The sequence below is a fragment of the Canis lupus genome, chromosome 19 (assembly GCF_003254725.2).
Source record: "Canis lupus dingo isolate Sandy chromosome 19, ASM325472v2, whole genome shotgun sequence".
Lineage (NCBI taxonomy): Eukaryota > Metazoa > Chordata > Mammalia > Carnivora > Canidae > Canis > Canis lupus.
This window is the reverse complement of record NC_064261.1, coordinates 5424898-5713255: the sequence shown is the minus strand read 5'-3', so window position 1 is coordinate 5713255 and position 288358 is coordinate 5424898. Positions and strand designations below refer to the sequence as shown.

Genomic DNA, 288358 nt, shown 5'->3' with positions numbered 1-288358 from the left:
AAAAAATAAATAAAATTTTGGTAGAACACAGTATTATATTACTTTAAATAAAAGTACGTTTAATAAAAATTTAATGAAGTGGATATTAACTCAGAATTAGCCTTTGTTTAAGTATAATTTAGAATTGTGCACCCTGACCCTGCCTTTACCCTCTGTCATAAGACTGAATACGTTTTTGGCTATCCTCTGTATAAAATACAGGGAAAACTCTACAAACCAGTAGTATTTTTAAAAAGTGCAAATTGAAATGATATGATTTTTACTTTGCTGAACAAATTTCCAAGTACAAAAATTGTATCAAATGTAATCTATGTTAAGTGAATTGTAACTTGACTGAAATTTCCTGCAGGAAATTTGTAATATAAATAAAAATCTTTAAATAGTTCATGAGAAAAAAAACAGCCATATATACAAGATTTTCTTAAAAGATTATTTATTGCATTTTGGATTTAACAGAAGAAAATGCAAAAGCCTGAACGTCCAATACTATTGGGTTGGGTTGTCAAGAAATTTTGAAAAGTTAATAAAATACTTAATGAATATTTTAAATGATAATGTAAAGATAACTGATATGTGAAACTTGAGCATGCAGTGAATATACAGTTGAAAATAAAATATCTGAAGGGAAAATATTTCAGAAAGTTCTGTCAGGTTTTTAAGAAAAAATACAGAAACAAAAGTGACAATAGGACAGATGACTAGGGATTCAAAAAGTATATAATTACTGGGAGATCCATGAAAAGAAACAAAAGTAGACATAAGAAAAGAATTAGATGAATAGTAGAAATGCATGACATTTCCTATTTTTCTTTTTTGGTGAGCGTGGTGACAGTGACCCTGCAGGCAGGCATCTCTAACGATAACATGGAATCACTGATGAGACTCGATACTAAAATATCCTTAACATTTAAGTAAATTGCATACTTTGCTGCCAAGATGTGCTCAGGCACAACTTTCTTTTGTCCTGAATGCTTTGAGATTTAATAAATATGCTTTCTGCGGAAAGAAGAGGATGACTGGTTAACCATCGTTGGGATCAATTTAGAATAATTGTTATTTTTCCTACGATTCCAAATAAACAATAATGATGTTTACTTTCAATAGAGAATATTTTGAACATTACGGCTTTTCTTCAAAGTGACAATTTCAAACAAATAACCAGAAAGTCTGATATAGAAGAAATTCCCACAAGAGGAAAATGAAAGTGATAGATTAGATCAACACATTATTATTATTTTTTAAAATATTGGGAACAAGTAAGTCTCCTATCAATGAAGAATGTGATGATTTTAACCTTAAAATAAATGTTAATTGTATTAAATATGCATATATTAACAACAAAAATAACGTTGTAGCTCCATACTAATTAATATGAATTCTGTTTAATATAACATGTGGTAAACCAAAGGGAGAATATATTTATGTAGTTACCAAATGATACATAATCGTAAGTATTCAAACCTAAATAGCAATAAAACACATTGATTGATTAATATCCCAGGATTAATTTGTTAAACATTTCTGTGTCCTTCAGACTTGATTACTAATATACTAATATAAACATCTAATATTAATATAAACTAATATAAACATCTGATGCAGATTTTTACTTGGAAGAACATATGCTCATGCAATTTCGTAAAACTCTGAAATTTTCATATTATACAAAAATAAAATAAAGCTAATAATATGTTGCATCTTAGGAAGGCTGTATATTAAATAATAAAAATAAATAAAAATAAAAAAATAAAGGAAGGCTGTATATTACATTGCAATCATAGGATCATAATAATTTCTGTAGGAAAATATATTCTAAATCCTACTCAAGATAACAAGGACAGTGCTCTCCCAATTTTAAGCTGTGGTGTGCGTTTGCTTGCATAAAAACTCATTTTCTTGTGTTGTCGAGCTTAAGATATTGGCGTTGACTCTAAAAAGTGTTAGAAGTCTTTCCAACTTTATGAGATCTTTTGGATTTTATATGGCTTTCAGTAATATCCAGGATTTTACTTCAGTTTCGAAGATACGTAGTGCTGTACCACATTTGCAGAAATTATATTAGAATTTCAAGCAAAGAGTTGGATAGTACTAAACACAAACATCTCCCAGTGTCTAACACAAGTAGAAATAAACAAGTTATAAATGTTGGGGGATTTCTATGCTTATGTTGAACTCATTTCATGCCTTTGATTATTTTTTTTCTCTCTCTTGGGGCATTGCCTGATCCACTTTAACTAGGTAGGAGAGGGAGAGGAGAGATTAACACCGTGAACATCCTAGAAAAAGTTTGGAGAGTTTTCTCCTTGGAGAAAAGGAGGATCGGTTTGAATTTGCTGTAAGACCATGAAAAAATTGATGTTTCCAGAGTTAAGTTTTTGGCTTGTGATACCTGTCTGTTAGATATTTATGTAATGCATGTAATTTTTATTTATTGCTATCTAGTGTATTTAAAATTATCTTACGCAGGTGTGCCTGGGTGGCTCAGTCAGTTAAGTGTGTGCCTATGGCTCAGGCCATGAGAGCTCTGGGTGCTGGGACTCAGTCCCACGTTGGGCTTGGTGTTCAGCAGGGAGTCTGCTTCTCCTTCTGCTCCTTTCCCCTGCTCCTGCTCTCTCTCTCTCTCTCTCTCTCTCTCATCTCTCTCCCCCTCGCCCTCCAATAAATGAAAAAAAAAACATATAAAAATAAAATAAAATTATTTTCTGCACATTTTTTGACAGATCGTATCTCCATGCTGTGTGTGTGTTCCCAAGTCACTAAATTACTGCTTTGTTTTCAACAACAAGGATCTTGAGTAAAAGAAAACTTTTTATTTATTCTCATAACACAATCCCCACTCCCACTCATCCCTAACTTATAATAACATGCTACTGTCAAATATCCAGGATTTTACTTCAGTTTCGAAGATACGTAGTGCTGTACCACATTTGCAGAAATTATATTAGAATTTCAAGCAAAGAGTTGGATAGTACTAAACACAAACATCTCCCAGTGTCTAACACAAGTAGAAATAAACAAGTTATAAATGTTGGGGGATTTCTATGCTTATGTTGAACTCATTTCATGCCTTTGATTATTTTTTTTCTCTCTCTTGGGGCATTGCCTGATCCACTTTAACTAGGTAGGAGGAATAAGACGTAACAAATTGACACGGGAGAGTTGCATGGATTTGATAACTCAGCTTTTCATCTATTTCCAAAATAATCATATTTGCAGCTGTGAAGACAGGATACTAAAAGAACAAAGCATTAGGGCTCTTGGGTGGCTCAGTTGGTTGAGCTTCTGACTCTTGATTTCCACTCAGGTCATGATCTCAGAGTAATGAGATCAATACCCCCCACCTGCCCAGTCCATTTCTGCCCTGGGTGTGGAGCCTGCTTAAGATTGTCTCTCTCCCTCTCCCTCTTCTCCTCTCTCCTGGTCACTGGCACGTTTTCTTTCTCTATAAATCAATCAATCGAACAATCAATCAATCAATCGAACAATCAATCAATCAATCAATCAATTTTAAAAATTAAAAAAAATAATAAAAATACTTTAAAAGTAAAGTAAAAAGGACAAAGCATTAAAAATTCAGTGATAATGTTTCATCTGCTGCATCAATACTACAAAGGGAACCATTTTGGGGTACAGATACTGACAAAGACCAAAAAAACAAGTAATACAATTAAAATGCCAAAAACACAAAGCCAGTAGTCTCTCTTGGAATTCCTTGCTATAATAAATTAGGTTTTGTAAACTTCTGAAAAGAAGGGTAAAAATAGGTGGAAAAGGTCCATTTAGGGGGCACCTGGGTGGCTCAGTGGTTGAGCGTCTGCCTTCAGCTCAGGGCTTGATCCCATGGTTCTGGGATCGAGTCCCACATCGGGATCCCTGCATGGAGCCTGATTCTCCCTCTGCCTGTGTCTTTGCCTCTCTCTCTGTGTCTCTCATGAATAAATAAAATCTTTTTTAAAAAGGGTGTTTAGGAAAGTTTCATAAAGATTTGAGCTTCTAAAGATAGTAAAGTGATGAGAGATTGAAATCTAGGCTTATAGTTTCCTATGAAACATCCTATTTCAATCCTCAGCAAGTCTTTTTTGACTACACATTATAATGTATTTTATCACGTTAGACTTTTGAGTTTGAAAATAGCCTATCATCTGTAGGGGTGAATTGTTGAAGAATATTGGGAATGATTCCCTGAGGGAGCAATTATAATTGTTTAAGGATGGTAAGTAAGAAGAGAAAAAGTATCCATGTCACAGGTCACATTAAATTCCGCATTGCCCATATGGGGGTTGGAAGAGAAGTGTGGGGGAAATTGTTGATACAATTTCTGCTGGATTGGCAGAGTTATTGGTTTCAGACATTGGTTTTTGAATAGAAATGTTGAATTTGGGGTGAGATACCCAAAGCGCAGCTCACTTTCTTGGAAAGCCATCACTCTTTCCTCAGTTCAACTACAGAGCGTTGCAAGTTCACTCAGCGTGGAGAGGCAGCTCTCCCTTCTTAACCTACAGTCATCTCTAAGACATGAATACAAAATTCCTCTTAATTCTGAAGACGTTTGTCTTCCCATCAGGTAAGCAAAGCTTCTCTGAATTCCGGTCAGCAAACAGAGAAGTAGACTAGCTCCAAGAACTGTTCTGATCATAATTTCCAACCAAACTAATCAGCACGGCAGTGCTAAGTGGCATGTCATTGTGAAATGGGCCATTGTGAGTGCTGCTTCATGTAGATAGTTGTGCAGCTGGACTTGAAATGAAAAAAGAAAAAAAAAAGCAGAAAACAATTCTCACAAATTATTCTACTGTCTTTTTCATATATGTACTTATACTGTATAATTATTGTGCCTCTTAGCATCTCTTCTTTTCTCTCCATTTTTAAATTTTTATTTTGTTTAAGATTTTATTTATTTATTCATGAGAGATACAGAGAGAGGCATAAACATAGGCAGAGGGAGGAGAAGCAGGCTCCATGCAGAAGCCCGATGCAGGACTCCATCCCAGAACTCCAGGATCACGCCCTGAGCCAAAGGCAGATGCTCACCCACTGAGCCCCCCGGAGTCCCCTCTCTCTTTTTTGTAAATTTAAATTCAATTTGCCGCCATATAGTGCATCATCAGTTGCAGATGTAGTGCTCAAGAATTCATCAGTTGGGTGTAACACCCTGTGCTCATCACATCACATGTCCTCCTTAATGCCCGTCACCCAGTTACCCCACTGTGGCTTCTCACACTGACTACCCACATTTTATCACCGGATATATTAGACAGTGAGTCTTTCACCCAGCTAAAATGCAGTTGTAATCACCATTTTGTAGAGAAAAGTGAACTTAGCTAAACACAAATTCTTTCATCTTGTGAGGCTGGGCTGCAGTCACAGATAGAAACAACTAATGATGACTCACTACATATAGTTTAAACTTTGAGAAAATGCAAACAGAGACGTGGAGAACTCTCCACTCTTGGTGGTTAAGGATCTGAAACTGCAAGGTCTTCTATTTTTTTTTTTTAAAGATTTTATTTATTTATTCATGATAGTCACACAGAGAGAGATAGAGAGGCAGAGACACAGGCAGAGGGAGAAGCAGGCTCCCTGCACCGGGAGCCCGATGTGGGATTCATCCCGGGTCTCCAGGATCAGCCCCGGGCCAAAGGCAGGCGCCAAACCGCTGCGCCACCCAGGGATCCCTGCAAGGTCTTCTAAACGTGGGTGAAAGAAGTCTCAGCAAAATTAGAAGGATCGAATGTTTTCCATTTCCTCACAGATGAAAGAAAAACATTTAATACTCTGAGTTATATGAAAATAGTGTCCTTATATGCATTTTTCTATTCAGTGAATGTTGCATGACACCCAAACTTTGGAATACGTTATTCAATCCTGTGTAACTAAACCTTTAATCATGGATTGTCTTAATTAATGAAATTTTGTCATAGTAGATTTTAATTTGGGATCTCTGATTTGGCAAAGGCCTATGTCTTCGTGATTCTTTGATTGGTCAAATGGAATTGGAATGTCTATCTGATCTAACCTGGAGTAAACAAGCAAAAACACTCTATCAAATTTCTTATCTCAGTGAAGAATCTGGAATTCATGTTGAACAAACCATGTGACCTTTCATAGTGGTGATGAGGGGCTTTTAGGTTAAGAAAGAGATTTGGATTCTCTCTCTGCTTTTTTATAATATTTTGGGCAAACGAATTAGCCTTTCTGAGTCTTAAATTTCTCATCTATAAAATTCAGTTGGTTTTATGACTCATTTCTTTTTTAAAAAATATTTATTTATTCAAGAAAGGCAGAGACATAGGCAGAGGAAGAAGCAGGCTCCATGTGGGGAACCCAATGGGGGACTTAATCCATGCACCCAAGATCACGCTGAGCTGAAGGCAGACACTCAACCGCTGAGTCACCCAGGTGTCCCTTATGACTCATTTCAAAGAGACTTTTTATTAAATTGAGTTTATCTATTTTCTTTGGCTTTTATATAATTGATTTTTGCTTTATTCTTTATGATTCCTTGTGCTTGCTTTAAATCTCATTTGCTCTACTTTTTATTAATTTACATGTGTTTTGTTCTTTTAATGGTAGAATTTTAGATGGTAGTTTCATACTCTTGTTTAAAGTAATCATTTAATGCTCTGTATTCCATTCTCAGTATTACTCTAGCTGGATTACACATATATTTGATACACTTTATTTTCATTTTCAATTAGTTCAAAAATTTTTTTTAATATGCCTTCAAACTTGCTCTTTAACCCATAGGGGATTTAAAAGTGTATTGAAAAAAAAATAAAAGTGTATTGATGAATTCCAAATATTCAAGCATTTTCCAAATAACCCTGCTATTAATTTTAAAATTAATTGTTATGATCCAAAAATTACTTTTCTTACTTGTATTATTTTTGTTTTTATGGTTTGTTATAAATCGAGACTATGTTCTACCTTGGCCAATGTTCCATATTCACTGAACAAAAATGTGTATTTGGGGCACCTGGGTGTCTCAATCAGTTAAGCATCTAACTTAGACTCAGGTCATGATCCGGGGGTCATGAGAATCCAGCTCGGTGTTGAGCAGCCTGCTGGGTGGGGAGTCTGCTTCTCTCTCTACCTCTCTCTCTCCCCCTCCTCCTCCCCTTGCTGTTTTTCTCTCTCTCTGTTTCAGATAAATAAATAAAATATTTTGTTTTAAATGAAAATAATGTGTATTCTGCTGACATTATATAAAAGTTCCATAAATGTCAATTATGTCATTCATGGTGTTTAATTCTTTTAAATCCTTACTGGTTGGCTGCCATTTCTATCAATTACAGATAGGAGAGGAATGTTGTCATCTCCAGCTACAATTGTGGCATTTTCTATTTCTCTTTTCAGTTCTATCAGTTTTTGCTTCATATAATTTATAGCTGTCATTATAAAAGTATTATAAATCTCAGAAAATTGACACCTTTATCATTATATAATGTCCCCCTTTATCCCTGGTAGCGTTTCTCATTCTGAATCTATTCTATCAGATATTAGTATAACTAATTAGCTTTGTTTCTATTGGTGTACACATAGGATAATGTTTTCTGTCTCTGTCCTTTTAACATCTCTATGCCCAGATACTTAAAGTGGGTTTATTGTAGTAGCAGATAATTGGTTATTTCTTTTCTATTCAACCTATCAATATTTGTTCTTATTTAGTACCTTTTAATAATCTATCCTTAATATGATAATTAATATAATCAGATTAAAGTATATTATATTTGCTTTTTATTTCTTCCATTTGATTTCAAACTTTCTTTTTCCCACCATTTATGCCTTCTCCAGGTTCATTAAATCTTTTATATGGTTATATTTTATCTACATTATCGACTTATTATATCTGTTTTAATTTTTTGGTGGTTGCCCAGGTTTGAATATATTTTCTTATTTAATCAGAGTCTACCTTCAAATAATAGCTTACTACTTTATGTGTAGTGTAAGTACTCCATAGCCATATACTCTCAATTATTCCCATGCTATCTTTTATATTACTATTGTCATACATTTTATTTTTATACATCCTATAAACACACAATAAATTACTATTATTCTTTCCTTAGAACATTATTGCTTTGCTTTGATTTCCTTTATAATTTCATTATCCATCTTATTCCATAATTCAATTTTAGATGGAAATTACAATGAACCCTTTGTATTATCAGAGTAAAAAACAAGTATCATTATGAGAAGAATATAAATTTTCAGTATTAGGAAACTTGAACTTCCTCTGTAAGTGAGAACTAGTAAGCCATGGATACAACTGAGCCAACGATTCTTTAATATTTAGTTATTGCTATTTTATTGTCGGTTTTTCTAAGCCAATTATTTTTTGTCACTTTGCCTGGCAAGTAGACAATGAAATAAAGATGTATTGGGGTGTTTTTAGGAATAGTATCTATAAGGAGTGACAGAAAAATGGAACTAGCCAGAAGAAGAAATTAAACCATGGTATAGTTGCAACAGAGACCTCAGCTAAAGCTGCTATGACCCCTCAGAAATGTCCCGAATTGACAAAAAGTACTAGGGCTTTGTAGCTCTGTATTAACTGCATTGGATATTAGACTCTTTCCATTGAGGTAGTGTCAGAGATATCTTCTTTAGACTGAAATTCCCAAGGAGGGACATTTTTATGAGACATCAGCAGCCAACACTCCTAACAACTAGAGTGATAACAAATTAAACAACTCTGAAAGGAGACTTAAACATAAGCCATAACATCTACAGTTGTCCCGCCTTCTACCCTTTAGATTGACTTTCTTACTCATGTGCTTCCTTTGGAAACAGATCTTCCAGGTGTCTTTTCCTGGGGGAAAAATAGTGTTATTGAGACTAACACACTGGCTTTCAGTGATCTCAGAGCCACAAATGATATACTCATAGTCTTCTTCCTCTACTACCTTTTCTGGAGTTCCCTTAATTTCAATTATCATTTTCATTGGTTAAGAGATACTAATTGGTTGGCAATAACCTCAACAAAATAAACATAGAATTAACATATGAATGACTTCTTTGGTAGATATAAAAATAATTGAAAGCAGAGACTCACACAGATATTTGTATGCCAGTGTTAATTATAGTTTTCTTCATAATAGACAAAAGGTGGAAACAACCCAAGTGTCCTTTAACTGATTAATGGATAAACAAAATGTAGTATATGTATGCAATTGAGCATTATCAAGCCATTAAAAGGGATACTACAAAATGGATGAACCTTGGAAATAATATGCTAAGTAAAATAAACAAGACAGAAATAAAAGACAAACATATGGTTCCAATTATATGAACTATTTGGGCAAAGTCATAATGGCAGAAAGTAGATTAGATAGGAAAAGGATATATGAAGGGAGGCAGGAGTGGAAGTTACTGCTTCATAGAATTTTTGGAGAGCAATAAAGAAATGTCTTTGAAATATAGTGGTGAGAATTGCATGACGTTGTGAACGGCACTGAATTTAAATGGTTAAAATGAAAAAATTTATGTTATATGTTTATCACAATAAAACATCAATAATGTAATATATCCAAACCATCAAATTTTGGAGATTAAATGGGTAAATTGCATGATACGTGAATTATATCATGATACAGTTATTTTTTAAAAATTTGGCAGAGGAGTTCCAACATATGACCAATGGATCACCTGGGCGTTAAACTTATTTTTTCTTTAAGCCATGACTAGACAGTAATCTTCTGATGATCAAATTATCCTCAGCCAGGATAGCGACTCCTTACTCCCCTGCTGGCCTTTAGCATTAGGGAACTGATGTGATGTGATAGCCATAGCTTTAAGTTTAATGAGACTCAGACTATGGACCCTGGTAGAAATGTACCTCAAGGGAACCTAGACTTGCAGATCTGAAGAGACTAGAGGTGTGAGGATGACAAGCACACATTCCTCGAGTGAACCATTAGGAGTGATGTTAATCAGAGCCACTCTATTTCTTGCTTCTGAGGCCCATTTATTCTCCCAAGAGAGAATACACATCATTCAATGACCTTGACTTAGTATGTATACTGCTCCTGAAGAATGATCTGTCCTCCGAACAGGGTATTTTCTCTAGCCTACTTCCTCACATGTACCTCTGTTTTTCTTTTTTTATTATTTTATTGATTGAATGATTGATTGATTGCCCCTTTTTTTCTACTGCTGGATATCTTTTGCTCTTGAGGTCCTTGTTATAATGCGATGTTATGCTGACTGCCTTGTTGGTGGATCAAACACTTTGTAAGCCCTGGAATTCACACAAACTGAGGCTCCGTGTGAAGGAAAGGCAAGCCCATGCAAAGAATAGGGTAACTTTAGTCACAATGAATTATTGTTCCTTCCTGGATATAACTGGATCTTTGTAGTCGACTTGGCATGAAGTGTTTTTTTAAGATATGGTGTTGTATGAGGCAGGGCTCTAGTGGCAAGATGAACAATTAGCAATAGTAGTAACTAGGTCAGTTCGGGGGAGCAAAATCCCAGGGTATATATGCACCCAAGGTGCTAGCTCTGAAAGAGCTGCTGAACTAGGCCTAACATTCACTGGCTCAAACATTCTTTCTGGTTGATTGTTCAGTGCATCCCTCATGGTGGATAGCTCTGGTAGATATTCGTGATAGTTAATTTTATGTGTCAGTTTGGCTAGGTGACAGTGCCCAGATCTGTGGCCAGATATTATTCTGGATGTCTCGTAAGGGTGTTTTGGGATGAGATTAACATTTAAACCAGTAAGCTTAGAGTAAAGCAGATTTCCTCTATAATGTGGGTGGACACCATCAAATCATTTGAAGGTCTGATTAAAACAAAAGGCTGATCTACCTTAAACAAGAGGGAATTCAGCTAGTAGAGGACTTTGCTTTTGAAGTGCAACACTGGTTTCCCCCTGTTCTCTGGCTTGCTGGCCTACACTGCAGATTTTGGATTTGTCAGCCTTCATAATTCTGTGAGCCAATTCCTTAAAATAAATTGCTTTCTTTATATATCATGGTTCTGCAAGGAAATAGAAGCAATAAGATGTTCTATTTCCCTGCAGACCCCTGATTAATACAGTATTATAATGTGACATAAAGATCTTCACTCTTTGTGCCTTATTCCCTCAGTTATCAACCTACCTTATTACCCTAGCTTCCCTGTCCTTGATTTTCTACTTCCAGACCTCCAATTAACAAGTCAAGTCATTCTCCACCACCAAGTTCATATAGATTCTCCTTAAAGGATAGTCTATTCCTTTCTTTTCTTTTGTTTTCTTTTCTTTTGTTTTCTTTTGTTTTGTTTTCTTTTTTTTTTCTGTAAGATTTCATCTATTTATTTGAGAGAGTGAGAGAGAGCATGAGCAGAGGAGGATGGGGGAGTGCGGAGGGGCAGAAGGAAAGGGAGAAGCAGAGTCCTGACAGGGAGCCCAATGTGGGGCTCAATCCCAGGACCCCAGGATCATGACCTGAGTGGAAGGCAGATGCTTAACTGATTGAGTCACCCAGGTGTCCCTCCAAGGATACTTTTCTTACAGCACAATGTGAATGGCCAAGTACAACACCTGAAGCTCTGATCATCCAGAAAAGTTTTCCTTATCATCATCATTCAGGGTCACCTTTCCAGAACCAAAGAGGTCTCCTGGGCATGGTGCTAACTTTATGGTGGGACGTGTGCGATATCATAATTTGTCTTTATGTTTGAGGTGATAAACCAGAACATCTCAGACCACCAGAAGCCTAAAAACTTCATTGATGTGGTGTTGAAACATTGCATGTTGTATTTCTCATACTCTGGAGTTCATGGGGCTTACTAAGGTCAGTTTGTACTGACACTTTGTAGTATAAAACTAGTCTGTTTTCATTTAATACCCATAATCTTACATACTGTGATATTTTCCTTGGCCTTTTCCCTTAACATTAACTGCCCGTGATGGACCCCCATGTAGTCATGGGGGAAGCTGAGGACTGGTGCCCATGCAGCAGTGGCAGCTAAACTTGAAGTCTGGGCCACTTGTGCAATTTATTATAACCTTAAACCTGACCCTGACCCATTCCAAATATACTCCTTCTGTCTTGGAATGGATAGCTGTTGGATCTATGATACTACATGATTTGGTGGGTCTCAATGAACCCACCTTGTAAAGGCTGGTATGCCTGCATGGTCACTTCATGTTTTATGGTAAGTATTTTTCTCAGGGCTGAGTAGCATATGAGCTTCTATTTTGTGAATAGTGTATAATTTTCCGTTGTATATGATTGCTCTTCTATCACAAATATATCTAGTTCTTCAGTATCTACTAGTTTGGATGGCTCAGGCAATAAAACCACTTGCATTGCAGCCTGAATCTGTTGCAGAGCCATTCCTTATCTGGGCCTCACTAAAGATGGAAGTTTTCCATATTAATCAATAAAAGGGGAAAACTATTTTGCCTCCAGAACCAAAAAGGTCAAGGAATTATGCTTACTTCTTTATGGTAGGAGATTTTAAAAGTCATAATTTGTTTTCATGTTTAAGGAGACATGTACCAGGACACCATAGATAACTGGATCTCTAAAAAATTCAATGAAGTTCCTAATCTTTGAAAACATTGTAGGATTTATTTATTCCTCTCTAGTATATGTGTCCTACCAAGGCCTCCCTTATATTGGCTATGCCTTGTTTATCATTAGTTGAATTAATATAATATTATCAATATTGTTTAAGAATTTTATAGGGAGTACAAGAAGTTGGACTCACCACAGAGGGCAGCTGAGCTGAGATGTGGTTGCAACAAGAGTCTCAGGTTATCCCATAGAGAAATCAAAATTGGGATAATTCTTCAAACATATCATGACCTGAAGTAAGGGGGCTGGGGCTTTGTACAAATTGATCAGTCATTAGAAGTTGGCTGTTTTCAGAACATGGGTATAATATTGGAAGATGGTAATTTCTGGAAATGGGTTCAGTTTTGACCCTTCAGCAATCAAAACTCCTGGAAGCTGGAAGAATCTGAGGGCTATATCACAGCATCTATTTAAACACTGAGCATATTATTTCAGACAGCAAGCATATATACCAATTAAAAAAAAAATTCAGGAGGTCCTGGGTGGCTCAGTTGATTAAGCATCTGACTCTTGATTTTGGCTCAGGTCATGATCTCAGGGTCATGAGATCAAGCCCATACTGGGCTCTATGCTCTGCAGCACCAGGGAGTCTGCTTGAGATTCTCTGTCTTCCTCTTTCTCTCCCTCTACCCTACTCCTTCCCCTGCCAAAATAAATAAATAAATCTATAAAGAGGTGCATTTGTATAGTAGAAAGGATATATATTGCTCTAAATTCATACTTTTCAAGGTTGGTAGTATTTTGCATATTCCATTTTAATTGCAGACATTCTAATAATATAGCACAAGTAATTGTTTATAAGTAGTAATTACTCATTATTTTATATAAGGAGTCACCTGGCTCAGAGGAAATTATATTATTATAGTCACATGCATGGATGTCATTGTCTTACAATACTTCTAGCACCACTGTTCAACTTGAAAACACAGTTAAAATCCCCTTGATAGGAAGCAAGATTTGTAATTCAATTCATTGTATATTGCAAGTTATTGTGATTTATTTGCAATTTATCATTTAATTTATAAATTATTAAACTAAGAACTTCGTTTGCTAAAACTTTAAGAAGTTCCTTTAGTCATTGAGAATATATGTCTCAATAAGATATTTATGGTGACTGCTTTGTTTTGTGACAAACTGTTTGAAACAATAATTTTTCAGGCTAACCTAATTTGAACAGTGTACTCAACTGAAATGTATGCAATGAACAAGCTGTACTGAATTTAATTTGACTAGAGACAATGGAATCCTGCTAATAAATCATTTAAAGCATCAGGTTCAGAGAAGAGAGTATGAGATATTATTTAGTGAACATCAACTATCCAAATTGTAACTGTAAAATCACACATGCAAAAACTGAAGACAATACAAAGTGTAATTTCATTTTTAAAATCTAATTTAAAAAATGAATGAGTTTTTAAGTATATCCTTACGCTAAAATATAATAATTATGAAAATATTTTCCTAGAAACCCTGTATTTCCATTCTTAAGCTATAGATGACAATCTTAAACTATATTATGCATATGTAAAATTATATAATATTAATTAAAGCCATAGAAGAGGTTTAGCAGCAAGTTGGTTCCATGAAAGTCCACTGAGCCATTTCTCTCTAAATTTAGAGGATTCATCTTAGGGTGGACAGGAACTGCTAGGAACAACACAAATATATGCTTTTTCTCAATGTCTGTGAATTGTCAAGATTCTGAATGTTGATGTTCTTTAAGCCGGTGATTTCCAATATAATCTTGAAAATCAATCAATGTTAAGGTATTTATCAAGTCACAGAGAATTAAGGGAATAGATACATAAGAATTACATAATTTAAATTTATTTTTCAATTTAAAAATTTCTGAGGTCATATGTTACATGTTTTGGTATTAAAATGTTATTTTATTTATGAACAAAAGTTGATAGAGGCTAAATTAAAACACACACACACACACACACACACACACACAAGCATATTTCATTTCCTAAATGTGTTTGCTGTTGTTGATGGCAACTATTTGCCTCTCACCCCAACTATCCCATGAAGCCTCATTTTGGAGGATACTTAGGGAGGGCTTATGTGACAGCGGGCAGAAAATAGTTAAATAGGAACAACTTCTGAATTAGTGAGGTGAGTAGAAGAGAGAAAATTAAATGAGATTGCACGGAAGCATTATTTCTGCACTATAAAAAAAACCTTTTCTTTTTGTCACCAAGAATTCAAGCAAAGTAATTCTTTCTGGGAGAAGTAAAGCTTTAAAAGATATCTCTTATAGTTACAGATTTCTAAAGAATAGATACATGGTAAGATACCATTACCAATCTAAAACCATAGTTATGTTAGAAAACAAAACCTTCAAAAATCAGTTTGTAAAGATTCAATGACTAAAATCAGTAGATAGAATATTTTAAGTTCTATCTCATCTAATTATATGATCCTTGATTTAAGAGCCGATATCAACACACTGATGGCAAAGCAGCAAGTCCAAAAGGAGCAAGTAAAAATGAACCAGAGATGGGTGGCCATTAGAGCTTGAAAGAAATACTTTTTCAGGATCATAATTCTTCCCTTATATTGACTCGAATTCAGTTTACACCATTTCCTAACTTTGGAATATCATGAAACTCAATATCACAACCCACTTGAGTTTCCTACATATAAATGTGATGAATAAAAAAAATAGTATAATTAGGGTCATTAGGAGTTCCGTTCAACCATTCAGAATAAAGTCTTTGAAGCTTCATAATGTCATGATTCAAGAAGAGGAAAAAAAATGAAAAAAAAAACAAAAACAAAAAAGAAAAACAAACAACAAATCTCGTCTTGGTATTTCTACAGATAGAGACCTGACGGGTCACACAAAATCCAGGGAATAAAAAGCCAAGTGAGCACAATTCCCCCAACAAGCTGGAGAAATTGACCTACTATCACCATCACCCCACGATAAAGTTCTAGGAAAGGCCATTCCTGCCCAACATAATCCAAGCTCTCCCCACTTCCTTGCACTTCTTAGTTCATTTTTTGTTTCTGACTTTTTTGCCCCCATAGAATATGAACTAGATGGTTACTGTTCCCTTGTGTCCCTGGTACTTCTCTGGAGGTCAAAACTCTAGCCTGCTTCTTGCTACTGCAACCAGCCTTTTGCAGTCACAAATGCTAAATATTCTGTACAAAGTCCTATTGAAATCCCCTCTGGGAGGCCTCATTTGCTGCTGTGCTTCTCCCTGGGCTTGGCATTGAAGAATATTGTTGATGCACATTTCTAGGCATAAAAACACCAACTTGTTCCATGGGAAACTGTACTATTTCAGAAACAAGGTAGATCTCTTTCTGCCATGAATATAACGATTGACCAAAATGTACTTTCTTTAAAGATTCTTTTCCAATTTCTTCCAGAGCTTGGCCAAAATTGATGTTAAATGGATCCTTAATTTTCCATAGTGTGAACCATTGAAGGGAAGCTTATGATTGGAACTTTCTAGAAGTAAATTGACCTTGCAAGGCTTTTAGAAGCAAAATATAAGCTCATATTAAACTTTTAAAATGCCAGCCACAGCATATGTTTTCTTTTTTTTGCTCCTTCATAATCAGCCTTAGCTGGTATCTTGAACTTCCAGAATTCATGAAGATTACCTGAAATCAAAGGTCATATAACATATCCATGCCTTATTTCCTGAGCCAAAAGGTCTTTAAATACCTATGGCTCCCTAAATAACTGTTTATAGGTCATTACATTACTGGCTAGACATATTATCAAAAGCATTGTGCATTGTTTAAGGTTCTCCAAAAAAGTAAAGCTATTTTTGTACATCCTATTAGTTCTGATTTCTATTTGGCTCAATCTCTTTCTGTCTTTGTCTCTCTCTGTAGATAGAAAATTAATAATAATAACAATAACAATAATAATAGTAATAATATAATTATTGGCTCACACTTTACAGAGACTGACAACCCCAAGATCTGCAGAGTTAACTAGCCAACTGGGAAGCCAATACTGTAGTTCCGGTCCGAAGTCTGGCAGGCTCAAGATTCAGGAAGAGCTAAAATTTCAGCTTCAGTGGAAACTCAGAAAAAAAGCTACTGTCACAGTTTAAAGGCAGTCATGCAAGAAGACTTCCTTCTTATTTGGGTAGAGCAACCTTTTTGTTCTATTCAGAGCTTCAAATAATCGTATGAGGCCCACCCACAGCAGCAGAACAATCTGCTTAACTTAGTCCACCAATTTAAATGTTAATCTCCTCTAAAAACAACCTCACAGAAATGCCCAGAATGTTTGGCCAAATATCTAGGTACTTGGTGACCCAGTGAAGGTGGTACATAAAATGACCACATAGTGATTTATAAATGTCTGGATGTACATTTATATTTGCATGCTGTTACTAGTATAATAACATTTATCTACAACCTAAGGAAAAAGTCTCAAAATAATTTTCCATTCTATTAAATAATTGTATTGTCTTTTCTATTTGAAGCTCTGCAGTGTTTTTAAAATATGCAACAAATTTAAAAAGAAAAGTTCCATGTCAGAGTGTTTCTTTTTACATGGGGCAAAACACCTGTGTTTCAGGTCAAGAAAAATTGATCCATAGCTGAAAGCAAAAATAAGTGAAGTTATGCTAAAACTTTTTCTGCCCTTTAAAAAAAGTGGTATTGTTTTTGCTAAATTAAATATGGCATTTAAAAGTGGATAGCAAGGAAAACCATTGGTAAATTCACTTGATGCTGTTATTTGATTTGTGGTCTTTTATGAATTCCTAAATCATTTTCAGAAACAAGTCTTCTGCCCAAGATTACTGCACAGGTTTTCAAAAGGCAAACCATTTAATGAAGAGTCTGTAATTCTTTTAATTCAAACACACTGCAAATGCCATGGATTTAAATATAAATCAAAAGTACATATTGTTAACACATTAAGATTCAGAGATGATTGCTATCATTTTTATTTCTTAATACTTAATATTGGATTTTTTGATGTCATATAAAACTCGGTATATTTTAAATGTGTAATTATAAACTCAGCACAGGAAGGCAAAATTCTTTCAGAGTTCTCTGAGTATGCAGGACAGTCTTCCTTTGCCACTTTTATTTCACTTTGTATCCTTCTCCATCCTGCAGGGTCCCAAACCTGCAAAGCCATTTTTAGAAGTCTTTTTTTTGGGGGGAGTGGGGGTGGATTTAGGGCAGAGACAGAGGTGCTTTTGAACTCCTGTTACAAGATAATGCACAGAGTTGGAGTGAAAGCTGCATTCTTCAGAGTAGCCCCACCACATACCCCTCAGGCTTGGAGGCTACACAAGATTTGGAGACAACTCTGGTGGCATAGAAATAGGAACATCCTCACAAAGTGCACTGGAAGCAGTTTCAGACTTCCTTTTTTTTTTTTTTCTTTTAAATACATATTTTATTTATAAGAATTTTAGATTTACAGAGAATAGGGACACCTGGGTGGCTCAGTGGTTGAGCGGCTGCCTTTGGCTCAGGTTGTGATCCCGGCATCTGGGATTGAGTCCCGCATTGAGCTCCTGCTAAGAGCCTACTTCTCCCTCTGCCTATGTCTCTGCCTCTCTGTCTCTCTGTCTCTCTCTCTCTGTCTCTCTCTCTCTCTGTGTCTCATGAATAAATAAATCTTAAAAAAAAAAAAGATTTTAGATTTACAGAGAATAAAACAAAACATAGTATAGGTTGCTTATTTAAGTAGCAAAGGTGGTGCAGAAGATTCCTGAATAGTGCACAGTTTCCCCCACTGTTAATATATTATATTGATATAAAAAATTGTTACAGCTAATTAACCAATATTGATCTATTATTATTAATTAAAGTTCATATTTTATTCAGATTTCCTTATTTTGCACTAATATCCTTTTTCTATTCTAAGATCTCATGCAGGATCCCACATTACTTTCAGTTGCCATCTCCCCTTATGCTCTTCTAGATTTTAACAATTTCTCAGACTTTCTTTGCTTTTGAGGAATGGTGGTTAAGTACTTTGTAGAATGTCTCTCTACTGAAATTTGTTTGTTTTTCTCATGATTTGACACCAGGTGGCTTTTTGTCAGTTGGAGCAAGGTAAGAAAATAGAGCATTTGCAAACATATTAAAATCTAAAGCCTAATCCATGTTAAATAAATGGTCAGCGATTTTTCAGTTGAAATTTCAAACCATAAATGCACTAAAGTTGAAGTGTTAAAAGTATGAAGACTTAGAGTCTATTTTAGCAGGTACTTAATGGAACATGTTTTGAGGACATTTAATGGTTTATATGCTCTTAGATTGGCTCATAATTATGTGTATGTGTGTATAATATTTACTTTATATTAGGTCATCTCTTTTTTGAGATAATATACTTGAAATAAAAATATGTTGTATCCAAAACTACCATCCTACTATTGGTAAAAACAAAGGGGAAAAAGAAACTATTTTAGGGAAGGTAAATATTAACACATTTAGAGGGAAGTTAGGTAATAATCATTCAAAGTAAAATGTCATACTATTTAATCCGAAAATTTCACTTTCAATAAAAATATATGTCAAATATGCAATAGTAGATGTTCACTGATTTTTATTAAATCATTTTCATAATTGCAAAAATTTGGGAAACAATCTCCATGTCAATGCACAGCCAATTGGTTAAATATGCTGTTATATTTATGAATTCAAGTACTATGTATGTCTAAATGAAATGGTATAACATAGAAATGCAAGGGATTATAAAAATAATAGTATGGAGATGGCCGAGTGGCTCAGTGATTGAACATCTGCCTTTGGCTCAGGGCATGGTCCTAGAGTCCTGGGTTCAAGTACCACATCAGGCTTCCTGCATGGAGCCTGCTTCTCCCTCTGCCTGTGTCTCTCTCTATATTTCTCATGAATAAATGGGTTAAGTCTTTAAAAAAAAAGTACCATGAAAATTATACATTAACAAATTGGACAACCTAGCAGAAACTAATACATTCCTAGAAACATACAACCTGCAAGACGGAAACAAGGAGATATAGAAATGTTAATAGAAAATGATGAGTAAAGAGATTGGATCAGTAATCAAAAGCCTCCTAGGATAAGAAAGCCCAGAATGCAAAAGACTACCAATCATTAAAACAGAGTGAATGCCAATCCTTCTCAAGCTCTTCTGAAAAAATGAGGAAAGAAAACCCTCCCAAACTAATTTTACGAGGCCAGTATTACGCTAATATCAAAACTAGATGAGGACACTATAAGAAAAGAAAATTACAGGCCAATATCCATGATAAGCATAGTTACAAAAATTGTCAACAAGATAATAGCAGACTGAATCCAACAGTACATTTAAAGGATCATGCACCATGATCAAGCAGGATTTATTCCATGGATTTAAGGTTGTTTCAACATCCACAAATCAATCGATGTAACATACCACATTAACAAACCGAAGGATAAGGATCATATGATTATATCAATAGAAAGAGCATTTGACAAAACACATTTTTTATCATAAAAATTCTTAACTAACTGAATAAAGAGGGAATGTAACTGAGCATAATAAATGCCATATACAACATGCCCTTAGCTACCATTATATTCAGTGGTGAAAAGTTGAAAGCTTTTTCTCTAAGATCAGGAGCAAGACAAAGATATCCACTCTTGCCACTATTTGTTCGACTTAGTACTGGAAGTCCTAGCCAGAGAGATTAGGCAAAAAAAAAAAAAAAATAATAATAATAATAATAATAATAAATAAAAATAAATAATTAAATTAAAAAATAAAAAAAAGACTTTCAACTTGGAAAAGAAGAAGTAAATTTTTTCTCTTTGCCGATGACATGATACTGTCTATAGAAATTTCTAAAGGCTCCATCAAAACAATGTTAGAATTAATGAATGGATTCATTAAAGGAGCAAGACACAAATCAATATACAAAAATCAGTTATATTTTTATAAATTAACAAAGAACTCTCAGAAGTAGATATTTAAAAAACAGCCTCAAATAAAATCCCATCAAAAAATAAAATATTTAGGAAAAAGTTTAACCAAAGAACTGAAAGGTCTCTATACTGAAATCTATGACATTGATTAAATAAATTGGAGAAGACGCAAAGGAATGTATGGTATTGCTGGAAAAAAAAAAAAAAAGATCTAGATCAATGAAACAGAATCAAGAGTCCAGAAATAATCTCATACATATATGGTCAATTAATTTATGACAAAGGAATTAAGAATATACAAGAGGGAAAGGATAGTCTCTTTAATCAAGTGTTGAGAGAACTGAACAGCCACATGGAAAAGAATGAAACTGGACTCCTATCTTACACTATACACAAAATCAGCTTAAAATAAAGACTTAAATTTAAGACCTGGAACTGTAAAACACCTGGAAGAAAACATAGGCAGAAAGCTCTTTGACATCAGTCTTAGCAGTGATTTTGAATTTGACACTAACATCAAAGGCAATGAAAGCAAAAATAAACAAGTGAGACTACATCAAACTAAAGACTCCTGAACAGCAACAGGAAACATGAACAAAATGAAAAAGCAACCTAATGAATGAAGAATATATTAGCAAATCATATTATCTGATAAGGGGTTAATATCCAAAATATATAAAGAACTTACACAACTCAATAGCAAACAAAACCAAAACCAGAAACACACAGTCTGATTAAAGATTGGACACAGGAACTGAATAGACATTTTTCCAAAGAAGACTTACAAATATCCAGCAGGTAGCTACATAAAAGGTGTTCAACATAACTAATTATCAAGGAAATGCACATCAAAACCATAATGAGATATCATTTCATACCTGTTATCTTCTTATTCTACGAATCATATATTTGGATAATTTGGGAAGGTGAGCTGCATGCACTACAATTACAATAGAATTCTTAATTCTGTGTGTAAGTTTGGGCATACTTCGAAAAGAGAAAGACTATAGATTAGTTCAGCTTCTTAAAGGTGTTTGGGCCCCAAAAGATTAAAGGTTCAAACTATGTTCCTCATGTTTAGAATATACCATCCTCAGAGTATATTAAAACAACACTTTTTAGGGACGCCTTGGTGGCTCAGTCAATGAAGTAGTCCTCCCTTGATTTCCGAGCAGGTCATGATCCCAGGGTTGTGAGATGGAGCCTCCTTAGGATCCTCTCTCCTTCTCCCCCTGCCCCTCCCCTACTTGTGTGTGCACATGCACTCTCTCTCTCTCTCCTCTCTCTCTCTCTCTCTCTCAAAAAAAAAAAACTAATTCTCTTACTCTAAAACGATATTTTCTTTCAAATTACTTAGCGTGATTCTTGTTTCTCCAAAACCAGAAATTTCTCTATCTAGCCAGAGTTAATCCTAACACAAAAATATCATCTTGAAATTTGCTTCCATATGTTGTACAATTTGAAAAGCCAAGTTCTAAATGTAAATAATTTTATTTACAAATATTCACAATACGTTAGTTTATTAGACACAATGCGGTATATTAAATTACACCTTGGTCTTTGCCTCCATTATTCCCTGACATTATCACCATTCCTCCTTCCAGGTCAGTAGGATTTGTAAAGTAGGAATATTTACTTCAACCCCTTCAATTGCCTTAATTGTTCAAAGCCAAAGTAAGTCTCTTCTCCTCAGTGATGCACATCAATCTAATTTTATCTTTCTCTAAATTCAGATACATGGTGTTGGGTCTTTTGGGGTGAGAAATAAAACCGTATTTCATTTCTACTCGGTAGGATTTGTAAAGAGAGATCAGAATGAATACAAAAGCAAGAAAAACATCGATAGAATACAAGAAGAAAAGTTTCCAGAAATGTATAAAAACAGGGATTTCCAGATTGGAAAACCTGTACTAAGCATGGAATAGCAGGCAAAAATAAAAGCCCCAAAATTACACTTATGTTTATGAAATTTAAATAAGCAATATTGAACACTTTTTTTTGTTAAAAAAATTAAAAAACGAGGTATTTTTTAAAAATCAAAATAGCCAACATGAAAAGAAAAATACCTTCTGATGAAAAAAATGTAGATTGCCTATAATTTTTTTAAAGATTTATTTATTCATTCATGAGAGAACAGAGGGAGAGAGGCAGAGACACAGGCAGAGAGAGAAGCAGGCTCCATGCAGGGAGCCGGACGTGGGACTCGATCCTGGGGCTTCAGGATCACACCCTGGGCCAAAGGCAGGCCACTCAGGCATTCCAGATTATCTATAAATTAATGGAAATTGAATATGCTCCAGATATCTTAACAATAGTAATAATATTTGTTATTTTTAATTCAATAATATAATTATTTAACAGTAAAGGGAATAAAACATATTAAAGCAAAGCTTTCAAAATTCAAGAGAAAAATTATTTTGAAACTAGAATTATATTCCCAGGTAAATTATATCCATTGCAAGGGTAAAATAAAGACATTTTCAACTATAGAAAGACTCACAAATTTATCTCCCAAGAACTTTTACTGAACAGCAACAGCAGAACAGCAGCAAAGAAGGAAAAGAACATATTTCTTAACTGATACTTAACAGATGATACATTTAACATATTATTTTAGATTTTGTATGGGCGAACTGTCTCTATAGCTTTCTTTTTTTTACTAAAATTCTGGTAACTGTGATTTTTATTTAAAATTAATATAGAATAACATAATTTATTTATATGTCCTAGAAAAACAAAATGTGGAAAACGGGGCACTGAATAACGTTACTGCACAGATGCATGAATGAAACAAAACGGTAATGTCCCATTTTATACACAAAATTATATTTTTTTCACAAGCTATTATAGTTTTAGAAAACTTGTCCTATAAGTAAACAGGTCTACCCTATAAGTAAACAGATCTACCTCATTTTAAATACTTCCATCACAATATATATATAAGCATATGTGTCTACATAAACATACATAAAGGTGTGTGTGTGTGTGTATACACTTTATATATATATATATATATATATATATGTATATATATACTTTTTTGTGAGAGCAGTTAAGGTCTACTCTCTTAATTTCAATTATATAACACGGTGTTATCCGCTATCATCACTCTGCTTTACATTAGATTCTCAGTCTTATTCATCTTATGACTGAAAGTTTGTACCCTCTACCAACCTCTCCTGTCTCCCCAGCCCTCAGATCCTGGCAAACATCTTTCTACTCTCTGCTGTTTCGTTTCTGTGAACTTGACATTTTTCTTTTTTCTTTCCTTCTTTTTCTTTTCTTTTCTTTTCTTTTCTTTTCTTTTCTTTTCTTTTCTTTTCTTTCCTTTTATTATTATTATTTTTTTGATTCTACATAAAAGTGATACCTCACAGTATTAGTCTTTTTCTCTCTGGGTCATTTCACTTAGCAAAATGCCCTCAAGGTCCATTTAGGTTGTGCAAATGGCAAGATTTCCATGTTCCTCATGTTTGAATACTATTTATATAGTATAGTATATATAATAGTGTATATATTTTTATATATATGTACAATAGTATATATATAGTATTATATAACATATATAGTATATATTCATTCACTTATCCTTTGACAGGTTGTTTCCATATCTTGGCTATTGTGATTAATGCTTCAATGAACTTAGAAGTACAGATATATATTCAATATTCTATTTTCTTTCTTAAAAAGTTTTTATTTAAATTCTAGTTAGTTAATATACAGCATAATATTAGTTTTGGAGGTGCCTGGGTGGCTCAGCAACTGCCTTTGGCTCATGTTATGGTCCCAAGGTCCTAGAATCAAGTACCACATTAAAGTCACTGCTCAGTGGGGAGCTTGCTTCTCCCTCTGCCTCTCTCCCTATTTCTTGCTTTCTCTCAAATAAATAAATAAAATTTATAAAAAAAATACTAGTTCAGGTATAATATAGTGCTTCAACACTGCCATACAATACCTGGTGCTCATAACAGCAAGTGCACTCCCTAATCTCCATTACCTGTTTAACTCATCCCTGCACCCACCTGCCCTCGAGTAACTCAGTTTGTTCTCAGTAGTTAAGTCTGTTTTTTTGAGTTCTCTCTCTCTCTCTTTTTCTTTTTCCTTTGCTCATCTTTTGTTTGTTTCTTAAATTCCACATATGAGTGAATTCATATGGTATTTGCCTTTTTCTGACTTACTTCAGAAGTTAGCACAATACTCTCTAGCTCCATCCATGTTGTTGCAAATGGCAATATTTCATTCTTTTTTATGGCTGAATAATATTCCATTGTATCTTTTCATTTCTTTGGGTATATATCCAGAAGTTGGATGCTGCTGGATCATATGGTAGTTATTTTATTTTTTTTGAGGAACCTCCATACTGTTTTCCTTTTTTTAAGATTTTACTTATTTATTCATGAGAGAAACAGAGAGAGAGAGGCAGAGATACAGGCAGAGGGAGAAGCAGGCTCCATACAGGGAGCCTGATGTGGGACTCGATCCCGGGACTCCAGGATCATGCCCTGGGCCAAAGTTGGGCACTAAACTGCTAAGCCACCCAGGGATCCCCATCCATACTGTTTTCCATAGAAGTTGCACCAATGTGCATTCCCACTAACAGTACATGAAAATTCCCTTTTCTCTACATCCTTGCCAACACTTGTTCTCTTGTGTGTGTGTATGTGTATGTGTGTGTTTTAAGATTTTATTTATTTATTTGACAGAGAGATAGAGAACAATCAAGGAGAACAGCAGGCAGAGGGAGAGGAAGAAGTAAACTCCCTGCTGAGCAGAGACCCCCCAGCATAGGGCTCAATCCCAGGACCCCAGGATCATGACCTGAGCTGAAAGCAGACACTTACCCAACTGAGCCACCCAGGCACTCCTCTTTTTTTTCTTTTTGTTTTTTATGACCAAAACCAAAAATGAAAACAAAAAAGTGACAATCTCTTTAAGAAACAAATTCTAGTTTCTGTGTCCTTCAGAATTATCCTACTACCATACTTTTAAGCCATTAGGAGGTACGTAGGCAGGCACCTGGGTGGCTCAAGTGGTTAAGCCTTTGCCTTCAGCTCAGGTCATGAACCTGGGATCCTGGGTTCCAGCCCCACATTGCACTCCCTGCTCAGTGGGGAGTCTGCTCCTCCCTCTTCCTCTACCACCCCCCCTGCTTGTGTGCTCTCTCTCTCTCAAATACATAAATGAAAAAAGAGCTGTTGAGGTCCTTGTGTCCTGAAAACAGATAATTGATCCTGTATATTTCAAAACTTGATGGTCAAAGAAAAACTTGAAAAGTCATAATTTCAAAAAAGAAAAAAAGAAAAAAAAAAGAAAAGTCATAATTTCAAATATAACAAATACATACATTATTTTTAGTTTCATATGATGTAGAATATTATCTTTTATATAGACTGAGTCACCTTAGAAAAACCATCCAATTGTTCTTATTTTATTCATGCATTCCTTTTTGAAAAAATATTCAATGCCAGGAGTGTGCTGGGGATACAGTAAATATTAAGATAGATTCAATATTTTCCATTTTCAGTCCAGGAAACAAATAGAAGCAAAGACCTTTGCCAGGAACAACCCTGGGGATATAACCTATTCTATGCCAAGAATTGTTATGAGGATACAGCTACGAGAAAGAAAGATAACAGTACTTGCTCTTAAGTTGTTCACTATCCTGTAGTGGAAAGCAAAGACTATTCTCAAGTTAGGTTGTCTAAGCAACTCTAGTTCCAAGTTCTGAAAAACTATATAGAAGGATTTCAAAGGTTGTATAAATAGAAGATGGTTTTATTGAAGAAACGTGCCTTTTCAAAACAAAGTCTTGAATTGTCCAAAAATCATTGTTGGTTTGGGTGGAGGCGTATGAGTGTGTGAATGGGCACATGATATGCTGCTTTAGGTGGTCAGTTAAATCTCTGAGGCGATTTGTGCAGGAAGGCACTCTCCCTACATGTTCACATTACCTGGGACTGCTCCCACACCTTTACAATTGGTTGTTTGGGTAATGTCAGGAGAGAAAACTACTTTAGTAACCTGGGTGTTCCCCTGTTCTCTGATAGGATGTTTCTTATAAAATGGTCCCTTGAACAGAGGAAGCACAGGAAGGACACATACGGCCATCAGAGCTGAAAAACTTTTTTCTATGTATAACTAGGTTTCCTGTTTGACATTGGGAATAAGAATGGGCAATGTTGCAATAGGTAGTGGAGGTGGTACAGGTTATAGGTGAGGTCATGAATAGTTAGTGGGATTTCATTTGTGACCACACTTGGAAATATATGCTATCATTTAGTTTTGTATACATTTTAATATCTTCATAAACATAAGTTTATGTGTGCATGTCATTATCTTCACAGATATAAGCTTATATATATATATACATATATATATCAATACTTTCATAAATGTAAGCCTCATGTGTACATCTCCTGAAATACATTTCATGCCTTCCTTTGAGGCGAACATACCCTTCAAACCCACTCTATGACAATTAATTGTTTAAGGAAAGCATATTAGAGAAATAATTGTTGTATAGATAGGTCAAGAGATGAGGTTGGTGTTTGATATCAGGGCAATTTGGAAAGCAATATGAACAAAATTGAGATTTGATTTAATAAATAATCTAGAACATAAATCACTGAGCTTATTCAAGGATAATATTTCAATTCGCAACCTACACCAACACTGAGCTCATATGAATACAATCATTAAAAGGTCCCTTATAGTTGACCAGAATGAATTTCAACCTCCCAAAGCTACCCACTACATACAAGTAGTTTTATACTAAGGAGAAGAGAGATTTTTATAGAGTGAAATAACCATAAAATGAATGAAGGTATTTCAAGGATATTAGATATTTGCAAAGTAGTTATTTATAAAAATGTTCCATTAGGAATAAAGATCAAATGTTTTCTACAGAAAATAATGATGGGATTTAATATTGGAGGTGTCAGCTATGAAGACCACAGGGTTATTGTGAGAAATAACATTTAACCTTTCTCTTGTGGCTGATGGAGGCCAATGCAGTATTTTATTATCAACATTGGCGGGTGATTTATTACCACTGTTTCTACTCCAGTAAAGCCACATTAGGCTGTGCTCGATGTATCATTTGTTATCTTCAACCCCCCTGCACACTCGGCATGCATAATCTCTTTGTTCTAGCAAATTTTAAACATAGAAGAGTAAATATTTAAGTAATTATTCCAGATTCATCAGAAACTGTGGAGGTAAAATCAACTGGCTAAATAGATTATGCCAGACAATGTCTGACGTAATCATGAAGTTCTGGCTTCAGGAAGAGTGATGGTTATACATCTGAAACATCAGCTATGCATAATGGTGCATTAGTGTAGATACAGCAGTGACAGAGAATAAATCACAGGCACACTTTCAGATAGGAATAAAATTTTGTGGAATAAATTCAGGTCAGATAGCTTTCACCAGTTTCTGTTTTCAGAACTTACTACCTAAGAAAAATCAAATTGTCTGAAATAGCTTCGCGGATGCACTGAAAATGGTTTCCCTGCCTTTCAACTAGTTTGACTATTTGACATTATTGTGGAAGCAAATTTAAGGATATCAAAATAGTTCCATTTTCTAAAATTCTTAATGAGTATTAGAATCTTTGGAAATTTAATTTTTGCTTCAGTAAAATAAGCTTAATAATCAACAAGTTTACATCTAGAATGAACTTGTTTCCACATGTTTTTCTTTCAGCCAGTGATCATAAATATTAACTAAACTTATGAAGTGTTAGAGAAAGATTCTTTTCTGTGCAATGATTTATTCTCTGAGAAGCGTTCCTATTTACCTTAATTCCTAGCATCTCTCTTTATTCACTCTGCCCACAGGAAATAGAGTAATTTATAAGATTAGTAAACTTGGAAATAATCAATCAGGCATCTTTGCTAAATCTCTGCCCTTCTTTATCTTGATAGTAAGCAAACCAAGAGAAATAATCCATTCTCTGCTGTTCCTTCATGGGTAGGCCTACTCTATGCTATTGTGATTGGGTTGGTAACTATTAACTATAATTGTGATACAGGATTAAGATATAGTTTAAAAATCTCATTATTGGTTTTTTTTTTTTTAGTATGAGAATTTGTATTATTCAAAAGTTTATTCCTAAGTTTTAATTTAAATTCCATTTAGTTAACATACAGCACAATATTAGTTTCAGGTGTAGAATTTAGTGATTCAATACTTCCATACAACATTCTGTGCTCATCACAAGTGTCCTCTATCCCTATCACCTATTTTACCCGTTCCCCCAACTTACCTCCTCTCTGGTAGCCATAAGTTTTTTCTCTATAGTTAAGGGTCTATTTCTTGGTTTTTATCTCTTTTTATCCCCCCTGTTTTTTGTCTTGTTTCTTAAATTCCACATATGAGTAAAATCATATGGTATTTATTCTTTCTCTGACTGATTTATTTCACGTAGCATAATACTCTGTATTTCCATTCATGTTGATGAAAATGGCAAGATTTCACTCTTTCGTTGGCTGAGTAATATATCACCTCTTCATTATCCATTCGTCAGTTAATGGACATTGGGACTCTTTCCACAATTGGGCTATTGTTAATAATGCTGCTATAAACATTAGGGTGCATGGATCCCTTCGAATCAGTATTTTTATATCCTTTGGGTAAATATCTAGCAGTACCATCGCTAGATTATATGGTAGTTCTATTTTTAACTTTTTGAGTAATTTCCATACTGTTTTCCAGAGTGGCTGCACCAGTTTGCATTCCCACTAACAAAGTAAAAGTGTTCTGCTTTCTCCACATCCTCACCAACACCTGCTGCTTCTTGTGTTGTTAATTTTAACTATTCTGACAGGTATGAAGTAATGGCTCATTGTAGCCCTTTGTATTTCCCTGATAATGAGTGATGTTGAGTGTTTTCTCATGTGTCTCTTGGACATCTGCATGTCTTCTTAGGAAAAATGTTTATTCATCTCTTCTGCCCATTTTTTAATTTGGATTGTTTTTTTTTTTTTTTTAGGTGTTGAGTTGTATAAGTTCTTTATATATTTTGAATACTAACCCTTTATCATTTGCAAATTATCTTCTCCCAGTCTGTAATTTGACTTTGTTTATTTGATTGGTTCCTTCACTGTGCAGAAGCTTTTTATTTTGATAAAGTCTCAATAAAATTATTATTGGCTTTATACATAATTTATTTTGATCTTGTTTCCCTTACATCAGAAGACATATCTAGTAAGAAGGTGCTACAGCCAATGTCAAAGAGTTTGTTATTGTCTGCACTCACTTCTGGGATTTTCTTATTTCACATTTAGATCTTTCATCCATTTTAATTTATTTTTGTCTATAGTGTAAGAAAGTGGTCAAGTTTTATTTTTTTGCACATTGCTGGTCAGTTTTCCCAATACCATTTGTTAAAGAGACAGTCTTTTCCAATGGATATTCTTTGCTGCTTTGACCATATAGTTGTGAATCCATTCCTGGGTTTTCTATTCTGTTCCACTGATCCATGTGTCTGTTTTTGTGCCAATACCATACTGTCTTGATCATGAGAGCTTTGTAATAGAACTTGAAGTTTGGAACTGTAGTGCCTCCAGCTTTGCTTTTCTTTTTCAATATTGTTATTCAGAGTCTTTTGTGATTCCATACAAATTTTAAGATTGTTTTTCTAGCTCTGTGAAAATACTGGTGGTATTTTGGTAGGGATTACATTAAAGGTAGATTGCTTTGGTTAATACAGACATTTTAACAATATATGTTCTACACCATGTGGATGGAATGTCTTTCCATTTCTTTGCACTCTCTTCAATTTCTTTCATCGGTGTTTTATACGTTTCAGAGTACAGATCATTTACCTCCTTGGTTATATTTATTCCTAGGTATCTTATGGTTTTTGGTGCAATTGTAAATGGGATTGATTCCTTGATATCTCCTGCCTCTTCATTATTGTGAGCTGTAGCCACACCAATCAACGACACAGAAATAAAATGTATCCAGATTGGCAAGGAAGAAGTCAAACTTGTACTATTTGCAGATGACATGATTCTCTAAATAGAAAACCCAAAGACTTCACCAATAAATTGCTAGAACTGATACACAAATTCATTAAAGTTGCAGAATACAAAATTATTATTGGTTTTATACATAATTTATTTTTCAAACCTACTGTTTAGAAATTGTAATGAAATATTTTTGTTTTCTATCTACCATTTTTTTTTCAGAACTCAGTTGGAGAATTTACAGGGGTGCTACTTATCGAAAGTGCTTAGTAACTCCAGTATGTATTACAAAACAAAAAAAAGAAAGAAATAAAAGAAACAGATTCCTCTTTTCCTCTCTATTTTCAGCAGTTCCTTTTCCTGGGATTCCATATGCTTGCCTATCTTTAGCCGAACAATCACAAAGTTTAAATTCATTTCATTCATTAAAAGAAAATAATATGCATATATTTCCTATAATGAATTATCATGAATAAACATTTGTTAGTCCCCACCATATGTGTGCCAAACATTCTAAGTACTTTTGAGTAAATAACTAAACATGTGATTGGGACCAGAAGTTAACACAAGATAAAGAAATAAATGAATCAATAAGGAAGAAACCATGGAGATAATATCCACTCAATCAATAAATATGCATGATATACATAGCCAGTTTTGACTGGAACTAAATCCTGCCTGTGTCACATATTTCACCTTTGAAAAGCAATCTTCTCGAACCTAATTTTAATCAATAGTAAAATTGTGGAGAAAAAAAAACACTTTTAAGTCATAAGAAAGTTAGATTTTTCTTAATAATGCATGTAAAATACTGACACATATTGAGGAATGTAATATATTAAAAAAATAAGTGTTTTTTTCTAGGTGTCTCCAAATTTTCTTAAGGTCTGTTTGTGAAGACTGATATATAAACAGATAATGGATATAGAGAGATGGTTATATAAAAGGAGTTAAGAAATAGGGAGAAGGTACATGCTGTTAAACAAAATATGCTAAGAAGTATAGAGTGGTTATATGTAGATGCCAAGTGATTAGTCATTAGATCTGGGTTAGCTAAGAAAGTTTGCTGAATTATAATATTTTGCCTTAATTTTATTTTCTATGTGTGTATGTGTATATAGTATGTGTGTGTTAGAATGTGCATATAAAAAGAAGATATAGACTAGGGTGCCTGCTTGGCTCAGATAGTTAAACATCTGACTCAATTTCTGCTAAGGTTCTGATCTTGTGGTCATGGAATTGAGCCCTGTGTGGGGCTCTGTGCTCAGCGTGGAGTCTGCTTCAGATTTTCTTTCCTTCTCCCTCCTGCTTGCTCACTCTCTCTCTCAAAAAAATAAATTAATAAAATCTTTTTTTACAAAGTGAATAGAACATATGTTTCTAAAACATGGGACCATGGAATAATGTCGGTAAAAAATTGGAGGCTAAATAAGGCTATTGATATGGAAGTTACAGAACTCTAGGATTAACCGAAATTATAGGTGGGAATAGGCTACAATTTGAAGACAGATACCTATTATCCTCCCATGAAATTTAAAGTTCATATAATCTAAACTTGGATGATGCTTTATTTATATTATAGGCAAAACTAATATGATAAGGTTGAGTGACTAAGGAAGATAATGTAAGAGTAGAAATACAAATAATTGCATATGTCTTAATTTATAGAATGCAACTAATATGACCCAGTTGAGTGTGTGTGCTAAGTAGCAATAATAAATCTGAGGATATCTCCAGTTTCAACTGTGTAAATTTACACAGCTACATACAGAGATAGTAGTTGCATTGTTCAATTTCTCACACAATAATACACATTGGTAATCTTATTTAAATATTTGTAACTCAAAATATACACACATACAACACACACACATGCACATAAGAATATATATGCAAATTCATTGTAAAAACAATTGTCATCAATATATGTCATTTCAAAATATGGTCAGAAATGGAAGTATTGATTGCTGTACATAGGGCAAACTTGAATAGCCTCGTCTTAAAATTAAACATGCTTATTTAAATGTAAGCTAGGCAAGAACACAGGAAAATTACATAAGGCCCAGAGATAACATAATTGCAAGGAAGCTTATCAACTGGGACCACCATTGGTAGACTTAGGTTCTACTTCCAGGGAATAATTCCACTACTGTATACATAGATAAAACATGGCCCTGGGAAACCTTTGACATGCCAACTTTCAGGAATCCAGGGAGTCAAATCCAGATGTTGATCAGCCACAATTAGAGATGTATTATTTTGCTTCGGATGGAGAAATTTAGGGAAGAAATAAACTAGCTTAAATTAGGAGGTCACAAAGTCAAAGGTGTGTACATGAAGAAAGATCTGATCCAAAGCAATTTCTCACTGTGTTGTTTGTGCCCCTATGTACTATGTTTTATAAGCCCTGGGACTATGGACTACGAATGGGGCTGTATCTGGTCAAAGCTTCCTCGGAAGAGCCTAGGATTTGCAAAACATTTTTAGTACTGTTTTTTTTTTTTCCCATTCCTCTATATGGTAATTTATATCCTATGGTAGCTAACTGAATTCTCTCAAGTGTACTATGTTAACCATTTTTACATGTAAATATTTCTTTATCCTTTTATTTAAAAGTTTCTCAAATGAGCATCTGGGTGGCTCAGTTGGTTAAGCATCTCCCTTCTGCTCGGGTCATGATCCCAGGGTCCACATCGGGCTCCCTGCTCAGCAAGGAGTCTGCTTCTCCTTCTCCCTCTGCCTTTTCCCTCTGCTCATTCTCTGTTTCTCTCATGCTCTCTCACTTTCAAATAAATGAATACAATCTTTAAAAAAAATAAAAGTTTCCCAAATTATGATATTTTTGTATTCATTTCTCTGCTGATTATCTCATTCCAAGAGAATGATAATAAAAATAAAAATAAAGAAAAAATAAAAAAAAAATAATACAGTTATCTGCTCCTGGCCATGGTGAATTAACAAGGCGGGGACTGAGTCTACCACCTGAAACAACCAGAAAATGAACAAAATAATGAAGCAATGTGTTCACAAAGACATTTGCAATCAGGCAACAAAGGATATTGATCCCTGAGAGATGGGAAGCAAATGAGGTGATCCCTACAGTTATCTCCATTCATTCCCTTGAGAGAGTTTTAAGTCTGCTGCACAGGGAAGACAAACCAAGGAAAAGCCTGACCAGCTTCATGGGTTGAGATGGAGCAGAGAATCTGTAGAGAACAAGGAGGCCAGCATTTGTGAGACAAAGAATGAGAGGAGAGATCTCCACAGGGAGAGAGAACTACGAGAACCTGAAGAGGTTGTTCTGTAATATTCAGCTGCATATGACTAGGGGAAAAAGCCCTCAGCCAAAGAAACAACCACACAAAAAGATTAGAGGCGACAGTGCCTGGCACACACAACACCCTGGTAATGGTTTCTATTCCACTATCAAATTGGGAAACTTCAGAATTCATGAAACAATGTGCAGAGAACACAGACCATCTTGCCCTAGTTGTGGGGGAAATAACTGGTCCATGACTGGGCACTACTCTGGATGTGCCCAAGAAATCCTAAAAGACACAAAATGATCAAACTTTTTCCAGTCTCTTAAATGTTTCTCAGAAAGAAAGCTCAAAAATATTTATACAGGTACAAACATATCCAGCACACAAAAAAGTAAATCCTCTATGCCCGCCATTCCGTTAGATCAGAAAGTTAGCAAAAAAGGTAGAAAAAAAGGTAGGAAAATCATACCCCAAATAAGATGAAAAATTAATTCATAGATGCCAAGAACAGACACACAGGTAAACATCATAGAGAACATCAGTCTGGGTGGAATTTTAGGACTGTTCCTCTCACCAAGGGAGCATCACGGGCTGAATTTCTCCTGCCCATCTTCCCTGTGGACTCCTACAGAGTAGTTGGAGAAAAAGCCTGCAAGAGAATTTGAACTTCTTAGCATATCTGCAGCCGTTCATGGCTTTACACCGTCACCCTAGGTCATGTTCAGATTTTAGGTGTTCACTAAAAATGTCTAGTTTATTCTCTTTACCAGCTTAAATAGTAGTCTGTAGCTTGTAGGCAAGCAATTGCTAGGATCTTGTTGCTCTCCGTAGGCCTGGTCTTTCTAGATTTTAGACGTGGTGCTGCTCAGGTGAAAGCCTTTAAGTCCTCAGGGGACGCCAAGTGCTTCTTGGTTCTGATCATTGAGAGCAACTTCTCCCGTGGATTTTAATTAGCATACTGAGTTTTAAAATGATCTATTTCCTACCCTGTATTTTGACTCTAAGACACCAAAGGCATGATTATTTCTGCAATGCCAGCTTCAAACTTTAGAAGTTCTGTATTAGTCATTCAGGAATCTAAAAATTAATTAAGCCATTTAACTCCTCCCCCAAATTAATAATAGTACATTGTATGGATTATTAGGATAAGTAATTGGTTGATTACCTTTGAACAGTGGGACTGATATTAGTTGAAATTTACCTATTTTTATTTGCCAGTATGTCTTACTGATATCAACTGATATCTTACTGATATCAAGGGATTCCCCTTTCTCTCCGTCTTTAGGAACTAATTACAATTTGAGATAATACCTACTTTTCTATATTTACTCCCACATAAAGGAGTCTTTCCAATATAAATTTGAAGTGGAATTAGTGTTAATATAACACCAAACAAGTTTGTTTATTTTTCGATGCAAAACTATTTGATCCAGCTTCCTCAAGGGACTTTCTGATTGAGGAAAAGAGAGGGAGGAGAGGTGGGAGTTAAATATAAAGGCAGAAGGTTACTTCTGACTCATAGTTTATTTGCACATAATGTTGTTTTATAAGAAGTATTCTATTTTAATTATTAGTTAATTAGTAGTTTTGACTTTAGCACTTACTAAATGCCTTTAACAATGAACAATCCACTTGACAGAGTCTGAATGCTTACTATGTAAGATGGCTACAATAATTCCTGCTTCAAGAGTCACTGTGAAGCTTGAGACACTGAGTGGAAATACCTTCTAGTTTACAATGTTCTTTGTAAATATAAAGCATGATTATTAGGTATTTTCATTATTTTTCCCTGTTGGGGACTCTGCTCAAGATACTAATTTGAATACCTCAATAAATTTATTTTAATCCTTCATGTACTAAGATCCATCTATATCCCAACCTACATCTTGATTAAGCACAGAAACAATGCCATTCTCATATAATATTCCGAATTGCTCCATGCGGAATAGCTGTGTTTTGATTGGGAATAAGTCTGATGCATATGGCGCATACTGTCTCAGAGTTCAAAGTGAATGTGATTGGGTAAACATCAAGCTTTTTAATTAACAGATGAATTGACAAAGAGGAAAAACATTATATAATTGACAGAATCTATACCAAGAAACAAAGAGACTTATTCCTAATTCTAGCTCTATCATTATGACACGGCGTTGTGTAGTTAGGCATGTGATTTAAAGTTATTTTCTTTATCTTTCCTGTAAATATTAGGGTATCTAAGAGGTTTTGAAGGAACATAATATGAAATTATATATATATATAATATATAAATGACATGTGAAATGAGACGAGGTTTGTCCTTTGTTATATTTTGTTTTGTTTTGACACAAGAATATCTTTAAGAGCAAAATTTATATCTCTTGTAAAATCTCTTTAATGACACATGGTTGACATATGAAAAGCTGTACATATTTAATATATAACTTGACGAGTTTGTGGTGATGAAACCATCACCACAATCTGTATCATAAACATATCAATTACCTCCAAAAGTTTTCTTCTCCCCTCTACTTCTTTTTTAAACATAAGATCAACCCTCTTAGCGACAGTTTATATAATACAGTATTGTTAACCATAGGTACTATGCTAGACAATAAATCTCTACTACTTATTTTGTATAACTGAAACTTTGTAGCCTTTCTCTAGTATATAATTGTTTCCCTCCCCACCCTGCTCCTGCCCCCAGATCTTGGTAATCACCATTCTACTTTTTGTTTCCATAAGTATGACCATTTTAGGTTTCTCATATAAGTGGTATTATGTAGCATTTGTACTTCTGTGTCTGGCTTATTTCACTCACCATAATGTTCTCTAAGCTCATCTATGTTGTCTCAAATGGTGGGATTTCCTCCTCACTCCCTCGCACTAAGGCTGAATATTATTCAATTGTATGTATATACCAAAATTTCTTTATCCATTCATTGACCAATGGAGATTTAGGTTGCATCCACGTATTGGCTATTGTGAATAATGCGGCAATAAACATGGGAGTGCAGATCCTAATTTCATTTCCTTTGGATTTATATGGAGAAGTGAAATCATTGGGCCTGTGATAATTTTGTTTTTAATTTTTTGAGGAATGTCCATAATGTTTCCCATAGTGATTGCACCAATTTACATTCCCATTCAACAGTGTACAAGGATTGCTTTCTCTCTACATCCTTGCCAAACTTTTTTTTTTCGGCTAATATCATCCTAACAGGTACAGATTTTGAGTACAATTAGTTTATTCGTAGGTCATCTCAGGAGACAACAATGGGAGAGGGGGCAGTAAAAAGGGAAGGAAGCAACCAGTCAAAGGTATATTTTCAAATAATTTATCACTGAGAAAATCTGAGATTGATTCTTTTTCAGAAATTTGGAAGTCAGTGTAGTATACATGTCTCATCATAATACCACTTAGAAGGCCAAAGATTTGAGGCGTTTTTCTGCTGTTCACCCTTCACTGAGGATACCTCCCCAGAGAATATTAAATCCCTGATAATTCTGTCCTGCTGTGCACATGGAAAAGGAGGTCTGAGGGACATAGAGATGCAGGTACTGGTATTTGGAGGTCTGGGATATTTGAACAAAAGTGGGGAGAGTGAGGGGATGAAGATGGGACATTGCATGCTCAAATCTACTGCATTGCACCACGGTGCATGCAGCACATAAGCACTTCAACCTGCAAATGTCTCCTAAAGATAGTTAGCAGTCACAGTATTTGAAGAAACGATCTATGAGGGAGAGAGAGACCGTCAAACTACAGCCCTACTGAAACAGTTAATCCTGAGAAAAATAATTAATACTCATCATTTTTCTCCTCCACCGAACATTTTTGATGCTCTTCGTTCCTGATTGGATTATTTGCTGATTTGTTTTGACATGTTGAAGTAGCCCAATACTGTATTCCCAAAGAGATCTGAGCCCCTGGCTATCATGCTGTTTCTAGGCATGATTGGTGCAATTGTCCAGTCACAGTTATGATCATGGAGATAATAAACGGTTTCAGAATAAATCTCTCAATTCACAGATGTAATTTCTGCACCCAATGAGAGGCAATAATTGCCATCTCATGATAATCAGAATTAACAGTCACAACATTATAGTGGTTCCTTTCTTTGTTTTCCAGTCTACTGGAATGAACAACACAAGTGATTGGGTATTAGCCTTACTTTTTAGTGGAATCTTTATTCTGTCGACTATTAGGATTATTCTTCCACAGAAACTTGAACCTCCAGTCCAGCAGAGACTGAAAATGTGAAAATAAGAAGCAGAAACTCCCTAAGGGAGTGCTTCTCCCATTCTCTGGGTCTGAGACACATGTATTCTATCTACATAGAGCAACACGACACAATATGATGGCCATGGACTCAGTCTTAAAATCCTCCAGGGTTTCATCCCCAAGCTAAAACCTGAACTATGCCTTAGTTTGGTGGTTTCTGGGTGATGTGTTGCTCCATGATAGACCTAGGAATATCAAGGTCATGTGGCCACTCATCATAAAGTGGATCCAGTTTAGACCGATAAGTTAGCCAGGTTATGTTATTCTCAGAGCAATGGTAAAGACATAAGACAGAAAGTGGAAACACATGAGGCCTTTTTAGGCCTAGACTTGACACCACCACACTATCACTTTGCCTCATGCCACTGCCAAGATGAAAAGTCAGAGATGAAATTTCTTAAGGCAATGATAGCCATATGAATTCAAGTAGGGGTGGTGACTTTGGGTGTAATCCTTCATTTTACTACAGTAGTTAACTCTTTCTTAAAATTAAACTCTTATATATATTTCTGTAGTCCAAGAAGAAAAAAGAATGTATAGATACCCTCACACGCATTATTTTGTGTATCTTTTCTCAATATTTTACCTGAAATAGATATAAATTTAAGCCTCTAACATCATCAAAAATATTTTATAAACGAGGGGCACCTTGGTGGCTCAGTGGTTGTCTGCCTTCGGCTCAGGGCGTGATCCTAGAGTCCCGGGATTGAGTCCCACATTGGGCTCCCTGCATGGAGCCTGCTTCTCCCTCTGCCTGTGTCTCTGCCTCTCTCTCTCTCTGTGTCTCTCATGAATAAATAAATAAAATCTTAAAAAATACTTTATAAATGATTGTAATTAATGAATATGTATGACTCATTTATAAATAGGGAAGGACATGGTGGGATGTAAAATACAGAAATATGCAACTGGGTTCAAGACACACAATATATTTATAAAAGAAAAATTTAAAACTATAAGCAATACAGAACTAATGAAGTTGGATTAAAAATATCCAAATGTTGCCAAGTGGTGAAATAAAAAGAAAATTCAACTGGAGTGCCATTAACTAAGAACTTTGTTTTAGAAAAATGCATTTTTTGAAAGACACAAATTGATTCAGAGAAAAGAAAAGAGTCAAATTTTAGGTAGTTAGAAATAGTTGATGTTCAAACAAAAACAAGTAGATTTGTTCACCTAAATTGAATGTCTTATATTCAAGTTAAAATTAAAATAACGTTAGTTAAGTATAGGTCTACCAGTCCAAGATGAATAAAAGTAGATCTATTTAAACATATTAATATGTGCTCATAACAATGCCCTTTCTTTTTTTATTTTACAAGTTATTTGAAAGTATCTTCATCTTGGAGTTTCTCCATATTTTTCTGTTTACCAGTGGTAGGTGTTACGCAAGATGTAGGTGAATAATAAAGATTTACTGGAAATCAACAGCAGGCTGCATCTTCACAAGTAGTGGCAAATGAACAAAGACCCTAACTACAACATATAGAGTCAGCAGTAAAACAAATGGGGAATACACAGATAAGTAGAAATAGGAATAAAACATTAGTTATTAAACTCATTAAAACTTTAATAAATTGAAGGAATCTCTCCTTATAAGATTTTATTATAATAAGAGACTTATAAGTCAAAACAAAAGAATCATTTTAAATATTATGAATTTATTGTTGCTCATAGGAAAAGAGCTAAAGTCTTTTAATAATGACAAGATATTCAAAAAGAAAATGAAGAGGCATTTAAAAATTACATTCAAACTTATTTATGCCATAATGTCATTATCAAGATAATATTACATGTTCACAACTGATTTGGAAAACTTAGGCATAATTTCAAAAATTAATCCAAGTAACATTTTCTCTTATGTTCCTGGGAAATTGTTGAGAATGTATTTACTTTATAAATATAGAATAAATATGACTTTTACTGACAGAAATGGGACCTAAATATTTCAATTAATATCTAGTTTTTTTAAAAAAAATAATACACTTGATAACTCCACTCTGACAATGTTCCAAAATGGAAGAAGTTTCTGATACAAAGGATAATTATGTTCTGATAGTTCCTCCAAAATGGAACAGATTATGTGATCCTCAATTGAAAAAATACATAGTTTTATCGAAAATATACAGAATAGAGACCCTACCTAGTGATTGTAAAAAATTATGAAACATCAAATACATTATGATACTCTATCTTTAATGTGAAATCCAGAAAATGTTACTTATTTTTTGGGAATCCCATTACAACATAAATAGGAGGACAGTTTTAGTTATTGAGTGTCATGTTATACTATTGGATGACATACCATTGTCAAATAGACACTGTTATTTTCAGCAGAGATCATCCATCATTGTCACGCTCAGCTCTGATCAATACATTTATTTTTTATCACTTAGGTGTTAATTTACATTATTTCTCAATTTTCCCTAAGTAATCATTTAAAACAATAGTCAAAACCTAAGAGGATGATTAATTTTAAAACTATTTAAACAGCAAACATAATTTAGAACAAATGAGTTGCAGCAGCAATTCTTGCCTCTAGAGACTAGGCTCCAAAATGACCCCATATGCCATCCAACAAATTGCATAAAGATATGAGCTCAGAATAAGTTGCTCTTAACCTTGGATGTGTGAACAATTTTGCATATCCATAATTGTCAATATGACACCCTTCAGGATACACTGGTTTCTCTGGGCAGAGAGCCAATCAGCCTTATGTTCAGTTATATGTGAGCCAGCTGGACATCTGACAGGTGCATTGTGGTGGCTAAGTGCCCTCATCTACACTCTTTAACTCTCCAGTGACTTTGCTGTTTTGAGATGCTTCCTAAGGGAACAGGTCATCAAAGAGATGAGTAAGGCATAACACGTGTACTTTCTGGTGATGAGGGCACCACTAGAGCCCAAGGATAATATAAAAAGAAAAGTATGACAATTCTACAAGCCCCTGTATATGCTCACTTTTGGGAGAAGGCCATTCTCTGATTATCCCTTTAAATAGATGTACCTAAGAGGTAGCCTAAAATATACCACTTTTAGAGAATAGTACTGATATGGCCTTCATGCTGAATGAAGGTTACCAAGTAGGAGGCAGGACCCATTCCTAAAAGTTTCCTTAAGTATTTAGGTCTTCTGAAACCAAGAAAACTCATATGCTACCCATATTGCTTCAAGCACTGCCACTGATCCCAGAGAGTGTTTACTGGAAGAAAGGTGCCCAAATGATTAGATAAGCCCCTTTCAAAAGTAACTCTTATTGTCAAAAGTTATGCCTATTGAAACTGTAAAGGCAGTAGATTTACTTAATGTTATTCCAGGAAAAGTGATGCGTGTATTTTGTCCAAATGAGGATTCATTTTCTACTCCAGATATCATGAAAATAGTGTAGGGAAATACACATTCATATATTGCTGGTAGAAATACAGAGTTGTACAACATCTATAAAAAGGAACTTGGTAGCATCTATAAAAAATGCCTACTGATTTGTCCCTTTAAGCAGAAATCTCTCCTTTAGGAATCTTTTCCAAAGATATCCTATGAAAACTGAAATGGCAGGTGCACAAAGCTCTTTATTGTTGTCCTACTTGTTGAAACTAAACAAAACAAAAAAACACTAGAAATAATAAAAATGTTCATCGACAGGGGACTAAGTGAAGAAACTATGGAATATGCATGGAATGGAGTAATACATATCTTAAAAAGAATGAGGAAAATCTTTATACATATGACTATAGATTAATCCCTAAAGATATTTTAAAGATACAACACAATATGATAATTTTTAAAAAATATTTTATTCATTTATTCATGACAGATACAGACAGAGAGAGGCAGAGACACAGGCAGAGGGAGAAGCAGGCTCCCTTTGGGGAGCCTGATGTGGGACTTGATCCCAGGACCCTGAGATTATGACCTGAGCCACCCAGGAGCCCCCAAAATGTGATTATTCTATTATGTTTTATTTATGAAGGAGGGAAGATATACATATAAAAGGAGGTAAATCTATTCATCTATACATTTATATAATAGATGCCTACATTTTACAAGTGGAAGTAGACGCAAAAAGTCTAATGAAAATTACTATTAAAGAGTAGAAGTAAGGGAAAAGAAATTGAAGCTACAGTCTCCAAATGTTTCTTGTTTTACTTTACACTTTAGAGCCGTCTAACTGTTTTAAATAATTATAAAAAATTTAGGGGCGCCTGGGTAATTGAGTGATTGAGCACCTGCCTTCAGTTCAGGGCATGATCCCTGGGTCCAATGATAGAGTCCTGCACCGGGCTCCCTGCATGGAGCCTGCTTCTCCCTCTGCCTGTGTCTCTGCCTCTCTCTGTCTCTCTCATGAATAAATAAAAAAATAAAACAAAATAAATCTAAGTTGATAGAAAAACCTTGCAAGTGGAAAACAAAACTAAATTATTATCAATTTGATGGCTTAACCACACAATAATTGTTTTGTATGACCTTAAAACAATAATGTGTCATATCCCTACTGGGATATGTCAAGATTAAAAGGAACTGAAAAGAAATATCAAATAGTATTGATAACCATATCATATTAATAGTATTGGCATTGGCATTATTATTTTTAAGATTTACATGTAGATAGATATGTACACGTATATAGGACAGAGATCCATAGTGATAAATCAAGTAGTACTATATTATCTTTAGGAAATAAGATTTTAAGTAAGAACAAAAAGATAAAAAATCAAAGGAAAAAACTTTGGTTAGAAGCTCAGTACTGTTAAATTTTAATTGTAACTAGAATATTAACTCTTGGTATGTTTGTTTTCTCTTCTACAATATAATATATATTTATTTTCTGCCCATTAAGCTGAAAAGGCCTAGAAGCAATAGCCAAACCAGATGTAAAGAACCTAGACTGTTTAGTAGATCTAAACTTCTTGGAGGAAGATTAAATTCCACTTTCTGATAAGAACTGTACAATGTAAATCTGGAAATATTTTCCAATGTAAAAGCAACATAAAAGTCTTACCAAAGAGTATTAGAGTCCTGTTGGAAAGTCATGGAATTCAAAGAAAGGAGCTTCCACCAGTTGAAAACAGGATGGTTTAAACATTAAGAACTACAGCGATTGCTATGAATACATTGCATGTTAAAAAATCCATGGGCTTATTTTAAAAATCTCATTGATTACCTCTGTAAGTTGCTAGGGCAATAATTCATGATTCTGGAACCTAGTAAGTAACAGGAAAAAAATGAACTATTTACCCTTTCTTTGGTGTACAAATGTAATTAAGAGTAACCAAATAGTTGATGGGTAAATTTTTTAAATGGAAGAATTACAGTTAATATATCCAGAAAAAATGATAACATTGAAACAACATAAATTTACATCACTTAATGGAGAAATGGGTGTTGCCAATGATCTTGAATGTCTGCTAACTCATTAAGTGAAAAGTTTATAGAGAGTTATAACAGAGAGATCACAAAATGAGAGATAACCAGATATCCTGAGACTCATAAGATATTCTTGATAAAAAAATAAAAATTGAGCTTGATTAAGCCATTTGATCTAATCACTTTATATGAAATATAGAAATAGAGAAATATGTTAAATGATATAGAGACACAATTAGCTAAACCTCAAATGTAGAAAATTGTATAAAACAAAAATAAAAAAATAAAAATAAAAAAATCAAACAAAAAAGACAAGTCAAAAAAGGCATTTTATAGATTAGATATATAAAATAAATGAAATATGCATTTTTTATTTTTTGAGCTTGATATAAAAAAACATTGAAAAATACAGTTATGAGACAAATGGATACTTAACGAACATGAAGGGATATTAGATGATATCAAAAAAGTGTTTTCTTTTTTAGATATAATAATGGGATTCAGGTTGTGTAATTTTTTTAAAAAGTGAGTAGTTCTCAAAAATGCATGCTTATTTAAGGGCAAAATTTTATGCTGTGTTTCCTTTAAAATAATCTGCCTTAGTGAGTGAGGGAAAGGGGGATGCAATATAGCATCCACCCATTTCCACATCCTGATGAATGTGGACGGAATCAGAAAGACTGAGGCACTTCAGGAACTTAAGAGCAAAGTACTCGAGTTGGAAAACCTGAAGATACTGAGTATTAAAGGTAATCGCTGTTTATTTTTAGACTATCATATTTTTCTGATAGTCAAATAATTTATGATCATGGGAAGGGCTCCTAGAAGTCAATTGATTGAATTTTTATATAAAGAGAGGGATTTTGATTAAGGACATAAACAATGATTAAGGACTTTCTCAGACTTAGTAATAAGATCAAGAAGTAAGGAAAAATAAAACTCACATAGCATGGGATGAGATGATATGAAAAATTCACAGATTAAAATTTAAAAATTGGATCATATGAGAGAATGTTGCCTTAATTCTAGTAGTTATAGATCTTTATCTCCTCTCTAGTGAAGCCAACATGGACAGTGAAATCATCTTGCATTCCGCTCCATGTATTTTTTTAGAGTTTAATACTCTTTACATTTTATCACAGATGCCATATAACACACTCGTTATTTTCACTACCAAATTTTAATTATGTCCTTGTGAACAAGTTGTATTGTCATCGTCATAACAGTTTCTGAAAGAACAAAACGTAGTGCTGTCTAAGGCTGCTTCTGTGTAAGTGTGCTTTCTGCTTTGTGGTGGGAGAAGCTGCAATATGGGGCACTGCATATCTTAGCCATTCTTACATATGATACCAGTGACAGGATATTTCACACTACAGTGCTAGCCAGCATATTTTCTATACTTTAATCGTGCAGTACTTGGAGTTTTTCAAAAGTATATACTTTAAAACCTTCTTCAGAAAAATGTTCAAGGATTGGGTTTTTTTGAACAAAATCTAACACTCTTAGAGGTTAATGTTGAAGTAGACCTCAATCTGGGAAATCCAATTAATTCCTAGGTATTATCACAATTTATAAACAGAGTAGTGACCAAAAGATCAAAGTCTTCACTTTGTTTCCTCTAACCTCTGGCACTCGCGAACACCAAGACATTACAAGAGGTAATTTGAACTTAGAAAGAGGTACCCCGTGCTAAGTTTCAGACTCTGGAAAAGGCTCAATTATCATGCAGAGAAAAAGGGAAGATTTTATTATTATTTTTTAAAATTTGTGCTAAACTTTGCCTTTAAAAAAAATAGGCACACAAGATAGAGGTATAAATAGGTATAATGTAGGTACATCAAGAAATGAGTTTGGATTCAATTGGACTAGTCATTGGACACATTGTTTGCTACTGATAGTGATTTTCTTCCTGGCAACTCATAGGCACAATTTTAAGAATATCCAAAATATGGAAAACCAGAAAATAACTTGAAGAAATCAATTTGAGAATTTTAAAAGATCTTTAGACATTGCTGTAAATAACAGATGCTTAAAATAATAATAAATTGCCCAGGCAAAACTTTCTTCAAAATCTGTCAAAACTCTGCAATATTCAAATATCTGTTGTAACAAATTTAAAAACAGTTTATAGAGATAAATTTTTGATCACTGTGTAAATTTGGTAAATTAAAAAAATAAGCCATTAAGAAACATATAACTTATCATACTGATTTTTAATGATCTTTTTCTTAGAGTAGTTTTAGGCTCACAACAAAATTGAGAGGAAGGTAGAGAGAATAGGGTAATATTGCTGCTTTAATTAATTTGCTGAATTTTATTTTCATTCAACTTGACTTAGAGACCAGGTGTATTCTCTGACAAAGGGAAATTCCATTAACAGGGTCTGCTATGATTCCCTCACTGCTCTGCTTCTGAGATTTTACACAATATACGTACTTTAAACGGTTAGTGCCTTAATAAGCAAGTGATTAATATGACAAAGAAAAAGTATTTAATTGACCCACTTTTTTAGGACTTAAAATCAATGTAATTACTACACCAAAGGTGACAAGAAAGCTTCAACTCTAATCCCAAGTGTGAGAAGATGAAGCAACTATAGAAGCCTAAAGAAATACTGGCAGAAACATGTTAAATCTTTTTTTTTTTTTCTTTTTCCTTTGAGTAATCACCCTGGGTTGCTTAGGTATCATTTTAATTGTAAAATTCATCTTTGACATGTTATTAATCAGAGTTCCAAGGAAAATAGAAAAAGTGTGACAGCTGCTCAACATTTGAAGATATCAATTTTATTTGTCCCACAGGATTTTATAAGCTAAACATTCCAAGTCCCCTGAAGTATTTCATATGTTACATCTTCACTTGACTCCATCTATTTGTCATTCTCTATCTTTCTAAAAATAGGACCCTCAGAGCTGGACATATCATCTCAAATGTGACTGACCAGCATGTTTGGAACACCATGACTCTATTCAGCTGTTTCTTTTAATGCTTCCTCTTGCTCATTTGTTTTTCGATATTCCCTCTCCAATCCTTTAATGGCCATAGTAGCTTACCCTGAATTAGTGACCAACTGGACTGTACAATTTTTTTCACAGGAGTTCTCAAAATTGCAGTACTCTGCATTTATGCAAAATATTTTAATGGAAATATCAATTTGCATTTATTTCCTTAAAAAAGTTATTTATTAAATATCAACTTAATTCTTGCTGTATTATCAGTACTATGTGAGGCATTAGATTGGCAGAAAAAAAACAGATGAACACTCTTGTCTTATTAATTACTTCTTAGCAAATGAAGCATAGAAAAAATTTTGATTAAAAAATTAGGGGCACCTGGGTGGCTCAGTCAGCTAAACCTCTGACTTGATTTCTGCTCAGGTCATGATCTCAGGGTCAGGATCTTGAGATCGAGCCTGATGTCCAGCTCTGTGCAGGGCATGGTGCCTGCTTAAGATTCTTTCTTTCCCTCTGTCCCTCCTCTCTCTCACTCTCTAAAAATATATATTTTTTTAAATTTAAAAAATCATAAATCACAAATGTTGATAAGCAAACAATGCTCTGAGAGAAATATCAACAGTAGATACTCAATTTATCTGTGATGCTTAGGGAAGACTTAGGAGGAGGCAATTATTTTGCTTAGAATATAAACAAGATCTTTGAGACTGGCAAAATAAAGATGTCCACAAATTCATTGACACTTTTCATATCAGGAAGTCAAGTTTATGTTTCTTTGTCTTGAAACTGGAGACTCTGACTGCCTTGACCAATAAAATGTGTTGGAATTGAATCTGCCAGTTTTGAGACACTAGTTTTAAAAGACTATGCCTCACTTCTGATCTCTTTGAATGCTCTTGGAACCCTGAGTAGCCAATGTCCAAATAAATAGCTTGCTGGTGGAGAAGCCCAGAAATTAAAAAAAAAAAAAAAAAAAAAGAGGAAATATGGGCTAGCTGAGACCAGTCCTTTCTTCAGAAAGGTACCAGGTTTATTTGCTTGTTTGTTTGTTTGTTTTAGGATTTTATATATGTACTCATGAGAGACACACAACACAGAGAGAGAGAGAGAGAGAGACAGAGACAGAGACACAGGCAGAGAAAGAAGCAGGCTCCCTGCACGGACCCAATGTGGGACTCAATCCCAGGACCCTGGAATCACGCCTTGAGCCAAAGGCATCCCAGAAAGGTACTAGGTTTGTAAATTAAATGTCTTGAAGCCTCTACACTAAATCAGTCACTGACTATATAACATTGAGTAACCCCATTCCATGCAAAGTGGAACAGGACTGTCCAGCTGATTAGTACCTAAATTCCTGATCTACACAATTGTGAAATTTGATAAATGATATTGTTTTAAGCCACTGAGTGTTTTGGGTATTTTGTTATCTAGTAATAGGTACCTAGAATAAAAGTAGAGGATGGAGTTTTCATCGAAGAGGAAATAGTATGTATCCAAATCCCAAACTGAAAATATTCTTGGTGATTTGAGAAGCTGGTTGACCACCAGTAGCACCACCCTTAGCTTACCTAAGGGAACAGGCTGTTATATAAGGCAGAAGAGACAAATAAGAGTTAGATCATTTAGGGCCTAAGGGTCAGGGAAAATTTATTGGAATTTATTACAAGTGCTATGGGAAACAATTGAATATTTATACATGTGGAAAAAATGGAGAAAAACAAGAGTGATCATATGAGGATATTTAGGAGGCTGTTGTAATAGTCTAGTAAAAAATTGGGATAGTATGGATATAATAATGGTGGAAGAAATTAAGGGAAATATTTACATTTGAGATAAATTCTGAAATTAAATCAACATGACTTGCCTTCACACAGATTGGATTTGGGGGATGGTATGGAGGAAAGAAATCAGAGATTATATTGAGTAGAGTCATTTATTAATACTAATTAATAGATGTCTTTTATTAAGAGGTAAAATAAGGATTGAATACACATTTCAGAAAGGGAGAACTCCAAAGAGTTCCATTTTAGACTTTAACATATTCAATAGTGAAGTCCTATAGAAAGATGGATATTAGAATAGTGGTACTATCCAATGAGCAATCTAGGCAAAGAATTTATGCTAGGAACTAATTAGCGATTACATGGAAAATAAATTTCAATGAAACATTGACATCTAGGGAATGAGTATATGGAAAGAGGAGGGACAAGAAACAAGCTCTGAGGAATACCAATATTACAAATATAGAGAAAGATGAAAAAAAGAGAAAGATGATTTTGCAAAGAAAACTAAAAATGAAGAAACAGTGAAGGGGGCAAAATTAAGAGTGATAACACAAAAGACAAGATTATTGTCTTGAAAGTAGGTAAACGATCTGAAGAGACAGAAATATGTCTATTGAATTTATCAACATTAAAGACAGTGACCTGATATCAATAAATAAAGTGTAGAGGGAGTAGTAAAAGCCAGATATTGCTTACATGAATATTAAATGGGTGTTGAGACAATCCAAAATAGGAGACACCAAGTGTAAATAGCTATTTCTTGGCTCTAAACGGGTAAAGACAAATGTAGCAATATCTGGGTAAGAGGTTGAGGACTCATAGGTATTTTTATTTTATTATTATTACTTTTTACTCATAGGTATTTTTATTTTATTTTTTATTTTTTTATAGGTATTTTTAAATGGAGGATTGTCTAAAGCATATTGTGATGCTAATGGTGATAATATATTACAAAAGAAAAGATTAGTGAAAAATAAAGGTGAGGTCATTGGATAGTGGCATTCTTGAGATGATAGAAGACAGCCTTCCTCCAATGTAACAAAGTAGGACAAAAGAAGTAGATGAATGAAAACATAAGAAATTTTTTAAAAGGAGAAATGTTTATATTTGTAATATTTATTTGTTTGTTTTTTATTTAAGAGGGAGACAGAAACAATGAGGGGGGTGGAGTATGGGGAGAAAATCTCTATCAGACTCCCTGTTGAGTTTGGATCCTGACATGGCTCCATCCCGCGACCCTGAGATCATGACCTGAGGGGAAATCAAGAATTGGAGGCTTAACTCACTGAGCCACCCAGGTGAAGGCGCCCCATGCAAGCATAGGAAATTTTGATTGCTTGATTGATCGACTGATTGCAGATAGAAAGAAGGGAACATTTTTGGTGATTTATATCTTTTCAAATGATAAAAGAAAATCATCTGCTAAGACTGGGGATAGAGGAAAGATATAAAAATTTTTGTGTGAGACAAAGGTATAAATGATCATCACTGGGATTAGGGTAAAAGAAATTATAGAGAAACATATTAGGATTGCTAATAACTATTTTGTGTCATTTGTTTTGTTTTGCGTTGTTTGCGATTTTGAAAAAATTGTATGTAATATGCCTCCATTTCTATATCATCTGTTTTCCAAGCAGCATCTCTTTGTCTTCATTAAAAATATTGATGCATATGTAAGATAGGTCAAGGTCAGAAAGATGTGGCAATATTCTGCGATTTAACAGCTCTGTTGAAGTATAATTAAAACAGTAAACTGCACATATTAAAGTGTGCATTTTGGTAAGTCTCACCATATGTATAAACATGGAATCATCTTCACAATTAAGATAGTAAATAAATAAATTATCCCAGAAAGCTTTCTTGTGACCTTGATAATCTTTCTCCCACTCTTTTAACACCTACCAAAAAGAAGTGGTATATTTTCTGCCTCCATAGTTTTGTTAGCATTTTCTATCTAGAATTTCGTATTAATGAAGCATAAAGTATGATTTTTTCTTTCTTTCACTCAGTATAATTTTGAGATTCATCCATATTGCCATGTGTATCAATAGTTCATTTTTTTTATTGCAGAGTAGTATTTCATTGTATGGAAATACCTCAATCTGTTTGCCCACTCGCTGTTGAAGGACATTTGGATTGCTTTCTGTTTGGGGCCATTACAAATGAAATTATTATGATCATTTGTGTAGGTTTTTGCATAAATATAATATTTATTTATGTAGGATACATACCTGGGAGTGTGATTGCAGAACAATGAGGTAAGATTACATTTAATTTTATAAGAATAAGTAATATTGTATTCCATAGTTACTATTCTTCTTAGCACTACATGATAGTTTCTTCAAATTTTTGCCAGCATTTGGTATTGTCATGTTTTTGTATTTATGTATGAATATATAATATGTTATAAATATATATACATGTATGTGTAATTCTAATAGATGTGTAGTGATATCTAATCATGGTTTTAATTCCCTTTGCTCTAAAAGCTAATGATGTAAACATATTTCATATACTTATTTACAGTATCTTTTTTGTGGATTTTCTTATTTTTACCTATATTTGATGTATTTTCTGTCCCTGGTAAATTATGCACTCTACTTAATGTATTATTCATATTTTTATTTAATGCCTCTCTATCATTTTGCACCATGTTTTTCAACTGATGTGTATTGTTATATTTGAAGTGAGCTTCTTAAGGACAGCACACAATTGTTTAATAGCTTTTTGTGTTCTTTTGTTTATTCTTTCACCACTATTCACTTTCTTTTAAGTGTTGTATTCATATTCAATGTAATTATTTATCTTAGGGCTTAGGTCTTCCATTTTCTTTTTGGTTTTCTGTTTATCCTCTCTCTCTCTCTCTCTTTTTTCATTTCTATGTGTTTTATATTTTCTTGCCTTTCTTCAGTTTATTTGAACATGTTTTTTAGAATTCCATTTTTATTTTTCCATAATGTTTTTACTATATTTCTTTCCATAGCTTTTTTTTTTTTTTTTTAGTATTTGTTCTACGAACTATATAACTATATAATACATACATGGCCATATGCATTCAAGTCTAATGATGTTATTTAAGTGATTTTGGGAGAGAAGCATTGTGTGTACCTATATAACATAAGGGATCTTTAGGTGACAAAACAGTTCTACATCTTGATTTTAATGATAGTTATACAAATTCATATATGAATAGCTAAACATACATAAACACGTATGAGCGAATGTAAAACAGATGAAGTCTAAATAAGACCTGTGGATTTTGCTATTGTCAATTTGCTGGTTTGCTTTTGTAATTATAGTTATGCAAAGTATCACCATTTGGGTAACTGAGTGAAGGTTACCCAAGACTAGTATCTGCTATTCTTTTCAACTTCCTGAATCTATAACTACTCTTATAAACAAAGGTGAAGAAAATAGAGGTCATCTTTAATTTTATGGGAAGTCAGGAGAAAATGGAATCCTAATATAAAGCTTTCAGTACTGTAATATACTTATTATAATCACAAATGGCTTCATCCAAATAATGATTGTACTGGACTTTTAGGAAAGGTAATTTACCTTGCAATTCTTAAATTATGTAATAAAATTACATAAATGTCTTACATATAATTAGCATTGCACCCTCTCATTTTGCTCACTACAGTAACAAGTTGTTCTTGTTCATGGACATGATTGATATCTTTGTATTACTGAGTTAGATATTATCTTCATGGATAGATAATATCTTCATGGATAGTTAAATATGCAGTCTAACTCAATATAGACTGTATGACAATAAGACAAAATTTTAGAAATTAAGTTATTTTCAATCAACAATTACATTTGTATAGAAAGGAGGAGGGGAAAAGAAAATACCATGGTGCTAAAAATAGCCATGTTGGTTAAGGATAAGTATGTTCCATATCTTATTAAAATATTTCACAGAGAAATGTTTGACAGGTATACTTAACTTATATGGTAAATGTCTTCAGTAAATCCACTTCTAAGGAAGGAGAGTAAAACAATATATGAATGATGTTTGCTTGTGTTTCATTTCTATGAGATCCATTAGTACAATTTCAATTAAAAAAATCATTATCATTTGAAGTTGAACAAGAGAAAAAGATTTTTTAACTCTTAAAAACACATTATGATATTAAATAATATCACTAGAGGATTATTGAATAATTTTCCCTTATTTTTTCTCTTTTCCCCTTCTTTCTGAATTAAATGAGCATATAATCACACACACATATCAGGTTGCAAAAATGGGGCTATCATTTCTCTCATGTATCAGTACTACAGACTTTATACCCCAAAGCATGTGTAAGACAGTTTTGCATATACTGAATTACAAATAAATAAATAAGTAAATTAAACTGAATAAATAAATAATATTAAAAGTAAGTTGATCACATTTTACTATATAAGATTTTTATTAAAATTTAAAAAAATAAAAAAATTAAAAAATCAATATTTGGATAACAAATTAGGACTTTTGGAATTTATTTTTCAGGGAGTTGATGCCAGGATATGATTCCTTTTCTTACCACCTCATTCCCCTTTCTCACCACCTCCTTCTAATTCCCTTTTCTTACCTCCTTATAATTCCAGAGCCTAGTAAGTGGTGCTTCCTTGCCATCACTCAGAGAGCTTTTTAGAAAGCATGTAAGACAATTGTTTTTCTCATGCCTGAAAAAGCTGAAGACCCTACAGTGAAAACCTGTCAGTGAAAAGATTGGGTAAGAAATTTTGTCAGTGCAAAGGTTGGGTAAAAAACACTGTCTGATAGAACTGAAGCCAGTAGACTTTAACAACTGGAATATTGGTGAAATGGACAATCAGGGCTGAAGTGAGACCAAAGGAATGGAGTAGAAAAGTATTTAATAAATCTAAAAAGCACAGGGAGAGAAATCAACTTTATTTATTTATTTATTTCTAAATTTCCAAGAAAAGGCTCTAGACTTAAAAGTAGGATGGCCAACTTGTCCCAGCTTGTGTGGGACTCTTCTTTTTGAGCACTAAGAGTCCCAAGTTCTGGGAGGTGCTTCAGTCTCTGGCTCACCACAATGGTTGGTCATCCAGACATGTTACTTCTCACATGGCTGGCAGACATTAATTTCTTTCTTATGAAGTAGAAGCTGAGTTTTGACCAACATAATTCTTTCCAGGCCAAGGTGTGAAAAGTTCGTATCTCAACTCTCCCTTCCACTTAAGGCCTTCTTCCTCCTTGTCTTTATTTACCTCATTAAGCAGAGAAATCAACTTTAAACATTGCCAGACCCAAAGAGCAGAAATCCATCAGCAAATAGGAAAATCCTTGTTACTTCTCTTGTTTTTTCCATTCCCACAAGAAACCTCAAAAGGCACTGACAGTCCAGTTAGGTCTAGGTGAGTCACATCAGAGGAACAAAGCAAAAGCCCACCACCACATTCTTCTTCCCTACCTACAGATTCTCTTCAGCTTGGGCTTTACTTCATAGATTTGGCTTAACTTGTAGATTGAAGTACTGCTTAATATGTTGGACTGGTTTCTGATTGAGACTTTTTCAAGATTTTTAAGTGACCATAAGATTATCTATTAAGTCTTTACCCAGGGCCAGACAAAGATCTACTACAGAATAAGTAGTAGATGCAAGAATGTAATATGTATTTATTATGCTCACTGATCATGCTTGCTCAACATACATTCATACATAAAACATAACACATTTGTAAACAAGCATGCATGTACATTTTTACTTAAGTAGTTTTTTACTATAAATTCAGTGTCATTATCTCTTTTGCTCAAAAACATTTTATTTTATCCAAAATTAGAAAGTTGATAACTTTCAATAATTCATTTGTATTGATGGACAACCAGTTCATGCTTATTTGTGTGTGTTTGTGTTTAAACAGTGAATTACAGAATTACTTTTACAATCTCTAAATGACCATATTTCAATATCAAAGATTTTGATTAATTGATTTGGTGTAGGACCCAGAATATGATTCTAAAAAAAACACCCCTGGTAGTCCTTATGCATATGGGCCTCAACCATATTTTAAGGAAATACAGGGCTGACTAAATATACCAGAGTATTTACAGAATTATTGTCCAATGTACAACAATACTTTTACTATATTTTAAATAGCCACATACACTTGGCACTGCTTCTAAACCTTTTCCTGTGTTCATTTTCTACTGTTAATCTCTCTTCTGGGAATCCATGCTGTTTTAATATGAGCTATCAAGAGAAATGAAAAAGAAAAAGGGCTTTGAAATGAAATAGAGTTGGGTCAGATTTTGTGTTTTATTACTTATGTGTTCATGGGAAAGACACTTAACTTCTTGTCCCTTAAATTTCCTTATTTTTAAATTATTTTTTTTTTTTTTTTTTTTTAATTTTTATTTATTTATGATAGTCACACAGAGAGAGAGAGAGGCAGAGACATAGGCAGAGGGAGAAACGGGCTCCATGCACCGGGAGCCCGACGTGGGATTCGATCCCGGGTCTCCAGGATCGCGCCCTGGGCCAAAGGCAGGCGCTAAACCGCTGCGCCACCCAGGAATCCCCTTATTTTTAAATTATAAAGTATAAAACAAATGCTATGTTTTCAGGCATATAAAACACATAGTGTTCAATGGAATTTAATTTTTCTTCTCCATTCTTTTCTTTACCCTCCTTAATAAATGCATTACCCAATATATACATTTGTAATAGTCTTCCTCTTCCATGAAAAGGTACAGTAATATATTTTAAATCATAAATTGTAAATATATTTTACAATTTTTTCCATAACTTTGTTATAGGATTCTCTCCACTAGTGCAATTTCTATGATAACAATGGGTAAATACATTGGTATTCTACTGCTCTAAGCCCCTGGATTTCATTTTAACATATTTTTTGGTAGTCACATGGATTAAATCTGTAAGAGTTTTTCCAAACCCTGAAAAATACACCAGTAATGACAACGCTAGAAAGTTGCACTGTGACCATTTCACATTAATGTCTGCATTACAAATAGCTATATTTTTATACATTATTTCTTGAATGTGTATAGGAAAATGACAGGGAGCCCTGGGTAAAAAGAAATTCAATATCATTTCACACTCATTAACCATATAAAACCAGATGTTCATTATCACTTTTGTAGAGAAATGTCAAAAAATCTGAATGATTGGAAAAACAGGGTGTTTGATTAATGACTTTTTAGTTGATTGATACAGTTTTAAGATATTTCAGTCTCCATTGCTGAAATAAATGAGTACATTTTTCTATCTTAGCACATATAACAATATAAATATCATTGCATTTTTGTAAGCAAATTCTTTTTTCACATAATCCTATCTCTGAATTTAATTCATATGGGGTTATGTTGGCTATGAAATAAAGAGGGAAATACATATAATCCTATTTTCAGAAAGCAAACAATATTTTTCTTTAGGAAGTTCGTTTCTAATTTTTTAATTCTTTAAAATACAATGCTTAATTTAGGTTCATATTAATTGGATTGTTTTAGCTGGAATTTCCTTAAACTTTGCTCTTCTTTTACCATTTAAAAAGTAGCATTTTTGTGCCCTGAGGGATCACATGTATTAAAAAAGAAAGAGGAAAACAAACAAAAACTAAATATATCGTTCATCAGCTTTTCTTTTGAGGTATGTCACATGTGGACATATTCCCACTAGAAAAATATAGGGCAATATATGTGACTATGAATAATAAACATCTTCCTGTGAGATAAATTAGCATTAAGTTGAATTTCTAAAATTGCAATCTCTATAACATATAGCACTGTCATTTATAGTTTCATGTGTTGAGCAGCAGCACATTTCCAACCTTTATGTTGCAAAGCCCGAATCTGTTTCTATATTTAGATTCACAGCTGTTTGGTTTTTTCACAGATGCTTCCACTACTAAGATAAGCTTTAAAGAACAGATGAATGTGTCAAAATGTTTGTCTCTTATAGAGAAAATAAAAATAATTTATATTTAAAATGATTACTTGTTTTAGGATCAACATGTATTGAGCTCTTTGCACTAGGATTGGAAAGACATAAGTATACAAATTAAGACATTTCACAGGTCATGCCAGAAAATGAGAGAACCTTATATTTGTAAGCCAACATTGGTTCTTCTCCATCTCTCTTCAAAGAACGAAATACTCAGATTACACCTACAGACATAGAAAAAAAATTACTTAATTTTCCCAGGTGCCAATTTATCTCTAATTTATACAAAATCACTGGTTCCTTCTGTGTAAGTGTCAGGCAAGTAAGGTTAAATGAAAAGTAAGTCAGGAGCTTGTCATATGAATTCTATTCTTCCACATTAGATATTATTTTGATTTCTGAAATTTGAATGAAGTACTTAAAAGCACAAACTTGGGAATGAGATATACCTGGCCTCCTCAACCTAGCACTTCTGGCTGTTTAATTGGTGTTTAGGTATTTAACTTCTTGCCCTTCTACCTCATCTCCTCTTTACAATGAGGATAATGCGATAATAATGTTACCTACCTTAAGTGGTCTGAGGATTAAATTACATTGAATATAAAATGCTAGTAGAGTGTTCGGCATATAACACTGAATTGCTTTTATTGAAATTATTACTATTTTCTCCTTTTTATCATGAAATAACTCTTGCACCTATTAAATACTAAATATTAAAAATGTGTACAAAAATGTGAGCCATTTTCCCAATCTAGATCCATAATTCCATTCTCAAAACATAAACAGCATAAAAAAACATCATATGTATTAACACATAGCATTTGCCTATGATTATGTTTCATTTTTATAAAGTGGGAATGGACCATTCACATTTTCAGAATACTGCCTTTTAATTTAATTAATAATATATCCTAAAGGGGCACCTGGGTGTCTCAGTTAAGTGCTGGACTCAATTTCGGTTCAGGTCATGATCTCAGGGTCTTGAGGTACAGCCCTGTGGTGGGCTCCACACTCCAGTGGGGAGACTGCTATTCTCTCTGTCTCTCTTTCTCTTCCTACTTGTGCTCTCTCTCTTAAAATAAATACATAAATCTTTTAATATATCTATATATCCTAAAGACCTTGTATTACAACGGTAGAGTCATTTATTATTTTTTATTTTAATTTTTAGAGTCATTTAAAGTCCACATTAGTTATCAAGAATTTAATTAGCCCTCTACTAAATGTTTGTGTTATTTGTATTTTGTGTGTTATTACAAATAATATTCTAAAGAACCTTAATTAATGAGCATCTTTAGACAGTTTACAGTAAAGATGTGAAAAAAATTCCTACTGGGTGAAATGTTGCATGAAATAATATGTGCCTGTTCAATTTAATTAAAATGCCAGAGGGGATCCCTGGGTGGCTCAGCAGTTTAGCACCTGCCTTCGGCCCAGGGCGTTATCCTGGAGTCCCGGGATCGAGTCCCACATTGGGCTCCCTGCATGGAGCCTGCTTCTCCTGCTGCCTGTGTCTCTGCTTCTCTCTCTGTGTCTCTCATGAATAAATAAATAAAATCTTAAAAATAAAATAAAATAAAATAAAATACTAAAATGACAGGTTATCAAAATGGTACTGCCTATTTCCTCATATTCTACTATTATCAAAATTTCAATTATGATATATAATTGTTACTACATAGGTCTAAAGCTGAATTATAGCTTTAATTATATTTTGCTATCTAGACTTTTATATCAACACATTAGTAGAACTTTGAACTGAGGCAAATAATTTACAGTGGTTGTGTTTCTTTTACCCTTGCCTGGAAAATAGAATAACAGTAACAGCAACAATATAATCCAATGGGATCATATACTGATGAACTATTACAATGAATACAAAGGGCTTTATATATATATGTTAATGCTCATTTAAAAAATGAATTGAGACTTTTTTCTATTATTGTAGAATGCTTATTAAAATCTAATTTCTTGTAGTAAAATTAAGTAGTATACTTCCAATCAAGGAGAGCAACATAACTTTTGTTTAATCATTGCCAGCTTCCATATCTTGACTATACAAAATTAATATGCCTAACTGGAATTTAAATAAAAACTTGAAAAAATTAATAAGCTCTTTGGTCATACTCATTGTGTAGGATACCTGGGACTATTTCAATATGCAGTGAAGCCAGTTGAGCAGGATCATGCTCAATTAAAATTCTGATGGAGATTTTGACTAATTTCTTTTTGTGCTGTAAAGATTCATGTTTTTATTCAGAGCAATAAACCCTAAGGGTTCACTTAATCCTAGAAGTGTTTATTTTGAAATATAAAATAATCACTAACAAGATTTTATAGTTCTGTGGTAGATAGAATTACTGTCCCCAACTCTTTTTTTTTTCCTCTTTCTTAGCACTCCATGCTCTGCCACTTGACTTTGCATTATTTCCCATGTCTTGGGGGGTCAGGGTATTTATCCATCAATCTACCTAGCCATAATGACTTACTTTAAACAGATGATTAAAATGTTTTTTGACACAAGTGGGACCGATGATGGAAATAAAAATAGTGGGAAAATGTTTTTAAGTATCTAGAATTATTAATTCAAGTAAATAAAATTACTTTTTTAAGAAGTTTCATATGTCACTTTTATATCATCTGTTTTGGTTATTATCACATGACTTAAATATTCATACTAGAGGAAGCAAGTCTGAAATAAGGGTAGAGAAAGGTCCAATTCCTGCCCTAAACTATCAACCTCACTAAATTAGAAATTTGGATAAAGTAATTCAGTTCAAATATATAATCTTTCAACAGTATTGACTGTAGGAATAAAATAAATCATTTGATCAAACTGAAGAAAAGTTAAAATTATTTTATAACTCTCCTGGTTTATACATTAATGACTTTTTTTTCCTTTGACCAAAACTTCAAACACATTTATCTTGTATCCTAAACCCGTGCCCAATATATACTGGATTATTAAATACATTTATGAGTAAATGATAAGTCAATACATAAACCAATTAAAATGTGCTTTTAAAATAATTACTACACGATATGAGAAATCATGAATTACATATCAATTAGTATGATAGTGCCTGTAGAAGCACTCAGATGTATCAAAACAATTCAAAATTACAATATTTTGACCATTCCACCATAAAAATATCTAGCCTGAAACAAATTATATGTTTTTAAAGTGAAATTTATATTATTTTCATGTGAAAAATAATTAAAAACAGAAAGTGTGCGTTTAGAGAAAATATTCTTTAACATTCACTGATAGAATAAATTGTATTGCTATCATTCCAAAATGTAGCTTCTCTAATCAATTTACTATTTTTGCTTCTGTGAAGCATTTAAGTATGTGGAGATCACACATTTCTTTCTCAGACTGGCTGTCTGCTGAGTCTGATAATATCCAAAAATTGCATACCTTTCTGACACTTGAAAACTTATCTTTTTGAATGTTTTGGCATCTGTACTATCCTTTGGTGTACTGGAAGTTGAAAATTCAAATAATATGCTTTTAAAAAGAAATAATCCTGGCAGAGATTAAAACGAGTGATTTTGTATTTTAGTACTCCTCTGTCTTCTGTAAGATATGTCAACCATAAAGGATTGCAAAAATACAGCACTGGTGAGATCTCAACTTTCTCATCTTTTTATAGGATATTAGGGACTGTGTTCATGTCATCAAATCCCTTGATTGTTTGATTAAGCAGCTTCTTGGAGGTAAATGATCTTATACCTCAGATTTCTGTCAAGCCTTAGGCTTAGCTCTTAGAAAGAAACATGTGGATTACTTAAACAGTGATTTAAAGCGTAGAGATTTGGTAGCACTGATTCACAGAATGCTTGAGTGTTGTGAGATATGTCAACTTAAACAATGGAATTAAGTCTACACATTGCCATCTTGGAAGTAGTCATAGATTTTTTGGTTTATGGCTTCATAGCATCCCAGTGGGCATGCAAGAAGTTAAACTTCCTTACAAGAAAGTCACTTAAATCTCAAGGAAGTAGTGTGATAGGAACAAAAGAATTTTCCTTACTCTGGACTTACTTTACTATTTCTTAAGACCTATTTTGGTAATTGAGCCAATTTTTAAAATATTTTTTTTAATTTAAATTGAACATTTGAAGCATAATAGAAATTTTAAAAATAATGTTTCACTTACATACAAATAGGGGTTTATTCATTCAAGGTGAGCAAATGTTACCATCTATTAAAAAATGTTAATTAAAAAAGTTAATCTAAAACACATCTACTCCCATTTCATCAATAAAATGTGGGCAAATGAATTTAGGTATATGTAATAAAATTAACATCTTGGTAACCAATGTAAGGGTTTAGACTTTTTATCAGATAAGCAGATGGGCTTATTCATATAATCTGTAAAATCAAATTACATGTATTAAGTTCATTAAACAAGTAATTAAATAGTCTAATTTAGATGAAGACAACTCACAGAGTTTTAGACTCAGAAGAAATCTGTAAAATTCTCTGCTCTAACCGTGAATTCAGTAAAGTCCCCATACATCCCTGCAGAATAGATATAGTGACAAAGAACTCTCTATCAAAGAAAGCATCTCATTTCTTTTTTATTCAGTACTATACTTTAAAAAAAACACACAATATTTGTTATATAGAGCTAAATCAGGTTCCTGAAACTTCTACTTGCTAAGTGTAATTCTAATCTCTTCAGAGTCAGAGTAAATCTGCTTCAAGTTCAACAATATAACTCTTCACATTTATGAAAAAAATAGCATTTATCTTATGAATTACATCTATTTTAAATCAAATATACCAAGTTCTTAGAATTCATAAGCAATAAACCAACAACATTAGAATAAATAAACAGCCCAAACTGGTCCTTTATTTATGATAAATCCAAGAGTTTGACACTCTTATCTATCACTAAACATACAGCAGTAGGAGTAAGGGAAATGAAGACAAATGCCACTAAAGGACATCAAACAACACAGTATTTTAACACAAATGTGTAAAACTTCCACATGAAAAGGATTTACATAGAGTTTCTCCTGTTAAATGAAGGCTGAAGGCACAAGGGACATTCATGAATTTCTCCTTCACTTCTCTTGTAGCAACCCAGGCTCATCCAAGGAGAGACTTTACTCTCAAAGGAATATAGTTTTAAACAATTAAATATGAAGTTTGATGCATGAACCTTTTTAATGTTGGTTTGATGAATGTAGTGTTCCTTGATCTAGCAAAAGAAAAATAATTGTTTCCTTTTGGGATGGATTCTCAAAGTAGAGAGCAACTGTTGACCTAAGTGCAATGTCAGATATCCGCATACTCCAATTCCATAATCATTAACAAGAGAAAATATTACAAGTAAAACATCATTGTAATTCTCGCTAAATGTAACCAGTGAGGTGGTGAATCTGGGTAATATTAAGAAGACATTCTTATTTGTCTTATGAGTGGTTATCTAGTTCAAGAAAGAAAAGGACACATTTGATTTTTAATGTGATAGGACTAATTCCTACCATGGTTGATTGTACAGTGATGTTGCCTAATGTTAAACCTGAAAATTATTAGACATCGATATTATGTGAAATTCTGTAGCTGAGCCATAGCCGAACCCTCTTAATAGATTGCATTTTGTCCATGCTTTCCCTTAACTCCATTGAGATGAACCCAGTTCCATTTTTAAAGCAATCATAATGCCTGAAATTGATTTGATAAATTAGGTGGTTTCAACCTACGATTTTTGTAGCAGAGTCATGAGGTAAAAATAGATATGTCTGCAGTTTAAAATGACTCCACAGCGAGGCACCCGAGTGGCTGAGTTGGTTGAGTGTCAGACTCTTGATCTCAAGTCAGATCTTGATTTCAGGGTCATTAGTTCAAGCCCTGCATTGGATTCCACACGGACTGTGAAGCCTACTTTAAGATAAAATGAATCCACATCATGTAATAATAATATCCTCTTTTTGGAAATAATTTTCATCATTACAAAATTTGATCCAAACATATTTACGGCATCACATGAAAAATACATGGTCATATGCAATGTTTCATTTAATTGATTAATTTATTCAGCATACATTAATTAAGCAATTATTTGACATTATCTCTACAACAATAAATATTAAAATATATTTATTCATTTAGTTATAGTGGAGAATATAGATTGCTGAACACATAGCTGTTAAATAAACAAAAAGCAAAAAAGTCTGACACTTCTAGCTCTTAATTTTACATGGCTCACTTTTAGTCTTTGTTGCAGTCATCTGATGGTCCATGGTTTCTCCCACTTTCTTTGGAGATTTTTGTTTCAGGTTTAACCTCTATCTGCAAGAAAATTCTATGCTAATCACTAGTGGGTTATACCAAGCCTGATCTTTCCATCATAAATCTTTTCCCTCTTGCCCTCTAAATGCCCAGTTGACCTATTTATTCCACTGGCCACCTCAGATCAATATCTTGGGTAATTCTACATGGAATGTATCCTGTGACTAAAAATGCCCCTAATTGTGTGATAAATAATATGGTCACTTGATCAATAACAAACTAGATTTCCTTCATAATCTTGATTTCAGCTATTTACCTCTCTGACTAACCACATTTAGTTTCTATCTCATTCCCTATAGTGACTAACTCCAACAAAATTTGATTCACATTTGGACTGACTTTCTATTGATTCTCTGTCCTTTATCTTTCACCAACCACATAGTATCATTTCATTCCTTAACAAGCTTACATCTTAGTTAGTAACTGCAACTATGTACATAGATATAGCTCGACTTCCTTGCTTGCTTGTTTTTGCTTCATTATACTTTAATACATCACACTTGTGTAAGTAAAATAAAACCTTACATTCAGCACTCATCTATTTCTTGTCTGCACCCATGCAGTTGATCATGGTTGAACATTTTTGACAGATCTCACTTTAAATTCATGATAATCAATCTTATGATCTTCATTTTTGTCCACCATTCATGCTATATATTTGCAGTCCACTCACTACTGAACTCTTAGAGATGCCTAATTAATAATTTCTTCTTTCTCTACTACCAATTAGCCCATCCTCACACTCAGTTGATTGTGTCTGATATTTCCCCAAGAAGATTGAAGAAGAAACATTCACAATAAGCTCTCACCTCCACATTATGCACCTAACGTTAGCTATTCTGTGTCTACTTCCTTTTTTCTCTACTTGACAAATTTTCTTTACTACTACAAAACCCCTTCTATTTGCTCTCTAAATTCTATCCTCATTTATCTACTTAAGAACAAAATATAACAGTTGAGTATTCATTTAAAAACTGATAGAATACCCACGTTTTGCTCTATATATCTGGAATGTGCCAGTCACTCAGGACCTCTTAAGACATGACTTTAATCAGTCATTCAGTGACATAACTTAGTGTTCAATTTTGCAGATCACACCTTATTTAAGAGTAGGATAATCAGGTTGTTAGAATAAATCCATGGTAACCACAGCATGTATATGTTTAGAACTAGGAATTTAGGGCACCGTTCAAATAATCTGTAAATTATATGAAACTTTACATTTAAATTAATATTTTAATAAAATGACATCTTCATAATGTCATTTTTCCAAACAAGAAATTATATATTAGCTCCAGATACATATTACTACCAATAATTTTTTGATAGATTATATTTAGTTTTATAAAATTACTTTATCTTACAATCCTACTGTAAATGGATCACTTCAGACAGTATGTTCTAATTGAATATGAAAGATATAAAACGGAAGATGCATACCTGTAATTCACAGGAAAATTTTGCTACACTACATGACTTATTTTATATATTAAAATCTCTTTGAAAATGTCAACTATAAAATAACATAATACTGTCCATGAAAGTCAAATATCCAAGAGATGAAAGCTCTAGAGTAAATACTGATAGAATGTGGCTGTATAATGATTATAGATCCAACAAAAGCACAAGAAAACAGACTGGCCTACTGGCAGATGCTTATGTTGGGTTACATTGAAATGAGTAGAGATTTTAGAACTCCACTCTGGGTTGAAGTGACTGAATTAAGGAATGGAGCAGTCTCAAAACACAGCTGTTCTCTCTCAAAATTTGTACTAAATTTTGAATAAGCATGGGGAAAAAGCTAAAAAGCTTTGCTGAAAACGTTATGGAGAGTTGAAATGAATTGCCCATGGCCTTGCAAGGCTAAGGGAAGGAAGGCTTAATAGATTTCAATTGAAATTCTTAGAGGGCCACATCCTAAAGATGAACCAGATGTAATTTTGCTAAATGGTAATTTAACTCAGGTCCATGTTCATTTCTGGCAAGACTGAGGTGATCAGCCTCAAATTTCTATTATAAGAAATAAGGAATGGTTTTTGAGGAAAAATAACATCATGTTCTGTGGCTAATTTATGCAAAATATCCAATGGATAATAAAGAGCATTAGATGTATTGCAAGGCAACAAAATGTTGTCAATATATAATAGTATTCAAGATAAAACCATGTCATAGATGTAGATACTGAGGTGATTTAGGAATTAGAGCTACTCAAACAAGGACTTCAAAACTTATATATCTAAAATAATAGAGGAAAGAATGGATGAAATAAACAAAAAAAAGATTTTTTAAAAAGATTTTATTCATTCATTCATTCATTCGAGACAGAGAGAGAGAGAGACAGAGACAGAGACACAGGTAGAGGGATAAGCAGGCTCTATGCAGTGAGCCTGACATGGGACTTGATCCCAGGTCTCCAGGACCAGGTCCTGGGCTGAAGGTGGCGCTAAACCTCTGAGCCACCTGGGCTGTCCACAAAAAATGAATATTGCGAAAGATCTGAATGCACAAAAAAATCAAATAAACATCATAGAAGTGAAAATAACCATATTTGAAATTACCTTAATAAATGGACTATTGGCATGTTAGATGCACAGGAACAACAGATCAGTAAAAATATCTAAATTAAAGCACAGAAATAGAACAAAAAGAAAACGATTAAAGTGTAGGGGACACATGAAACATTCTCTAAAAGAAAAAGGTAAGCACAACTACAAGGAAGGAAGTAGTAAAAATAGGAACATATACAAATGAAAAGAAAACAAATGTACAAGTAGAAATACCTACAAATTAAAAACTGATTAATACAGCATAATGAAATTCTAGAAAAGCTAGATAGAGAGAAAGTGAGTGAGAGGAGAGAAAAAGCATAATTACTATTATTAGAAATAAAAATGGGGGCATCAATACAGATTCTACAGGCATCAAAAGAAAATAAAAACTTAAAAATAACACATTTGATAAAATAAAAAAAGGGACAGATACCTTAAAAATCCTACAACTAAACAAAATTGGCAGAAGAAAACAGAAAAATCTGAACACTATATGCTATTGAATATCTTATTACAAATTGCTGGCATAAAGAAAAGGAGGCCCAGATATTTCAGCAGTTAATTTTTTTCAATTGGGATGCCTACGTGGCTCAGCAGTTGAGCTCTGCTTTCAGCTCAGGGCCTGATCATGGAGTTTAGGGATCAAGTCCCACAATGGACTCCCTGCATGGAACCTGCTTCTCCCTCTGCCTATGTCTCTGCCTCTCTCTCTCTCTGTCTCTCATGAATAAATAAATAAAATCTTAAAAAAATTCCAATCATTTACAGAGACAAAAATATAATACTAGTCTTCCGCTGATTAGAAAAAAGTCTCTTAGCAAATTTTATGATGCCTAGTAACCTTAATACTAAATTTTAAAAGGATATAAAAGAACTCATAAGATAAAAGATGCCTTAACAAATTCAAAAGAATAGAAACGATATTGTCTATTCTTCGACCACAATAGAATTAAACTAGAAATCAATAACTGAGAAATAGCTGGAAAATTTCCCAAGTACTTGGAAATCAAGCAATATACTTCTGAAAAACACAAGTCAAAAAATAAATTTCAAGAAAATCTTAAAAATACTTTAGTCTAAATACAAATAAAATACAACTAAAATTTTGTGGAATGCAGCAACAGCAATGCTTACAGGGAAATTTATCAAACTGAATACATATATTAGAAAAGAAGAAAGATCTAATATTAATAATCTAAGCCCTCAACTTAGGAAACTAGAAAAGTAGAGGAAGCTAAAATTAAATCAGGCAGAAGAAAAGGAATAATAAGAATTAAAGCAGAAACAATTGCAATTGAATGCAAGAAATCAATTACAGAAAATCAACGAAACCAAAATCTGATTCATTGAAAAGTTCAATAAAATCATAATTGTGTAGCCAAGTTAACAAGATAAGAAAAAGTAAAATTAAAGAGTGACATCACTACAGATCCCATGGATGTCAGAAAGATAAGGTGCATGCACACACACACACACACACACACACACACACACCAAACAACCAAACAAACCATATCAAGTTATAAGCAAGTAAAATCAAGATGTACATATAAAAGAGAACACATCATAATCAAACCAGGGCTGTTTCAGAAATGCAACGTTAGTTTATCAGCCAATATGCTTTACTATATTACTTGAGAAAAGCAGAAAATGTATATGCTTTCCTTCATAATTGCAAGTCAAACTTTGGAGAAAATTAAACAACTATTCATGATTTTTAAAAATTTATTTAGTAAACCAACATAGAAGATAATTTCTTTAATCTGTTACTTTACGGCAAAATTGGCAAACATCACATGCAATGAATAGTAAACATTTTCTTTGAGTTTGGGAATGAAACAAAAAAGCCCCATTTGTCAATAGTGTAGTTGAGATCCTCATCATTGTATTCAGGTAAAAAAAATATAAGTAAAAGAAATAAATATTGGACATGGATTCAGCATACAAAATCAATAGAATTTCTATACACCAGGAACAAATGATGGGAAAATCAGAGTTTAAATATTTAAAATATCATTACATATGAGGGTGACTCGGTTGCTCAGTTGGTTAAGTGTTTGATCCTTGGTTTCAACTCAGGTTGTGATCTCAGGGTCCGTGGCATCAAGTCCCATGTCAAGCTCAGCGCTGAATCTGCTTGTTCCTCTCCCTGACTCTCTGCTTTTCCGCCTTCTACTCCCCCCCCCAACTCTCTCTCTCTTTTTCACTGTCAAATAAATAAATCTTTAAAAAGATATATCATTACATATGAACATGATAAATTCTTAGCACTAAATCTAAATTACATAAGATCTTGACACTGATAAGTATATAATATTAAAAGGGCACAATAAAGAAGACCTAAATACATAGATTGGAAGTTTCAATATTTTATAGATATTGACTTTCTAAAATGTAATCAATAGAATCAGCTCAATAGCAATCAAAATTTATTCAAACCCTACAAATGGAAATTTGCAAATGAATTGTAAAGATTTTAAAATTCTTGTAAAAGTGAAAAGAGCCAGAAAAGACAAGTAAAACTTAAAGAGTATTACTGACAGAATTGTAATACCAAATAGTAACAACTATTTAACCTGTGTTAAAAAGATAGTGTGGTAGTGGCACGAATTAAAACAAAATATGTATAGAAACAGATCCACCCCTGACTCACAACAAAAGTGACACTTATTGAATATGTATATTGACCTCTCTAAATCTATACACACGTACGCACGTGTACATACATGCATGCAGCTCAGAAGTATTACAGATTGCAAAGTGGAAGTTATCTTAAAAACCTTGTAGATGTAAGAATATCTTTAGATATAAGAATATCTTCCTGACAGTGGAATAAGCAAAATTTTTTTAAACAGAACACAAAGATGCTTACCATAAATACAAAGTTTGGTAAATTCGATTAATTAGAAACTTTTGTTTATCAAAACACTGAGACAAAACAGATACCTCCTAAAGTAATAAATATTATTCCTTTCTCTATAGGTATGTGAATCCATGTAAATGACCAAAATCAAGAAACTGAACATTACTAGTACCCCAAAATACCTTACTCATGTCCATCCTAGTTATTATCCAACCTTTTCTCCATAAGAGTCACACTATCCTGACTTCTAAACACCACGAATGATATCCATCCCCTTCATGTAAGAGGAATAATAGAATATATATTAAAAATATATATATTATATTATAATAATATAATATATAATGTATAATATATATTATATTATAATGATATAGTATAATATATAGAGAATATATAATATATTATAAATATATAATGAATATATAATATTATTATAATAAATATATAATATAATATATTATATTATAAATATATAATATTACATATATAGAATATATATATAATATCATATCTGGTTTATTTCACTCAACATGTTTTTCATAGGATGCATCCATACCACTGTAATGGTCTTTGCTGGATGGAATTCCATTGTATGATTAGACCACATATTATTTATCTTTTCTATTATGTTGTAGACATTTGAATTCTCTAGACATAAAAATATTCTAAACTATAAATATTATAGGTTTTTAAAACTTGTATTTTGGTTAAGACCAACAACATTTTGCTGGTTGTATACCTAAGGTAATATACCTAATGATAGATCTTACATGAGGCTCATTTGACTGATTGGTTGTGCCAGTTTATATTTCCTCCAGCAATACATGAGATTTCCAGTTCTATGTCCATACCAACACCATCACCCTTTGTAAAGGCTGTAGGAGAGTGGAGGGATGGAAATTTGATTCTGTCAGGAGTTGATGGAAACGCGCAGAGAAAAAATTATGAATATAATAGTTAGCTTCTTAAAGGTGGTCAGTTCAAGAGAGGTCAGCAGAGAGATTTAGGTGGTGAACCTGACTGAAGGACAAGAAAATGTAGAGTGATTGGGGTTCGAGTTGATTTAGAGGATTCACCCTGAATGATAACATTATGGAGTTAAGGCATGACAAGTTGGTTGCAATTGTCCCTTTAAGTAGTATCAGCACTGAGGCTAGAATTAATGGATTTATCTCACCTTGCATGACTTACATAATCCATAGGTATTGGTAAAACAGGGAAATATTGGCAATAATAATATTGACTTCCTAGATTTATAGTAAGAAATAGAACTTCAACTATGACAACATCTAGAGGATCGTAAGTGCTGAATAAAATGCTAATACTCTCTACTGCCAGTCCCAATTTCCTTCCTCATTGTCAACTGTGATCTTTGGGGATTTGAAAAGTAACACACATAATGAAACTAATCTGGTTTCCCTCCTCTTAGCAGAGTTTGTTTGTTAAGACCTTGATACCTGATGGATCATGGGAGCATGCGAAACTTTTTTTAACCTACAAGTAAGTTTTTAGCACCATTCTCTATTATTTTGTTTAAATATTAGGTTTCTATATGGTCAGTGTTAAACTATTATAGCACTAGTTCTCTGCTAAATGAAAATTTCTCAGGGATTACTAAAACACATAAACATACTCCCTTTTTTTATCTCAGGATGACCCTTTCTAGCAGCAGGATACCTCCCCCTGTCCACAAAAGAAGGAGCAGTGAAGGACATTTACAAAATATAACAAAGATTTTTGCGAAGTAATAATAGCTGTGGACAGCAGTTAGACTGGTGATCAAAGGACATTCCAGGCCCATCTAAAATTCAGATGGCCATTCACACTAGTGGGCTGGGAACTGGTTCCCAATTGCTCAGAAGAGCATTGTAGTGGGGAATCCAGAGCCTGTGGAAACAATACTGGAAAGTATGGAAAGTATAGCTGCCTTCCTAATTTGTACCAAGTCAGTAGGGGATCAGCCCCAAGAATATTGGTTAAATCCCTGAGGAATGTTTTCTGTGAAATTGGGGAATTTTTTTAAATATAGAATTAAAAAATATATATACAAAGCCCAAGCCAAATCATTCTGAGAACACACATCTTTCTTAAAAGTCTTTAAAGGCATTTCACAACTTCATCAAAGCCATTTAGTTCCTTAGGAATTCAACAAAAGTCTAATTGTAGTTTTCAGATGAAGATTCATGATGGTGAAAAAGTACCATAACACAAAAGTACAGACAAGGAAGCCAAATTAAGCCAGTAAGACAGGTCGCCAGTAAGTGACTGGGACCTCCAAGGCCCACTGGAACCCCATCCTTAGCCCCTGGCAGTAGCCCCCCACAGTACCTCACCAATGGGGTCAGGAAGCCATAGCAAAGTGGCAGGCACTGGAAGAGGCCCAGCTCTTGCCTCTGCCACCACTGATTATTTCTCCCAAACTCTGGTGGCCCCCACATGTAGGCTGGACCTGAGTGAGCAGCAGGAGCACTGAAGGACTTCCAGAAGTGGTCGAGGCATGTTTTTGAGATCACCATCAAGCTGCTGTTGGACATCCTGCAACACCAGGATGTGATGAAACACACAGAAGGCGGAGACTGTAGAGTAGTTGGCTTTGAAATTTGTACCTCAGCTGACTTGCACATTCTGACTTCAACTATAGCATTTGTAGGTGGAAACGCAATAGACACATCAGTAGCTTCTCCCCTGCAACTCCAGAAGGGATTCAAGAGAATAATCACATACACATTCAACGCAGAGCACAACAGACATTGTGGCATTCAGAGTTTTTATACTCCTGGCTCAAACCATAGAGACTTGGAATCGCTCACATTGCCCTCGTGGGTGTGGAGTGTGGTCACTGAGGAATTCAATGATAGCCATTGGGAGAAGGCCATGAAGGAGCAGGAGACCATAAGAACTTGTCTACAGAGTGGGCTCCTGATTTTCCCTTTCTGAAGAGGAGACATGATGGGGGCCAGTCATTTTCCTGTCACTGCTGCACCTCAGTGGTGGTTATGGACATGGCTGCTGGCTCTGTGATCCTTGGGGTTGGCTCCAGCTACTGGTTTCTTTTCGGGGCTCTATGTCCTTCCTCAGCCCAGATTTCGATGTAGGCTATTTGACAGCCTTCTTTCTTTTCCCAGGTTTTGTGTGATCTTTTAGAAAAATACATATTTTTAACATTAGAGAATAAATCCACATCTAAGTGGCCCCATGCAGTTCAAAGCCATGTTGTTCAAGGGTCAAATATAGTCTTGCATAGCACTGAAAAATCATATCCTTTCGCATTAGTTACATTACCTTCAATTTGACATTTATTTGTCTCTAATTGCTTTCTGGACACTAAAATTGCAATCAATTCTACTAACTGAAATGATTATAATAAACATGTCACATTAGGTGAAATTCATCTTTGTAGCTCAGCCATTTGCTATATTTACCCCTCCAGTTTGCCGAAGAGAAAACCAGGTGCTTTGTGATTTCAGAACGTTGGTAACTTTCAGTCTTTCCTCCACCATGCTGCCAAATGGTTTCTCATTTGACTTACCACAACCCCTGTACCCCTTATCTGTGGTTTCCCGTTCCAGTTTCAGTTAGCTGCAATCAGCCAGTCTGGAAGCAGATGATCCTCCTTCTGAAGTGTCATCAGAGGGTCCATAGCAGCCTAACACCCTATCACAATGCCTCCGACATTCACCTCACTTCATCTTCTCCTGTAGGTGTTCTATTATTTCACATCATCACCAGAAGAAGGTAAGTCCAGTACAATGAGATATTTTGAGAGAAAGACGCTACATTCACATAACTTTTATGACAGTATATTATTATCATTGTTCTATCTCATTAGTTATTGTTGCTAATTTCTTGCTGTGCCTAATTTATAACTAAGCTTTATCAGGTATATATGCATAGGGGGAAAAAAACCCGTATATATAGGGTTCCATACTCTCTGTGATTTCAGGTAACCACTGAGAGCCTTAGAACATATCCCTGTATGCAGAGGGGAGGACTATTGGATTTCTCATACCTTTCCAAAAAATAAATACCCCAAAGCTCCCTGCTTTCGGTGCCTTGATTACTTTCACTCTTCCATGATACACTCCGAAATTGTTTGTGGCTTGAATCGCCTTCCATCATGCCATTAAGAAAACTCCATAATCTTCCTACTTTTAATTATCTTGAGAGAATTGCTATTCAGTAGACACTGATATTTTACTGTAGCTTGGAATACCAAGACTCTCTCTTTGCAGACTTGTCTCTACCACTCATACATACTCTGTCCTACATCTAATTTCTTCCTTAGTGGTACTAATTCCTCTTATGCTGTAAGAAGTATATCATTTCTCCTTAAAATTGTTTGTAAAATATTCTTGTCTCTCTAATTGCTGATATAACCATTTCTTTCTGTTGTCCCCCCTCTCATCAAGTTGTTGGCACATACTCCCCTAATATTTATAGCTTATGCAGATTTTAGCTATATCACTTCCTAGAATCTTCTCTCAGGTCAACAATCATTGTGATGTTTTCAAGACTGATAAATACGTTTCTGCCTTTAAGTTTCCTGAATCTATCCCTGTCATGTATTTTTAAGGAAAAAATCCAGTAGTGCATGGAAATACAGAAGTCTGTTGTTTGAAGTAAATTATCCAAAATAATTTTTCCCATTCTTAAATGGAACTTATTTGGCAAATGCATCCTTCTTATACCTTTATTTGATGAGGTAAAATAATATATGAGATCAGTAATCAACATGAGAAGGGCAGTATGGTTACTGTTTAAAGCACAGATTCTGGGCCAGGCTGCTTGGATTGAATTCTAGATAGGTACCACCTTCTAACCATGAGACTTTAAAAAAGTTACTTAACCTCTCTCTTCTTCAATCTTGCACTCTGGAAGATAAGGGTATTAGGACTGTTGAAAGTATTACATGGAATAAATACAGATAAAGCCCATCTTACAATGTCTTCTTGTTACAATTGTTTTGTAAGTGTTAACTATTTTAAGCTAATACAAGAGTGATGTGTGTTAATTTGATATGCCTTACACACTGCCATAATGCTTTGATGACTGAGACCAAAATGAGAAATCACCAGAGAGGAAATTTAGACAAATCATCATTCAATGTTAGTCAATATAAGGAATTACTGAACTGAAAGCCATGAGATGATGAAAGAATTTCCTCTTAGAATAAGAAGAAATTGTCATTAGTGAACAGGAAATAGACCGAAAGGTTCCTATTATTTGTAATAGCAAGAGATCTATCTTTTCAGATGCTGTGTGAAAGAAGTAGTCGCCACTCAGAAAGGAATTGCCTTTCTATTTCTTCCTTTAATCCATTGTCCAAAAGTTCACTCATTTATAGTCCCTTGAAGAAGCGGTAGACATTGAAATCAAAGCTGACTCCTACTTTCTGCAGGCAACAGAACCAGACTGAAAAAAATACACTGGTATTCTATGGACTCCTGAGTCAGCAAAATCTATGATACAATGAGGATCTGAGCATACTGGACTTATTTCTTCTTATGAGATTAGAGAGAATGATGAGTTTGAGGATGAATGAATGCCTATGTCGGTAAGTTAGTCTCCAAAGGCCTAGGGCCACTAATAGATACTTAAAAATATTAAATAAATAGCATTTTTTTCTCCTAGGCCACTAATATGAGATACTTCAAAATATTAAATAGATAACATTTTTTTCTCCATAAAAGAAATGTATTTGCTATCCTTCTTTGACTAAGTTTAAGCCATGTGATTTATTACACTGAAGAAGAGAAAGCAATTGAAAATATAGCGAAAAAGCATTAAAATAGATTGTCAACAATACCCATTTAATAGGAAAGAAAAGTAGATTTTTTTTTTTGATGTTGTTGTTTCCAGAACAAAGGTAGGAAAAGTGGAGGAGAGAGGGAAAAGTACAACAAATTATTTTACTGTTGTTCTTAAGGCTGAATCAATAGAAGGTGAGTATTCAGTGAAAAAAAAAATCTCCTATAGGATGCAAGAGAGAATTCATAACTAACGGATGTTTAGTATACTGCTATGCATTTTGGTCTTTGGCAGGAGACTGTTATTAAGTCAAAAATAATGGCTTAACTGCTACACTTTCAAAAATAGAGCAATGTGTTTTTAGATAAATGGAAGCTAGAGTTTTTCTGTTCAGCTTTCCTATCACTTTGAAAGGATACAAACATTCCTGCTTATCCCCACTGTGAGCCAGAGGGCCCACCATTTGGTCCTGCAGATGGTGATAGGTTAATTTACCAGGAACTGATTGGGAAAGCATTCAAGGAAAGCATTCAAGCTTCAGAAAGAACCTTGGTTCTTTCTCACATGGTGCTAAGTCACTTGAAGGCAAACCCCAGAACTATGATAGTTCGGAGAGCATAGAACACTTCTTTCTTTTTTATAATAAATTTAATTTTTATTGGTGTTCAATTTGCCAACATACAGAATAACACCCAGTGCTCATCCCGTCAAGTGCCCGCCTCAGTGCCCGCCACCCAGCCACCCCCACCCCCCGCCCTCCTCCCCTTCCACCACCCCTAGTTTGTTTCCCAGAGTTGAGTCTTCATGTTCTGTCTCCCTTTCTGATATTTCCTACCCATTTCTTCTTCCTTCTTTTCTATTCCCTTTCATTATTATTTATATTCCCCAAATGAATGAGAACATATAATGTTTGTCCTTCTCTGATTGACTTATTTCACTCAGCATAATACCCTCCAGTTCCATCCACGTCGAAGCAAACATGTATGGATGCCCTGTGACCAGGTGTATGAGGGATGGAGATCAAGGTGAGTGAAAGCCTCAAGGTTAGCAGAATGATTAATTCAATCAGCCACCATGATGACACCTAAGATACTCTGCAAGCACAGAAAACATGGGAACCAATTAGTAAAAAGGGAAGCAGCTCTGATTAAGAATTAAAACTAATAAATATCAGGATGGCAAAAAGGCAACTTTATTCTAGGCAGCCTGGCTAAAGTCTTACAGATCTATGCTTCACTTTCGGTTGAAAGTAGCCATATAGATGTAGATTAAGGTTGCCAACTAAGACTTTTGATAATTTATTAGAAGGACAGTTAGCCTGTTGACTGTCCTTTCTGTTGCTTGGCATGTGGGCATTATAGATGGAATTAGAGGTACCTTCTTGTGACTCTAAAGTTAGAACCTCACAGTAATTATGGCAGAGGAGAAAGATAGATGTCTGGGTTCCTGAAGGACTACAGAGGTCCCATGCCAGCTGTGATCTGCTTTTTTCCAGAACTATCTCTGAACTGTCAATTTTTCAAATAGTTTCTGTGGGAGGAAAAAATAATTTAAGCCAATATTATTGGTGTTTCTTGTTTCTTAAGTGATGCAAAATTTGGTATCTAAAACTATGATGCTTCATAAATGTGGAATTTGCTTAATGGAAAGGCTGTGAGGTAAATAATAAGGATCAACAATTATCAGTCGGAAATTTCATGTGGAAATCTGGTGACCCTTGGAATTCATTGACAGACTATTTGATCAAAGTTTCACCTTCGTTTTTGTTTGTTTGTTTGTTTGTTTGTTTTGTTTTGCCTTGTGGTTCTTTTATTACTCAAAAAAAAAAAACCTTCTTTGTTTCATTAAGCTGATTCTGTGCTTATGCCTTCAACTCTTTCACAATGATTTTCTGCTTCTCAATAAGGAAAGCATGCTTGGTTCTGTCATGAATATATTTAGCACACATGGAACCATCATAGACCCTACTGACATTTTTTTTTTTTTTTTTTTTTTTAGACAACCCTTTAAGAACTGTAGGTCTGACAGCATGAACTCCTCAAAGTCATCCAGGGCACATGCACATGAGGATTTTGGTGCTTTCCCAACTTTATACATTTTTGGTATAAATGTAAGCAATTCTATTACCACGGGTTTGAGACAGCCTAGTTTTTGTTACACTCTGTATTGCAGGACAGCCTATGATGGTATGTCCAAAGCTGGACCATTCTGAATGCCTACGGATTTTGTCCTGAGAGGAGGCGCCTTCCTTATTTTGAATAGCAGACTGAATCATCAGGATGCAGCACTAAGATGCATGTAAGAAAAGATTCATGGATGCCTGGGTGGCTCAGTGGTTGGCTTGGGTCATAATCCCTCAAGGAGCCTGCTTCTCCTCCTGCCTATGTCTCTGCCTCTCTCTCTCTGTCTCTCATGAATAAATAAAATCTGAAAAAAAAAAAAGATTCAGAGTATTGGTGCATATTGAATATTTGTTCTGTGTTTAGCAAACTTCTATAAAACAGAGAAGTCAGAGTACAGCTAGTCACTTTCTAAGGTAAGGGAAATTATAACACTCTTAAGGGACTCCTTTATATTATTAAGGGAGACAAAGTTGAGAGAGTCAACCCTCGAGTATTGCAGGGTTGAAGAACCGAACTGATTGGGAAAGCATTCTTTTCTCAGAATTCCCAATTCTCATTGGGAAAAGTTTCTTTTCTCCAGTCTGAAATGATTAGCAACGGTTACAAGACAGGAGCCTAACCGGGAGATAAAGTGACATGGCACATGGTAGCTATTTTTTTTTTTTTAAAGACTTTATTTATTTGACAGAGAAAGTTCGCAAGCGTTGTGGGGGGAGGGGGGATGGTAGACAGGAGGCAGAGGGAGAAGTCTCCTTCCCAAGGCGGCCCTCTGCCCTCATGAAGGAGGGGCCTGATGCGGGGCTCAATCCCAGGACTCTGGGATCATGACTGAGCCAAAGGCAGACGCTGAACCAACTGAGCCACCCAGGCGCCCAGGTTGTTCAAATGCTGGATATTTAAAGAAGATTTAACTGATCATTTTAAAGGCAAAAATGTTTCATTACAACTACTGTGTGACTGCCTGGAGAGCAAAGTTAGACCCAATTACCCCTGGAATCTCCAAGATTCCCTGAGCTTTGCCTGGTAAAATAAAGACATAATAAATAAATAAATAAATAAATAAATAAATAAATAAATAAATTTCCATTTTTATTTAAATATTCGATATTTATATATATATAATAGGTAAACTACTAAAAGGGCATATAAATATTTGTATTTGATAAAGATACAGCATAGGAGGTAGAATGAAAAATATTTAAACTATGGCTCAAACACACCATTTAAGTGTATAGGATTGGCCAGTTACCACTTTAGTGTGCATTTTAAATGTGTTGTCTGCTACACCATGTCGAATTACCATGATCTGTGGTTTAATCTTGGCAATACTCTACCTTCAGTAAGTGTTACGTATTATTTATTTTGAGATATTTCAGGCATGAGAAAGAGAATTATATAAGTAATCATATTATATATGATATATGTTATATACATGTTATACACGTTATGATAAAAAATATATTATTATAAAATAATATAAACAATGGGTAACCACTGCTCAGACTAAGAAAAAAACTTCTATAAGCACAGTTGAAATCACAGTTCACATTCATCCCCCTCACTACCCACTCCTGTCAGAGCTAACCATAATCCTTAATTAATTTTTTAATTATTTTCATCTATATTATACATTTGCTACTTATGTACATGTCTCTAAATAATTTTCCATATAAATAATACCCTACACTTAAGCCTTCCTGAAAATTCTCTTACTCAACTTCATATGCTTTAGGTTTATCCAATTTAATAACTGCGAATCAAGTTCACCATTTTCACTACTAGGTAGATTTCCACTCGATGACTTTACCAAATCCACTAGTTTGGGATTTTATTATTGCTAATGTTGTTTTGCTCTAGCAAAAACTTCTGACACAAACGCTATTCCTATGTTGTTGTTTTTTTTTTCTTGTACACTTGTGGAGAGTTTCTTTATGCTATATACTTTGAGCCATAGAGTGTGGGGGTCACAGGGTATGCACGTATTTAACTCAATAAGAATTTCCAAATTGTTCCCCAAGATGGCTGTAAAAACTTCCACTTCACCAGCAATAATAGATAGGATTTTCTATTTCTCTATGTCCTTCCCAAGACTGTTTTTCTTAAACATTTAAATTCCTGTCTAGTTTAGGGGCATGACAGGTAGTTAATTGTGGTCGAATTTTTCTTATCCATAACTTCTGATGAAGTTGAAAATCTTTTCACATATTTATAGGTTCTATAGCCCGCTCAAGAAAGTGAGTTTGTACATTTTGCCATTTCTGCAATTTAACATTTTTCCATCTTATTTTTTATTGATAGGAGAGTATTTTGAAGTTGTGATACTAATTCTCTGCAAGTTGTATGCATTTCAAAAATATTCTTCTAGCCTAGAACTTAGCTTTCAGTCTTTTTAATGCTATCTTCAGACCATGATTATCATATTTTTCTACATGTTTTCTGTTTTCAGATATATTAATAAATACTCCATACCCTACATGAAGTAGGAAGAATATTCATATTCTCTATTAATCTTTTTTGTTATCTTACATAGAACTATTTAATACCCAGAGATTTTATATATCATGCAAAGTAAAGATTCACTCTAAAATGGAAAACTACCTTTCACATGACTAGTTGACTCTTTTTTTCTTTTCTTTCTTTTCTTTTCTTTTCTTTTCTTTTCTTTTCTTTTCTTTTCTTTTCTTCTTTTTTCTTTTCTTTTTCTTTTTTCTTTTCTTTTTTAAAGTTTCATTTATTTCTTAGAGAGAGATAGAAAGTGTGCAGAAGGAAGTGGGACAGAAGAGAGAGAAAATCCTCAAGCAGAGGATTTAAGCAATATATGCAATCCTCAAGCATATATTTATGCTTTTAAATAAATTGTTATATAGTATTCAAATGAATGATGAGAATATATTTGCTGTTAGAATCATGTGCACTGATAAATATTATAAAAAGAATACCTTTAATAAATATTACTGGCTCCAGAATTTAAAAAATGCACTTAAATGCACTTGTTTTCAAGTGCATTTCTATATACATCATATTGTAAATTTATTTTAAAAGTATGTTTTCTTATTCTTTTTTTATATAGTGAATAGGGGTATAATTAATGGCAAAATGATTTTTGTAGCCAAGGAACCAACTTAAAATCTTATCTACTCTACTAATATATTAGTATATTATCATTATGTCTTCTTCAGTCCCTGTAATAGTTCTTATCTTTGTCTTCCTGAATTGACTAAGGCCTCAGATATAATGTTGAGTGTGGTAGGAAGAGATATTTGTTCCCATTCTTTACTTTTAAAGAATATGCTTCAAGGTTTCACCATTAAATACTATGTTGTTCTTTATTAGCTTTGCAAAGTGTCCTACTATCTTTAGTTTGCCATATGCTTTCATGATAAATGGGTATTGATTGTCAGTAAAGGACTTTTCAGCAACATACCTAATTATACATTTTTCTCTAATTTTATTTAATTTTTTTCTTTTTTATTATTTTTTAATTTAAATTCAATTTGGCAACATATACTATAATACCCAGTGCTCATCATATTGTGTGGCCTTCTTAATTCCTGTTACCCAGTTACCCCCCAACCTTTAATTTTAAATAAGGAAAATTATATAGGTAGATTATTTAATAGATATCCATCCTTGCATGCTGGGATGAACTGTACTTGATCAGAATATACTATATTTAATATATTGCTCGGTTAATTTTTCTAAAATTTATGGGATGCTTCCCTTTGTTCATACTAGCATTAACCCTATGATGACCACAGCACTTTCTGCCAAAAAAAAAATGAAAAAAGAAAAAAAAAAGAAAAATTTGGGAACACACAGTATATAAAGTTTTCAAGGTGTTTTACATGGCTCTCACTTAAATTTCATAACAGCTTTATAAGGGAGGTGGTCTTTAGGACTCACTTTCAGCTAAAATTTAAGGAGGTAAAATAACTTTCTCAAGAAATAAAATTGATTAAAGAGAAGGGCAACCTTTGGAAAGACTCAATTGTGTTATCTATTAGGAACTTCTTTTGTTTTAGGCCTATTGAAATGTTATATTATTCAAAAAGTCTTTATATGTACCTAACATTTTTTTATCCTTTCTGTGTTTGCCTTTCTTCTTCTTTTCCTTCTTATTTTTCTTCTTTTAGATTTTACTTATTTATTTTAGAGAGAGAGAGAGAGCAAGAGCAGCACAGGAGAGAGAGGGAGAGGGAGAGTCTTAAGTGGAACTGTGCTTAGTGTGGAGCCTGACATGGGGCTCTATCTCATGACCCTGAGATCACAACCCAAGCCCAAACCTGATTTGGTCGCTTAATTGACTGCACCACCCAGGGGCCCCTGCTGTCCATATTCTGAAAATTATGCCTCTAAAACTTACCCATTCCCTTCATTTTACTTTGTAAAACAACTAAATGTGTACTTATGCATTTAGCTGAATGTAAGCTCCAGAAAGAATGTCATTAACTGTCCCTTATCTGTTTTTTGAAACTGAATGAGTGCTTTGCATGTTGCTTTGTAAAGATATAATGATTACCAAACATATATTTTTGCAGTGAATTGAATTATTCTTCCTTGAAGCTAGAGTTTATATTTTGGAGAAGTTGTTGATTTTTCTTGTACTGTATAAGAGAGAAAATTCCCTTGAGTAGTGAAGGAGAAAATTAGTTTAGAAGAGAAACAAAGTAATTAACATAGGATATAAAACAAGCAATAAAGACAGCCAGAATATAACAAACATAATGAAATTAAAATGGCATTAAGGGAAATATCAAAGTCATAAGAATCAAAAATGGTAAACTAAAATTGCAAATTTATTAAATTGTATATAATCAACATTCTAAAAATAATATCTTACAAAGTATTTCTGTAGGCTCTGTTGGGTAAACTTACCAGAAAGTGAGATAATTCAAGATCCCAAGAAAAAAGAATGAGAAAACCAAAGGGAAAATGCAGTACTTTCTCAGCCCAGGGAAATGACTGTGAAGACCACAGGAAAGAGAGAAAGGAAATAGACATAGAAGCATCAGAATCTCTCTCATTTCTGTTGACTAGTTCCATTTTATTATACAAAATCTTTTTTTTTTATTACTGTTTCTTTGCAAACAACTGCAACTTGGAAATCACAGTATAAGAAATAAAGTGTTTCCCCATCTCCCTTCTTATATTGTTTTTCATTTTTATCTTAATAAAATGAGTAATGCTGTGCAATTATAATTCAGATTGTATTTATTGTTGCTTTTTATGAAGATAAGCATCTATTAAGAGTTTACATTTGAGGCACAATTGGATCACAATGCCCACATGTCATTTATTTCATTTACCTTTTTTTTTTTTAATTTTTATTTATTTATGATAGTCACAGAGAGAGAGAGAGAGAGAGAGAGAGAGAGGCAGAGACACAGGCAGAGGGAGAAGCAGGCTCCATGCACCGGGAACCTGACGTGGGATTCGATCCCGGGTCTCCAGGATCGTACTCTGGGCCAAAGGCAGGCGCCAAACCGCTGCGCCACCCAGGGATCCCTCATTTACCTTTTTTAAAGATACATTCACATCCTTAATTATATAACAGCGTATTTTTTTGTATATTCATATTTCCCTTTGGAGGGAAAAATATATATAAAAACATGGAGGCAGATATCAACATAAACACAGACCTCATAATCATGGAGAGAAGTTGGATGAGGCATTTTTGAGAACAACAAAATACAAAATCACAGTACTAATTACAATTACAAAAGCATTATGGAGAAAATAAAGTTCAGTTGCAAATTTCAGAGACTGTTTCATAATCTGCATGTTAAAAGATCTATCAAAAAAATCTATCAAATTAGAAAAGCTAGAAGTCGGGTGGGACATGCCTATGAGCAAACATGTAACTTATAATGGTAGCTAAAATTGATATGCTATCGAATGTTAAAAATATATCCAAAATAGCTATTTCATAGAAGTGAGAACCTGAATATATTGGTCAGGTGATAAGAGGTTTTAAAAGTTGAGAAACTAGTGTGATGTCATTTCTGCTGCATTATCAATTCTTAGGATGCAACCCACCTTGAGTAGGTGACTGCAACCTTAGTTGGAAATAGTCTTTGCAAGTGTATTCACGTTAAGACGAGGTCATATAGGTATAGGGAAGGCTCTATTCCAATGACTGGCGTCCTCGTAAGAGAAGGATTATTTGAACACACAGACATTGGGAGAATGTCATGTGACAAAGGACACAAAGACTGGAGTGAAGCAGCTGTGAAGGAACACAAGGATTGCCCCAAAGCACCAGAAGCTGGGAAAGGAGCAAGGAACAGATTCTCCCTCATAGCCTCTAGAAGGAATCAAGTCTGCAACTGCCTTGATTTCAGACTTCTAACCTCCATTAACTGTGAGAGAACTAATTTCTGTTGTTTTAAATCACCCCGCTCATAATCATTTGTTATGGCAGCTGTAGGAAACTAAGTCAGATCCCTATCTCACATCCTATGTGAAAATTAATTCCAAGTTGCTCAAATAATGTCTTTTTTATTTTAAAATAAACAGATTTTTGACCAGAAGTTACAAAGAAATACATAGGGAGATCCTGTGCACCCCTTTATCCAGCTTCTCCTTCTTCTAATATCTTGCTAAATTGAGTACAGCAACAAAACTAGGAAATTGATATTGGCACAATCCATAGATCTCATTCAGAACTCATCAATTATACATGGACTCATTTGTGTTTGTTTGTGTGTGTGTGTGTGTGCATTTAGCTCTGCACAATTTTATCACAAGTGTAGCTTTGTATACCCCCACAATCAAGATCTGTATCATCACAAATCTCCTTCAAGCTACACTTTTATAGCCACACCCAGGCCTATTTCTTTCCCTAAGCTCTGGTAACCACTAACCAGTTCTCCATCTCTATAATTAGGTTATTTAATGAGTGTCACATAAATGAAGTCATGCACTATGTATCCTTTTGATATTGGCTTTTTCACCCCACATAATTTTCTTGAGGCTTATTAAAGTTGTAGTATATGTCAATAGTTTGTTTCTTTTTATTGCCAAATAGAATTCTGTGGTGTGGATATACCATAGTTATTGAACCATTCATTCAATGAAGAGCATTTGGGGAATTTCAAGTTTCAAATTATTAAAAATGAGCCGGCTATGAACATTTATGACAAGACTCTGGTTGAAAGTATATTTTCATTTCTCTGAAATAAATCCCCAGAAGGGAAATAGCTGGGTCATATGTTAAGTCAATTTTTGGTTATAAAAGATACTGTTCAACTATTTCTCAGAGGAGCTGGCCCACTCTAAATTCTCATTTATGAGTGATCAAATTTCTCCACATTCTTACCAGCATTTAGTGTTATCACTGTTTTTTTATTTTAGCCATTCTGATTGGTATATAGTAGCACATTATTGTGGTTTTAATTTACATTTTCCTGGTAATGAATTTGAATATATTTTCATGTGCTAATTTACCATCTGTATGTCTTTTTTATTAAAATGCCTATGCAAATCTTTCACCCATTTTCTAATTGTATTGTTTTTTCAGTGTTGAGTTTTGAGAATTCTTTACATGGTAGATATATAAGTTGTTTGTTGAGTATAAAACTAACAAAAGTATTCAACAAGTCTGCAGCTTGACTTCTGACAATACCACAGTCTTGATTAGTGTAGAATGAATATGGTAGTCTCTTCAAATATTAAGTCTTTCATCACCATTTGATAGTTTTTAGCATACAATCTCGGGTAGATTTTTTTTTAGGTTTCTACACAATTATTTTCTTTGGTAGAATTGGGAATGATATTGAATTTTTTATTTTGTTTTCCCACTGTTTATTGTATGTATGTAGAAATGCAATTGGCTTTCATGTAATGATTTGAATCAAATGACTCAGTTCTAGTTTTTTTTTTTAATTTATTTTCTGTAGATTCCTTGGGATTTTCTACATACACAATCATATTATCTGCAAGCAGTTTTATTCTCTTTTCCTCTTTTTCCAATTTGTTTTCCTTGTATTTCTTATTTTTTTTTCTTATTGCAGTGGCTAGAAGTTCTGGGATTATGTGAATAAGAGTGCTAAAAGCAGAGATCCTTGCTCTGTTCCTAATTCTGGAGAGGAATCATTTATTTTTTCATCATTAAGCATGAAGTTAGCTCTAGATTTTTTTTTTTATGATATTAAGGAAGTTCTCCTCCATTCTTAATGCACTAAGAGTTTTTAAACCATGAACGAATATTGAACTTTGTCAAATGCTTTTCTGTGTCAATTGATATCATGCCTTTCTCTTTTTAATCTGTTTATATGGTGTACTGCATTGTTGATTTTCAAGTACTGAACCACCCTTCCATACTCAAAATAAGTGTCACTCATCATGGTGTATTTTTATATTCAAATAAATTATTTATATACATATATTTAAAAGTTATTCAAAGTTAAAAGTTTTGAAAATTATATATTTATAGAAATATATAAAAGTCACATTTGATTTGCTAAATTTTTGTTGAGAATTTTGCATCTATATTCATAAATGGTATTGGGACCATATCAGCTCCCTCTTGAAAGAAAGCAAGATGACTGTGAGTGAATATTTAGGGTGCCTCACTAAGCTGGCAGGGTGGAGCAGTGGGGAAGAGGTGGTGGTGATTTCCATTACTTAGATTGTTGAAATGAAAGAAGGAAAAATCACTAGGGGAGAAATAAGAAACCAATGTATGTAATATTGGACGTCTTATTTTTTATCTTGAGGAGTAAACAAATGGAGATTTATTTTTTAATAATGTTATGAATTATTTAGGTTTCTTGGAGTTCTAAAACTTTGGGTCATTGCTTTAAATATTTTAATTAATTTAAGACATAGAATGGAGAAATTAAAATAAGAAATTAAAAATCCTCCACCCAAATTAGCTCAATTATTGAAACGTTTATTAGTTATCTTTTCAAATTTCTTTAGAACCATATATACAGTGATTAGGTATTACTCAGATTATATTTAAGCTACTATGCAATATTTTCCCATGATACTCCTTTTGATAAATAGTAAGGCAATATTTCAGCTGTCAAAAATATAGATTTGTGTTGAAATTACAATTTTCAGTGTAGCTCCTCAAGCAACTTATAAGAAAAATATCTTAAATACACCTCCAATGAATATCAAAACAATTTAATGATTCTATAATTTAGAAGGTAAAGTACAACCTGAGACATACATTTCAAAAAGAAATATGTCAATTCAGAGTAGTCAGACTCAAATAACTTTTTGTCAGAAGTCATTAAATTTAATTATCATGGCTTAACACTTGAATTGCACTTACCTGAACCATTTTTAATGACAAATTGAAAAAAAAATAGTTACCATAAATAACTTACTCTCATCTACTTTTACTCCCCATGCCAAGTAGTAATTCTGGTATTTAATTATATGTACGAACAATATTTTCACAAAATCTAATGCTGATATGTAAACATCAGTTAGACGATATTTGTAAAACTTTAGATGTTAATTTATAATTTTATGCTCTACAAATGTTTGCATAAATAATAGATTGGAGTGTTGCTGTTTCCATGATCTTTGTTTAATTAGAAACACTCTTGGCAATTCAACATAATAGGAGGAAAAAAATGACAGATAATTTCTTCTTTGCATTAAATGTAATTATATAAGCTGTCTAGAAAGTAAATTTTCAAAAATCTTCCTATGACACTGTAGATTTTCTGTACCATATAACAAGAAATGACTGTGTTTAATTTTGTTATAAAATATTCATAATTCATTTTAATAGTTTCAGAAAGAGAAGACTACTGGTACTATTGAAGGGAGGTGTTAATAACATACAGACATTCCCTTATGTCTCTCTCACGCACACATACACACACACACACAAATGAAATTCTCTTTCTTCTAGACATACACAGAAGAGAAATGGGAATGGAAATTGCCAATTTAGAATACTCATTATGAACCTATAAAGAAAACAGGGGTAAAATATGGTATTGAAATTTAGGATTAATTAAGTTCTCTCTTATAAACCTATGTGTACATTACCACACCCTACACATAGGTACAGACAATTTAGTAAGAGAATGAAAAGAAGGCCCTGCATCCTAACACAAAATCTTCCATAGAATGTAAATACATTCTCAGGGTACAAGTAGGGCAGTTCGTGGGCCTACACCCACCTCATATCAGAGTCCTCTATATTATAACACTATTTAACACCTGACGCTAGAGAAGGAGCTATCGGTTAACAAGTTCTGTCTAGTAACATACAGCTTCCAGTCAAAATTGTTATTCTCACATTCTTAAAAAAATTAGATTTAAAAAAATGTAACTTTAAAAATCTGAAATTAGATTTTAAAAAGTCTGGCCAGAAAGAAAGGCCAGAATAAACAAAGAGAAAATCTATCTTCAAAGGCAAATAGTGTTATCATAAGGAGGTGTGTGTGTGTGTGTGTGTGTGTGTGTGTGTGTGTGTGATTAAGAATTTTCAGAGAGGGGCAGGCTGGGTGGCTCAGCAGTTTAGCGCTGGCTTCAGCCCAGGGTGTGATCCTGGAGACACAGGATCAAAGCCCACATGGGGCTCCCTGCTTCTCCCTCTGCCTCTCTCTGTCTCTCTCTGTCTCTCATGAATAAATAAATAAAATCTTAAAAAAAAAAAGAATTTTCAGAGAATCTTAATATGTTCACGACTGCAGAAATTCTAAGTTGCTAACAGTAGTACAGAGAATTGGGAAAGAAGAAGAGAGTATAAGGGAGCACTTTTGAAGAATGAAAACACCACAGAAATGTCCACAACAAAAAGGATATTCTATAAAAGGGCAAGAAACTCACTGAGCACTAGGTATCATAAATAAATAAATAATAAATAAATAAATAAATAAATAAATAAATAGTAAAGTCACTCAAAGGAAAATTAATTTAGAATGTAACACATTAAGGGTGAAAAGAATATTTAAACCTTTTCAGACAGAAGATGATAAAACAAGAGACAAATAGACTCCCAAGAAGCAAGCATCAGAATTGCCTCATACTTCTCACTAGGGAGTAGAGATGTTAAGAAACACAAGTGCAAGTTCTCAAAGCAGGAGAGAGAGAGAAGGGAATAAAATCTAGATTTCTTTTTTTTTTTAAGATTTTATTTATTTATTATGAGAGACACAGAGAGAGAGAGAGAGGCAGAGAGACAGAGGGAAAAGCAGGCTTCAGCAGGGAGCTTGATGTGGGACTCAATCCTGGGACTCCAGGATCACGACCTAGGCCAAAGGCAGGCCCTAAACTGCTGAGCCACCCAAGAATCCCCTAGATTTCTATATCACATGAAATATTGAACATTTTTCATTAACAGAATATCACCGAACATTTACTTGCATGAAAATGTCTTCTCAAGGAAATGATGTACATATTGACTTCAGAAAATGATAATAAAAACCAAGAACTAGATTTTTATTTTCTTATGGTCTTAATTCTCAACTTCCCTGCAGCAGTTGCTCTCCAACGTCAGCAGTAGGGAACCGTGGCATTGGCCAGTTAACGTAAAAAAAAAAATTGGCTATGGGGACAAGTTGAAATTCTGTCAATTAAAACTATATGATAAATTGACTTTTAGGAAATGACTCGCTTGTCATATAAAATATATTAAAACATATGGTTTTATTAACAAGCAAAACCAAATTCAATCCAAAAGTATCGGTTGTTGATTATAATGTTACAACATACAGTCATTGCCCAAAAAGATGTAAACAGAACATAAGAATGATTTTAAGAGTTAGAAGATGTAAAAATTAAAAATACATTTGATGTTTACACTAGGAATATTTAGTTTGGAAAGGCACTGCTCTATGACATTAAAAAACCTGAAGAACAGGTTCTCTCTCTCTCTCTCAAATAAATAAATAAAATCATTTTTTATATTAAATTATTTTTTATTAAAAAATTGTTTTAATAAGTAAATCTTAAAAAAAAATCCTGAAGAAAAACAAACAAAAAACACTAAAAAGCCTACACCTTAGGGTCTAAATTGAAAAACAGTTATATAATAATATTAATTAACTAATATTCATCGATTTCCAACTTTATGAGTCAAGCTACAGAGAAAACACAAGACTTTAATTCTGCTTGACACAATAAAATATGCATATTTTATCATTTACAGTGAAAGTCAAGCATAGAGGCAATAACATGCTCATCTCACAAAAGGGAAATTCAAAAGATAATATTTACATGCATTAAACAAATTAGAGTTTTCAGCAGTTAAAAACAACTAACAAGGATAATCAATTGAAAAATTTGAAGGTGGTAAAATTACCAAGAACTGGTGAGAAAGTTGGAGGTGGAGAAATAATAGCTGATACATTACAGCCCAAAGACAACAAAATAATCTTCATCTGATGAATTAAACAATAGCAATATAAGTATACATGTTGTATTTGTAAAAGCAAGCACCAAAACAGCCATAAACAGGTACAATTAAAGCCCCAGTGAGTATAGTTGGCCATGCAGAAGGTTAATGCAAGAAATTGCTAATTTCTAACTCCATCAATAACATTTGCCTTTATTTTTAAAAAACTATGTGTACCACTTTGATATACTTTTTAGAAGTTAAGAATGGCCTAACTTTTAATGGTACTTATTTACTGTAAGATAACCTTTGTTAAATTGGTGTTAAACTAAACTAATAGTTCTGATAATTTAAAAATTGCTAAATTTCATCCTTTACATTACTTTCAGAATTTTTGAGCTTTCTCGAAAATACTTTTGTTAATGTTTTAATATATCAAATATTACTTTTATGTTATAAAATGTAACTTATATTTTTCTGAAGTTAAAAATGTATAACTATATATACAGTTATATATATTTATGTATACAAATATATATAGTATATTTATAGCTATATGTTAAATATATATATATATATATATGTATATATATTTATCAGCAGTGCTATTCCAAACTAAATATTCCTAGATATAGGAATATTTTATATATATATAAAATGAATTCCACCTACAAATATTCTTCCTGGGTTCTATGAATTTAGGTTCTGAACCTTAAAACCCCAGAAAATAGTAAGTCTGTTAATAATGGGAGTTAGCATTATTAATTAATTAAGTATGATGTGTCAGACACTATGGTAATGGCTTTGTATGCACCACCATCTCATTTATTAATCATAATAGCTTTCTCACTTAGGAATTCTTATGACCTCTGTTTTAAATACAAAGAAATAGAGGTTAAAGAGGCAAAATAACTTGCTCAAGATCTATTCAGTTAATAAATATTTATTATACAGACCCTAAACCAAATGTTTGGTACCTATCAATGGAAAAAAAAAAACAAAACACCAAAACCTTTGCCATCATGAGGCTTACATTCTATTGGGTGGTACAGTAATTTAAAAACTATACTATATGTTGGCAAATTAAATTTAAATTTAAAAATGTAAAAAAATAAATTTGGCCAAGAAGAAAAAATAAATAAAATTAAAAATAAGTCAAATAAATAAACTGTATAGTTTTTTTTATAAGATTGTAAATACTATGAAAAAATGTATAACATAAAGCTGATGAGTAGGGCAATTGCAATTTTAAATATGGTGGTCATGGCAGGCTATTGGGCACCAGAAACAGGTTTTTATCCAGGTTCAGTTCAGGTATCTCTTTTAAACTTTTTCTATCCAACAAAATTAACAACTTTAGATTCTATTCTATCATTGAACTTGGTTCTTATACTAAGGACCAAATATTTTTCAGAAAGATCCCTCTGATGGTCCTGTGGAAGATACACTAAACAATTAAAAAAAAAAAAAAAAGGGAAGAAAACCGGTCACATAAGAGTCATTGTGCCACTGCTGCTAAAAAAAAAAAATGGCAAAGAAAGCTCCAAGATCAAATACCAAGTGCCAAAATGCCAAGCCCTTATGTAAAAGCTAAAAGTAATTGTCTGAATCTTCTACCTTTTGAATCTATTATTATGCCCAAAAAGGATGTTACCAATCATATTAATTTGCCTATCAAAGCTATAAGATCCATCAGCATTAAACCCCAGCCCAGACCTACCAATATCACAGGATCCAGAAACCAAAGTTGGAGACACCAAAACTTCCAGGCAAAAGACAGACTTAAGGATGAATTTCTTCTAACTTAAATCGTCAGCCTTCCAGCAATAGGCAACAACAGCATGAAACTGGATCCTCCACTACTGAAGAAGTGTCTAGAAAAACTGTGGGGTCACTTAATATATAGCCCCAAAAACTGCAAAGAAGCAGGTGGCAGATCAAGGAAATGTTAAATGTGCAGACTCTGTGGACAATAACCATGTTGAAAATGAATCATTGAATACTTTCTAAAAGAGATAAACACAAAGAGACTTGCCTAAAACTTTCCCAGACTGAAAGGAAGCCAAATCCTGAATTACAGACAATAGGTAAACCAAAGATTATCTCTTATAATCAAACCAAGAGCAGTTTGGCTCCTAAATAAGCCTTGGGCAAAATTTCAGGGAATAGTGCTATTCTGAAAGACAGAGTTAATAAAGAATTTGTTAGGGAACCACAAATTAGGATTCCACCACAAAAGCCACAGCAACTTTTGAGAGGAACAAATCTTGCAAGAACAGGAGAAAAATTCTCAAAGACAGTTCTTTCTCATTATGTTCAACCCCTTAGTAGGACTCTAAAATCAAAGAAACCAGTCATCAAGGACATAAAGGTTAATGGAGATAAATACAAAAGACCAAATGAAATTAAGTTACAGTCACACACTGCTACTGAACAAAATATAAAGCAATCCAAACCCTGGACATGCCCCAGTGTGTTTCAGGGAGGCTATAGCAACAGACATTCAAACAAGAAGCAGGATCAAAAATCCACTAAATCTGTTTTAGGTCTCAGACATCTTGTGCACTACAAAATACCAAAAGCCATAAGCTAAAGTCCTAATTTGATAGTTGGAAATTTTAGTTCAGTCATTCCAAGCACCCCTAACATAATAGCAAATGGCATTAGTGGGAATAAATCCAGTGGCAGCTATCAGCAAAAAGTTAGAATTATTTTCTCAACAAGACAGCTCCCAAACCTCAAGCTGGTGACCAAACTGTAAATGCAAAAAGAGTCCCATATAGGACAAAAAACTAATCCAAATATTAAGAAGATGATCACAGCAGAGGATAGAAGGAAACAACTAGAAGAACGGCAGAAATCTAAGGGGGAAACAATCTATAAAGGACCTCTTACGGAACTTAAAGAAAAAAGAAAAATAATAGAGAAAATTAATATTTCATCCTGGAAGAGAATGGAAAAGATGAAGAAAAGAAAGCACAACTTGACCTGTCCTATAAAACTCACAACACTCTAACAGAATTGGAGCTCGTTGAAGGGGGTGTACTTTTTAATGGTATATTTACCATATTGTCCGGTGTTCCTGAGGCTGAAACATTTGCTAAATTCTAGATCTGCGACGCAAAGTTGTTGGCCAGTAAAGGCACCTTTGATGTTCCTGGGTGGGCTGTAGGAAGAAGGAAAACACTGATACAAGAGTTGGAAGAAGGCGTTCTTCATAATGGCAAGACCCCAACAGAATAACAGAAGGAGTTACTTCGGCCTCTATAGTTGCAGAAATGAATATAACATCAATAGAAGAGTGGGCCAATAAGGCAGGATCTGAAACTTCTTGTCTTTCTCTAAAAGAAAAGAGTTTACACCAATACTTCAAATAATCAAGGCAGAGCAGGATAATCATCCTGGTATCAAATTACAAATCACCTCAACCCTAGAATAAGTGTAATGCCAAAAGTGCAAGACATGAAGCTCATCACTCCTATATGGCATTTGCAAGGACTGAATGAGCTGTGTCCCACTATCTAGAAGTGTTGGGAAGACATGACTTAGAAGTGGCTTCCCTTATTAAGATTAAAAGTAGGAGAAAGAGAGTATTATGTATTCCATAAAAATGAAGCTTTGCCTATAAACATTAGACTTTAAAATCTTTGAGCCATAATTTCTCAATGCCTTTAAAAAAAAAAAAGCATTTCAGAGCTTCCATGAAAAAAGAAAAAAACCCTTGTCTAGGCGACATGGAAAAAACTATGTAATGGACAGGGAGATTATGGGCTCTCAGGATTTAGTAATTCACTGGGCTTACTCTCAAATTTAATATCCTCACAGGACTGTCTTTGTTTTATTTGCTTAAGGCTATAGCTGGCCACAGTTTTATAGCATACATAATTTTTAAACTATTGAATATTAATTTACCCTACAAGTATGGTAAAAATTTTCACTTTTTTGATCTACTTTACTCTCAACATAGTTCTTTTTTTATATCAAAAATTGGTGCCACATATGATACACTTTCCTTCCTGCCTCTGCCTTAGCAGAGAAGGTGAGTCTTTCCAGTTGAGCTTAGAAGCTAAGCCTTCCCAGCTAGATGCCATGTGATGGTCTGGTCAAAAACCCTCATTTTACAGAGTTCATGCTAGCTGTGCTTTTGCTCACAGACCACAAATGACCCTTATGTGTGACTTGGACTTCTGTCACTGTGTCCCTGTAGGTGAGGGACAATTTGTGTCCTGTCTGTCCTAGGCCTCCTCTAATGAAACAGAGTTCTGATGGATGCAAAAATTCTCAACAAGATACTGGCCAATAGGATCCAACAGTACATTAAGAAAATTATTCACCATGACCAAGTAGGATTTATCCCTGGGACACAAGGCTGGTTCAACACCCGTAAAACAATCAATGTGATTCATCATATCAGCAAGAGAAAAACCAAGAACCATATGATCCTCTCATTGGATGCAGAGAAAGCATTTGACAAAATACAGCATCCATTCCTGATCAAAACTCTTCAGAGTGTAGGGATAGAGGGAACATTCCTCGACATCTTAAAAGCCATCTATGAAAAGCCCACAGCAAATATCATTCTCAATGGGGAAGCACTGGGAGCCTTTCCCCTAAGATCAGGAACAAGACAGGGATGTCCACTCTCACCACTGCTATTCAACATAGTACTGGAAGTCCTAGCCTCAGCAATCAGACAACAAAAAGACATTAAAGGCATTCAAATTGGCAAAGAAGAAGTCAAACTCTCCCTCTTCGCCGATGACATGATACTCTACATAGAAAACCCAAAAGTCTCCACCCCAAGATTGCTAGAACTCATACAGCAATTCGGTAGCGTGGCAGGATACAAAATCAATGCCCAGAAGTCAGTGGCATTTCTATACACTAACAATGAGACTGAAGAAAGAGAAATTAAGGAGTCAATCCCATTCACAATTGCACCCAAAAGCATAAGATACCTAGGAATAAACCTCACCAAAGATGTAAAGGATCTATACCCTCAAAACTATAGAACACTTCTGAAAGAAATTGAGGAAGACACAAAGAGATGGAAAAATATTCCATGCTCATGGATTGGCAGAATTAATATTGTGAAAATGTCAATGTTACCCAGGGCAATATACACGTTTAATGCAATCCCTATCAAAATACCATGGACTTTCTTCAGAGAGTTAGAACAAATTATTTTAAGATTTGTGTGGAATCAGAAAAGACCCCGAATAGCCAGGGGAATTTTAAAAAAGAAAACCATATCTGGGGGCATCACAATGCCAGATTTCAGGTTGTACTACAAAGCTGTGGTCATCAAGACAGTGTGGTACTGGCACAAAAACAGACACATAGATCAGTGGAACAGAATAGAGAACCCAGAAGTGGACCCTGAACTTTATGGGCAACTAATATTCGATAAAGGAGGAAAGACTATCCATTGGAAGAAAGACAGTCTCTTCAATAAATGGTGCTGGGAAAATTGGACATCCACATGCAGAAGAATGAAACTAGACCACTCTCTTTCACCATACACAAAGATAAACTCAAAATGGATGAAAGATCTAAATGTGAGACAAGATTCCATCAAAATCCTAGAGAAGAACACAGGCAACACCCTTTTTGAACTCGGCCATAGTAACTTCTTGCAAGATACATCCACGAAGGCAAAAGAAACAAAAGCAAAAATGAACTATTGGGACTTCATCAAGATAAGAAGCTTTTGCACAGCAAAGGATACAGTCAACAAAACTCAAAGACAACCTACAGAATGGGAGAAGATATTTGCAAATGACATATCAGATAAAGGGCTAGTTTCCAAGATCTATAAAGAACTTATTAAACTCAACACCAAAGAAACAAACAATCCAATCATGAAATGGGCAAAAGACATGAAGAGAAATCTCACAGAGGAAGACATAGACATGGCCAACACGCACGTGAGAAAATGCTCTGCATCACTTGCCATCAGGGAAATACAAATCAAAACTACAATGAGATACCACCTCACACCAGTGAGAATGGGGAAAATTAACAAGGCAGGAAACAACAAATGTTGGAGAGGATGCGGAGAAAAGGGAACCCTCTTACACTGTTGGTGGGAATGTGAACTGGTGCAGCCACTCTGGAAAACTGTGTGGAGGTTCCTCAAACAGTTAAAAATAGACCTGCCCTACGACCCAGCAATTGCACTGTTGGGGATTTACCCCAAAGATACAAATGCAATGAAACGCCGGGACACCTGCACCCCGATGTTTATAGCAGCAATGGCCACTATAGCCAAACTGTGGAAGGAGCCTCGGTGTCCAACGAAAGATGAATGGATAAAGAAGATGTGGTTTATGTATACAATGGAATATTACTCAGCTATTAGAAATGACAAATACCCACCATTTGCTTCAACGTGGATGGAACTGGAGGGTATTATGCTGAGTGAAGTAAGCCAGTCGGAGAAGGACAAACATTATATGTTCTCATTCATTTGGGGAATATAAATAATAGTGAAAGGGAAAATAAGGGAAGGGAGAAGAAATGGGTGGGAAATATCAGAAAGGGAGACAGAACGTAAAGACTGCTAACTCTGGGAAACGAACTAGGGGTGGTAGAAGGGGAGGAGGGCGGGGGGTGGGAGTGAATGGGTGACGGGCACTGGGTGTTATTCTGTATGTTAGTAAATTGAACACCAATATGTAAAAAAAAAAAAAAAAAAGTTGAAACGTTAAAAAAAAAAAACAAAAAAAACAAAAAGTCATGGACAGCTGTATATCTGAACCAGAGTGCCACTAAAATTGCCTCTGAATTTGTTATGTCACTTTCATTTCTTTTAATTTAGAGTAACATCTAGTCACTTTAAAAAATGATACTGGTTTTAGAAGAGAAAAAAAAAAAAAAAGAAACAGAGTTCTGAATTAGGGTAATCATCTAGCTTTTTATACCTAAATCTAATTTTGCATTTGTTTTTTGACAATGCTTTAAATAAAATCAAAGGGGGGAAGGGGAGAAGGACATTTGCTTATTCACTTCGATTCTGTGCTCTCCTGTGGGACACCTGACCTGAGAAGATGATACAAGCCCCAGAGGCTACTATAGGTTATCTTTCTTTCCTCTCAGGCAGCTGCTCTTGGAAAGGTAAAATCAGAATCATTATGTAAATATAATGTATAGATAAACCTAGTCAACGTATTTAAAATGTTTATATTTTAAATGTTTATATTTTAGCTTTGTTAATATTTAAATACTATCTAAAACAAATAAATTTTGTTCGATCCTTTAAAAAAATAGCATGCACTATTGTAGGATTTTAAGCCCGATGTTATGGCAACCCAGAGCAGGGAGCAATTACTAACCATGTTAGGAGATGAGTGACACATAGGGGTTGGTCTTCCAATGACAAATAGGAATTGCTTGGGTACTGAAGAGGAAAATGTCCATAGAACAGACAACGTGAGGCTTAAAAACAAGAACTAGATGACAACTTTGTTAAAATAAAAAATTAAATATAGCAGTAACACACACACATTAGTGCACAATTCACAAACTATAGGAATTTACCCCAAATTTTGCATGCATTTAACTTATTAGAGATGTGGCATCTATCAGTGAGCACATTTTCTAGTATTAACATAAACTTCTCTGATTCTTATTTGAAAAATTAGAATTTTGAATTTGGTAACTTTTAATGTTTCTTTCAGTTTCATGAGTCTTTGAAATATAAAACTAAAATTGTGTACAGATCTTCGTCTACTCACATTAGGGCTGTATTCTAATACACCCATGCATAGTAAGCGAAATCCTCCTAAGTCAAAATGGATTTAATACACCTAGCCTACTGAACATCATAACTGAACCTGGTCTACTATAACTGTGCTCAGAACACTTATTCACCTACAGTTGGGCAAAATAATCTAACGCAAAGCTTATTTTATTAACTAAGTATTGAATATTTCATCTAATTTATTAAATACTGTCCTGAAAGTGAAAAAGGATGAGTATAGAATGGCTGTAAGGGTACTGATAGCTTACCTTCACGATCACATGGCTGTCTGGGAGTTGTGTGCTCATTGTCATGAAAAAGTATCGTACTACATATCACTAGTCCATAAAAAAAAATCAAAATTCAAAATTTGAAGTAGAGTTTCTACTGAATGTGTATCATTTTTGGACCATGATAAAGTAAAAAAATCGTAAGTTGAATAAGTTAGAGACCATCTGTACATGTATTTTTTTTTTGCTAACCCCCAAATCATTTTCATAATTTACTCATTTTTTTCTAAAGTAGAGTCTGACTTGTAGCAGATATGATTTTGTACTGTAAAGTCAATATAAAGGTGTTTCTACTTATTCAAATAATCAAATAAATATTGTAAATGTTACATACTGCAATTTCTTTTAAGTCACCAAAACTATCAAACTTTCAGATGACCTTTAAATTGCTGATTAAATAAGCTATTTCTTTTGTGAGTCTCACACAAAATTATTTGTTCTCAGTATGACAACTTCCTTTCTGTCACTAATATGTGCTTGAGCTAATTTCCTCACAAATGAAGAGATATAAAAACTTGCTCAAATATTATGTTACTCAGTAAGGGGTAATGCAAAATCTGAAAGTACCCTGTCTCATTATTCCTCCACCTGTATGTATTTTTTGATTGAAAGACATTAAATAGAGCTTCAGCAGGGGAGAATGAAATAAAATAGTGGTTCTTTTGCAATTAGTGGAAAACTAGTATAATAACCATATATGAGTAAGTCTTACATAATTCTTTAGATTTTTCTTTTCAAAGAACATTCTCAGTGCATGTTCCCATTTTTATTTAGGATTAATTAATTATTTGTTTTTTCTGTATGTGAATCTTTCAGTGACATTCACCAAAGTGCAATCTATCCCAATATTTTTCAGCAGGCTAGATAATAATATTAATTATCACCGTATACTTAGAAAATAAGGCTTTTATTAATATGACTTTGATTACAACATTAATAATTTCTATTTTTCTAAATAAGAATTGTAGAATTTGGTGTCTAATGAAGAAATAAGCATGATTTCAATTCTAAATGATTTGAGAGATCTAAAAACTAATCTCTTCTCTAAGTGGAATTAAACACAGAATCTTCTTAATCTTTAATACAGTTTAAATTGATAATTTCCAAACTATCAAAAATCTTTATTATAATATCTGAGAATATAACATTTATCAAATTGTGATAATTCTCCATAGTGAATGAGAAATTGACTCTTAAACATTTCAGTGTTTATGTGATAACAAAAATCTAGGGTAAGTTCTCTGTGTCACTTGTTTTATTAGTACATTCTTTCCTTTATTTAAATCTAGCTTGTGAACACAGTGTTTCTTTCTTCATAAATGTAACTCAATATATTCAATAAACATGTTATAATAATAAAAATGTTAAAAAGGAAAAATCTAGGGTAGACAAATGATTTGTAAATTCTGGTTCTTTCCCACTGCCAACCAAATATTAACTCTGTATCAGAATGTTTAAGAGATTACATTTTATACATACATTTTTAACACACTGAATTGAGTAAATTTATCTGTTTTAGATTTACTCACTGAAAATAATCTTCTCAGAACCTAATCCATAGAGATGCAATAGGGAATGAGAAAAATCCTGCCTTTACAGTGCTCTTGTTCTTGTCTAGAGAGACAAGTACTATAAAATAAACAAATCAGCATGTCACTTATTGGCAAGTGCAAAGAAGAAAAAGAATAAACTTTAAAGAACATTTCATAGGGTCAAAACTTATTAAAAGTTACAAGAGGCCCTCAAAAGCATCCTTTTATCTTGTTTTCATTTTTATTCTCCTGTCAACAGTGAATCATTTTTTTCACTACATGTACTCAATATCCTCTTTCTCTATTTACTGTCTTCATAGAATAAGCTAATATAAATTCTTCTTGCTGATTGATTAGCCTACTGCACCTACTAAAAGCTTAATTATATTAATTACACACTTTGTATTTTTTATATATAGCAGAGGATTCTGGGAAGATGACAAGGTAGGAAACACTAGGAATATGTCTTTCCACCTAGATGATAATTTCATTGACAGAATCTGTCTCACGTAAATATTTTGGAACTCTAGAAATGATTAGAACCCTACAAATTCCAGGGGAAAGCTCAAAGAGTAAACTATAGTCAATTTTAATCTATTTCGGTTATAGTAGTACAGTAGCAGCTACACATCCTCCCCATTCCCCAGCCTTATGCTAGGCAGCAGTGCATGAATTTCAAGAGCAGCTTGCACACAATTAGTGGGAACCAGAGTGGACAAAAAAGACTGCCCTCCAAATATGAGATCAGTGTTCCGATTGCAGATTGCTCTTTCTGATTACAGAGATGCACTCAAAGAAGCAGCAGCTAATGTTATGCTTCCTCTCACTGTTGCAAGCCCCCCCCCCCCGTTGATATGACTTCCAGGAAATTTAAAAGTCCCCCATTAGAAAACAGATATTAAAAACTAGGACACTCAAAAGCAATTTCATGTATGGCAAAAATTCGAAGGTGACCATGAATGCCCAGAAAAAGGTGTAGGTTCTGTAGGTTCCTAACGGACCTGAGAAAACCTCAAGTTTACATGTTAAGCTAATAATCAGTACAGCACAAATGACAACAAACAAAACAAGAAACAAACAATAGAAAATCCTGGGAAAGAAGGAGAATTTGACTTCCAGAATCACCACATTATTAATTGAAATGTCCAGTTTCAACAACAACAACAAAACATTCGAAAGCACAGGATGAAACAGTAAAATATGACCCATTCGAAGAAAAAAAAAAAAACAGAGAATGTGCATGAAAAGGATAAATGGTGATCTACTAGAAAAGACTTTAAACTGTCTTAAAGATGCTTCAAGAACTAAAGGAAGACATGGATAATGTCAAGAAAACATTTTGTCAAGAACAAAATGGAAATATTGGTAAGGAGATAGAAAACCAAAAAGAGAGAGAGAGAGAGAGAGAGAGAAATTCTAAAATTGAAATACTACACCTAAAATACAGTTTTCATTAGAAGGAATCAAAGACAGATGTGAGCAGGCATAAGAAAGATTCAATTAATTTGAAGGTAGGGCAGTGGAAATTATCAAGTTTCAGGATCAGAAAGAAAAGGTTGAAGAAATGTGACTACAAATTAAGTAATCTGGGACATCATGAATTGGAACACAGATGCATTGTGGGAGTCCTAGAAGAGAAAGTGAACAAGCAGAGGGAATATTTGATGAAACACTGGCCAAACTTCCCAAATTTGATGAAAGACATATAGATAAACATCCAAGAAGCTGAATGAACTCCAACTATGATAAATCAAAGAGACCCATACAAAACACATTTGAAAGTCAAAGACAAAGAGAATCTTGAAAGCAGCAAAAGAGAAGCAACTTGTCACATATAAGAATGGATTTCAGAAACTTTGGAGAAGACAGAAGGCTGATATGTTCAAAGTATTAAAGTATTAAAAGAATAAAATTGTCAACTAATAATCTGGTCCAGTAAAACTTTTCTTAAAAACCTGAGGGAATTTGGTGTCACTGGACTGCCATGCAAAAAATACTAAAGGAAGTCCTATAGGTCAAAATGAATGGACACCAGACGGTATAAAGAAATAACGATCTCAATAAAGGTAAATATTTGAGTAATCTAAAAACCTAGTATGATTGCAACAATGTTGTATAACTACACTTTTTATGTTCTACATGGTTTAAGACACTAATACATTAAAAGAACAGTTGTTAGTCCAAAAGCTAGTATTTGTTGTAACTTTCTCCCACGAATTTGCTTTCTACATAGTTTAAGTTACAAATGTACTAAAAATTATTTGTATTTTCTTGGGCACATCATGTATAAAGATATAATTTGTGACATCAACCACTGAACAGAGTGGCGATAGAGGTGTAAAGATCAGAGTCTTTGTCTATTATTGATGTTAAACTTGTAGCATTTCAAATTAGAATGCTATAATTGTAGGATGTTAAATGTAATCCACATGGTAATCATAAGGAAAATAGATCTAGAATATACATAAAAGGAATGGGAGCTGAATTTAAATCTCCAAAAAATCAGTTAAACACAAAAGGAGACAGTCATGTGAGAAACATGGAACACAAAACCTATAAGGCATACTGAAAACAAATAGCAAAATGAAATAAGCAAATCCTTTTTATGAGTAATTACTTCAAATATAAGTGTGTTAAACTCTCCAATCAAAAGACAGAAACTGGATGAATGGATTAAAAAAAAAAAACAAAAACATGATCCACTATATACTTTCTACAAGAGACTTACTTTATATAAAAAGACAAAATAGGTTGAAAGTGCAAGGAAGAGGAAAGATATTCCATGCAAACAGTAACTAGAAGAGAGCAGGAATGACTATGTTAATATCAAAGTCAACTTTAAATCAAAAGAGCACGAGACAAAAAGAGTCATTACACATTAATAATTTTTCAACACAATAATAATGCATAACAATTATAATTGTCAGCACGCCGAATAACATACTATTAAAATTTATAGTGGAAAAATGGACAGGGTTAATGAGAGAAATAGTTCTACAACAGCCACAGACTTAGTGACCCCACACTTAATAATGGAAAGAACAACCAAACATAAGAAAAATAAGGAAATAAAGGACCTGAACAACACACACACACACACACACACACACACACACACACACACACAAACAATTAGATACTAAAAGGCATTTACAGAACACTGAACAACAGAATACACATTCTTTCAAGTGCACATGGGATACTTTCCAGGACAGATCATGTGTTTGGTCACAAAGTGAGTCTCAACTAAATATTTTTTTTTAAAAAAGATGTCATACAAAGTAAAGTCTCTGATTGCACTAGGATGAAGTGAGAAATGAATAACAGAAGGAAAACTGAAAAGTTCACAAATTTGTGGAAAATACATAACATGCTTGTAATCGATAGATCAAAGAATAAATCACAAGGGAAATTTAAAAATATTTAAGATAAATGAAAATGAAAACACAGCATACCACAACTTATAGACACAGCAGAAACAGTGTAAACAGGGATACCTATAGCTATAAATACTTCATTGCAAAACAAGAAAGTTCTAAAGTAACCTAACTTTACAGTCTAAGGAAGAAAAAGAAGAACCAAACCAAACACAAAGCTAGCAAAAAGAAAGATACATAAAGATTAGAGAAGACACAAATAAAATGGGGACTAGAAAAAGAAAATTGAGAATATCAATGAAACCAAAAGTTAGCCTTGGAAAGTTCCACAAAATAAACAAATCTTTGGCTACATGGACTAAGAAAAAAAAAATAGAAAGAACATTAAATCAGAAATGCAAGTGAAGCCATTACTACCAATTTTACAGAAATAAAAAGGACTATAGAAGAGTATTATGAGCAATTATATGCCAATAAATTGAATAGCCTGGATTAAATGGACAAATTCCTCATAACAAAACTATATAAAGCATAAACCATGAAGAAATAGAAAATCTAAATAGACAGAAGTAGGTGGGTGATTGAGTCAGTAATTAAAACTCCTGGACCTGATAGTTTCATTGGTGAATTCTACCAAACATTAAAAAAAAAATGAAAATAAACAACAAACAAACAAACAAAACTAATACCAATCCCTCTCAAACTTTTACAAATAACTGAAGGGGAAGAAATACTCCTCAACTTAACTTTATGATGTCAATGTAAGCCTGATATCAAAGCTAGACAAAAAACAGGCTAAGGAAATAAAAATACAGACATTATCCCTTATAAAGACTGACTTGAAAATTATCAATCAAATTAGCAAACCAAATTTAGTGGCATGTTAAAAGGAGTTATACCATGACCAAGTGGGATTTATTCCTGGGATGCAAAAATGCTTCATTATACAACAATTGATCAATTAACGATACTATATTAACAGAATGAAGACAAAAAAAAGTGACCATCTCAACTGATGCAGAAAAAGGATTTGATAAAATTCAACATACTTTCATGATAAAACACTCAACAAATTAATGATAAAAGGATACTACCTCAACATAATAAAAGTCAAATATGAAAAATCCATAGCAAACATGATACTCAATGCTAAGCAATTGAAAACATTTCCTCTAAAATCAGGAACAAGAGAAAGATGCTCATTTTGCCACTATTTTGCCACTATTTTCATAGTGCTGAAAGTTCTAGCCAGAGCAATTAGTCTAAGAAATAAAGTTCTCCCAAGGGATCCCTGGGTGGCGCAGCGGTTTAGCGCCTGCCTTTGGCCCAGGGCGCGATCCTGGAGACCCGGGATCGAATCCCACATCGGGCTCCCGGTGCATGGAGCCTGCTTCTCCCTCTGCCTTTGTCTCTGGCGCTCTCTCTCTCTCTGTCTCTCAGTCTTTCATGAATAAATAAATAAATAAATAAAAATTAAAAAAAAAAAAAAAAGTTCTCCCAATTAATAAGGAAATAGTAAAATTATCTGTTTGCAGATTATATGGTCTTATATATACAAAATCCTAAAATTTACACATGCACACACACATACACACACACCGAAGTTAGAACTAAAAATTCAGGAAAGTAGCATGAGAGAAAGTCAGTGAACAAAAATCAGTTACATTGCTATTCACTAACAATGAGCAATCTGAGAATGAATTTAAGAAAACAATTCCATTTACAGTAATATTAAAAAGAATGAAATGTGAATTAACTAAGGAGGTAAAAGATGTATAATTAAAACTAAAACACATTAATGAAAGAAATTAAAGACATAAATGCAAAAAGCTATGTTTATGCATTGTGCAACTTAATATTGTCAAGATATCAATATTGCCCACAGCTATCTATAGACTCAGTACAATTCCTATCAAAATTCCAATGACATCTTTTGCAGAGATAAAAAATCCATCCTATAATTCACATGGAATTTCAACAGACCTTGATTTGCCAGGAAAATCCTGAAAAAGAAGAAAGCTAGAAGATTCACACTTTCTGATTTCAAAACTTGCTGCAAAGCTGCAATGATCAAAACAATGTAGTACTATCATAAAGATAGACATAGAGATCAATGGAATAGGAATATGAGGCTCAGAAATAAACTCTCACAAAATGGATAAATGTTTTTTGACAAGAATGCCAAAGCTATTTCCTGGGATAGGCAAGTCTTTTTGATAAATGATCCTAGGAAATCTAGATATCCATATGGAAAAAAATGAAGGTGGCATAACCTTATCTAACACCATATACAGGAATTAAAATTAGCCCATGACCTAAACGTAGGACCTAATATAAAATTCTAGAAGAAAACATAAGCGAATTCTCATAACATTGGATTTGGCAATAATTTCTTAAATATGATATCAAAGGCACAAAAGGAAAAATAGACAAAAGGGGCTTCACAACAATTTAAAAAATTGTGCGTTAATGAATACTATCAACAACATGAAAAGACAACCATGGAATGGAAAAAAAAATATTTGCAAATCATATATCTGTTAAGGGATTGGTATTCAGAATAAAGAACACTTAAAACTCCGTAGCAGAAAAAAACAAATAACCTAATTCAAAAATAGGCAAAAAACTTGAGTAGACATTTCTTTAGAGATGATATTCAAGTTGCCAGTAAGCACAAAACTACAATAATCAAAACAATGAACTACTATCATTTATGTAGACACATAGACTAATGGAATAGAATAGAAAGCCCAGAAATAAACTCTCGCATTTCTAGTCAAATTATCTTTGACAGGGATGCCAAGACTTCATCGGGGATTGGGCAGTAGTTTCAACATAACCAGAATATAATTTGTTGGTTATGATGTGGAGAAATTGGATGTGAATACACTGGAATCCTTGTGCTGTCGGTGGGAATGTAAAATGTCAAAGCCTGCACAAGAAAACAGTGTGATAGTTTCTCAAAAAATTAAAAGTAGAGCTACTATGTGTTCCAGCAATTCCACTTCTGGTTATACACCCAAAATAATTGAAAACTGGGTCTCTAAAGAGATATTTGTCCAATCATGTTCAACTACACACGGGCGAACCTTGAAAACATGCTAGGTTAAATAAGTCAGTCACAAAAAGAGAAACATGGCATGATCCAAATACTTACGTGATGTACTTAAAGTACATCAGCTGGGGAAATGGTCGCCACCAGCTGGGGAAATGGGGGAAAGGGGAATTGTTTAATGGATACAGCTTCAGGTTTGTAAGGTTTTTACTTTCTGGAGATGGACAGTGGTCGCAGAGGAATATGAATGTACTGCATACCATTAAACTATACACTTAAAACGGTAAGATCATACGTTTTATGTGAATGTGAATGTATTTTATCACAATAAAATAATTGAAAAATGTTATATTTATTTATATAAATAAAATATAAATTCATATATAACTTTTGAAAAAAATTGGCAGGAGATGAGATAGAGTTGTCAATATTGACTCTAAAATGAGCATTGTTCTGTCTCCCTTTCTGATATTTCCCACTCATTTTTTCTCCTTTCCCCTTTATTCCCTGTCACTACTTTTTATATTCCCCAAATGGGGGAAGGGGAGGTGGGCGGGGGGGGGGCGGTGACTGGGTGACGGGCACTGAGGGGGGCACTTGATGGGATGAGCACTGGGTGTTATTCTATACGTTGGCAAATTGAACACCAATAAAAAATAAATTTACAAAAAAAATAAAAAAATAAAATGAGCATTGTTACTAGCAATTATTTCTACTTATTGAATGAATAGAAAAATAGATTTTAATAAAATTCTATTCATGACAATACATGACTTCCACGTGGAAGTAAATAAAGAACCATATGATCAAATATATTTTAATAAAACATTGTAAAAATGTAAAGCAAAAAGAGAGAACTGATGATAGTTTTGCATCAAGTATTTTCATGTCTAACTTTTTTTGTTATTAATGACTTAGACTAGAGCATATCCAAGAGCTTTCATAATGTTCAGAGTAATACATAAAAAGTGAAATGAGATTGACTAGAATTATGGATACGTAAACAAAAGTTTTTAGTTTATAATGCCAGAAATACACATTATATCAATAATATACCTGAGAACCTCAAATTTCTTATACAAAAATGAGTTAGAATGTACTGTATGATACTGTCAAAGCAAGCCCTCAGGTGCTCCCCACGTCCAGTTCTTTTATGCCACTGCTGGGAATTACGGCATTTTGTTTTATTTTGTAGATTCCCCACGTATTTGATACTGGAGGTAATTTCCCATCTCTGTAGTTAGATTATAAACTTCCCTTGCCACTTCTTCCCAAATTACACTATTCTGTCTGTCAAAAACAGCTGGGCTGAGTAAGAAAATAATACTGGTCTATTAAAAAAAATGCAATCTAGAAATGTGAACTATTTGATTACACTAAAATAGAAAGTTTAAACTAATCATTTGCTAATCTTCTCACATCTTCTTTGAAACAGCTTTTGATGAAAAGGTTAGCAGAAACATCAAATTTGTGGGTTCTGAATGGTTTGTTTGCTGGGAAAACATACGCAGTATTTTCTAAATGTGTTGTTAAGTAAACTATGGTTGATTTCAGTAAAATTATTTTGGTTTCAAGAGGGATTCTGCATAAATACTCACAAACTGAACTAAATTCCTTTCAACATCAAACTACATTTGAGTTAGTTTAGTGGTAGTCATTTTTAAAATGTAAACAAAAAATTCTAAAATCACAAAATTTGGATCCAAAAATGTAAAATGTTCTTGTGTATCTAAATTGCTCATTGCCTTATGTTGCTAAGAAAGAACTGTTAAAAACTCATTTCCTATAATGAGTTTCTTAGGATCAAGTGTAAATTAAAATGCACAAGAGATATTTTGGTTATGCTCTTTTGGTTATGAAGTTATTTTCCCCACATATTGTCTGCAAGGCTTTGAAAAGCAGAGGTGCCTACTTTAAACTTTATGTTAACCACTGCCAAGTGTGCGAGTGGCATATGCCTCTAAAATCAGTGGAGAATATGAACAAAAACTAAACACAAACCATACCGCAAAAGAGCGAAGAAAAAGAATAAATGCAAGAATGAAAAGGAATAAATAAGAGAAACACAATTTTAAGTCCATAATGCCAAGCATACAAATTACAACTGTAAACACACAAAAAAATTCAGCTCCTCCATTAAAAGGGCACTATTAAGTTGAAACTTAAAACAAAGATTGGAATATACACTGCCTACAAAATACACACCTGAAAGGATGGAGGTGTATATTTAAAAAGAAAAGGATAAACAAGCATATAGAAGAATAAAGCACAGGTAGCAAAATTAATCTCAGGCAAAGTGCAATTTAAGTTAAAATCACTACAGATGATAAAGATGCTCATTTAAAAAACGATAAAATTTACAATACCCATTCAGTATATACTATTCATAAAATTATTCAGGTTAAGTAATGGAACCTCAAAACATATAAGGCAAAAATATGTGGATCAAGGAATAGGATTTGCTGTAGGTTTTGTTCAATGTGAAACAGATTCTGAAGAATTTAGTGTTTAGAATGTTTATTAAGGAAGGGCCCTCGGAGGGAGGGAGAAGCAGCTAAAACTAGGCAAAGAAATCAAGTTAGATTCAGACCTGACCCGCTCCATCAAAACCTTGGCGGCCAGGGAGGGATTAGGAAATTGAAAGAGCATCTGAGAGTTGTCTTTGTTGAGCTAGACTCTGTACTTCAGCCTGGACCACTCATTGGATCCAAGGTACCACCTACCACTTCAGATCATGAGTGGGCAAAGCAGCCCTCTGCAACTGAGGCCATTCTTGAAGAGACTAGGGTTGAAGGCTTTCCGCTGCCAGCACTCACTCCCTGCAGCTGTGGCAACAAGCCTTCCTTCAAGGGTGATCTTGGGTAGTGTCTCTGTGTGTCCTCCATGACTTGCCCCACTCAGATTCGAGTTTACATATACAATCAGGAAGTAGTTCTGTGAGACTCTGCTGAGTCTCTCTTCTTGAAGAAAACTTAGACAAGGAAAGTAAGGGGGTTGAACTACATTCCACATGGTGACAGCCCATTTCAGTGCCAAGGTGATGATACTCATTGTGTCCCTACTCTCCCATCCCTTTACCTTCTACTAGCATCTCTGATGGCTTAGCTGATGGGCTAACTGGATCTTCATCCCTAGGGATCTGGGACTCTGGCCACCATGCCATCCTCACGCCAGTTGTACATTTACACCAAAACTAGAGAAGGAATATTAAGCAGTACATTGTCTGGGTACAAACATATTTATTTCTCCCTGACTCCATTGTTTTTGTTTGTTTGTTTGTTTTGCTTTGTTTTTTGTTTTTGTTTTTGTTTATTTGTTTGTTTTAGTGACTCTTCCTCTGATTATCCAAATCAACTACACCTGTGAAAACGGTCATCTTTCTTGGTACAGGATGGATCATGGACAAAAATGAGCCTGGGTCCTGGTGGTCACCATAGCTCAATGGGCTTATGCTGTGTTGCAGGCAGGAATGTTCCTCTTTTGGAAACCAGGACCTTTAATGATGGGAAGATAGGAAGACAAATTCCTCAAGGGAGTTACTGGGACTAGTTATACTGATTATAATTAGGGTTACTACTATTATCATTACTTGATGTGTAAGTCTATATAATCTTCCTATGTAGGATAAGAGCCACGTAAAGATCTTTCTGAGAAGGTATATCCTGGAGAATGACTCTCTGTTCTCTTATTTATGTATGTATGTATGTACGTATTTTAAATTGTATTTATTTATTCATGAGAGTCATGCAGAGAGAGAGAGAGGCAGAGACACAGGCAGAGGAGAAGCAGGCTCCCTACGGGGACCCCTATGCAGGACTCGATCCTGCCGGGATCACAACCTGAGCCAAAGGCAGATGCTCAACCACTGAGCCACCCAGATGCCCCTCTCTGTTCTTTCAAAGTATCGTATCAGAGGTGACAATACAACTGTGACCTCAATATGCCATTCCAAGGGTCCATCAAATGGGCTATTTTGGGCTGGCGTTTGTTTGTTTTGATTGTTATGGCTTAATTCACTATGGCCTTCACTCTAAAGTGGCTCATTTGGACAAACTCAGGAATATGAGGGATCCCATGCCAATGAATCAAATACTTCATAAGTCTTCAATACTGGTAATGGCAGAGAAATTTGAATACAGAAAAGGCAAAATCATATTTGAACTTTGTATGTATTCTTATCACAATAAATTTCTGGTCTTCCAGGTTGGAAGGAATATCAATTGTCAATCTGTCATAAAGTGGCATGTTGATATATTCAAAGAATGATGCCATTAAAGGATTTTAGTATGCTCTCTGTTGCTGGAAGGTTGAACATTTAGAGGAGCAGTAGCTAGAACAGCCTACGTAAGTGAGGGCTCATGCTGTTCGTTTTGAGCATCAGCTCCATATCTGCCATTGTGACCACTTCTAAGATGTGTCTACCATTTCAGTCCTGGGATCACTGGTGACAACTCTGATTGGCTCCATTTAAGTCATTTTGTTTGTTTGGTTGTTCAGTGCCTCTCCCATGGGTGACCTCTGATAAGAATATACAAGCCTCTTCATTTCTTATCTTCTCCCTCCCTCTTCTCTATGTACTTCCATCTACAGGACTCTACCTTAAACAATTTTGTCCCTCATCTAATTGTTCTCCTTCCAAGCTCTTGCTAGGTTATTTGTCACTAAGAATGAGTCAGCATATATTCTGACTTTGAAATGCTTCTTTTTCCCATACTAAATGAATTATTGGGTGTACGACCTAAAGCTCTACCCACTGAGAGAGAGTTCCCTTGCCTTTGTCTTTCAAGGCCAGCTCTGAATGAGACTGTTGTCCTTTTGCTGATTATGTTTCCCTTGCTCCCACATTTGAACTGACCCATTTGTAAAACAAGATGGGCCATTTTCCTCCTAACAGACCTCTCATGTAACCATAGGTAGGTATAAACTGAGGAAATAGTGATTGATTACATATTCCCATATATGCAGTTTGCTGGGTCTTCTGGTCTTGGTCATACTCAATCTTGAACATTTCCCACTTTATAATGTATTATTCTTGGGCCTACCAAAACTTGATGGAGATGACAAAACCCATCTGATGATGGACAATCCCAGAATCAGGGTAAATCTGTATCGCATGATCAGGTGTTCTCAATTTGAAGAAGCTCAGTAGAAAAGCAGAAGTTGTCTTCCGAAGATGTATAATTCTCTACTGCCAATGGCACTCCATTGTTCCAAAAGCATGGGACCAGCATTGTGATTTTTGTGCTGGGGTTTGTCATAGATTCCATATGGAAAGTTTATCGACCACTATCCTCTCGAGTACAATAGAATCTGTGAAATTGTATGGAATTATTGAAGGGTTATTGATTTTGCAACCTGGACCTGATGCAGAAATTTTTCCCACTCTGGATCCCACTGAAAGTTTGTGGCCTTTTGCTCATCTGGTTTATGACCGAGAACAGTATCCTCAGGTTTAAAATATGGTGTCTCCAGAAACCAGATAAGCTTAACAAGAATTATGCTTTCTTATTTGTGGGAAAAAGGTATGGTTGTACTTTGGTTGAGAAGTTCCAGTATACTCTTGCCAACTAGACCTCTACAAAGTTACTGATATGGAAGATTCCTAAGTCCTCTTTGGGTCTCCTTCTGACCAAAATGTATTTGTCTTACCAATGCTTCCAAATTACTTGCTAACTCCTGCTTATCCATCCTGATTATATGATATAATCACTGTAGTGGACAAAGTGAACATCTACAGGATTTCCAAAGATTCCAAAACATTTTGAACTATGTTATGACCAGATAGAAAGGTTAACATAGCCCTGGAATAAAAAATAATAATAATAATAATGTAAGCTATTCTCCGTTTCATGCTAAAACCAATTATTTCACGTTCTCCCTTGTGACAGAGATTTTAGAAAATATTTTCTACTTCAACAGCTGTATATTCTATACCTGTGGTTTTATCTACTCGCTTTAGCAAAGATACTACTGCCTCTGACATGGTAATTGCAACAGAATCTACCACCTAGACTTTGCGATCACAAAGTTTGCACAAAGTCTGCAATCTTTCAAGATCTATTTTTGGCATCTGTCAGCTTTAATTAAATGGAGACGTGATAGGTGTTATCACCCTTGCTTGAATTTTTTATGTCTTTAAAGGTAGCCTTAATTTCTTTAATACACCCTACTCTGAGACGTGATGTTATTCATGAATTACTCTTGAATAACAATACTCTTGAGGATACAGAAATTGATTTCCAAGGCTACCACTTGGTCTACTATTATAGTTCCTACCCTACAGGCCAAGGAACAAGTGTGAGAGCTGCATCAACAGCAAAGTATGTCTACACCAATTATTCATTCAGAGATTAGGGAAGACTGTGGCTCTGATGATGCCTTGGGGAGTCACCTGGGACTCCATTTATTACTTGCCTCCCATATGCTCTCATTCTAACCAGTGGGTCATGACAATTCTTTGAGTAGCTGATATCAATGCCGACTCCAACCCTATAATCCATAGTCCTCAAAATATTTGGGTAGTTCCTTTTATCCAATATGCATTTATTCAAGTAAAGTAACTTTTGGGGAAAACTGGGGGAACACTTATCATGTATGTGTTCCTTGCTGTTATAGGTTCTTTCTCCTGGGAACCTATTCTTTCCTTAAATTAGTGGGTTCTGGGTCCAAAAACTTCCTCAGATCTGGAAAGTAGACAAGAAACCATGACCTTCTATTTTTATGAAAGACCTCATTCTCCTGATCATACCTCTTTGATTTCTTCTGGTATAACTTGAGAAGGACCTTTTAACTATTCTACTTTTTTTGTTTATTTGTTTTGGTTGGTTGGTTGGTTGGTTGTTAACACATTGAAGTTGCTGAATACCTCTGAAGCTGATAAATGAATACAATTTGGAACATCATTACATCTTTAATTGGTAATGCAAGAGGAGTGAAAACTAATCAATGGCATCACATAAAAATGTGACTTTGGAGCACCAGAATTACTCTCTGTGTCTCCAGTGGCAAGGTAGTTTTCCAGAGATGTAAGCATATGAGAACAATAGTTAAGGATTTCTCCAAAGTGTGTATATGTGTGTACTTAGAATCTGGCCAATATCTCTCAAAGTAAGTTTCTTCCTGCTTCTTTTCTTATTTTTCTTTTTTTACTCTCAACTAGATGCAAAAATCAAACACACAATAATAATGCAAATAAGATATTTGAGATCTTCCCTGAAAGGGAACAGCATGTCACTCTGAGTAAGGGAAAGCTTAAGCAACATGTTAAGGAAAGTTTATTATTTCTACCATCAGGAACCACCTGTTAGTTCCATCATTTGTTAGAAGTCTATTCCCATGAACCTCTTTGATTCTTTCATGTATCTGGTTTCAGAAATAAATCTCTTTATTAGTTACACCTTTGCCAGAATTTATATTGCAATGGACACTTTTAAATTTAGTATCTTTTGCCTGGGCAAGGCCAAACAGATTTCAGTTATCATTAAATATGTGATTGTTGCAAACTGTTTTTCCTGATGATTATTTATTCTAGTTATCAGTTACTCTGGACATACACTCCATGGGCTCATGTAATAATTCTGCTTTTGTAGGAAAGAGAAAGCTGTTGTTATTACTGTTACTGTTTTGGATCCTAATCTTTCACAACTGATCTATTTTCTGACCCGCACTTTCCATTTTGGCAAATTTTTGTGCCCAACACTTTTTATTATTACTTTTATCATCATCATGTTCACTTCTATGTATTTTTTGTTCTGGTTTCTAACTTAACATTTTTGTGTATTCATGTTCATTTGACCATCTAATGTTGACCTTCTGTTTGTTTTGTATTTAAGTACTTCTCATGCAGATATTACTATATTTAGATTCAGAAAGAAAGGAAAGTCAGTCCATTAATTATATATCATGAATACAATTCACCTTTTAAAATTACTAATCTACATAGCTTTTAAACAAAACAAAACACAGAACAATTGTGAGACATTTACCTTATTATGGGTTTTTCTATATATATATATGTATATATATATTTAAATATTCATTTATTTATTCATGAGAGACACAGAGAGAGAGGCAGAGACACAAGCAGAGGGAGAAGCAGTCCCCATGCAGGGAGCCCGATGTGAGACTTGATTTCTGGACCCCAGGATCACGATCTGAGCTGAAGGCAGGTGCCCAAAAGCTGAGCTACCCAGGTGTCCCTTCTAGATATAATAAATTAGCTATTTCAGATATCTATATAGAGTCTAACATATTACTATCAATAATATATAGATAAAAGATTATATTGTCATTTTCTTAGGTCTTTAAGAAATTAAAGTATATAAACTGTTTTCCCCCAACTGCCTTATCTTTATTTAGTAAATTTTAAGAGTGTATAAAGCATTGTATTGGAAACTAGTAAAAGTAGATTTTATCTCTGGTTGTGCCACTAAATTGCTATGACCTTGTGAAAACTACTTCATGTGTATGAGCAATTTTTTTTAATGATCCAAAAGACCCTACAGTAATATCCTATTTGTTTCATATGAAGAGAATGCAAATGCCCTCCAAAAGAGAATGCTAGTGAAAGTACTCTAGAAATATGCTACACTTCTATTTACAAATAGTGTTAACAAAATTTAAAAGCCAAAGTCAGTTAGTATTCTATATTAAGTTTGTATTTAAATACATATTGGTGGCTGGGGATAGCTCTATTTATATAGTTCAAGTATTTTTACACAGGTGATATCAATAAAATCTAATTTCTAACTAAGGAAATCCTATTTAGTATCAACATAGGACAAAATACTAGTTATATTTTGATTTTAAAAAAAGAGCATTAGTAAATTATTATTTTTATTTTACCTGGTCAATAATAAGTGATATATTTGGCATTCAGTATCTTTCAATCTTTATTTGAAACATAGAGAAAACATATCTCAATCAACATTTCTATAGAAAAAAAACTGATCAATTAAAAACATATGTCTTGATTCAAAAACTAGCACTTGGGTGTGAATTACAACAATAATTGAATTCTTTTTTTTAATTTTTATTTATTTATGATAGTCACACACAGAGAGAGAAAGAGAGAGAGGTAGAGACACAGGCAGAGGGAGAAGCAGGCTCCATGCATCAGGAGCCCGAAGTGGGATTCAATCCCGGGTCTCCAGGATCACACCCTTGGCCAAAGGCAGGCACTAAACCGCTGCGCCACCCAGGGATCCCAAGAGAATCCCTAATTGAATTCTTAAATCTGATTTATTTTTTTAAATGAAATGAATGGTAAGAAAATATTTTCACTATGGTAAACTGAGCATAATTGTAAGATATTTAGTTATATTCTCCATTGTGAGAAACATTTTTCTGTCGTTAGAATTTATATACAAAGAAACTTAAAAATCACTAATCATTAGATAATTGTATGTGTCTGTGTGTCTGTTTGTATTCATGTTTTGAGTATTGTGACTTGTTCTGGTTTATTTAGAGGAGTCAGATTGCATAAAATAATTGTAGAATTACTCAGCATGATGGTCAATTTTACGTGTCAACTTAATACCAGTCAAATACCCATCTTGATGTTGCTGTAAAGGTATTTTTTTTTGGATGTAATTAATCCACAGACATATTACTTTCCATAATGTGAACAGATCTCATCCAATCAGTTGAATGTCTTAAGAGAAAAAGGCTTAAAAGATTCAAGAGAAAAAAAGAACGTCTCCAGACTGTTTTTGGGTTAGAGATTAAAGCATCAACTCTTTCCTGGGTCTTCAGTTTGTCAGTCTGCCCTGCAAATTTTGGATGTGCCAGCCCCCCATAACTGAATGAACTAATCCATTAAAATCAATTAGTCAATCAATTAATCAATCTCTAGCTCACTCTTTCACATGCATAGACACACACACACATACATTCCCTACTGGTTCTGTTTTTTTTTTTTTGTTTGTTTGTTTGTTTGTTTGAGATCCTTAATATACTATAATTAATACACTAGTACACAGAAATCTACTGGGGGAGTGGAAAGGAGGGAGAAAAAGTGGGAGAATGGGAATGGATGATGGAAAAGCTATATTCGTTTAATTGATCTATTTCTTTTTACTGTTTCTTTGTAGCAGGAAATAGCCTCCATTCATAATTTACTGTATAGAGGAAAAGCAGTTAATATGAGGACACAACTGATTGTAAAATATATTTACAATATTGTAAACTGGCATTTTCATTTTAACAAATTCTTATAGGACTAGCAATAAGCATCTAAATAAGTTTTTCAGGAAAGGTCAAAGGTATCAAAAGGTGGAGTCCAATATACCAGGAAAGGAAACTAAAAGCAATACGAGGTTTTTTGTTTTGTTTTGTTTTGTTTTTTTCCAAAGCAAATAAATGGTAAGGTAAATAGAATATCCTTATGTCATGGCAGCAGGTAAATGCTTACTATGTTTTTCTAAAAATAAATATTCTGCACACATTGATAATTTATATTTTTTTGGTCTGAACATCTGTTGTTTAATCATTGTTTTTGCAGTAGAGCAAATGTAAAGCATATTTTACCTTAATTAACTCATTAAGGGGAAAATAGCCAAAAGCATAAGGCTTTTGAGAACAATGATTTTAACCACATCACTAGGAATAGAATCGTACCTTGTTCTCTTTATAGCTGTGTTATAGCTCCCCAAGTAACTCAATTACTGTACAGCATGAAGCATATCTGCAGAGTATTAAGTGTAGTTAAGCTTTGCAGTCTCTAGAGGTCTCTGCACATCACTTTTTCACTCACTGCCATCCTTGCATCCCATCAACTTTAAAACAAGCACTTCAACGGTGTGTAGACGGAACCGCAGCTCTCAATGAACTTTGACAAATTCTTCACCCATGGTCTTGCCTCATCTTCATGTATTGTAAAAGAAATAACAAGAGTGCAAGAAAAGCCAAAAATATTCAAGAAGAAGAAAATGTTTCTGCCTAATTGCTTTCTTAATCTATTTAAGGAAGATCTTACCCTTCCTGTAATTATCTCAAGTGTCCCTAATCTGAAATTGTTTCCACTACTTGAATGTTCCCAAAACTATCCATAGCATTTTGTTATTCTTTTTAGTATTATATACAGTATACAAAGGCTAATTCAATTTTGGCAAATACTATTTTTTATTCTATTAGGAGCTTTAGGATGGGAAAGACAAATAAATAGCATATTCCTGCATGCAATTCACAGAATGTGACATGGATGCTGATTCCTATACTTACAGATGATCTACTCTTTCAATACTCACATCTTACTAAAATAAAATTCTGTGGCATCAGAAAATAAGACTTGTATATAAATTAGCATTTGACACTGTAGCTGAAATCCTGAGAAAAATAGAGTAGACTCATCTTCAAGGCCTAAATTTCATTTTGCTTGGTCTGTTTAACATATATGAAGATGAATCACCCCTCCTCCCTAGGGGTCTGGTTTAAGAGGAAGGTTACACGCTTTGTGTGACTTGCAAAGCAGAGCATATCTATCACTTGGGTATGCATGCCAGCAGGGAGCAAGCAGAGCATTTTGATGTAGTTATAAGAAAGAATCTCAGTCCATAGAAGGTTTACCCGGGCTAGGACAAAGGGCTGTCTTTTTGATAAATGCTATTCAGGACCTTTCCTCTAGCCTGATTTTCTATTTTGATCACATTCAGTATTTATGAACAAATGCTCTTTTGATTATTTAAAGCTTAGTATGTGCCAGGCACTACGAATAATAACTACATTAGCTCATTTAATCCTTATAACAATGTGTGGTGTAAGAAGTATTATTAATCACTCCATTTTAAAAGAGAGGAAACTAAAGTCGTAGAAAATAAGAAATTTTCTTAGGGTTATCTGAGCAAATGATGCAGCTGGATTTCCAACCTTTTCGGTCTGTCTTCAGAACCTGGACTCCTAACCCTCAGGAACTACAATCTTTCAAGTAGATATACAATACCACAAGTTGCAAGAGGGAAAAAATGGATTAACCGGTTATATCATCTAAAGGAAGTATTTTTCCAAGTTCATGTGTGGAGGCTAGAGCAAAACAAACAAACCAACAAAAAGAGTAAGAAAACACTTGAGGCATCCCTGGGTGGCGCAGCGGTTTGGCGCCTGCCTTTGGCCCAGGGCGCGATCCTGGAGACCCGGGATCGAATCCCACGTTGGGCTCCCGGTGCATGGAGCCGGCTTCTCCCTCTGCCTATGTCTCTGCCTCTCTCTCTCTCTATGTGTGACTATCATAAATAAATTAATTAATTAATTAAAAAAAAAGAAAACACTTGAGAAGCTTTCTGTACCACTAGCATCTCTGACAGAATGGCTAAATTACATTATATTGTTAAATATAGACTTTTCTCTGCGAAGAGATAAATATTAAAAGAGCATTCATTTACTTATGTCTTTATACCTTAGTCAAGAAGACATGTCACAGAAACACGTATCATATACATATTTTTTATTCAATGGAATTGCTAAGGTAAATAATTAAATTATACCTTTATGTTGTTTAGGTATTCCCAAAGAGACATTTGCACTGAGTTTTGAAGTTATAACTAACCTAACTTCCTTACCTTCTATGAAATATAAGAGAGAGATTTAGAGAAAGGGAGAGGGATAGACAGAGAGAAAGGGAAGGAAAGGGAGAGGGAGAGGTGGAACATATATACTTATTAAACCAATTGTTTTGGCTACGGGAAGTAATCAACATTCACAATTCAGGGCACAGAGCCAAAATACAGTTAAAATTAGGACAAAATTGATTAATAATTGCAAGCTGTGACAGATCAATATTTTATGGACATTAAACATAAAAGTATGGGTCTCCCTTTGGCAACTTCTCCAGTAGTCTGATTGCTAGTCTTCTAATGGGGAAATGAGGAAAATAACAATGCCTACTTGATTAAACTGTGACAATGAAATAAAATAAAATCTTAGCAGAATGACAGGCAACAAATATTAATTTTAATACAACTGTGTTGAGATGATGGTATGTCTAGTATTATGATTAAGCTTGGTATATTTGTAACATCAATGATTGCCACAGTCTCTCATTCCTTCCTATTCTCATGATGTTATTGTTATTGTTGATTCTCAAGGTATGGCTTTACAACTTCTTTTAATGAAAAGATTGAGGTCTCAAGCGAGGAGTTTGGGACATGGCCTCATGCCCTAGACAAGGTCCATAAGGCTCTCCAGCATCTTTTGCCCCTCATTTCTCTCCACATCCAGCTGTCAGTTAATAAGAACTTTAACACATCCTTCTTGCTGATAATTACTAAACTTAAAATCAATTCTAATCTACCTAATGTACCAAAAACTCAAAAGACAAAAATAAATAATCGCCATCTACAAATCATTTAAGTTAGCAATATCTCTATTCTTTCCAAACTTAGAAACACTCTGAAACTCATTTGACTGGTAACTCTCCTTATTTACTACATCCAAGTTCTTATAAAATTGGGATTTTATTTTAAATTTTTGCAAATTAAAAACCATAATGAGACATCACCTACACCATTCGGAATGACTAGAATCAAAAGGACAGGATAAAACAAGTGTCATCAAGGATGTGAAGAAAAGGGAGCCACTGTGCCCTGTTGGTAGGAATGTAAATTGGTACAGTCATTATGGAAAACAGTATGGAGATTCCTCAAAAAAATTAAAAATAGAACTACCATATGATCCAATAATTTCACTACTGAGTATTTACCCAAAGAAAACAAAAACACTAATTCAAACAGATAAATGCATCTTTATGTTTATTGAACTATTATTTAGAATGGTCAAGATATGGAAAGAACCCAAAAGTCCATCAATAGATAAGTGAATAACGAAGACATGGTGCGTGCGCACACACACACACACACACACAGAGAGAGAGAGAGAGAGAGAGGAATATTACTCAGTCATGAAAAAGAACGAGATCTTGCCATTTGGAACAGCATGGATGGACCTAGAGGGTATTATGCTAAGTGAAATAACTCAGGCACAGAAGAACAAATACCATAGAATTTATACATAGAATTTATACATAGAATCTAAAAAACAAATAAACAAAAAGCAGAATCAGACTTTATTTATACATAGAATCTAAAAAACAAATAAACAAAAAGCAGAATCAGACTTAAAAATACAAAGAACAGATTGATGGCTGCCAGAGGGGTGGACAAAATGAGGAAAGGGGAATGAGAGGGACAGGCTTCCAGTTATGGAATGAATAAGTCATGGGAATAAAAGACACAGCATAGGGAATATAGTCGATTGTATTTTAATAGCATTGTATAGTGACAGATTAAGGTATAGAATTGGTGAATCATTTTGTTGTACATCTGAAACTAATGTAACATTGTGCATCAACTATACTAAAAAAATTGTTTTTTTTATTTGAAATGTCTTATTTTATTTCCACATTTTCTCCATACTAGCAAAATTATTCACATGCCATTCATTATCCCCTCACAGATACTAGTTGAATCAATGTCTTAATTGGTTGACAAATATTAACTAAAGACTTGATAGCTAGTCAACTGACTCTAGCTATTGGAAGCTATAAAGAAAAAAAAAAGTAAAAGTTTAGTTCTTGGATACAAGGAGCAAAATCTAGGTAAAGAGACAAAAAAGATACAAATATAGTAAGCTACAAATAGAATTGAATTTCTCAAAACAAAAGAGTGAACTAAGAAAAATCTTCTTTGAAAATATCAGTGGAAGCTCAGTCTACTTAAATCTGAAACAATTAGCAAAGTTTTGGGTATTGGCCTTAAAATATATTTAGAATTTGCATGTGTATAACTGAAGATCAAATACTTTCCTGGAAAAGAACACCACGAGAACTAAGATATGGTTGAAAAAAGCAGCCCTGCATGGTATTTAGCTATGGAAAAGTATCTTTACCATTCTATTTTTGAGCAGATTTGAAAGCTGAGGAACTTCTGGATAATTTTTAAATAAAGTATCACAAATTGTCTTGGCATTTTTAGATGAAACTGATTAGAAAAATGAGAGATCACACTATATTTATAAAATGAAATTCCACCCTACATTTCAAATAAACTGATCATGAACAAAGTCCATTTTTTTTATGAACAAAATCCTTAAAAATATATATGAGGAGAGACAGTCTCTTTAACAATTTAGAAATTACAAAAAGAAAAACATAATCTGTCTATTGCCTAAAAATTGCTGCAGAGTTGTCATAACATGAATGCTGATACCATATTTATATATTTACAATATATGGAAACATTAAGACAGACTTCATCCAACATCTGCATAAATTTTCCTGAAAATATGTTAACATTTTAAAAGGGATGAAATAATGTGAAGTGGTAGATGGTATATTCATTAATCATTTCTGTAGAAATGAACTCCACCACTGTCATTCCTGTACAGCCAGGATTTGAGAACCTGTATATGAAGTTCACATCCCTTTCCATTCTAATACTTGCCCATTATCTGGCACCATAGGTATCTTAAATATCTCAGGCCTAATTTGAACAAAATATACTTAATGATCTCCACAAATACTTTCAACAATTTTATATTTTAACACCATCGGAAGGTCTATAAATAGGTGACAATCAATCCTCAGTAAGATCTCAAGTTTCTACAATATTAGCCCTTATTTGTTTGACCTTGTTTTTATTCTTACTCCCCCATCCTTTGAAACCTAATCTTTAAATAACCCACTTAGACATCTCTGGTATTAATATTTCTCCCAGAAAATATGATTTTCTGTTCAGGCAAATTGGATTTCCAATGATATATTAATCTTTCTACAATTTCCCAGTCTTCTGGCTCTCATTTCTTTCTTTAATTTATAAACACTTGAATTTTTCTGTGTCCTTGACATACTCAAACAGATGGAGTTTCTATCCTAAATTGTGAGCATTACTAAGTAAATGCAAGTGTCAGCTGTAACCTTGCAATCTTTATAAATACATAGCCATGAAGAAATTTAAACACAATCTCTCCAGTTTGCTACAAGAAATAGATGATTTGAAAAGACAAATTATGTACATCGACCACCTCACCCACACACATGCATTAATTATGCTAGTTGAAATTTCCCAGGGTTTTAAATTTCTAAAAAAAGTAAGAACAAGAGTTGGGGATGGGGAAAAGGTTAGTAAAAAATAGACAGATGGTAGGTAGATATGTAGACAATCAGATAGATAAAATAAAAATGAATTACATTTAGGCTTAGTTTCTTTTTATATATATTGACCCCATTTTCTTCTGTGTTTGACATGACAGACAGTTTTCAAAAAAAAAAAAAAAAAAACTTTCACGTTATTTCCAATTGTGGCATATTTAGTTGATGATGTTAGAACACATACCAGTATTCCACAGATTTGGATATGCACCCTGTCCATAATTATCACAATAAATTGGAATTAAAGGAAATAATGCACATTTTGTATATTTTGAGATTTTAAAGCAATTTTTAGCAATTTTAGAACTTAATTTTATAAATGTATAAGATTTAGCCATTTCAAAATCTCTAATTATTTCATTATAACCAAATATATATTTACTGTTTTTTTTCTATTAGAAGGTAGAACTTTTATGTAAAATTAACATATGCTATACTATTCCAAGTTGTTTTTAACATGCTTTTAAATTTCTCAGTAATTGCTTTTCTCCTCCCCTTAATAATTTTAGGTATAGAAGTGTATTTTCTGAGCCCCAAATCCTTTTGGAAGGATTAAGTCATAGTCAATCTCCCACCCAACTCATATTGGTCTTAAAAGGAAGAATGTCCAAAATATATTTTCAGTTTGGTATGCTAATATATATTAAAGTTAAAGAAGACTATGTTTGCAGAAACAATGGTGGCATGGAATGGATATTGTAAGTCAACTTTATTTACATACCCAATTAATCAGTGACACTGTCATATAGTTTTCAGAATTAAGAAGTTATGGTTCATGTGAATCCTTTGGATATTATATATAATGAAAGAAGCTCAAGCCAGCCTAACAGGTAGTATTATCTTGATGGATCATCAAGGACCGATATGTGGTTCAGATTGCAAGCACAGGACTTTTTCACAATGGGCTCCAGAAGTATTACTCAGATTAAACTTCCAGTTGTTAGAAGACTTTTGTTGGCCAATTCTGTAGCCACCAAACACACTGAGCATTTCCAACATGGCAAGTCAAAATGGGGATCTGCTCTAAGTAAGTGTAAAATACATGTCAGAATTTGAAGGCAGTACCAAAAAAATAAATAGAATGTAAAAGATATTATCAATAATTTATATTGATTAAATTTTGAAAAGATAATACATATTTAGTATATATTGAGTTAAGTAAAATTATTAAAATTAATTTCATGTTTTTGTTTTTTTTTTACTTTTTTATTTTGGCTACTAGAAAATTTAAAATTAAATATGTGGCTTACATTTAAGGCTGGAATTCTATTTCAACTGGACAGTTGATGGTCTAGACAGTGATGGTCTAGACTATAAGCCCTGTAAAGAGAGAGGCCATTCCTGTGTTGATTTTTTGAAAGATTTTATTTATTTATTCATGAGAGACAGAGAGAGAGAGAGAGAGAGAGAGAGAGAACAGAGAAGCAGGCAGAGGCTCCATGCAGGGAGCCCGACGTGGGATTCGATCCCGGGTCTCCAGGATCAGGCCCTGGGCTGAAGGCTGCACTAAACCACTGAGCCACCCGGGCTGCATCCTGTCTTGTTTTAAATAATATCCTTAGTACCTAATATAAATGATCAACCAATGTGCTGAATGCATGATTAGTGAATGCCAAACAGGTCTTATAATCAGGGTACCCTCTTCCCTGAACATTGCTGGAGACATCCTGAAAATCCTTTGCTCTGTTTCTCCTGTTTTATTATTATTATTATTATTATTATTATTATTATTATTATTCCATACTAGCCATTATCCTTCTGTGTCTTTTTAGCATCAACTGGATTTCGATTAATACTTCATTCACTGTTATCTACTTTCAGAATATGCTAATACATAAACGCTTCCTTACTTTGAGCTTTATTCCTTTGAATGGTTTAAAGTCTCCTGAATCTTCTTAGTCAACTAATTGCATTTCCTTCCTTAGAGTGGTAGGCTTGGATAGAGTCTCTTGCCAACTCAACATCTTCTCACCTTTGCCAGATGCAACCCACTCTAACAGCCTTCCTTGTTATACAAATGGCAATATCATTCTTCTAGTTGATCAGGCCAAAATTCCTAAATTTATCTTAGACACCTCTTATTTTTTTCACACCCCACATCAAATCTATCAGCAAATCTTTCAAAACTATTAAGAATCCAATCGCCTCTCATCACCTCTACACTAAAAGCCGTCATCATCTCACTTGAATTATTGCCATTTCTTAGAGCAATATTCTAATTGGTTTATGGTCTACCTCAATCACAGCCCACAATGATTCTGATAGGATAGAACTTAGTGCCTGTCTTCAGTTAGTGAATGCTCAAAACTTGTTAACATCTTCCTAAATGACTCATTAAAGCCAAATGATCAAACACTGCTCTCAGAGATTACAAAAACCGATCCCTGTTAACCTTTTCGACTTTGACTTCTGCCATTCTTTTCTTTTCCATGTTATCCCAATCACGGGGACCCCCCCCCTTCTTGAGCTGAATAGGCATGTCTCTGCCTGAAATGCTCTCCTGGAGATCTGCAGTGTCCAATTGACATATTCTTTCATGAATATCCACTTTTTATATTTAGACCTCTTTAAAATGTATGCCTCTGTTGCTTTACTGAGACTCAGAATTTAAACCTCTTCAAATCTATAACATAACAACTTCAATGAAACAATAAAATGTTTCAAGTGTTATTTGAACCTTGGAGTTTTATAAGATTAGAATTCAAAAAGAAGAGTTCGAATAACAAAACTCTGTAAATTTCATCTTTCGCAAATATTGATGAAAATGAAATCTTAATGTTAGAGGCTCGGGGATGAGGAAAGCGTGTAGATTAATAATTGATGGGGATAATTTTGCTTTCCAAATATCCTTTCTATTGTCACCATATAATGCTGGAAAATGTCCACAACTGTCATATTAGTTGCCAGAATTCCAGAGGTTAATAGATAAAATTTATTTCTCCCTTTACTCATAAATCAACCTTGTCTTTCTAAAGATAATGTTAATAAATGACTAGCATTATACAAAGCAAAGCAGACAAATAACAGAGAAAGGCCAAAGCAGTGACAAATAAAGGCCAAGAACTACTAGCAAGTAGAGCAAGCCTCAAGTATTGTTAACACTGTGCTTGCTGAGTACTTATTCTTACTACAGAATAAGTGCACATGTATGAATAATAAGCCAGATTCAGTCAAACTGAGACACACAGTATGAATAATTCTTAAATTTGAAAGAAAAGGCCACTTGAAAATATTTTTGATTACACAAATTAGTTGAGGCTTGAGGCTTGTAGGAAAATAATGGTATAATTTTCTCATAAGTATAGCTAATAAAAGAAGGATTAAGAAATACAAATGGCATCGTAAGCTTAGCAGATCTCCATATAAATTAACTGATTCATGGGTGGAATTTCAGAATAAACCATGGAATAATTATTCTGATGCACATTCCCACATTGCTTATTGAAGGCTGATGATAGGGGGTGCTTGCTCAATGCTAGCATACATTAATAGAGGGATGAGAAAAGCTCTAATTTCCTTCAAGATGGAAGGATTCTGACATTACATAATCAAAATAAAATCTAGTTTATGGTGAAATAATCTAGAGTTTTATGCAGAGTAATTACGCTTAATAAAACTTCTAGGAAAACATATTTTGCATATTTTATAAATATCTGGGAATGCAACCATATAATTAAATTGATAAAACCCTAGATTTTTCAGAATGGAAAGAGAGGTGAGTTGGCAAACACTATATTTTATTCTCTCTGGACGTAGTAATGATTCAAGTGATACATGTTTTAGTGTTCAATAAGTAAACACATACATATAGCAGAAATAAATGTTTTAATCCTAATAAATTAACAGATGCACTCTCAACCTTCTTTTCTCCACGTCATTTTCACTTTATCTTTCTATATTATTTAATTTACTTATTCATGAGAGACACAGAGAGGCAGAGACATAGGCAGAGGGAGAAGCAGGCTCCCTGTGGGAGTTTGATGCAGGACTCGATCCCAGGACCCTGGGATCATGACCTGAGCCAAAGGCAGATGGTCAACCACTGATCCACCCAGGTGTCCCTCTCTCTTTATATTTTTATTATTGGAATCATTAAATTATGCTTTTATCAGAAACTTCCTGGTGTAGGAAAACTCATATCAGACATAAACAAAGGACTAGCTTATTCCTCCTCAGTGCATATTAGCATAAAAATATAATACTGTATATTTCTCAGCTCATTCCTTGACTTATTTTTCTTGAAATAAAAAAAATAAGATGAGAATGTGTTTTATTTTTATTTATTTATTTTTTAAAGATTTTATATATTTATTCATGAAAGACACAGAGAAAGAGAGATAGAGACAGAGGCAGAAGGAGAAGCAGGCTCCATGCAGGGAACCCCATGTAGAACTTGATCCTGGGACCGCGATGAGCCAAAGGCAGATGCTCAACCGCTGAGCCACCCAGGCATCCTGGGATGTGTCTTATTTGAGCAAATAAGTGGGGTCAAATATAGTCAGGGGGAAAAGATAAAGATCAGTAAAACCCAATTATTTTTAAAAAGTCAATATGCAAAATAAAAGTAAATGATAAAGATCTATTTTTTTTCATGAATCCAGTCTATTTGTTTATTATGTATACAATTTTTGACACCATACGCCATAAATTTACAAAGGTATTGATCAGAAGGCTACTTGTGGATTCAGAGTTTAGGAAAGCTTTTACTTTTCAGGTTTGGTCTCATCATAATTAGTGCTTGCTAAGCAAGTCAAGAGCAATAGACTATTTTAGAAAAATAATGTCAACTTGCTTGCAGTGATACATAATCATAAACAAAGGAAATGTTCCAGGTTTTTTCAGTGTCCCAGATTTATAAAGGGGCCTCATGAGGTATATAAAGTATAAAGCTAAAGACCTACCATTGCATTAATATAGATAACTAAACAAGTGAAGATCTAAAAACATGGGACAGATATTGAAAGTAGGTAAGATATTTCTGAACACTCATACTATTTGCTTGAACTGGAAATTTAATTAATTGAAAATTATCAAGTAATATACATCCAAAGTTTTATAGTTTTTTTATTAAATCTAACCAGCAAACACATTATTATCTATTGTATGCGAAGTCTTTATCCATTAGTGACTTCAAATCAATTTATACCCTTGTTGATTTATCAGATGTGTGTATAGTCATGAAATTCAGATGGAAACAGAGCTAGAGGAAACTAGCGAACGGGTGATTATGAAAGGATAAGGGAGAAAGTAATTTTATTTATTTATTTATTTTTAAGATTTTATTTATTTGAGAGAGAATGAGCATGGCATGTGTGGGGGAGTAGGGGAAAGAGGAAGAGGGAGAAGCAGACTTCCCGCTGAGCAGGGAACCCAACAAGGGGCTCAATCCCAGGACTCTGAGATCATGATCTGAGCCAAAGGTAGATGTTTAACCAACTGAACCACCCAGGTACTCCAGGAGAGATTCATTTTAACTGAGGTTCTAAAAAGGCTTTGTTTGGAATCGCAGCCAATTCAGGTTTAGGCTAATGGTAAAATATCTTAAATACCTGCCATGTTAGGATGATTGATGGGGGGCCCCCTGGGTAGCTCAGTGGTTGGGCATCTGCCTTAGGCTTAGTGCATGATCCCCAGTCAGGGGATGGAGTCCCACATCGGGATCCTTGTGAGGAGCCTGCTTCTCCCTCTGCCTCTGTCTCTGCCTCTGTCTCTGTGTCTCTCATGAATAAACAAATCTTTATTTAAAAAAGGATGATTGATTGGTCTTTCTTCTGTGCATAAATAGGACACAATAAAGATTTATTTTGGTTTTGTTATAGGTTATTTGCTTTAAATATGTGAATATAGAGGCAATGTGGAAAATGACACTGAAAGACAAAATAGAGAATAGATATTTAATTCAGGAGATAATTTTGAGGATCAAAACTGAGGCAGTGGCATTACGCATGAGAAGGAAGAAAGCAACTGGAGTTTCCTATTAGTCTGGTTAGAGTCTGTTATTTTTTTCCCTCTGTATGTTCCTGCAACTTGATTATTGAACAATTACCACTGATAAGCTTTCTCACAGGAATGCCAATAACTCTGAAAACTATATAACTGTTCCAAACCTCACCTTTCAATTTTAGACCCAATTGTGTGTTGGGCAGCTCTATTTAAAAGTCCAATAGGCCAAAGACCCCTGCAGATGGCCAAAATTTACATCATCATGTTTCTGACAATCTTACTTCTTACTACCTGCATTTTTATTCTTCAAGCACAAACAAAATTCACTATTCTCTGTATAGTGATCTATCTAACCAAATCAAAATCTGAATATCATAAATGACTCCTTTATCATAGTCACATTCACATTTAAAAAATGATGATTAGTGTTAAAATTAGGGAAGATTATTGAATAATTCACAGAGAAAAAAATAGTTAAGCTTGATCTCAAGTAAGCTCCTTAGGCAAGTTTAAACAAGGGAAACAAGTACGATTAATTTCTAATTCCTATTTGATAAACTCATCCAAAATATGTATACCTTTTGGCTTATAAACTAAGCTTTATTGAGAAATATACTGCTAGAATTCCCAGTCATTAGTAGATGTGAAGCAGTTTTGATGAACAGAAGATAAAAGATAAAAATCAAGAAATAAAGGAAAAATTATCAGTATGAATTAGAAGAAAATAGCAAAGGAAAAAAATGTGTCATTTTCCCCATAGATTATTTTTATTTTGATTCCTGTTGTAGGAACAGAACATATATAAATTTGACATATGCTAAATAATAGTGAAGAAAAATCATCAACAAAACAAAAAGGCAACCCTACTGAATGGGAGAAAATATTTATATAGTATATATGTGATAAAGGATTAATATCTAAACTATATAAAGAATTTATGCAAAATTAATATCAAAAAGCAAAAAAACAACACGATTAAAAAATGGGCAGAGAACTTGAATAGATGCTTTTCCAAAGAAGACATACAGACGGTCAATAGGCATATGAGAAGATGCTCATCACTCATCATCAGGGAAATGTAAATTAAAACCATTGTGAGATACCACCTTGCACCAGTCAGATTGGCTATTATCAAAAAGACAAAAAAATAACAAGTGTGGGTGAAGATATAGAGAAAAGGGACTATGCTGTTGGTTAGAATGTAAATTGGTGAAGCCACCATGAAAAACAGCATGGAGTTTCCTAAAAGAATTAAAAATTGAACTACCATTCAATCCAGCAATTCCCCCTCTAGGTATTTATCGAAAGAAAACAAAAACACCAATTCAAAGAGATACATGCACCCCTATGTTCATTGCTGAATTATTTATTATAACCAAGATATGAAAGCAACCTCCCTTCACTGATAGAGGAATAAACAAAGAAGAGGTTGTAAATATGAAGTATTACTCAGCCATAAAGAAATGAAATCTTGATATTTGCGTTAACATGGAGGGCGTTATGCTAAGTGAAATAAGTCAAACAGAGAAAGACAAATACTATGATTTCATTTATATTTGGAATTTAAAAAATGAGGGGGCAGGGATCCCTGGGTGGCGCAGCGGTTTGGCGCCTGCCTTTGGCCCAGGGCGCGATCCTGGAGACCCGGGATCGAATCCCACGTCGGGCTCCCGGTGCATGGAGCCTGCTTCTCCCTCTGCCTGTGTCTCTGCCTCTCTCTCTCTCTGTGACTATCATAAATAAATAAAAAATTTAAAAAAAAAAAAAAAAAAAAAAAAAAAATGAGGGGGCAGCCCGGTGGCTCAGCGGTTTAGCGCCTACCTTTGGCCCAGGGAGTGATCCTGGAGTCCCGGGATCGAGTCCCACATTGGGCTCCCTGCATGGAGCCTGCTTCTCCCTCTGCCTGTGTCTCTGCCTCTCTCTCTCTCTGTGTCTCTCAAGAATAAATAAGTAAATAAATAAATAAATAAATCTTTAAAAAAAGTGAAATGAACAAATAACAGAAACAGACATCATAGATATAAAAAACAAACTGTTGGTTACAAAAAGAGGGAGAGGTTGGGAGGTGGGCAAAATAGGTCAAGGGGATTAAGAGGTATAAACAAGGAATTATGAAATAAATAAGTGATGGGAATGCAACATACAGTATAGGAAATATAACCAATAATATTGTAAGAACTTTGTATGGTGACAGAAGGTAACTAGACATTATGGGGATCATTTCACAATATCTCAAAAATATTGAATCACTATGAGGTACACTTGAAATAACAGAATTTTGGGTATTGATTATACTTCAATAAAAAATAAGAAAAAATCTAAAAATTAATAAAATATAATAAATAATTATTAGCAGGAACATAGGTTTAATTCAGGAAGGCCTCCTATTGAAACCTCTAAGGACAGAGAAGAAAATATTTCTTGCCCTTTAATCATTGCCCTCATTCAAGCTAAACCCAGAAATGTGGCCTGGTAGCCAAAATATATTACAAAAAAAAAAAAATCATATGTCTTCGCTATTAAGATCTGTAAACAAACAATATATATACATATATATGTGTTATTATCAACTATTTCATTTATTTTTTTAATTTTCTGTTAAATGTTTTTGGTTCAAATTTTAGGTAGTTAACATACAGTGCAATATTGATTTCTGGAGTAGAATTCAGTGATTCATCACTTACATACAACGCCCAGTGCTCATCATAGCAAATGCCCTCCCTAATACCCACCGCTCGTACCTAGCCCATTCCTCACTCACCTCCCTTCATTAATCCTCAGTTTATTCTCTCTTGGTGTAAGAATCTTGTATTGCTGGTTTTTCTTTCTCCTTTTTGTCTTTTCTCCCACCCCATGTGTTCATCTGTTTTCTTTCTTAAATTCCACATATGTGTGAAATCATGGTCTAGTTTCGTTCTGCGTGTTGCTATCTTCTTTTCCCAACACCCTTTGTTAAAGAGACTTTTTTTCCATTGGCTATTTTTTTCCTGCTTTATCAAAGATTAATTGACCATACAGTTGTGGGTCCATTTCTGGGTTCCCTATTATGTTCCATTGATCTATGTGTCTGTTTTTGTGCCAGTACCATACTGTCTTGATGACCACAGCTTTGTAATAGAGCTTGAAATCCAGAGTCGTGATACCTCTAGTTTCTTTTCACTTTTTCAAAATTGCTTCAGTTATTTGGGGTCTTTTGTGGTTCCATACACATTTTATAATTGCTTGTTCTAGTTCTGTGAAAAATACTGATGGTGTTTTGATAGGGATTGCATTCAATGTATAGATTGCTTTGGGTAGTAGAGGCATGTTAACAATATTTGTTCTTCCAATCCATTAGCATGGAATGCTTTTCCAAATCTTTGTGTCCTATTTAATTTCTTTCATAAGTGTTCTATAATTTTTAGAGTATAGATCTTTTACTTCTTCCATTAGATTTGTTTCTTATTGTCTGTGGTGAAATTGCTAATGGGACTAATTCTTTGATTTCTTTTTCTGCAGCTTTGTTACTAGTGTAGAGAAATGCAACAAATTTCTGCACATTGATTTTATATCCTGTGACTTTGTTGAATTCATGTGTGAGTTCTAGCAATATTTTGGTGGAGTGTTTCAAGTTTTTTACAGGGAGTATCATGTTGTCTGCAAATAGTGAAAGTTCAACTTCTTCCTTGTGAATTTGTGGGCCTTTTATTTCTTTTTGTTGTCTTATTGCTGAGACTAAGGCCCCGGTACTATGTTAAATAGTAATGGTGAGAGTGGACATCCTTGTCTTGTTCCTGACCATGGCAGAAAGGCTCTCAGTTTTTCCCCATTGAAGATGATATTAGCTGTGGGTCTTTCATATATGGCTTTTATGATGCTGAAGTGTGTTACCTCTATCCCTGCTTTGTTGAGAGTTTTTTCAGGAAAAGGTGTATTTTGTCAAATGATTTTTTTCTGTATCTATTGACAGAATCATTTGGTTCTTATCCTTTCTTTTATTAACATGATGTATTAAGTTGATTGATTTGCAAATATTGAACTGCCCCTGCAGACCAAGAATAAATTCCACTTGGTCATGATGAATAATTATTTTAATGTGCTACTGAAGTTGATTTAATAGTATTTTATTGAGAATTTTTTCATCCATGTTCATTAGGGATATTGGCCTGGAATTCTCCTTTTATAGTGGGGTCTTTGGCTTATTTTGGAATCAAAGTAATGCTGGATTCATGGAATGAGTTTGGACATTTTCCTTCCATTTCTAGTTTTTGGAAAAGTTTGAGAAGAATAGGTATGAAGTCCTCTTTAAATGTTTTGTAGAATTCCCCTGGGAAGCTGTCTGGCCCTGGACTTTTTGCTTGTTGGGAGACTTTTGATTATTGATTCAATGTCTTTGCTGGTTATGGGTCTGTTCAAATTTTCTTTTTCTTCCTGTTTCAGTTTTGGTAGTTTTTAAGTTTCTAGGAGTTTGTCCATTTCTTCCAGTTGCCCAATTTTTAGCATATAATTTTTCACATTATTTTCTTATAATTGTTTGTATTTCTGTGGTGGTGTTGGTGATCTCTTCTCATCATTCACAATTTTATCTGTTTGGGCCCTTTTTTTCTTTTTGATAAGTCTGGCTAGGGGTTTATCAATTACATTAATTCATTAGACAAACCAGCTCTAATGTGGTTGATTCATTCTACTGGTTTTTGTTTGTTTCTGTATCATTTATTTATTCTTTAATTTTTATTTTTTCCCTTCTTCTGTTGGCTTTAGGCTTCTTTGTTGTTACTTTTCTAGCTGCTTTTGTGTAAGGTTAAGTGTTTTTGAGACTTTTCTTTCTTCTTGAGGTAAGCCTGTACTGCAATATATTTCCCTCTTAGGACTGTCTTTGCATCCCAAAGGTTTGGGCTGTCATGCTTTCATTTTCATTTTCATTTTCTTCCATGTATTTTTTAAAATTCTTCTTTAATTTCCTGATCAACCCATTCATTCTTTAGGAAGATGTTCTTTAATCTCACTGTATTTGAGGTCTTTCCAATTTTTTTTTCTTGTGGTTGACTTCCAGTTTCTTAGCATTTTGGTCTGAAATATGGATGGTGTGATCTTGATCTTTTTGTACTCATTGAGGACTGATTTGTGACCCAGTATGTGATCTATTCTAGAGAATATTCCATGCGCATTTAAGAAGAACATGTATTCTGATTCTTTAGGATGAAATGTTCTGAATATACTTGGTAAGTCCATGCAGTCCAGTGTGTCATTCAAAGACATTGTTTCCTTGTTGATTTTCTGCTTAGCTGATTAGGCCATTGATGTTAAGTGGAGTGTTAAAGTTCCCTACTGTTATTGTATTATCACCAGTAAGTTTCTTTATGTTTGTGTACTCCTAAGTTGGGGGCATAAATATTTAATAATTGTTAGATCTTCTTAATGGATAGATCCCTTAATTATAATGCCCTTCTTCATCTCCTGTTAAAGTATTTGGTTTAATATCTACTTTGGGGGCACTGGGTGGCTCAGTTGGTTAAACTTCTTCCTTCAGCTCAGGTCATGAACCCAGTGTCCTAGGATTAAGCCCCACATTGGGCTCCCAACTTAATGGGGAGTCTGCTTCTCCCTTTCCCTCTGCCCTTACCCCTGATTGTTGTATTTTTTTTTTAAGATTTTATTTATTTATTCAAATGAGACACAGAGAGAGAGGCACAGACACAGGCCGAGGGAGAGGCAGGCTCTATGCAGGGATCCTGACGTCTGACTCGATCCTGGGTCTCCAGGATCACACCCTGGCACTAAACTGCTGAGCCACCTGGGCTGACCAACAACCCCCCACCCACCCCCGTACCCCTGACTGTACTCTGTTTCTCTCTCAAAGAAATAAAATAAAATAAAATAAAATAAAATAAAATAAAATAAAATAAAATAAAATAAATAAATAAAATAAAATTAAAATAAAATAAAATAAAATAAAATAAAATAAAATAAAATAATAAAATAAAATAAAATAAAATAAAATAAAATAAAATAAAATAAAATAAATAAAATAAAATCTAGTTTGTCTGAAATAAATAACGGCTACTCTGGTTTTCTTTTGATATCCATTAGAATGATAGATGTTCTCCCCTCACTTTTAATCTGTAGGTGTCTTTAGCTATAAAATGAGTCCCTTGTAGGAACATATAGATGATCTTTTTTTTTTAATCTATTCTTCTGCTCAATGCCTTTTGATTGGCACATTTAGTCCACTTACACTCAGAGTGATTATTAAGAGATATGTGTTACCAGTAGAGTTGGTTTTTCTTGTGTTATTTTCTGGTTATTTCTAGACTTTGCTGCTTTTGGCCTTTTTTTCTCCTCTCAAAGAGTCCCCCTTAACATTTCTTGCAGGCCTGGTGTAGTGATCATGAGCTCCTTTAGTTTTCGTTTATCTGGAAAACTCTTTATCTCTCTTTCTATCCGGAATGAGGATAGAAGGAATTCTTGCCTGCAAATTTTTTATATTAAGCACATTGAATATTTCCTTCCACCCATTTCTAGCCTGCCAAGTCTCTGTGGACAGATCCACTGAAACCTGATCTGTTTTCCCTTGTATGTTAAGGACCTTTTTTCCTCCTCTGCTTTCAGGATTCTTTACTTGTCTATGCATTTTGTGAATTTGACTATGATATGTCTTGGTGATGACTGACTTTTTTTTAATTTAAGGGGATTTCTCTGTGCTTTTTGGATTTTAATGTCCGTGTCCTTCTCCAGATTAGCGAAGTTTCAGCTATAATTTGTTTGAACAAAACTTCTGACCCTTTATCTCTCTCTTCATGTTCTGGGACTCCTATGTTACCAATGTTATTACATTTTACTAAAGTTGCTGAGTTCCCTAAGTCTACCTTTGTAGTCCATTATCTTTCTTTCCCTCTTCTTTTAAACTTCATTATTTCCATGATTTTGTCTTCTAAATCACTGATTTGCTCCTCAGATTCATCCATCTCCATTTTTATGGCCTCCATTTGTGTTTGTATCTTGGTTATAGCATTTTTAATTTCAGCTTGAGTAAATTTTAGTTCTTTTATCTATGTACTAAGGAATTCTCTAGTGTCTTCTATGATTTTTTCAAGCCCAGCTAGTATCTTTATAATCGTTGTTTTAAATTCTAATCCAGACATCTTACTTATATCTGCATTAATTAAATACCTGGCTGTGAGTTGTACCTCATGCTCTTTCTTTTGGGATAAATCTGTCTCATCATTTTGTCCAGAAGAAAAAACGAGAGGCAAAAGAACAACAAAAGCAAACAAAAATACCAACCAAATACAAAACAAAAACAAAGCAAAAAAAAAAAAAAGATAAATAAAAATACAAAACAAGAAAAACAAAAACACAAAACAAGACGATAAACAAAAAAACCTAAGTCCTGGGTGTGTTTCATTATTCTCGTTTAATAATTAAAAAATTTATAAAGGAATTGTAAAATATAAGAAAATTAATGAAAACAAAATTAAAAATAAAAGAAATAAAGAATAAAACCGTGGGGCACCTTGGTGGCTCAGCGGTTGAGCATCTCCCTTTGTCTCAGGGTGTTATCCTGGAGTCCTGGGATGGAGTCCCACATCAGGTTCCCTACAGGGAGCCTGCTTCTCTCTCTGCCTGTGTCTTTGCCTCTCTCTATGTGTCTTTCATGAATAAATAAATAAAATATTAACAACAACAAAAAAAGAATAAAAGTGAAAAGGAAGCTCCATCCCACTTCCCCTAGAGCTGAAGCTTTGCAGCACTGTAGGGTCAGTAAACTTGTGGGAACCAGTTGGTGCCGGTCTTCTGGGGGAGGGTCCTGCTGGCTGATTCTCAGGCTGACTTGTTTCAGTGGAAATGCTTCTTGCTCTAGGGCACTGGGGGACGGGTTTGGTGTACCAGGCCCTGGTCTCCTGTATGTGGCACTGCTTTGGTCTCTGAAGGCTTTCAGCCCAGAGGTCAGGATGAAGATGGGCTGTGTCCTACCTTCTAGCCATAGAGCTGGAAGTTCGTGCCCCCTACTCTTCAGTGAGGTCTCATAGAAAATCAAGCAATCACCCAATTTTTTCTCCAGTTTGTCTGAGCCTTTTTATCTCATGTGTGTGATCCAGTTTCCAAACTCCACATTTAAGGGACACACCTGTAGCTCGGACTAGCACTGTCCTTCCAGGGGAGGGTCTTATCACACTTGCTGCCCCTCCGATGAAAGGGGTCGCTTCACTTCATGGCAGTTTATAGCAGAAAGGCAACACCAAAGGCCTCTGGGCCCATAGGGCTTCCAGGCTCCTATGCCTGGGAATAGTGCAGTACCTTGGCACCACCCATTCTTCCTGTGACCTAGGGGATCCTCAGACCACCCTGTTACTCCTGAGATTCAGTCCTTCTTTGCCACTGAGCACCTTTAATCCAGGCACATCTGTCTCAATAGCAAACTTGAAAGTTCAGGTTTTGTGTCCCACCACTTCTAATATTTTGCAGTAGCTTATTTTTTAAGAGATACTTTCAAAATGATAGCGCACTTTATAATACATCGTGTCTGTAAAAAACTAGAAAACAGGTTGTTGGAAATTCTCTAAATAAATCTTGCTTTTTAAACACTATATTCTTGAAATATTTATATTATTTGATCCATGTATTTTATTATTTTCTTTCTCAATGGAATACAAACTAGCTTAAAAGCAAGGAATAGAATGAATCTTAAGATTCATCACCTGAAGCATGATAATCATCTCTCACTTTGCCTCAAGGAAGTTAAGTTTATGAAATGTAAGCTTCTTATCACTTTCCCTTTTTCCACTCATTTTATAAGTAATAACATAAAATGCAGTAAAATATTCAAATAATTGTACAAACCCTGCTGTATAAAGATAGCTAGCAGCAGTTGTATCGTTTGATGATTCAAAATGATCATCCATTAGCTAGAATATAACAATCAAATTTTAGTGTTAAAATAATAAAGAGAGTCAATGTTTGATCTATGAAAGTGTTGGCTGTAGAAAATTTAGCATATTGAAATGAATGTCAACGCATACGATTTTATTCCAATCCAACATTTTAACCCATTGGTTGAAAGTTTCATTGTTAAATAGTAAATCTATATTTAAAAAGAGGAAACTTCCTGGCATTTTGATTAGAATATGTATTATCCAACACGCTCCTGTTTTCAAGTGCCATGTGACAATACACTGTGGGTTTTGTATGCATGGAACACTTTGACTTGAGATCATTAGAAGCATGCGTACATAGAAAATACCTAACAAATGGTATAGCACAGAGACCCAATGACATGCCAGCTCCATGCATGCCAGCTGAATATCAGCCTTGATAGCAGATAAGATGTAAATATCTGCCTTATTAATTCTGAAATTAACATCATTAATGGCATGTGCCATAGATTGAATGCTTTTGTCTCACTCATATGTTGAAACCTAATCCCCCATGTGATGGAACGTGGAAGTGGAGCCTTCAGGAGGTACCCTGCTGAACAGGATTAGGGTCCTTATATAAAAGACCCCAGAGAGCAACCCTGCTGTTTGAGAGATGCCCATCTATGAATTAAGAAGGAGGTCCTCACCCAACACAGAATTAACCAAAACCTTCATCTTGGACTCCGAAGCCTCCAGAGCTATGAGAACTAAATTCCTGTGGCTTTTAAGCCACCTGGTCAATGGTTATTTTTGTTAAGCAGGCAAAGGCAGCATGATATTCATGTTTTTTTTTTTTCTTTAGGAATTAATTCATTATTACTGTGTGAACTTAAGTATAATTCCTTTCTAGTTGCAAAATGAATTTGATATAGTTTCCTGCATAATAGTCAAACAAGAAAACAGATTCTGAGAAATTATGGGACTTGGTTAATAGTAATCACAATTATCCAAAAACAAAGCAGACATAAAAATAAAATCTAATGAATTCATGCCCAATGCTCTTTCCATCTGTCTAAGAAAAGTGGTAGTTTAGTGGTAGCAATTTTTCTTATAATTATGCACACTTTAGATTTCTAACATGTAAAATTCTGTGTATACGTGAAGATCCATATTTACAATGAAATGTTCATTTCAAAACACGGAGAGTGCAGTAGTTAATTTTTTAAACTGTGAAGTTAGATTGCCTGGATTTCAAATCCTCTAAATATCATTTACTGTCTACTCAGATCTTGGTTAAATATTTATGTTTATCAAGGCCTCATTTTTCTCATCTGTGAAATAAGAGCAGTCATTTCCACCTAACAGGGTTGTTATTAAAAATAAGAGATAATTAGAAGCAGTTATCAAAGTGCCTTTCACATAGAAAATGCTCAGAAATTGTTGGCTACTATAGACTATTATTAATCTTCAATAATACAAAAGTATAAGCACTGAATATAGGAACTGTATTTGTGAAACTTATAATCAGTAGACTGGGTTAGAATCTGAGTCTTGCCAGTTATTAGCAATACAAACCTGAACAATTATTTTGCTTCTCTGGGTCTTGGTTTTCTTTTCTCTTAAACAGGCAAAGCAATGCTTGTCTGTCCAGGATTATTTTGAATATCAAATGAGTTAAGAATCATTACAGTATATTAAACTATAGAGCTTTATAAGATATAAAGTGAGAAACAAAAAGTTAGAATACTGGAAAACTACCGTAGCAATAGATTCCTTCTAAGCCACCTAAAATGACTTATAAATAAATTTTAGGGTGGTACAAATTTGAGATGACATTATAAAATCTTTACTCAACTTACCTAACTTAAATCAATATATTTCACTAACATCAACACCAAGAATTAAAAAAAATGAAGAGAAATAACACAACCAGAATAAGCACAAAACAAGCAGAATTTGCAAAGGAAATAAAACACAATTTTATGTTTCTGTCCCTACCACCCTCATTTCAACTCCTTAAAGTCTATTCGATGTGGATAATTTTCACTTGTCCCTGGATGGAAACTCTGGCAGGCCTATTGCTTTTCCCTCATTCTTGATAATAATTAGTCCTAATACTAAATTACATTTCAGTTTTATTTTGTAATGAGAACAAATAATGCCAGATTTTTTTAAACTCAGAACTTGATTTAGATATAAAATTTTTCTTCTTCCCTAGCTTGGAGCTAGTTGAAATTAATTTTGCATGGAAGAGAGAAATGGTATATCTTTTTGTTTTCTCCTTTTTCATTCTTTCCTCAGTTGTTTTTTGTTATCATTTAGCTGACTCTCAATTCCAAGTCAGGAGAAGGAGAAGGTATGATAGCGTTAGGGTTCTTAGCTAAGTAGCTTGGCTGGCCATCTCAAGCCAGGCCTAACAGGTAGTTAATATAGATTTATCCAGGGTGCTAGCTGCTGGGCACCTCCCAAACTTTCTTAGTTTGGAAAGTTATAATTCCTATCTTGAGTATTCACTCACAATTCCTCTGTGTCCAGTACTTTTTATGGAGGCTCTTACAGTTGAGGACACCTTGCTCCTCCGGGGCTCTAAGGAATACAAGCCAATGCAACTTCAAATGCAGCTTCAATGCAGCTTTCTTCTTGGAGATCAAATTTGGCCCATGTAAAACACTTACCTATCCTTTTCTCTAGCAACCTGATGGGATACACCTCTCAGAATGTGCCCACACCCCCTGGCTCTGCTACCAAAGCCAGCCCTATAAATTGCCCAGCTCAAAGTAATCCCTGGTCCATAATCTGTTTCAGCCTTCACACTTTTGTCAGGTACAAGTTTTTTCTTCTCCCTCAATTACAACAAGTAGGTCAATGTTTACCGAGTACATGAGCCTCATTAGGGGCTCATTCAACCACTCTGAGACTCACAGCAGGGCAATCCCTCCCTGCAAAGAAACCTTCTCCCTAGTCCAGTTACCCCCCCCTTTTATATATTTGAGCTCACTGTAGGTCCTTAAACCCTTTTCTTTTAAGTCTACATGAAAATATCTGCTTCATGTTCAGTGTTGATATCAATAATTGTACTCTAGACTTTCAGACACCAAAGAATGGCATCGTTTTACTTGTGGGTAATCCTGCAAGCCATACATCTAGAGTTGCTTGAAGGTGCTCAAGTAGTTCTTCAGTATGAAAGGCTGTGTCATAAACATAGCTTAGGCCATGTGTTTATCAAAGAAGCTCCCCTGCAAAAAAAGTATGATGTGAGCAGAGGGAGCTATCACAAGAACTAATTTTCTCATAAAGTACAGTTCAAAAGGTAGAAAGTTCAGTAGAGTTTTCCTGAGGGAATAGCAAAACGTATATATTTTATTCATAAGTCAAGTCTGTGTGGCCAAGTCAACCTTAGAGTACAAAGTGAACACTTGATTTTTTGTTTTTTTTAAAGGTTGTATTTATTTATTTGAGAGGGTGAGAGGGAGAGACGATGTGCACAAGCAGGGGGAATGACAGACAGGAGAGGGAGAAGCAGGAAGGCCATGGAGCAGAGAGCCTGACATGGGGCTCAATCCCAGGGTCCTGAGATCATGACCTGAGCCAAAGGCAAATGCTTAACCAACTGAGCCACCCAGGCACCCCTGAAATCTTGATTTTCTTTTCCAGTTCTAGAAGATAGGAATTAACATCCTTATTGCTGCTACCAAGAATATTTTATAGTACTTCAATAAGCTATCATGATTTTTTTTTAAGATTTTATTTATTCATTCATGAGAGACACACAGAGAGAGAGGCAGAGACACAGGCAAAGGGAGAGGCTGGCTCTATTCAGGGAGCCCGACGTGGGACTCGATCCCAGGACTCCAGGATCATGCCCCAGGCCGAAGGCAGGTGCTAAACCACTGACCCACCCAGGGATCCCCAGCTATCATGATTTTAGAAAGAACTTTTCAGTCAATGCACTTGCCTTGATGCACTAATTGTTACTTATATCTTTTATCATATGTTTCACAGAAGAACATGTGCAGGGCAGTATTAGAGAATAGTTATAACAATAACATAACTATGCTTAGAAACAACGTGTGCTTTGTGAATGTGTGTGAGACTGGGGGTAAACGTCTCAGATTTCCTACCTTGGACATGCATTAAAAAATGGGATTTCTAAATGGGAATGATGAATATGCAGACACAGAAAAGATTTGATTTATATGGATCTGGTCTCAATTTTTCATATGAAGCACCAGGGGACTGAAAAAATACCCCTCCTTTGTCAAATCATGAAGGCAGCATATGGTAAGGGATGTTTCTTAAAACTACTGAAGCCTAACTCTGAAATTCAATGCCTTCCCAAGATTAAGAAGTTACAGTGATTGTAGTAATGGTAAAGTCTCTAGCATGAGTCTAGGAAGGTTTTTTCTAACACATCTGCTCACTTAGACATCAAATAATAACATCCAAATCCTCTTCTGTGAAAAAAAACCTAGGAATTACGGAATGGAGGAAGAGATTGGGAATGTGAGGTGTACTTTTGACTGTGATTGCTTTAGGAACCTAGGTGCAATAATGTGTAATAGAAGAGTTTTACAAAACTGAGGACAAAAAAAAAAAAAAAACTGAGGACAAGAAAAATAAAACAAATCTTCTGCAAGTAGTTAGCTTCCCCTCCAGTTCTTTCTACAAATGGTTATAATCCCAGAAAGGCCAGAATCTGTGAGAGATGAGCTCTATGAACACACCTATATTGGTGACAATAAATCTGCACTTTTCTTGAGCAGGAAAGTGCACATAAGAAGTGGAACATGCTTTTACTTTTGTAGCCCGGCCATGATTTTCTTGAAGAGAAACTTGACTGTTTCCTCAGACTAGATTTTACATTCCAAGTGCCAGGCCAGCCCCTTGTCTTTCACTTCTACTTTTAATTACTTAATTCAAAAACTGTTTCCAATCAAATGGGAGACTGAAAGTAAGTAGTTCAGATAGGTGAGGATTGAACATTAGAGATCAACCTTGCAGAGGGAATGACTCCTAGAAGCTCTCTTTTCCTTAATAAAATCTCAGCTTTCCTTAAAATCCTTTCCCAAATTTGAATTAGTCAATATGGAAACAATCAGAGCAGTCTTCATCAAGTGAGGAACTTCAATTATTATTTTTCCGTTTGGCCTTCTTTTGATGTGGCCAAGTATCAAGAAGAGATACAGACCTTGAGAATGGAAAAACCCAGCAGAAACAGGAGGCAGCAAGGATTTGCATTTTTTGTTTATTTATGCTTGCTTTCGCTTTTGTTTTGCATGTTTTGTTCCTGAAATAAAGGATTGTGTTTTCATTGTTTCTCAGTAAAAAAAAAATGCAAAGGAAAGGCAGAAAGAAATATCCAGATAACCACTGACAGAGAACTTCAGGACTCAGAACTGAAACTTGGTTCCCCCTGTGACATGTAACTAGAGAGTAATAGTAATCTTTATCAAGAAAACAAAGCAGACAGAAGCACTACATCATGTAGTTGGCTCTCTGCATCTATGTCGTGGCCATTTGATAAAATCGTATCGTTTAACCACAGTGTTATATGCAGTTCTATTAAAGGAATTCTTTACTTTTCATAGCAAGCTTGATTAAAGCAAACAAAAATCATGTTACAGAAACTCCCAAGAATCCGCAGAGACTTTCCATCATCCGAGACAGGGATTAGTTTGACTGGCTAACATAAGTAGTTCAGCCTTACCAACACATGCCCTCAATCACAATTTAAACTTTTTCATTGCTTTAAAAATATTTCTACTGAATTATTATGGTTCTTGCATGGGTGAAATAGCAAACAGCTGTGAAAAAATAATTGCATTCCTTTCAGAGTTCAGACTTTCTCTTGGCTTTGATCTTAAATGATCAAACCCTTGAAGAGGACATGTGCAAATATTTTAGACCTAATATATAATATCCAGTTTCTTCTTAAAAGAGAAGAAGAAATTAATGGATAACATTCTATACAATTATTTTATAGTCCTTAAAACTAATAAAATAGCCAAGCGATTCTTTTTGAAACTATTGTTACAAGGCAGGAGTGTATTATAGCAATAGTTTCATTTTGATGATTAAACCTTGTAAAAAATTTAGATCTGGTTTCTGTTCTCAGAAGACGGAATTTGACTTCTCTACACTATTTGATTTATTTATTCATGTTATCTTGGTTCTTTCAAAGTGAAGGTGAACAAGGTCGTGTTACTCTGGTTAACATAGGTGATGAAATATTCTAAGTATACACAGTTGAATGAGAAAAAAAAAAAGAAAAATGTCTCTGCAGGTCTCATAAAGAATTCAGACATCTGTCAGGACAGAAGAGTAACTTGGTTGTTATTATGACACAGCATGTGTATGTTGGTTGTTTCCTCCCTGCTAAAGATTACTGACATTTATTCCAAACTCAAGCTCTACCATGAGCTCCAATCATGCTCCTTTGTCATTTTCTAGCTTAAGGCATACCTGGATACCTTGGATATTATTCTCAGACCTTGCAGCTGGCTACTTAATACATGAGTGCCATTGGTTTCTGCTCCAACTTCTCTAATAAGCTATAAACCTGAAGTGTGGCAATCTTACGCTGGAAGACATAGTGGCCTATTTTTAGAGAATTGTACATAGCTGATTTGCCATCACATGTGCTTTCTAAAATGGGGGTGGTCTTATACCACCATAGTCTTCTTGTTATGAACACCAAGTAAATACTTTAAATAAAGTGTAGGCTTTAATTAATAACATTGTATCCCTATTGATTCATTTTTTTTTAAGATTTTATTTATTTATCCATGAGAGATACAGAGAGAGAGAGAGAGAGAAGCACAGACACAGGCAGATGGAGAAGCAGGCTCCATGCAGGGAGCCTGACATGGGACTCGATCCTGGGTCTCCAGGATCAGGCCCTGGGCTGAAGGCAGGTGCTAAACCGCTGACCACCCGGGCTGCCCTGATTCATTAGACAATGGACCACACTCATGAAAAATATTAATAGGGAAAACTGTGTGTAGGGTATATGAGAACTCTATGTACTGTTTTTTTTCAATGTTTCTGCAAATCTAAAACTGTCCTAAAATGAAACCTATTAATAAAATACATCATCACATGAAAAAATAGGTCACTGACTAGAAGTTATTTGCAATGTAAACAGCTAACAGTGAGTTAGTATCCAAAGTGTTAAACAGGCAGGGAGAATGGTAGAGGCAGAGAGAGAAGAGAGAGAAAGAAGAGAAGAGAAAGAGAGAAGAGAAAGAAGAGAAGAGAAGAGAAGAGAAGAGAAGAGAAGAGAAGAGAAGAGAAGAGAAGAGAAAGGAGGGGAGGGGAGGGGAGGGGAGGAGAGGAGAGGAGAGGAGAGGAGGAGAGGAGAGGAGAGGAGAGAAAAGAAGAGATGGAGAAAGAAAATCTACCAACCAAGAAGGAAGAAAAACAACTTTAAAAAAAATGAGGAAAAATGAGGAAAATTTGCACTGAGTAAATTGCCTGCTCTCATGCAACCCTATGGGATTATAAATGGTAAAATTACTTTACAGAGCAATTTGACCATATCAAGAAATTTTGAATGTAGTCTTACTCTATGACCCTAGACTTCTACCTCACGTGTGCATAGGAGCTATATACATAACATTTATTATGTCATTATTTGTAACATTTGGAAATAACCCACATGGCTTACTACAATGGAAAGCAAAACTGTGTTATATTCACAAAATAAAATATTATGCCAAAATTAAAATGAATAAACTAGGATTGCATATCAATGGGAATAAATCAAACCTCATAAATTAAAGTCACACCAACTGGGAAAGTAGCTCATCAACATAATTAGATTGAGATACTTTGTCAAAGATCAAAATGGAAAATGATGTTATAGTTTACTTACATAAACAAAGGGATTACAGTTAGGGGAAAGACATCAAAGTCATAATTAGGAATACCTCTGGAGAGGGAGAAAAGGACATAAAAAAATGAAATTTGAAAAAAGTAAAAGGCTTTGATCTATTTTATTTTTTCAACAAAAAGTTCCAAAGTGAATTTGATAAAGTTGTCATAATAAGAGAAAAATAAGTAAAATATTAAGAGAAAAATAGTATGTGATTTTTGTGTTTTATTATTTACCATATTTCTGTATATTAATATATGATCCAATTATATATTATAAGTATTGATAATAAATTTTAGCAGTTTTTGTGTAAAAACATACCAATTTTCACAATAATTTATACAGTAGATACATTTTTTAAATTTTTCTTTTGTTTACATAAAGCTCTCTTTTTTTAATTGAAGCATAATCAACATACAATGTTATGTTAGTTTCAGGTGTACAAAATATAGATCCAACAATTCTATACATTACTCAGTGCTCATCAAGATAAGTGTAGTTATCCTGTCTCTATGGTGACATAGTGCATTATTGTATACATATTATATATATATATATAATACACCATAGTGTATTATTACAATTGACTATATTCCCTATGTTGTACTTTTCATCTCTGTGCCTTATTTGTGTTATAACTAGAAATTTGTACCTTTTAATCCTCTGTTTCACCCTCCCCAAACTGACTTCCCCTCTGGCAATCACCAGTTTGTTCTCTGTATTTAAGAGTCTGTTTTTATCTGTTTGTGTGTTTGTTTTGTTTTAGATTTCACATGTAAGTGAAATCATATGGTATTTGTCTTCTCTGCCTGACTTATTTCATTTAGCGTAATACTGTCTAGGTCCACCTGTGCTGTCACAAATGGCAAGATTGCATTATTTTTTATGGCTTAGTAATATTCCATTATAGATATAATATATATACCACATATATATAATATATAATATAATATATATACCACATCATTCTTTAATTATGTTTTTATTTTAATTTCAGTATAGTTAACATACAGTGTTATATTAGTTTCAGGTGTACAACATAGTGATTCATTAATTCTATATATCATTAGTTCTCATGAGGGTAAGCATAGTCTTAATCTCCATCACCTATTTCAGCCATCCTCCCACCCATCTCTTCTCAGATATGCTTTATTTGAAAAGAGTATCCCCAGTTAAAGTTATTATTGATATTTTTAACAAGAACATTTTTTACTTAAAGCATACTTCAGAATACATGGTTATTAAAGATATATATAACATTCCAGCCAAGAAAAATAGAATACACATTTTCTTCAAATGTACACAGAAAAATCCCCTGGTTAAATTATAAAAAAGAGGCTTAACAAATACTACAAATTTAAGAAAACTGAAATCATACGAAGTATATTTTCCAACCACAATGGTACAAAACTAAAGATCAACAGTTAAATAAAGCTGGAAAATCTACAATGTAAATATTAAATATTTAATATATAAACATAAACAACATACTACTGCACAAGCAATGAGCCAAATAAGAAATCAAATGGCAAGTCATAATATGTATCAAAACAAAAGAAAAAGAAAACACAATATTCCGAAAACTATAGGATGCAGCAAAAGCAGATGTTAGATTGAAATTTATGCTATAAGTGGTTGTATTAAGGAAAAAAGTACAAATAAGCATTTAACATTACACTTAGGAAACTAGAAAAAAAAAAAGAAACTTAGCTGACGTTTAGTAGAGGGAGGAAATAACAAAGAAAAATCAGAAAAAAATAAGAGACCAGAATAAACAATAACATAATATTGAAAGTAATGATCAGTGTCTTCAAAGAAATAAATAAAATTGGTAAAGCTTTAACTACATTAAAAAAAAAGAGAAAAGGGACACCTGGGTGGTTCAGTGGTTTGGTGCCTGCCTTCAGCCCAGAGCATGATCCTGGAGACCTCGGACAGAGTCGCGCTCCCTTCAAGGAGCCTGCTTCTCTCTCTGACTGTGTCTCTGCCTCTCTCTCTGTGACTCTCATGAAAAAATAAATAAAATCTTTAAAAAAAAATAAAGAAGACTCAAAAAACAAAATGAGAAATGGAAAACAATATAACAGAAAACCAGAGAAATGCATACTGTGGTAACAGATTATGATAATTATCAACAAACAAATCAGACAACTTAGAAAATAAAACAGATAATTGCAAAAAATTGAACAAGTTATCATGATTGAATCACAAATCTTAAATTCAAGAAATAAGGATTCTTCTTAGACCATAACAAGAATGAAAGTTGAATTTCAAATCAAAACTCTCCCAGCACAGAAAGCCCAAGACCACCTGGTTTCATTAGTGAATGCTAACAAACATTAAAATTAATAATAATAATAATAATAATAATATAAATGATTTAAATATCACAAATAATGGAATAGAGGAAACACATTCAAAATCAATCCATGAGGCCAGTGCTACCCTCGTTCCAAAGCAAGATGAAAACATACAAGAACAAAAATTTCTAGTATGTCCAATGTAAGTATCGCTACTTCAGCTTTCTTTTGACATCCATTTACATGAAAATATTTCTCCATCTCTACACTTTAAATCTCGGGGTATCTTTAGGTCTAAAATGAGTCCTTGTAGGAAGCATATAGATGGATATATTTTTTTAATCCATTCTGAAACCCCATGTCTTTTGATTGACGTGTTTAGTCAATTTACATTCAAGGTAATTATTGATAGCTATGTATTTATTGCCATTTTATTACTTGTTTTGTTGCTGTTTCTGGAAATTTTCCTTGATCAAGAAAGGATCACTTTTGTCACTTTTGGACTTTCCTTCCCACTGAAAGAGCCTCCTGTAATATTTCTTGCAGGGTTGGTTTACTGATCATGAACTCTGTTAGCTGGTGTTTGTCTGGTAAACTATTCTTCTATTCTGAATGAGAGTCTTGCTGGACAGAGTATTCTTGGCTGCAGATTTTTTCACATTCAACATTTTGAATATATCATACCGCTCTCTTCTGGCTTGCCAAGTTTCTGTTGAGAAATCTCCAGCTAGCCTTATAGGCTTTTTCTTTGTAAGTTAAAGACTTATTTTGTCTTGTTGCTTTTAATACTTTTTCTTTATCACTAAATTTTGTAGATTTAATTATGATATGTCTTGGTGTTACTCTGCTTTTCTTGGGAATTCTCTGTGCCTCTTTGATTTTTTTAAGTTTTGTTTTGTTTTGTTTTTTTAATTTATTCATGAGAGACAAAGAGAGAAAGGCAGAGATATAGGCAGAAGGGGAAGCAGGCTCCTTTCAGGAAGCCCGATGTCTGGGGTCCCTGAGCCGAAGGCAGATGCTCAACTGCTGAGCCCCCCAGGTGTCCCCATGCCTCCTTGATTTTAATGTCTGTTTCCTTCCCCAGATTAGGGAAGTTTTCTGGTATTATTTTTCGAAATAATATTCTGCCCCCTTTTTTCTCTTCTATTTCCAGGACTTCTGTATTACAAATATTTTTGTGTTTGATGGAATCACTAAGTTTCCTAAGTCTATTCTTGGTTACAGAATTCTCCTTTCTTTTCAGCTTCGTTATTTTCCATTATTTTATCTTCTAGGTCACTAAATCATTCCTCTTTTCCTTCCAGCCCACTGTTCATTACATTAAGCCTGTTTCCAATCTTATTTATCGAATTCTTCATTTCTGATCATTTAAAAACTTTTTTTATCTCTGTGGTAAGGGTCTCATTGATATCTTCTATTTTTTTTCCTTAAGCCCAATGAGTATCCTTATGCTTATTATTGTTGCTTTAAATTCTCCATCAGACATGTTACTTATATATGTTTTGCTTAGATTTCTGTCCATGGCTTTATTTTTTTCTTTCAATTGGGATAAATTCCTCCATACTGGCATTTTGTCTAAGTCTCTGCCTTCTTCTCTGTATTAGCAAAGCCAGTTATAACTCCTATTCCTAAAAGTAATGGTCTTGTAAAGAAGATGTCATGTAGTGCCCAGGGCCTGGGACTTATTAGGGAGTGTCTCTGGCATGTGCTGTGTGAGCTCTGCTGTTGTGTTGTGCTTTGTCCTTCGGGCCAGTCATCTGCAGAGGCTTTCCTTCCTTGCTGTGGGCAGTTTTTGGTCCCTGTCTTGAATGTGGTGAGTTTTAAGTAGGTGCATCCAGTCTATTTGTGAAATGAGACTCGACACAAACCACTAGAAATGAGGCTGTGTAGAACTCTTTCGTTGGAAGATGTGGTGTGGGCAAGTGATTATACTGGTCTTCTGGGGGAAGGATCTGCCATGCTGAGACTGAAGCAAGGTTGACCAAGAAGGGCAGCTCCAGAGGAGCATGACGTGGGGGTGTTTTTTTTTTTTTTTTTAATAAGCTAATCAGGCAGCCAGTGAACTTTGCCTCCCAGGGACGCTCTCCAAGACTCATGAATAATCTCCCCACTGTGTGCACCAGAGTTTGTTCAGATCACTGTTTCCAAGTTGTCTGTCCCTAAGTTGTTTGCCTGCCTTCTCTTCAGGAGCAGGGAAGTGCCCTTTAGGCTTTATCTCAGTGAAAGCAGATGACCTTTAAAACCTAACTCTGGGAAACAAACTAGGGGTGGTGGAAGGGGAGGAGGGTGGGGGGTGGGGGTGAATGGGTGACGAGCAGTGAGAGGGCACTTGACGGGATGAGCGCTGGGTGTTATTCTGTATGTCGGCAAATTGAACACAAATAAAAAATAAATTTATTATTAAAAATAAATAAATAAATAAAACTCTAGGCTTTAAACCCCACTGGTCCCAAGAACTCATTTTCCAAGTCAATGACTTTGGGGAAATGTTTTCCGTGTGTGTTCCTCTGTGTGCTCTTCTCTCTCTCTCCCTCTTCTCTGAGACCATGACTCCCTACTCTCCACAACACCTGTGATCTGTTTCTCTTTTAAACCTCATCTGTACGCTTCCTACCATCTTCAATCTGGCCTATTCTCTTCCTTTAGTTGTGAAGTCTGTCAGTCCTCAGGTCTATTTCTGGGGTATTTAGGGTGATTTGATAGTTTTCTAGATGGGTTCATGAATGAGGTGAGCCTAGGCTCTTCCTCATTTGCCACCATGTTTCATAAATGTGGACACTGAGTAAAAAAAAATAAAAAGTAAACTGGAATTTAGTTTTTTTAGTTTCTTAAAATTGTTTTGAATATAACATTAGGTAAAGGTATAATAAATATGTCAATCTTAAGCTTCTTTGAAGTAGTTAAATCAGAGCAAGGAGAGAAGTTTAATAAGGTGTTTTTATTTTTTTCATAGACCTATTTAATTTTAATTGTGCAGTAATGTGCTGAGTATCAAGGCTTGAAACTTATGAAAATTAAATTGGAAGTTATCTTGGAAGAAGCCTTTAACATATGAAATATACTATAGTAAATATACAGAATTTTTTAAAAATTGCCATTTAGAAAATTATTAATTTACACATGTGAAACATGGCTATATTATGAAATATGGCTAGCATTCCCTAGCATGACTCTTTCTCTTTGAACAACATGAAACAATATATTCAAAAGAGTAGCTGCATTGGTGATATATTTAAGCTGATATTCTAATTTTTAAAGAAATGAGCTATGTACATTTTGTATTTGTATTTCATTTTTCCTTCCAAGAAAATATTAAGGAAGATGAAAACTAATGGACCATGTCAACATTAACTCTAGTCTGTGAAATATGTAAAAAATAAAATAAGAAAAAATGAATGAAACATATTATTTTTGTCATATTTCTTTGACTTTCGGTTAGAGTTTTCATGATTGAGTGTAGTTTAATAGCCAGATGAATAAGTGAATGTAATCTCCTCTTGTTTTAATATAAATATAATACATAATGTGAACTTTAAGGACTAATTTCTGAATTTTGGGTAGAGTTAGTGGATTAATATGTGATGCTTAGTAAAGCAGTTAATTTCATTAATTCCATGATCACATTATACATCCTCAAGTGTGAATCACTTAGTAAACATTTTATTACTATTGATGAAAAAATGAGTAAGACAGTGTACCCCACTGCCAGTTTTCACTAGGAAAAATAAGTCATGACAAAAAGAGGAACAATACTTTGAAAGAACATAGTGAAAAATGAAGGAGAGGAAAACCTTTCCTTTTTTTCCCTTCTAAGTTCTTTGGCTGGTCTAATAATTATATTGACATAAGACAGATTAACAGTAGAAAGACAAATTGAATTTGTCAAACAGAGAGATTTGGACTTGGGGTAACTAGTGAAGAAGTAGCAAAGTTTGTTTATATAGCCATTGGAACCCCAAATTCCCTAACTCTGGCAATAAGGATTCTATACACCCCAGGTGCAGGAAGGATACCCTTCATATTTATTTATTTTAATTTGTTTCCCATTTTTAGGAGGACAAAGTGGTTCAGATTGTTTTTATTGCACTACCTGTTTCTTAATTAACTTTAATTAAAAGCAATCAATATGCGAATCTATATGTATATTTTAGAGTTGTGTATTATGATCTCCTTCAGAATCATATAGACCTGAAAGATGAAGAGTGTCTAAAATCAATTTTATGTATATCTTAGAAATTTGGATAATGGGAAAGAGAAAGATCACTTTTATGAATTTCAAACTGGAGATACACCTGTTAATGTTCTAGTAGTAACTCAGAACCTGTGGATACTCACTCCTGGGAGAACAGCTCATTTATTCATTGCTTCACTTAATATATATCATAAACAAAACAATTGTGTTGGTAAAGTCTTGACAACGAACTGCTTGTAATTTTTGTAGGAAATGGGTAAAACCACACTTTGTCCTGATATTGCCTTGGGGAAATACAAAGTCCAGTAATGGAGAGACAAATTGCTGTAGAGACTGAAAGAAGACCTACAGAAACTTTTCTGAGGCTGAGACCTAAAGTCTGGTGGAAATGGCCAAGCAAAGACATGAGTGGAATATGTGCGTGCATGTGTGTGTGTGTGTGAGAGAGAGAGAGAGAGAGTTGACTTGAGCTGCAAGTTTTAAAAAGTGACCTCTTTTCTTTATTGCTAAGGCACTGAATCATAGAGTAGGGTGAAAGCTATTGTACAAGCCCATGAATCTCTATATATATGCATACCAACTACCCATAGGACAAATAGTATGTCTTTGGATCTTTTATATTTTTAACTGTATGTAATAAAATGCAAATGTATTAAATTTTATTGCTGAAATGAGAGTAACCATTTTTCCCTGAAATGGACACTAAAAGATCAATGACTGTGAGGAATAGGGACACATAATTTTGAAGTTCAGAATCTTTCTCTGTGTTGAAAATATGGAGAATCTCTGATCGACAGCATCAATATCCAATTTGGTAAACTTAAAGCTGTGCTGAAGTATCATTAGCCATTCTCCAAGGTTTTCTAAAACCCCAACAATACCTGATAATATGGTAAAATACATACCTTCATACAAATTTGGATCATTTTTTGCAGGTTAAGTAGTCAAAATATGTTAAACATATTAAACTCTATGAGATCAAGATGATGAACAGCATTCTTTGAAATTCATTTTTAGTTGCACGATTATGGACAAAATTATATAGAATTAATCGCAGCAAAGATAGGTAAGCAGTGATAACGTGACTAGAACATGGTGGAAGAGAAGATGTCTAGAAAAGTGGAATCCAATATTTATTTAGAAAAAAATAAAATAGCATAGCCACCTTTGGCAACTGCAGAAAGTAAAGGGCAGATATGTTTCAGATGATTACAGGTTTTCTAACCTGAGAAACTTGGACCATCAAGGTGGGCCAATTTTTAAGAAAGACCCTTGCCTGACTTCGAGTCAAATAGATAACAAAAAAAGAAAAGAAAATTGCAAATGTGCCAATTCCATAAATATGAGGCAAACTGCAGGAGACAGTTCCATGATAAACCCGCTGGAAGATCAATTTTAGCATTTGGGACATAAAGTTACGAGATACTGAAACAAGAACGTCGGTTAAAAAGTGTTGATATAGATGAACTTTGACAGTTTTCCTCCCTCACATTTTACTGTTATTCTTTTCTTTTTCAGTGGATACATTGGCCTGATTTACCATGAGACCAGCTTTGCCTGCTTTCTATACTTGCTGCCTTTTTCAGGATAACTTCAAAATAGTAAGCTTCAAACAATGGCTTTGGTGACAGAGGCTTTTAAGAGTTTTGATGACACATATTGTAATCAGCTAAGCAATTTTAAGTCACACCTGGGGAAAAAAGTCACTGAGTATCCTAAGACTACGTCCTTCATGGATCCTGCAGGGATTTTAATAGGAAAAAGCATGGTGTTCTTTGTCCTTGAATAAGTTTTGGGTAAGCAATTGTCAAAAAGAAAAAGTTGACAATTGAGAATCTTGGAGTGTGTTGAAAGGCCCCCTTTCAGTCAAGAAGTAGGAACTAATCTGAAAGCCATATGTCCACTTTTTATACACAGATTCACTTGTAGAACATCCTTGGAGTCCTTATTCACCATCCAATGTACTAAAGACAGAAGTTATATATATATATAATTGCGACTTACATGTAGAAATGTCTGCTGACCTTATTTTTGCAAGGTCACAAACGACCATACTTAATTTTGTCATCCTGACATACCTGGGGTTCCAGCTTTGCTCAGCATCCAGCACATCTCTTGTGATTACTGAATCTAATAATAAGCAAAATCATCCCAGATGGAATTAGAGATGCAGAACTAATCATTTAAAAAGTATATTCTTCCCTTTGGTATGATTTTAATCTTTACTTTCTATGCAAAATCAAGTTTATTTCAGAAAATAATAAGGATGTGGATGGCTCATTTGCAGTTTTCAAATTTGGAGAACACAGTAATACTTGTAGATCCAAGGAGAAACAGTTTGGTCCTTCATATGTAGTATTATAATCGACATTTTAAGTATTAATCATAACCCCAATACTTTTTAATGACCTTTTCAGATATTGCAATCAGAATCAAAGGTTATTTCTTCATTAGAAAGGTGATAGTTTTTAAACAGGATGATAGGAGCTGGATGAAGAGAAGGCCAATCATTGTAAAATAAGCCAGACAATTAAAGAAATGGCAACATTATGCTCTATCAATTGGATGATTTTTAACACAATTTTAGAACAGAAATACTGATAATTGGGCAAATTTCATTTAATTGTTATATTTTTAGAAAATGCAAAGAAAATAAATACCATTGAAGTTGGATTATGAATATACTTATAAAATTTGCTCCATTTGTTGTCTTACAGAAAACTAAAAAATAGTTGTAATATCTAAGAGGTTAACAATGACAAGAGAACTGAGAAATCAAACATAAAAAAATTAAAACAAAAGGTATATTTAGTTTTGTTCTCTTGTCACTACTGCAGCCTCTGCTTTGCATTTATTTAGGCCTTTTCACAGTATTTATGATGGTTTCATCACCATCATTAAGCAACCCTATCGGACCTTTTAACTTTAGTCCACTGACTTCTTTTAACTTCTAAAACAGAATACTTTTCAAAATGTCCTCACTCTCCTCATTTTGCTTCTCTCTTAAAGATTTTAGGAGGATGTATTAAGCAGACACAAATAATAATAGGTGATTATAAATTAAAACAACATATGGCAAATTATTTTCTTCACTGTACACTTAGAGTGAGACAGAGTGTCATTAAGATACTTTATTTTGGTTGTTAGATTATAAAATTGTTTAACAACACAGGAATTCTCCACTCAATATTATGATATATTATAGAATGAATAATTCAGTTTTATTTCACTCCTAAGACTCAGCATAAGGTATCAATTTGCTATCACAGAAAAATGTGATTTCCTTTGGGTTGAGTAATATGTAACAAAATTTGATGGTTCTAATTTTTTCTGAGATGATTACTCATTTAGTCATTAATGATGGTTTGAAGAAGAATGTCTCACTTTGAATTTGACAGCCCCATATTAAGTAAAGTTCTAACAGAAACATCCCAGCATTGACAGTCAGAACTACAATCAACAAGTTCACAAAGATTGCTTTAAGTCAACTTTGTTCCTCCAATCCATTACTCTTATCAGTGTCTTTTCACATCAAAATCCATCCATATCAATATTATTTAAGGCTATGTTTTGAGGCATACAAATGCCTCATTTGTACAAGAATTTTGATACTTATCGCCCATAATTCCAAAACTCTACAATCTAAGTGTCTTTTGCCCTGTATTTTGTCTCATTTTGTTTTTTTCAAAGGTGTATGGTGATATCTGGAAAGTTAAATCATTTTATCTAAGGTCAAACAACCAAAAATTCAGATTCATGAATCTCAGCAGGTAGTGGCAACATCATTTATTTAGCATTCCCTGTTGATATGCTCCAATATGGATTAACAAAACCTTAACATTTTAGAGTCACAAAGCACTCATCAGTGATTCATCCTTGTTGATTCTATACAGGAGCTCATACAGAAGCACACTGGGGGATTTTTGTATAGCCCCAGTAATTTTTCAGAGCAAATAAATCCATTGGGTGTTTTGTTTTGTTTTCCCACTCCACAAAATAAAGTGGTTAATAGGTTTCAACATATAATGGGAAACTATCAACAAGTACATCTTTGGGTAGATAACATTTTTCTCTATATAAGAAAATTCCATTTATATCATACCCCAATAATTATAAATCTATAACAAAAAATACATGAGTAAAACTAAACAACAATAAAACCTATTATTTAATTCTTTCTCTGAATAGATATAAAATTGATGCTTAATCATCCTTATTAACACTCCATTGCATTCTAGGTTCAATACTTATGTGGAGAGAACAAAGACCTGTCAGAATGATCTGAGGCATTACAACACCCTGAACTCAGTTTTACTCGACTCAAGTAGAATTAAGTTCATCATTATTTTCCCATTATTTAGGGAGGTTTTATTGTATGATGATTTTTGGAAGTTATGTTCTACACATATTTTTGTAGACCAAACTGTTGATCAAGATATGAAACAAGATACTACATTTACAAAATATTTGTCATAAATCAGCTTATATGGATTACAAGAAATTGTCCCCAAAATGTCACAGTCATATTTCAAAGCAGAAGTAAAAGTGCTTTTCAGTTAACTAATTGCTGATCAGGAGATTTGAGGATTATTCTCTTCTTTACTGGCATCCTCTAAATGAATTTGAATTTTTTTCTAATTCCTTTTAAAGTTGCTTGTTTCCAGTCCCACCTCAATGGCTTTGATACTATGAGAATCTTCCGAACAGATTAATAGCTTCAAAGGTGAGAAAAACAATAAAGAAACTTGCAGTCATTCTGCTAGTTTACTAAGATTAAATCTTCATTTCTAGAGTCATTCATTTAGCTATGTTTTTAGACTACACAAAGTAGCCTACATTACCAATATATTACTCCAAAAGTCTGATCTTTCAAGGCACTGAATTGTGGTTAGTCTTCTAATTTTTGCATGTGTGCTCCTGCAGCTGCCTACAATTCCAAAATACAGACTTCTTAGAAAGAAAATTAAAGACCTTTCTTTCAATTAAATTTTTTAAGTTAAAACAAGAAAAACAGAAGTAACTGACTATTTTGAAACAGGCATCTAAGTGTAAGTTGTTAAATATTAGTCATATTATACTTTACAATCATTACAATTATTATTTAAATGTGTTGCTCTGGTTAGTATTACAAATCAAGATGATTCATATGTTTATATATTCATTTTCTACCACATAGTCTCCATAAAGGCAGGAACTTCTGACTATGTCATCTACTGTAGATCTCCCAACACCATTAACATTGTCTGATATGGGGGGTCCCTGGGTGGCCCAGCAGTTTAGCACCTGCCTTTGGCCCAGGGAGTCATCCTGGAGTCCCAGGATCAAGTCCCACATTGGGTTCCCTGCATGGAGCCTCCTTCTCCCTCTGCCTATATCTCTGCCTCTCTCTCTCTCTCTCTCATGAATAAATAAAATCTTTAAACAACAACAACAACAAACATAGTCTGATATGTGGTAGGTATTCAAAAAATATTTGTAAAATAAATTTATAAATCATTTTTCGATATATCCTGTTTGTCAATTTAAGCAATTAAATCATTACTTCCTGAATCTCTCCTTCTCAAACTCTTTCTCTTCCCATAGTGAATGGGAAGTTGTTTTTGTCCCACGCAACAGATTGGTCCTTCACAATGACTTCACTATCTCTACTTCATTGTTTTAAGTCTTGTGAGCACTTTTTTTTTTTTTTTGGTGAACAAATTTTCTTAATCTTTACTTCCAAAGCCATTCCACACTCCACAGAGTAAACCTTAAAATCTGATACTGAGGTGGCTACAAATTCCTATCCAAGTTTTATTACCAGCTACCCCCTCCTATCTATACATAGTATGAATACCCAGATCAAACTGTTAGGTAGAAGCCAACTCTGAGGTAGAGTTCCTAGTCCTTGAAGGAGGGAATAATAGAGAGGGGGGAGCTGGAGGCAAGGATAATGATAAATAGGTTATGCATTAGAAGCCAGTAGGGGGAGGGATGGGGGTACAACATCTTGACTTTGTGGCTTCCAAGACCTTATGGCTGACAGACCAAGAGCCACAGGTGCAGAACATGCACTCTCCTCTTCATCTCTGCCCCAGGGAAACCCTAGACTCATCATAATGCATATGCATCGCAATGATAACCTCCTCCACCCCCCATGCAGGAGAGTTCTAGTATAAACTTTGTAGGATCAAAAACTCCCCCTCTCGATCTGTGGGAGGAGTCCCCTACATGAATAGAAATAGTCTCCATTAGAGACTACTCCACGGTAGGTCAGGGCTCCTCACATCTCAGAAAGGATCCAATAATATCCAATCCCAAAACAACCTAGGGACCTGTTCCAGAGAGTGAACTTTCCACTATAATAAACTGCTTTGTGCTTGCTACTTTCCTTGGCTGTCTTTATTCCAGGGGAGATGCTCTTGTAAATCTTTTCATGGGGAGTCGAAGAATGGAGACCTCCATTCACTCAATGAAGATTGTCCCACTGGTAACAAAACTTCTCATGGAGAGTTAACCATCTATTTCTCTGTCTTGGGGTTCACTGAATTTTTCTTCCGCCATATTCAAATAGTTGTGAAGCCCGATGAATGACATTTTCTTTATTTTGACAATTGATTTTCCATTTTTCTCTGATTTTTATTCTCTATTTAGATTCCTTTGCCATGTTTTCCTTTGATTTTCTAATCTTTTAATTTTACACATATATTGATCTTAGCTGATCAATATATTGATCATACTGATAAATTCCAGATGCAGTCATCTCCTAGTTATTTATATTAACTGCTTTCTTTGCTTTTAAAAAACAAAACAAAAACAAAACAAAACAAAACTCCCATTTTCTAGTTTTTCTGCATTCTTAATAATGTGTTAATTGTACTGGACATCATTAGTAGTACATGATAAGGAATCTATATTATGTTGCTTCTCCTGAAAAATGCTGAGTTTTATTCAATAAACTTGTGTAATTTTGGTTTTCAATTTTGTTGGATAAATTTGTGGAAAAGCCAACATTTCCCAAAGCACTACAAATTGTCAAAACTCAATTTCAAATACCTGCAAGTCTTTTTAAGGTTGGTTTTAGTTTTTTTTTTTTTTTTTTTTTTTTAGGGCGATGTAGAGTAAGTCTTATTCTAGGGCATGAACCTTACTCCGAGGACTCAACTTTTCTAGTATATCAGATATATGCAGAGATGTTAATGGGGAATTAATATGGTCTCTCCACTCTTCCTTGTCAGGACCTTAATATCCCCCAGGACTACGTGATCCCTCTTATTTTTGTTTACTTTTTAAATTTCTTGCATTTATTCTCTTGTAGGATTCCTGCAGTCTCACCCTGCAAATATGTAACACAGACCTCACCCAATTTCTCATGGAGAGCTACACACAACATTTGGGCTCTCCTCTCTGCACAACCACCTTTTCTCCTGTGCTCAAGCCAACTGCTTTGAACTCTGATTTTTGCTTTGTTAGCTCAGTAAAACCACTGTGCTCTTCTTAATCCCTAGTTTACTACTCTTTGGTTGGGAAATAGTCCTTGCCCATAGAGGCAGGAATACCACGGAGCTCACTGCATGAGTTCCCATTTTCTCAGGAATAACTCTTAGATTTCCAAGAGTCAAGTTACTGAAAACAGTTGCTTCATGTTTTCTCTTCAGATTTATTGTTATACATGGCGGAAGAGATAGTCTGACACTCATTACTAGGTCATAATTCTGTGACATCCTCAAAGCAGCACATCATTATTACTTATTTTTATTTAAGCATTTAATTTTGTAGCCCATAATAACCTGTCAGTCAACATTTACTGAAAAAGTGTATGTGGGAATGTCTGAAGGGAATTTAATAGAACCATGCTACAAAAAAACCTCTAAGATGCCATTTAAGATTTAAAAATTATGCACATAAACTCTTTAGTACCTCAATGAATTTCCTTTGTTGCAATCATAAAATCCCATAGTTAGCCAATTAATTTTTCATGTAGCTCAATGACTGAGGTACATAATTTGCTGATGGAGCAGCATAGATCATTATAACAGCTTGTTTTTCCAATTAAATCATCTGAAACTATCTATTGATGATCCAATATTACAGTTTAATAAATAAGAGTCCTTGCTCTTTTTTGCATATTTTGCTGTTTCAGTAAGTTGTTTAATTATTATGCCTGCCAAATTTTACTGAGTAAGCTATATACTTTAGCTCTTGATTTTGCATATTTTATTGCTCACATTATATATTTCACAGACTTAACTCATGTATATTCTAGTTTTTTGACACGTTGTATACATTGCCAATTATGAGGGTCAAGTTATCTATTGGATTTTGCTCATTGGCATAATTTGCTAAGTGAGCTATATAATCAAAGTCTGATGTGCAAAATAACATGTGAATATATGTTATTCATAAAGTTTATTGATTTATAGAAAACTAGTCTTCCCTTTGTCTTTTATAATTGTGCTTTAATATTATTTTGGTTGAAGTCATTTTGAAAAATAACTTCTTTAACGGTTTAATTGTATTAGGGTCAAAATAAGAGAGGAAATACTGTTCTAGAAATAAGCTGAAACATGAAATTCTAACATCTTAAATCATTTTAATTATTTAGTGAAATATTTATGTATTCTGTAGGAAACATGTTTTTTGTTTCTGTCAATTTTAGGAAAAAATCCTTTTGTAAAAGGGATTGTCAAGTCTATCCTAACAAAATAACCACTGATAAAGTAGCTTAAAACCCAGAAATTTATTTTCTCATAGTTCTGGTGAGGCTAGAATTTCAAGGTCAGGGTTTCAGCAGATTTGTTTTCTTCTCTCTCTTTACTTGGCTTTCAGATGGCCACATTTTCTCTGAGTCCTCACACAGTCTTTCCTCAGTGTACACACATCCCTGGTGTCTCTCTATGTCCTAATATCTTCTTATTATATAGACATCAGTCAAATTGGATTGGGGCTCATCATGTTCATTTCATTTTAACTTAATATCACTTTAAAGACCCTATATCTAAATATAGTCACAGTCTGCATTCTCATGTACTGGAGATTAGGGTTTCAAATATAAATTCTGGAGGGACACATTTCAATCCATAACATTAACTTAATGATTAGTTAAATGATTTTTAATATATCTTTTATAGTTAAGAAGAATAATAAAAAGTTATAGAAACTACTTGATATTAATTGGTAAGTATAGATCTTATAACTATTGTTATATGAACTTGATTATTCCACAACTACTCTCATTTTATAACACACTATTTGACCATATACCTAAACAAAATTTTAATGGAATTTCAAGATTGTTTCATATATAAACTGCATCTTTTATATTATTTCTTTTATGAATGAACTAAAAAACAAGAATGTGAAAGGTATTTTATTTCACAATTATACCCTATTGGGAATCTCATATAACTTTATATTCTAGAATTCCCTGAGGTTGGATCATCTTCACTATGAAATTAGCTGGAGGAATTTTGTTTATATAGCTGGAATACTTACATGAAACATTTGTGTGTAATTATATACACTTTTCCTCCTAGAGTTTAAGTATTTGATTTGAAATTAGAAACCCATTAAGAGAAAATGTATAAGGTATGTTGACAATATCTCAATTTTTGGAATAGTGAAAATCTGCCATTTTGATACAATTTGCTCAGGGTAACTAGTGATAGAATTCTTAGTGTTGGATTTTAACATGTCATTTGAGATTCTCATGTATATGTTCAAATCAATATCTGGAAATTATTTTCAAAATTAGGGTTTGTGTATGTGAGTTTCTGTTTTTCTTTTTTCTTTTTCCTCTTTTTGGTGAGTCTTTAGAATTTATTCCATTAGCAAAAAAAGATTTGGGAAAAAGGATTAACTGCTTCTACCTAAATGTGAAGATAGTTTGTTTTATTTTATTTCTTTTATTTTTTTTTGTTTTGTTTTGTTTTCTTTTATTCAAGGGTTGCCAGGAAGCTGACAATTTTGAGTAAAGTGGCTTATTGTAGTTAAATTTGGGATTGGAGAGGGAAAAGAATAAAGAAAGAGATGGTGGCAACTGCTTCAAAAGTAGCAACCTCATTCATTTGGGGAATATAAATAATAGTGAAAGGGAATATAAGGGAAGAGAGAAGAAATGTGTGGGAAATATCAGAAATGGAGACAGAACATAAACACTCCTAACTCTGGGAAACGAACTATGGGTAGTGGAAGGGGAGGAGGGCAGGGGGTGGGAGTGAATGGGTGACAGGCATTGAAGGGGGGCACTTGACAGGATGAGTGACAGGGGCACTGGGTGTTATTCTGTAGGTTGGCAAATTGAACACCAATAAAAAATAAATTTATTATAAAAAAATAAAGAAAACAAAACAAAAGTAGCAACCTTTCAAGGTCTATAAATGAGCTGTCTCTACTTCGGAGGTCCTCTTGAATAAGGCTCATTTCTGGAAAGTGGCCTTATTTGAAGAATAACAGTGTTTTCAGAATATAATATAAATATCATGAACCTTGGGATCTTTGCTTATGCTATCTCTACTTCCTAGAATATGCTTCTCTGTGTGCATGACTAGACCCTGTTTATCTGTCACGTCTAAACATATATTTATTTCCTCAAAACCTCTCATAGGTCAACCCATTACTCCAACTCCTTTATTATTTCATATCATGTATATGTTAATTCATCATAGTTTCACAATTAATAACAACTTATCTGTATAGTTGTTTGCTTGTTGAATAAATATATGATAATAATTAGTATGTAATAATAATCAGTAATAAGAAAATATTCTATTTTGTGAGCATTTGCATCTAAGGTTGTTAGCAAATGATATCTGTACCCAAAGTCGATTATTTATAACATAATTAGGGATATCTTCCAGAGATATAAATCTGATTTTTTTCACTATTGGTGAACACTACTTCAGTGATTGAGAATAGATGTTAGAATAAAGGCAAATTCCTGGCCATAAGAAACAACACTTACAATTCATACTCAGATATTAAAACTCTAAATATTGGCTCCCCCAGAGAGCTCTCCTGTACCTCCTCTCTTCCTGTAACCTGTTCCCTGTGTTCTAGTTGCACTCAATGTGTCCCTTAGGACAGCATTACTACACTAGAATTTCCTTGGAAAAGACCTGTTCTTATTTATCTCTTGTGTATTTATTCCTAAGATCCGGCACTTTTCATAGAACAGTAACCCAATAACTTTCTGAAAAATAGATGAGTTACTTACGCCTATATTTAAAATATGCTTGAAATAAATACAAATTAACCATCTCACCTCTCACAAATCAAATTTACTCCTCTTGTTCTATTAAGGACAGTCTCTTAATCACTTGGAATGGAAATTAATTTAGAGTCATTTTTAGCTGATCTTTATCTTCTTTAACTCTCAACCTCCACTTGAACAAAAAGACAATGTCATTTCTAAGTAATTTCTTTCATTATCTTATTCTTCTTATATTTATTAATGCCTCCCTAGTGCTAGACCATTTGATCTCTGATATGTCAGATTAAAGTAGATTTGACCGTAATGATCTTCATATTAGTTTATAAACTTCCAGGCACAAATAGCCTTGTTTTACAGACCTTCCCTACCTCCCCATTCAATGTGTTTCCATTTGCTGACATATTCTCCTCCACATCCACTTTATTAAATGGCAAAAATTCAGGGGCACCTGGGTGGCTCAGAGGGTTAAATGACTGACTCTTGATTTCAGCTCAGTTCATGATCACAGAGTCCTGGGATGGATCCCCGAGTAGGGCTCTGTGCTCACCATAGAGTTGGCTTCATTCTCTCTCCCCTTCTGCTCCTCTCCCTCACCGAGCTCTCTCTCTCTTTCAAATAAATAAACACATTAATAAATCCTTTAAAAATCAGCTTAATTACTGAGCTCATGAAAATGATATTTTCTTTCTCATCTTAATCTTTTCAATTTAATCTTTCTCTTTAATCTGAAATTTCGTAATTCTCTGTTGGATCATTATTGCAATATATTTTACTTTAGTTTAAGAGTTATTTTTCTTTTTTTTCTGTTTTTTTTTTTTGCATACTTATACTTCCCCTTACAATGTTATAATGTCACGAGGAAAGGAAATCCAGCATTTTTATCTGTCTTCCTACTACATTGTCTGGCATTGTCCTTTGCACATAGTAAGGTTTGAATAATGTCACTCAAGTTTGGATAAATGGGAATATTTGGCTCAGGTTTGACATACAGTGATTTGTAAGAAAAAAGGAATAAAAGCAGCAGCTATTCTTCTGGAAACTTGAACTCACCCAGTTATAAATATTTCCTGAGCTTTATTTAAATAAAAGGTGTTAAATTATTGTCATGCAGAGATGTAGTTTTTGCACTATAAGATGCTAAGCCAAATAAAGTAATTAGTTGCCTACATTTAAAATTGGTAGACTTTATTTAATTTCCAAAGTCTTTTTAAAATTGAAAAGCATATCTGGCAGCAATGAGCAAATATTCATGTATAGCTGAAATTTGCTGGAAATGAGTGGCAACTGACCTATTTAGCTGAGACTGTTGTATTTCAGTTTCCCAGACTTTCAAATGGCCTATTTACCTTAATTATGTCTCTCTCTCTCTCTTTCTCTTCTCTCTCCTTTTGGTAGGGAAGCAGGGTCTACCCTGCATAAACATTTAATTGGGATCTTTTCTTTTAAAGCCATAACCTGTATACTTCACTAATAATGAATTAAACTTTCAGAACTTGCATTTAGAATCAGGGTTTAAATACAGAAGTATACCAGTTATGTCAGCCAGCTGGACAGGAGCAGAAAGAAATTGAGAACAGTCTGCATAAGCAAGAAACAGAGGAAGGATAAAACAAGTAAAGAGCACATGCTTATATATTAAAGAAGAAAAACAACAAAAATCAAAAAAATGTGCCAGACTCTGGACCAGGCACTTAACATATATGATTGCATATAAGGAATATTCTCCAGCTCTTTCCATTGAAAAGGCTGGGAGCCTGTGACACTCCATTAGCAATTACTATATCTAATGCTCAGATCTCAATTTCTAAATACCATTTTCTTTTTAAAAAAATTTTATTTATTTATTTGAGAGACAGTAAGAGAGGGAGAGAGCAGGGGAAGAACAGAGAGAGAAGGAGAGAGAAACTCAAGTAGATTCCATGCTGAGCCCAGAGCCTGACACAGGGCTTGAGCTCACTATTTTGAGATCACCACCTGAGCTGAAACCGAGAGCTGTTGACTGCTTACCTGATTATACCACCCAGGTACCCTGAAATACTATTTTCCTATTAAAGGAACTAGTGTTTTTTGGAGGAGTGCCTGACTCCAAGGCTGGTGCAGGAAAATTTTCCACATGAAACTGAGGTAACTTGCTCAGAAAAGGGGTGCTCAAAGAATAATTAAATGTAGCAGAGGTTTCAGAGGCCAGATTGAAGAACTTCATTGCCTAAATCTAAAACAATTTGGGTACCCAAGTAAGTAATGACAGTAACAGATTATAACATACTGAACAAAATAAGGAAGAGTTAGTCCACATGGATATCAATTTTGAAATTAACTATTTGAAAGTTCAATAAGAAACAGCATATTAGAAAAATATTTAGGTTCGCCCAAAAAATAATCATTAAGTACAAGGGGAACAAGACTAAGCGGATAAAATTGCTCATACCACTGTAATAGGGTCTTCAAAATTAACATCACCATAATGGCAAATATTTATATCAAATACCACTTAACATGATGCAGTAAGTTGAACAAACACTCCTTCTGTGATATCCCTGTTTAATCTAATTAAAAGGGAACATTAGAAAGATCTAAATTACAAAATTACCAGACAACAATCCTCAAAGTGTCAAGGTCTGAAAAGTCAAGGAAAAACTAAGAAGCAGCCTTAAATTCAAGAAGTCAAAAGATACAGAAACTAAATTCAACAGGTGATTTTAAATTGAACCATTTTGCTATAAAAGACATCATTGGGACCACTGGTCAAATGTGAAGAGTTTGAGGATAAAATGATTGAAACATATCAATAATGACTTCTTGATTTTTATGGTTGTACTGCAGTTTTAAACGAGGATGTTGTTTGTAGGACGTCAGATTTGTAACTTATCCTCAAATGGCACAGGAAAATATAACCCTGTGTGTTTCCCGTAAGTTTGAAATTACTTCAAACAACTTAAAAATATGTTTTATATATATATATATATCTCAAGTGAAAAATAATTCCTAGATTTAAAGAACATACATATATGTATATATGTTTATAGAAATAAATAATTTCTCTTTGAAACAAAATCGCTTGCTGATTTCACACTATTAAACAGAGCCATAACCATTGACTTTATTCTTCCTTTTTCTGGTTTAGGATATAATAAGCATATGAAAAAAAGGAAAAAAAGCTAAAGATGTGTTCAAAGTAATTACTTATATTTTAATTAATTGAAAAATGGTAATTAGGTAGATCTCAATGCAAAGATAAAGAATAAATCACTAAACTTAATTATTTCAAAACTCTTCTATTGTCTTAGGTTATACATGCGATTTCATATTTCACACTTTAACTAAAAAACCATTTTGTTAAAGTATCTCCCAGAAGTTTGTTCAGGAAATCCAGCTTTTGAGGATGAACAGCTGCTTTATTGTATGCTTTTCAAAGCTGACAGAGTAAGCTGTGAATTCAGGAAATCGCACAATATCTTGTAATTATAGACAGCCAAAAGAATTTTATTGTTGAGTCAAAGAAATTGATACAAGTAAGGTGTCAAGGGGCAGAGGATGATACAAGGAATAGTCATGAACTCTGCAGTTTGACATGTATGAGTTTTATTGCCCATTCTCTATCATGTTTATATATGAAAACATGGGCAAGTTGACAAGCCATTCTGAGTCTTGAGTTCATGTTTGGCAAAGCAGAAATATAATATGTCACAGGGCTGTGTTGAGATTAAGTGATATTATAAATGTAAAGCTGTTGGCACAGGACTGTTTGATTTGCTGGTTTTCCTTTTTAAATGGATATGAATTATTGATTAGCTTTCATTTCAATAATCCATTTGACAAATAGACTGTACTTTCTCATGAATTACTAGGCTCTGGATCAGTGGGATGCCAAAATTGAAGATTATGTAGAGTGTGTCAAATAAATTATAAATAGACCCTTTCTTGGTACTGGAGATTCAAACTCATGACCTCAATGGCTCCTGCCAACTTTGCAGTATGGTCTGCTAAACAAAACTGAGAGCTAAAGAAATGCTATATGGTACCATAAACATCATTCCTGCCTTCTTTTAGCATTTAGGCTAGTCTCAAGGAATATACAGTTGATCTCCATTATTCATGGATTCTGTATTTGCAAAATCATCTATTCACTAACATTTATTTATAGCCCCCGAATTAATACTTATGATATCTGTGGTCATTTGTGGCCATACACAATGCAGCAAAAGCTTTATCTCCCCTAATATATGTTCCCAGTTGAGATCAAGTAAGGCAAAGTTTGGGGATCCCTGGGTGGCTCAGCAGTTTAGCGCTTGCTTTTGGCCCAGGTCGTGATCCTGGAGTCCCAGGATCAAGTCCCAGAATGAGTCCCACATTGGGCTCCTTGCATGGTGTCTGCCTCTCCTTCTGCCTTTATCTCTGCCTCTTTCTCTCTCTCTGTCTCTCATGAATAAATAAATAAAATCTTTAAAAAAGCCTACTTTAAAAAGAAAAAGTAAGGCAAAGTTTTACCTTCTCATTTGAACTCTCATATTGTAAACAATTGTCTTTTTCATGTCGATTTTGTGCTACTTTTTTCCATCACATTTTGTACTTTTCCTTAATGATTTTGCTGCTTCAAATGGCTTCCAAGTATAGTGAAATATCCCTCTGTCTCACTCTTACACAGGGACAAGTCATTGGAATTAGGGCCTACCTGGATAATTCCAATTGATCTTCTCATCTAAAGATACTTAATTTAATTATACCTATGAAAATTCATTTTGAAATAATGTGAAATCAGTTTCAAAGCATTAGGAGATATCTTTTGAAGGATCATCATTCAACTCATTATATTCTTTCCTACGGCCTCCAAAATTTAGACCCATTCCATGTGCAAAATACATCTTCCCCATCCCAGTATCCTCAGAGGTCTCAATTTATAAACTATAAGCTATGTGATTGTATTGTTATACATATATATATATATATATATAATAACTTCTAGATCAATCACATAAAAATAAAACTATGTAAAGAGCTATATACAAAAATACTATATATAGATAAATAGATATATAGATATAAATTGAATACTATAAGAAGTTTATTTTATCTTTAAGAAGGCCAGAAAAAGGAGTAGATCAAAATATAGGAGGAAAAATATGGGAAAAATTATAAAAAGAAGGATTTAATCCAACATATCAATAACTATATGGAATGAAAATGGTCTTACTATACTAACTTAGGATCAAGATTGTCAAATTGGATAAAATGTTATAATTCTACCATAAGTGGCCTACAAGAAAGTTACCTCAAATATAACAATATAAGTGGATTAAAATTGAAACATAAAAATATATACTAGGTCAACACTAATTTAAAAAGCTGGAATGACACTATTAATATCAGACAAAGTAGACTTAAAAGAAAATCATTAAATACAAAGGAATATGAAGAAATTTACATACTTATAAATAAAACTGTAGGCTAGGTAACACGACAACCCTAAATATAGATGCACCTAACAAGGTTTCAAGATACATGATGCACTAAAGTGATATAACTGAAAGAAGAAATAGACATATACACAATTACAATTGGGCCTTCGACACCCTCCTCAGGAACTGATAGGACCACTAGACAGAAAATCAGTGAGAGTTTTATAATTTGGAATGTAATGTCTATAGTATTGACACAAAAATGAGATAGAAAGAGTCCCATTTTAGCATCCAGATAAATTTATGTGTGTGTATAAATGTCTGTATTCAGGTAGAAAGATAAAAAGGTATGGAGGAAGGATGCAAAGAAGGGAAGGAAAGGGAAAAAAGGAAATGAAAGATTTCTGAAAGCATAACTACAAAAATATTAAAAACAAGTCTAGAGACAGTAGTGTAATATTTGTTGCATTCTTTATGGATCTTTCTGTTAGTTGAACATTTTATGGTAATCATATTTCTGGATAAATTCAGAATGAAGAGTAATGCTATTTCCATTTTGAATGTGTGACTGCTGAGTTATCCTGTGAGGATATTATTAAGTTTGATAATACCTTTCAAGTGTTAAAAATGGTTTTCTTCCTAGCTTAAATTTCAAATAATAATGATTTTTGTAAAGAAAACACAAAATTATACTAAATGGATCTTAAGAATGAAGAGAGGGATATATCACTCATATATTGTTGTATTCTCCTTCCTTGGAAATGCATTTATTGAGAAGACATTTACCATGTAAGTTAAGTATATTTATCAAATGTTTTTCTGTGAAACATTTCATCAAATATGAAATAATAATCTTTAAACAGTATAAGATGATTATTTTAAGCACCATAGGGTTTTTTTCCTTTTTTCTACTTTTATAAATTTCTAAAAATGTAATAGTTTACATGAAAGTTAAATCTTTCAGTTTCTATAAAGTTTGTTTTACTGTTGATTAGCCCATAATCATTGGACTAGAATGCATGATTGATTATCCATGAAGATAATGTCTATTAAATAGTTAAAATATATTGATCATGTCTCCTGGAGAAGAATGCCTTGTTACAGTAGAGGATAATAAAATAAGGTATAATACTAATTATATGCAGGATGTTTGTATTATTCATAAACAATTTAAAAATTGCAGGATACAGGGATATCTGTGTGGCTCAGTCAGTTAAGCATCTGACTCTTGGTTTTGGCTCAGGTCATGATCTTCGTTCGGATCATGGAATTGAGCTCCCTCTGGGCTCCCCGTGTGGAGTCTGCTTGGGATTCTTTCTCTCCGTCTGCCCTCCCCTTGCTCTCTCTCTCTCTCTTTCAGATACATAAATAAATAAATAAAATCTTTTTAAAAATTGTGAGATATAGTCATGTTTGTGAATAAATCCAGTTAAGACCATTGCATGGCAGGTACCATTTTTTGGTTAAAATTAGTATATTTTCTATTACTTAAATTTTATAAGATTAGTTCCTGACTTAAAATCAATCATGACAACATGGTTCATGTAATCATTATATAAAATCAAGATTCAGAAATGTTCCATCACCTCAAAGATTCGTTATGCTACCATTTATAGCCACACAAGCACATCTTCTTAACACATGGCAACCACTAAAATGTCAACACCAATAGTCTCTAATAAGTTTTGTATAAATATGATCAAATATTCACGGCAATACTGAGTGATAGAAAGTGATACATTCAAAAATACTATAGATAAATTAGAATTCTAAAAATAAAAAAAAATTAAATAATCCATACTAGAACAGGAAAATTAGAAATGAAAACAGAACTAAGGAAAATAGGAAACAAAAAATATAATAGCAAACTTCAGCCCTAATATATCCATCACTAAGTAAATTAAATGCAAATGGCCTAAATGCATGAATTAAAAGATAGTGATTGGCAGAGTAAATTAAAAAAACAACTATTTACCAACTATAGCTATCTGTAGGAAACTCAATTCAATATAACAATACAGGTAAATTGTAAGTAAACAGGTATAAAGTGATATACCGTATGCACACTATCAAAAGAAAACACGAATGGCTATGTTATTAATGGATAAACTGCAGAGCAAAGAGAATTACCAGGAACAGAAAGGGACATTATATAATGGTAAAAATAAGTCAATCTGATAGAAGATATAGTGATCCTAAATGTGTAGACCTCAACCAGAAAGTTACAAAATAAGGTAAAAACTGATAAAGAAAAAAATTAAAAAAAAAAAAAAACAACTGATAAAGCTACAAAAATACTTAAGGTAAAAACTGATAGAACTAAAAGGAGAAATTTTAGAAATCCTAAATTATGGTTAAGGACATCAAATCACCTGACTCAGAAATTATTTAATAAAACATCAGCGAGAATATCAAAGCATTAGACAACACTGCCAGCCATACATTTCACCTCACAACAGCATACTACATATTCTTTAGAAGTTCCAATGAAGCAATTCACAAGATAGATCACATCATGGGTTTCAAAACAAACCTCAAAGAACTTAAAAGAATCGAAAATATACAGAGTTTAAATCTGAGTATAATGGAATCAATTGAACAATCTATAAAAGAAAGATAATAGGAAATGTCCAAACACCAAGAAATTTAACAATAGACCTCTAAATAATCTGTGGGTCAGGAGAGGAAGTCTCAATAGAAATGAAAAAAAAAAATTGAACTCCGTGAAAATAAAAAAAAAAAAAGTACAACCTATCAAAATCTGTGGGATGCAGCTAATGCAGTGCTGAGAAATTTATAGCAATGAATGGTTGGTTACATTAGAAAGTAAAAATGGTTTCAAACCAAGAATATAGGCTTCTACCTCTAAAAGCTAGAAAAAAGAAGAGCAAAGTAAATCCATAGCAAGCAGCAGAAAGGAGATAAGTCATTAAAATTGAAAACAGAAAAACAAGATAAAAATCTATCAACTCAAATGGATCATAACTTCAAAGGTAAAATTGGTAAATGGATACAATGTGGTCCATCCATAGAATCAAATATTACTCAGCAAACAAAGAAGCAACTACTCATAAATGCTAGAATTATGATGGAGCTCAAAGCACTGAATGAAAAAGCCAATCTCAACATGTGACATGTTCTAAGATTCTTCCAGTCAGCATTCTCGAAATGACAACATTATAATAATTATGGAGAACAGATCAGTGATTACTGAGGTTGGCGTATGATTATAAAGGAGGAGGAGAAATGGAGCAGAGTATCTTTGGTGAGGTAGAAGAGTTCTACATGTTAGGTGTGATGTTTATTAATAAACATAGGTAGGTCAGCCTATTAAAATTTCATAGAATTATCAAACCAAAAAAGTGCATGTCAGAGTTACTGAAATCTCAATAAAGTCTAAAGTTTATTTGATTGTATTGATCTAATGTCAATTTCCTGGTTTTAATAATTGGACTAAGATTATGTAAGATCTTAATCAGTGGGGAAGTTGAGTAAAAAATACACAGGAACCCTTTGAACTACTTTCCAGCTTTTCAAAATAAAAATGATCCAATGCGAACACACACACACACACACACACACACACACACACCTGCCACCCATATATGGGGCACACGGACCCTCACGAGAAACATTATAGGAAGATGAAGGCAGAGATTGGGGTGATGCTTCTACAGGCCAAAAATGGTCAATCCCAAAGATTGTTAGCAAACTACCAGAAAGTAAGTGAGAAGCATGGAAAAGACTTTCTCTCACACCCCTGGGAAGGCAACAATCCTGCCCACTCCTCGGTCTCCATCTTCTAGCCTCCAGAATTGTGAGACAATACCTTTCTGTTATTCAAGCCACCCCGTTTGTGGCACTTTGTTAAGGCAACTCCAGCAAACTAATACAGATTGAAAGAGATATTCATATTTTTAGAGTATATATTATATTCTGTGCAAAATAAACTATACATGTATTTTCTGGTGATGGTAAAACAGAAAATCTGAATAAAGATGTATCTTAGCCTGCTCGACCTGCTGTAACAAAACATCACAGACTGGGCGGGGGGGATGGGGGGGAGGCTTATACAGCAGAAATTTATGTTCTCCAAGTTCCAGAAGCAGGAAGTCTGAGATCAGGGTGCCCATGTAGTCAGGTTCTGGTGAAAGTTGTCTTCCTGACTCTCAGTTTGTCACCTTCTTGATGTCCCTTCATGTGGTAGAGAGACAGAGAGAGCGTGTGCGAGAGAGCACCGTGATACCACTTTTCTTCAGGGCACTGATCTCAACATGAAGGCTCTATCCTTGTGATCTCCATCTAAACCTGATTATCTCCCAAATACCCCATCACCATATACCATGACACTGTGGTTAGGACTTCAGCATAGGGATTTTGATGGAACCCCAATTTACAGTCCACAATAGGTCTAATAGGCACAATTGACTTAAATAGGACTATATGGAATATTGGAAGATTAAGTGACCATTTGTTAAACTGAAAGGATTTACTGGGCACCACATTAATCCCCAAGGAGATTTTAACAATGTGTGACAGCCATAAACCTGATTTGATCTGCTGCCAGGCCAGAATTAATTGGCTTTCATCTCTCAACTACCTTCTCAAATATATGTCCTGTTATTTAAAGTCCCAAAGCAGTTGCCCTTTCCAGCCCTCAAGGCCTTTTCTTTCTTGCTCTATTCTCTTTTGTTCCAGGAGATTCTTCCCTGAGCTCATCTTTTTCATATAGAACCTTGACAAAAGCAGTCAAAAGTATCCAATACACACTACTAATAACCACTCGATTTACTTTCTGAGTTATTACTGGACAGTTTTACCAAATATTTTGTTACTGTGCACCATACTCACTATTTGGCCAGCTACCACCACCCAACCACTATTGCACCACATATAAAGGTAGTTGTAGGGTAGGGCCATAGCTCCATGTACCAATGTTCATTCACATCAGTCAGGGCAGGCTAAATTAAGCTGTGTTAATAAGCAAATCTTGGTGGCTTAACAATAACAACACAAAGTTTAATTCTCGTACATACTACATGTAAAATGAGGCTGAAGTAAGGGTTCCAGCTTCAGATACGCGTGGGCTAAGGCTGATAGAGGCCATTCTGTAGCTGCAAGATCTGAGACACTAAGTCTACTCAGGACAGTTTTTGAAGTGTGTGTTAGGTCCTAGAGCAGACATAAATCATATCGCACATTTGTCTTCTAATTCCCATAGCATGAAGTAAATACTGGATGTAATTACTGCTTGTTTTATCAATAAAAAATAAAAATTAAAATTAAAAAACACATTGAAACCACTTCTCCCAAATATGATATTTGTGTATTTAAGTTATTTAGATAATATTAGATAAAAATAATCGCCTACATATTCCCAAATAAGAGTAGAAATATTTCTGTTTCTATTTTTTTTTTGCTTTGTTTAGACTAAATAATAAATTTACTTAGGAAATTTATCATCAGTAGATAATAAAACCATGCACTGATTGTCCATTATTTCCCAATATTTTAAGACATGATAAACATAAGAAGGAAATAAAGGAGTATTAAAAATTACTTCATAAGAGAAAAAATATATATATAATATTCTCAAATTTCTAAAGATAAAACATTACAAATTCTACGTGGTTTCTTAGGAAAATAGAGTAAATATAGAAAGTATGTAATTAATCTGTGACTTCGGTTATGGTTAAACGTAAGGAAAAAATTACTAATAAAGGTTATTCTTACATCATCTTTTCTCATTTTTTCCTTCCCAAATGCTTTCCTCTCTTTCTACCCCATCAGCCTAGATTTCCCAGAACTGTATCTGGTTGTCCAAGATATAATATTAGGTATTACTTCCCTGAAGTGAACCGTTGTTTGATTGTTTAAGATTTTTTGTTTATTTGAGAGAGAGAGAGAGAGAGAGAGAGAATGAATGAGGGGAGAGAGGAGAGGGAGAAACAGAATAAGAGCTGACTGATACCAGGGAGACAGACTGTGATTGTTGTTTAGGTGTTTATGTATTCATTTAAATAAAGGCCCTCTCTATTATTAGAGGCAAATAAGTTATAAACAGTAAATTAAATAAATAAATAAAGATTAAATGAATTCTCAGTAAATTAAATAAATAAATAAATAAATATTAAATAAATTCTCTTAACCCAAAGAAGTCATTAAGAATTATGTGTAGAAAGGTATTATTGATCAAGAAAGGTAGATGATAAGGCAACTGACTTTATCAAGTACATATGTTTCAAGCCCCATGTTATGCTACTTTTCTATGGATTGACTCAGTTTTGGGTAGATGGTACCCTCATCAAATAACAAATGGGTAAATTGAAGATAGAAATTTGTGCAACATACTTAACAGAGCTAATAAGTTATATCACAGCTATGTAAAAGTTTTTAAACCTTAATTTCTATTTCATCATCCTATCCCTACACCTTTTTGAAACCATGTTATATAGACAGTTAAACAGAGGGCATTTTATAGCAAATAACTCAAGGTCATAGGTACCAATACCTTCTTAAAACTTCAACCAGTAGGAAAACCATTTTGATTTGTTTTTTTTTAATTTATTTTTATTGATGTTCAATTTACCAACATACAGAATAACCCCCAGTGCCCGTCACCCATTCACTCCCACCCCCTGCCCTCCTCCCCTTCTACCACCCCTAGTTCGTTTCCCAGAGTTAGCAGTCTTAACGTTCTGTCTCCCTTTCTGATATTTCCCACACATTTCTTCTCCCTTCCCTTATATTCCCTTTCACTATTATTTATATTCCCCAAATGAATGAGAACATACAGTTTGTCCTTCTCCGATTGACTTACTTCACTCAGCATAAAACCCTCCAGTTCCATCCACGTTGAAGCAAATGGTGGGTATTGAAAAACATTTTGATATTAAAAATTCACATAGGAAAAGTTGAAAAAACTATTGTATTGGTTTTCTACCACTTGTACCAAATTATTAAGCATTACATCACGTAAAACAACATGAATTTATTTCTCACAGTTTGGGAGATCAGAAGTCCATTGCACTCAGCTGGTTTCTCTGCTCATGTCTCACAAGGCCAAAATCAAGGTTTCAGAAGAGCTCTGTTCCCCTAGTTGACATCCTAGGGGAGAATCTGTCTCCAGGCTCATTTAAATTGTTGGTGCACAGCATAGAATCAGTTTTCTTACTGGCTGTCACCCAAGCCCCACCGGAGCTCTCAGGGGCCTCTTTCCTGGTACTTGTATGTCTCAAAACCACCAATGCCAGGTGGAACACTTCCCACAATGTTCTACTCCTCTGTCTCCTGTTCTTCTGAGGCATCTCTCTCTGATTTCCGCAGGGAAAGTACCTCATTTTTAAGTGCTCCTGTGATTAGACCGGGCCCATCAGAAAGCCAAGATAAATCAACCCACCTCAAATTCCATGGTCTCAATCATATCTGCAACTTCCCTGTTGGACATATGACGTACAGTACTTCCCTCTTGTCCATGGTTTTGCTTTCTGCAATTTCAGTTACCCTGTCAACCCTGGTCAGAAAGAGGATGACTCTTGTGATGAATTGACAGCAGGTCAATGGTAGCCTAACATTACATCACAATGCCTACATCATTCACCTCACTTCGTCTCATCATGCAGGCATTTTATCATCTCACATCACCCTGAGAAGAAGGGTGAGTCCAGTACAACAAAATACTTTGAGAGGGACCACATTTGCTTAACTTTTATTACTATTATTGGTGTTATCGTTCTATTTTATTATTAGCTATTATTGTTAATTTCTTAATGTGCCTAATTGATAAATTAGATTTATCACACATATGTAGGTATAGGAAAAACATAGTATATATAGGGTTCAAAGATGCATTTTCTGAGAGTTCAGTGCTCTCCATGTTTTCAGGCCTCCACTGGGGGACTCAATGTATCACCTGTTGATAAGGGGGGCTATTATATATTAACAGGTTCCGGGGATTAAGCTGTGGATATCTTTGTTATTCAGTCAGACAAAAGCAATTTCATTGACAATCTAAAAATCATAAAGTGGGAATAGAGAAAGTTTTTTTTTCACACTGAAAAAAGTCATCATTTAGAATTACTTCAGTTCTTTCTGTATAATAACACAGCATACTATTCCTGTGATCTCTGGACGACTCTTTTGAATTAGTTGTGATTACAACCTGAACTCATTTAAGTGAATTTAAAAATAGTTTGGCATTTGCTAAAATTATTCAAACAGACTTGACTATATATTATTGCAATGAACTCCTTTATTTGCTCATTTAAACCCTGGGTCACAAAAATTACTGTAGCTCTTTATTGCCTTCCAAGTGTTTTAGCACCTGATTCTCTATATATCCATTTAAAAGGAAATTATTTGATCAGCACTGTATTATGATTTTATAAATGTAAATATTAAACCCAATTTGTTTTTAGTCTGAATTAAAGATGCATATGTCATGAAAGTTATCCATCTTTATTCCATAAATAAAACAGAATGGTACAACTAGAATAGAATAAATGCCAGAAGATGTTGCTTTCAAAAACAGTAGATTACTAATTGACCTTTTTCTGCGTTTACTATACTATTTATCATTTCAGCAGTTAGCCATCTTTCTGACAAGTGAATTTCTTTAAAATGTGTATGACATTTAACTGGATAGAGTTATTTGTCATTGAATAATTTAATGTCATTTCTTATTGCTTCAATTTAAATGGTTGATCTAATTTTTATTTGCAGTATACCATTTAGATGACTCATATTATATTGGTTAATGTCTGAATACTTTAAAAATTTAGATGAATGTGCTTTTTACTTGTCAACATAATCAAATGGGGCATATGGGATTTAAATTAAACAGTTGATTATATCCCATGATAGAATCCATTTATTTTATCCTCTCCCTTCCATCTTGCTTATTCATATCTCCTCTACATCCTTTCTAGAGTCTACTTCTGTCTCCAGATCTGCAATAATTTCATGAAATAATCATATTTCCCATGATTGATGAGCTCCTTGGATTCACATCTCCATTTTCTTCTTTTCTTTATTCTAAGCTCCAGGATTCATATTTACCTTCTCCTTTAACCTTCCACATTCAAATTAAATCTCCTTCCTAGATTGCTCTGAAAATTAATTTCAATGTTCTTTATAAAAGCCATAGATAACACTTTCTTATTTATTACTTGCTACAATTTTTGTGGTTCATTAACATTTACATCTAATAATAGATAACTTATTTATACCTATCAGCTTTTTCCAAGATTAACCTCTTCAATATTTTTTAATAGTTTTAGTACCTTTTTGAAGTTTATGTATATTTTATCATTTTTCTATTGTATATGCCATTAAATACAGTTTTAAAAATTGTAGGTAAATTGCCATAGTACTGATACAGAGAAAGAGAAAAATTGCTAAATACTGATTGATCAGTTTTGTCCTACACAGAGAGTCATCTGGTAAATCATCTTTCTACTAAATGTGATATTAATTAATATATTTCCTCTTCTCTACTTTTCTTATATCTAATAATATTCAGGCCAAATTATAGTCCATTATATTCCTCTTCCAATTTTTCCTTTCTTGGAAGAGTGGCCTTTCCCGGCCATTCACCACATCATCATTAGTTGCTAACATGAAATAGGTCTGCAGCTCCCAAACCTGACCTGCCATTCGTCTTTCCTCAGGCTTCATCCCTATCTATTAGTGTGCAGCACAAATCATCATACCTAGGAAGAATTGTATTCCTATTTCTCCTCAGAATTTCTGTCATTCAACTTCTTATTTTTCTCTCAATTTAGTGAGTGTATATAGTCACATTTATTGAGAAAAAAATATTAATTTAGAGGGTGTTTTCTTCTACAAAGGAAGAGAAGTGGCTTGCAAAAAACAAGTATGCACATTTTACAAATCACAAAAGCAATAAATAGAAGTAGTAAGTTGGATAAAAGGAAAGATGAATTGCTAAGGTTAAGTTGCAAATTTATTTCTGATTTCTTGAAAGTCAATACAAGAAAGAATATTCTATTAGTTAGCAGCTCTATTACTATAGTGGTTCACAACCACTATAGACTTGGTTTCCTAAAACTGTTCCCTGATAACCAGTAAAGTTTTATCTTTTATTTTATATCATTAAAAATCACGGACTTTGTATATATGATGGGGTAAAATCCATTTCAGTAATTATCCACTCTTATTTTGCCATAATTATCCCATTTTAGGCTAGCAGGAATATAATAAAATTTGTCATTTCTTTTTCTTTCCTTTGCAATTGAACTTTTCTTTATATATATTTTTTGCTATGTTATTTCTTTTGCTTTTTTTTTTATAGGATCTCTTCACTCATTAGGAATGTTAAGACTTCATATAATATGAAAATGTATTTTTCTGTTTCTCAAATTTTGTTTTTGTTTTTGTGTATTTTTCTAAGGGTGTTACTCCCTATACAAATGTCTGTTTTATATTCTATATTGTCAAATTTATCTATCTTTTCTTTAGTTTCTTCAATGGGTAACAAAATTTATGATTAGGAAAATTCTCCCTACACTTAACTTGTGAACAATTTCACTCAATTATTTTAATACTTATATATTTGTTTTTAAAACCCTCACCTGTTTGAAGGATGCCTGGGTGGTTCAACGATTGAGCGTCTGCCTTCAGCTCAGAGTGTGATCCCAGGGTCCTGGAATCGAGTCCCACATGGGGCTCCCCCTCTGCTTCTCTCTCTGCCTCTCTCTGTGTATCTCTCATAAATAAATAAATAACATCTTACAAAAAAATATACTCTCACACATTTGAAATTTATCTCAGCAGATTTGATGAGGGATGTATACGACTTTATTTTTATTACATTGGCTTACTGCTTTCAACACTGTTGTGAGTGAAGAATTGATCATAGCACCAGTTCTATAATAACATGTGGTAGAGGCTGGGACCTTTCCTACAGGATGCAATATATATTTCTATGAATTACAAACAATATATGATATCAATTCTCCTTTAGTTGGAATACATAGAGCTAGGAATCAAGAGATTCCTCTCTCACCTGTATTTCTAATGGCAGTTCATGTTTCTTTTCCCCCTCTTTTTATGCTTAAAACTGTTTTAGTTTAGAGACCCAGTACTAAGGAAATGATGTTTCTACCCAGGGATACAATAGTTGTTCCCTTTACCTTCAAGTTAAGTCTGCTGTCCTAGCCATTTGGGTTTTTTGAGTCTCTTAGCCAAGTTCAGAGAAGAGTTTACTGTACTGGTTTGGGTGATCAATCCTTATTATCAAGGCATTCAGTCAATCATTATTTGTTTATTGTTCACCTACTAAGTGTCAGTGTCTGTGTTAAGGAATGGGAACACACAGCAGTGAATGCAGGCAGTTATAAGCTCACAGTCCTATCATGATAAATGAATAACCCACAAATGAAACCACTGCAGGCTTGAATAAGTGCTCTGGGTGACAAATAAAAGGTTCTGTGGGACTAAATGGGGGCACACGACATCTTGGGGAGTCAGAGAAGGTCTCCTCATGCAGGTAGAATTAACCAGGTGATGGAAGAGTGGTCCATGTGCACAAGCAGCATGGGGGCTATAGAGTGGAACTCAAGGAGGCCAGTGTGGATGGCAGGCAACACTGAGGATGGGGGCAGCAGCCTGGGATGAGTGTGCGAGCACTGTGTTTGTGTCACATGCATCGAGTTCACGCAGCTGGGTGACGTGGGTGACCCGTTTCATCTACTCTGGGCCTTGGTTACCTTCTTTCAAGGCATGCGGTGACAACGTAAGTAAAGACCTGATATAGCAAAGGCCCTGATTCATTATTAATGACCTGTTATTATTTATTAAAGGTTGTTCTGCACCATAAAAAAACATAAGAGGAGTTAGGATTTGTGCTACATGATGGAGGAAAGGGCAATGTGCAGATTCTAGAGGATGCTCTAGGGTATCCAAAAAGAACCTTGTTTCCAATGGTAAAAGTTGGTGGAAAACTACATCAATCTAACATAGGCAAGAGTACTAAAGGTCAGTGTTTTCAGGGATAATGTTTTTGACTCACCTAATCAAACAGAGTTCCCGGAATTTGCCTTTTGGCAGAAAACAAATTAAACCATAATTGTCAGTCAAAGGAGGAAGTCATAAATAACCATAGTAAGGTTAGAAGAACTACCACAATGTACTAATCTAGGGCACTATTCAGGTACCACTTGTGCTGAACTCCATGCAAATGGTGCACACTTGAAGCACTATAGTTGTCACAGAAGACAGCATGAAAGGAAACTCCTGAAGTATGATTTCATAGCTAACAAGGCTAATTACAATGATACATTTTTTCTTTGTTCTATACCCTCAATATGCCACGGTGGTGGCAATAAAAATTAAGTTTACAAGCTACAAGATATCAACTTGAGATAGTACATAAACCCCAGGAAGAATGATCATTATCAAATGATTAATGCACTTTTTTGTAGGAGAGATAATTGCATTATTTTAGGGAGGAGTATGTTACTCTTGCCCTTTTGCTGCCTCTTAAGTTTGTGGAGTTTCCTAATGAGTGAGTTAGAGTAGATTCCATGGAATGGCTCATTCATAAATTATCCCAAATCCCAGTAAGTATGCATTTTCAGGGTTGTAGGTTCTGGAATGCTAATTCCTACTTTTCCCAAATTTACATGTAGCCAAGGTCCTGGGTATAATTCAGATTCCACAAATCAGATACTCTCACGGGGGCATTTGGCTGTGAAACACAGTTAAGTGAGAAGAGCAGGATGTGAAACATCTCTTTGCTGGCATGGATAGTAGTAGAAGTGGCATGGTTTGCTGTCAGCACATGTCAGAAGATTTCACACCTTTCTGCAGGGGTTATGAAAGCTTTAGCCACCCTGCAGGGTAGAGTGACACTAGGGTCTAAGAGCTATTTCTAGAGGCCCGAGGTGTAGTATGTTATTCTGGGCTTCCAACAATTTCATGAGAAACCTAATATGTGACAGTAAGTACCTTTAAGCTTAAACTAGTGATTGCTATTTCTGTTGTGTGCAACTAAACCCTAAATGCAACAGATAGTATTTTTTTTTATCAAGTTTATACAGCCTTTGCTAAAACAAATTTCTTTCAGTGATTCTACACCAAGCTTTGCAATTAAGCAAGGAAAGAAAATATTACCTATTGAATTCTAATTAAAAATAAAATTAAGTACAGTAACTATTAGAAATTGATATCTAGTAAAGAGCAGTAATGTGCAATAGATGCCCATGAAAACAATGTCATATTGGCATGAAGATAAAAATAATATTTTATGAAAGCAAAGAATGTATTATTGGTTTGGCATATTATTATTTTTCTAGGTAAGGCTGTGCAGCAAGATTTTTGTTATAATTAGTGTCATTTTTTTTTTTTTTTTCTTTTCCAAGGCCTTGCTTGTGTTTGGTCATTTCCCAGATAATCACTGATTACTTGTTTCTTCCTCCATTGACTCCTAGTTAATATAATGGTTGTATTGTGACAACATGGGTGAAACTTGAAGGAATTATGCTAAGTGATAAAAGTCAAACAGTGAAATAACAAATACTGCATGATCTCACTTTTAAGTGTAATCTAAAACAAAAGCAAAAACAAAAACAAACACTTTCAGAGATGTATAGAACAGATGAGTGGTAGTCAGAGGGGAGGTGGAGGTGGGTAAAATGAGTGAGGGTCTCAAAAGGTATAAATTTCCAGTTATAAGATAAATAAGCCCTGGATATGTAAAGTCCAGCATGGTGACTATAGTTAATAATACCGTATTTCATATTTGAAAGTTGCTAAGACAGTAGAAAAATTCTAAAAAAAACCTATAAGTATGTACAGTGATAGATGTTAACCAGACTCCTTGTGATGATCATTTTGTAATATGTACAAATATCAAGTCATTATTTTGTACACTTGAGACTAATATGATGTGGTATATCAATTATACCTCAATAAACAATAAAACAATAAAAAGTTGGTTGTACATTTGTACTATTTTACTTTATTTATTTATTTATTTATTTATTTATTTATTTATTTTACCTCTTAATTGTCATTTTTCAAAGGTAAAAGCAAAACATTCTCATAGAGAAAAACAAAACCAAGCCACCAAATGTCTCTTGAAAATCATGGACCTTTTCCCGAAATGTATAACATATTCATTGTATGAGTGGAACACGTTTATACAGGCTCTGAAATGGCATTCCGTATTTAAAAAACAAAAAACCAAATGAACACTTATTTGGGGGGCAATTGTTCATTCTTCCCAGAGATGATATTGAGCCACTATTCACCACCATGAGCATTGATCCTAGGTACAGTGTTATATCAGTTATTATTTTGAATATTACCCTAATCCTTTCCAGCTATAACAGAACCAATCTGCTGCAAGGCTGAATAAAAGAAACTTCAGTTAAAAAAGGAGTTGAGAGGCAAGGGTGGGGAGTCCTCACATCCCACCTACTGTCTGCCAATTGCAAACCCCAAAAGGAAGAAGTCCACTTTATTGGTCTAGCAAGAGGAAGGTGAAATTCCTTCTCACCCAACAACAGGCTCAGCCGGTATGAAAACACCACAATGACCCAATTAGAAACTATCACCACCATGAAGTCTCTTTCCCCCAATGGACTCTGTTCAAAGCAGCCCTTCCCAACTTCCTCCTTTTCTCTATAAAATAACAGTCCTCTCCTTTGATCTCCTGACCTGCCTATGATTTGCCATAATTTAGATGTCCTGAATTGCAACTCCCCTGCTTTGTTTACCAGCAAAAACCCATTTTGCTGGTAAAATAACTGGCTATTTTACTTTTAAAGTTGGCACTGCTACCTATGATACTACAGTCTACTGTAATTACTGTTTCTGATTTCATTTAAAGAAACCATTCTCCAGAGACACATAAACTCTGGAGTCCTCAAATATACAAACTATTTCAATAGGCAAGGTTTTGGAGAGCCTCCTTTCTGTCTTTATATAGGCTAATTTCAATCTTCACCCAAGATTTCACCCCCTTGTTTATTCCATAAATTCCCAACAATGAAAAAAAATCTTAAAAAAATTCCCAAAAAGCAATTCTCAAGCTAGCTGCTGACGTCCAACCAAGCAACACAAAGGAAATAGCCTTTAGATGATATTCAGTAAAGACATCACTACTGAAATTACCCACCTCTGCTCTTGACAACATAAAGCAGCTAATGAACCATCTACCTAGAATTTGGCCTTCATGTTCTCAATACTGGCGACATGTCATATTCTCCAGTGCTCTGGGGGGTATGGTTTTATATGACCTTTTGGGTGATGTGAACTCACAGCATGTCCCACATTGATCAAATTTGTCAACACCCCTGGGTTTTACCTAAGTCTCTTTAGGAAAGTCATAAGTATGGGCAGATAATTAGCCCCTTTCAGGATCCCAGGCCAACAACGAGTCAATGAGTTACTGCACAGAAAAAAAAAGGAGAAGAATAACATCTTATCTTTTGATATTGACCTGAACTGCAATGGCCCTGGTTCTACAGGGGCAGGATGCATAGCAGGGTGGTTGCAGCAACACAGTAACACCCACTGGGTCCAGAACAATGCAGTAGATCGTACCACAGATCCCACTGAGACCGCGACTACTCAAGCTATTTTTTTTAATTTTTTTTAATATTTTATTTATTTATTTAGGATAGTCACAGAGAGAGAGAGAGAGAGAGAGAGGCAGAGACACAGGCAGAGGGAGGAGCAGGCTCCATGCACCAGGAGCCCAACGTGGGATTCGATTCCGGGTCTCCAGGATCGCCCCCTGGGCCAAAGGCAGGCGCCAAACCACTGCGCCACCCAGGGATCCCTCAAGCTATTTTTTGAATGATGAAAATACCATAATAGAGAAATGGTAAAGGGAATTTTAAAACCAACTAACTTCATATACTGTAAAATAAGTTTAATATCTAACAGCTAGAACTTAATATCATACACTTCTGCTAATTTCAAATACCTCAATAGTGAGGAAAAAGAAAGAGAACAGAAAACACAAAACAAAAACCACTCTACAAATTGTACAAAACCTATCTAGCAAGTGCAATTACTAGAGTTGTTCATATTTTTAATTAATAGACATAAATCCAAAGGAATCCTCCAAAAGTTGAGGATTTTTTTTTCCGAAACATTTTCAAAAGATGTATTTTAAACTCAGACAAACCTTTCAAAGTAGTTCTCTACTCCATCCACAAAGCAAGATAGTGCATCAGGATTCGATCATGCTGGCTACATTTTATTTTTTCCTTCTTTAATCTCAAGAATCACAGAAGAGAAAAAACACTGGAGAACATTGATATAAAAATAGTCCAGGGATTATTACTAGATTTATACCATATTTTGATGGAATTTTAGGGTGAAAAGTAAAAAAAACAAAAAAAACAAAAAAAAAACACAATTGTTTTAATTTTATGAAGAAAAGGTGAGACTTAATGTGCAGACTTTGTCTTCCTCATCTCATCTCTGTGTTTATATACTCAAGCCATACCTTCACCTATGCTATATTTTTATTTCATACTTTTTAAAGATCTTATTTATTTGAAAGAGACTGAGTATGAGCAGAGAGGGGGGCAGAAGGGGAGGGAGAAACCAACACCCTGCTGAGCAAGGAGACCAGACACAGGGCTTGATCCTAGGACCCTGAGATCATGACCTGAGCCAAAGGCAGATGCTTAACCAACTGAGCCAGGCACCTGTATATTGTTTATTTTCAACATGAGTCAACTACTAATACTAACTTCTCCTGAAGTGCTTTGACGAATAATTAACAGAAAGGACTCCCTGAAGATTAATGATGTGGCATAGGTTCCCAGCTAAAGCTACATAAACACTGCATAAAAGGAATGCATATAAATCTATCACACATATTTTATACTGGACAACGCAGCCATCTGGGGGATGCAGGAGATTTATTGCTCAAGTGCTGCTGTTGTATATACAGTTCTCTCAGTGTTTTTCACATCTCAGTAGTTTTATCTGGGAAGTTGTTTTAACCAGTTTCTCATCCATTATCATTAACAAATTCTTAAGCTATGACCTAAGTCATCTGCATTAGCCATTTACTACATCATTCACTCAAGTTGTGGACAATTTTCTTTTTATCGCTTTGAAAGCTATCAGGATACAAATTTATATAATGGCTTTAATTCTAAGTGTTTTACTGACATTCATTCAATAATCTGCTCAGTACCCTGTTTGCATATTATTGCTCTTAGTGTTTTCCTGGTTTCAGAATTGATAGGTAAGCTTATAAAAATGTTACACTTAATGAATATTTTTAATAAAATGGGGCTTTCTCTTGCCTTAACATTTTACTTTTTATAAATGATTCAAGAATAATTTTACTATTGATTACTATCAAAAACATCTCTTTGGTTATATTTTTACCCTGTATGTATTTTCCTCATTTTCTGAAGAGTATATATACCCAGAAAAAAATAGAAGTATTTAATGAGCATCTTAGTGATTCTTTTTATCACATTACCACTAATAAGACTAAATACTGAAAGAGATCGATATAAGGTAAATCTAGGAGCTGGTGTCTATCTAGTATGTAGTAAGGCCACTGTTAATCCCACAGAAAAAGACATGTATTAGGGATTTTACTCTGGTTTTTAGGACACCAATTTTCCTATTTTTGTATCTTTTTACAATTTATACTAAACATACTCAAACCTCTGTGCTAATAACTATGGAGAAAAATATTGAAATAAATTTAAAAGCGTTTAAATATTTTTAAAAACTTGTATTAAAACATAAATCATGTTTACAGTGATAAATGCATGTGTCTGTGCACACACATCATATATTGTTTCACTATTTGTTTCCTGTGTGACAGCTAGAAAGATGAAAATTCCTAACTCTCACTTACAATCATGAAGAAAAGATCATCTGTGTCTTGTGGATAAAAAAAACAGTAGAGCCTAAATCTTAGGAAAGGGATTTTGATGCATGATTTGAAAGGGAAAAGTAAGTATATAGAAGACTTTGAGATTTGAATTGTAGTTCGGTAAATTGGGAGATATCATTTCACATGTCACTGAGGAATGACTCAACCAAAGCTCAGTAATTTATTGTGTTACCCTATCCCAGACAGGACTAGACCTTGTGGCACAAAGATGAATACAAGATAATTCTCAATTTCAATGAGTTTATGATCTGATAATTCATGTATCCAGATCTTACCATGGAATAGCTCAGTATCAAAAGACATATGGAAAGAAAGAACTACACATTAGAGTATGATTTTATTCCTCTGTTCATGTGGAGAAAATCAGGGAAAAAAAATTTAGATAAACTTCAAATGACCTGGAAAGATGAATTAGGTTTTGGTAGACAGAAAACATTCCAGGTTGAAGAATCAGCATGAACACGAATAAAAGATATTGCTAGAAAGGAGTTTGGTCGCAGGTATCTAATATAGCACAAACTGAATCATGAATGTGGATGTATTTCCGAGAAAAATGTACATTTATCTTATTTCCTGAATTAAATTAAAAATTTAAGAATAACAAAAAGCCTACTGAGAAATGTCTTTTTGCCTTATAGTCTAAGTCAGAGAACCAAGTCACAAGGTTCTTATATAGCTTTCCAAATATATTCTGTGAATGCAAGCATTTCATTATTAATTTCTATTTTAACTTTTACACAAATAGTAGCAGAGGACATACTATTATTCTTCACAATTTTAAACTTATTTCTCTGAGATTGTTCCTTATCAGTTACGCCCTCCTTAAATTTATATAAAATGAAAATTGAGTTAACTAGTTGCAGCAAGGTAATGAGTTACAGTCTGATTGCAAGGATCTGTGGAGTGAATTTTTGACCAGAAAGTGGGGGCATCTTGAGTAGACTACCATCAAGTAGTGGTAGTGAGAGGAAGAGACAAAAAGAGACAATTGCTTAAAGAGCTGTTTTAGAAGTGACAAATAATAATGGAACTAAATCAGTTTGGCTGGTAAAAAGATTTCTATTTAATACCAAATTCCAACACTTATTAAGTCTAAACTGTGGAATTAGTCTCATCCTGTCCTGAGCTTCAGTTACTACATTTGTACAATGGAGAATAATAACAATTAATTCACAGAATCATGTGAATAGTTCAGTAATATTGAAGTGAATATTCCCATGGCCTATAATATGAATTTTATGGGATTTTTTTCATTATTTACTAAATATCCATCATTTTAAAACAAAATCCTATATTATCAATATATCTTAATTATGTATTATACTATGTTTAGTTTTTATTTTCATTTTACATATTTAATTATTCATCTAGTATTTTGAGTTATATAAAGTAGAATACAATGACTAGTCATTTTATTAGAGTAATACTGGCTGCTGGAAAAAGCAAACTCCAAAATTTCAGAGCCTTCACAAAGCAGTTTATTTTCCACTTATGAATACCTTCCAGTGCAGCCCAAATTTCTTGATAAGTGGGGGAGTGGCTTTGCTACCCGCACAGTGACTAGGAGACTCAGATCCCTATCATCTTGTGCCTCTCAGTCCTCCAGGGCTTAGAGTTCTCTGCTTCCAGACAGTAGAGACAGACGCTATGGAGAAGCCTTATCTGCTCCTTAAATGCTCTTGTCAAAAAGGGATGCTTACCATTTCTGTTCACATCTCACATGACTACAAATGCATGCGAAAAGCTGGTTGCTTTTCAGTGAAAACTCTACACTCTGGAATGAAGACCATCAATTTTGGTCAATAGCTAGCAATTTCAGGCACATTAGTCCAATATTGTAATTCACAAATGAGGAAAGTTAAGACCTAGCAATTGTGAATTCAATGGAGATATTTATCGCTTTCTTATGGTGTTTCTTTGATCTAATGTTATTTGGTAATAATGTTTGGTAATGGGTAGAACTTCATTCAACTACGATGGGCATGAAAGAAGAAAATGTTATATTATTGTACAAGGCAGACAATAATGTTGGTCAATATATTCACTTTTAATTATAGGGTATAGCATTTCATTTTTCCTTTTCAAATCATTACTTAGTATTAAGGATTTATTATAAAATATGACATTCTTAAGAAGATCTACAATTTGCTGCTGAGTCTTCATTTGGGAATTTAGCACCTCGGTTGCATATATCATGATAATGCAAAAGCATTATTCTGTTTTATGCTGCCTGCAGAATCAACAGGAGAAAAATGAGAACTGCCCGTGCTGCATGAGCCATAGTTTAACTGTGAAGAATACAATTGAAATGGAGGATGCTAAAAATTCTCTCAGCTGTATTTAGAAAAATTGGTCCAGCATTTTCCATTAATCAGCACAAATATTTTTCTAAGTATACACTTGAAGGCCTTTGCATCTATACTCAATTATGGAGGCAGCAGGAAAATTATGTTCTTTGAATATAAAATATTGCTAAGTTATTCAAAAAGGGCTCTCGGAAGCTCTTCAAAGAGAATACTATAATATAGAAAAAGTCTCTTGTGTAGATGTGTCAATTATTGCTATTTCATCAATATATCGTTTTTTTTTTTACTAAGAAATGAAATTATTTTCAAATCCTGATTGAATAAATGAAGAAGAAACACGATATTATATAAGCAGAAATATTTATTCATTCAACCACCAAATGAACATCTACTAGATGCCAGGCATTGTTCTGGATGTTAGGGATACGACATAGAACAAAATTCATGACTTCACCAGTTGCCCATTTTTCCTTTATTTTATAAACATGGAACTCTTTCTTTAAGCAACAAATTGAAAAATACTACACAGATTCAGGAGGCTGTCTCTGAGGGATGAATTTCCTTGGATTGCCTGCTTTGAACTTCAGAACTTTTACTAGGTGTGGAATAAAAATACAGTGTGGAGTAAAAATCTGGATAGACATTAATTATAATAGCTGGCAATTCCAGAAAAGGGATTTTACTAACGGGTGAAGGCCAACTCTGCCCTACAGAGGAAGAGCCAGCAGAGGGAGATGAAGCAGATTTGTGAGAAAATATCCAAGCACTAGGACTTTGAAAAACACTAAATAGACTTTTCAAAGACTAAGACTTCATAAGTCTTTTGGTATGAAAACGTATCAGTTGCCAAATTTATAATTTTAAAATTATTCTTTGAAAAAAATTACCTTCTGGTATATGATGGATAATGTATTTAGAAGTTAATGAAGTTAGTGCCAGGTTTCTTTTTATTATTATTATTTAAACATTTTATTTATTTGAGAGACAGAGAGAGAGAGCTTGAGCAGAGGGAGAGGGAGAAGCAGACTGCACTGACTGCAGAGCCCGATATGGGGCTCATTCCCATAAAGCTGAGATCATGCATGACCTGAACTGAAATCAAGTCAGCCACTCAATCAACTGAGCCACCCAGGTACCCCAGGTGCCAGGTTTCTGATATTTAGTCAAGACGTGTGTTACATCCCCAGAAACTAAACTTGGCTTTTTGATTCAGGAGTTATACAGGTTTCGGCCATAATTCACAATTATTAGGCAATATAAAAGTGAACAATCCCTTAGCAAAAAAAATTGGGGAGTGGTGAGTCAGTTTTTAAAGTTGGTAAGATAATATTAATGTATTTTAGTGACTGGAAGACTGATTGATTGAAAGAGTAGAATTTCTACAAAGCTCATGGTAAGTTAAACACAAAAATCTTCTTACTATGCCATGGCTTATACTTCATGCATACAGTTGAAAAATCTTTTATGAGTGAAAAGTTCATAAATATTTTTCATTCATGTATTATTGTTTTGCTTATAATTCCATTCTATGGCTCACTGGGGAACTGTAAGTTTATGTGTCCATGTGGGAAATGAACACAAGTGATAATTATAAAATGGTATTACAATACTGAAAAATTAAAAAAATAATGAAAAATATCCATTTGTTAATTTATGGGTTTATTGCAACAAGGACTTTGCATATTCTATCATAATTCTTATTTTTCTATATCAACATCAACATTCTGCCTCAGTTGGAAGCATCACTGGTAAAACAAAAAGGGAAATAGAGTAAGATTAATATCTGAGGTGATATAGTTTGTACTTTGTATCCTTTATACTTAAAGTGTGGTCCACAAATTAGCAGCACCATATTACTGGGAGTATATTAAATTCAGAATCTGCATTTTTAAAGATTCCCAAATAATTGTATGATCACTCTTAATTAGAGAGGACTGTCTGGTCTATGCAATAACCTTTCTGCTTCCTCTTTGCTATCAGGATCTGCATTCTGTTCACATTTTGTGAGGGGATCTTGTTTTTTTAACTAATTAGTTTATTTGAGAAAGAGAGAGAAAAACAGAGAGAGGCAGAGCATGTTGGAGAAGGGCAGAGGGAGAGAGAGTATTAAGCAGGCTCCGTGCTGATGTGAGGCTCCATCTCACAACCCTGAGATCACAACCTGAGCTGAACCCAAGAGTCCAGGTTTAACTGACTATACCACCCAGGTACTACCCCCAGGCATCCCTTGAAGGGTCATGTTAATCATGATCCCTTCACAGCCCTGAGCAAATAAAAGATGATTAGACTAAGCCATACATGATGATCTAATTCCTTTCTCCTATGTTTCAGTACAGGCATGTGATGCGACACTAAAGAAACACCATAGAAAATATTTGGGGGGCTTATAGACTAAAAATGTCATCACTCTCAAAAGACACACCAAACAAGGACAGGTCTCCTCTTAGCCTCTGGATATTTTCATCCTGCAAGTAATATCTGCAATGGCCATAACCCTCTTGGGACGGTGAGGAGAAGACAAGGGAATAGCAAAGAAGCTGAGCTATAGTCTGTAAGACCTACAGCTCATTTATCCAGTCCCAGAAACCCTCTGCTTCCAGCAGAGGGAAGTTAATACTTAACTTAATAAGTTAATACTTATTAACGAGATCATAAATTTTCTCAATAACCTACTTTCTCGTATTTTCATATTTTGAGAAATATGAAAATATTTTGTATTTTCTCAATGACCTACTTTTGCTTGGCCTCTGTCACTTATATGAGCAGATATAGTAACTTAAAATCAGCATCGGGATCCATAGCTAGATTAACTACATTATTTGTCTTTAAATCTGCACCTACCAAATCCATGGATGGGATCGTTTTTGTGGATGGTGTTAGAGAATTACAGGCAAATGATATGTTTCCAAAGGAATGGCAGCCTCAAGATCAGAAGACTTACTTGCTGAATTATGATTGAAACAGAAATTCGATTTAAATTTTCCTCTGTGAATTTTCCTCCTACTTAAAGATTAAAATGATTAGTTTCCTATATTCTGTTCTATCAATTTGGAAAAAAGAGCAAAAACAGAAGCCTAAATCTGGATCGTGTTTTTAAGGTTTTTAGTGATTTCCCTAAATCATAATATTTTAATTATTGCCACTTATAGCTTCTTCCAAAAATCACTTGGGGAAAGCTCAATTTAAGAGCAAAACTAGGGCTTATCTTTCACGTTTACTGTATAAAGCCAAACAGCATTTTTATTAGATATATATTTTTATTAGGTATGTGCTCCTTAGATATGTAGAATATAAATTCTGCTAGAGAATATCGATCTAAAATATATGTATACTTACATATATTTTACTCAGAAAAACTTCATGAATTTTTAGCATATTAGGCCATTGCATTTTCACTTAGTGATCATAGGCATATCTTATTCCTTCGGTTTAAATAATTGCTATTTATAAAAGTGTGGCAGATGATATTGTTCCAAAATTTGCCACAGAATTATTTCTGGTCCCAATTGCTGTTTCAGAACATTGTCACTGACTGTCAAGAGGTGCAGTTTATTTCCACACTTAGACGTGCTTGTGACTGGTCCGACCAATAGACTATGGAGGAAATGATGCTGTGTCACTTCTGAGGCCAGGCCAGTGGAAGGACATGACTTCTGCTTTAGCCTCTTTCTTGGTACACTTACCCCAGGAACTCAACTACTTACCTTAAGAAGGCTGTAGCTACATGAAGAGGCCTCAAGTAGGCCTTGGGTGACAAGCAGTATTAACTGCCAGAAAAGAGATTGAACAAGCCTTCAGTTAATTCTAGTCCACAGCTCAGCCTTCTCACTCTCTGACTGAAACATTTTGGTGTCCAGTCCCTTGCAATGTACCTTTCCCGAATTCTTGACCCACAGACTCTGTGAGTCTAATAAATGGATGTTTTCTGCCACTATAGTTTGAAATTTCTTAAATAAATTTAATGCACTCTCTCAAGTCTTAGAAAGATATGTCATTCAACATGTCTATTAAGCTAAAACTCTGCTAATAGTGAGTCAGTTGGTCAATAGAGAGAAGCTGGGCTTCATGTCCTATAAAATCATATTTGAATTCTGATTCCATGAGTTCTGCTCCAATTACTTCAACTTTCTGAACTATAGTTTCCCTACCTTAAAAATAAAGATAAATATTCCTTTTTCAGAATTATGATGAGATGATGATTAAATATAAAACCTATAACCTATTACATAATACATAGTAGGTAATAAATAAATGTTTTTGTAACATGGATGATTCGGAACTTTATGAGAATAGTAATCGTGAACATTTACTTGAGTACTTACAATGTGTTAGATATCAGCATCATGCTTGGCATGTGTTGTCTCAAGTAGTAGATAATTTAACACACTAATTTTTTTTCACATTACATGATTTTATACACATTTGATTTGTGTCTCAGAGACTTCATACAATTAACTCATTCAATATACAAGACTGCTCATGCCATAGGCTGCGTCACCTGTTGTTAATAAAAATAAAATTGATAAGATCATCTTTAAAATACAGATGAAAGATCAAAATATAGGACACTAATAGAGAATCTCAAATTACTACAGATACCTTTCATACAAAGGAATTTTAGTTTAAAGAATAAATCTAAATTTCTACTAATACACGGGGGTAATACTAAAGAGTAGAACTTGCATAATTTCAGGGTGGTATAGCCATGGGCTGCCTTGTGCAAAGAATGTATCACGTGTTCTGTAAACATTTGGGTTTAAAAATATGTGATTAAAAAAACAATTGGTTGAGTTTCAGTGTGCTGCATATATTAATAAGAGCTCTATTGATAAAGACACAAAATATTACACTAATGATCCATTATTCTTTGATTTCACATTTGAATGTGTGAGCTGAGAAAACTAATCATGTGAGCACACACACTTTCAGAAACATGTAACCATCTGGAGTATCTTTAGTAGCAGAAGCCAATATTTGTGCTGTTATTTTCATTATAGGCCTTTCAGTGAAACTCTCTCCAGACAAGCAGGGAGCCAAGAAAAGAAATTAGTGGCCATTCAAGGACATGGCTCAAAGACAATTCTATTCTATTAGCGTATATGTAGCTTTTCTAAAAGCTGTGATAAATTTCCCCCAAATGTGGTTTGTCCAAGACCAACATCTATTCAGAACATGAAATGGAAGGGAAAAACTTCCATGGTTCATTTAAACAGCTTCTTAATGTCAGAGAATTTTTAGCTGAAGAAAGACATTGCCTTTATTCTTAGCTTATGTTGAATGAATAATTCAGAATGAAAGCAGTTGCAGCATAATGATAAAATTACATAAATCAAAGAGTAGCTGCTCGAGCCAAATATCTGCAGGAAAAAAAAATCACATTTCCTACTCTTCTGTTTACTTAGAGGCTTATTTTGTTTGTGCAGATGTTCCAAAAACTATCATTACATGTGTTTCTTTGCAATATTTATAACCTAATTGAATGCTTGCTCTAAGAAATTTTACTTCACTATCCAATGTATCTTTTAGCCTGATTTGTTTCTTACTGTCCAACAGAACCTATACTTAATGACGGGGAAAGTTCCAGGTAAATGACCATCCTGAGACTAAAATTGAGAGTAGAAGAAGGGAGGGGATTAATAATTATCAGAGGCCTGTTTTGTGCTAGGTGGCAGATGGTTTGCTATTTTTTCCCCTCACAACAGCTTTCTGAGTTATAACAATTATTCTGATTTTTCAGATAAATTTAGCTTGGTGTAGTTTTTTATTGTCTAAGATCGCACAAGTACAAAGCAGTGGGATCACACTTGAATAGTCTGACTGCTTTTTCCAATATATAAGAGAACAATAATTCAAGTAATCCAAGTGACTTTAAAACATTTATTTATTTATTTATTTATTTATCTATCTATCTATCTATCTATCTATCTATCTATCTATCTAAAGATTTTATTTATTCATTCATAGACAAAGAGAGAGAGAGAGGGAGAGACACAGGCAGAGGGAGAAGCAGGCTCACTGCAGGGAGCCTGATGTGGGACTTGATCCCAGGTCTCCAGGATCAGGCCCTGGGCTGAAGGTCACACTAAACTGCTGAGCCACCTGGGGTGCCCCTAAAGCAAATATTAAAAACCAAACAAACAAAAAACAACAACAACAACAACAACAACAACAAAAACACCAGAAATTGCAAAGTTTTTAGGCCCAGAGTTTAAAAATAGTATGACTAGTACTTGGACAATTTAAATAAATTTTATTTTGAAAGTCTTGACTTTTAGGGGTGCCTTTTAGCAAAATGATTTTCCCCTTGTTAAGGCAGAGTCACATTTTAATACAGAGATTCCTGGACTTACTTGCAAAAGAAATCTTAGCCTGAAGCTCACTGCTTGGAAATGGGCCTCTCCTCTGATTAGACTCATGCTAAAATCCGCCACATGTCAAATAAACTTAAGAATAAAAAGTCATATCTGCACAATTGTCTGAATAGCTTATTGATTCAGATTTTTTTTAAAAAATAGTGAGTTCAGCAAAATCAGAAGGGCAACAAAACCAATCATTTCAGCCCAAATGGTTCATTCCATAGCTGCATGCAGTCACAAATAGAAGAGAGAGCTATCTCCATCAACATAAGGCTGCACATTGTCACTTGCTGTACGCATTATCTATTTCCTTACCGAGGGGGAAATCAATGAAGCCACTTTTTTTGCCCAGCATTGCTTGAAATATTTATAGAAATTTATTGTAGAGGGTCAATTTTGATGCATAAATTTTAATATTCTAATTGCTCATATATAAATTACTACAGTGTTTCTGGGTAAAATAATCTTAAAAATAAAAATATGATTTTAACCACTGTTGGTTTTTATAATATATCAAGTTCTGTGCTGTGCTTTTCCTTTCACGAGCCTGTACAAGGCAAATAATTGCATGGAATTATTGAAGCTTTCAGGTAAAAGAGAGTATTAGAGGTCACCAAAGGCCACATCCACAGGAGTGCATTAACCAAGGAACTATCTTGGAAATTATCTGTATTATATATTTATTCAGCTTCTGTGCAGATGCTCCAAGTAAGAAGGTCATGTCTACCTATGTAATGAACAGACCCTTTCACTAACTTTTGAAATTTTTAATTTTTTTCCTCATACTTCAACTCTTTACACCTATATCTACCATTAAAGAGCCACATCCTCATTTCCATGCCAAAATATACTTGATTTCCTATAAGTTCAAAATAAGAGCACTTTATCGTGGTCGGAAAATTACCATATTTTTGACCTAATAAATAAAATATTGACAGAAGCCATTTTATGTTTCTACTACAGAGATTGCTACTATTTTATGTAGAAGGTCATAAGAGTAGTGGCTACTTATAGTCCATTAGGCATCTGAGTGTCAAAGAGAAAGCTAGAAAATAAGGGGGTATTAAGTTTTCATTTAATATATGACATGATTGTAGCTAAAATAGCACTAGACAAAATCATAATTACTACATCTTCATAAAACCTCGATCAAGTAATTATTGCACAGATAGCTAATATTTAGCAGAAGATGGAAATGACTTTCTGGTAGCTACCATTTTTTTAAACTTCTGTTGTTAAAAATTGGTGTACTTATCAATAATAGCCTGTTAGTTCAATTCCAAATTTTCTCCATTAAAATGAGCTGTCTCTATAATTGAACTATATTTTATATCACAGGAGAAGTATTTCTATCTGCTCTATTTTAATAAAAAATAAAGGAGCCATTATACAGCTTGCTATTTTATACATTCTTGTCTTTTAAAAATGCATAGAAAATAAAGACTTGATGTTCTAAACTTGAGATGCAGTTGCCACGACAACCAAAAAACACAATACTGCATACCACTATTCAAATGGTATTTGAATATCAGAAAGAATCTATTACATTATGTATGATTTTCTCTAGATTTAAATAATAATAATCCAGTCTTTTGCTTTAAATAGATATATTTATTATAATTCTAGTATAGGAAGTTGGTTTAAGAAAAAAAGCATATAGATATATAACAAATAAATCATTCTAAGGAATTCCATGATTTTTCTTAAATTGCTGATTTGCATAAATAGATTTGTCATAGTAGAAGATTTTCCTTGGTACAAAATAAAGATGCAAATGAATTTAATATTCAGTGAATTAAATGGTTGCCCTAATGTAAATTTCTACCAATACACAAGTCTAAACCTAACCCCTCCCCAATTATTCATGGGGACACTTCCAAGTATGCTTTGTACTACAGTATCCTCATAAGCACACCAATACATTTCACTGTACTTACTAGCTTTCTCTAAACTTGCATTCTAGCACACTCTCTGAATTTTGCTACTAACAATGCTATCTTCTCAATCACTCAGGCTCAAATATAGTTATGTTTGACTTTTTCTTTTCCTTGTCATCATTATTGAATTCATTAACTACTCTTTTGGGGTCTACCCAGGAGAATAATATTCTGATGTTCCTTTAATTTAAATATTGGTTCAATATTTATTTTGATTTATTTGAAGAAAAATTAAATCTTGTACTAACGAAAGCTTATTTATTTTTATGTTAAATATGCATATTTCCTAAAGTAGCCCCAATTGTACAGACACAGGAATCAGGAGATGGAAGAATGGAAGAGGTCACAGGAGCACGTGATAACAAGAGTGGAAAAGCATCTATATTATACTACTTGGTTTTGCTGGAGCTATGAGAAACCAAGAGAAGTTTTTCAGAAAGGAAATTGCTTAATAAAATTTTATAGGAAATAGTTCTCATAGAAATATGGAGAATGACCCAAAAGAAGAGATTAGTGGCAGAAAAGCAGGTAGAAATCTCCTACTATAATTCAAGAAATAGAAAATGAGGAGACCAAATAGAGTATTCTTAGTGAGATTTTAAAAGATTTAATGAATTGGGGACTCCTGGGTGGCTCAGTGGTGGAGCATCTGCCTTTGGCTCAGGTCGTGATCCCAGGGGTCCTAGGATCGAGTCACACATCGAGGTCCCTGCATGGAGCCTGCTTCTCCCTCTGCTTGTGTCTCAGCCTCTTCTGTGTGTCTCTCATGAATAAATAAATAATTAAAATCTAAAAAATGATTTAAAGAAATGAAAACTTGTCCTGGTGTTTTAAAATAAGAAAACATTAAAGAAAGGGAAAGAATAGTGTTTTAGATGTATCTTGAAGGATTGTAAGAAATTTCAAAAAATGGGAAAATACAGAGTCCTTGAAACAGAAAGGAGAAACACATACATGAATTTAGTGAACAGGGTAGCACTTGTTTATAGACAATAAGATTATTTTTATAAATGAGAAGTCGAAAAGAATAGGCAAACTGGAAAAGTAAAAATATGCTTAGTATCTTTATGAAAGTCAGATCAGGAGACTTTTCATTAAAACAAATTTGGAAAAGTAAAAATATGCTTAGTATCTTTATGAAAGTCAGATCAGGAGACTTTTCATATAATAAATTTGTTAAATACACATAGCCTTATTTAAGATTCTGAATTGTTTTAATGTAACAAATTTAATTACGTCAATAACTGGTAGACTAATTTCACTAGGCAGTTTTGATAAACTAATTATTCTGAAATTAATCTTTATTAAACTAATGTAAAATCAGGACTGTACAAAGGATATGTGTATTTTATTTATGAAATAATTTTAGACTAAACATGGAATACTGAATACAACTAGAGTAGATGAGATTTCAACTTCTTTTTGAGATTAATTGAATAATAAAAAGGAAAAGGAAGAGAGAATGCTGAATTCCAACCAACAACGGGGGAGAGTAAGGAGCAAGACAATTTATAAAGCAGAACTTTCTAGAAAAAGGCTTAGGAATTGAAGCCTCTAGCTAAAGGTGTAAGTGGAGGTGAAGCCAGATACTGAAAAGAGGATTGATCAAAATTCTGTAATAGGGACCATTTAGGATAGGCAATGTCTCCATTGCATTTCTCTAGATAATATCTCTTTTCCCACTTTGGAAAGTATATTCTGTGGAAACTGGATTAAAATCTCCAACACTAGTGACATTGGGCAAGATGAAACAAAGGACACCCTCCAAACAGAAGGAGAAATCTCCATAGTAAAAGGAGTGACTCCTAACTGTCAACTGTATCTGGGCTGACAACATGTACCACCTTGAAGGAAACTAGATAATTCTTCTCAGGAGGAGAACTAAATCACCTTAAAATTATCTTTTCAAATTCAGATTTTGGAGTCCCCAATGAAATGTCAGCTGCTCTGCCATGACTTCAAACATCCTCTCCGCAGACTAGAGCTTCTAATTGTCTTTTCATCATTTCTACAGGAGTAATAGAAGGATGAAGGAATATTTAGTATTTACATTTTGTATCTATGGGATGATAAATCACAAACTTCTAGCATGCATCCAGGAGTAAGTATCCATGACTTGGATGACTGAATGTGAACCTTCTCCCCAGGGTTAAATGTTTTGGGCAAATTCTGAAAAAGTTATACAGAACATGCTAGAAAGATTATAGATGATCCTAGATTCTCCTCAAATAAAACTGAGTTAAAGTTATATGAATGAAACATCTGATTGTTTTTCAAAAACTCTTGTAAAACTTCATCTAAAATAATAAAAATCACTTACGTTTATGCACTTACATTGTTTGTTATTTTTATATTTGAAAACTAAAGCCCTGGACTTACTATGAAGCTCTATTAGTCAAGCTAGCATGTATTGGCAAACGCCTGACAAATAGATCACCAAAAAAGAATGGAGAGCCTAGAAATAGACCACTATAAATATAGTCAACTGATCTTTAACAAAGGAGCAAAGGCAATACAATGGAGTAAAGATAGTCTCTTCAGCAAATGGTGCTAGAACTGAACATTTACATGCAAAAAAAAAAAAAAAAAAGAATGTAGACATGGACCTTACATCCTTCATAAAAATTAATTCAAAATGGATAAAAGCACCTAAATGTTTCACACCAAACTATGAAACTCCTAGAAGATCACGTGGAAGAAAACCCAGATGACTTTGGGTAAGGTGATGCTTTTTTAGATACAACACCTAAAGGCATAATCCATAAAAGAAAGAATTGAGAAGCTGAATTTCATCTAGATTAAAAACTTCTGCTCTGTGAAGACATTAAGAGAATGAGAAGAGGAGGCACAAACTTGGAGAAAACGTTTGCAAAAGACACATCTGATAAAGGACTACTTTCCAAAATATTCAAAGAACACTTAGAACTAAACAATAAGGGCAGCCTAGGTGGCTCAGTGGTTTAGTACTGCCTTCAGCCCAGGGCCTGATCCTGGAGACCCGGGATGGAATCCCACATCGGGCTCCCTGCATGGAGCCTGCTTCTCCCTCTGCCTGTGTCTCTGCCTCTCTCTCTCTCTCTCTCTCATGAATAAATACATAAATAAATAAATAATCTTTAAAAAACCTCAAGAATAAGAAGAAAAGCATCTCTATTTTAAAAATAGGCCAGAAGCCTTAAGAGACACCTCACCAGAGAAGGTATACAGATGGCAATTAAACATATAAAAATCCTCTATATCATATGTCATTACAGAAATGCAATTAAACCACAGTGAGATATGCCTAGGATGGCCAAACTCTGAAATACTGCTAATACCAAATGTTGGTGAGGATATGGAGCAAGAGGAAATATACATTGCTGGTGGAAATACAAAATTTTACAGCCACTTTGGAAGATGATTTGTCATTTTTTATAAAACTAAGTGTACTCTTACCTCAAGATCTAGGAACTGTGCTCCTTGGTACTTACCAAAAGAAGTTGAAAACTTATGTCCACACAAAAACCTGCATATAGCTGGTTATAGCAGATTTATTCATAATTGCTAAAATCTAGAATTAACCAATAAGTCCTTCAGTAACTGAATAGACAAATATATTGTGGCACCCCAGATTATAGAATATTATTCAGCACTGAAAATGTGCTTTCAAGTCATGAAAAGACATGAAGAAACTTTAAATGCATATAAATAAATGAAAGAAACCAATCAGAAAAGGCTACATATAATATGCCTCCAACTGTATAAACATTCTGGAAAAGGTTAAACCATGGAGACAAGAAAAACACCTGTGAGGGATGAGAAGAGATGAATGGCAGAGCACAGAGGATTTTTAAGGCAATGAAACTACTCTGTATGATATTATAATGATGGATATATATATATATTTACAATGATATAATATATCATTAATATATATAAATATATAATATATATAAATATATAATGTATAAATAAATATATATAAATATGAATATAATTTATAATATATCAATATATATCATTATATATTTGCCCAAATCTATAGAATGTATAACTCCAAGAGTGACCCTGGGATAAACTATGGACTTCTATTGAGTATGATGTATCAATGTAAGTTCATCCTTTATAATAATGTACTATACTGATGAGTGATGTCAATAATAGGAAGGTTATGCAGGTTCAAAGAGTATATGGAAAATCTCTATACCTTTCTCACAAATTTTGTTGTAAACCTAAAACTGCTCTAAAAATAGTCTTAGGGGAAGATGGTGGGCAAGTAGGGGGACCTTAGGCTGCCTTCTCCCACAAATACAAGTAGATAATTATCAAATAATTCTAAATACCACAGAAATTGACCTGAAGTTTGGCAGGATAAACTCTACAACTAAAGGTAGAGAAGAGGCCACATTAAGGAAAGTAAGGAGTGCAGACATATGGTTTGGGAGAGAAATGGATTGTAGCCTCCTCCATGGCAAGGAGGGAGATGCTCTCCTGGAGAAGGGGGAGAGATGGATTAGCACACATGGAACACACAGGGAAGGTGACCCCTTAGCAACTGGCTTGGAAAGTGAGAGGGGCTGAATTTTCTGTTCTTACTACCAACAGGGCTGAAAGCTTGGAGTTCTAAACATCAGCAGGCTTAGATCAAGGAGAGCCCTGAAGCACTGGTGTTTGTCTTGGAGAAAAGGCAGGCCAAACAGCTCACAACTATACAGAGTGGAAAGTGATCTGAAGAGCACCTGGGGCACACAGCAGAGAGGTTATTTGCTCATCTGGGAGCATATCCCAAAGAGGCAGCATTCACAGAAAGGTCTCCCCACCCAACCCCTTATTTGAAGAGATAAAAGCTGAAAACTTCCTAATCTGGGGAAGGAAACAGATATCCAGACCCAGAAGGCACAGGGAACCTCCAAAAAAATCAGCAAGAGCAGATCCACATGAAGACATATTGTAATTAAATGGAAAAATATAGTGATAAAAAAAATCTAAAGCAGCAAAAGAAGACAATTGCATACAAGGGAAACCCTGTAAGACTATCAGATATTTTTCAGCAGGAACTTTCCAAGCTAGAAGGGAGTGGCATTATTTATTCAAAGTGCTGAATGGGAAAACTTTGCAGCCAAGAATACTCTGTCCAGCTAGGCTATCATTCAAAATAGGAGAGATAAAGAGTTTCCCAGACAAACACAAGGAAAAGGAGTTTATGACCATTAAACCAGCCCTGCAAGAAATAGTAATGGGGACTTCTGGTGAAAAAGAAAGACCAAAAGTAACAGTATGAAGGTAGGAAACACAAAAACAAAAAAGTGAACATTTTTGTAAAATATCAAAGAACTCACAAAATGAAAGAATGCAAAATATGACACTATATATCTAAACCATGAGTTGGAGATGAGTAAAGAATGGATTCAAACTTAAACAACCATCACCTTACTATTGACTGCTATATGCAGAAGATGTTATAAACAAACCTAATGGTAACCACAAATCAAAAAACTCTAATAAGTATGCAAAGAATAAAGAGAAAGAAATCCAAATATAATACTAAAGAAATCCAGAGAACCATAAAAGAGAGAAAGACAAGAAAGGATCAGAGAAAATCAGAAATAACCATAAAACAGATAATAAAATGGCAATAAATACATAGATATCAATAATTAATTTAAGGGTAATGGACTAAATGTTCCAATCAAAAGACGTAGGGTGACAGAATGGAAACACACACACACACACACACACACACACACAAGACCCTCTATATGCTGCTTATAAGGGACTCATTTTAGACCTAAAGACACCTATAGATTGAAAGTGAGGGGATGGAGCAACATTTATCATGCAAATGATGTCCAAAAAAGTTGAAATAACAATACTTATAGCGGAAAAAAAATGGACTTAAAAACAAAGACTATAACAAGTGACAAAGAAGAATATTATATAATAGTAAAGGGGACAATTCAACAATAGATATAACAATTTTAAACATTCATGCACCCAACATGGGAGCACCCAAAATACATAAAACAGTTATAGCAAACATAAAGGAACTCATTGATAATAACACAATAATAGTAGGGGACTTTAACACTCCATTTACATCAATAGACAGATTATCTCAACATAAAGTAAATAAACAATTGAATGACTCACTCGACTAGATGAATTTAACATATATTCAGAACATTCCATCCTAAAGCAGCAGAAAACACATTATTTTCAGATGCACATAGAACATATTCCAGGATATATCTACATATTAGGCCACACGCATAAGAATGAAATTGGATCACAATCTCACACCATACGTAGAAATAAACTCAAAATGAATTAAAGACCTAAATGTGAGAACTTAAACTGTAAAAATCCTAGAAGAAAGCACAAGCAGTAACTTCTCTGACATCGGCCTTAGCAACTTTTTTCTAGATAGGTATCTCGAGGCAAGGGAAACAAAAGCAAAAATGAATTATTGGGTCTTTGTCAAAATGGAAAGCTTCTTCACAGCAAAGGAAACAATCAGAAAACATAAAAGGTAGCCTATGGGATGGGAGAAGATATATTCAAGTGAGGTATCTGATAAAGGCTTAGTATTCAAAATATATAAAGGATTCTTAAAGCTCGATACCCCCCAAAAAAGAATCCATCTCCGATTGACTTATTTCACTCAGCATAATACCCCCCAATTCCATCCACGTCAAAGCAAATGGTGGGTATTTGTCATTTCTAATGGCTGAGGAATATTCCATTGTATACATAGACCACAGCTTCTCTATCCACTCATCTTTCGATGGACACCGAGGCTCCGTCCACAGTTTGGCTATTGTGGACATTGCTGCTATAGACATTGGGGTGCAGGTGTCCCGGTATTTCCCTGCCTCTGTATCTTTGGGGTAAATCCCCAGCAGTGCAATTGCTGCTCTCATTCATTTGGGAATATAAATAATAGTGAAAGGGAATAAAGGGGAAGGAGAAAAAATAAGTGGGAAATACCAGAAAGGGAGACAGAACATGGAAGACTCCTAACTCAGGGAAATGAACTAGGGGTGGTGGAAGGGGAGGAGGGCGAGGGGGGGGTGACTGGGTGGCAGGCACTGAGGTGGGCACTTGACGGGATGAGCACTGGGTGTTATTCTGTATGTTGGCAAATTGAACACCAATAAAAAAATAAATTTATTATTAAAAATAAAAAAAAAGAATCCAGTTAATGTGCAGAAGACATGAATAGAAATTTTTCCAAAGAAGACACACAGATGGGTAACAGACACATGAAAAGATGATCAGCATCTTCATCAGGGAAATACAAATCAAAACTACAATGAGATATCACCCCACATCTGTCAGAATGGCTAAAATCAAAAACATAGGAAACAACATGTTGACAAGGATGTAGAGAAAAAGGATCTCTCGTGCCCTGCTGGTGAGAATGTAAATTGGTGCAGGCACTGTGGAAAACAGTATGGAGGTGTCTCATAAAGTTAAAGATAGAATTGCCCTATGGTCCAATAATCACACTACTGGGGATCTACCTTGGGAATACAAAGACACTAACTCGAAGGGATACATGCACTCCTATGTTTATTGCAGCATTTTTTACAAAAGCCAAGATATGGAAGCAGCCCAGATGTCCATCAATAATGGTCATATTTCCTTCCTGTCTAGAGTGCCCCCCATTTTACAACCTAAAAATTGGCTACTATTTCCATAAGCAAAGTATCTCCCAATTCAATCCCGTTGTGATACTCTTAAGATTCCTTTTCTTCCTTCTTTTCTACTTATGGTTCTCTCTGTCTGCAATGTTCTATTCTTAAACTTCCCCGTGACTTCTTCCCTATGTCAATTCAGATATCTACTCATCAGAAGTCACCTAATCACAATGAACTTCCTGGATCAACTTGAGAAATGGCCTCCAAGGATTGGCGGTGGAGGAAGTACCAACCTAAGTAACGCTGGAGTAGAGTGGAACTGTAAGTCTAAAGACAAAGGAACTATACAGAAACATTGCACACTATCCTCTAAAGTCTTTCTCCAAGGCGTTAGGTATTAATTATTCTGAAACTACAACACACATATACTGGAACTGAACAAATAAGTAAATAAATAGTAAATGAGAGGAACCCTATTTCTCACGTTGAAGAGGAAGTTTACAGATCAGCAGTGTAAGCACAAAGTCTAAGATGAATCATACAATAGAGGATTTTAGTTGGAGTCATCAGTCAAATATGAATTCATGTTTTGCCTAATACATAGATGCCCATATACTGTAGATATGTGTGTATATGTGGATAAATATACACACCTAAATCTCCAAGCTCTGTTGCTGAAAGGGCATAGAAGCCATGGCATTCTAGTAGCAACACGTGTACCCAATACTCATATCTTGGTTTCTAATATCTTTCTTAATAAAAAAGGTACTGGGACTCCTTGGAAAAATACCTTCTCAAGGGCTGGAACAGAGAAAATAAAAGTTGACTCTGGAGCATCTTTTGGTGTCAAAAAGCACAGACGCTTATTTATTTATTTATTTATTTGTTTATTTATTTATTTATTTATTTATTTATTTATTTATTATTTTTAGCACAGAAGCTTAAAAAAAAAAAAATAGGGCAGCCTGGTTGGCTCAGCGGATTAGCGCCTGCCTTCGGCCCAGGGCGTGATCCTGGAGACCCGGGATTGAATCCCATGTCAGGCTTCCTGCATGGAGCCCACTTCTCCCTCTGCCTCTCTCTTTCTCTCTCTCTCTCTCTCTGTCTCTCATGAATAAATAAATAAACAAATCTAAAAAATAATAGATCTGAAAGGATAATGGCATATCAAGAAATATGGGAGACAACTGAATGATCTTTTAATGGCTAAATTAGAAACAATTTGAGCAAGAAAAAAATACAATAGTTGATTACACACCAGAGTATAAAAAGAAATATTTACAGGTCCTCTATTAATTTAATTATAAAGTAAATTTTAAATTTAATTAGTAGACGTATCTCCCATGCAAAAGAATTCCAAATAATTTACATAGATGTTATATTTTTAAGGTAATGGGGCATAACTTCTAACCCTTTATATGTGAACTGAACAGAGTAATTTCCTTGCAAAGAGTACAGTATACAGACAAAAAGAGTTAGCTTATAGCAGAGAAACTTTAGTCAGGTTATTAAGGCTACCCTCAACATGTTGAGGATATAGTCACATTGATATAATGTGCTCTTGATATGATAGCATCTGTGGTCTTCTTCCCAAGACTTCTGCATTTTTAGTTTAATTTTAAGGAAAACTTTAGGCAAATCCAAATCAAGGGGCGGTCTGCAAAATTTCTGACTAGTACTCCTCAAAACTTTGATGGTCATCAAAAACAAAATATTAAGAACTATCATCTAAAGAAATGAGAAAATACAATGACTAAAAGTAATTTGAGAAAACACAATGACTAAAAGTAATATGGTATCCTGAATGGTATTTTGGAACAGAAAAAGGACATCGGGTAAAAACTAAGGAATTCATATATAGTATGGATGTTAATGAATATATATATCAAGATTGCTTCATAAAAAGAATGACATCTTGTCACTTGCAATGATATACATGGAGCTGGAGAGGATTATGCATAGTGAAATAAGTCTGTTAGAGAAAGACAAATACCATATGATTTCACTCATATGTGGAATTTAAGAAACAACAGACAAGCAAAAGGTAAAAAAAAAAAAAAAAAAAAAAAAAAAAAAGAGAGAGAGAGAGAGAGAGGCAAACCAAGAAACAGACTCTTCACTATAGAGAACCAACCGATGGTTAACAGAGCAGAGGTGGGTTGGGGATGGGTGAAACAGGTCATGGGGATTAAGGAGGGCTTGTGATGAGCACTGAGTATTGTATGGAAGTGTTGAGGCACTATATTGTACGTCAGGAAACTAGTATTACACTTTATGTTAACTAGCTAGAATTTAAATTAAAACTGAAAAAAATATTGTTTCATTAGATTGAACAAATCCATCATGTTGGTATGATATAAGCTATTACCAATGGAGTTTACTGCCTGTAGAATATGTATCTGTGCAAATGTTCTGTACATTGAAGACTATCTTAATTTTTTTTTCATTATAGAACAGAATAGAATGACATATCCCTTCAACCTTAACTTCTAACCTCACACAAACTTTTTAAATCGTTTTTATTGTGCTAAAATATACATAACATTTAATTTATCATTTTAACTATTTTAGGTGAACATTCAGTAGCATTAAGTACATTCACATTGCTATGCAACCATCATCTCCATCTACCTCCAGAACTTCTTCACCATCCCAGGTTGAAACTATACTCATTAGATGATGGCATCCTATCCCTCCCTCCTCCCCAGCTCTTAGTAACCACCATTCTACTTTCTGTCTCTATGAATTTGATAATTCTACTACCTTGTACAGATGGAATCTTACAAAATTTGTTTTTTTCATGTTTGGTTATATTAATTAGCATAACGAGTTTATTTTTTAAAAGGATTTTATTTATTTATCATGAGAGACAGAGAGGGAGGCAGAGTCATAGGCAAGCTCTCTGCGGGGAGCCCAATGCGAGACCTAATCCCAGGACCCCAGGATCACAACATGAGCCAAAGACAGACACTCAACCACTGAGTCATCCAGGTGCCCCAAGCATAATAACGTCAAAGTTTATCCATATTGTAGCCTGTATCAGAATTGTATTCCTTTACAAGTTTGAATAATTTTTCCAAAGTCTATTATCTATCTATTTATCTATCTACCAATCTTTTTTTTTTCTATCTACCAATCTAAAACACATATACCATATATTATTTACCCATTACCTGTTGTAAACATCTGGGACACTTCCACCTGTTGGTTACTGTGAATAATGTGGCTATGAATGTTGTAGAAATCTCTGTTCAAGTCCCAGCTCTTTGGGGTATATACCCAGAGGTAGAATTAATGGATCATATGGTAATTCAAATTTAATATTTTGAGGAACTTCCATACTGTCTTCCACAGTGGCTGTACCATTTCACATTCTTGCCAGCAATGTACAAGGGCTTTAATCTCTCCACATACTTGCCAATACTTGTTATTTCCTTTTTGTTTGTTTGTTGTTTTTATTCTGTTTATAATAGCCATCGTAATGGTGTAAAGTAGTATCTCACTGTGGTTTTGATTTGCATTTCCCTAGTATTTAATGATGGTGAGCATCTTTCATGAGCTTTTTGGCTACTTATGCATCTTCCTTGGAGAAATGTCTATACCAGTCCTTTGCCCATTTTTTTAAAGGTGATTTTTTGGGGGAGTGAGAGAGAAGAGAAGCAGAAGGAGAGAATCTCAAAGATACTCCACACTGAGCACAAAGCCAGATGTGGAGCTTGATCTCACGACCCTGAGATCATGATCTGAGCCAGAATCAGAAGTCGAACCCTTAAACAACTGAGCCACCCAGGCATCCCTTGCCCATTTTCTAATTGGAATGTTTGTTCTTTGGTACTGAGCTGTGTGACTTCTTTATATACTTTGTTATGTCACACATGGTTTTATTTTTTTTTATTTTTATCATAATTTAATTAAATAACTATATATCTCCTTTTATGTTCTCTTATTTGGTCAGTGTTTATTTTTTGTTATTAAATATAAGGTCCTTTAAAGAAATGAATTTGAGTGGTTCAATTTTGTATCCAAATTGCCTTAAAAAATATGGGGCATATAATGGGAACTCCACAAATATTTGGTGACTGAAGGAATGAATGAATAAAGGAAAGCATAGAAAATATTTTTTTAAAATATTTTATTTAGGAGAGACACAGAGAGAGAGAGAGAGAGAGAGAGAGAGAGAGGCAGAGACACAGGCAGAGGGAGAAGCAGGCTCCACACAGGGAGCCTGATGTGGGACTCGATCCCGGGTCTCCAGGATCATGCCCTGGGCTGAAGGCAGCGCTAAATTGCTGAGCCACCCAGGCTGCCCAAGCATAGAAAATATTAAGTGTCAAACTATTATATCGCATTGCATCATTTACATTTTTTCTTTTGAGTTGCAATAGTATCTTTTTTCTTTGATTCTGTGATGCTTTCACTATACAAAAATAATTCATAATTACATGTGTTTTAAGGATAAAAAATTTACTCCATTCATTTAGAATTTCAATTTTATGGGGCTCCTGCATGGCTCAAAGTCATTCTAGCATCCAACTCTTGATTTTGGCCCAGGTCATGATCTCAGGAATGGTGAGGTCCAGCCTCAGGTTGGGCTCTGTGCTGGGCATGGAGCCTGCTTAAGATTCCCTCTCTCCCTCTGCCCCTCCTCACTTCTGCTCTCTCTCTCTTTCTCTGTCTCTGTCTCTCTCTCTCAAAAAAAAATACATTTTATTAGTATAACTTTAAAATTACACACTGTATACAGTCCATTGATTTAGTGGAAACAATGGTCAAAGGTTTATATCACCAAGTTTTACAGCTTTTTTTGCCCTAAGCTATCTAATACTTAAAATTAAAATAAGTCCATTTTCAAATGTTTAGACAAATGAGACCAGACCAAAACTAACTACAATCTTGCATCAAAATTCCCCGAATGAACATTAAGTGAAACAGAAATTTATGACATAGTTTCTTGTAAAAAATATTAAACTGCAAAAAAATTTTCTAAAACATCAAATAATTCATTATTTATTCAGAGAAATTTATTAGACTCATGATACATGGACTTACTTTAATATATGAAGGCATATTTGGTGGTAAATTAATATAGGATTTTTCTTTCCATTTTTGTTTATTGTTCCATTATTACAAATTCACAATTTGTCAGGAGTCAGGCATGTGCAAATGTAAATTAATACTACTTCATAACACAGGTGTTAGCCATCAAATATTAGGTGTAAGTGGGGTCTTATTTTCTTGTTTATTTTCTTCTCATTTAATCCATTTTCCTCTGGTAGAAGTTAGATTCTGTTATAAGCTGAGGTGTGCCAGATAAAGCAGATTGTCTGACTCAAACTCCACTCCAATCTTCTTCCAGCATATGTTCTGTTGAAACCGGAGAGTCTCAACTAAAGTTTTCTGGACTCCCTTTCATCTGGGGTTCTCATGTGACCACTTATGGAAAATGATTATGGAAAGGAAAAGGGCATTAAGGAGATCAGATTGTGTAGTGAGGTATTTGATTCTTCTGATAAAGCTTTGTCAATGTTTCCTAGATTAATAGGTTCAAGGTAATTTGTCTCAAGAACAGTTTTGTCGGGGCACCTGGGTGGCTAAATTTGTTGTGTCTGCCTTTGGCTCAGGTCATGATACCAGGTTCATCGAATTGAGTCTCACATCTGGCTCCCTGCTCAGTGGGGAGTCTGCTTCTCCCTTTGCCCCTGCCCCTACTTGTGCACTCTCTCTCTCTCTTCAAATAAATAAAGAAAGAAAAATCTTAAAAACAAACAAACAAACAGCAATTTTGTCAACTGTGCAGCATCCAGGTTTGGTTTTGTTTTCTTTCTATATACTGTAAACTTCTAAAATTCTCTGGTAAATCGTTTTTAGGTGGATTTTGTGATTAACAAATAAGATCCTGACCTATCAAAGACAGACTCATAAAACTCCATGCCCTTACTACTTTATAACATTATTATAATTTCTTATCAGATTTAAATTTAATTGCCTTTAAAAAAATAAATTGTACAATCCCCCTTACTCACAAGTGTATCCCTAACCCTTTATACAGTTGTGGAACATAAAGGTTTCTTACTTAGTGACATGAATAAATGAGTGAGTAATGGACAAATGAAGAGATTAATAGTACTACACAAAACAGGTAAAAAGAATATAATTATATATTCTTATGTATACTATACACACTTTTTTTTTTAATTTTTATTTATTTATGATAGTCACACAGAGAGAGAGAGAGAGAGGCAGAGACACAGGCAGAGGGAGAAGCAGGCTCCATGCACCGGGAGCCCGACGTGGGATTCGATCCCGGGTCTCCAGGATCGCGCCCTGGGCCAAAGGCAGGCGCTAAACCGCTGCGCCACCCAAAGTTCCCTACTATACACACTTATACACATAAACTATATAATATAGAACTATATAGTATATATAGTGTACATAGTCTATATATATAGTATATACAAAAAACTAGATAAGGTCTATAACTGAGAGGAAATATCCCTCTAAGATTCACTTCTTTCTGTGTAAAGTAGGTATAATATTTTTTACCTCACATATTTATTGTAGGAATTAAATAAAATAATGCTCTTAAATTACTCATTAGAGGGATCCCTGGGTGGCGCAGTGGTTTGGCGCCTGCCTTTGGCCCAGGGCGCGATCCTGGAGACCCGGGATCGAATCCGACGTCGGGCTCCCGGTGCATGGAGCCTGTTTCTCCCTCTACCTGTGTCTCTGTCTCTCTCTCTCTCTCTCTGTGACTATCATAAATAAATAAAAAATTAAAAAAAAATAAAAATAAATTACTCATTAGAGTGTCTGTGATACACTTCACAATATAAATGCCACTTCATATCATGGTCTGCAACTCTCAAGAGATTAGAATTTTTAAAAAGGTTTTTATTTACTTATTCAAGAGACACACACAAAGAGAGAGAGGCAGAGACACAGGCAGAGGGAGAAGTAGGATCCATGCGGGGAGGCCCACACAGGACTTGATCCTGGATCCCGGGGTCACGCCCTGGGCTGAAGGCAGATGATCAACCCCTGAGCCACCCAGGCATCCTGAGATTAGAATTTTTGATTGATGTTAGCAATATGCAGAGGTACAGAACAAAAGCAGATTAACCAAACATACAAATCATGGGAATTATGACCTTTGTTATCATTGAAATAATTATTGCTATTTTCATAGGAAAATGTCCAAACACATGTAAAAGCTTACAAATTATATATATAATATGCATATATATAATCTTAAAACGTCTCATTCTTTTAAAAAAAAAGAAAATATCATGAAAATGTATATTGATACATGGCGTGCTACACAAAGAATCATTCTAAATCTATATTTCAAGATTTTAGCAGGCAAACTTTTAATTCCTATTCTGGTTTGTGTAATATACATGAGCATAAATAAGAGTGTTTCAGACAAAGAAATGCATATTATATCCCTAAAAATTAACAAATCTGTAAAACTAATATTAATTTGGACTCAATAGAACTTGGTGGAACAAATGTATCTCAGTCATAAAACTTCAGTGTGATAATTTCTGTTTTATTAAAAACTACTTCTGATACCGTTTGGATATCTGAGCACAATACTTATTATTGAAAAGCATCCTAAAAGATTGAGTCATTTTTCCTTAGGCATTATACTTGCACTCATTAACTAAAAACTAGCTCTTTGAACAAAAATTGTGATCAATTAAAATTATTTTGTGTTGGTAAGCACAATATAATAATAGTTGTATTAATGATAATAAGAAGGGTAATAGCTAATATATAAAAACTACCCACTATGTTCCAGAAATATTTTGCATGCATTATCTTATTTAATACTTATGAAAATCCATGAATAAGATATTCCTATATTCAGTTTACAAAGAGAAAATCTGAGAGGAAAAATAATAAAGTGAATGGCTCCAGATTATACGGGTTTTGAATACCTGAGGTCCAACTTTAGAAAGATCTCTAAATAAAGTTAATGGTTCTCAGGGTATCAGCACATTTATTTTTTGTTTCAGACTTAAAAAAAAAATCTAGAGCAGCCTTCAGAATCGAAAATACCAATGTCATTTCTACATATTAAAAGACACTATTTTTTTATATTTGAGATTTCCAAGATTCAAAATTTGATATACACAGTCTTGGAAAAAAAAAACAAAAAAAACAAACAGGCATTGTCCTGCATGGCAATTTGGCAATTTGATTCAGCAATGTTGCCTTTCAGTAAAATATTTCACTGACTCTATGATGTACATACTCTTATATGTTATTGATTATAAGATGCATTTTAGCATCCTTAAAATTGGGGTGTATCTTATTTTTGATGATGCATATTATTTATATGGTGGTGTTTTCTATTTCTTCCTGATACCAAAAATAATGGCATATATTACAATGGAGAGTTAAGATTTGATGAAATGTGTTATTTATCTACAGCTATATTCATCTAGAAATACACATATACACACAAATGTAAGCTAATATCATCACCAGTTTTAACACCAAAATGTAGGAAAATCTAAAAATAAATTATGATGTACACATACAAGAGTGTACTTGGTGGTCTCTAAAAAGAGTAATGTAGAACTACATGAACTTTACAGAACTGGATATAATAATAATCTGGAAAAGCATGTCAAAAAACACTGTATAAAAAAGATATGATTACTTCTGAGATAAGAAACTTTAGGTGATAAGAGTAGGAAAAACTAATTTTTCATTGGATACCATTTTATAAATACTGCATTCTTATCCAGTTGCAAGTTTTACCTTTCAAGTGATCAAGTACATATTTTAAAATATTATTTGAGGGACTTCTGGGTAGCTCAGTGGTTGAGCATCTGCCTTTGGCTCAGGGTGTGATCCCGGGTCTGGGGATCAATTCCCATGTCGCTCCCTGCATGGAGCCTGCTTCTCCCTCTGCCTGTGCCTCTGCCTCTCTCACTGTGTCTTTCCTGAATAAATAAATAAAATCTTTGAAAAAATAAAATATTATTTGAAACTATTTATCCATAACAATGTGCTTCGAATTTAGACAATTCTTTCTAATTTTGAGATCAATTCCATTACGTGGCTCCTGAAGAAGTAGGAATTATTCTCCTTAAAATTAGAGTATAAAATCTTTATTTTTGTTCTTTTCTGCAGGTTTTCCTAAAATTCACTTAAATTAACTATATGTAATGCATAGCATTCGTCCCATAATTATTTAGAATATTTTGTTAGGCATGAAACTGGGCTTTATTCATTTAGTAGTTAAGTATAATTATATTGTTTAATATAATTTCTATTTAGGAGAACAAAATATTCTCTACTAAATTATTTCTTTCATGACTCTACGTTGGAGATATGCTTCCATTTGTATTTCAACATTGACCAATGTGGTATCACTTATCCCTCAAATCGTCTGTGATACATTTTATAACTTTGGCTTTGGTTGACTTTCCTTCAGATCTCCGAGGAATGGCAATTTCATTTTTTTTCCTCCAGTTTTAAAAATTTACTTGGATCTAACATTTGGAAACTGGTGGTTTTCAAAGCGTTGCTGTATATCTTTTTTTTAATATAAATTTATTTTTTATTGGCGTTCAATTTGCCAACATATAGTGTAACACCCAGTGCTCATCCCGTCAAGTGCCCCCCTCAGTGCCCGTCACCCAGTCACTCCCACCCCCACCCACCTCCCCTTCCCCCACCCCTAGTTCGTTTCCCAGAGTTAGGAGTCTCATGTTCTGTCTCCCTTTCTGATATTTCCCACTCCTTTTTTCTCCTTTCCCCTTTATTCCCTTTCTATTTTTTATATTCCCCAAATGAATGAGACCGTATAATGTTTGCCCTTCTCCAATTGACTTATATCTTATAAGAAATCTATGCTATAGGATATGGAAATCACTTCTTCTCTTTCAGATAGTGAAATGTATAGAAATATTGAATGATCAGCAATAACTAGGCCAAGATCCTCAAGAGTTAATTGTGTGAAAGATATTAGCCCTAACCAGGCAGCAGCAAGCTTCTAGAGCCAGAAGCCCAGGAACACAGACTTTATATAAACTGGGGGGAAAAAAGTGGATGTTGCTTCAACCACATGTTGCCTTCTGTGTCTATTGTTTGGGTAGCAGGAACTTTAAAAGCCTTTGTGGGACACATCCTGGAGTTGTTTACTATCCCTTACAAAGACAGAATCTCAGTTTATAGACTTATCTAAACCTCTTCACTAGCACTTTATAGTATGTGCTCCAGTGGACCATAAAAATGCTCATTTCATTGTAAAAAGACCCATCTGCTTCTTTAGGAGGTTTGTGTTACCCAGAGTTTTATATGACTTATCATGACTTTCCTCCTGCTCTTCAGTGCTTTCCATTTTTGGTTTTCTTTTTGAGTCTCTTTGGAAGAACAGAATTTGGTGTCCTTACATATCTTTAAATTTTTACTGTCTGTTTCTACCAAAGAGTAGCGATGATAAAATCATGCTGAGGTTCCTTATTTGATAACCTAGAAATATATATAACATTTTAAAGTTTAAATTAAATCTGGAAAATCTTGCAGAAGTGACTTAGCACAAATAGAAAGCTATAATCACATGTTGGAATAAAAAAATGCAAAGAAAATGTCATGCACTCTTCTGCTGTATTTAAGTGTAAGTGTTCCACAGAAAATGAAGCGCTGGCATTAACATCATCAATGTGTTTATTCTTGTGAAGAGTGAACATCTTAATGTCATCCTGAATAAATAATGTGGTTTGTGCTGAATTGATCTCTGAAGAAAGTACAAGGAATGTAGCTAGAGGGGCCTCATTTACTCTGGTGAATAAACTTGCATTCATGTGTGGGTGTCATATTTATATGCAGATGAACTGAACACCTGCAATCTTAAAAATAAACCATAAGCTACTTACAAATTTTGCATCTAGGGTACTGGTATATAAATATACACTAAGGAAAAACCATCCATTAGAACTAATATTTTGTAATTAATTTTTTTCTAGTCTACTAGAACATAGAACTTTACAGGATTCAGAAAATTGTATCATAAGGGCTTACGTATAAGCTTTTTTCATGTGTTCTTTAATTACTGATTTAAATGCAAATACTACATTTTCTAAGAATGCTACTGAACAAACTGTATGATAATTGACTTTTCCCTTTTCTAAAATTCCTAATGAAATTTCAGTGGAATGACTCAGAAAAAGGGACAGGACCAGTCTTCTAGGGCCTTTGGATGTAATTTAAGATAGTCACCATCAGGTGGTGATGGAAGTTGAATAACCATGGAACTTGTCTACCTTTGATACTAAATATAGAGAACTCTGGATACAGAAGCCTCAAATTATAAACAATCTATATAAAACAAGACATGCTGCCAAGGCCTGAGGTCTATCACTATTCATATTTGGAATTGGTTATATTCAACCTCTAATATGTACATGAATTTGATGCTTAACAAGATGTTAGCAAGAGGAATTTCTCTCTGCCTTGTTTCTACATATTGATTTATATCTGCTAATTTGCATCATCAGCTGCAGTGTCCTTTGAAGATTCCACGCACAATAAAGCTATATCATATAAACATTTTTGATGTGAACCTAACCTGACCTCAGTTAAATAAACCACAAAATAGGGCCCTGTTCTGATGATTGAAATTCTACCAAGAGTAAGGGAGTAAAAGAGAACTAGTGAGGTGCCCAGTACCAGAACTAAATGTGATCTAGTCCCTGGATCATCATTTTGGTGCTGGTGCTGGTGGAGCTTTGAGGTGACTATCCAGGTCCTTCTGTTTATGTCACTACATCTATGAATTAAAAATAATTCATCCTTTACAGCTGTAGTTTTGTCCCTAGGCAATTTTGCTGTGGAAGGCTTCCCCAATGTGTGAAACGCAGACCTATGGAGATTTCACCCTTTTGCAGTAAAGCTAGCAGTGGTGTGTGTTGATTGAAGCACCTGCAGCGTTGGTGGCCTTCTGGCTTGGTAAAGAGGCTGCCAGTGAGGAAGGCCAATGGAACCCAATTCCATAAAAATTACAAAGGATGCAGGCACACAAGGGACAGTAAATACTCCAATGAGAGCGACAGTGTTTGGGACTCCTTGTACTTTCAAGTGTCTGTGTGGAAGCTGGCAAACAACTACTTAGTCTCATTTGCAGCAATCTTGGAGATTTCCAGAAATTTGAAGGCAGGATTCCTGGTTAAGGCTGACATCCCTATGGTCAATCAGGTAGGAGATCACAGCAGAGATTCGGATTATTTTTGTAGATGTAGCTTCTTCTACATCCATGAACGTGAAACCTTAGATGCTGAAGTCATCCATAAAAACAAAAAAATTAGTAAGTTATTCAAGTGAGGAATTTTTCTAAGCCCAAGTAAAACTATATACTGTCCCTTAACACAGAAGAGCTAGTGAATACTTGACTTACAGATGGATTTCCTTCCTGCTCATATCTATGAATACTTTTTGTTGTTTGAACTTAGAATTTGAATTTTGAATGTTATTTAAATGGAGACCAGTTTCTGTTCCACCTTAACTCTCATACCTTTTTCCCTCTTCTTTCACCTCCCGATCATCAAGATCATCAGTCAAAGGTTCTAATTTCCCTGCTAAGGCCTCCCAAACTGAATACCAGAATATGTTTAACTGTAAGGAAAAAAGTTGATTATTTGCCTTTAAAATGCCATTAAAATCATGCTAGATTAGGTGTATATGATATAGATCTATCCAAAGAGCTAATAAAAATGCCACTAAGATAAAGAAAAGATTAGAGATGGACCTTGGCGCAAAGAAGCAGTAATGAGATGTGGGCAAGAACTGGAACACAGGGAGCTGGAACATAGCACAGGGCAAAACACTCCAGGTAAGAGAACTTAAGAAAAAAAGGGAAAAAAAATCACTGAATGCTGATTCTGGTGTTAAAAATGAAGAGGCTCTGAACAGAACTGGTAGGCAAACCCATGAAGATGATTGGTTTCAGAGATGAAGTTAGAAAGTACGGCGATCCATGAGTATATGGATGAGCAGAAGAAATAATGTGTATAGGTGAAGGGCCAAGTTGCTGTGAATTAAAAGTAGAATTGGTCTTGTCCTTTTCTGATTGACTTACTTCACTCAGCATAATACCCTCCAGGTCCATCCACGTCGAAGCAAATGGTGGGTATATCACTGAGGGTGACAAAACATGAGAGACACCTAACTCTGGGAAATGAACTACCGGTAGTGGAAAGGGAGGTGGGCAGGGGGTTGGGGTGACTGGGTGACGGGCACTGAGGGGGGCACTTGGCGGGATGAGCACTGGGTGTTATGCTATATGTTGGCAAATTGAACTCCAATAAAAAAATAAATAAAAATAAAAAGGAATTGGGGCACCTGGGCAGCTCAGTTGGTTAAGCAACTGCCTTCCACTCAGAACATGGTCTTCGGGGTCCTAGAATCTAGCCCTGAGATGGGCTTCTTCCCTAGCAGGAACTCTGCTTCTCTCTCTCTTTCTCCCTCTGCCCCTTCCCACTGCTCAAGTTCTTTCCCTCAAATAAATAAATAAATAAAATCTTCAAAATATTAATGAAAAAAATAAAATTAGAGTTAAACCTAGTTTATCCTTAGGTACTTATCTATATGAACACATGTATAATTAAAAGTGTATAATGGGCACAATGTAATTTTGTGATATAAAGAAGCTCTATATAGACTGGTGAATATTAACTCTAATGTCTGGATATAAGTAATATTAAAAATAAAGGCGACAAGAGACAATATGGAATTACTGTCCCTTTATGGAGAATAGAAGAAAATCTCCCTTTTAGAAGATATTCATTTAATTATGGGTTCAAATGTATACATTTAGTGTGAAGATTCATTTTAATATAATGTCAAAGAACTTGACAGAAAAAAAAAAGAACTTTCCAGAAGCAGCAATGTAAAGTTCACACCAGTGAATCCTGCCAAAACACTTTTTATTTCATTGAGTTATATATTTTTATTTTTTATTTTTTTTATTTTTTTTTTTAGATTTTATTTATTTATTCATGATAGTCACACACACACAGAGAGAGAGAGAGAGAGGCAGAGACACAGGCAGAGGGAGAAGCAGGCTCCATGCAGGGAGCCCGACGTTGGACTCGATCCCGTGTCTCCAGGATCGCGCCCTGGGCCAAAGGCAGGCACCAAACCTCTGCGCCACCCAGGGATCCCGAGTTATATATTTTTAAAGCTAAGGTTATTTTTAAAAATGTTAAAGTCAATATCGGGGCAGGGGGCGGGGGGAACATGGTAGTGTCACTATGGTACTATTTCTTTAATTCCTGTTGAAAAGTTTTTCAAATGCATATTGGTCATTTGTATTTCACCTTGACATTGTCTGTTCATATTTTTTTTCTGTTTAGATTCTCATATTTATTTAAGGTAATAGTCATTCAAGGTCAGCATCACTGTTTTTGGACACTGCCCTCACTTAGCAAAATGTCTTGTTATCCTCAGACAAAAGGGCTGAGAAGTAATCAAGAAAATGATGGTTAAATTACTATGCATAAGGCACCTGGGTGGCTCAGTAAGTTAAGCATCTGCCTTTGGCTCAGGTGGTGATCTCAGCTCCTTGGGATCAAGGCCCATGTCAGGCTCTCTACTCAGTGGAGAGCCTGCTTCTCCCTCCCCATCTGCCTGCTGCTCCGCAGCCCCCCCCCCTCCCCCCCCCCCCCCCCCCGTGTGCTCTGTCAAATAAATAAAAACAATTACTCTGCATAAGAATTGAACAGTTAATCAAGATAAGGTAGGGCAAAGAAACGAGGAGGGAGGAGTAGGGAGGGAGGGAAGAAAAACAGGATCAGGAGGCTTGAAGAAAAGGTAGCAAGTAACAACGTTCCAGGGTCAGGATAACTTAAGACTCTTAAGGATAGAGATTTCTCATATTCACAACTTCTGTTGCTATGATGAATATCACTTCTATGAATCATAAGAAAATATAAGCCCCTGAACATTTTCATAATATTGGGGGCAGTATTGGCCTTACCATTAGAAGCAGAATTATAACTTTAATCTCTAACTAATTATATTTTTATCATTATGTTATATGTTAGTCCTAACTTCCAATTAAATCTCTAATTTAAATGCTAACATTCTAGTAAGCTGCCTTAATTCTGTCTATAAAAATTTCTGGAATATAAGCAAACATAAACAGATGAATAAGGAAAGATCAGAAAATCTGGTAATCCTCACATCGTCAACAGATTAAATACAAAAGTACATCTGTTCATTGTTTAGTGTATAATATATATTTTCTTTTTTCAGTACTGTTAAAACCGTTGATCAAATACCAACAGCCCCACTTAGAAAAAAACAAAAGGAGATTATGAACAGCCAATTCAAAAAATTAGTAACCCAGTGACAATAAATGATGAAAATATTCTATTACATTAGTTATCCAACAAATACAAATCAAAATAATAATTTAATCTATAATATAGGCATATGTGTATATCTCTCTATATATGTGTATTTATATTTATACACACACATATATTATAAAAGTTGGAGAAGTAAATTAGTTTTTGCTATGTGACATATTAAATAAAATAAAGTATATCTATATAATATCAAAATTATAGTTTGGAAAAATGTTAAAGCACATGGAAAAAAAACACAGAATATTTAATAAAAAAAAAACCAGCAGAGGATACAAAATTCTATTCTGTGACAAATTCTTTGTTCCCAATTGCACAATATACACATGTCCAAAGAAAGATATAAATAATGGTTGACATTTAATGAGTGTTTACTTTGTTTCAGACATGAGCTGAGGATTTACTAAGATTATTTCACTAAATCCTCCTAAGAACCCTATCATGTAGGTACCAATATTATCTGCATTTGACAGATGAGATGAGTTTTAGAGAGATTAAGTTCATAAGACTAGTTATTATGGAATCCAGGATATGAACCAAAGCAGTGAGACTCCTGAACCTTAATTAGCATGCCAACCTGGAGGTCAACCGAGGTTGAATGAAATTATTGCATAATATATACTTTTGAATGCAAATATTAACACAAACCAAAAAAAGACAAGAACAAACGTTTGCACCACCCAGCCACAAGTGAGCTAATGTGTCCAGTACACACATATGCTACCAAATCATCCCTCCTTTCCCTGCAGAAGAAAAGTCGGTCTTGAATTATTTATTCTTATAAAGCTATTTACAAGTTTACTATACGTTACTGTATTCCTAAACAATAAATACTATACATTATTTCCCATATCTAAAAGACTCTTTGATACTCGCTTTTTAAAATTTAAATTCAAGTAATTAACACATAGTGTATTATCAGTTTCAGAGGTAGAGTTCAGTGATTCTTCAGTTGTATATCACACCCAGTGCCCATTACATCACGTGGCCTCCTTAATGCCCATCACCCTATTATCCCATCCCTCCAGTAACCCTCAAAATGTTTCCTATGGTTAAGAGTCACTTATGGTTTGTGGCTCTCTCTGATTTTGTTTTGTTTTTCCCTCCCTTTCTCTATGCTCCTCTGTTTTGTTTCTTAAATTCCACATGTGAGTGAAATCATGTGATAATTGTCTTTCTCTGATTGACTTATTTCACTTAGTATAATACACTCTAGTTCCATCCATGTCGTTGCAAATGGCAAGATTTATTTTTTTGATGACTAATATTCCATATATATATATATATATATACACACCACATCGTCTTTATCCATTCATCTGTCATCTGGGTTCTTTCCATAGTTTAGCTATTGTAGACATTGCTGCTATAAACATTGGGGTGCAGGTGCCCCTTCAGATGACTATATTTGTATCTTTGCGGTAAATACCGAGTAATGCAATGGCTGGGTGGTAGGGTAGGTCTATTTTTAACTTTTTCAGGTCCCTCCTTACTGCTGTCCAGAGTGGCTGCGCCAGTTTGCATTCCCACCAACAGTGTAAGAAGGTTTCGTTTTCTCTGCATCCTCACCAGCATTTGTTGTTTCCTGACTTGTTTATTTTAGCCATTCTGACTGGTGTGAGGTGGTATCTCATTGTGGTTTTGATTAGTAGTTTTCTGGTGCCCAGTGATGTTGAGCATTTTTTCCTGTGTTTGTTGACCATTTGATACTTGCTTTTTGTACTTAACATCTATTTTGTTTGTCAAATTCATTTTTATTGATAGTTTATTTATTTTCTGCACTCTACAGTAACCCATTATATGAATATGCCACTGTTGTAGACTGAATTGTGTGGCTTTATTTGAAGACAGAACTTTCAAAGAAGTAATTAAAGTTATATGAAGTCATAAAAGTGGAGGCAATAGTCCAATAGGAGTGATGTCCTTAGAAGGAGAGAAAAGAGAAACATACGGGGAAGACATGCACACAGAGAAAAGGCCATGCAAGGAGACAGGAAGATGGCCATTTCTAAGCAAAAGAGAGGCCACGGGAGAAATCAAATTACCTATAAACATTTTGATGGTGGATTTCCAGCAGCCAGAATTTCAAGAAATAAATTTCTGTTGTTGAAGATACTCAGCCAGTGGTGTTTTTTTTAAATAGCATTAGGTAACTAATACAGTCACTATTTTTCTATTTTCATTAGTATTGGATTTTTTTCTAAGTTTTACCACTGAGAACAGTGGTATAATTATCATTCTTTTGCTTGTTATTGTGTGTCCATATGCAAAAATGTCTCTGGGCAGACTACCAAGAGGTGGAATTGTACCTTAGAATTTTCTCTTCAATATTTACTCTATATCCATATCGTTTTCTAATGTGATTATAGCAGTCTACACGCTCGTCGTGGACATATGATTTCCCAGTTGCATCACATCTAAAGCATTTGGTATTGTCAGACTTTAATATTTTCCCAATCCAATAAGCAGGAAGTAGTATCTCATTGTGCTTTAATTTCTATTTTCCTAATTACTAGTAAGACTGAATAGTTTTTCATAGATTAGTGTTCATTTATGATCATGTGAATATCCTTTCCTTTTGTCTATTTTCCCACTGCTGTCTTCTCTTATTGATCCGTCAATGTCCCTTATATGGTGAATACTAACCATTGATTATTAATACAATGCAAGGGTTTCCTGTCTTTCTATGGCTTATCTTTTACATCTTATGGGATCCTTTACGGAATATATATTTTAGATTTTGTCATAGCTACACTTCTCAATAATTGCCTTGGTAGGGAATATAGTCAAGATATACATTGTACAGTGACAGGCGGGAGCTTCACTTTTGGGGAATATTGCATAAGGTATAAACTTGTTGAATCACTATGTTGTACACCTCAAACTGATGTAACATTCTGTATCAACTATACTTCTACAAAAATAAGTAAATAAATAATATTACCTCCAAAATTACCTTTGTTGTTTACACTTTTAATGCTTTAATCCTTTCATTACACCCAGTAATAAAAAGTCAAATTTACTGATAAAAATCATTAAATTGTGATTTTAGGACTTTCATAAGCCTAAGGATTGTTTAAATAAGTGGAAGCAAAGACTCAATTTTATTTTTTAGCTTTCTACTCTAATACAAAGCAATATTTAGAGTATAGTTCATATTTTCCCACAATTGTATATTTAGCATTCTTAGAAAATTACAATTCATGTGTTGCTAATATTTAAGTACAGTTTATTTTTGTGTATTTGCTTTGCATCAGAATCGGTATGGTGTTAATTTGTTGCACTCATTCAGTATTAACTTACTAATTTTCATATTTTGCTTATAGAGTCTCTCAAGTTTTCATATTTTCAATGATAAAGTTTGCAAATAATGAAATATTTACCCATTTTATTTATTATGAAATTTTTGTTGAGATCATATTTTGTGAGATAATACTATGAATTCCATAATGATCAACGATGACTAAAAACAAGAGACAAAATTGTTTCCCAAAGGATATTACATTCATGATTTTTTTTCTTCTTGCTAATCATACACATCTTCTCCTCACTTTATTTCTCTCATTGCTCCTTCTACTAACAACTCTGATTTTCCTTTGGGGGGTTCGTTTGTTTCTGGAAAGTTACTCCATTTCCAGGACAAAAAAAAGTAAAACCAATCAGTGCTTTCAATCTCCACAAAGCAGTGGTTATGCCATAGATAGCATAAAATATATCTAAGACTTCTTTTTTTTTAATGATGTAAATCTTATTTATGTATTTGTTTCAGAGAAAGAGGGTAAGCACAAGCAGGGAGAGTGGTAGACAGAGGGAGAGGATGAAGCAGACTCTCCACTAAGCAGGAAGCCCAATGAGAGGTTTGATCCAAGGACCCTAGCCCAGGATCATGACCTGAGCTGGAGGCAGATGCTTAACCAACTGAGCCACCCAGGCACCCTTAAGATTTCATTTTCATTCACTGATTCAGCTGGTGTTTGTTGAATACCTCCTAGTGAATGAAGATACAAAGATTTTTAAGTCAAGATTTGCATCTTCATGTTGACCTCTAGAGGCAGGAAGTAAACAGCAACAGCAGAAGTTGCCAATGGAAATAGGAGCCAACAAAAAAAAAAAAAAAAAAAAAAAAAGGAAATAGGAGCCAACAACTGAAGCTGCAAATGCTGCCTGAGTATATCAGGATATGTTTCAAATGTGGGGTGAGGTAAGAATAAAAATTTAAACATATTTTAAGTTTAGAAACACTGAGAAGACATAAAAAAATGATACCAGTCTTTAAAAATGCCCTAATGAAGAAACTAGAAGTTTATACAAAAAAGTTTAGTACATTTGTTTTATCTTTAAGTGTGTGTATGTAGAGTGTGTCTTTAGGTTAACACATAAGTGGCATCTATGCGACTTTAAGTTGTTTTTTTAATTAATTATTTTCACTAACCTATTTGGCTTATTTTAGAAGATTGGTTAACACATTTCCTTATACATGACACATTTCCTTTACAGACAACTATGGGGAGTGAACTATACTTGACGATTACAAGTAATTTTTTTTCTCTTAAACAGGAAAAAAATTGCCATAGTAGCTACATTGGAAGACTTTTCACAATCAATGAGAAAAGGAAATTTCATTTCTTAGTGAAAAAAATATACATATATACACATATATATAATGTATATATACATATATATATATGTACACACACACACACGCACACACACACACACACACACACACACACGGCATGTGATAAATGAGGTGTTCCGGCAAGGGAAAGAAAAACGTACAAGTTTTATCATGCCGAAATGTGATTTTCATTCATATTACTTTTACCAAACTTACTTTACTGGGCAACTATTCCAGATAATTCAAAGGGCAAAAGCTACAATACTGGTTTCTAGCTGTCTTTTTATAGGATTGTCGAATTAGCTTAATGAGCTACAGCTGCATTAGCTAGTGCTGTTTCCAAGGTCTGTGAAATTGACTTCACGCTATTTTCTTTTGTTCCCTCTGGAAAACAAAAGAATCCAATAAAAAGTTATTCCGGATAAAGTGAGAAATCTGGACCCTGTAAACAATGTATAGAAATGACTTGGAACTATTGTAAATATTACCTATGAGTTGTTTATGTACCAGATGTAATATTTTGTTTCCTTGGAATGAATATGACAATGATTTCTTTTCTTGAAATGTACATTTCATTGATTTTTTTTTACTCATTATTTCCAGCTTTAAAAAAGATTATTTATTTAGAGAGAGAGAGATGGGGGGAGGGGGGCACAAGCAGGTTGAGGGGAAAGGGCAGAGGGAGAAGGAGAAGCAGGCAGGCCACACGGGGCTTGGGTCCATGCGAGGACCTTAGGATGATGGCCAGAGCTCGAGACAGATGGTTAACCAACTGAGCCATCCACGTGTTCCTAATTATTTCCAGCTTTACTGAGATATGTTTGACAAAAATTTATTTATGAAGTATATAATTTTCAAATGATTTATTTATTTTAGAGAGAGAAATTGTGTGTGTGTTCAGGGGGGAGGGCAGAAGGAGAGGGAGAGAATCTCAAGCAGACTCCTCCTGAGTGTGGGACCTGATGCCATCCTGAGATCATGACCTGTGCTGAAATCGAGTTGGAGGCTTAACTGACACAGGTGCCCAAGAATATCATTTTTTTATAATGCTTACGAAAAAGTAATAAACATTCATAGGTTGGTGGACCAATTTTATCAAATCTTAATAGTTTTGTCTTATTTGCTTGACATTTTTTAGCTATCAATTAACATTCATTGAACTCCTGCTAGTTTTTTGAAAGTCATTTCTAGCTTTATTTAGGATAAATTATTTCAACGTCAATAAGTACATAAAACAAAAATATACAGTCTTAGATTAATCACATTATTATCTTTGTAACCGTTACCCAGGCAGAAAATCAAAACATTAGCCAACACCAACATGCTCCTTTCTTGTCCTATTCCATTACTAACAACCTCCTTTCTTCCCTCCAAAAATAATCACAATCTTGACAGTTTCTATTAGAGATCAAGGGACAAGAATAAACCCAAATCAACTAAGACAAGTAATTGTGATTATATTTAATTGATGTGGGGCTTCAATTTCTCAGAAAGTTAATCCACATCTTGCTAAAACTTGCTTTTGTATTACAAACATTTCAGGATACCAACCCAAATGTGGTGGCTTTATCTGGGATATCTTCCTTGTGGAAACTCCCGGATTCCAATTTTTGTTTCCCTAGTACCACAAGAATATCAAAGCAGTTCTTAGAATACAAGCCTCTCAGTCACTTCTTCCAGAATTGACAAATACCCCAAGGCTAAAGCAACCCCAAATGCAAGACTTATATTCTTAAATTGCATCTTTTTCCAATAACTAGCCTACTAATTCTTCACAGTCTTAATAACTTGCCAGTTCTTTCAAGCACATGCTTACTTATGCTTTATTCGGGTTTTCCAGTTGTTTTCAACAAGATTGTTGATCAAAATTACCAGCATACCAATTGTCTAAGCTAACGTCTCATCACCACTTTTTAGTAAAAATAGCATAAATATATTAAAATTCCTTGTGTTTTCCTTCCTTGATCTGATTTCCCTCCTTTTCTCTCCTTTTTCTTACACAAAATCACTATCCCGATTTTGGGTGTTTTTTATTCCTCTCACATTTCATTATTTTAGTCAACATATGTGAGGCCCTACAAAATAGATGCTATCATTTTGCATGTTTTTATATTTTAAATATGTCACAATATTAGAAGTTCCATTCTATAATTTTCTTACTTAAAAATATTTGTGAAAAATTTTGACACATATAGTTCACTTCCAACATTTTAACTGCTAAATACTATTATATGTAAAAAAATATACTGTAAAGATATTAAGCTTCTGTTTTGGATGGACATTTAGGTCATTTCAAATATTTACCCTTATACCCAATATTCTAATAAATGTCCTTACATGTAAAAAACTTTTCAGGGACTTAACTACGAATAGAAATAATGAGTTTTGGGATTTGTACATCTTCAACCTTACTAAATTTTGTTCAATTACTTCCCAAAATGATTTAAATTCTCAGCAGTAAAAATCTGATCTCTTTGCTCTACATCCTTGAAAACACTTGGTATCTTCAGAATGTTAGTATTTTATTTACAATCTGACAAATATCTGATATTTTTCTTTGAAATTGCAATTTAGTGTTTCACTTATTTTTTGCTCATCAATGTAACAGTTCTTCTCTTCTGTGTTCCCTGTTGAAATGTCTTACCAATACTTCTACTAGTTTTTTTTTTTTCTTACTGGTTTATATGACTTAAATATACTTGAGGTTTAAATTCTTTTTGCCTTATACTTGTGTAACACAAAATGTCTTTTAGTAGTCACTCAAATTTGTATTCAATGTTGTGCTGTCTTAATACAGTCATATTTACCAACAATTTCATTTTTGTGTGTATTTTAAAATTTGATACATTTCTCATGGGATATGTAAGAAAACATGGTTTAGATTGCACAGCAGTAACAAAAATAATCCCCAGTGATTTAATGCTACAGTGCATATTTCACATTTATGTAAAGTACACTGTGAGATAGAGTCATTTTCTATGTAATGATCCGGTGATGCAGGTTGTTCATGTTATTAAAATAACATCATTCTTCTGTTACTGTTTTATTGCACTCAAAACTTATGATCTTTTAGCCAAAACACTTCCTTGTAAAAAAAAAAAATGCAATAAATTATCCCCTAAATTTCTCAAAAAAAAAAAAAAGTTCTTTCCTATGTATAAAATGTTTTCAAGTAAGTTCTATGTTTTAATTCTTTCAAAATCATCAAAAACTAATGCTACTCATTAGTGGGCAAAATTGAAGCTGAAATAACTTAAGCAACTTAGCATATGTTATTCAATTATTAATTAGTAGAGCGATGATTCCATTATTTGCTCCAGACTGGTCTTTCCAGTACATCAGAGATGAAATAGACAGCCTAACACTTATATCTTTATAGAAGACAGTGACTTGGATTTGAGGGATGGTGACTCAAGAAATAAATTTCTCTTTTTTATAATTGAGCAGTATATAAGCTTATGTTAAATATTTTCCTGTGCCGGATGGCATATACATAGACTACTCAAGATGTTATGTAAAGCAACAAAGCGTATTTCAATTGTGCTGATTTAACTGAAAGAGGCAGGAACCACAAGTGTTACTCTATGATCTTTAGCGTACAGAAAAAATTGAATATACATGTATCCCAACTAGCTTGTCCTTACTGTGCTGAATCAAAGTCATACAATCACTGAGAATTCTGCTTCTTCAAAGTGTACTAGTAGAGATACAAGCAGCCCATGAACTGAAAAATGGTTGAAAAAAATCAAGGTGGTTAGTCCCTCACAGTGCTGTTATTTATCTATATTTCCTTGATTTTGAATTTCCCTTCCGACATGTAACAGAAGCATGAAAAGCATGTGGATATTATCATTTGTCCTCTTTACATTCTAAGAATAGTTACCAATGATTTTTCTTTGATGAGGTTGCACTTTAAAGATATATCGAAAGAACCAGTATTATTTCAGTTCATTAAATTTATATCAGGTTAAGTAGGAAACATATCAGCGATTATAAAAATGTTTCCACTGCCCTTACAGTGGTTTCATCTACTTATATCCCATTTGATGCTTAGCCCCTTTATTCATTAATTATTTCAAAACAAACATATATGTGTAATTGTTAAATAATAATAGGGCAATTCTAAATTCTAAAGTTGGACCCTATTAGTCATTTGTCCCAAATACCTGGCAGAGAAGCATTGCTCAATTGAATAGAAAGAGTTTAAATAGCCTGTAATGCAATGAGTTAGTCTGATAGAACAAAGAGTAGAAAGGATGATTCTAAGTGTTTTCTGAAATCTGTCTTTAAATAGAAAGCAGGTGGTTATGGAGTGGTTGAAAAAGCAATGAATTTTAATACCTGAAAGTCTGCCACAGACTTTGAAGATGAGTTCAGCTTTACCTATCGCTTGACCCCGGTGATCTTCATCTCTCTGACACCTAGTTTTCTCACAAGAACAGAACATATTATATACTCTTTATTTATCTTTTGTATTTTATAATTGAATAATGTTTAGCGAGGAAGAATTTCATAAAATGGTGTCAAAAGAATAGTCTGAGGCCTATTAACACATACTGTTTCTGAAGCTTTGGACTCAACACTTATTTTTTTAAAGATTAGAGAGAAAAAGTTCAGGCATTCCATCAAATTCTTCAAAATCTGTAAAGAGCAGGTGATCTTTTTTAGAAGAGAAAATTTATGGAATTTTATTTTTTTAATTTATGGAAATTTATTGCAAATAAATTTCAATATGTTTATATAGAGTTATTTGTCTTGCATCTGGTCATATCTATTATCCATTTATTTAGGTTATATCCTAATTATCCAGATCAGAGTGACCAGATGATACAAGGGCTTTCAGGATAGTTTAAGAATGCTGAATTTCATCTATGAAAAGAATGAGAAGCCAGGAGAAGATTAAAAAGTAGGAAAATAAAATGACAGGATTTGAATTTGGGGCATGTCTTGGGGAATATTTATATGAAGGTTGCATCAAAAGGGCACATGTATTTGTAGGAGGCCCAGTTAAGAAGCTATCATGGTTTTCCAGGAAAGAAAAGACGGCTGCTTGGAGAACGTGGTTGTTTCAAAGTTGGCAAGATGTGAAAAGAATTGAGAGCAAGTCAGTTGTGCCCCTCCTCTTCATCTTGCATTCTCTGATTACAAAGATATCAATGATTGACACATTTGTTTAAATCAGAGGCCATCTTCTCAACCTGCACCCTTCAGCCTCACAGAAGGACTGGCTGTGAAATGATTCTCTCTCTTCCTTTGCCACCAGTGTTAGCAATCTGTTGACAGCAGTCAACGGTTAAATCAGAAACTCTTATATCTTCCATTAGAATTTTAAAAAATCAGAGATGATCTAGTGATCACAGCTCATGAATGGTAAAGATGAAGAGCCTGAACATCTCAAAAAAATTATTTCATATCCTAGGAGTGAGACATGTTCAATTACATTCCGTACACTTTTTTTTTTTTTTTTTGGTCTAAAGAATGAAGAATAGATTCTTCAGAAAATTATTGTTTAAGGGACACCTGGATCTCTCAGCAGTTGAACATCTGCCTTTAGCTCAAGGAGTGATCCTGGAGTCCTGGGATCGAGTCCCGCATCGGGCTCCCTGCATGAGGCTGCTTCTCCCTCTGCCTGTGTCTCGGCCTCTCTCTCTGTGTCTCTCATGAATAAATAAATGAAATCTTAAAAATATATATTGTTTAAAATTTTTAAAAATGTGAAACTTGAACTATAGTACCTGGCACAGATTATATGCTCAGTAAATACCAACTTGATTTTTTTCACCTTAACTCTTTCTTTTTTTAGATATTATTTATTTATTTGAGAGAGAGAGAGCTCTAGTGAGCATGAGCAGGGTGGGGGTGGTGGGCAGAGGGAGAGAGAGTGTAGGGATGCTGGGCTCAACCCCAGGACCCTGAGATCATGACCTGAGCAGAACGCAGATGCTTCAGGGACTGAGCCACCCAGGAGCCCCTCACCCCAACCCTTTCTTAGCTAATAGGCAGAAGGTGTTGTCATAGGGTAATTAGATACAAATATATATTGGTAATCTGTAAACATGTTGTTAATTATAAATATTAGAAGCCGTAAAGAACTATAATTTCTCAGTGTCCAAGTGATTTATCATGCTAAATACATCTAGCTTCTCTGTTTTAATAGCATGAAAATTGATATTTTTTCTCCTTTAGTATTTCTATTTACCTGGGGAGTAGCTATGCTATAGTGAACATTTTATATATTGAGTCCTGAAGTAAAATATTTCAACTTCTCTTCCCGGGAGTTTTAAGAGCAAATCCCGTTGAAAAAGGAACGGAATGGAAAGTTAAAACTTAATCTCCATACACTGCCAAAAATCTGTGATTTTCAGACAAATCATCCAAAGTTTCATAAATGTGGTTCTCATTATCACTCTCCATACTCAGGCAGTTCCAAAAAGTACAAGCAAAGATGCTGATTGGACCACAGATCATAAAGTAACTTTGGCAGCAAGTTTTAAATTGTCACAGACAGAGTGCAACCAGACAATATACAGAAAAGCAGACAATAAGGCTGTCACTTTTAACCAGAGGGCAAAGACATGGACACTCCGTGAATCGGAGCGACCCTAACAGTTTGCTTTCTCTGTTGCAACTTGAAAGTAATCAGATCACCTCCTTGTGGGATCTGGGGAGTGGGACAGAGTTTCTAGTCTACTTAGACCACTGCCATTGTGATGAGATTTTATAAAATAATAGAACAGATATATATATAATAGAAGTTGGTAAGAAATTCCTCTTTATAGATCACTCTACTCTTGACACTCTTTGACACCCCTTTTTGTGAATTTCTCGTGCCTTTTTTTTTTTCAGGTCTTTTTTACTTTTCCAGTCAAAATAATTAAAGTGATTCCTCAAAAAGGTCATCGGGGGCGGGCTGGGGACACCTGGGTGGCACAATCGGTAAAGCATCCCACTCTTGGTTTCAGCTCAGGTTGTGATCTCAGGAAAATAAATAAATCTTTTTTAAAAAAATGCTCATCAGCATTTATTGAAAGAGCTATGTGTCTTCCATTTCTCCTCTTACTATGAAGTAGACAGATATTGGTTCATGTGCACAGATATTGGTTCTGTGAGATATTCAGGAAGGAGCTAGCTGATACCAAGTGCCATTTGCTTGGCATATAAAACATGCCCAGGCAGCTTGAAATTGTACTTCTACCCCTCGATTTACATGTTACTTTCCCCTCTCCCTCTCACCCTTTTAAGGCAGTACCTTAGATGGGAGAGGACGGGATGTTTGGGTCCAGTGCCTTTGTTGCAATATATCACGTGCAAATATAACAGTCTGGGAATTAATTAACACCCCAGTCTAGAATCATTATTGTCATACGACGTCCCTTTAACCTTAACGGTGAGAAGGGAAAAGAGAAATTTCTAAAGGAAACCCATCCTCCATAGCATCACTTAATAGCCTCTCTGTTCTTTCTTGAGGGGTAGGATTACCTCCCTGTTATGCAGTCCCCATCCCCATGAATAATCTTATATTGGAGTGGAAAAAATGTCAAGAAGTACCACAAGGCATATAAGAGCTAGGAAACTAAATAAAATATGCAATTTACATCTAATGAAAGCTAACAATGACCTTGAACAAGTCATTAAAACTCATTGTTAACTCTCTCTACATCTGAAAATGAGGACGTTTAACTCTGACCTCTAATATCCCTTCAAAATGTTATAACGCTTAAATTACATCATTAAATTTCAGTATCTCTGATATAGCAGTTTCCGGAAATGGTTTTCCTTTCTTTGGCTAAAAATTCACACCAGGCCAGAATTTTATCAGAGATCCTAGTATCTAATAGGGGTCAGTCCCCAGTATAAGAAGAAAGCATGGCATACAAAAGCAGAATCTGATGTTCAAATCAGACAGATGCTTCACCCGGTGGAAAGTCCTCTCTCATTTCTCAGTCCGATGTGAAGCTTTCACTTTTGTAGCTGATGCCATTGGAAAATTATTTGAAGAAGCAAAGGAGAGGACGAAGAAGCAAATTTGCTATTTATTAGTTTCCGAGCCCATGCTGGTGGATGAAAACTTCCACAGCATCCCTGCCTCCACCGACACCACCAATACCCGGGTCTATGTGGTCTAGTTTGGATGGAATAGAAGATCACTTTTTACTCCTTTCTTTCTTACTTGATTCTTTTTATGTATATATAAAAAAAATCAATAGTTCTTTTCTAAGAGTTAAGGGCAACAAGAATATGGATTATGATAAAGATATTTGTAACAGGGTTTTCGAAGGTCAGAATCTTAGGTTACATGCAAAAAAGGAGAATTTATTATTTCTGTATTTGTCATACAAGAACACGTATATGAGGATAATGTATGTTCCTTATATATTTGAAGGGTAAGACTAGTCATGCAATGATAAATCGTTAAGTAACGTGTAAATTTAAGCCTCATGGATGCATATTTTATATTATTTCTTGAAGCGATATGGAAGTGGTAAAAGGTACTTCCATTGATACGCTTTAAAATAAAAAATGCTTAAAATAATTATGTTTTGATATTTAAATGGCATGTTACTGAGAATGGAACATGGTGGGGAGAAGTATTTTCCAGAAGCATTTCTAGAAGGTGGAAATGTCTGAATTCCCAACTGTGAGCTTTATACACTTTTCCCATTAAGTGTGTATATGGTTATAAACAATTTATTCTCCAGTATACACTCCTCTACTATTAACTGCTTCAAATGAACCCTTTTCATATGCATGTGCATGTGAAGCTAAGAAAGACTTATTTAAATTTCTACAGAGGACTGTTAAAAATAAACTTAAAATATCCCTAATGATAGGAACTCATACCAGGTTCAAGAAGGACACATCTCTAAATTTTTACAATGTTGCTAATGACAAAAAGTAAGGTTTGTAAGTAGCAAAGTGAAACATCTAGAGTTTACAAGGCCATATTAAATATCATAACCCTCTATAAATTCTAATTTTCTCTTTTTAAAAATGGTATATGACAAATAAATCTACCGTTACAAATAACCTTCTTTGTAGAGTCATTGCTAAATGATGCCATAAAGGTATTACTTGATATATTCGCTACATTTTTCTCTCCTTTGTTTTCAAAAAGATTTATAGTCATTTCTCTATTTAGCCAACAGATGTGAAGTGATTTCAGGATGATCTGTATCCATCAGAAAGTGCCACATGTTTCTTATTTAGCCCCATTTCTATGGAAACCTGAAGATGCCTCATGTATCGTCTTTCAGTTTTCTGAAGAAAAATAACTTTCATTATTTTGGCATGAAACACCCTTAGAATGCCCTATGTCAAGAATAATTAGAATTTCACTTTTCAGCATCTCTCCTGCAGTATATTGACTGTCTGAAGGAGCCTTGCTGTCTGGTGTCTGATAAATATGTTCTCGAGTGTATGAACTGAAGCGAATCTGAGCCAAACTGGTTAGAGCTGTCCATGTGAAAGTCTAGATAGAGGTGCAGAAATGCACATATTGAGACATTCATTAATTTGCTTCCTGACTATTCCATTTATTAAGTAGAGGTTGCTTTCACGTCTAGCTCAAATGCTATATCTATAGAGAATAAGAAAATATATAAATCCTGATGAGAAGTAACAAGGCATAGTGGGTGTGTCTAGGACATCATTGGTTAAGTAGTGCTAGAATCGTAAAGACAAAATTAAAGGAAAAAGAAGGAAGAGAGGAAATTGAAATTTATTCTGTGCTTAAAAGGGGCTTAGCCACTTTACGTACTTACTTAATTCCCACAACTTTAAAGTTAGCATAGGTTAAGTAAAAGACTGAAGGCCAAACAATTACCCCTACAACTGGAGCATTATATTGCTGGACAAGTAGAAATGGATAGGAAACATCAGGCTTTCTGTGGCTTATCAAAATTTAATCATAAAGGATAAGAGAAATGAACATATAAACTGTTCAGAGCTATCACAAGCCTAAGCAAAGTTCTTTGTTCCAGACTTTTCAATGTAGGAGAAAGCCAAAGATTGTGAATATCTGAAGACAAGTAGACATTTGGTAACAGAATTGTAGGACAAGAAGTAATGTTTCATTGTTCTCATGAAAATAGTTCCTGAAAACCTACAGTTAGAGAATAGAGAAAATTTTGGAAAGACAGCAAAATGCAAAGGCATTGCAATTTAGACAAAGAGAAAACTTTTATAGCAAGACATTCAAAACGCTACCTCATATCTAAGCCAGGGCAAGTCATATTGCTGAGGTATGTAAGAAAGCCAACTCCATCAAGGATTTTATTCTTGTAAAAAAACCTAAAAACAACATAAAAATGAACAGGCAATTCCTGGCTTTTGGTGATAAAGTAGATGATTCTGAAAATTGTTCAAACAATACCAGCTAAGGTTAATAGGCTGGCTAAAAGGTTGGAAGTTAGGAAGTTGGCCAGTGGTATAGAGGTATACTGTTAATGATATACTAGTAAATTCCCTGAGGTTACATTTACTTTTCTTATTGTCAACAAAATGTGTACTTCAGATGCCAGCTTCCTTCATCTCACTGAGAACTTCCCTGGAATAGGTTTTTGTATAGCTTATAATCAAAACAAACCAAATTCAATCATGTTGAAATAGATAATGATGGTAGTTTCAATTATTTGCATTTTGGAGCTTTGTTAAATGTTTTGAAAGTTAACAAGCTTTTCCTAAGGCTACAGACATTGAAAACAGTTTTAAATCATAATTTCACCACCTATTATCTTGAGAGTTTAGTTCAGTAGATATAAAATGAGCATAATAATACCTACAGTGCAGAGTGGTTCTTAGAATTGAAAGGACTTATAAATCTACTTGAATAGCACCTGTTACATAGTAGAAAAATGATGGTAAAGGCTTGAGAGGCAAATTGAAATAACATACATTAAAGTATATATTTCATTTTTTTAAGGTTTTACTTTTATTCCAGTTATCATACAGTGTAATTTTTTATTATAAATTTATTTTTTATTGGTGTTCAATTTGCCAACATACAGAATAACACCCAGTGCTCATCCCGTCAAGTGCCCCCCTCAGTGCCCGCCACCCAGTCACCCCCACCCCCCACCCGCCTCCCTTTCCACCACCCCTGATTTACAATCAGTTTCAATTGTAAAATACAGTGATTCAACACTTGCATACAACTCCCCCTGGTATTAATCACCTAAGTGCACACCTTAAATCCTGTGACCCATTTCACTCATCCGCCACTCACCTGCTCTCTGGTAATCATCCTTTTGTTCTCTATACTTAAGAGTCTGTTTTAGGTTTTGTCTTTCTCTACTTTTTACATCCCTTTGCTCATTATTTTTGTTTCTTAAATTCTACACATGAGTGAAATCATATGGTGTTCGTGTTTCTCTGACTGGCTTATTTTCACTTAGCATCATACTCTCAAGCCCCATCCAGGTCCTTGCAAATGTCAAGATTTCATACTTTTGCGTGGCTGAATGATAATCCATTTTGTGTGTGTGTATATATGATAAATATCATATATATGTATAGATAATCACTTCTACTGTTTGTCTTTTTCCTTCTTACATCTAGGGTAAGGTTCAGCATAGGGTTATGGAAAGCATGAGGTTTATGATTAAGGGCAGAGTGAGGGTATATGCCTTGTATAGAGCAGGTCAGAGATCTTTCCATAGGGTTTTGGTTAGGGTTAGGGGTTAAGGGGTAGTGTTGGGTTCCTATTAGGTTATTGTATGAGCCTGGTATGCTACAGTTCTGAAAGTATACTTTTTAACAGGTAAAATCATTACTGTCATCTAAATATAATATGATCAATTTCAAATATGTACTTTAACTCATTAATAATAAAAAACATGAAAAATGTTCCATCTGGTCAATGGATTATCCTAGAATCAGACACATATATAAGCAAACAAGTGTACTAAAACTAATACTCTTAATAGATAAAAGGATCTGATTCTCCTACAGAGTTTATGGAGATCATTTACACCTCCACTAGTCAAAATGCATCTGTATGCATATGGACAAGAACTATTTGCATCACTATCCCTTATCTACTACTTACAAGGTGGTAATGGAGCTGAAAAATAACCAGAGACAGAGATAAGTAAGATGTGTGCACTAAACAGGACACCCAGTAATAATTTTTAATCAATTTTCCATTCACATTTAATTTTCTGACAGACCTCCCTCCCCCTTATGTTCATCATAATATCAAAGGAAGTTATTATTGGCCATTGCAAAATAGACTGGTCTCATTAGGTTCCGTCTGGTTATTTACATAGGTCCAGCAAGTGTTTTAATTAGCCCTATAGGATCCCTTTTGTGTTCTTTTGTAAACTAAATGCTATAGAGTATTGAACATCCCACAAGGCCAAAATTGATTTCTGTACAAAAGAATCTAAGATCATAAAGAACCTCAGATCATGCTTTTAAATGCCTCTATTTATTTACTTTACAGAGGATAGGAAAACAAACCCAAGAAACTTGTTCCACCAGATTTCAACCACAGTGCCTATAAATTTGAGGGATTTCTCTTTCAAAGATCCTCAAAATTTCCTAAGGGTCCTGGCCTGCCAGGAATTTATCTTCCTTACCACCTAAAAGGCCTAACCCTGTAAGGCAGGTTTAGGGCCAGTTTTCCTAGCAGGAGCTTTGTAGGCACTGAGTCTGTCAATAAAGTCAACATTGCTATTTTTTTTATTTTTTTTAAATTTTTTTTATTGGTGTTCAATTTACCAACATACAGAATAACCCCCAGTGCCTGTCACCCAATCACTCCCACCCCCCGCCCTCCTCCCCTTCTACCACCCCTAGTTCGTTTCCCAGAGTTAGCAGTCTTTACGTTCTGTCTCCCTTTCTGATATTTCCCACACATTCCTTCTCCCTTCCCTTATATTCCCTTTCACTATTATTTATATTCCCCAAATGAATGACACCATATAATGTTTGTCTTTCTCCGACTGACTTACTTCACTCAGCATAATACCCTCCAGTTCCATCCACGTCGAAGCAAATGGTGGGTATTTGTCATTTCTAATAGCTGAGTAATATTCCATTGTATACATAAACCACATCTTCTTTATCCATTCATCTTTCGATGGACACCGAGGCTCCTTCCACAGTTTGGCTATCGTGGCCATTGCTGCTATAAACATCGGGGTGCAGGTGTCCCGGCGTTTCATTGCATCCGTATCTTTGGGGTAAATCCCCAGCAGTGCAATTGCTGGGTCGTAGGGCAGGTCTATTTTTAACTCTTTGAGGAACCTCCACACCGTTTTCCAGAGTGGCTGCACCAGTTCACATTCCCACCAACAGTGTAAGAGGGTTCCCTTTTCTCCGCATCCTCTCCAACATTTGTTGTTTCCTGCCTTGTTAATTTTCCCCATTTTCACTGGTGTGAGGTGGTATCTCATTGTGGTTTTGATTTGTATTTCCCTGATGGCAAGTGATGCAGAGCATTTTCTCATGTGCATGTTGGCTATGTGTATGTCTTCCTCTGTGAGAGTTCTCTTCATGTCTTTTGCCCATTTCATGATTGGATTGTTTGTTTCTTTGGTGTTGAGTTTAAGACGTTCTTTATAGATCTTGGAAACTAGCCCTTTATCTGATACGTCATTTGCAAATATCTTCTCCCATTCTGTAGGTTGTCTTTGAGTTTTGTTGACTGTATCCTTTGCTGTGCAAAAGCTTCTTATCTTGATGAAGTCCCAATAGTTCATTTTTGCTTTTGTTTCTTTTGCCTTCGTGGATGTATCTTGCAAGAAGTTACTGTGGCCGAGTTCAAAAAGAGTGTTGCCTGTGTTCTTCTCTAGGATTTTGATGGAATCTTGTCTCACATTTAGATCTTTCATCCATTTTGAGTTTATCTTTGTGTATGGTGCAAGAGAGTGGTCTAGTTTCATTCGTCTGCATGTGGATGTCCAATTTTCCCAGCACCATTTATTGAAGAGACTGTCTTTCTTCCAATGGATAGTCTTTCCTCCTTTATCGAACATTAGTTGACCATAAAGTTCAGGGTCCACTTCTGGGTTCTCTATTCTGTTCCATTGATCTATGTGTCTGTTTTTGTGCCAGGACCACACTGTCTTGATGACCACAGCTTTGTAGTCCAACCTGAAATCTGGCATTGTGATGCCCCCAGATATGGTTTTCTTTTTTAAAATTCCCCTGGCTATTCGGGGTCTTTTCTGATTCCACACAAATCTTGAAATAATTTGTTCTAACTCTCTGAAGAAAGTCCATGGTATTTTGATAGGGATTGCATTAAACGTGTATATTGCCCTGGGTAACACTGACATTTTCACAATATTAATTCTGCCAATCCATGAGCATGGAATATTTTTCCATCTCTTTGTGTCTTCCTCAATTTCTTTCAGAAGTGTTCTATAGTTTTGAGGGTATAGATCCTTTCGATCTTTGGATAGGTTTATTCCTAGGTATCTTATGCAACATTGCTATTTAAAGCTGCCTTGTCACACCTGATTTAATGAGCATTATTTCAAACATGACTGGTAAAATGGAGAACAGATTCTTATGGAATCTATGCAATCTACCTTTTTTGTCATGAAGAGTAAGGAGATTCAGTAAGATTTTATGAATTCTAGGTCAATGAGAATCCAGTATCATTTTTAAATGTCTTATTTCAATATATAAAAGCAGAGTTATTGAATTGTTGTGAGTTGTAAATAGCTTAAGAAAAGAGAAAAAAGGACTTCCTTATAAGTCTAGAAAACAGAACATTGAAAGAACATCAACCATACAGGAAATAATTGAACACGATGTGATTTCTCTCATCAGTTCATTCAGTCCTATATAATTAGTTCTTGCTTGCTGGATCCTGGGTTACCCATCCACTGGCAGGTGACTGACTTCTGGACCAAAATGAATACTGAAAATCTTGATTCAGTCCCCTGATAAGGTCTGAAAGTTACCTAAGTTATATCTGCTCAAAGCCTATACGCACAAGACTACTCTTTAGCATCAATAATTTGAAGTGCCTAAAACAGTACTTTTCCACAAATCTATGAAATGGTCTCTATATTTTGCTAACACATTCTCTGGACTATAACTTGTAGTAGAACCTTCAGGAAAACCCAATAGTAAAATAAAAATTATCTGTAAATAGAGGATTAATAGCTGTCTGTGGTTAGTTTATTTCTATAACCAGTAATACTGAAATTGAGAAAAATTTACCTGAGGATAAATACATATTATGAAAAGCAGCATATTGACAAATCGCCAGTCTTCCCATAAAGTGCAGTTTCAAAAATACGTATATTAATAACACTTTACTTATACAAACTTAGGGAAGGTTGAGCATATCTTCTGATCTGACAATTTTCTGTGTGACTCATAATAGTGACATATAGAACAAACCTAATGACTTTAGCATCTCTCTTTATAGAGAAGAAGGAAATATGTATGATTTTCCAGGAGCTGTCTAGAAAAACTCAAGCAAAATTTTAAGTGGATTTTTTACAAGTTTAGTGTAGATTTTGGGAAGGCAAACTCAAGAGTTACCAGAGTTTTGGGTACTCGATTAAGATAGGATCATGGGTACCCGACATGCAGTAGTTGGTTTTATATTTAATTGGATGACAAAACATTTAAAGGAAAAATAGAAAATGACACAATTGTAAAGAACTATAGCTCTTCCGTAAGTGTAGAAACATTGGTCTTTTTTTTTCTCCTTTTTTTAAGTCGGTAATTCCTTTTAACTCATCTTCTTTAGAGGATTATAAATTCACCATAAGGCACAGAAAATTAATCTGATACAACACAAAATCTCCATCTGGGCAGACTGCATCAAATTGAAAAATTACCTCTCCTACAGTAGCTAAAGGCACTAATTAGAAACTATGAAAGCAAGCCCATCCAAATTGAGTGGACTTTGCTAAAATTTTAACATATTTCATAGTTTCTTTTTTCTTTCTAAACACGGATATTATAAGCCAAGACAAATAAAACTCACTTTCCATATGTTAGCCTTCATTATGTTCCTTCATTTTCTGAAAGCAAAGGACACTTTACTTTAGAACAGTAGTTCTCTCAAGGGGTCTGCAAGGTCAAAACAATTTTTGCAACAAAACCAAGATTGTGTTTATGTTTATGTGGTGTTCGCTCTTGCTATCTACAAATGAATTCATGAATTGAAAAAGTCAGTTTCTATTTCCAACACGGTAAATATAGTTAAAATATCAGCAAAAGCTCTTTGGGGCCCTCAAAAATACAAAACATTCAGAGACTAAGAAGCTTGAGCACTGCTGCATTAAGAAAAACTTCCATAATTTTCCTTTACAAACAAAAGCACACATACAACTGTATTCCTTAGCCACTGTTGCTCCTAATATAGGTTTATAACTTTTAACCAAAGAAACTGCTATTTCATAGTAAAAGCGAGGTTTTGGATAAATGAGAATTATCTGTCCTACAGAAGAATTTTCCAGGTTAGCGGTTACATATATACATATGTAAACATACATATACATAATAAAACCTGCTAAGGTCACACAGATCTTATTTATACATTCATGACCCAAAGCTATCTATATTCAGCCTTTCAAAAAATATTGAAGTAAAAGGCATATGAAATAAAAATGATGTTTAGTAATCATGTTTGGATAATCTATCTTTCTAAAAAATTATTTAGGTATACAATTTGTATCTGTTAATTAACTTAAGGTAACATCAGAATGAGGTTTTAAATTATTTAAAAATCTCAAAAGTTTCCTTTGAGCTAGCATGCTTCAAATATAGCTATCATAGAAATAAAAAGAAAATAATTATTCAATTTATTTAAATGAATTTAAAGTTTTTTAAAATCTTAAAACACCTCATGAGAAATTATTACCTGATTTGATCAGTAGATTTGTAAGTTTGGAAAAACAAACCCAAGTAGAATAAAATATATGCTCTTATTGTACTTAATAGTAATAAATTACAGATAAAACACAGCTAGATTTTTTTACAACCAAAATTATTCAACTAGTCTTGTCAAAGATGATCTTAATTTTGTAGTGTCTTAAAATATTTCTGAGTCATTTTTTGTAAGGAAAATATTTTTTTTTGTTTTTTTTCAAGTTTAGGATATATAAAATATTAACAGTTTAATATTCTTATTTTCTGGAACTTTTAGGAATATTTAACTTAAAGAAGTGCTCATTTATTATCTTGATAAGCCAATCAGAACAGATCCTGTAATTTAAGATAGTTCATGATCTAACGTGTGATATGAATCCTCTCGAGACAGGAAAACACTTCACACTCACACAGTAAAAGGTAAAGGGCTTTCAGAATTACAAACACATACATGCATAGAAAGCTATGGCTTCAGGTCTATAAATTCAGCCACAGGTCAAGAGTAAATATAGAAACACAGATACTAAAGAACCATTTTCCTTCCTGTGGGCATCTACTTCTTAATTTATTGGAGCTCAATTTTTTTTTTCAAAAGGAAAACAATCAGAGAAAGAATAACAAACCTTATTCTATATCATCTCTCACCCGAAAGAGAATAGATCTCTATCATCCATATGAAAAAAATCACCAAAAGTCAGACCATCACACCAAATTCCCAAGCATGACTGTTACCAATGGAAGATAAAATACATAAGTGAAACAAAAACAACAACAAAAAAAAACATAAAATTAGTAAAAGAGGAAAAATGAAACACAAAACCAACACAATTAAAGTTCTATTGCCACTGGATTTCACTCTGGAGGACAAGATAAAAAGCAGCAGATCAGTAGCATGGGTTTTTCCCCTCGCACCTACTCTGGCAGGTAACTTGACTAAGTTCCTCAGTGGGACCTCCAAGATTTTAAAGAATATTTTTTCTTACAGGATGAAAGCATGACCCTCATACATTAATGAGGGCACCAGTAAGACACTGCAAAACAGTTCAGGGAAGAAATGGGAGGCACATATTAAGTAAATAATCGTGAATGTTGTAACGAACTTGAGCAATAGATCGAAAACAGTTCTTTGGGAGGGAGGAAAAGGATATAAATATTACCTCTACTGGAAAAAATAAAACTTATTTTGCATACCTATGAGAAAAATCATATTCATTGTTATCAGTTATTTACAATTTAGAATGCTAACATAGCTTAGAGATACTGAAGGAGGAACTCGACAGGACATCCAATAATCTTTTTTTTTTATGCATTTCAAAGTCATTTGCAATTATTCCTGACTATATCATTGAGAATAATTTGCCAAATTATTCCTATTAAATGAACTGATATCCAATTTCAGATAAAGAACAAATGAATTTATTTACTCAGTGAAGTTCCCAATATAACCAATTATCACTCAGTGAAAAACTCAATGAAATTTATAAACTTGCATATTTTCAGTTTACCAAAAAAGTGGACGTGGTAGCATACAATGGGGGAGAAACTTTCTTTCTCATACCTTCCCTTTTCAGAGCACTCTTTGCATTGATTTTTTTCCCCTTAAGTCTAAAGAAAAATTTGGGAAGATCTCATAGATTTCTGGCTCTTTTCAAATAAAGTAAATCCCTTTCAGTTTAACATCAGATCTTTAACTTCTCTTCAAGTCCACATTTTTTTTTTCTCTCCTCAACCGATAAGCAATCACAGGAAAGGAACTGCATAGTTGCTTGGTCTTGATCTCTTGCCCCCACTCTGTGGCTCTTTAGAGAACCCCCCCAAGTTTAAAGTCAATAGAAGTGGGGGGAGAGAAGGGTGAGAATGTCTCACTTGCCTGGGAAGGTTGTAATCCAATATTAGTACCATTCAGGTTTAGTATATGCCAAAAGCTTACTCTTTCTCTTGTGAGAGTTTCTTCCTAGTTGCAGAGGCAGCTGGAATTCCTAAAGTGGTTGATGGTGTTCCTTCTCCTATGTGTTATTTATATTCCCCCTCACTCAAGTGCCACCTCTTCTAGGACATACTAGACTTTCAATCTTTCCTCTGAAGATACCTCACTCTTGGTTAGAAGTCTTCTTGGGAAGGGTCTTTAGATATGGCTCACCATTGGTTCCTTTCTTCAATATTCTTTTTCTAGCACATGAAGACCACAGGACTCCTTGGAAGCTACCAGAAGTGCAGCATCTCTCAGAGCAGTACTTTTTGATCCTGTTCATCTCAGGAAACCAGCTCCGGCCTCTTGCCTTCAGACTTTTCAAATTTAAATATAGACTTGGTTCACTTGAAGTTTATTCCCATTTTGCTTGAGGTAAGAAGGAGGCACTGCCTCACCAGAGGAGGTTTGAGGAAACCCCAGATACACCAGCAACTCTTCCTCTCTAAAGAAAACTTTTAGTTTTCTAATGGAAAACTTCCATTACAATGTCTTCAACTTCATATTGCATGTTTTCTCTTGCTTTTATATAGACCCCAGATACTTCATGGGCTGATGCTGTCAGAAAACCTGTCACAATATCTTAGAGTTTGCATGAACAGAAACTCCCCTGAGGATCTCCCCCTGTACCATTTACCTTCATGGCTTTCTGCTTAAAACCTAGGAAAAAAAAAATGCTTAAGAACATTTGTTACATATATTTAATCTTCACATATCATGATTTACACTGAATTATATTTTCATGAAGTCCTTGAGTTATTTACCTTAGCTTATAAAAATTCAGACTGCTTAAGTGATTTAAGCAAATTTCTTTGGAATAAATACATTATGAACATTCATTCATATGCCACCTTTCAATATGGTCAACATTCAAGCTCTTGTTTAAAACCACGTCCAACCCCACGTCCATTTCTAGAACATACCAAGTGTCCTTCCTTTCTTATTTTTTCCTCAGCACTTGTTACAACATAACATACAAACCTAACTTTACTCGATGTTGTGCTATTTTGTTGTTGTTTGTTGTTGTTGTTTTATGGCTACATAGAATAAGATGATTATTTTGCAGTATCTCAGTGAGGACAATGATGTAGTGGAAATGGAGAACAGTCATCAGATTTAATATGTACTTCAAATGTGGAGGCGACAGGACTTATTGATGTACCAGATGTAAGAGGTGACGAAAAGAAATAAATATGTGTTCTACTTTTTGAGCCAGAACAATCAGATGTTTGTACTTTGTTGTTGTCGTTTAACAACTTACTTAGCAATTAAAAGGACTTAAAAACTGTGAACTTTGGTGAAGTCATCAAGAGTTCCTGAGAAGCCAGAACACTTAATGAAAAGCTTTGAAGGATGAGGCAAGGAGACTAAGAAGGATGGTCAAAAGGCCAGAAGGAAAATAAGAGAAACTGGTGTCAGTGGATGAGATATTCAAGGTAGAGGACGTAGCCAATTCTGTCAAATGCTGTTAAAGTAAGACTAGAAAATTCTGAGAAACTATTCATTGTATTTACAGATATTAAGGTTATGGAATACTCAGAGGGACTTGAAGGGAGATATGAAGGTCAAATCCATAATAGAGAAGTGAATGCCAGGTGCAGAATCAAGAAATAAAGCATAACAATTCTTTCAAGAAATTGGGACTATATCTACGCAGAGTGATAGAATATAATAGCTGGGGGAAGGGGATGCATGTTGATGAAGAAATATGAGGAGTGTTTTGTTGTTGTTTTTAATGTAAGTGATGTGGGCATGTTTATATATAAATACATATATGCATATATATACACATATAGAAATGGATCAGTGAAATTATAAAATATAAAAGGGGAGACAACTTTTCTTATTAAAGATTAAAAAGAAATTTTTCTTTTTGACAAGTGAGAGAGAGAACACAAGCAGGGGGAGCAGCAGGCAGAGGGAAAGGGAGAAGCCGACTCCCTGCTGAGCAAAGAGCTTGATGCAGGGCTTGATCCCAGGACCCTGGAATTGCAACCTGAGCCAACCAGGTGCTCCAAGAGGTAAACAACTTTTAAGTTTTTAGTTATTAGTAGAAGAGATATTGGTCTGTAAACAGAGAAAGGTATATCTTTATCATAAATGATACATGTATGATGATGCTGATTCTTCTAGTAGAAATCATATTGAATGTTAACTCAGTGTAGGAAAGAATGGTGAAACACCTTACCTCTCTTATCTCAGTTACTCATATCATTAAAATCTATGAAGTGATTATTATTATTATTTATGATTCATTGTTGGAGAAATTGACTCTTAGAGAGTTTAAAATATTTGTCTAAGACCATCCAGCTAAATGAAGTGATTATTATTATTATTTATGATTCATTGTTGGAGAAATTGACTTTTACAGAGTTTAAAATATTTGTCTAAGGTCATCCAGCTAGTAAATGCTTGGATCTGGCTTTCAAATATGAACTCTTGAGTGGAAAGCACAAACTCTTAAATCCTTGAAATATAGTGGCTAGGAAAGCTAAGGAAAAAGGTGGAGGGAGGTTTTCATCTTCATAACCAAGTCTGGTGGATAATGATATTTTGCATGTGGGAAGAATAATTAGAGATTATGAAATTTTATTTTCTTCCATAATTATATTAGAAAGCTAAAAATCACTTGGTAGATCCTAATTGCTCTAATTCAGATAATTTCTGGAACCTGATGAAAATGTGTGCCTTCCTTTTTTAACAGTAACTCTTCCCTGATGACTGTCTTGCTTCAATAAAGTTATTATTTCCATAAATAGAAACAGCCCTTATATTGGTAAATACATTATGCATGCATATATATGATAATGCACCTGACTTCTTTTTTCAATCATGTATAGGAAAATAATAAAAGAATCACAATCACCAAGCAGATTTCTACAAACATTTTACTAGTTTAATAAAAACAAACCCATGAAACGTGTACCTTCCAACATTTCACCTATTAAATTGCATAGAATTGAAGTAGTATCTAAAGGCCATTCCACAAGCAACAAGAATTACCATACATACATATTAATATGCATGGGATTGATAAAGTGAGCCGCATTTGCATTCCATACATAAAACTGTCAACTCACATTTCCATGATAAATCATGAAAAGAATAAAGGGGTACTCAGGCATAGGAGCACTGCATATATTTTCTGGGCTGGCAAAGGCATTCTCTCTGTGTGTCTGATTCATTTGTTGTGCTAATTTTCAGGATACATGAAACTTTACCAGAAACTTAATATGATAGGTATATCCTCAAAACTGTCACAGTGAAAAATATTGCATATTTTCACAATCTACAGAATACGGGCCATGAAGTTTTAAAGTTTAAAATTTTTAATTCCTAATATAGTTATAGACTTGGCAAAGTTCTTATCAAAGAATCAGAAATTAAAGAGAAAGATCTACTCTAGGCCACAACGTATTAAACTGACTACCTTGGGATAAAACTTAAGCTAATTTCTTATTGTCTAATAATACTATTCTATGAAGTAAAAAGAAAACATAGTGATGTCTTCATGTTTTAGACAGCCAGCTCCTGTATAATAAATGACTACGTGCGAACAACATTTTGCAAAACCACAGGTGCCTACTCAGCATATATGTAGGATGTCTATCAGATATCACATCAACATTTCCTAACCTAAACTCCTTATTTTCTCCTCCAAACCTGTCCATTGCAAATTTCCCTTGAATATATCCACTGCTCACTACTTTCCATGATCTAAAATAATATCATTCTTCTTCTGCAATATCCTCCTAGCTAGTCTCCCTGAGTCTACATCTGGCACTGCTTCTTCTCGGTACAAGGATTACACTGAGATCCCTTAAAACAGTCAGATCCTGTCATTCATCTACTAAAGACCCTGCAATGTCTCCATATTTCACCGAAGTAAAAGGCACAATCCTTTCAAGTGTTTGTAAAGCCCCTAATGATCTAGCCCCTTATTATCATCCAGACCTCACCTCCAACCACACTCCAATTTCCCCTCCAGTTACACCAGCCTCTTTCACTCTGACTTGCCTGCCAAGGGCCTGCCTCAGGGCATTTCTACCGGCTGTTTATTTCCTCTGCATGGAGCACTCTTCCAAGCCCCCCACACCCACCCCCGGGGAGGCGATGGCTAACTGCTTAACCACTAAGCCTTCCAAAAATGTCATTTTCTTAAAGTGGCCTACCTGATTGGTTTGCAACCTCAACCTCCTGTCACTCCCATTTCCCTTACACTGTTTTGGCTTTTATTCCAGTGATATTTATTATTTTGTAATAATCTGTCTGTCTAATTAGCATATTTATTCTATTTGTGTAGATCAATTAGAATATTGATGTACAGGAAAAAATAAAACAGGAAACAATAAAACAGGAAAAAAATAAAAAATAACAATAAAACAGAAAAAAAATAATTAAAAAAAGGATGTAAAACAGGACCCTAGTCGGTATTCAATGTATATTTTAAAGAGAATGAATTATTTTAATTTATTACTAGTGATAAAGCATGCACATACAAATTTAATTCTAGGAAAAGGAAGATAAGCTCGACAAGAAACATAAAATACAGTCGGTTTCAAAGAAAAATGATTACAGTGATTTGGACAGGAAAAAAAATAAATGTTTTGTATCACACAGTATTTGAGAAGTGCCTTTAAAGATTGGTAAAATTTTGACAAGTGAATAATCAAGGTGTGGGCACTGTAAGAATTAATCAAAAGGGGGATTAAGAATGAAACTAATTACTATTTGCTTTTCATGTGTCCTCATTCTTTTTAACACCTGGGAAAACAAAGATGAATAGCCTAATCATTGATTTCAAATTGCTTGCTTCTAGTGAAATGTGTGTGTGTGTTCTAATGCTAACAATTAATATATTTTTTAAAGTTTTTATCTGAATTGCAGTTAGTTAACATATAATGTATTATTAGTTTTGGGTGTAGGATCTAGTGATTCAACAATTCCATGCATCACCCAGTGCTCATCAGTTAACCGTAAAATAAATGTTAAAACAAAACAAAACAAAAAAATACATTTAGGAGATTCCTAAAGTTGGGGAGAGATGGTTACAAATGAACAAAACTCAAAAAAAAAAAAAAAAAAAACCACGAACCTTTTGTCAATAATTGATGAACAAATTTTAATTAAAAGGAACATGTGACGATACTGCCAAAGAAATAAAATGGCAGAGTATGTAGATAGGATCTCAGTTCATGCTCGCATGGATGTTCGGTTGCAGCTAATTTTATAAAGCTTATTTACCTACTGGTCCATTTGGAACATAATATCAACACTATTACAGATTCCCAATCTATTGTTTGCCCAACCATGGGTGTGGGCAGTAAAATGTTTCAGTGGGCACATTTTCTCTTGGCACCTCTTCCTTTTGGTATCAACCATGGGATTGGTATCCAGGAAGATGAATAAAAACATGTCTTCAGACAACTCCATGCCTTTTATTCTTGGACAAAAAAAAAAAAAAAAAAAATCTTCCCATCAGTCCTATTCCAATTAGAGTAGTTGAGCAACTTAGACAAAAAGGCCCTCAGCATTACTCGCAACTAAACTCTAGGCAATCCTAAGCTTTCCATCTTCTAAGCAAGTCTCATTTCATCGGAATCTTCTAACATTCTCCAAACAAAAATTACTTCTCAAAGATTTTCCCCAGAGGAGAGAAAAAAAACTGGGGAAATAAAAATGACTTTTACAATGCCCCCCAAGTCCCACCAATAGCAACCCCATTGCATCATACTCCCCAGATCCTAGAATCAGTTCCCAAAACTGCATTGGAAAAAGAACATTCAAGACACCCGGGTGGCTCGGTGGCTGAGCATCTGCCTTTGGCTCAGGGTGTGACCCCGGGGTCCTGGGATCGGGTCCGGCATTGGGCTCCCTTCAGGGAGCCTGCTTCTCCCTCTGCCTGTGTCTCTGGGTCTCTTATGAATAAATAAATAAAACATTTTTGAAAAAGAAAAAGAACATTCACAAACATTACCTCTTTCCCTGCAGTAGATTTGAGTTTCTTTTTGATTCATTTGTTCTTTTTCCAAACCTAGGTCTTTCTATGCTTTGACCTCCCAGGAGGATTAGGAAAAATAAAATAGAGCAACTGCTTCCTTTTCTTTCTTTCTTTCTTTTTTTTTTTTTTTTTTTTTTTTGGTTGTTGTTGTGCTTAACCCATTTTCTCTTGATCTTGTATTCAATAAATTCTGAAAGAATGAATGCAATCACCATCAAGGAAACAAGATGCTTCCCTTCAAAATGTGCCCTTGAAATGGCCAAATTCTCTTTTAAAGACCAGCTGCTACATTTCACCTGCACAATTTTTATTAACATGGATATAATAAACAGTAAACTCATAGTTTTTTATTTAAAGGTTAAAGTGCTTATAAATATCTAAATTACTATGACTTTTGCAATAATCCTATAGTATGAATGAATATGGACCTAATTCCCGAGGTGAACACCAGCAAAATGTTTCAGTGGGTGTATTTTCCCTTGGCATCTCTTCCTTTTGGTGTCAACCTCTAGACACCTTTATTTTCTGATAACCATCTGTCACCACCCCTGGGCTATTATTTATAGAATAAATGATTTTTTTTTAGTAGAAGGGAGACATATATATTATATTTATAATACAAAGAGGCTAAGTTGATGACATAGCTTAGGGTAAGAGCAAAATGTACCCAGGATTAGACAGATTTGTGCACCAAATAAGAGACATCATTACTTGTCAGAGAAGTCACTCCATCTCCGTTAGCACCTCTTTGACTAAGGAAAGACCAGAATACAGTGTTAATGGATCTTGCCCACCAGGAAAAGTACCGTCAGGAGTAGGCAACGTAGGCAACCTGATCTTTTTCTTCTTCTGACTTGGGAGTACCAGGAATGATTGCCAAGGAGGAGGGAGATGAAACAAGGAAGTAAACAATGGTGTGGGCTCTCTCTTTGAAAGAAGTGAGGTCTACACTCAGAATTCAGGGATCCACCCAAATTCCAAGTGTATTCTTCAATAAGAATGAGAAGGAAAATACACATGCAAATTGGCCAAGTATTTGCATTTATTTTATTTGTTTAGATCTTTTTTGGGGGATCCCTGGGTGGCTCAGTGGTTGAGCGTCTGCCTTCAACTCAGGGCGTGATCCCAGGTCCAGGGATCGAGTCCCATGTCGGGCTCCCTGCATGGAGCCTGCTTCTCCCTCTGCCTATGTCTCTGCCTCTCTCTCTCTCTGTGTCTTTCATGAATAAATAAATATTAAAAAAAAAATTTTTAAATGATTTAAATATTTTTTAAGATTTTATTTATTTATTTAACAGAGAGAGAGAGGCCCAGAGACCACAAGCAGGGTGAGCTGCACAAAGAGAGGGAGAAGCAGGCTCCCCGCTGAGCAGGGAGCATGATGCGGGGCTCCATCCCAGGACTGTGAGATCGAAACCATCAGTGGAAGGCAGATGCTTAACCCACTGAGCCACCCAGGAGCCCTTGGCCAAATATTTGTAAAGCATGCATAAACTTTGATGGATTAAAATAATATTGGAGAGGGGAGGAACATCAAAGTCTTGTTTTATCATCTTATTTTCCAGTGATGGAACTGAAGACTGGAACTATTAAATGACATCCAAAGGAACCAGGATTAGAATGCAGGTTTTCTAGGCTAATTCTGTGTCCTGCTGCCACCCTATCCCCTTCCACAGTGTCCTAAAATACTGTATGAATGAAAAGCCATAAAAATCAAATACTCCATGAAATAATAACATCTCTTTCCATCTTACACATCAATATAATCTTTTTTTTTTTTCTTGTTAAATCTGTAGTCCATCCTTTTAGGTATTTTAGATATGGTAGGTGATGTATAAGATCTTCAATGATGCAGTATTAAACATTTCACATAGAAGAATGACATATTTCTGGAGCTTTCAGGGGGAAAAAAGAAAAAGAAAAATTCACTTCAGACTGAACTAAACCAAAAAGTAATAGAGAAATTCTCTCAAGAGGAACATAATATTTTAGACTGCAACATTTAAGTATTAATAGGCCCAAAATTTCATGTGCTGCTGCTTTGCCATTTCAAGGTTTACAGGGCCCCTTGCTGTAACCAGATAGATTTCCATAGAGAGGAAGAGCTCCCATGTTGTTAGTTCCCCTAATAGCTGGACCAATGGCTGCACCCCACCTGATTCTTCTTGATCTAATGCCTTTACCTGCCCACAAACCTCAAAAATTGTTCAAAAAAGCTAATCACATGGTCCCAGAAGAACTCCACCCTCTTTTTCTAGCATACCCGCCTACTACTGCCCCTGTTTATTCACTGTATTGCCCAGGACATGCCACATCCTCCACTGGGGCTGTGTGTTTATGTTATCTTATTTTTTAAGATTTTATTTATTTATTCATGAGAGACATGGAGAGGGAGAGAGGCAGAGACATAGGCAGAGGGAGAAGCAGGCTCCTTATGAGGAGCCCAATGAAGGACTTGATCCTAGGTCCCTGGGATCATGTCATGAGCCAAAGGCAGACGCTCAACCACTGAGCCACTCAGGTGTCTCTGGGGATGTATGTTTAATCAATAAATCATTTTTTATTGTCACATGTCATTATTTGGCCATTTTATACTATTTGGAGGAGAAGATTCATTCCTCAACAGCAAGTTGGATAGGAGGCAATTCAAAACACCCTATTATGGTGCACGGAAACAACAAAACAAAATATTTTCTCTAAATCTGCATTTGGGCAGCCATGCTATACTTTAGGTTCTAGGTGTCAGAATATAATATATTTTTTTAGCCTCTTAGGTTGCCTTACCTAAACTTAAAAACTATTCCAACTACAAAAGGATAATGATATTGCAATAGGAGAGTAATAACGAAGAACAACAGAAAAATCTGAGAGCTCCCCTAAACTCCTACAGTATCTGAAGATACACATAGCTCCTGGCTTGAAGATTTCCATATTTAAACTAATCCCTTATAAACTCTCTTGTTCCACACAAATGATATTTGAAAGAATAAGATAGAAAACACAAAAGAGCAAAGGAAATTTAGTTTCTGTTAATTTCAGTTCTTCCTTGATTTCACTACAGTATAATGAAAAAGAGAGTTTAGCTAAGGTTAAGGATTTGAATTTATGATAAAAATGTAATATATATTACAGGAGTGAGGCAGAAAAAACACAGTTCTTTATGACGGAGACCATGAAATTGTCTAAGTTTGATATGTAGAAATTTTCAGTATGATGCTAGAGTGGCTTAGAAAAGTATAAGGCAAGTTTACTTAAATTGAAGCTAATGATGAAAGCATTAGGCCATTAAAAATGTAACATTAAAAGATATTCAACGACTCTAAATCTTAGAAGATTTGGGGGAGGAGCATTTGTTTTACTCAATTTATTTATAAAGTTCGATTCTATCGCCAGTTTTCACTGTTTTTAAGAGTAGCACAATCTCATTTCATAAAGAGTGCATTATAAAATTGAAAATGTCATAAGTATTTTTATTTTAAAATGCCAAGTTTTTCACATTTTTAAAAATACTATTCATTTTACACTAAGCTGTATAATTTTTCATAGGCAAATGGCTTTTAAAAAAGAATAAAACTTCCCTATTCACAACCTATGGATCAACCTAGAGGGTATTATGATAAATAAAATAAGTCAGACAGAAAAAGACAAATGCCGTATGATTTCTTTTATATGCAAAATCTAAACAAAACGGACAAACAAACAATAGAAAACAGAAATGGACTCATAAATACTGGTAACAAAATGGTGGTTGCCGGAAGGGAAGAGCATGGGGGATGGGGCAAAATTGGTGTAAATACAAATATATATACTTATTTTTTCCTTTCTTTTTCAAAAAAGTAACTGGTTACAGACAATACTTTGCAAATTGTTTTCTTGTCACCTGATGATATATCTTAAGTTCTTTAATATCAGTATGTAGAAAGTTCTCTTATTTTGTTTTGCTGCTTTGTGATAGTAGTATTTTACCAGTTTCCTATTGATGAACATTTGGGTTATTTACTCTTTGGGTATTAAAGACAATATTTCAGTGAATTACTATATATCTATGTCATTTCATTTATGCAGAAATGTGTATCTGTCAAATTCCAGAACTGACAGTTGTTGTTTGCAGGGTAAAGGCATATATTTTGAAACATTATTAAAAATGCTAATATAAATGATATTGTTTTTAATTTCAAATTTCACTGGCTCATTGCTGGTATACAGGAAACTAATTGACATTGGCATATTAACTGTGCATCCTACCGCTTTGCTTTGATCACTTATTAGTTCCAGAAATTTTTGTTTCCTTCTTTCAGATTTTTTACGTAGATGATCAAGTCTTCTGCAACCAAAGGCGTTTTTTTCCTCCCATCTGTATGTCCTTCATTTCCATTTTTTGTTTATTGCATTAGCTACTATTTCTAGTACAATGTTGAAAAGGATTGGTGAGAGGAAACATCTTTGCTTTGTTCCTGGTCTTGATGAGAAAGATTCTAATTTCTCACCAGTAAGTATGATGCTAGCTGTACTTTTTTTTTTTTTTTTTTTGGTAGATATTATTTTTCAAGAAAAGGAAGTTCCCTTCTATTTTTAGTTTACAGAGAGTTTTTATCATGAATGAGTATTAGACTTTGGTAATTCTTTTTCTGTGTCTGTTGATATAACCATGGGATTTTTCTTTTTTTAGCCTGTTGATATGATGGATTACATCAGTTGATGTACGAATGTTAAACCAACTTTGCATACTTGGTATAAATCCCAGATGGTCATGCTGTGTAATTATTTTTATATATTGTTGGATTTGATTTGCTAATATTTTGTTGATGATTTTTGCATTTGTGTTCATAAGAGATATTGGCCTGTAGGCTTTGTTTTTTCTTTTAATGTCTTTGTCTGGTTTTGTTATTAAGATAAATGCTGACACCATAGAGTGAAGTATCCCTCTGCTTCTACCCTCTGAAAGAGATTGCAGAGAATTGGTGTAACTTCTTCCATAAATGTTTGATAGAATTCACCACTGAACCCATCTCTACTTGGTGTTTTCTGTTTTGAAAGTTTATTAATTATTTATTCCGTTTCTTTAATACATATAGTCCTATTCATATTGTTTATTCTTCCTATATTGGTATTGGCAAATTATGTTTCTCAAAGAATTGGTCCATTTTGTCTAGGTCATCAACTCTGTGGGCATAGACTTATTCATGGTAAATCTAATACCATCCTTTTAATGTCTACGGGATCTGTAGAAATAGCCCCCCTTTCTCATTTCTCATATTAGCCTTTTTTCTTTTTTCTTGAGAATTAGCATGGTTAGAATGTCATCAATTTTATTGTTTAGAGTTGGGCATTTGCTTTCCTTCAGATAAGTTAGGCTCTGACAAGTTGGGCTCTGGTTAACTAGGGGGACTAAGAGGAGGCCTTGTTAACAAGAACAGATTAGATTACTCTGAGGTATTTTCACATGGTTCCTGAGGGGATTTTTCTGTGATAATTTCTGTGGGAATCTGGTATGCTCCTGAAGGTAAATCCCACAACATCGTGGAGGCCCTCAATGACTGGAGTCCTGTGGAGTAACTCATTCACAGATTTCTCCACTCTGAGGATCCAGCAATTTGTCAAGTACAGCTCCAGTTTTCCTTCCCAGCACTGGATCCTGTAGGAGTTTCTGCTTGCACAACTCTGCTCTGGGAAGCCATGACTCCCTATGTTCCTTCACCTGTTTTTCTCTCCAGATGAGGAACATCTTGTGCTGTCTTGTGACCTTGCCTCTCTCATGGATCCAAGAAAAGTTGTTTTATCAGCCTGTTAAGATTTTTACTTGTTAGGACAGAGTAGTGACTTCTAAGCTCCTCACATGAACAGCCAGAAACTTTTCTGATCTTTACTCCAATTTCTTACTATCAGCTTCTCTTGCTGCTCCTGATCAATAGTGCTGCTGCTAGAACTCCTGACAGTTTAATATTTTGTTAACTAACTTGAAATTTTTTCTTTCCAAAATAATGACTTTTTATGGAATTTTTTTCAGTGTAACTTCACTTTTTATAAATTTTTACTAAAAAAAAAAAGAAAAGAAAAGAAATAAAAATAGTGGAGGAAGGGGAGACAGACATCCAAGTCCTTGCCAGATGCTTTCCCTTCCTAAGAAAGCTTAGTAAAAACCATAGTTAGCAAAACACCTCAAAGGGATGAGAAAAGAAAAAAAGTTATTTTCCCAAGGATCTTGGGATTTGAGAAGCTGGGCATAGTTCCAGCTTCCCCCACTTATCTCTTTTGGCTCCAATGTAGTAAAATATCTTCCCCTAAACACAGCCATGCCTAAAGGAGAAAGTTAGTTAACCCTTTGATCGCCACATCTTTAGACCAATTTAGAATAGGATCTAAATTGGATCACTCTGGTTATAGTGAAATTGCTTTGGCATGTTAGGCAAAATTCACTTTTAGAATCTTCCTAACTGACCACATATCATGAATTCACTCATCGTTCAAACAGAAGCTTGGGGGTAAAATCATTTGTTATAAACATTTTATTGAAAAAAATTCTACGCCACCTAAGTACTTCTGACTGTACACTCAAAGAAATATGGCCCAAATATGAAATCATTTTTGAGATTCTCTACTTTGAAGATAATTTTTTAAAAACTAAAATAAAAAAGCATGTATGTGTATGATTATAACATATATATACATAATAACTAGTTTCATGAGTCATCAAACTGCAAGTTTAAGTTCATTAAAAAATGTCAAAACAGGACACCTGGGTTGACTCAGTGGTTGAGCATCTGCCTTTGGGTCAGGGCATGATCCCAGGATCCAGGATCAAGTCCCATGTTGGGCTCCCTGCAGGAAGCCCGCTTCTTCCTCTGCTTATGTCTCTGCCTTTCTCATGAAAAAATAAGTAAATCTTTTAAAAATATGTCAAAACAAATATCAACTACTCATGTATATTAAAACACAGTTAATACAGATTTCGAGTTATATTACAAAGCAGTAGAATTAAAACAGTGTGGTACTAGTATAAAAATAGACACAAGATCAATAGAGGAAGATAGAAAGCCCAGAAATAAACCCACAATTATATGGTCAATTAATCTTTAACAAATGAGGAATGAATATATAATGGAAAAAAAAGTCTCTTCAACAAATAGTGTTTGTGGTGGGGGAGGGGTGTCTGGTTGGCTCAGTTTGTTGAGAATCTGCCTTTGGCTTAGGTCATGATCCTGGGATCAAACCTCACATCAGGCTCCCCATTCAGCAGGATGTCTGCTTCTCCCTCTCCCTCTCCCTCCTCCCTTCTCCCTGCTCATGTTTTCTCTCTCTGTGTATGAAATAAATAAAATCTTATTTTTTTTAAAAAAAGCAAATGGTGTTAGGAAAACTGGACAGCTAAATGCAGACAAATGAAACTTGACCACATTTGTTCACAATACATAAAAATACACTCCAAATGAATTAAACCCCTAAATGTGAGACCTGAAACCATAAAAATCCTTAAAGAGAGGATAGGCAGTAATTTCTCTGACATCAGTCGTAACAACATTTCTCTAGATATGTCCCCTGAGGCAAAGTCAATAAAAGCAAAAGTAAACTATTGTGACTACATCAAAATAAAAGGTTCTGCAGAGAAAAGGAAACAATAAACAAAACTAAAGGTCAACCTACCAAATGGGAGATGATATTTGCAAATAGCATATCTGATAAAGGCTTAGTATCTAAAATATATAAAGAACTGATACAACTCAGCACTCAAAAAACAACTAATCCAATTAAGAAATGACCTGAAGACCTCAACAGTCATTTCTCCAAAGAAGACGTGCAGATGGCCAACAGAGACATGAGAAGATCCTCAACATCACTCATCACCAAGGAAATGCACTTCAAAACATTCAAAACTTTCAAAAAAATGACATATCACCTCACACCGATCAGAATGGCTAAAATCAAAATCACAAGAAACAACGAATGTTGGAGAGGATATGGAGAAAAAGGAACACAGAACACTCTTGCACTGTTGGCGAGAATGCAAACTGATGTAACCATTGTGGAAAACAGTATCAAGGTTCCTCAAAAATTAAAAATAGAGCTACCCTATGATCCAGTAGTTGCACAACTGGGTATTAACCAAAAAAATTTCAGAAACACTTATTCAAATAGATACATGCCTCTCCATGTTTATTATGGGATTATTTATAATAGCCAAACCATAAAAATAGGCCAAGTGTCCATCAATAGATGAATGGATAAAGAAGAGGTGGTATACACACACACACACACACACACACACACACATACACACCGGAATATTATTCAGCCATAAAAGAGAATGAAATCTTGTCATTTGCTATAAAATGGATGGAACTAGAATGTATAGTGCTAAGCGAAAGAAGTCAGAGAAAGACAAATACCATATGGTTTCATTCATATGTGGAATTTAAGAAACGACAAATTAACAAAGGAAAAAAAGAGAGAGATAAATCAAGAAACATACCCTTAATTATAGAGAAAAACTGATGGTTACCAGAAGGGAAGTAGAGGGAGTGAAATAGGTGGATGAGGATTAAAAAGTATACTTATCATGAAAATAAAATAAAATAAAATAAATAAAATAAAATAAAATAAAATAAAATAATTTATTAAAATACAATTAATGCTAATTCCTGAGCTTGACATTTTCTTTTCTTTACATTTTTACATTTTCCTTACATTTTAATTTTCTTTTTCTTTTCATTTTAATCTTCCTCTTTCCTTTTCTCTCTACAGGGAGCTTTGACTTGGTTAAAGTCAAACAGGCTCTTACCTCTTGTAAATTTTAATTTATGACAAACTTCTGTTTCAGAAAGAATGGAGCTAATGGGGTACCCTGACCCACCAACATTTTTAACATTAACACCCCAAGTATTTATGCACAAAAACATGAGAATCCACAGTTTTAGTTTTGTGTTTTTTTTTTTTTTCTTATCTACTACATTCCTGGTCTAGTGGTACTTGGTTTCAGTCTTTGTTGCAAACTTTCAAGCATCTCTACTTCTTTGGTTAAAGCCAATGAAGTGTAAAATTTAGAGGAAAAATGTGAACTTTTTTTATTTGAACAACAATTTATTTTTCATTCAGCGTGCCAATCCATCTCAAATCATGGGAAATAATGGTCATATTCCTCTGAAACAATCCTCCATCACTGCTAAATATTTCTAGGCTCTTTGTCTAAAATGGTCTGGGTGCAACCAGACCATGTAGTATCATTTTCTTTCCCAAGAAAATTGTTGTTCCCCATTCCTCCTAACCAACCTAATCTTTAGGTTCTACGTTTTTGTGCTAATCTGTATTCTGACACCAACCTTTGAGGTTGATGGCAAGATTGATGAAAAGATATCCCCTGACAGAGATTGATGATACAAATTTTCTTAAATGGGAAAAATAAGTGCAAAACTACCAAGACAACCCTACAAATCAGGAACCATGTGGCATCTTCAGGCTTTTTAAGTGCTCAGTTCCCCCTGAGGACCTATTATCTCTGCAGAAGACTCTTCCAGTCATGAGAATCTTGCCTTGCTATTCTGAAGAAGAATCTGTTCTGGTGACTTTCCTGGAAAATCTGGCTACTAACCTGGTATGAATAAGTAATACAAATAATTTCATTCCACTTTATAATTTTTTGGACACCAAAAGAATATAAATTATCAGTCTTCAAGGCAATCCAAGGCTTTATATTTGTTTGAGGTAAGTAACTTGTCTGGGGATCCACAGGTGAGGCCAAACCTGGTTTCCAAACTAGGTCCCTACACTAGCTGTGTACACACTCTGCTACACATTCTGCTATACCGCCTATACATTGCCACAACTACAAAACTGATTTCACCTCATCAAGCGTTGAAATGTTACTTCAAATTATATTGATAGAAGGATAAAACCAGATGCAGAGCTTACTATACATTTACTAAAAGCCCATGATAGAAATTACTTTATAAGTATTTAAAATCCTTGTGTCTCCTTAGCACCTCATTTTCTCATGGACACATAAAATTATGCAACTAGTCATTTTATTATTTATTTATTTATTTATTTATTTATTTATTTATTTATTTTAAATATTTTATTTATTTATTCATGAGAGACACAGAGAGAGAGGCAGAGACCCAGGCAGAGGGAGAAGCAGGCTCCATGCAGGGAGCCTGACGTGGGACTCGATCCCAGGTCTCCAGGATCACGCCCTGGGCCGAAGGTGGCACTAAACCGCCGAGCCACCCCGGGTGCCCACTAGTCACATTTTCTTATTTTGTTTTGATGATCAGGAGATTCAAAGTCAAATTTGGGAACATATTTTATAATGCATAGGAAATTCTGCCCTTAGCCCATTTACATTTTCCTTGAAGCTCCCAACTTAACATTTTTATTTGATAATGTTTCATAAGGAAAAACATTAATAACTATTATGTGGATAATAATAGTGTAATAACTTATAGTAATTGATTTTATTCTAACCTGTTTTCATAAATGATTTAATTCTCACATTTTTCTTATGCAGTATAAACCATTGTTTTCCCAGTCAGTAAAAATAAAAGAGATTCAAGGACAACTTTCTTTAAGGCTGTGACATGGAAGCTATATCGAACTAGACACCATGTAGCCATATAAGGGTAAATCAGGCATATAAATTGTAGATGAGTGGCACTCTGTTTGTATAATGAGTGAAGAGTAGAAAATGTACTGTGATGGATGAAAGATTTCATTACAGCCTCCTAAGACAAAATTGAGAAGAAAGAACCTAAGTACCTAAGTTGATTAAATCCATATTTAAATATGTAGTAACTTGACCTGAGTTATCCAGTTACACTATTTACACTGATTATATAAGATAATAAATATTTCTATCCTTGTTATTTCTATATATAAAGACTCACTTATACTCTATCAATCTTTATTTAAAAATGTGCAATTATAGGACAAAAATGATTTAAAATTGCTCGAACACATTACAAATTATTGGAAGAATATTCTATATTTAATTTAAAATTGCTTTCAGAAGAATAAATAAATAAAACTGCTTTCATCATGACCCATTCCCTTTTATTATGATTTTAGTTTACTTTCCTATAAAAACCAACCGGGGACAAGTCAACTACATCAGATTTTAATGCTTTGGCTATCCTGCACCATGGCACATAATTTAATTTTTATTCTACTAGTCATAAGTTTGGCAATAAATTTGTGTCATGAAACTGTTTTCAATAAATACACTGAAATTAATTTGTATTGACCTCAGTATTTAAGAGTGATTGTGAAATATCTCATAACTATAGTTCCATAACTAACAAAATTCAAAACCATTCTTTTTGACAAGTTTTTCATTATTGGCAGATTCCATCAAACAAAATATTTACTGGGTACCAGGGTGTTATATATATTTTTTTATTTTTCTAGTATTGTCTTAATTTTAAGATGGTTGTAAAAACAGCATGAACTCTAGCCTCCTTCCACAGGATACTTAGAGACTGAAGCCTCCTGGGGAGACAGACCAGCTAAATCAAAGATGTCTTGGCTGATTCAACCAGGTTGAAAGTAGAGTTGAAGTAATTTTTGCAAAAGGAAAAAAATTGTTTAGCCTTGTTTTTGGAAATATGTGAAGATGGTACACTTCGTTGATAACTTTAAATGGTATTCCTTTTTTTAAATAGTATTATATTTGAAAATAAAATCTTCTCTTTATATCTTTGTTGCTTATCATCCCTTTCTATGTAACTGGGAGTCTAGTGTCTTAGGATTTATCTAAATCTATTTTGCAAATAAGTAAAATAGAATTTTAAAAACATTAAATTACCTGATTGAAAACATTGTTATTTAGTGAAGATTATGTCCATGTATTAATTTAACAATTAGAACCTGGAGTAGGTGTTGGAGACAGTGTGGTAAACAGAGGAGATACAGTCTCTCTCCTAAGAGCTTCAGGTTCAATAAGGAAAAGGGAAACATCAATTAAATACATTGTGATATAATTAATCACAAAATGTCACTAGTAGTACGAGGAAAATAAACACATAGGTACTACAGGTAGGTGACCCCAACAAACTTGCAGGATCAGGAAAAGCATCTGTGAAAAAAATGGCCTTTTACCTAAGATATGAAGAAGGAAGAGATGTTAACTACTCATTGCTGATTTTGTGGTGCACTTGTAATATTTGTAAAAAGCAGGATATAACTTAGCAATCACTAGTAGTCCTGCTTCCTCACGCTTGTGTGAGCACATTCTCTCACTGTTCCTTCCATCCTTCCTTAGTTCTTAGCAGTAAGTAAATAAGATAATTATTATTGTAAAACCAAAATGAAATATCGCCACACATCTATCAAAATGGCTTAAAAATAAATAATACCAAATGCTGGCAATGATACAGAGAAACTAGATCATTCATAAATTGCTAGTGGGAATGGAATGTAAAATGACAGTCACTCCAGAGAACATTTAACCAGACTCTTATAAAACTAAAAATGCACTAACCATATGACCCAGAAATTGCACTCTTGTGCATTTATTCTAGAGAATGTGAGTATTCCTACAGCTTTATTAGACAAAAAACTGGAAATAATCCAGATGTCCTTTAACAGGTGAACAATTAAACAAACTATGATATCCCCACGCTAATGAAATACTACTCACCGATGTGATGGAACAAACTATTGAAATCTACCTCCATACTGGGCGAACCTAGCACCTAGATTTTAGTTTTTAATACCATTCTCCAGAAAGTGAAACCGGGGTTCATTGAATAAATGACTAATTTTAAGGCTGAATAAGTGAATATAAAAGATGAACCTGGAATATCTTGTATTGTCAGCAAATAAGGAATCAACAACAACAATAAGGAGGCAAACAAACACACACAATAATGGGGGTATATGAAAAGTTCACAGGAGCCAACTAAAGGAGGTCCTGTTGGCCAGAGCTGGAACAATTAAAGAAACAAAATAAACTAGTGTTGGAATATAAAACAAAGTATGAAATAAGTATTCATGAGTTTATAACAATTAAGAAAATGACTGAAAAAAAATAAGTGAGGAAGAAGAGACAAATCTCCAAAGAAAAGTCCATATAATGCATATACATACCTCAACCTCAAGGGATATGGAGCATAATTTCTACTTCCTAAGGGTTGGCTACACACAGTGACTTCCCAAGAGTACTGTTTGGAAAAGGAAACAAATAAACAAATCAACTTTTCAATGGAGAAACTTGCCAAATACTACCTCAAATGATTAAGATTATTATCAGCACTGATATGTCATATCAATAACATATACCTCTGATAAGACATGATGGAAATGATATTTTACCTTGTGTTCTTCCCACCAAGACTCATAACTCCAGTCTGATTATAAGAAAAAAACATCAGACAAATCCAATTGAGAGGCATTCTTCAAAATACCCGAGCAGTACTCCTCAAAACCGTCAAGGTTATAAAAAAGAATTTCTGAGAAACTGTCACAGCCAAGAGGAACCTAAGGAGAATTGACAATTGACAACTAAATGTAATGTGGTATTCCAGACGGAATGTTCTGTTCTGTTTCCTGGAACAGGAAACAGGTAGGTAACATGTGGGTAAATACTAAGGAAATATGAATAAAATATCTACCTTAATGATAATGTATCAATCAATATTATCTCATTAATTATAGTAATTATAGTGTATTAATGTAAGATATTAATATTAGGGGAAATGGTGCAGACATATCAGAACTTCTTGAACCATGGTCATAACTCTCCTGTAAATCTAAAGGTGCCCTAAAAATTAAAAAGTGTATTATCAAAAAACAATGAACAGAGAAAAAAATTAAAAGCTTGCTCACATTCCATTTATGTAATATCCTCCAAATTACAATGTTATAAAGATGGAGAACATTTAGTGGTTGCAGGAATTATAAAGGGAGAAGGAAGAGAGGTAGCTGTGGTTATAGAAAAGTATAATGAGAGATCCTTGTGATGGATCACATATTGGCTATGGTCCACGACTATAGTCACATGACTCCACACACATGATAAAATTGGAGAGAAATACACACACACAAATGAATACATATAAAACCAGTGAAAACCAAATAATGTTGGTGGATTGTATCAATGTTGATTTTCTGGTTGTGATAGTATATTGTAATTACACAAAATGTTATCAATGCAGGAAAATAGGTGAAGTGTTGAGAGGATATCTCTGCATTTATTATCTCTTAGATCTGCTTGGGAGGGTCACCTGGGTGACTCAATTGGTTAAGCATCTGCCTTGGGCTCAGGTCATGATACCTGGGGAGGCTGGGATTGAGCTCCAAGGAGGGACTCCCTGATGAGTGGAGAATCTGCTTCTCCCTACCCCTGTGCCCCACTTGCTCATACTCTCTCTCGCTATTTCTCTCTCTCTCAAATAAATAGATAAAATCTTAAAAAAAAAAAAACAACAAAGAACTGCACAGATTCTACAATTATCTTAAAATGAAAAGTTTAATTAAAATACATTATCTTACAATCATGCCAATTGATTTAACAGTATATAATAGATAGGGACACAAAGTTGTAAAGATCTTTCTAGCAGAAAGGATATCACATTCAAAAAGACTTGCCATAGAAGAGATCACATTGCATTCATTGAACAAACATAACAAAAACCCCATGGGACTGGAGTCTAGGAGATAATGGTTCAATAAGAGGTTGCTCAGAGTAAATAGTGACCAGATCTTGTTGAGTCTCTTAGGACACGTCGAAGTTTTGATCTAAATGTTAAATGCCTTTGATTGACATGAAAGTGGGAGAGGCTGTTCATAATTAACATTTTAGTAGATACAAAAATAATAAATAAAAATAAGTAAAAATAAAAACATTTTAGTAGATACAGCCAAGGATACATTTCTAGTTTAGAAATTCTATGATAAAAAAAAAAGAAATTCTATGATACTGAGAAATTCTTGTCAGATTAATTACATGTGTCTCATGGCCAGATTTTCCCATATTTATATTGCAGGTCCATATGAAGATATCTTCACTGGATGTTTGACCTTGAGCTAAGTACTTAACCCCCTGTAAACCTCAACTTTGCACTTGCATTTACAGACCTAGTGATCACCAAGCTCTCATAAGTATGTGACCAGAACATATTATTAAAACAAAATAATCCTCATGAAGCACTTAGCATAGTGTTTGGCACCTATTAAGCTTTACAAATTAGCCATTAGTTTCTGTTTCTCAGTACTTTTATGAGTTATACAATTAATATAGATTAATTATGTAAAACATCCAAAAGTAAAAATGAAATAAAATGTATAATACCAGTTATGGCACCCTGCATCTATAAACACCATTAAATGGCCATGCACCAGTTAAACTCAATGATAATGGAAAAAGGAGGTAGTGAGGAACAGCTAGGAGTCTGCATGTCAGTCTTCCTCATTAATACTAAGGGCCCAGAACAATAGTTTTCCATTGCTATATCCAAAACACAGAGGAGCTCCATACATATTTGCCAAATGGATGGGTTAAGTTAAAGTTGATGTATAATGGACTCCATTTTCCCCGTGAAGCTGTAGACAAGATTTTCAACAAAGAGAGAAATGAGTAAGAACAAGGGAGAGAGAAGTTTTAAAGAAAGTGGTGAGTCTTTGACATTAACAACTACAGAAATGTAAAGCATCAGATATGCAAAAAGGAACTAATGCTAAAAAGTGCTCAAGTTCCAGATGAAGATGAAGACCCTACAGATTCAGGATACAAATTAAATAATTTTCTCTAATATGCCCTCCAGTCTGGGCTAAGATTAAAATCAGAGAGAGATGTAGCCACATTTAGCCGGTAGTAAGGAAAAGCAGAAAGAGAGTGGTGAGATTAAAAGAAATGAGACATACGTAGATAGTATTGATGTAAAGGCAGAGTTATTACATAAGCTAAGATAGTGAAAGGATAGAATGTTGAATGTTGGTAATTGTGCATTCAAATAGTTTTTTATATCTCCTCTTTCAACACAGTAATGATAAGGTTCAGACAAGTTCTTGGCTGCATTTCGTTCACTTTATTTTATTCGTATATTATCAATTATTTTGTCCTGTCTCATATATTACTAAATAATTTATATCTAGGTCAAATTATAAATACAGAAACAATTGGGATAATCACAATAATCATTTAGGTGTATATTTTTTTATGTTTATTTAATCAATTAAAATTTAAGAATATGTTTCACAATGTATAAATGTATAAATGTATTTGTATAGGACTATCCTGTCACACATATAAACCTATAAATATAATTATATTGGGAATACATACCATGATATCTTTGCATTGTACAATAAGAATAGATTTGATATTAATATCCAAGGGACTGAAAGAACAGATGTCAGTAGATAGTAATTAGATATTTATAAGAAAACAAGTAATAGAGAAGAATTGAGTTGGAAATATGGAATAGTTATTAAAATTTAACACTGATCTTAAGTTTAATCTGACATATTTATTCTTTAATAAATAGAAAACATCTTTTAAAAGCCATATTAAATATCTATATATGTAGAGGGCCAGCATGGGCAAGATTATAAACAAACAAAAATAAACAAAAAATAAATAACTCCTGATCTTAGGGGAAAGGCTCCTAGTGCTTCCCCATTGAGAATGATATTTGCTGTGGGCTTTTCATAGATGGCTTTTAAGATGTCGAGGAATGTTCCCTCTATTCCTACACTCTGAAGAGTTTTGATCAGGAATGGATGCTGTATTTTGTCAAATGCTTTCTCTGCATCCAATGAGAGGATCATATGGTTCTTGGTTTTTCTCTTGCTGATATGATGAATCACATTGATTGTTTTACGGGTGTTGAACCAGCCTTGTGTCCCAGGGATAAATCCTACTTGGTCATGGTGAATAATTTTCTTAATGTACTGTTGGATCCTATTGGCCAGTATCTTGTTGAGAATTTTTGCATCCATGTTCATCAGGGATATTGGTCTGTAATTCTCCTTTTTGGTGGGGTCTTTGTCTGGTTTTGGAATTAAGGTGATGCTGGCTTCATAGAACGAATTTGGAAGTACTCCATCTCTTTCTATCTTTCCAAACAGCTTTAGGAGAATAGGTATGATTTCTTCTTTAAACGTTTGATAAAATTCCCCTGGGAAGCCATCTGGCCCTGGACTCTTGTGTCTTGGGAGGTTTTTGATGACTGCTTCAATTTCCTCCCTGGTTATTGGCCTGTTAAGGTTTTCTATTTCTTCCTGTTCCAGTTTTGGTAGTTTGTGGCTTTCCAGGAATGCGTCCATTTTTCTAGATTGCCTAATTTATTGGCGTATAGCTGTTCATAATATGTTTTTAAAATCGTTTGTATTTCCTTGGTGTTGGTAGTGATCTCTCCTTTCTCATTCATGATTTTATTAATTTGAGTCTTCTCTCTCTTCTTTTTAATAAGGCTGGCTAATGGTTTATCTATCTTATTAATTCTTTCAAAGAACCAACTCCTGGTTCTGTTGATCTGTTCCACAGTTCTTCTGGTCTCGATTTCGTTGAGTTCTGCTCGAATCTTTATTAACTCCCTTCTTCTCTTGGGTGTAGGATCTATTTGCTGTTTTTTCTCTAGCTCCTTTATGTGTAAGGTTAGCTTTTGTATTTGAGTTCTTTCCAGTTTTTGAATGGATGCTTGTATTGCGATGTATTTCCCCCTTAGGACTGCTTTTGCTGCATCCCAAAGATTTTGAACGGTTGTATCTTCATTCTCATTAGTTTCCATGAATCTTTTTAATTCTTCCTTAATTTCCTGGTTGACCCTTTTATCTTTTAGCAGGATGGTCCTTAACCTCCACGTGTTTGAGGTCCTTCCAAACTTCTTGTTGTGATTTAGTTCTAATTTCAAGGCATTATGGTCCGAGAATATGCAGGGGACAATCCCAATCTTTTGGTATCGGTTCAGACCCGATTTGTGTCCCAATATGTGGTCTATTCTGGAGAAAGTTCCATGTGCGCTTGAGAAGAATGTGTATTCAGTTGAGTTTGGATGTAAAGTTCTGTAGATATCTGTGAAATCCATCTGGTCCAGTGTATCATTTAAAGCTCTCGTTTCTTTGGAGATGTTGTGCTTAGAAGACCTATCGAGTATAGAAAGAGCTAGATTGAAGTCACCAAGTATAAGTGTATTATTATCTAAGTATTTCTTCACTTTGGTTAATAATTGATTTATATATTTGGCAGCTCCCACATTCGGAGCATATATATTGAGGATTGTTAAGTCCTCTTGTTGAATAGATCCTTGAAGTATGATATAGTGTCCCTCTTCATTTCTCACTACAGTCTTTGGGGTAAATTTTAGTTTATCTGATATAAGGATGGCTACCCCTGCTTTCTTTTGAGGACCATTCGAATGGTAAATGGTTCTCCAACCTTTTATTTTCAGGCTGTAGGTGTCCTTCTGTCTAAAATGAGTCTCTTGTAGACAGCAAATAGATGGGTCCTGCTTTTTTATCCAGTCTGAAACCCTGCGCCTTTTGATGGGGTCATTAAGCCCGTTCACATTCAGATACAAATGCAATGAAACGCTGGGACACCTGCACCCCGATGTTTCTAGCAGCAATGGCCACGATAGCCAAACTGTGGAAGGAGCCTCGGTGTCCAACGAAAGATGAATGGATAAAGAAGATGTGGTTTATGTATACAATGGAATATTACTCAGCTATTAGAAATGACAAATACCCACCATTTGCTTCAACGTGGATGGAACTGGAGGGTATTATGCTGAGTGAAGTAAGTCAGTCGGAGAAGGACAAACATTATATGTTCTCATTCATTTGGGGAATATAAATAATAGTGAAAGGGAATATAAGGGAAGGGAGAAGAAATGTGTGGGAAATATCAGAAAGGGAGACAGAACGTAAAGACTCCTAACTCTGGGAAACGAACTAGGGGTGGTAGAAGGGGAGGAGGGCGGGGGGTGGGAGTGAATGGGTGACGGGCACTGGGTGTTATTCTGTATGTTAGTAAATTGAACACCAATAAAAAATAAATTAAAAAAAAAAAGATTGCATGGATAAATAATAGTGAAAGGGAATAGAAGGGAAGGGAGAAGAAATGGGTAGGAAATATCAGAAAGGGAGACAGAACATGAAGACTCCTAACTCTGGGAAACGAACTAGGGGTGGTGGAAGGGGAGGAGGGCGGGGGGTGGGGATGAATGGGTGACGGGCACTGAGGGGGGGCACTTGACGGGATGAGCACTGGGTGTTATTCTGTATGTTGGCAAATTGAACACCAATAAAGAATAAATTTATTATTTAAAAAATAAAAAATAAATAAATAAATAAATAAATAAATAACTCTTATGTCCTTGGAAAAACCATTTACCCTCTCTGAATCTCAGTTTTCGCATTGGGAAATGAAAATAATTGATTGTGTTTCTAGTCAGTTTGGTTTTCAGGAAGTTCTTTAGAGGAAATAAATATAATACAATATTTGTTTTAATTTAAGGATAATCTGGGGGTCCCTGGGTGGCGCAGTTAAGTGGCTGACTCTTGGGTTTGGTCGAGGTCCTGACCTCAGAGTTGTGAGATGAAGCCCCGGTAAGACTTCTGCTGCTATTAATTCAAGAAAGTAACTAAGGTTTCAGGAAGATGTCTTTAGTCCTTCTGACTCTCACACATAAAAATGACATCATTTCTTAAAACAAAATAAAGGTCACTGATGTAGCAATTCATTTCCAAAGGAAAGAGATAGAAAAAGCAACGCAGCAACAGTGCCAATAGGAGAAAGACTTAGACGACAAGGCCAGATAAGCCACAAGTTGGAACCAAAAGAAATCTGTTGGAAGAGATTGAGTCTGTCTTTTATCTTTTACACAGCTGGTCGAAGGAATAAACAATTTCTAAAACTATAATCACTGGCTATTTTTATAGAACTCATATAAAAAGAGAAAGACTTTTCAAGTGGCTAAATCCTTTTCAGACTTTCAATCCCATGTATCAGGCATTGCTTTTTTTATTCAATTACTTTAATTCTTTATTCGATTCTTTGAGATTGAATTTTCTGTCTATATGGATTTTTCAGAGGAATGTATGTATAAAGCAGTAGGTGGCACAAAGAGAGAATTATTAAATTATACCCACTTCTTGATATCCTTGGAAATGTTGGCTGAAGCAAAAAGAAGGCATAATGATCATTGTTAGCATTTTTGGTACATTTATATGAATAAATATATGAACAAAGTTGAATGGCAAAAAAGGAAAGAGCTTAAGACACAGTGTATATAAAAATGTGACAGCTTTATAATTTAAAATTTTAATATCCAAAAATAGCATTTTATAAAACATTCTATTATTTGGCATTATTTTTGACTTATTAAAAAATCATGAGTATCCAGCTAAATATTATGTTAGTTATATAATCACTTTTTACTCTTATTTTGATTATTCTATATTATATATGACTTTACTGTCCAATTGTTACTATTTATTTATTTATTTATTTATTAAAGATTTAATTTATTTGAGAGAGAAAGGGAGCACAAGTAGGTAGAGGAGGGGCAGAGAGAGAGGGAGAAGCAGACTCCGTGCTGAGCAGAAAGCCCAATGACGGCTGGATCCCTGGACCCTGAGATCATGACCTGAGCCAAAGGCAATGCTTAACTAAATGAGCTGTTCAGGTGTCCCCGGTTGTTATTATATAAAAGAAGGACAGACATCACCAAGGAGCACTACTAAAGCATTTTTCTGGGACGCCTGGGTGGCTCAGGGGTTGAGCATCTGTCTTTGGCTCAGGGCATGATTCTGGGATCCCTGGATCGAGTCCCACATCAGGATCCCTGCATGGAGCCTGCTTCTCCCTCTGCCTGTCTCTGCCTCTTTCTGTGTCTCTCATGAATAAATAAATAAATCTATTTTTAAAAAGGCATTTTTATATAGTCATATGCTTATTCGTCTTTCCGTGAACTTGTTAAAATAAAAAATATTTGAATGAATTGTAGTCTGGAAATGTCCTAAGATATTTTTGCCATATTTTTTTTTCTTTTTCCTGATTGTACTTTAAAAAACACCTACCGATTCTGATATAAATTTCCTAGAGTAGCTATTCAAATGTAGCCAGCAGGTGTCTCTCTTAGACTCATCCGATCAAGACAATGTGTCCTTTTCTCCTCCTTGAGTTGAAACTCAACTGGCCATGCAACTTTATTTAGGACATTACAATATAATGGCACTTGTTTCTTAACGTACTGTCAATATTATTTAAGCAGACTGCTAAATGTCAGGATGACTTAATTTCCAAAGCAAAGAAAATGAAAAAAAAAAAAGTTCTTTTATCTTTAGAGACAGAACTCTGTCTGGTTCAAGAAGAAAAATATGAGACATAGTGAGGCTGAATGGGTAAAAGTAATGGCAACTAAAGCAAAAACAAATAAATTAATTAAAAATAAAAAAACTAAAATCTCTAATTTACAACTGTAAAGAAATGCATAATTTTATCAAAGGAAATACATAAATAACAATATCATTTTGCAATATTTGTGTACCTATAGGTTTAGTATGCTCTGAATGCACTAAATTCAGATTTATAAAATAATGATAAAAACACAGAGACTAAAATTAAATGTGTAATCAGATATATGTAGGTACAACATAGATAGAATTTTAAGACATGCTCAATTCTTGAGTTTACTTTCTTCCTTTTATAAATATTTCCACTACTTTTTGTAGACAAAGTGACTTAATATGCTCCCTTTGCCCTTGTATTATGAATTGCTATCAAACTTAACAAATAAGGATTCATATTTTTAAAATTACAGAAATTATATATAGGAATTTCTAAAGTTTTATACTCTTTTTATATATCATTTTCTTTAAGGTTTATCTACTTTTTTTTTGTTTTTATCACTGGTTATATATCTTTCCAATTAGCTTTTGAATATATAGCTTTGAAAGCTGACACGCAGATATACATGAAAATTTCCAGAAGTGGAAAATAGCCATTTTTCTTGATAAAATGACTCTAGATATGTTAAAATTGGCACCGGTCTTTCTATCTGAGCAATAGAGAGGGTCATTGAGAGGATGTGATTGCTGGTTGATCCACAAGCTGGATCCAAGCAATCAGAGGATCATACCCTCTTCCCTGTCTTGGAATATATGTTTAGACCAGTTTCCCCAATAGCAGCTGTTTCCAAAATGCAACTTTAAGAGGATAAGGTGGTGTAGGGACCACTTGGACCATACAGATGACTAAACCCCTTGTTAAACCTTTAAGGTTCTGGTTGGTGGATGCAGAGATTTCATTGTCTTCATCCAATGAAGAAAAGCCTAGTATGTAAATTCCTATGCTTATTAAACCTGCTCCCTCCTAATCTGGAGTGGTATGTCTCTTCAGTCTCTCTTTGCTTTCCACTTATGGAGACCAGTTTCAAATTTCACCTGGGAAATTCCTGGGGTTGCAAACCAACGGAGTTGGACCATTCTATTTGTTGGTTTTAGTAGTCATTTTTAATAATTTGCACAAACTGAGCTTATTGTCTCCAATAAATCTTCTATTTTTCAATAGAATTTCATGCTCATTTCCCAGCTAAAATTTATTCCATTCAGCCCTGTCATGCATGTTGATAAACATACTTGACACTTTATAAATTGAATAGGTAATACATAGTCATAGAAGATGTTAAGTAAGAGGTTGGCTTTCCTACCATAGCTATTTCCCATTTTCCCAGTTTCCCTATCTATAGACAAATATTAATACTAGTTCTTTCCCTTTTTTTAATCTATATAGAGAGAGTGCATGCACATGTGCAAGCAAGGAGTAGGGGCAAAGGGAGAGCAGGATGGGGGGCGGGGAGAGGGCGTATGTGCAAGCAGAAGAGTAGGGGCAAAGGGAGAGAGAGAGAGAGCAGCCCTGAGCCAATTCCTATGCAGAGCTCAATCTCATGACCCTGAGATCATGGCCTGGGCTGAAATCAAGAGTCTGATGCTTAATTGACTGAGCCACCCAGATGCCCCTAGTTCTTTATATTTATGAAGGTATTAGATATACCTTCTACTCCTTATTCAGTACAATACTCCAAGACATTGGAGGTACCATATAAACTCCTTTCGATAGTGTCATTCTTTCTCACTTTAATTCAAAAGACTGAAAATAGGACAGCAGCTTTCTAAAATACTGGCAAGTTTTCACCACATGATGGTTTAAATTCTCCTTGTGTGCTATGTTATGTCACACTAGTCTATGTTTCTTTTAGTCAATCAAAGATTATAACTTCAACCCTGTAAAATAGAATTACTGTACATAATCCTATTATGTGCATGAGAATATAGCAATAAAAATAGAAATTAAATTAATTAAAACTAGACATCATGTAGTCTAACAGGTGTGTGAAGTGTTTCTTATGGTTAAGTAGGCATAGTCAGAGCTATTTGACATAAATATTGAGACTTAGATGCAAGGATTCTATCTTAAGGGCACTATTCCAATTCTTAGTAGAGGTGACACTCAACAGAGCCATATTTCTGGACAAGATAATGCACTTAAATGGGAGGATAAGAGCTCAGATGTCAAGGAATTTTCAGGGACTGTTTTATAGGTGTGTGTGTGTGTATGTGTGTGTGTGTGTGTGTGTGTGTGTGTGTGTGTTTGTGGTGGGCAGGAGATTGGTTACAGGGCTAGAATGTGAGGATCCATGAAATGAGACTAAACAACTTGATTGATTCAATGCTGGGAAGATGACCTGTTGTCCTGTTTCAATGATGCCAAGAGAATTCCTTAATTTGGCTCTGTCAAGGGAATACAAAACAAGGCCAGACCAAGACCTGACTAATTTTACTAGTAAAGATATGGTGAGTCACTTTTCGGTTCAGCTATTTTATTAGTTACATAGAGAAAAACAGATTAGCTAAAGGAGCCGTTTTCCCACCATCTTTGTTCAACACTGAAATCACAGGAACTAAATGGCTCAAACATGGGAGTGGGATACCCTGTTGCTGAGGGGCTCATTCTAGACTGCAGCTGAACAGTTTTGTGGTTTGAAGCTTCATTCTGAGCATGAAGTTCTAGAACCCTCCCATCTCATCAGATCCCAGGAGGTAATAAGAAACTGTTTCATGATAACTTCCTAGCAAAAATGGGTGAAGGGTGTGAGTGGGATGGCCTTGCAGGTGCTCTTTTTATGTCTTTGTATCTTCCCGTGTTCTGATGGTATCACAAAGCATCCTGCCAAGGCTCAGATTAGCTATTAGGCTCATATTTCTGCCTATGTGATCTACATGGATATGTGCAAACTTGTCAAGGTGCCATGTAGGGCTCTCCTACAGTGACATGACCAAAAATTTTGGAAGTCACTGAAAATACTTAATGCGTTTCTTTTTCATTTTTGTCTCCACAGATATTTCTAACATGCTGTATGAAAAATTGGATCAATTGTCACTTATTGTTTCGTGTTCATCAGTTTTAAACACCTTTCAGATCATCTAAGATAATGTTTCTAGCAGTCCACTTTATTAAATTTCATTGGTAACAGACTAACCTCACTCACTTCAGAAAGACCTATTTTATCCTAGTATAACTGAATATTAAGCTCCACTTCAGTGATCACCTTTTCAGTTACTCCAATTGAGTAATAGTTATTCCTTGCCCATCTTATTATTCGTGTTGCCATTACTCTGTCTCAAACACAATTCCTAAAAATGGTCACAGAAATCCCCGACACATAGTTTTTCCCTGTATAAATAATGTTTCCCTAATCTGATTAGACAATATTTTATTTTCTGCCTCCTTTTAAGAATAGCTTTACAGTGATTAAAGTATAATGTCAAAATGGTTATTCATCATAGATTTTGGTGTCTGGTGGTCTAGAATTAACTGTTTTTCAAAAAACCCTAAATTAAAAGTTGAACCCTGGGATTATGCACAATGGATATTGTAAGGACACTTAACAGAATCTATTATAACAGCTATATTCTCCTCATAAATTCTCTTCACAGATTCCATCCACACTACCAACTAAAATAAAAACAGAAAATTAGAGGAAGGAAATAGAGCAATATAAACATTTTCTTTTTCTTTTAAAATTGGGACCATTCCCAGCTGACCAATGAAAAGAAAAACTCAAATAATTAAGATATTCTTTAAAAAATTAAGATATTCTTGACACCTCCCCCCAAAATATCACATTTTCTGCTGCAGAAGAAAAAGAGAGAGAGATAGATAAGGATAGAGAGAGAGAGAGATGGTAGAGAGAGAGAGAAGAAGAAGAAGGAAAAGAAGGGGGAGGAGAAGGGGAAAATTTGGCTAACACTCTAGGAATAACCACTCAGATTTAATTAGTAGACATTTTGTCATATTTAAGTCCAATATTTGTTATAGAATTAAAATATTACAGAAGTTGAAATCTTTTGAATATTCTTACAATCCTTTTTCTCACCTTTACTTCACTAAAACAAACATTATTTCAGTTTTATGATAATCCAACTCTTGCTTGAATAAATTTACCATGTAAGTATACATGAATTTTCTTTTGTGTATTACTAACAAATACATAAAATATATTTTTGTAATAATACAAAAAACATCATTATGGTAAGGGTTCATAAGTTTCCTTTTATTTGCCTTTTTTATCAATGTTTTAGCTAATCTTGGCTTTTTTCGTTTTTGTATACATTTCAGGACGAGTTTGATCAAATTCTGTGAAGTGCAATGAATGAATAGATTTTCTTGGCCAGAACTGGCATCTTTACAACGCTGAGGTTAGCTACCCACAAACGCAATCTGTGTCTTCACTCATTTAGCATTCTTTTATTTCTTTCAGTAGGTAGCTTTACAAGATTTTCCCAAAAATATATTACATTATCTTCGTTCGATTTATTCCTCTGTAACAGCAGTTCTTTCTATGGTTATTGACGTTTTTAAATTAAATTTTTTCTCTTTTAATTCTTGCTTTATTTTGTCAAAATTATATATGTAGTGAACTTGACTGTTTTTAATTTATCCCCAAACTCCTTCTAAAATCCAAGCAAGTCAACATGACAGGAAAAACAAAACAAAACAAAGCCCTCATTACATCTTTTAAAAAGTAGGCAATAAGAATCTCCACAAATTTCATAGTAAAGGTGAGGTTGACAAAACCACCAAAGCAGCAACAATAGAATAGCAGCTGGGAGAGTGAAAATACAATATAAAAATAAACATAAATTATGGAAATACCTCTCCCTCCTGCAAAAGCCAGAAAATTATTACCACTTAATCTAATGTGTTTTACCCTGAGTGGAAACCTGAATAGATGCAATGAGAATTAACTAGTAAAACTGGGAGAATGCTTCACAGGGGCTAATTGCAATGCAAGAGCCTCTGAGCAGGTATAGAAGATTGAATATTGCTATTTCAGCATATCCTCCTGATAATATCAGATCTAGCAAGCTCATACTCTCTTACAAAGGAAAATAGCTCACCTAGAGAACAAATTCTAACTGTGGCATTGAAAATCAACAGGACAAAGACAGTGGCCCTTCAATTTAGAAAGCGTAGGAAGGTATCACTGACAGTAAATGCTTGAAAAATCCATGAAGTTTGAAAATACATTCCAGCTATTTTTTTCTGGTACACCTTCATTATTTAGACATAAGATACAGAAAATAAATAAATATAATAAAATCTAACTCCATGCAAGTTCATTACAATAAAAAAGATAAAAATAAAGTATATGTTTGAATGAATAACAGAAAAACACCAGGAATTCATAGTGACAAAGATGAAACAGTAATTTAATATATATTAGTGAAGAAAATTTTTTAAATTATGCAACCATTGAAGAATTGACTAAAATTCAATGTGTAAAGTCTCAGAAATATATGTGGAGAAGAGGTTCTAGTTCAAGATAGCGACATATGAAAATCTTGAACTCACCTCTTCCAAGAGACGTACTGAGTCCACAACTATATAGAGCATTTTTTCCCTTAAAGCATCTTAAATGCTCGCTGAGTCATGATTATACAACAGGCAAATGAGAAGAAAATCATATTGAAGTAGGTATCACACACATACACGCACTGGGATATTATTCAGCCATTAAAAATAATAAAATCTTGTCATGTGACAACATGGATGGATCTTGAGGTTGTTATACTAAAGACAATAAGTCAGACAAGGAAAAACAAATACCTTATTATTCTTTTATATGTGGAGTCCAATGGCAAACAAAACCCCTAGCTCTTAAGTACAAAAAACAGATTAGTGGGTGCTAGAGGCAAGAGGTAGGAAGTAAGAGAAATGGGCGAAGGGGGTCAAAAGATAAACAAACAAACAAATAAACACATGCACTATTGATCAAAGCCACTGGGAAATTTATCATAATATCTATCCTAATAGGGATATCTCTTTTTAAACTAGAAATATAGCGCTAAATATAGCACTACTTTCTTTCTTTCTTTCTTTCTTTCTTTCTTTCTTTCTTTCTTTCTTTCTTTCTTTTTTTTTTTTTTTAAATTTAGCACTACTTTCAAAGAAGTTTTAGTACACTTTATTCTAGTCAGGGCTAAGGATCCTGAGGTAAATTAAACCTTAGGAAAATAAAATTAATAAAACAAAATTAACAAAAACAATGTAAACAAAAGTGATATGAGTGCATATCTGCAATATTTTTTTAAAAGAAATAAATGTCTAGGTGACCAAAGGTATCCAATAAGACCCGTCGGGTATCAGGAAAGAGATAGTGCATGGGGACTGCGGAGAAAATGAACCATAAGGGCAAAGAGAGGCCACAGGGAAAAAAAAAAAAAAAGTAAGGAACAAACACAAGTTGGAAAGGGGGGGATATATAAAAATATTAGAGAAATGAGAAAAACAAAAGGAAGAGAGAGAAAGCATTTTAAAAGTTAAATGAAAATAAAGAATAAGTATATTTAAAAATTGTAGGTGATAAAACACAAGCTGTGGTGCAGATGTAATAACAAGGAACAGATTTATAATCCCATCTGAAACAACCAAAAAGCATAGACAGAAAAAAGAGAAAGAAACAATAACTAGGGTTTTTTTGCATATTTTTAAATGTATTTTCCAATTTTCTTTTTTCCAGAAACATTGCATTAAATTATATATTACCAGTAGTATGTGTGACAGCCTCTGGCCGTGTTTAAAGTTTTATGTGATGGGAGGAACTTGCTGCTTTAATTTGTGCTTCTTGATTTAAAAAGTTGAAAAACCTTTTTATATTTATCATTTACTTTTCTCCCTTTGTCTTTTTTTACTTATTTTTCTGGTAGCGTGTCTTTTGTTTTTTAAATTAAGAATATGTTTTAGAGCAGTTTTAGACTGACAACAAAATTGAAAGAGAAGTACAGAGATATCTATCCCTTGCTCCCACACAATCATGGTGTCCCATATTATCAATCCCCCCACAACCTAGTATATTTGTTAAAATCGATGGACCCACACTGACACATCATGGTCATATATCGTTCATGGGTTACATTAGGGATCACTCTATATATCGTTCATGGGTTACATTAGGGATCACTCTTGGTGTTGTACATTCTATGGATTTGGATGACTGTATAATGACATCTATCCATCATTATGCTACCAAACAGAGTATTTTCACTCTCTTAAAAAACGTAGTTTTTAAGACACTGAACATTAGACAACAGAAGACAGTGATACATGAAAGAGAAGCAAACCAGACGAACCCTATCCCAGTTTGCTGACTTAAGACAATTTCCAAGCCTGGTGCAGAGCTCTGAAGACTCCCTGAGTTGAAGCAGCTGAGTAGAGACCCCAGGGAGAACTAAATGACTATAATTTACAAGAGAGAGAGCACTGGGGGAGGAAATGCCCTGGGAGAATTTTCAGATACTTCAGTGAGCTTCCCCAAGAGTATTCAGCAAAGGGCCAGAGCAGCTCATGCATGTGAAAGAAATACAGGTGGATATGGAGGCAGAGCAATCAAAAAAATTAGAGGGGACAGTGCCTGGTGCTCACATAGGGTAGTGAAAAGCATCCGTTCTTACCAGCCAGCCAGACTGGAAAGTCTCAGGATTAATAGGGGCATTGAATGGAATACTCAGGAGTCTTGCCTCAGGAATGAGAAATAATTAGCCCAATACTTAGCACTGTTCTAGAACCACCTAAAAAAAATCATTAAAGCAAGACCAAAATGGATTCACTGCTTCTAGGTAACCAAACTTCATCCTGGAACAAAGATCAAAATATTTACACAAAATCAAAACTATATAGTACCATTTGAATATAAAATTTGAGACATTTGGCATCTAGTCATAGAACCAGGCATGATAAGGAAAAGGAAAATATGACCTATAATGAGAGGAAAAAGCAACTGCTGGAAACAGAGAGCAGATACAGATGTTAGGATTTGTGGGAAAAGACATTAAACCATATTTTAACTGTATGTTAAAGAGTCAAGATTTTTTTTATGTTAACATATTAACATTAAAACATGTTAATATGGGGATGCCTGGGTGGCTCAGGGGTTAAGCATCTGCCTTTGACCCCTGGAGTCCCGGGATCAAATCTCACATCGGGCTCCCTGCATGGAGCCTGCTTCTCCCTCTGCTCATGTCTCTGCCTCTCTCTCTCTCTGCATCTCTCATGAATAAATAAAATCTTAAAAAAAATAAAATAAAATATGTTAATATGCTTTAATATGTTAAAAAGAAAAAAATCAAGAGATAAAGACACACAGATAATAAGATAAATGGAAGATCATATCTTGGAATAGAAAAAAATATCAATTTGAAGACAAAACAATAGAAACTATGCAAAATGAAACACAAACAAATAAAAATTATTGACAAAAATTCTATAGTTGACATCATTCTTCATAGTGAAGACTGTGTACTTTCACGTTAAGATTGGGACCAAAACAAGAATATTTGCTTTTACCCTAAGATTAGGAGAATGGCACCAATACTTGCTTTGATTACTTCTATTCAAAATTGAATTCGTAGTCCTCTCTACACTCACTAGAACCCAAAGAAGCTTAAAGAGAGAAAAAAAAAAAAGTCTTGTTTTGCACCTGTTTTTAAAGGAGATACTGCTATTATTTTATTTTTCAAAGGTTTGCTGGAAGTTGTGGATAAATTCCTTATAACAAATTAAGGAGATCTTTCTATTACAAATTTTACATTTTTATCATAAATGTCCAATATTATTATTTCTTCTTTTTAAAAGATTTATTTATTTGAGAGTGAGAGAGAGAGAGAGAGAGAGAGAGCACATGCAGGGGAAGGGGTAAAGGGACAAGCCGACTCCCCAATGAGCATAGAGCCAGACTCAGGGCACCATCTCATGACCCTGAGAATAGGACTTGAGACAAAATCAAGACTTGGTCACTTAACCAACTGAACTACCCAGGAACCCCAAATTTTCTTTTTTTTTTTTTTTTTTCAATTTTTATTTATTTATGATAGCCTCAGAGAGAGAGAGAGACAGAGGGAGAAGCAGGCTCCATGCACCTGGAGCCCGACGTGGGATTTGATCCCGGGTCTCCAGGATCGTGCCCTGGACCAAAGGCAGGCGCCAAACTGCTGCGCCACCCAGGGATCCCAAATTTTCTTCTTATCTCTCTTGAGGGTTCCATATGTTTTTTCTCCTTTAATCTATTTATATAGTGAATACTAAATCATCATTATTAAGATTTAACTCTATTTTATCGTGAAATAAATTTTTAAAGATTTTATTTATTTATTCATGAGAGACACACAGAGAGAGGCAGAGGCCTAGGCAGAGGGAGAAGCAGGCTCCCTGTGGGGAGCCCGATGTGGGACTGGATCCCAAGACTCCAGGATCACGCCTTGAGCTGAAGGTGGACACTTAACGCTGAGCCACCCAGGCATCCCATGAAATAAATTAAAAAAAAAACAAAAAAACATTAGTTTAATGTTTCACTTATGGTCTTGCCCTTTTGCTCATATATTAAATAGTACTGAATTTTTTATACTTTGATATTGTCAAGAGTTTTTTAAAAATCAATTTTATACATATACTATAAAAGATGTTGAGAGGTGTTCTTTGTCCATCCATTTTGGGAACAGATTGTATAATAAGAAGTTGTCTGCTCTTTAAAGATTGGTTAAAACTCACATATAAAAGTGTCTCAAGCTAGTATCATTTTGGTTGTAGATTTTTCATTAATGATTCTATTCAATGTTTCTATTTATTTTTGGAGTCAAATTTCTGGGTTTATATTTTTAGGAAATACTCATTTAAAATAAATTTTAACATTTATTGTGTTGGATTTTTATAGTATTCTTTTAAATCTTGAGATTTTCAAGCAATTTATCTTTCAACATATGTATAGAAATCATAAAACTAGTTTTCAGGATGCCAACTTGATGTCATGCTGATAGAGTTTTTTATGCAACAAGTTTAATAATTATATTACAATATGATTAATAAGTTATTATCTTCATATAACAATTTTATAAATTTTAGATATAAAGTATGCAAATAATAATATAACAAGCACTCAGATATTCACTGCTCAGTTAAGGAGATAAAAAAGCACCAAGGCTGTTGAAGCCTCGTGTATTCTTCAATTTATTGACCCTTCCTGGATTCATCCTGACTAAGAGATGAGTCTCTTGAATTTGGTACTTATTTTTCCCTGAATTTGGTGTTTATTTTTCCCCCTGGATAGATTTTCATACTTACTACCACATACACGTACACACACATGTATTATTCATTCATTCGTTCAACTAACAATTATTGAGCAATAAGTGTCACATCCTATTTTAGATATTGGACATAGAACAAAGAAAGAACATAGACCAAAACCCTTTTTTTTTTTTTTTCATGATGCTAACATCACGGTAAGGTAGCCAGACAGTTAAAATAAGTATCTAAAATATGTAAGATGTTAGATGAGGGTAAGAGATAAAAAGGAAAAGTGTGGTCTGTGTTAAGGAAAATTTCATGGACAATGTGCTTTTTAAGTAAAAGTTAAAGGAAATGAAAGAGTGAGCCATGTAGATAAGCAGGGGCAACAATGCATGCAGGGAAGAAAGCAAGTACAAAGTCTTGGGGTAAAAAAAATATATACGGGTTCTGTATAAAGTACAGTAAATAAAAATAGAAAAATAGAAATAAGGAGAAGGAAGGTAAAGCCAGAAAAAATGAGAGTGTAAAGCCATTTAGAAGATATAGGCTGGAAATACAGGCCATTGTAGGAACTCTCAACTCTTGGTGAGATGGAAAACTTTTAGTAGTCTTTCAGGTAAAAGAGAAGTTTGAGCAGAGTGACACTTTTGACAGGAAAATTCTGGTACATTAACAATAAACTGCAGTGGGGGTAGGGACAAGGACGGGGAGCAAAATATCACTTGGGAGACTGGTGCAGTCATCCAGATGAAAGATAATGGTGGCTTAGGTGGAGGATTTGGTCCTCAGCAGTTAGAGTTACCACTAACAGAAATTTTCTAAAAAATATATATATATAGATAGAGGATGTGTAGAGACAGTGAGGTAAATGTACCAGGAGCTCAGTTTTGAATATGATAAATTAGTTATGCGTGTTAGACATTCCACGTGAAGATGTCAGAGGGGTAGCTCTATATGTGGAGCTGAATGGCGGGAGAAAGAAGATTGCAGGTATATAATTGGGAGGCATTAACATATAAATGACATTTAAAGGTCACCAAGGGAATTAGCATAAATAGAAGAGAAAAAAAAGTCCAAATACTGATCCTCGGTCAGCCCAAATATTGTGAGTGTGAGATAGGGAGGAAGAAGCACTTACTGTGCATGAAAGAACTATCCTTTCAGAAAGAAGGAAAACCCAGAGAGCACAATTTCCTCAAAACCACAAAGAGGTCATATGATGGTAGTAGATCAAGTAAAATAAATCTAAGAAATAACCATAGAATTCCTCTACTGAAAATCATCAGTGGCCTTGAGAAGAGGCATTTTGGTTGAGTGGTGGCAATGATAGCCTGTTGGTAAAGGTTCAGGAGTGAATGGGAAAAGGAAAATTGGAAAAAGTGAGTATAGGCAAGGAAATAAATGGAGCAGTCCAGGAAGGGAAGAAAAGAAAGGTTGTTTTTTTTTGTTTGTTTGTTTTTGCTTTTTTTTTTTTAATGTATGAAACAAATCCATATCTACGCCCTTATGAAAAATTCTAGTAGAGATGAAAAATTGACAGAAAAGACGAAGGGAAAATTGTTGAGCAAAGACATGGTCTGTGATAGATGATGAGATCTAGTTCACAAGGTGAGAGGGTGAAGATGTGTGATAGAGGACAATATAGAAGCTCAGTTACAGGTGGATTACTGGAAATAGTTGTGGGGCCTGGTGGAAGGTGTCTTCTGATTGTCCTTATCTTGTCAGCAAACTAGGTGGTAAGGTCATCAGCTGAGAATGAAGTAGTAGGAAACGGGCTGTAAATTTGAGGGAAAAGAAGGGGTAAAATACTTGTGGGGAGGCTTACAAGTATCAATGGAATAATGAAATGTAATATGACTGCCAGGCAACTTGAAAGCATATAATTAAGATTTATGATTAGAAATTTTAACTGAAGGGCACCTGGTGGCTCAGTGGTTGAGCGTCTTCTTTCAGCGCAAGGTGTGATCCTGGGGTCCAGGAGCGGGTCCCGCATCTTGCTCCCTGCATGGAGCCTTCTTCTCCCTCTGCCTATGTCTCTGCCTCTCTCTGTGTGTCTCTCATGAATAAATAAATAAAATATTAAGACAAAGAAAATTTCATTGAGAGTAGGCTGTGTGTATGTGTATGTGTGTTTTCTAGCCACTTGATGTATAGAAGTGTGCATGTAGGATAACAAAAAAAGTTAGCAATTTTTTCCATAACAACGTGATGAAATCAGAGAGAGTCAAGAAGTTTGGATTTCTAAACTGAGTAAAAGAGAATCAAACATGCTAGGTATGAAGAAGGAAGAAAAGTTTAGGACCAGGATGCCTGGATGGCTGAGTGGTTGAGCATCTGCCTTTGACTCAGGGCATGATCCCCAGGGTCGGAGATCAAGTTCCACATCAGGCTCCCTGTGAGGAGCCTGCTTCTCCCTCTGCCTGTGTCTCTGTCTCTCTCTCTGTGTGTATCTCTCATGAATGCATAAATTAAATATCTTTTTTTTTTTTAAAAGAAAGGTTAGGATCAGTGGATTGTAAGTGTTCTAGGTCAATCTGTGTCCCCCAAAACATATGTTCAAATCCTAACCCCTGTTACCTGTGAACATGAGCATATTTGGAAGTAGCCTTTGCAGAGGTAATCAAGTTAAGATGAGGGTGTGCTAGATTAGGGTGGCCCTAATTTAATGGCTGGTGACTTTTTGCAAAAAAGGAAATTTGACACAGACACAGAGGTAAGACAGCCATGTGAAGATGGAGGTGGAAAATGGAGTCGTGCTGCCCCACACTAAAAAAATCAAGAATCCCAGAAACCACCAAAACCTAAAAGAGGCAAGGAAGGATTCTTCCCTAAAAGCTTCTGAGGGAGCACGGCCCTGCTGAACCCTTGATTATGGACTTCTTGACTCTTGATTATGGTCCCTAGAATTGTGAGAGAACAAATGTCTGTTGGTTTAAACCACTCAGTTTGTGATACTTTGTTATATAGTAGCCCTAGAGAACTAACACAGTAAATCATGGGAAGATCAAAGACGTGGCCATACCAGAGATATGTAGTCTCGGAGACAGTAAGTGATGGCTAGAGCGCTCAGGATTGAGTGTGTAGCCGTGGCAGTGGGTGGTGGAGGGAGTCAAGATCATTGAATAAGAGAATTTTGGGAAACTGAGATGCCAGGGAATTGCAAGGATTATCTTTGGGGATCTTAAAATTAAAATCATCAGGAATTATGGCAGTAGTAATATTAGAGAGAATGATGAGAATGTAGAAATCCAAATATTACACTAATCCTGGGAATTGATTTTAGGGCTTTTATATGATAGCAAAAAAGGGGGGATAGGTAAATCCTCTGAAGATATAAGATTTAAAGCTGATATTATTTTGTATGTTGAAATGCTTCATTCAATTGATAGCATATTATATGTATTTTTCAAATTGAATTTTTATGTAGTCTTATATTTGACATGTATCCATATATACATGAATTTCTGCTATGTAATATTCCATTCTATAGCTATGCCAATTATTATTTTTATCAATTCCTCTGTTAATAGATGTTTAAGTTTTTTCTAGTTATTAAGAGCAAAAACCTTCTCTCATTTTCTTTTTTATCCTATTGTACCTATAATTCTGTCTCCTTATTTTTAACTCTTGACTTACTTTGAGAGAAAAAGGAAAGGCTTTAGTTAAAATCTTGGCAATAAAATAATTATGATTATAAATCTCTTTAATTAAGTATGCACACATGACATGGTATTTTTTAAAGAGAATGGAAATGAATAGTTTTCAACCAAATCTAATGCCCAAATATACCATGTTTTAGAGGATAATGTCAGTTTAACATTCTTAAACAGCCTTGAGACAATGGCTCTGCTTTATGTAAGACACGATAAGCAAATTAAGAAAAACTGCAAAATTCTTTAATTCTCCAAGGAAATGACTGAAAAAGGAAATAGTAAAAGGGGGAAAAAAGGTATACACTGGAGCTTGATTGTACACAGAGGCTAGAATGACCAGTGCCAGGGTAACCCCCATATCTGCTCAGTAAGTTCTCGGGTATCTTTAGTTTGAAGTTAAGAGTTGAAGTCCTAGCAATTGTGCTTTTATGCAGCCACATGGCCCACAAGGTAGATATTGTCAAAAAGCTGCCCAACAAAATCCTCACCAATGTTTTGAGCAGCACAGCAGGTATTTAGAATAAATTCTGTGACATTTTGTTCTTCGCACAAGGACTAGTGAGGTGGATGGAAAATAGAATCAAACAGTGGCACAGTAGGAGCACCTGGGTGGCTCGGTCAGTTGCGTCCACTCTTGATTTCAGCTCGGATCATGATCTCAGGGTCATGAGACTGAGTCCCATGTCAGGATGCCCGCCCAGCAGGGAGTCTGCTTGAGATTCTCTCTCCCTCTCCTTCTGTCCCTCCCCTTCAGCTCGCTTTCCCTCTAAAATAAGGACATTTAAGGAAAAAATGAGGAGCACAATTTATAGACAGCATCAAGACTAAGGCCAACGTCTCATATTAAATTGGGGTTACAAGCACAGAATCTATGGGGGAATTTTCTTAGGAGAGTTTCAAGATACTCCCCACTACTTTGGGGGCCTGAATTTTGGGGGCAAGAATTTCTTTCTCAAATTTTGCAGCATTATAAGATCATCCAAGACTCTCCCCTGTCATCAAGATAGTGTCTCAGGCTTTTATCCCAATTCAGTGTTCTTGTACAGAAGATACACTTTTGCTATTTCCTTTGGTGATTCATCTAGAATACCCGTGGACCTGGTTTAGTCCCTCCCCTGGGTTAGCGGTAAAGATGAGGTTGCCTTCATCCAACTGTACATACAATTTACTGAAAGAAAATCCTAGAGGTGGGTTCTTATGATATATGGAAGAGTGACCCCAAGTGGATTCACACAACCCTTGCCGGAGAAGTTCATCTTTCTCCAGGTCCTGCCAAACCCATGAAGCCAAGCAGAGGTCAGTTGTATTCAGGCGGGACAAGATGGTAAAGCTTAGCTTGGGGTTCAACATTTTCAAATGCATGAAGGGAGCTTTGCTCACTCTAGCCTTCCTTCTGTGGTTGCACATTTCTGCACACTCTCCATAGCCCCTGACCCATCTGCAAGTGGGTTAGAAACTGGCTCACCTGATTGTGGAGGTGAGCGAGGCCAGTGTGGAATCTGTAGGGCAGGGGGTCAGAAAGAACAGGCTGGAACTCTCTGGAATGGGCTGACACTGCGGTCTGCAAGCAAAATTCCTTCTTCTGGGCATCTGCATTATTTTCAAATTGTGCTTCCTGTCTTTCTTCATTGATCTATTCTTCTCAATTTTTTTTCTCTTTTATTAGCCTTAAAAAAAAAACAAAAAAAAAAAAACCTGGCTTTAAAAAAATTCTTAAAAAAAATAAAAAAATAAAATTAAAAAAAAAAATTCTTTGTTTTGTATTTTCTAAAAATAAAAACTGAAGAATTTTTTTATTTTATCACTTATATTCTCATTTCTAGGTTTTGTGGGAGCACTATTATTGATATTATTTCACTAGTTGAGCTAGATATATATGTCATTTATTCTCATTTTTCTCAATTTTTAGAGAAATTCACTTAAGATTGTAAATATCTATGGCTCTTCCTACATTTCACAAGTATTTATGTAAAAATAATCTTTTCCTTTCAGTTATTGATATTTTGCAATTTCCAGTGAGTTTTTCTTTTAATTCAATTTTAACACATAATGTGACGAATGTTACATGAGTTTTCAACTGTATATTTTGTTTTGCTTCTTACATGCCTCTTTTTTCTTCTAAGCTTTATGTCTTCTTTGTTGAAATTAACCCTCTACTAATTCTTTTTTTTTTTTTTTTATGATAGTCACAGAGAGAGAGAGAGAGAGAGAGAGAGAAGCAGAGGGAGAAGCAGGCTCCATGCACCGGGAGCCTGACGTGGGATTCGATCCCGGGTCTCCATGATCACACCCTGGGCCAAACGCAGGCGCCAAACCACTGCGCCACCCAGGGATCCCCTTCTAATTCTTTAATCGGTGTTAAAGCCTCTCTTTTTTTTTGAAAATATTTTTGTTTTCTATTCAGTCCTGAATTACAGATATTCAACTAGAAGTATACAATATCTCCTGATGAATTATTATTTTTTATCAGGAATTATTTTTTGTCAGATAAATGACCTTTTTCTGTATAAAGGTATATTAATTATATATTAAGATTGCTATACTTGGCTAATCCTCTCCCATTTATTGAATTTTAAACTTTCTTAGACATTATATTTTAGGTATGATTCTTTTTTAAAAACAATAGTTTACATATTTATTTATGAGAGACACAGAAAGAGAGGCAGAGACACAGGCAGAGGGAGAAGCAGGCTCCCCCAGAGAGCCCCATTCAAGACTCCATCCCGGGACCCCAGGATCACACCCTGAGCTGAAGGCGGACCTCAACCACTGAGCCACCCAGGTGTCCCAGGTATGATTCTTTTTTTTTTTTTTTTGGTATGATTCTTTTAAATCAAATATGTTACTTTATCAAATCTAACATTCTCTGTATTTAAAGAAGCTGATTTATATTTGGATTTATCTTAATCATCTTATTTTGTTTTGTATATCTACTTAACATGATTTCTTTGTTCTTTTTACTCCATTTTTAAAGAGATTTCATTTATTTATTTATTTGACAGAGAGAGAGAGAGAGGGAAAGAGAGCACAAGCAGGGGGAACAGCAGAGGGAGGAGGATGCCGGGCTCCATTCCAGGACCTGGGGATCATGACCTGAGCAGAAGGCAGACACTTAACCAACTGAGACACCCAGTGCCCCATTTTCACCGATTTTTGACATCTTTGAAACTGATAGAAATTTTTATATTTTCTTTTCCCCATTATAATTTCAGTTGCAATATATATTCCAAATTTTGTGTACTTGTACCTAACATTTTTTTGCCTCTATATAGAAACAGATCACTGTTAATGGTACAACTCTAGTAATTTTTACGAAGTGAGCATTTCCATTTAACCAGCCACCAGAATTAAGGTTTATGAAGCTAAAGATTACAAATGTTCCAGAAAATACTTGGTGCTCGCTGTCAGTCACTATCACCAGCTGCTTCCTTTCTGTGTGGCATGTGGGGCTATTTCCTTAGATCCGTCTCCCAGTTTACAAATTCTCTGTTAAGCTCCAACTAATCTCTTTAGCCTTTCCATTGAGTTTTTGGTTCAATTATTATATGCATATTACTTACAAGCTCTACTTTTTTTCAAACTTGTTCTTTTCTTTCTTTATTACTTATAAGCTCTATTTTATTTCAAACTTGTTCTTTTCTCTCTTTATTAGCTCCTCAAAAGTTATGTGTATATATTTAATGGTTTCTTATTATTCTATAACTTTACTATTATTACTCTAATATTTATTATTAAATAATAATATTATTATTACTTTTATTATTATTATTCTATTACTTTATTATTTTATTACTTTAGCTTTTAATCTCAAGTTCTGTTTCTTGCATCTATTGACACCCTCCTAGAGGCTCCCTTATCATTTTTTATGATTGTGTTTTATGAGTTAATTTTCATCAAACATTTTTTCCACATCTGATTAAACTCTTTCAGTTTCCTTGTTTCTGACAAGGTCATATAGATTTCAATATTCCAGGAAAAACTGTAGGTGATTACTATAAATTTGAAAGCTAGGTTTAGATGTGTTTGGCTGCAAGGCTTTGATTTTTCCCCACTGCCTTTTTACTTTTATATTCCAGACTCCAGACAAAACAGAAATGTTGTGGCCACATCTTTGTTTGTGTGTAGAGTTTTTCTAGTGCACTTTTAATGGATGGAGAGAATCTATGAAAGGACTTTTAAGCTGTATTTTACACAGAATTAGAAAGTGGTGTTTAACCACCTCAGCAGCCTGGGGCCATCTTTCAAGTCTTCCTGTGTAGATTAGAAGGCCAGCTTCAGCCTTGAAAGACTAAATATAGGGTGAAAATCACTACAGATTATAGGGCCATCAACTCACACCATATTAATTTTTATTATTCTTTGTACTCTTTAAATCTTTCATTTCTTTGTGTTTGACTAGATATTATTTTCAGAGTGTTATTTTACCTATGATCTCATGTCTGTAGCAGAAAGGAAACTATCTGAGTCAGCTTGGGTCATCGTGTTTTTAATAAAAGAAAGCAGTGTAAACATTCAGCTATTAAAGGCAATAAGTAGCTGGACTCATCCACATCTTCTTTACTCTGCTTAATTTTCACAACCCCTCTTCTCTCTCCACATTTCTCACTGGGCTGTGTTGTTTCTCCCCAAACAACCAGAGACCTAAACTCATCATTCATATGTGGCACTTCTTCCATCTCACTCAATTTTCTCCAAACACCAAAATCCTTTCTGAGCTTTAATGGAGTCAAATGTAAATCCTAGAAATGATTTCTCTAATTTGTAGCTTTAGGAAAATCAATTTTCAACTTTATTTTTAAAAATTATGTCTTAAATGTTGGTTTTCAGTAGCTTGTTTCAGAAGAGATCCTCTCTCTGCTGGAGAAAACAAAGCAAACAGCAACAACAAAAAAAGCCCTCAAAAAAAGCTAACATGCTCTAAAAGATTTATAACTCCAAGATAAGAAAGGACTTGGACAATCAGGCACACACAACTACAAGGAGACATAGAGCTATCATGAAAACCATCGCTTTGCCACAATCCTTGATTAGATAGAACAGCACTTTTCTACTTATCCTGGACCATATTTAAAGCCATTAGTCAACAGAGTGAAATCATTCCAATACCTATTTTAGATTTTCATTTTTATTTCCTTTTGTTTGTATGTGCTGTAGAGTCAAATAGTTTTCCTATCTGATCTCTTCAAGCTATTTGATTTTATGTTTCAAAATACAGTATGCTTATTAAGAGTGTGGCTTAAAAAAAGATTTTATTTATTTATTTTTAGAGAGAGAGAGCACAAGATAGAGAACATGAGTGGGAGAAGGGGGAGAGGGAGAAGCAGACTCCTGGCTGAGCAGGAAGCCCAAAGCAGGGCTCATCCCAGGACCCTTGGATAATGACCTGAACAGAAGGGAGATACTTAACCGACGAGCCACCCAGGAGCCCCGGAGTTTGGCTTTTTGTTGCAAACCATTGTGAATGTAGTGCCAATGAATTGTGCAGTTTAAAATGTAAATTTTATGTTATGTAAATTTGACCACAATAAAAAAGTAGGATTTTTCTCATCACCAACATTGACATAGAGCAGAACCAGTTGTTTTCAACTTGTGCACCTAATTCACTCCTGACTTAGTCCTTGCTTAAGTTCATACTTGGAAATATAACATCTGAGAGATTTTGTCTGTATCCCCTAACTTTTGCACCCAGTCTCCCATTCATACGTACATTCTGTTGAGTTGGGAGAGGTTGCCTTCTTTGTGCTTGCTCTATCAGCTTAACTCCTACTCACTTTTTAACCTGTTATAACCTGTTTTTTACCTGTATAATTCCGGGGGTAGCTCTACTGATGGTTTCCCTGTTTGACAAATGCCTTAAGCTTTCTCCATATTGAAAGTGGAAATAGGTGCAGCCCAGGTGGTTCAGCGGTTTAGCACCACCTTCAGCCCAGGGCATGATCCTGGAGACCTAGGATCGAGTCCCACATTGGGCTCCCTGCATGGAGCCTGCTTCTCCCTCTGCCTGTGTCTCTGCCTCTCTCTCTCCCTCTCTCATGAATAAATAAATAAAATCTTTAAAATAAATAAATAAAAGTGGAGATAAAGAACTTCCTCTTGAAAATCTCTCATAAATGTGTAGACACGTATACCCATATATACATTATATATATATATGTGTGTGTAATTTGTTAATGTCTTTGTCTGACTTTCATCCTACCTTTCACATTCCTTAGCACAGTTTGCTGATTCAAATTTTCTTATGTGCTTTTTAAAAATTTTTATTTATTTGTCTTAGAAAGAGAGAGGAGAGAGCACATGCACAAGTGGAAGGAAGGGGAGAAGAGGAGGGAGAGGGAATAGGAAAGAATTTCAAGCAGACTCCATGCTTGCTAAGCATGGGATCTTAGGCGGGGCTGATCCCAGGATCCTGAGATCATAACCTGAGCCAAAATCAAGAGTCGGATGCTTAACTGACTGAGACTCACGGGTGCCCCAATGTTT

At 34.4% G+C, this 288358-nt stretch overlaps 2 long non-coding RNA genes and 2 pseudogenes across 2 annotated transcripts; 2 read left to right on the top strand and 2 right to left on the bottom strand.

Moving 5' to 3' along the window:
- Positions 1-70247: 70247 nt before the first annotated feature.
- Positions 70248-91514, top strand: LOC112669329 (cytoskeleton-associated protein 2-like; annotated as a pseudogene).
- An 81814-nt stretch (positions 91515-173328) lies between these two features.
- LOC112669280 (uncharacterized) lies at positions 173329-261873 on the top strand. Its single transcript, XR_004807032.2, has 5 exons — positions 173329-173391; positions 202057-202178; positions 240871-241041; positions 242548-242687; positions 261643-261873. It is a non-coding gene; the product is annotated as an uncharacterized LOC112669280 (long non-coding RNA).
- On the bottom strand, positions 212351-260133 carry LOC125753035 (uncharacterized). Its single transcript, XR_007403866.1, has 3 exons — positions 259970-260133; positions 259745-259818; positions 212351-214146 (listed from the first exon to the last, which is right to left on the bottom strand). It is a non-coding gene; the product is annotated as an uncharacterized LOC125753035 (long non-coding RNA).
- A 20431-nt stretch (positions 261874-282304) lies between the features above and the next one.
- LOC112669279 (F-box only protein 8-like) lies at positions 282305-283285 on the bottom strand (annotated as a pseudogene).
- Positions 283286-288358: the final 5073 nt, after the last annotated feature.